Here is a 288,358-nt window from a genome sequence, read left to right on the forward strand (position 1 = left end):
GGTTCAAACTCACAAACAAATCAAACAAATAAAACCAAATTTGCTTTATGAAGATTTTGGAGGCAAGAAATGTTTCTATGGAGGTTCGAGACCCTTTCCTCCTCTGAAGGGGAGGGGGGAGGGAGACTCTAATTCAAATGATACACAAATTTCTTTCCAACTCGCAAACTAATCAAACAAATGGAACTAAAGTTGGCAGCTATGGAGATTTTTGAATAGAAGTGGACTTGAAAGCGAGCAAAAGGATAACAAAAATAATTTAAAAAAAATATACCATTGCGTTTGGAAAGAGTTTTTTTTTTTTTTTTTTTTTTTTGTGTCTTTATTAAGGAGACTTTCAGCCCGAGGCTGGCTCGTCTCCGGTTTGGAAAGAGTTTCTATCGACGAGTACTGGATCCAAGTTCTAATATCTAATATGACATCAGCTCCTAGTCGAATGGGATTTTATTTCACAGTAAATATTTTTTGCGTCCTTCTCGTCATAACCAACTTAGTTACCTATTAGTTAAGACACTGCTGCTATACTGTCAACCAACAACAGTATTTGAGCAAATCAAACCAATGTCAGTGAAGAGATATCAGTTTCCAAACTGATACTTTTCTCTTCCTCAGATTTTGTTCTAATTTTTCTCTGGTAAACTGTTGGGTCGCTTGCAGAGTCTTGAACTCAAATCAGACACAACGACGATCAGTTATGTATGAATTAAATTGGACTTTGGTTTAATTCTCAAAATATCGGAGAAGGGACCGCAATGCAAAATGTTGCAAAGGTCACCCGCAATCAGGGACTGTAGCAAGATAATGTGAGTTTCGCCATCACCCATAATCCGAATCACCGTCGTCATTGTTCACAAACACCACCAGTCCGAAAGGGGGACGGTCGAGCAACCGAACCAACATCGATTCTGTGCATTGATTTCTCTCGTGAGACACTACGCGACAGAAGCAGTTAAGAGTCTGGAGGGCGAAGCTCCTTTTTCTGGGTCACCACTAATAGGTTGCACTTCCTCATCCGTCATGCACATTTTAATTCATATTCACAGCTTCCTCGCGAGCAACATTATTGACCTTCTGTGTTCAGTTGGCTTCTCGCGATGATTATCCATTCACCTTCCTATTGACAAACACACTTCACTCAAAGATGCAGCGATGATTGTCAGAAATCCCTGCGACCACTTCGATTGAAGTGCATCCAGTGCTTCGGGTTTTTACTTATTTTTTTCTTGATGTTTACACTAATCAAATTTCGACCTAATCAGATTAATCCGCGCTCACACCAATACTTTAACGCTAGCACTGCACAAGGTGAGGACCATGGGAATCCCAAAGGAGCCCGTCAGTGCCGTCCGTTTGCACCACAGTCCAATAATGCGGCTTCCTACCTTTGGAACGGAAATTTCCAAAATCTTTCCACTGCTTTCTTTGTACACACCTTCTTCTCCAGAATGCTATCCAAAAGATAATCCGATCGATTCAAGCAGAAAACCTTCCCCGCAAAATCACGCACATTTTTTTTCGCTAATTTTCTTCCGTTCTGTTTGTCAGCCACACTCACACTCGCGTCGTCGACTCGCACGGTTTGCGATCCGCCCCACGCAAAGAAATTTTGTCACTCACGCAGCGAGGAAAATCGCGAACGTTGCAGGCAGATAGTCACAAACCAATTTGTTAAAATTTTCAACGAACTAGCAATGAGACCCGCGTTCACCTAACTGCACCAGCTTTAGATTTTAGTAAAATTTTGTCCTGGGGAAGGAAAGTTCTCAGGACGATGGGTATTTTTATGTTTTCGATTTTTCACTTCACAGACTCTCCACCTGCAACAAAATCGCCTTCACGACTGAGAAGAAGAACTGACAAACGCAACCGCGACGCGACGAACGGCAGAATTAATGCTATGTTGCCAGCAGGGATGCCAGAAGATATTTTCATATGTCTTCACAGTCGTTTAAAAATGTCTTCAAATGTCTTCAATATTAAAAAAACGATTATTAGCGAGAAATTTCAAAATCCAATAGGTTTGTAAATTCAATAATCTCCTTGTTTTACTGATGTGGAATAATATTTATTTTTTTAACATACAAATTGTTAGAATTCAAGAGAATATTCTTTAAAATTATTTAATTTTTTATGACGAGTTTCCCCTGGATTTTGTACTGAGGCGGATTATTAACTGAATTTTCACGTTGAATTCTTTCAAATTTCTTTTTAAAGAATACCTTGTTGGGATTCAAAATTTACTGTGAAATACTTGAAGAAACATCCAAAGAATTTTCTGAAGGAACTTCCGGTAAAATTTCTAGATCAACTTCCGGAAAAATACCTGATGGAGCTTCTTATAACTTCTTTTGGATGGAGCTTCTAATTACTTCTGGAAGTCTCCTGTAGAAATTTCCCGAGGAATTTCTGTTGGAACATCCAAAGTATTTACTGAAGAAACTTCCGGAAAAAGTTCAGAATAAAGTTCCGGAGGAATTCTTGGAGGAACTTAAGAAGGAATTCCTGTAGAAACTTCAGGCTGAATTCCGGATGTTTTTTTCTGGAGGAATACCTGAAGGATTTTCCTGATGGATTTTTGAAGGATATTCCTGAGGAATTACTGAAGCAATTTCCGGTGGAATTCCTGAAGAAACTTCTGGAGAAATTCTTAGATGTAGTTCTGGATGAATTCTTGAAGGAGCTTTCAGATGTATTGCTGCAGAAATTTCCGAAAACAATCCTGGAGGAAATACCAGATAAATTTCATAGTATACTTCCGGAGGCATTCTTGGAGAGTCATTCGGCAACTTTCTCAAAAGATCTTCCAGAGGAAGAACTTCCGGAGGGATCCCTTGTGGAGCTTCCGCCGCAATCCCGGGAAAACATTCGGAAAAAATCCTGGAAGAACTACTGGAAGAATTCGTGAAAGAACTACTGAAGGAGTTCTGGAGAAACTTCTGGAACTTCTCCCAAATGAAGTCCTGGGGGATTTTTCGGAAAAATCTCTGAAACTTCCGGACAATTTCCTGGAGGGGTTACAGAAAGAATACCAGGACGATTTTTTGAAGAAATTCATAGAAAATTCGCAGAGTAAATACTGAAAGAATGTCCAAAAATATTTCTAGAAGAATAATCAAAAGAACTCAAGGAAAAATTTAACAAAAGTGTGTAGCAAGTTTCCTCTGAATTTCTTTTAGGTAGATTTTCCTGTAGAAATTTACCTTGAAAATTATGAGAAATACCCATTTAACACCAGCATAATTTCAATTTCTTATTGACATTCGTAAGAATTTTTAATTAAAATTAATTGAGATAATTTTCTTGTGGAAATTAAAAGAGATTTATTGTGGGAATTGTGGAAATCAAGATGAATTTTCCGTTTAAATTTTGGAGGATTTTCTTTATGTTTTTTTACGGAAATTATTAAATATAAATTTTGTACTGAATTTACAATTTCAATTCTCTTGAATATAGACAAGAAATTCCTCATAATTTTCATCGGAAATTCTTTTAAAAATTCACAGAAAATTCAATGAGTTTCCCGTCGAATATTTAGACGAAAGTACCATGGACATAACGAAAAGATCAAATGAATTCGTAAGGAATTTATAAAAAGATCAGGTTCTAGCTCAACGATTGAATAGATTAAATGAAGTCATAGAAGAGTTAAATATATTTTTGCCGTAAAATAAATCGGCAATTGCGTTCCAATGTAATGATCGAAATATCTTTTCACATACACGCCATCGGGAATTTTTTAACCAGCGCCTAACTCCAAGTTAAGTGCGTACGTATGAAGTCTAAAATGCGTTGCATTTATCAGCCAGCTAGTGTGAATGTATTTTTATGTTTGAGATTCTAAGCCCCAGACAAAGACTATTATAACTTTTGTATTTTTTTGCATAATTTACATATGGTTGGGATTCAGCCAAACCGCACCAAGCGGCTTTTTGACTAACTTAGATGATATTCAGTTCGCAAAAGTCAAACGGAAAGTATTTAATGTTAAGTCATGCGTACATTTGTTGTAAGGGATCCTCAGCTATGGCGTTGAACGATGTCCGATGCGATTTTTGACCAAGTGAATCTATTACATGAAAACCTTGGCAAAAAATAGGAAATATTTCATTGGCGCTTGGTGTGATTTGGCTGAACCCCGACCATATAAATATATAGAAGTCGCAGAATTTATAACTAAAAAATAAAATTATATTTTCTCTCGCTGGCTTATTGAGTGTCTTCAAGTATCTTCAAATAAGTAGATAAGTCTTCAAATATTTTGAAAAGTCTTCAAAATGTCTTCACGAAATAAATGTCTTCACAGAGATTCAAATGTCTTCAAATTGAAGACATGTCTTCAAATCTGGCATCTCTGGTTGCCAGAAACGTTGTTTTCACAATATTGATTGTGCAGGTCTTTTCAATTCGCGAAGTCGAAGCAAATTCTGCTCTTCCCTCATATGGGAAATCCCATAGACTAACGCAAAATGAACTCCCCCAAGAAATTATGACGTTTGAGCGGGTCGCATAATGCACGCAAAATGAACTTTTGTTCGAGAAGACGACCCGCTCAAATGTCAAAATCCATCGGGTGAGTGAATTTAATGAACCGCTACTATTGCTATCTGTCAGAGTTTGAGTGAAACATGGCCGCCATCTGCTCCTCTCTGTTGCTCTACTGTAAAAACCCATAAAGAACTGTCATTGTTTGTGTGAAGAATTTTGCTTCGACTTCGCGAAAAACGATATAGACGAATACAAGTAAAAATAAGAAGAAGACACACGACGGTGTTAACTTTGACAGATCCTACAGCACAGCATAGGGAGATCATTTTAAAATGCTTATAATTAAATACATTAGGAATGGGCGTTTTTCAAAAATATATCGATACTGCCGAATCGATGTTTTTATTGACGAAATATCGATGCCGAAAAATATCGGCGTTGAAACATCGATATATCGATACGTCCGGAAAACTTGAAGGGCGAGCAAAGTTTTGCTATTTTTATTGGATTGAATCTAATGTTTGCTATATTTTCCACTTTTTTGTATTACGGGTGATGCTCGTACACTGAGGAAAATTTTCAATCAAACGCCTTATGAAAATTTGCCACAAGGAATCGGTATGATTTTCAATATGTTGCCTTATGAATGACGATTTTTATTTGACAATAAAAAGTCTGGGTTCGAACCATGGACGTCGGGGTCGGGACGCCGGTATATACACCACACGCCCATTGACGCTTGATTACTCGGGAAGGTAACTGCGTATAAGATGCACTGTTGGTGGAATAATCTGTCGAAGATTTATAAGGCGCCAGTTATGAATTTCGATAGTCCAGTTCGCTGAGTGTAGATTAAAAACATCGAAATCCGATATCAGCTACAAAAAATCGATACGGCCAAATATCGAACATAAAAAAATCGATACAAAACATCAATTAATCGGAGAAAATATATCGATTCCCGATATATCGTATCGATATCGCCCATTCCTAAAATACATTAATTAAAAAATATTCTTGACCACGTTACAATTTTGGCAAGACTGAAGGCAAGACAATTGAATTCAATTGAGTTGATCATTTGCTTACTTTATTAGCAAGAGAAAGACAGTATTTTTGGAATAATATTTTAAATACCTATAACAAATTTTTCAAGCAAATAAAAAAAAAAAATAAACTGTTCTCTGTCTGGCAATGCTGCTAGCGCTGAGGAAACGGATGAGGAAAGGAAGGAAAACGAAAAACGCGATAACTGTCAAAACTGAGAGTGGAAAGGGAAAAAAGCGAGAAAAGTTTTTGAGATCCAGCTGCGGCCCAGTGGTGACAAAAACTTGCGAAAGAGCATTACAAAAGTGGAGGATTACGTGAAAAATGTAAACAAGAAACATTTGCGCACATAATTTAGGTAAAATCAATCGAAAAGTCATGGAAAAGAGGAGTGAGAAGCTAAATGAAGTACGCGTGGACATTGAATATTGGTAAGTCGCTTCACATTTATACAGGTTTGATTGTAATCTACCTGCAGTCTTTCAATCGAAACATTCGCGCTCCAACTGAACTGTACATGCCCAGTGGTGTGCTTAGCCAGGCAGCGGTTTTTTCGTAAGGGTACATGCTTCAATTAGAAGCCATGTACCATATTTTGCGAAAAGTTTTGCCTTTCCCGTTCAATAAAAGTATAACAAAATGGCTTTAATATGTTTACTTCAAACATGATTTAAGGATAAAGTGTAGGTGATTATTAGTGTTATAGTGTTATACACCAAACCTCAATGAATTAAGACGATGTCTGTATGTACGCTCGAGTTTTTTTTAGCTAGTTAAACGTAGCGGTGAACGGGGCAAGATCGCTACCCAGAGCAAAAAGAGCACCCCTTTATTTTACCGCTATTATGCCGCTTTCTCTCCAAATAACCCCGCACATGGTTGAACTCCAACAGAAGATTTGACACTGAAAAAATATAAAAATAGACTGAATCTGAAATACAGATGAATTAGCAAAAGTTGGTGAAAACTTGGTTTTTCTTTTATAAGAAATCAGCATTAGAAAATAAACATGAACATTTTTGCCTTTCTCGCACAACACAGCTGTACCAAAAGGCTGTCATTTCACTCGAAAAACGAACTTTATATAGAAGCCTTGGACACCCATAATGTTATATACCAATCGACTCAGCTCGACGAACTAAGCACATGTCTGTCTGTCCGTGTGTATGTATGTGGGTATGTTTTTTTATAGAGAGAGGGCACATTTCTTCTTCTTCTTATTGGCATTACATCCCCATACTGGGACAGAGCCGCCTCGCAGCTTAGTGTTCATTAAGCACTTCCACAGTTATTAACTGCGAGGTTTCTAAGCCAGGTTACCATTTCTGCATTCGTATATCATGAGGCTAGCACGATGATTATGCCCAGGGAAGTCGAGACAATTACCAATCCGAAAATTGCCTCGACCGGCACCGGGAATCGAACCCACCCACCACTACCTTGCTTTGTAGCCGCGCGTTTTACCGCACAGCTAAGGAGGGCCCCACAGACACCTGAAATTATCACTCAGGGAGTAGGGTTGGCGCGGAAGGCAGAAGGCCAGCCCACCCGACCCACTAAACCCACCCAAGCAACATAAGGTTACTTGAGTTACCCTCTACTAATACCCTGGTTCCCCAGGAACTGCCTCCCAGCTTTACTTCTGGGGATAGGCAGTACTTAATATACTCGCTCATTCACGCTCACACAGGTACTCATCCCGTATGAGTCTTACTTGTGTGCTCTCTCTAACACACTCTGACACACCTTGACACTGTAACAAGTGTAGCTTTTATTGATATCGAATAAAACTCTTATAAATTTATAGGACACACGAGCACTGCGACGCTGCTTATATCTAGCTAGCTGACTAAGTGACATACCGTTTTATTGTTGGTCCCTAAGACAAATGCATGGAGGTGTGAGTAAGCGTTAGGGTAATTCGCCAGATGTTGAACGGCTAATTTCTTCGCCTATTGTTGAACGCACGTGCATTTCTTATGGGAGTTCAACAATAGGCGACAAAATTAGCCGTTCAACATTTGGCGATTTCCCCTATATAATAGGGTTATATTGATCATATTATTATTACATTCTTTTAAGATTAGTTCAAGAGATTTCTCCGAGTATTCGATAATTTGTTCATTGAGTCACCCATTCACCATAGCGTTTTGGAGGATTAACTGAACGATCACTTCGTGTTACACGAGGAGCGATGGGTGGTGAAGCATGTTGGAACGCATTCAGAGAATTTTGCGGAATCTGTGGTCAACGACAATGATCGTTCAACACTGTATGACCAATCGAAGAATCATTAGTTTCGATAGGAATATCAGTAGACTGGTTGTTAAGCTCAACATTTGAATTGGAAAGTCCGGGCGCGATCTCGGAGATGTTTTCATTTTCTTCAAGGTTCTGCGATAGGCTAGATGAGATATTGACAGCATTATGGCGATGAGAATTTGTTTCTTCATCTTCCACTAGTAAATCACTAGAGTTGTATGCATTATTCGAAGTATGTGTCATAAATCTACGGTTACGACGATAATGATTACCGAAGTTGTCTCTGATCACAAATGAATGACCGTTAACGGCACGTACCACCTGTCCATAGTGCCATTCTTTCGAGTTCTTCTTAAAGAGAACCCGATCACCCAATCTTACACATGGAAGTTGTTTTGCAGAACGGTCGTAATATTGCTTTTGCATGTTCCGTTTCACCTCCATCCTTTTCCGAATGACATGTTCCTCAATCCTTTCACGGATTAATAGCGTTTCGTCTATTGGTAAACGGGTCTTGAGTTGTCGTCCGAAGAATAATTGACTGGGTGACATTTTCATTGCGATTGGTGTGCAATTATATTCCAATAACCGGTATTGAAACTGATCGACCTCTCCTACTTCATAGCAACGCTTCAATATGTTCTTTGATATTGCTACTGCATTTTTAGCAAGGCCGTTGCTTTGAGGATAACGAGGACTGGAAAATTCAAACCTGATGTTATTCTTGTTCGCATACTTCTCAGAAACATTATCGCTTCGAACATTGGTTGGATATCCATAACAGACAAAGAACTTCTCGAGAAATTTGCAGACGCTGCTCATAGTCTTATCGTGTAACCTATCCGAGCAAATGAATTCTGGATAAGCGTCTACTACTACCAACCAATCATGTCCACCATACTCGTAGATATCCATTGATACTCTATGGAATGGATATTCAGGGATTTCATCCTGTACACCAAAGGTTCTTTACAGTTATTACGTTTGAATTTCTCACAAATCGTACACGATGCAACTACTTCTGTTAGATCGTTGGTCATCCCTGGCCAGAAAAATTGAGTCCTGGCCTTAGCAAGAGTTTTCTCGATACCCAAGTGTGCGCCATGCAGCCATTTACAAATCAGGGATTGTAATGCAGTTGGTACAATCAAGCGATGGTTTTTAAACAACAACCCGTTTTCATAGTGGAGTTCCTCTCGAACTTTATGGAACAGTTGACTGAGGTCGTCCAGTTTATGAAACGGAGGCCACCCGTTCTCAACATACTTCACTATTCGCATGTATCGTTCATCTGTGGCAAGGGTTTGCTTATACTGAACATAGTTTTCCTCTGACATGCATACGTTCCTAGTTAACGAATGCTCGACACTTTGGAGATCTGCGGTGGATTCATCAACATCTGGCAGCGGTGCACGAGCAAGGCAGTCCGCACCAACTACATCTTTTCCTGAGGTGTATACAATTGAAAGTCCTATGTATTTCAAAAGAATCATGAACATTCGCTGCAACCGAGGTGTGACGTCATCAATATCTCGTTTCACTTAGGTCTCGAGCGGCTTGTAGTCCGACTCGACTGTGAATTCTCGTCCGTATAAGAAATGGTGAAACCTTTGACACGCGAACACAACTGCCAGAAGTTCCTTTTCAATTTGGGCCCATTTCTGCTCACTACTGGTTAAAGTACGTGATGCGTACGCTACAGGACCATTATCCTGCAGAAGAACACAGCCTAGACCAAGATGAATACACAGCTAGGTGTTTCAATCTTCTCAATTTATGGACGAGAAGAAGGCGGGGGTGAAAAATTCATTTTCGGTGCAAAACATAAACAAACCGGCTGGCTCTCCCATACTAAAATCCAAGATGGCTGAATCGTGAATTTGGCAGATTGGAACACCTATAGTGGTGTATTCATCTTGGCCTAGACCATCTTTTGAGCTATCTGACTGAACAATACACGGTTTACTCGGATCGTAAATTACAAGCGTTGGTTTCGTACTGATGGATGAAAGCAAATCTCGTAATTCATGGTCATGCAGCTCAGTCCATTCCCATTTTGTACCTTGATGAGTTAGTTTTCGTAGGTTTACTGTACGTTTGGATAGGTTTGGAATATACTTTGCAAGATACTTTAGAAGACCTAGCAACCTAGAGACGTCAGCAACACACGAAGGCTTTGGCATGTGCGTTATTGCACGAACGTCCTTATCCAGTGGATGGATTTCCCCATCGCCGATAATACTGCCCATAAAAGACACCTTGCTTTGACGAAACTGCAGTTTGTCAGCATTAAATTTAACGTTATTCTGACGAGCTCGCTCAATAACTTGCGACAGTGCTCTGTCATGCTCATCTTCATCCTCGCCTGCTATCAGAACATCATCAAAATATACTTCAACCCCGGAATATCACCAAATATTGCTACCATTTTACGTTGAAACATTTCAGGAGCGTTGTTCAAACCAAATGGCACTCGCTGCCATCTGTAGCGGCCAAATGGTGTCATAAACGTTGTTAAATCAGAACTATTACGGTCCAATTCCATCTGCCAGAATCCGCTATTCAAATCCAGAACAGTGAAAACGTGTTTCCCTGATAGGCTGCTGAACAAATCCTGTTGAGTAGGGATGAGAAAATGTTCTCGCTTGATACACTTATTGAGTGGTTTCGGATCAATGCAAATGCGTAAGTCACCGTTCGTTTTTTCCACCAGTTGCATGTTACTAACCCAATCCGTTGGATAGTCCACAGGAGAGATTATATCTTCTTTCACCAGTCGTGCCAGTTCCGATTTCAAACGGTCATGGAGAGCTAATGGAACTCGCTTCCGGTAATGCAATGACGGAACAGAGTTTTCTTTCAAGATAATCGCACACTGTCCTGGAAATTTTCCTAGTCCTTCAAAATGTCCCGAAAACATGTAATGAAATGTTTACTATCTTTGAAAAACTCGAAACGACCTTCTACCACACTGAGACGTTTTATTAAACCGAACTCAATACACGACTGTAATCCTAGTAGCGGTTCGAAGGAATTATCAACAACCAAAAAGGAGGCACTATATGAGCGATCACTGACAGTATCAAAACATGTTAACGTCACTTTCCCATGTACTTTTATTCTGTTAGAGCTATAGTCCAAAATCAAACCATCATTGTACTCGTCCATTGAAAGGTGGAGTTTGCGAACAGTGCGTATTGGTACGCAGTTGACATCGGATCCAGTATCCAATTTGAACCAAACCTCTTGATCTGCTATGCGGGGAACTTTTCGCCATGGCTGGGGACCATTAGATTGCCCACTCACAGAATTTGTGCTCACTCTAAAAAAATTAGTGACCTTTTTTGCCTTTCTCGTACAACAAAGTTGTACCAGAAAGGCTTTCATTTCACTCCCAAAACGTACTTTTTATAGAGCGCTTGTAGACCCATAGTATTATATACCATTCGATTCAGCGCGACACACTGAACAAATGTCTGTCTGCCCGTGTGTGTGTGTGTGTGTGTACACATTGAAACATTAGCCAATTTTTCTAGTACTAAACCTGAATCGATTTTGCTACAACAAGTTGCATTCGATGGGGAATGTTTTCTTCTTGTTCACTATTGAGTTTCATAATGATGGCACTTCTCAAAAAATAGTAAATATTCAAAGAGTTATGAGACATCATTATTTCGTAACAAATAAGCTATCGATTTTCTAGGTTATGTTCTCCCAAGACACAATTTATTCGAAACCGGCACACTGACAGCATAGAATACACAGCTTACACGGAAGAAAAAACTTCACAAAGAAACATAGAAACCCATTAAGACGATCCCCACCGATGTGTATCCAAATGAGTGTCTAGTATAGGAACGAAATGCGTTCATATTTTATTTATGCACTTGTTCTCGCACCGATTGTTTTTATCAAGGTTGTTGAAGTGCAATCATGCTTCGCACCGGTGGTAAATATCCGGTTGCTATTGAGGCAAACACGGAAATAAATAAAATCAGGAAAAAATTATTATTTATTTTCAAATCTTTCAGAACGCGCTCCAACTTTTGTAATATAAATATGTGCGTAATGCATTTTGTGATTATTAGATTTGCTAGACACACATCTGCTAGGTGGCGCTAGCTTATATGCAATAAATTAGTGAGGTGGATATCTCGAGATCTATAAGACTTAGAAAGATTTTTTCTTCTACAAAGTTGTTCGGGTAGCCATAACATTTATGATGGAGACTAGTTTAGTTTGGAATTCATACGCATAGCGGCGCTAGTGTATGAGAAATAACCTGTGAGGTTAAATATTTCTAAATCCGTTAGAGATATAAAGTGGCCATCTTCTACAAAGTTATCCGAATTATCTGTTAGGTTGGTTATTATGTAAGATTTAAAAGGGTAGTCCAAACCAGAAGTTTAGTTTGAAACCGCAATACTCGTTGGCGCTCGAGTTGAGTCGAATCGAGTCAAGTACGAGACACTGAAGATGGCCTTATTGTAGAAGTCGAAATAAGTATCTGTCAAAGGTACAAGTAAGTGGTGGAATCAAATGGAATTGTACGAACTCGTCTTATGGCAAGTAACTTTGTAGAATACGGCAATATTCTGAAAATTCCAGATTTTGAGATATTTAACCTATCAGTTTATTTCTTATACACTAGCGCCGCTAAACGATTGTGTTTAAAACTAAACTTACTTGCATCATGACGGTTTTCACCACCCGAACAACTTTGTGGAATACGGCAATATTCTAAAAAAATCAGTTTTCGAAATATCTAACCTAGCAGGTTATTTCTTATACACTAGCGCCACCAAGCGGTTATATCTTAATCTAAACCTGCGTTGGTCATTATGGTTTTGACCACCCGAACAACTTTGTAGAAGGCGGCAATATTCTAAGAATTACATATTTTGAAATACCTGACCTATCAGGTTATTTCCAATACAATAGCGCCGCCGGTTGTATTACTAACTAAGGATGTGAACCATTCCACCGATTTGTTTAACTTTTAGTTAAAATTTGACATTTCGATGGTTATTTTCTCATCGTGGTTAAAATTTTACTCTGAAGCCGACCCATTTGTGTTTTGACAGATTGATGGTTATTTGAAGCGAAATGGATTTGGCGCCAATTTTCTCGCGAACAAAGTTTAACTATCGAACTGTCAAATCTAACCATGCTCCGGAGCAGGGTTATTTTTAACCACGGCGAAATAACCATCGAACTGTCAAATTTTAACTAAAAGTTAAACGAATCGGTGGAATGGTTCACAGTCCAAACTTGCTTTCGTCATGATGGTTTTAATCATCCGAACAACTTTGTAGAAGACGGCAATATTCTTAAGATTTCAACTATCGAAATATCTAGCCTTTTAGGTAATTTCCAATTCACTAGCGCCGCCAAGCGGTTGTATTTCAAATTAAACTTGTTTTCGTCATGATGGTTTTGACCACCCGAACAACTTTGTAGAAGACGCCAATATTCTAAAAATTCCAGATTTCGAGATATCTAACCTATCAGGTTATTTCATATGCACTAGCGCCGCCAATCAGTTGAAATCCAAACTAAACTGACCTCCATCACAATGGTTTTGATGATGAATAACCGAACAATTTTTCAGAAGGCGGCACATTTTTTATTTATGCGTTACTCTTTATTTCCGTGTGATGGTTTGGCAACGGTTGGAGCGGGTCGCCAAATTTGCCAACTCGCTATTCACCGAAGGTTGCGTTTACATTTCCCAAACCCGTTTACCAACGACCAGTGCGAGTTCGCGTCATGATAGAGGTTGCTATTTTGGCTTTATTTACGCACTGGTGGGGATCGTCTAATGAGTTAAAAAGTACCTATTTTAAGATTTCATGTATACACTGAAAATTCTCGTTTATTTTTTCAAAATGACCTAAGAAACATATTTTCATGAATGAATTTTAATATTGCGATCAACAGACCAATATGATAGCTTTTGATTGCAGTACACAAATTAATTCATGAATAAAAGGTGACATATGTTCTTTTTAAAAGTTAAGCGTCATTTCTGCCATTTCTTTCCCCTACACTGAAAGAAGCGGCATAGTAATGCCTACCATATCAAAGGTAAAAATAAAAACATTTTACCACTTGATTTTGGTAGAACGCAAAACGATTTTGAACCGACTACAAAGTGCAGTGAATTTTACTATGCATTTCCGAGCGAAAAGGTATAGCAGATTTCACTTCGAATTTCACCACATTCTTGTTGGTACTACTATGCGCACGTAACCTTCTAACGTAGTAAATTTAAACGCGGATTTTGTTTCCTTGTTACTATTCTACCGTGCTAACATAGTAATTTATGTAGCTTTTATGCTGATTTCATGATATTGTAAACAAATAAAAAAATACCACATTTCGAAAACATATCTTTATTTCCATAATTTATTAGTATCAGCTTACAGTGTTTTGTTTTAAACTATAGTTGTACACTGGGAGTTGTACATATATCGGAAGCAGCAACACTAATCAGAATGCAATCAACAGATTTCTGGTGAGACTTTGTGGCTTCTCAAATTTATTAACGAACGCAGAGCTGTAGTTAACTCAACCATTTTCTATAATATCTTACCGCTAGCTTCGGTGCTCCTCAATAGAGGCTATATGTTCTCTCACGCAGCGGAACTTGTCATTTTTATAGTTTGCTTAGTCTCACCCGTCTCACCAGAAAATTGTTACTGTTCAAATTTTAATAGTACTGCTGCCACTCATATTAATTTGCCGCAACGATAGCCATTCTGATAATTCTGATTCGTACCAACCGTTCAAGACAGAATCAGGAGAAATATCATCCGGATGGTTTGCTAACTCTCCAGCATCGCTGTCTCGATTCGTATTCTGAAAATGTTTATAGTTTGATCAATTCATTTCACTTTCACATTGATTTGAATACTCTTACCATAATAAAACCATATGCTCGATGTAATACGTTATTAATAAATTGGAACGAAGTTTGGAGAATATTCTTTTTTTGTTACTCTGTACATGACGACAGTGGCGACGTGAAAAACTTTGACAACTTTTGTAGCCACCAGCCTGCATATACGCAGTCGCAGTTAATTTTACTATGGGATACAGTACTATACAAGATTTACAATCCTTGTAGTAACATGAACAACAATGTGGTAAATCATAATAATATTGAAGTTGAGTTTACTATTGTCATGCATAGTAAGCTTAAACACGATTGTGTGTATAGTTCTACTATGGATTTTTTATCAGTGTAAGGGCCGATGTGAGCAGTGAGAAGTGAAAAGTGAGACGTGAGAAGTGCGAAGTGAGGAGTGAAAAGTAAGAAGTAAGAAATGAAAAATGAGAAATCAAAAATCACCAGATGATCCGAAATTAAAATAAAAATGTTTTTCCAAATTTAATCTAGACTATCCTTTGAAAAGAGCTGAAATTTTTTTGCTAATATTTTCAAATGGATATAATAGAAAAACGACGCATCCCACAAAAAAGTGTTGTATGGGTGACCATCGCAAAATGAGTCAAACTTTCTAGTGAAAATATCGGAAACAATCCAAATTGAGCCCTACACTGAAAAAAATCAGTTTAAAAATTTTAAAGTCGATTTGCGAAAAAACGCCCTTTTTATTTAAATGAAATTTTGTCTCAAGATAGGTGATTATGTTCCCTATCAACCGTCCATACATCCCAAGCTGGGCACTCTTAAGGAAAAAAGTTTTTCTAACAAAACTTTTTCTTGTCGGAATTATTTTCAGTGTATTTTCATCTGAAATTAAACCAATGAAAGCCATCGTTATAGAACCCCAAGCAAATCTATTTTTATGATACATTGTCTAATTTAGTCACTAAATATAGTTTGTTTTTAAATTAAGAGTAATATTAAGAAGGGGTTTATATCTTCAAAAAAATATTATATTCCATTATTAGCTTCTTTAGTTGCGACCAGTTACGACCAAAACATTGTACTCTGCCTGACTGTACAGGAATACTTAATATGAGTATATTATGTATACATATGTTAAATCCACCCAAAATCCAAAATCAATTCCGTCAAGAAAAAGTTTTGTTAGAAAAATTTTTTCCTTCAAAGTGCCCAGCTTGCGATGTATGGACGGTTGGTAGGGAACATAATCACCTATCTTGAGACAAAATTTCGTCCAAATCGAAAAGGGCGTTTTTTGCAAATCGACTTTTAATTTTTAAATCGATTTTTTTAGTGTAGGGTTTCAATTTTGAGTTTTCCAAAAGTTTTATTAGAAAGTTTGACTGATTTTGCGATAGTCACCCATACAACACTTTTTTGTAGGAAGGGTCGTTTTCGATTGTATCCATTTGAAAAATCAGTAAAACAAGTTTGACCCTTTTCAAAAGATAGTCTGAATCAAATTTGAATAAACTAAGTATGCACTTTTCTTTTAACTGCACTTCTTAAATATTGACCAATAAATTTACAAAAGTCAACTTAAACAATCAGAACACTTGCAAGTTCCCAAAAGTTCTATTTTGGCTTTACGCATTTTATTACATTTCCGCATAACTTTTCAAAAGGACCTAAGTAAATTTTTTCATGAATTCTCGCTTAACTTTTCAAAAGGACGTAAGTAACATTTTTTTTCATGAATTAATTTGAATACTGCAATCAATATTGTGATTCTCGAGATATTATAGCATTTTGCTCATTCACCTCTGCCTCGCTTAGTTGTGCGCCGCTAAGGTATTGTGTCATATTATGGTACTTTACTCAATTCAAGTGTAGAATATTACATCACAAATTAAACATAATTGCACTACTAATATCTACTTAAACAATATACCGAACGCAACACAGGCGAAAGAAAAGCAAAAAACTACTAAACCTCGAACAATTTCACTTAAAAATATCTTTTCGTAAAGGGACGACAACATGCTACATACCTTACAAGCGAATGTGGAAAAGCTTACCGAAAGCTCACATCTATTTGACATTGGTTTATTTACTTTTTGCATGGCGCACAACTCGGCGCATGGGACCCGGCGCGTAACTGGTGAGCCAGTATGCTAATTTTAGAAAAGAATCGCAATAGCTTTCATGTTGTTCTGTTGATTGCAGTACTCAAATTAATTCATGAAAAAAATGTTACTTAGGTCCTTTTGGTAAATTATGCGAGATCTATAGTACAGCAGAAAGTCCATTGCTGATAAACGTTCATTTCAAACAATACACCGCAGATTGCTGGTTAATTTTTTTTTTACATATACTCTGTCTCGCTCAAACCAACAGCGAATGATCTAGCGACTACTTTAACGAACTATTTAACCTTCTTCGGATATTAGAAAAAACTTACGAATAAGATGTTGGGGTCATATTGACCCAGAAATGTAAATGCTTATAAAACAGTCAAATTATAACCGAATTACAAAGTTTATATACCGTTCGAAAGATAAACTCATCAATTTTGTGGCTATGTGGTGATATGCTGGTTCTGGAGACAATGGCCACCGGGAAACGACTTCCATGGGGACCTTGTCGGTCATATAAGGGAAGCATAAACAGCGCTCAATATATGCCTTTCGATCGCTAATTCTTCATAGATTCTCCTAAAACGGTAATGTATGTTCCATGAGAGGGCTCCCGATGAAAGTGGCCACTCCTGGTACATGCAAGGTGCCCCCGGGGAACCCGCAGGAGGGGACATTTCCGTTTTAGCACCCAAATATATGTGCGGCCGCTCGTTCGTCATGACTTCCCCCCAAACAGATGGCTATGCGCTTGAAATCGATACGCGACCACATTGGCCACTCTTGGTACATGCAAGGTTCCCCCGGTTTATCCGCAGGAAGGGACATTTCCGTTTTAGCACCAAAATATACCGTGCGGCGGTTCTGTCGTCATGATTTTCCACAAAATAGATGATAATGCGCTCGAAATCGCTAAGTGACCACATTGGCCACTCTTGGAGCCTATGAGGTGCCCCCGGGGAACCCGTAAAAGGGGACATTTCCGTTTTAATACCAAAATATGTCGTGCGACAGCTCTTTCGTCATGATTTTCCACAAAATAGATGATTATGTGCTCGAAATCGATAATTGACCACATTGGCCACTCTTGGAACCTCTGAGGTGCCCTTGGGGAACCCGTAGAAAGGAATATTTCCGTTTAAACTCCAAAATATGCCATGCGGTGGCTCATTCGTCATGATTTTCCACAAAATAAATGATTATGCGCTCGAAATCGATAATTGACAACATTGGCTACTCTTGGAGCCTATGAGGTGCCCTCGGGGAACCCGTAAAAGGGGACATTTCTGTTTTAACACCAAAATATGCCGTGTGGCGGCTCTTTTATCATGATTTTCCACCAAACAGATGGTCATGCGCTTGAAATCGATAAATGATCACATTGGCCACTCCCTACATGCAAGGTGCCCCGGGGAACCCGCAGGAAGGGACATTTCCATTTTAGCACCAAAATATGCCATGCGGCGGCTCTTTTGTCATGATTTTCCACCAAACAGATGGTTATGCGCTTGAAATCGATTAATGACCACATTGGCCACTCCTAGTACATGCAAGGTGCCCCCGGGGAACCCGTATGAGAGGACATTTCCGTTTTAGCACGAAAATATGCCGTGCGGCGTCTCTTTCGTCATGATTTTCCACAAAATAGATGATTATGCGCTTGAAATCGATAAGTGACCACATTGGCAACGCCTGGAACTTATGAGAGCCCCCAGGGAACCCGTAGAAGGGGACATTTCCATTTTTACACCAATATAAGCCGTGCGGCGGCTCTTTCGGTGTTTTTCCATCAAATAGATGGACGTGCGCTCGAAATCGATATGTGACCATATGGGCTACATTTGAAACCTATGAGGCTTCCTCGGAGAACACGTAGAAGATGACGTTTCCATTTTTACACCAACATATGTCATGCGGCGGCTCTTTCGTCGTGATTTTCCTTCAAATAGGTGCCCTCGAAATCGATTATTGACATATTGTCCACCCTTAGAACCTATGAGGTGCCCCCGGGAGCCCGTAGAAGAATACATTTCCATTTTAACACCAAAATATGCCGTGCGGTGGCTCTTTCTTCGTTATTTTCTACCAAACAGATGGTCATGTGCTTGGAGTTGATTAGTGATATTGTCTACTCTTGGAACCTTTGAGATGCCCTGCAAATCCGTAGGAGAGGACATTTTCATGGTTATATCAAATGTACTGTGCCGCTTGCGGCAGCTCTATCTTCGTCTATCATTGTCCACCCTGGCCACAAGTCTTAAAAAAGATGGTTATGCGCTTGAAATTGTTCTTCATTTGAAATTGAGTACTGAGTCAAATTAAAAAATAGTTTCTGGGCTACTGTGATGATCCCTTCGAACAGCTCTCCAAGGATTTTCTATTCCGCATCTCGATATTACCATTAGTCGATGGTCCCTTCAATATTGACTCATAGAAGTTTGATGTTTTCACCGATCGCCGTGGACAATGATATGAAAACGCAACATTTAGATATAAAAAAAAATCTCTCCTTTTGTGAGACTCCTGCGGGTACCTTGTAGGTTGTAGATATTAAGTTCAGAATGAATGACCTATTTGATAGAAAAAAAAAACAAGATTAATCTACCTAGTGGTGATGGTGCCTTTACCGTTCGCTCAAAAGGGTTGAGAAATATATAAGAAAAGTCTAATATAACACTAATAGGTAGATAACTCTTATTTTTCATATTTGTTTATTTGCATTCTAAAATTTTCTGCTGAACGCAACTTATTGCAAGCCAATCGGATGAGCATAAGTGAAAGAAAAGTGATTTTCCCATGCAGCTGGTGAAATTAGTATTTTGGCCATAACTTCGGAGCCCATAGTCCGATCTAGCCAATTTTCAATAGGAAACAATAGGGCAGGATTTTCGTCGAATGCTATTTACTGCGAGCAATTCGGTTGAGGAAAAGTTCCTAAAAAGTGAGTGAGATTTTGTGTGCACAGACACTTTCAATGGATTCTTCACGGCACTCCACAATTACCGAAACTGGGCCTGGGGTTCCCCCGGGTTAATATTAGATTTCAAGAGCATAACCAACTATTTGATGGAAAATTATAGTGAAAGAGCCGCTGCACGGCATGTCTTCAAGGGCCGATGTCCACGTAAAGTTTTTTCACGCTGCTTGCACGCCGCGTTCACGCAAGGTACCCAGCACGTAAACGTGTGCACGACTACATTTGATGCCGGGTATCTTGCGTGGACGCGGCGTGCACGCAGCTTGAAAACACGCTACGTGGGCATCGGCCCTAAGTAAGAGTAAGAGTAAGCACGGAAATGTCCTCTCCTATGATCTCCACGGCGGTACTTCATAGGTTCCAAAATGGAAAATGTGGTCACTTATTCATTTCGTTATAAAAACGGAAATGTCACCATCTACGGATTCCCCGTGGGCATCTCATTGGTTCCAAGAGTGGCCAATGTGGTCACTTATCGATTTCAAACGCATAATCATCTATTTTTTAGTGGGGGTCCCGTAGCGTAGTTGGCTACACGTTCGCCTTACAAGCGAATGGTCATTGGTTCGATTCCCAGCCCCTCCACCAAACCCTCGTCAGTCGCCGGATCCGCAGCTTATACGTTGGCGTTTGGGGTACGCCAACTTGTTCTTCTCGGAGGCATTCCTCCAACGTTACCCGGATAAATGGCAACCGAACAATGCAACTATCAATGGACACACGACATGGACAAACGGACACAATGGACTCACGACGAGATGGACTGGCACCGACAACAATAATGGTAATGGAAATCTAAAAATAGATTCTGTGTGGATTCTGTACAGCAGAATACCACAGTAGATCTCGGCACAGTAGCGGTTAAGTGACACAGAGTGCCTCACAAATAAATAAAGGAATAAAAAAAAAATCATCTATTTTGTGGAAAATCATGACGAAAGAGAAATGTCCCTTTCTACGGGTTCCCCAAGGGCACCTCAGAGGTTCCAGAGTGGCCAATGTGGTCACTTATTGATTTCGAGAGAATAACCATCTCTTTGGTGGGAAAACACACTGAAAGAGTCGCCGCTCGGCATATTTCGGTGTTAAAATGGAAATATCCCATTCTACGGGTTCCCTGGGGGCCCCTGGTAGACTTCAAGACGGCCGATGTGGTCAATTATCGATTTCAAGCGCATAATCATCTATTTTGTAGAAAATCATGACGAAAGAGCTGCCGCACGGTACTTATCTGTAAAATAAAAAATCACGATAACAAAGTAAAAAAAAAAACAAAAAGCGGCCGCACGGCATATTTTGGTGTTAAAACGGAAATGTCCCCTTTTACGGATTCCCCGGGGGCACCTCATAGGCTCCAAGAGTGGCCAATGTGGTCACTTATCGATCTCGAGCGCATAATCATCTATTTTGTGGAAAATCATGACGAGAGAGCCGCTGCACCGCACATTTTGGTGCCAGAACGGAAATGTCCTCTCCTACGGGTTCCCCGGGGGTACCTTGCATATACAAGGAGTGGCCAATGTGGTCTTTTATCGATTTCAAGCGCATTATCATCTATTTTGTGGAAAATCATGACAACAGAGCCGCCGCACGGTATATTTTGGTGTTAAAACGGAAATGTCCCTCCTGCGGATTCCCCGGGGGCAGCTTGCATGTACCAGGAGTGGTCAATATGGTCTTTTATCGATTTCTAGCGCATTATCATCTATTTTGTGGAAAATCATGACGACAGAGCCGCCGCACGGTATATTTTGCTGCTAAAACGGAAATGTCCCTCCTGCGGATTCCCCGGGGGCACCTTGCATGTACCAGGAGTGGCCAATGTGGTCTTTTATCGATTTCAAGCGCATTATCATCTATTTTGTGGAAAATCATGACGACAGAGCCGCCGCGCGGTATATTTGGGTGCTAAAACGGAAATGTCCCCTCCTGTGGATTCCCGGGGGCACCTTGCATGTACCAGGAGTGGCCAATGTGGTCACTTATCGATTTCAAGCGCATAACCATCTGTTTGGTGGAAAATCATGACAAAAGAGCCGCCGCACGACATATTTTGGTGTTAAACGGAAATGTCCCCTTCTACGGGTTCCCCGGGCACCTTGCATGTACCAGGAGTGGCCAATGTGGTCACTTATCGATTTCAAGCGCATTATCATCTATTTTGTGGAAAATCATGACGACAGAGCCGCCGCACGGTATATTTGGGTGCTAAAACGGAAATGTCCCCTCCTGCGGATTTCCTGGGGGCACCTTGCATGTACCAGGAGTGGCCAATGTGGTCACTTATCGATTTCAAGCGCAGAACCATCTGTTTGGTGAAAAATCATGACAAAAGAGCCGCAGCACGGCACATTTTGGTGCTAAAACGGAAATGTCCCCTCCTGCGGGTTCCCCGGGGGCACCTTGCATGTACCAGGAGTGGCCACTTTCGTCGGAAACTATCTCATGGACCATACATTACCGTTTTAAGAGAATATATGAAGAATTAGCGATCGAATGGAGCGATTTTTATGCTCCCCTTATATGACCGACAAGGTCCCCGTGGAAGTCGTTTCCCGGTGGCCATTGTCTCCAGAACCAGCATATCACCACATATCCACAAAATTGATGAGTTTATCTTTCGAACGGTATATAAAGTTTGTAATTCGGTTATAATTTGACTGTTTTATAAGCATTTACATTTCTGGGTCAATATGACCCCAACATCTTATTCGTAACTTTTTTTGTGGGGTCGTTCCTGTTGCACCTTAAAATACTTTTTTCATGTCAGATGCTTCATTTCCACAAAATATTAAAAGTCAAGAAATTTCAGAACGATCGGATTATCAGGTAAAAAGTTATTCTACTTTGAAGTTTCGTTTTGGGTCATATTGACCCCAACATCTTACTAAGGTTAAGGAACAGCTACTTTAACCGACCGTGTCCATTTAGCAAGTACGGTGTTGAACATAATCTGGAGATTAAAATAACACTTAATAAAGTTTAAAAAAAAACTTAGCAAGTAACCGCACAATATTGAGTAAAACAAATTAAGGGTGTAGCATTTCTGCATGCGGTGAATAAATTTCGCACCGTGTATATTGTCTATGCGAGTCAGCGCCGGAACGTCGCTGAACCGTCGCGTCGCTCAACCAGCGAGCGCTTTCCAGTTTGGTGCTGCGGCGACGCATTAAATTTGCCGGCGTCGCTGGAGCACTTACTGGAAAGGGTCACCAGCGACCAGCGACGTTTCAGTCGAGCGACGTAGCTGAGACAAGTTCATATACATGTTCTTGATTTCATCTGTATCGACAATATAACTGACAGCATGAATGTTTGTGTGCTTCTTTCGTGCTTTATTGATGATGCTAACCTCTCAAGCAAAGTTTTCCAAAGCTTCAAATGTGGAACACGAAAACTAATGGACGAACACACGCGCTAGAGACTCGAAGCCGATGACTTCAGCCGCTCGCCTCAACACAGCTGTAAAAGTTTCGTCGTTGGAAATAAAAATCGCATACGTACACTCAGCGAACTGAACTATCGAAATTCATAACTGGCGCCTTATGAATCTTCGACTGATTATTCCACCAACAGTACTTCTTATACGCAGTTACCTTCCCGAGTCATCAAGTGTCGATGGGCGTGTGGTCTACACACCGGCCTCCAGACTCCGACGTCCATGTTTCGAATCCAGTCTGCCGCACTTCACTTTTTTTATCAAATCATCATTCATAAGGCATCACGTTGAAATTCGTACCGATTCCTTGTGGCAAATTTTCATAAGGCGTTTGATTGAAAATCATACGTTCATTTTCCTCAGTGCACGTACATGCTTTCTCGTGCGCTCGTTACGTTTGCTGCCATTTTGTTTCATGCGAAAGAAGAGGCGTGTCATTAAGGGGTCGTACACTTATTACGTAAGCAAATTTTCTGGATTTTTTATACTCCCCCTCCCCACATGTAAGATTTTTTTCATACAAATGATTTTTTATTTATATGGAGCGTAAGATATTGACCGACCCCCCCTCCCCCCATAAGTGCTTACGTAATATGTGTACGGCCCCTAAGGCTAACTGCTTTTTGGTTTGGGTGGTTTGGTTGGTTTGGGTGGAATGATGGTGTAGTTTGGGCATATGGGTGATTTGATCATAACGTTCGTTCTCATTCACCTCCTTATTTCCATATTATGCGGCTTTTTTTTTCATTTATATTTATGTGAATTGTTGGTTTCATTTTCACAAATGTACTTGTACAATTATTACACAAAGGGATGCAAAATCAATGTATGACATACAACTAGTATTATTGAACTTTAATATTACATTGGTGAAAAAAACACTACGTGGGAATCAGGAAAGTTGGAAACATATCGAATTTTAATCCATATGTATTTTTCAAAACGCGCCGTTGCGCTAATCATTGTATTTACTATCGCTTATCATTGTACTATCGCACGATCGCATATTTGTAACATATGCATTTTTTTCCTTTCTCGTACAACAAAGTTGTACCGAAAGGCTATATGATTGCTAAAAACTTGATAGAAGGCCCGGAGACCCATAGTGTTATATACCGATCGACTCAGCTCGACAAACTGAGGTGACGTCTGTTTTTTTTGTGTATGTGTGTCTGTATGTGTACAAATTTTGTAGGCACACTTTTTGGAACTTAGAATTATCCGATTTACTCGCAACAAGTTGCATTCGACGGGGAATTGTTTGCTATTGGAAATGAGGTCCCCCTTGAAAATTCAAAGAACAATTTTTTTTGAATGGTGGCAAGGCAAAAATATTAAAAATGATCGAAAAAATGTGATCTATTCCCCCAAAGAGCTTTTTTGACCTTTCTAATGTGATTTTTTCAATATATTTTATAATGCACAAGAAAGGCATCATCACTGCTAGGTGGATTAATCTGGGTTTTTAACCTTACATGCATTGTCTACCTGATCTACATCTGATAACTTACCAGCGTCGCTCCAGTTAACAGACTGTACTAGTTTATCGGTGACTCCGTTTCGCTTCGACGATTGCTGGCTGCTGTTCGTTGGATTTGTTTTCTTGCAGCAGAACTTGCTGTAGTGCCCGACCACACCGCAAGAGTAACACTCAGCGTCCAGGGCCGGGCAGACCTTCCGATGGTTCTGACTAAACTGCCTTCCAAAGCTGTAACAACGATGACATGTGACTGTATCGACAGTTTTCACTTCCGGAACGACGTCTTCCTTCTTCGAATCCAGCTTCACTTCCAGAAGATTGCTTCTTCTAATATGTACCTTAACATTTCTAAACTATTTCCGTGTACTATACTATAAAATGTTTTATAGCTAGCGGTATGAAACCGAGACCGCTAGAATAAAATGAGCCGGCGACTGTCGGCCTCTTTCATCTCCAACCACCTTACGTGTTAGACGTTTTTGCCAGCAAACTCCGAAACCCTTTTACCAGTGCTAACCAGTTCAATTCTTCTCCGGTTTTCATAAGTCTTCCGCGGTACTATTTCCACCTCAGCTGCTGTTCCGGTCATTTCACTTCGATCCAGCAGTAGTTTGTTTTCTGATGCAGCTTCAAATACTTTACATGTTTCGACAATTTTGGTAAGGGGATCATCTCGGCCATCCAATAGTTTCAATTGTAGCTTTTTATCCTGGATTCCGATTATAATCCTGTCACGCAGCATACGGTCACTATACGGCGTTTGACATGTACCACAACTTGCGTTCTCAGCTCAGTCTCGAATTCAGTAAACGTCTGCTTCTCCTTCTGCGAAATGGAATGAAATTTGAAAGCTTCCATTGCGACATTTTTACGAGGAAGACAATAGTCATCGAAGGCCCCGACGACCTGTGCTAGCGTTTGTGCAGCTGTTCCATCCTGGCCGTCTTCAAATCTATCACCTTCTTCTCCTGTTTCTTCTCCTATCCCGGGTCTCCAAACATAACCTCCATGGTACTGTTGCTCGGGAATAAAGAGTTGAAAATTTCCACTCCACGCGGCCCAATCACAAGAAAGTGGCGATTTTGTTCGTGTCTGACTCCTGAATTTTGTTGTTGGCTCGAAGGTAAATTCCGACGTGGCCATTTCTTGGCCAGGTTGGCACAGTCAAGCGGTTGTGGCAGACAATTATCAAAGCTTGAAGCCATTTTATTTTCAACCGTACTGATTCACTTGCTCCGAAAATTTACGTTGGAAAGAATTGACCAGACTAATGACGCGAAGGCTTTCACGCACTACTACAATCCGGAAAGTGGTTCTGTGGCTCGGAACCACCCGACTGGCATCATGCTCGATATCACGCAGGTTGCTTTGAGTGATTTCGAGCGGTAGGCAAAAATCACTCTGAGACACATCAAGCGGTACGTGCTCTCCAGCTTCCGCAGGTAACTGCTCGTTCATAACGACCCCAAGTAGCTTCAAACTCCGCTTTGATGCGATCGCGACTTCACCCACATGAATCACTGCATGTTAAACCGACTTGCGGTTGTTGATGATAACCACCTCCGTCTTATGTTGAGCGAGCTCCAGGCCTCTAGCGCTCTTCGAATCCACTACCGTGGTGATCGCGTGTGCTGCGGTCAGTTCTACATCGGGACCTCGCGGACCTCAAAGGTTACGTCATCGATCCTAACACCAGGAGGGAACTTTAGCTTCAGAACCCCTTCGTACATAAGGTTCCATAATACCAAAATCCGGTACAGGCCCACCGGCCGGCTAGTATCGAATACCTCGCATTTTCTGTTGGATCGCTATCTCTACGGCTTTACCACCGAGTTAATAGCATCCAACTAATAAGTCTGCTGGGAGCAACTACACTTGGGGGGTTTCCTGGGGAGTATAAAAATACTTGTTGTTCGTTCGAGGTGTAAAACAGAAGAGAGCTCCTGGCTCTGATTTATTTAATAAAATAACCAACAGCAGTGTTGCGCGCTGCGCTTGCTGAACATCTGCTGATTACACGGAAAGATATTAATTTATCAATTTACAGTATACATCACCAACGTGGACTTATTCTTGCGAAAGCCGAACTGATTTCTTGACAGGCCGTCCGTACCCTCTGAGTACGGGGTCAGCCTGTTGAAGATGATCCTCTCTAACAGCTTGCTCGTCGTGTCTATAAGATAGATTAGTTTTAACGTCGATGGGTCGCCCGGCGCCTTCCCGGCCTTCGGCAACAACTCCAATTTCCGCCTTTTCCATTTTTTGAGATTCCCCAAAAAAATCACCAAGGCATCTCTGCATAGCTAGCCTGAACATGTTCGGATTCACTATGATTGCTGCCTTGAGAGCGCTGTTCGAAACTCCATTAGGCCCTGGAGCTTTGTTCGTTACCAGGGATTTGGGCACCGCGAGTAACTCTTCGATCGTCACCGAAGCCACCATTTCGGACGCACCCATATTGCCTTGCGGTGCAAGAGACCAGGGACTTGTGGCTCGGGACGGGAAGAGTACCTCGATAATCCTCGCCAACCTATCCGGAGACTGTGGGAGACAGTATACCGTTTGCCATTTCTCGGCATGGTGGCGTCGCACGTGTGTGATAGGACAGCTACCAACGCATCCCCGCTTAGACCTTCAGTAATGGCTTCCAGTCCCAGGGCCGCGGTGAAAACTTCGCTGTCAAAGTGATTGGTCATCCACCCACGGACCTGACAGGGATCCCCAGACCTCGGATGTTGCACGCCATAGTTGATCTTAAAGCGAATTGCTAGATGATCATTGTGGGTGTAACCCTCATCCACCCTCCAGTCTAAGTTTGGTGCCAGACCAGGACTGACAAATGTTACTTAAATCCATGACTCGACCTCGTTTCTTCTGAACGTGGTAACGGAACCATCATTGACTAGCACTGCGCCTCTAGTAATGGTAGACCCCTTCGATTGGTGCAGCGACTGCACTCTTGCTATGATGACCTGGGTCACGACCCACTAGGTTGGACGATAGCTTATCGATCATCTGGTTGATCGGCCGCCATCCTAGACCCGTTAGTCACCCAATTGCTGTTATCGCCAGAGACATTGCACGGGTCGGACAGGAGGGCAACATCGGTCTTCGATTTCGAGACCGACTGTCACAGAAGCTGCTGAGCAGTTGCACAATGGTTAAGATTCAGCTGTGTTACTTGCACGGCTTTTCTTGTTTTTCTCTCCAATGGGACGCGAAGGTCCATCCATAACGTGGTTGCAGGCTTGCTTTTTAGTGGCGCAGATAAGGCACTTTTAAGTATTTTAGATCCCCTGTACCGATGGCACCGGCCGGCTGATACCCTCTTGCGGCCCTGCGACTTGCATATGGCTGGTACCTTTCGCCTTTTTGGGCCGAGAAGTCGTCTTCTCGGGTCGACGCCCTCTAGGCTCCTCTTCACCCCGATCTGCTCCGTCCAGACGACGTTTGGCCTTTACAATCGCACGTCGTCGTTTAGTTTTGCTCTGAGCGCCTTCGCCGGATTGCTGTTTGAGCCGTTTCGAGTTGGGCGCAGTCTTTTCTTCATTGGCCGTCAGGATGAAATCAATCGCCAATCGGTTTTGACACCTCTGTTGGACTTCTCTCTTCCCACCATGCCTGATAAACGCATCCTGTTCTTGTCTTGCGACTCGAACAGTCGAATCCGAAGGCTATACCCCATCACTTCTGGGGAGACTCTGATGCTGCTGGTTGCAGCCTCCGTCACTTCGCTCTCCGCCTCCCTGGGAGGAGACCTCGCCCAACCCCCCTTGGCAAAGGGGTTTACCACCTCCCTTTCTAACGCATCGTCAAAAGAATTTTTTTTTTATTTACTCATTATTGTTGAGTCCCCCTTGTGGCTAAGGTCGAATCCTACTGGACTAGTCGCCATTAATGATCCCACGGTCATCTTTGCATGCCTTACGGCATGCAGGGAGGCCATGCAATGGTTGACACTTACGTGTTCAGAGCCAGATCAGCGCAAGTCAGGAAAGGGCATCTGAGCCACTCACCAAGCAAAGCTTGGTGGCAGGATTGGAAGGCGTGCCACAAGGCCCGCCACGGTTTCAGAGGACGGAAGACAGCCTAGCCATTAGTCCACTCGCCGTTTCGAGTCAGTGTCACCCGGCTCTACTAAGAGAGTAGAATGTCAGACTGCCAGCCCTCGCTTTCACAATATTACGTTATCCAAGAATAGGTCCGTTAACACACGGCAAGAATGCCATAATCCAGAATGCCAAACCAATTGGCACTCCCTGGGCTCCTGTGCGCTTTTTGCGACACACGGTTGCTTTGATAAGGCCTGCTTAGGGACACATGCAGATTTTTATAGAGGCTTAACAGAGCCCACTACCAACCCCCACCACGTCCTAGACAGGCCCCCTAATTCGCAGAGGCCGTGGGCAGGAGTTGTAAAGCCTTTGAACATAGTCCCAATTCAAAGATCTGGGGTGCAAAAAAAAGGAACCACCATCAACAAGTCTTACGTGCTGCTTGGTTTTGGGATGACATCAACATCATTGGTGTAGATCGCAGACCAGTGCCTTTCGTGCCTTTTAAACGGGAGACTGAAAGAATAGGACTGACCATAAACTCTTTCAAAACTAAGTACCTAATGGCTGGCAGAGGGGTTTACCCATAAATCTAACTTTCCAAGAAGAAATTTCTATGGTTTGCGTGACCAGCTATATAATGTAGCTGCCTACATATACGGACAAAACTAGTTCTGTACACATCGTTGATTCGTCCAGTCGCCCTGTGCGGCCATGAAGCATGGACGTTAATAAGCCCGCAGTCCACTGTTTGTCATAATGACAAATATTTGTCAAGTTGATCCGGACATCTAGCAAACCGATTAGAAATCGATAGTTTTCACTGCTAGAAAGTGTGTGTAAAAAGGCAGTGGTATCAATATCCTACAAATCTAACTCACTGAGACCGAGAACTCGCACCACTGAAGCAGACATAGGCAGGCTGATAAAATACGGTAGATTACAGTGGGCTAAACATGTAGTGCGTATGCCGGAAGAGAGACCAGCAAAAGTCAAGTTTAGCAGAGAACCTGCAAGAGGACGTCGGTTTCGGGGTAAACGCCAAAATGTGATGTCAAAATGCGTCGACGTTTCGTTGTCGTTTTGGTGGAATTGATTAATTTTGGCGCTTAAGGTGGTTATACAACAAAGCCACAAATCGGCCATCTTGGAAACTACGTGCTTTTTCTAGTGATTTTTCAAGAGCACGAATTGAAAGAACCACAACGCCCATGGCGATAAAACATCCGTAGATCGTTTGCTAACTAATGCTAAACAATCGACTTTAATTTCAGCATTGTACAAAAATTATTACGCTATATTTGAACTTTTGATAACAGGAGTAGAAAACCGTGTGGTGAATTCGAAATTCACCACACGGCTTGATTGTATTCATTTTCATTTCATTTATTTAGTTAACATCTAAACAGATAACACTGAATCAACAATTTGACGCCACAATGCACGGTTCGAGGCCGCATCTCTCCATCCTCGGATACGCCCCACGCTCGCCAAGTCGTTCTGCACCTGGTCTGCCCATCTCGCTCGCTGCGCTCCACGCCGTCTCGTACCTGTCGGATCGGAAGCGAACACCATCTTTGCAGGGTTGCTGTCCGGCATTCTTGCAACATGTCCTGCCCATCGTACCCTTCCGGCTTTAGCTACCTTCTGGATACTGGGTTCGCCGTAGAGTTGGGCGAGCTCATGGTTCATTCTTCGCCGCCACACACCGTCTTCTTGCACACCGCCAAAGATGGTCCTAAGCACCCGTCTCTCGAATACTCCGAGTGCTTGCAAGTCCTCCTCGAGCATTGTCCATGTTTCATGTCCGTAGAGGACTACCTGTCTTATTAACGTCTTGTACATGACACATTTGGTGCGGTGGCGAATCTTTTTCGACCGCAGTTTCTTCTGGAGCCCGTAGTAGGCCCGACTTCCACAGATGATGCGCCTTCGTATTTCACGACTAACGTTGTTGTCAGCCGTTAGCAAGGATCCGAGGTAGACGAATTCCTCGACCACCTCGAAGGTATCCCCGTCTATCGTAACACTGCTTCCCAGGCGGGCCCTGTCGCGCTCGGTTCCGCCCACAAGCATGTACTTTGTCTTTGACGCATTCACCACCAGTCCAACTTTTGTTGCTTCACGTTTCAGGCGGGTGTACAGTTCTGCCACCTTTGCAAATGTTCGGCCGACAATGTCCATGTCATCCGCGAAGCAAATAAATTGACTGGATCTGTTGAAAATCGTACCCCGGCTGTTACACCCGGCTCTCCGCATGACACCTTCTAGCGCAATATTGAACAACAGGCACGAAAGTCCATCACCTTGTCTTAGTCCCCGGCGCGATTCGAACGAACTGGAGTGTTCGCCCGAAATCTTCACACAGTTTTGCACACCATCCACCGTTGCTTTGATCAGTCTGGTAAGCTTCCCAGGGAAGCTGTTCTCGTCCAGAGATGTCCATCTCCTCAGTGTGGTGAAAAGAAATTTTAATACACTCACACGCACCGTTGCATTTGAACGGGAGCACGCCTCTTACGTTTGAATTCACCACAGCTTTGGAGAAGTGTGTGATAAAAGAAGATCGAACAAAATGAACCGAGCGCACAATCAACAGCAGAACAGTGCAGTGTGGAAAAAGGGCCATAAAACGCACTGCAGTGAGCGCTGATAAATACGCAGCCGCGCGCACGGCCGTGTATACGCGCCGGTGGCATTTCTGTGTGAATATTACTGCTGAGCTAATAGAATTAACCGAGCAGTTCGTAGCGAATTTTTTAGGAAATAATATTGAATGTTCTTAAGTCTTTTGTTTTTCAGCTTAATCCATTTGCATGTAAAGCATTATGATTGCCCTAATGAATTTTATTTTCTCACACGGCACTTTTTCGGTCATACGAAAAATCTAATTTTCTGAAAATTTACAAATTCTATAACTGCCGTATAATGCAAGGCAAGTGGGTTGGACAAGACGCTTGAATTGAACTCGAATTAAACGTCTAAACACCTCCATTCAACTCACTTGAACGAAAAGCATCGCGGAGCACCGTGGAATAAAAACCGAGTTTAAACAAATGTATTCATGATCCCTTTCGATGCAGGGTACTACAGAGAGCATGCACGCTATGTTGACTGGACAATTAGTGGACATCAAAACTTAGAGGAGTGTACTAAAGCACAAAGGCCTGCCGAGAATATTAATCATTTTCCCATATACATATTAAGAATTTGGAAATTACAATGAATAGTAAAATTTACGTAAATTTCACTAGTATCACCAACCACATAGAAAATTAATCTATTTTACGATTCTTGCGACTGACATACTGCAACTCCATACTCGATTTTTCCAGTTTTCAGGCCACGCACAACATTTTTGTTGAATCCCAACCATCTGAGCAAGGGTCATAGTGCCTCTCGTATCACGACCAAGTTTTCTCGAATTTAGCTAATAAATATGGGGTAAATTGGTTCGGTGTTACATTTTGGGTAAATTATTTTAATATTGGAATACTTCCAAAAAAAAATCATTGTCCGTGTTAAATTATGTATGCAACAAACTTCACTGCAATTGAATAACAATCCTTCTGTAATTTATGATATTGAATTTGGAAACTAAAAACTCGCTTGAGAAATCACATCAAGTCACCCAATAAAAAAGCCAAAAATGGCAATGTAGGGTATCAGCCGGTATTCCCAACATGGTATTGCGCTACATATTTAAGTTCCAATGCAAGTAGCTGTAACATAAATTCTCGAGTGGGCACAACGAAGGAGTACAGAGTACAGAGGAATTTTGGCAAAAAAATGTTGCTATTTTTAGTTTTTCAGCCGGTGCCGGGAATACCACCCGCAACCCCATATTTTTTATCAAATCTCTTCGAAGCCTACGGAAATTCCATATATGTACAGTTGCCTCGAATACCTACAGGGTGGAATTGTGTTTGATAATCACAACATAGGATTCATTACACCTAGTGATATTTTTAAAGGCATTTTTAAGGTAAGGTTCCATTTACGCATTGGGGGCCGTACACAAATTACGTAAGCATTTTTCTGGGTTTTTCAACCCCCTCCCCCCATGTAAGATTTTTCCCATACAAATATTTTTTTATTTACCGTAATCCGGGGGAACATTGATCAGCGGGGTAACATTGATCAGTTGAACCATTTTCAAAAGATGAATAAAGTATTACTTTCTGTTATTACGATTACTTATTATGAGTTAGGTATTTTAATCTTGACTAAATTTGCTACCGAATAATATAATCTCCACTAGAATTTGCATTTAATTTTTGCCATAGTTTGAAAAATAAAATCAACATCATTTTGTTAACTTACAGTAAGCTGCCAAAAAGCACTCAAAACAAGCATAATAACAAAAAATTGAGATCGTACCTACAATTGGGTGATAAGTAATCTTATTTTCTTTGTTTATCCATATTTTTGTTTCAAAATTTTGTTTTTATTGTTGAAAAACCAGATAATTCACCTAGCGGTCATGATGCCTTACTCGAAACAATCAATACGCTTCGCCTCAGTATAAGGATTTCAAAAGTAATTGCCTACCTTAAGGCGTTTTCAAACGCTTGCTTTATAGACGTAACAAAGTGAAATGATTGATGATCAAAGTTACCCCAAATTGGAAATTCGAAAACTAGACAAAACAGATTTTTAAAACAATTTTATAATTATCAAATAATCAAGAACAATAGCCTCAAACGTTCTACACGTAGCAGTACTCGTTTTAAAAATATGAAAAAGCAATCATTTAATTTACGGAGGAAATATTTACAAAACATTGAAAAATTGATCAATGATACCCCGGATTACGGTATATGAAACGTAAGAAAATGGCTAAGTGGTAGCCATATGACCACCAATCCCGACCATTTAAGTACCGACTGCGTTTTTATTCCAAAAACAAATGGGTGAAATTAAATTTAAAGCCCTGATAAATCCACCTAGGGGTAATGGTGTTTTTCTCGTATATTATAATAAAAGTATTTCGGCCATAACTTTTGAACCCATACTCTGTATTTGGATTGAATAAACAGACCTCATTCGATTTTTGCAACACGTTCGGAAAATTTATGTTGCCAAAATCGAATGATTTTTGTTTTCTCATGATACTTCAACATTTCTTCACTTTTTGTGACGCTACACACATTGTGACCCTTCTTAACGCTAATTTAGAAATCTTAACGTTTAAACAAAAAAAATCACGCTTTTTTTCTTAAATTGTTTTTTGTCGGTTTCGGGGTCTAATCAATTTTTTTTACGAAAATTTCGATATTTAGGCGATCATCTTAAAAAAAAACTTAAGTGATTTTTTCGCCTTTTTTTATGTCGGTTTTTGGGTCTGACCAATTTGTTTTAAGAGGGTTACGATATTTACGTGGTTTAAAAGCAATATCAAAAATAAAAAAAAAATTGTCTTGCCAAAATCGAATGGGGTCTGTATTGGTTTTTCGGGGCTTCCTTAGCCGTGCAATGAGATGCACGGGTACAAAGCAAGACCATGCTGAAGGTGGCTGGGTTTGATTTCCGGTCCGGTCTAGGAAATTTTTGGGTATCGGGCATAATAGAATCATCGTGTTAGCCTCATGGAAACGAATGCAAAAATTATAATTTGGTAATCCCAGTGGCAGTAAGGGTTCGTACACTAATTACATAAACATTTTTTCTGGGTTTTTCGAACCCCTCCTCCCTTCATATAAGATTTTTCCCACTTCCCACTTTTTCGTTTATTACGGAGCGTAAGAAAATGACAGACCCCCTCCCCTTTAAGTGCTTATGTAATAAGTGTACGGCCCTAATGCCAATAAGAAGAAGAAGATATTGGCTTTTCGCTACTTCTTGGTATACGAGAAAGCAAAACAGTTGCTCAGTCTAGGCTAGATAAGTTATAATTCGTCATAAATACTATACTTCATGATAGGCCAGAGCTTACTAATTTTCTAGGGTTCAGGGTCTCCAGTAGCATTGCGAGCAAAAGCGTAGGATTGGCAATCCGGAGATGGCGAGTTCGATTCTCGGTCCGGTCTAGGATGTTTTCAGGTTGGAAACATTCTCGATACCCTGGGCATATTGTATCCTTATACTTGCCACACAAGATACATACTCATGCAATTGCGGGCATAGAAAGCTTTCAATTAATAACTGAGGAAATGCTGATAGAATACTAATTTGAAAAGTAGGCCAAGTTCCAGTTGGAATGTAGAGCCATTGAAGAAGAAGAAGGGTCCAGATAATCTCTCAGGTAATAAAAATTACGAACACTTTGAATTTAACCTTCCGGGACTCGCACCGTTGTAAAAATTACAACAGCTTCGGAAAAAGCTCGCTTGTCGTTATCAAGAGAAGCGGGACTGCATGAGTGATCCAAGATCATGCGAGTTCCGGAAGGTTAATAATACTTTTTGTTGACCGCACGAAACAATACACAATTCGAAGAAAAATTAGGTGGTATTAAAAAGTTGTAGGAATTGCTGTAACCCGAGAAATTTTATTGAAGCCGATACTGAATAAAAGGCGTGTGCCTTTGGGAGATGGCGTAAACCATATACATAGCGAAACTTTAATCTAAAGTAGCCTCGAATATAAGAAATATGTATCTGCATAAAAGGAGTGTTTCATTTCTTGTCAATAGGAATGGAGTGAGGGTGAGGGTTAGCCGCGAGCAAAGGCATAGGATTGCCAATCCGGAGATAACGAGCTCGATTCTCGGTCCGGTCTAGGATGTTTTCGGGTGGGAAACATTCGCGACTCCCTGGGCCTAGTGTATGCATTGAACATGCCATAAGAGGATAACCAATAGTAAAGTTAACGTTGTCCACTGTATCCGCATGATGATGGAGAGTGTTCTTATCTTTATAATGCATTGGTTCAATTAACTTGTAATCTCTGATGAATTGAATAATATCTACATTTAATTTTTTGGGGTATCCAGTTAGCTTTGCGAGAAAAGGCGTAGGATTGCCAATCTTGAAATGACAAGGCCGATTCTCGGTCCGGCCTAGGATGTTTTCAGAAGACATGACAACAATATGTCTTTATTAAAGAAACTTGCAGCCCTTAGGCCTTGGCTGACTCGTCACTGGATAGCGTGAAACATTCTCGGCTCCTTGGGCACAGTGTTTCCATTGTACTTGGCACACAATATTCATGCAGTTGGCGGGCAAAGAAAAGCATTTAATTAATAACTGTGGAAATGCTAATAAAACACTAAGTTGAAAAGCATACCAAGTTCTGGTTGAAATGTAGAGCCATTGAAGAAGAATAAGATAAGTAACAGCTACATTCAAGGCCGGATTAAGGGGGGGCCGGGGGGGGGGGGGGGGGGGGGCCCCGGGCCCCCACAAATCTTGTGTACCAAAACCAACCTGTTTTGTACATTTTGAGGCCCCCACAAGCTGTCGGCCCCGGGGCCCCTTCCGGCTAAATCCGGTCCTGGCTACATTTATTTGGTGAAAACGATAGTTTGACTGAATGTATCCATTTTAACATTATTCTTCTATTCATCCAGCGTCTAACCATCTATGGAGTAAAGCTTAAATATTCATTATAATGAAATTAACACTCGAGCACGCGTGATGTTGTATTTTGTGCAACATTTATGAAAAAATCATCGCTCGTGGTACACAGCACGAGCGAGTCTGCATGAGCGTTTCAGATCGAGAACGTCTTAACGGTTAAAATAAATCATTCGATATCCACATATCCACCACATCGCACCAATTTACTGCTGCGATCCTGAAAGAGCGCACACTGGCGTGTACACGGCAGTGAATACGCAGCCGAGCGCGTGCGAGCGTTTTTCTAAGCACAAGTTTGGTACACATGCACTGTAGCATGCAGGCACCTACACTCACCGGCGATCGGTAAACTCACCAGCGAAAGAAAGAGTGGATCGCATGAAGTGTGGTGAGTATTGTTTGTAGGCTCAATTTTTTGCATTTCTCATGCGCTACAGTGCAAACACTGTGGTGAAATGCCATCTCTGTTCTCGTCCATAATTTTCCATAGCTCTACGCGGTCTATACTGTCGTATGCCGCCTTGAAATCAACGAACAGATGGTGCGTTGGGACCTGGTATTCACGGCATTTTTGAAGGATTTGCCGTACAGTAAAGATCTGGTCCGTTGTCGAGCGGCCGTCAACGAAGCCGGCTTGATAACTTCCCACGAACTCGTTCACTAATGGTGACAGACGACGGAAGATGATCTGGGATATCACTTTGTAGGCGGCATTAAGGATGGTGATCGCTCGAAAGTTCTCACACTCCAGTTTGTCGCCTTTCTTGTAGATGGGGCATATAACCCCTTCCTTCCACTCCTCCGGTAGCTGTTCGGTTTCCCAGATTCTGACTATCAGTATGTGCAGGCAAGTGGCCAGCTTTTCCGGGCCCATCTTGATGAGCTCAGCTCCGATACCATCCTTACCAGCTGCTTTATTGGTCTTTAGCTGTTGAATGGCATCCTTAACTTCTCTCAAGGTGGGGGCTGGTTGGCTTCCATCGTCCGCTGAACTGACGTAGTCATCTCCTCCGCTGCCTTGACTTTCACTGCCTGTACTCTCAGCGCCATTCAGATGTTCCTCGTAGTGCTGCTTCCACCTTTCGATCACCACACGTTCGTCCGTCAAGATGCTCCCATCCTTATCCCGGCACATTTCGGCTCGCGGCACGAAGCCTTTGCGGGATGCGTTGAGCTTCTGATAGAACTTGCGTGTATCTTGAGAATGGCACAGCTGTTCCATCTCCTCGCACTCCGCTTCTTCCAGGCGGCGTTTCTTCTCCTGAAAAAGGCGAGTCTGCTGTCTCCGCTTCCGTCTATAACGTTCCACGTTCTGCCGGGTACCTTGCTGCAGCGCGACCGCCCGCGCTGCGTCCTTCTCCTCCAGAATCTGTTTGCACTCTTCGTCGAACCAATCGTTCCGTCGACTTCGACCCATATACCCGACGTTGTTCTCCGCTGCGTCGTTAATGGCTGCTTTAACTGTACTCCAGCAGTCCTCAAGAGGGGCCCCATCGAGCTCACCCTCTTCCGGCAACGCTGCCTCGAGATGCTGCGCGTATGCAGTGGCGACATCAGGTTGCTTCAGTCGCTCTAGGTCGTACCGCGGCGGTCGTCGGTACCGAACATTGTTGATGACGGATAGTTTTGGGCGCAGTTTAACCATCACCAGATAGTGGTCCGAGTCGATGTTAGCGCCATGATATGTCCTGACGTCGATAATGTCGGAGAAGTGCCGTCCATCAATTAGAACGTGGTCGATTTGTGATTCTGTCTGCAGTGGTGATCTCCAGGTGTACCGATACGGGAGGCTGTGTTGGAAGTAGGTGCTGCGAATGGCCATATTCTTGGAGGCGGCGAAATCAATTAGTCGTAGGCCGTTTTCGTTCGTCAGCCGGTGAGCGCCGAACTTTCCAATAGTCGGTCTAAACTCCTCCTCTTGGCCAACCTGAGCGTTCAAATCTCCTATGATGATTTTGACGTCGTGGCTTGGGCAGCTGTCGTACTCACGTTCCAGCTGCGCGTAGAATGCGTCCTTATCATCATCAGTGCTTCCGGAGTGTGGGCTATGGACGTTGATTATGCTGAAGTTGAAGAACCGACCTTTGATCCCCAACCTGCACATTCTTTCATTGATCGGCCACCACCCGATCACGCGCCTTTGCATATCGCCCATTACTATGAAAGCTGTTCCCAGCTCGTGTGTGTTGCCGCAGCTCTGGTAGATGGTATGATTACCTCTAAACGTTCGCACCATTGATCCCTTCCAACAAACCTCCTGCAGCGCTACGATGCCGAATCCACGGTCCTTGAGCACATCGGCGAGTATGCGTGTGCTCCCGATGAAGTTGAGAGATTTGCAGTTCCACGAACCGAGTTTCCAATCGCTAGTCCCTTTTCGTCGCAGTGGTCTTCACCGATGGTTCCGGTCCGTACTCTCTTGTTGATTGTTCGTTGCTTGAGTTTTTTTTTTGGCTGGCTTGCAGGGCCTGACACCAAATCCCCTAAATTTCCAGAGGTCCATTCCTTCTTATTTCCGGTGGACCATGGTGCACAGTTTCACTTAGAGTCCCTCGCTGGCACTCGGACGATGATCAGCCGCCCCTAACATGGAGAACAGACGCTGTTGTGAGCCGATCCTGACATGGAGAACAGACGCTCAATAAGATTTGCACCTCCGGAAAGGAGCAAACCCCCTCTTCCCTGTCAGCATACGACCATAGTTCCCACCGGGGTTGGTTACCCGATCTTCCCTAAGGTTGCTCGTATCCCGGCCAGCACCGCGGGGAGGTAGGGATAGGAGTTACTGGGTAAGAGGCTAAGGACCGCGAGATGGGGTCTATTTTATTCCTATAGGTACGCGAAGTACCAATCACATAACATAAGTGGATCTTAGAACAAAATCCCCATCAAAAAGTTGACCCCCTTTCGGTGGGACAAAACTGTTATAACGAGCGTAGAGAACATCGTTCTGTCATTCTAAAGTGTAAACATATACCATATGATCAGATAATTAGAACACTTTGTTTCAAAGAGTACAAAGGTCAGGATAGACAACCGATGTGTGGAGAAGTTCAATTTTAGCATGCATATATTTTAAACATTATCGAGAAATGGGAGATAATATCCGAAAACAAATCTTTTCTGCGCTTCTCACAACAATGGACAAGATATAAAATCAATATCGACATTTTCTTTTTCTAAAACTATTTTCAGGCGATTTTATAACAATATCTTTTTTCTACCGATTACTAGTACAATCGAAAATAAAATGATCCTAGAACCGGTTCAATAAGTTTGTGTATGAATTGAAGAAAATTGAAGTTTTTTCAAAAAGTGTTAATTAAGACGTCGTTTAAAACTGTTCTACATTAGAAAATAATCTGTGAGTATGCAGTTTTCGGTATTTTCTCAAAAGGATGGCGAGGGATACACCAATGTTGATTTACAAGTTGCAAAATGAGTTGCGAAATGAAATGAGAAAAAACAAACAGTTTTTAAAATTAATGTTTTATTATTGACTACCTAGATGTCATTTTTGTTCCGTAAAGACTGCAATGTTGAATATATGTTTATCCTCTAACCTAAATCATCAACCAAGTATACGAAAGCAAACTCCAGGACGGCGTCGCGAGGTTTTTTTTAGTTTGGAATAATAATGAACTTTATTAACGATGTTTCTGACCATTTTGAGAATTGAACAGCTGTTTCAACACTAATTTACTTAATACGCTTTAACTAAGCATTAGGTTAATTTGAATAACTTGGCAAATTGCTTGATAATATTGTGGTAATAACGTTTCCAAATTTGTACCGATAAGGGGAAATATTGATTACATTTATTGTTCAAACAGCAAAACACTGATATTGTGAACCAATATTGTAATACTGTATTCAAAAGTTTGGTGTTACTGTAGCACCGACAAACCGACGGGCCTCTCTGATTCCAAAATTGGCAAAAAAAATTACAATCGTTTTACTCCGAGTGTAGTAACTCGTTCTGTCATTACTGACATTAACGTTCTTTTGATAGAAAAAGTCAAGAAAAAGAAAAAGCAAAATGCGCGCAATCCACCAGCTGGTCGACGTAAACATTATATGCACGTTTCAAACAATCTACACAGCGATGAAGATAAAAATAACCAAGTAATAAAAAATCTTTTTCGATGCTTAAATCGACATTTAAGTCTTTACGATCATTGCACACATTTTTGAAAATCGAATGTTTTTCATTTGGCTAACGAATCCTATAATAAAACTCTTGATTTTTATAATATCGAATATTGATTATTATGTGGAAGCTGATGAAATAAATTAAAGAGTGCATGACCAAATTTGCCCGCACATTTGTGAGAGCTGTTGTGTAAACCATCGCACAGATGGAGCTAGGTTATGAAAGAAGAGTAATTACCAAAAAATTTGAAGAACTTTATATGGGAAGGCACGTCGGTTTGTCGGTGACTGTAGTATGATAAATCGAAGTTTCATGTTCAAAATATTTCATAGTTAATTACAGAGTTTCAAAAGATAAATCGTATAATTATGTTAATAATCAATTTTATAATAATCATATAATTTTATAATGATTGTGACTGACCTTCATGAGTCGATATTGAAAGGAACAGTCGATTCATGGAAATATCGAGATGTGGAATAGAAAATCCTTGGAAAGCTCTTTGGAGGGACCATCACAGTAACCCAGAAAATATTGTTTTCATATGGCATAATTTGCTTCCATGAGCCGACATCGAGTCATAGAACATCGAGATTAGACTGTAATCATTTTTATATTCAATGTACCAATCTTTGTTAACTATTTGAGGCAACGTAGTTCGATTCTTTTATTTGACATTTTTCGCATGGTTATGCGGAAAAAAAGATTTTAGCTCAATAACAGAGAGTTTCTTTACTATGTGCGTCTTCTTCTTCTTCCTCTGTGTCTAGTGGGCTTGCATTGATGGTTACTTCGCTGATTCACAGTGATCGGTTAACGGTGACATCAAGATCTACGAATACAAAACGAGCTGTCTTTCCTCAAGTAAATTTTATTTCCAACTAGTAGACACGGCAGACGTTCTACTGCATTGTTGGCGAAAGTGCGTGTTGTGAACTGCCCATGCGAAATTTTCATACGAATCTCATTATTTTCGCATGTGGATATATCATACAAGCCCGTCGGAAACGACAACGAATCTGCTGAAGGAATGAAGAAAATCCATCCAGCCGTTTTCGAGTTATGCGGATACGATTTAATTTTTATTATTTAGAGATGTTATTTACATCAACATCAGCACTTCAAACCATCAATATGGAAGAATTGGGTTACAAAACTGTAAACTGTCTTTTTTGTGGAATGTCTTTACCTGTCATAAGATGAGTTTAGTACTATTCTCGCTCAACTTTTCAAAAGGTCCTAAGTAACATTTTTTTCATGAATTAATTTGAGTACTGCAATCAAAAGCTTCCATGTTGTTTTGTTGATTGCGCTATTCAAATTAATTCATGAAAAAAATGTTACTTAGGACCTTTTGAAAAGTTAAGCGAGTATTCAATTTTATTCCACCACGAAGTTGTAATCTAAAAACCCACATTAATCCACCTAGCGTTGGTGGTGCCTTTCTCGCATTTAGTTAAGACACCAACCTTATATGGGGTTTATATGGCCCGATGTACCATTTTCTTCATAACTTTTAAACGCAATGACCGATCGTTATAAAATTCAATAGGCTTTGTCCCCTGTTGAATAAAACTTGTTGCGAGAAAATCGGTTAAGCATTACTATACGAAAAGTTGACTAATGTTTTTCATATCTTTTGTGCACACACATACGCACACACATACACACGGGCAGACAGACATGTGCTCAGCTCGTCGAGCTGAGTCGATTGGTATATAATACTATGGGTCTTAGAGGCTTCTATAAAAAGTTCGTTTTCGGAGTGAAATGATAGTCTTTCGGTACAACTGACCAGCTGCCAGGGATTTTCGGTCCCTTGTCCCGATGGCACAGGCCGGCTGATACCCTATTGCCTTTCGCCTTTTTGGGCCTAGAAGTCACCATCTCGTATCGACGCTCTCTGCACCCCGATCCGCTCCGTCCAGACGACGTTTGGCCTTTATGGTCGCACGTCGTTTGGTTTTGATCTGAGCGCCGTTTCGGGTTAGGAGCAGTATTTTCTTCATTGGCCGTCAGGGCGAAATCAATCGCCTCTTAGGCCATGGTCGCTCCTCCAAGGAAGTAGAAGGCATCGGTTTGGGCACCTTTGTCGGCCTTCTCTCTTCCCACCACCCACCTGATAAACGCATCCTGTTCTTGTCTTGCGACTCGAACAGCCTGGCGGAGCATCCGAAAGTTCTGTTTCAGTTCCTTACCGATGTTCTGCCTTGCGTTCGCGAACTCGATGATATCATGATATGCTCGGTGACCACCCGCATCTCGGGTAGTGGTTCCTCGAACGTGCTGATAGTGTGTGGCCCCAAATGGCTGGAGCGAAAAACAATGACCGCCGCTCTTCGTGGGTGCGTGTGCTCGCTACGGAGGGCTGACCAGAAGAGGCCGAGTCATTGCTTGCACTGATCGACACGCTGAGGTGTTAATGTATAATCACTCGCTGATGGTAATATACTCAAACCCCACATTTCCCTTCTTCTCTCATTAAAAAAGGTAAAAAAAAATCCTCTAGCATAGAACGCATTGATTTTTTTAAAGTTACTTGCGCGAGACGAAGATGAACATATTGCTTTTGAGAAACCGATAATTTCCTTTAAAAACTGAACTCCAAAATAAACTTCATTGTGGTTTTCAATCGCAGAACAACGAAATGCAAGTCAATAGGTTGTATCATTTAAATGTAGAACTAAATTGGTGATTGATCTCACAAAAACATTTTGTATTGTAATCTAAATATCTTATACCGTCCATTAAATCCAACTAGGGGAAAGTAGAGCAAGATGGCCATCCTAAGCGGTAACCCTTGTAAAATAGTGACACTCCTTCAAATTCTGCTAATTTGTCCATGAAACACCTTTATGATGACCCGTCTTTGACATAAGTATCAATAAACACTGATTAATAACGTTTCAGTACTTTATAAACTGGTTTTAAAAAAGGTGTTTTTATGATGCCTATATTTACCATATGGGGCAATATGACCACCCCTTCGGGGCAAGAAGAGCATGGACCAAAAACTATATCAAAAGTGTGCTAAACTTATTTAGAATAGGGGACACATTTCTTGCACTTCTATGGATCATGTTCAAATGATGCATCGTTTAAAAATGTCATATTTCATGTTGATTTCTTGAAAACTGGCACTACGACAATACCAGAGTTTGCCTAAAACTAATATTTACTGTTAAAACCATATCCTTTGTTTTAAATCATCTCTGATTCACGCAGAAACTATTTTGATCATTTTTTAAATGCATTTAATGGTTAGGCGACTCTTAATCCTGGAGATGACCTTGTTCCTATACAGTTGGCAATACCGCCCCATGCCGACGTATATCCAAAGATTTATATCCTATCGAACATAATTACTGTGAATCTCCTCAAATTATTATTGTATGTAAGGTATAGTTATATAAAAGCTTCGGTAAATATCAATTTTTTCTGAAAAATGAGTAATTTAGGCTTCAATTGTTAAATTATGTAACTAGAAATTTATAAGAAAATTCGAATTTCAACTAAACCATCTTCAAATCAATATTCCAAGAACAAGTGAGCTTGTGAAAGTGCATTTTTCAGTTGTATAGCCCTTTTACATTATTGTGGACCATCCCTTGTAATAATAATGTGAATATAATGCTAACTTAAGGCATAATTAACGTTGGCTGTCTTGCCTCATATGGCCATCTTACCCCACTTTCCCCTATCAGCTTTATATATAGTAATACCAGCATGCTGTCATTCAACATATCGATGTTGAACTTGCTAACAACCGCTTAGAACATGGGTTCCCAAACGCTACTCCCAGGGAGGTCGTGGGCTGATCTATGATGGGTTGCGAAAGACGAATCTTGATTCATTCTTTTGTCCCTATTTTGTCCCACAAATCTAACACAGCCATTAGATTGGATCTATGTAGTGAATGGAGAACAATAAATTTTGAGATTTTGTCAAATACAATCGAATCCACACAATTCAAATCCAAGCCACATTCCAATCTAAATCCGTTCCAAATCCAAATCCAATCAAGTGAAATTCTAATCCAAATTTAAATCAAATCCAATCCAAATCCAGTCCAAATCCAATTCAAATTCAGTCCAAATCCAATCCAAATCCAGTCCAAATCCAATCCAAATCTAACCAAAATCTAATCCAAATCTAACCAAAATCTAATCCAAATCCAATCCATATCCAATTCGAATCCAATCCAATCAAATCCAACCAAAATCTAATCCAAATCCGTTCGAATTCCAATTCATTTCCAATCCATTCAAAGTAATATAATGATGGGGTATGAAGCAATTCATAATGGTTTGTTCAATCTAACGCAAACTTATTTTTTTATCCAAATTCTAAAAACCAATGTGGGAGGGTCGCAAGAAATATGCGATTCTCCTAGGTGGGTCGCATGTACAAGTAGTTTGGGAATATGTGGCCTAGGATATAATATTTATCTGAAATTTCGTAAAGATATCATACTTAAATGAGATAGCATAAGTATATACCTAAATTTTAGACTTATGTTAACCAGTACTATTAGACAATAACTCCAAACCTATGACTTTGTGAATACTGGTAACATTTTCGGAGCTTCGTGAATGTTGGACATCTCATCCGACGAATAATTCCGCTACGACTACTAAGTCAGTAAATTCCAAAATAAACCACAAGATAATATATTAAGCCTTCTAAACAACTTTGTAGCATACGATAGGTCTCCATATCTCTCAGATTTCGATAGAACTAGCTTAACTGGTAGTATTATGTACACTAAAGTCGCTAAGTTATACATTTCAAACTAAATTTATTTTAACCAAAATAAATGCTTCCGTGACCCACCTTGAGATTTTTTAGATTGTCAACTTTTTTTCTCGGCGGTCTTCCAGACGCGCTTTGTGATTTTTCAAACCACAATCCATTTTCCAGCGGTCTTCTAGACGCGCTTTGTGACTTTCCAAACCACTATCCATTTTCCAGCGGTCTTCCAGACGCGCTTTGTAGCAATAAAAAACCATTGCATTGTGTTTTTTTAATCATCAGATATTTTAACATATTATCAAACTACCAATTGAATTCAACTCACCTTTTGAAATAAGCGTCAGGATCCAACAAATAACCTAGCAGGATCGCCAAAATGTGTGGCCCCAAATGGCTGGAGCGAAATGCAATGACGGCAGCTCTCCGTGGGTGCGTGTGCACGCTACGGAGGTCTGACCAGAAGAGGCCGAGTCATTGCTGGCACTGATTGACACGCTGAGGTGTTAATGTATAATCACTCGCTGATGGTAATATACTCAAACCCCACAGATAGGACTATACTCCGTCACTACTGGGGAGACTCCGGTGCTGCTAGTTGCAGCCTTCGGCACTCACCTCGCCAAACCTCCCTTGGCAAAGGGATATATCACCTGCTTGCCTAGCTCATCGTCAAAAGAATTGTTTTTTACTTCACTCATTGGAATTGGGTCCACCTTGTGGCTGCCATCGAATCCTACTAGAGAATTCACCTTTAATGATGCCATGGTTATCTTTGCATGCCTTACGTCATGCAGGGAGGCCATGCAAGGGTTGACACTTACGTGTTAATAGCCAGATCAGCGGGAAAGGACATCTGAGCCTACTCCCACCCGGAAGGCAAAGCTTGGTGGCAGGATTGGACAGCGTGTTACAAGGCCCGCCACGGTTTCAGGGGACGGAAGACAGCCTAGCCATTAGCCCACCCGCCGTTTCGAGTCAGTATCTCCCAGCTCTACTACGAGAGTAGAATGTCAGACTGCCAGCCCTCGCTTTCACAATATTACGATATCCAAGACAAGGTTCGTTAACACGCGGCCAGAATGCCATTATCTGGATCTCTGTGGTAATGATCCTAATGTGCCAATCCCTGGGCTCCTGTGCGCTTTGAGCGGCACACGGTCGCTTTGACAGCGCCTGCTTGGGGACACGTGCAGATTTTAAAAGCCTTTGGACATAGTTCCAATTCGAAGATCTGGGGTGCAAAAAAAGAACCATCATCAACAAGTCTTACATGCTCCTTGGTTCTGCGAATGACATCAACATCATTGGTGTAGATCGCAGGCCAGTGGAAGAGGCTTTTGTGCTTTTTAAACGGGAGACTGAAAGAATAGGACTGACCATAAACTCTGTCAAAACTAAGTACCTGGTGGCTGGCAGAGAACGGGCAGTCCAAACGGTGTTGGACGTTAGCTGCGAGGTGAAAAGACGTTTAAGGCGGCAGATTACAGTGGGCTGAACATGTAGTGGATATGCCTCCGGAAGAAAGACCAGGAAAAGTCAAGTTCAGCAGAGAACCTCGAAGAGGACGTCGGTTTCGGGGTAAACGCCAAAATGTGATGTCAAAATGCATCGACGTTTCGTTGTCGTTAGAATAGTCAGTTAAAGAATCGATTTCTGAAATTATTCCTTCTATGTAAAATAATTGAACTATTCTCAGCTGAAAGTTTATTCAAAACTTGTAAAATAATTGATTAAAATTTAGTGTAAATTAGATTACTGATTTTCATTGCTCATGACATCCAAATTTCCTCATTCCAGCAACATATGTAACTCGAAACCGCAGTGCCTAGAACTGAGCAAATTGATCAAAGAACGCCTCCCAGAGGCCCGGGTTGCCTGCAAGGTTGGCCGCCGAGGCTCGTTCGAAGTTCAAATCAATGACACCCTGGTTCACTCCAAAATCAACTCTCTAGCTTTCCCGGATTATGAGGCAGTGGTTAGCAATGCGATAGCCGCCCAGGAAGGTCGTTCGCTAACCAAAGTGAAAGAACAACCCATAACGGATTGTGTGCTCCAATAATGTAGTTCGGATCGATTCAAAACTAGGAAATCTCACTGTGTATATAAATAGAGCTTTATTATTCGACCAACCCTTCAACCACGCTGTTACAAAACAGCCATTGTTCATCCGAACTGTCCCTGAGCCTATTCATATGTGACAAGTAGATCCCGAATCGCATTTTACCCTTGAACTCCCGTGCGATCGTCCTTAGCGGTTCGGTTGTCTTCGCCCCACTTGACTGGTCGATGCAAATCATCTGACACCGAGAACACGGTCCATCGACCGTGAACGCCTGCTGCCCCACTCTCACCTCTTTCCAGTCGCACTCTTCCATAGCCTGCGGCGTCTCAATGATCAAATTCCCCCGGAAACGATCTACCAATGAGCCCAGCGTCGGTTCCTCGTACAGGTTGTCCCAGTCCGATACCTTATCGGCCAACCAGCGCACCGATGCTTGATTGATGAGCAAGAATTGCGCCTGGTTGGCAAGAGCGATTTCCTTTTCCGATTGTTGAAAAGTTCGTACCTCCTCGTCCGATTGCTTAAGCAGCCGTAGACCCGAAATCTGCAGTGCTATGCTGATCCACTCAGCAACGGCGTCACCGCAGTCGATCGCCTGGACATTGTCCTGACACACTTTGGTTTGGCAGAGCTTAATTCCCTGGGATTCACCGAATAGGTCCATATCGAGGACAAAGTCAACCATGCCGGGATGTCTGAGGGTCAGCTCGTTGGTTTTCAGGTTGATCCGTGGTCGGATAAGGCACATTTCCGTAAGCTTCTTCTGGGTTAGGGCAACTCCATTTTCGTCTACGATGACAAATTCGCGATCGTGCTTGAGCCCTCGGCGATTGAGTGGCCAGCGTGTCGTTACTTTAAAAGCACCGCATGATTTGATTGGAAAGAGGCAGATCATCTTGAGGCGAGGTTGATCGTGACTTTTGTATTTGGAAACAATCTGCGCTCGCGTTAAGCCATTGGCAAGAGCTTTTCTAATGTAGCACTTTTCGATCATCTCGATCAGGCGATTGACATCTTCTTCGCGGGACATGTAGCCGAACGAGACCCGAACGGATCCGGTGGGGTGACCTTCGATGAGATCGTTTGCGTCGCCGCATATATGTCCGGCGTCGAATTGTTTTAGGACGTCGTCGTCCGATAGCTGAAGATGTCGCTGACATGCACCAGGATTGCAGAAACAACCGGTTCTGAGTACGATATTATGGATACTGGCCATGTAGGAGACTTCCGCGAATCCAACATAGCTGCCGTTTTCATGAAGGATGTTGAAGTTCACGATTCCGCCTTGAAGTCGCTTGTCGCTGAAGTCCGTATCGTGGTAGAGTTTGACAACATCGGTCCCGTTGAAATGTCGGAGAGCTTTTAATCGCTGATAGCAGTATCTTGCTAGATGGAACGTTTGTCGCGATACACGTTCGATCGACCGCAGTCCAGCGGTGAACGGAATCAATCGTTCAAAAGTTTGGAAGCCGTTCAGTAGCGCAATGATGGATGTGAACGCGATTGTTCCATCTTCGAAGCGCTCTACGAGGGAATCTCGTTTAACGTGATAATTTTTTCCCGCCATGGCAATCTTCACAGTTCCGCCTCCGTAGTATTTTTTAAGCAAATGATCCCTGGCAGTATGATGAACAAGTAGAGCCCCCAATCCAGTTGGATATCTGATGAAGTTTTGATAGTTTAAGCTATGTACATAGATTCAGTATTTGTTTAAAGACTTACCCAAAGATTTTGTAGAACGAAAGACATACGTAGTCAGGTTTGTACTTGGACAGATCCAGAAAACAAGTCGACACGAAACTAGCGGCATCCAAACATACCCGGAAACGATCCTTTTCATAGCCTGATATACCGTCCGTCTGAATCTTCCGAATCAACTCCAAGGGGTACTTCCCGCCATTGAAGTTGCATTGTGCTGGAAAGACTAGGAGGGACGACTGCTCACCGCTGGACTGAGTATTCGCGCGAAGCTGTGCCAGAAGTTCTGCTCGCTCGATTGGAAAAATTCTTTCGGTGTTAACGAGCTCTCGCATCCCCAGCACCGAGGTGTGGCTGTCCCTCAAATAGACGAACGATCCCTTGGATTCCGCGAAATCGTAACTCTCAGCAACCAGCTTTAAACTGGCCGTGGTGCCGGCCGTGAAAACAAGACTGTACTCCGACGATCGGGTGTTGAAGTGACGCAGAACCCGATAGCGGACCTGATCCAGTAGGTCCTCCGTTGTGCGGCTCGTGTGCGGGTTGCAGTACAGATTTTGGGTGAGGTTTTCGCAAACGGATCGCACCTGCGATTCCGCATACAGAGTCGTTCCGGCGTGGTCGAGGTAGCATTTTTCTGTTTGCGAATAAAGTAACGAGGATATGTACATAGCGAAAATATAGGCAACATAACTCAGATACGAACTTAAGGCAGCACAGCATTGCGACTATAAAGTAAGGTAAGCCTGAGATGTATATTTCACACTATCCTAAAAGACCTACGTGGATACGATACAGTCTCAAAAAGCTCTTTTTTGTATCCAGAAAAAGTATTCTAATTAATGATTTGATCTTAGCCAACAGTTGATATGCGGCAAATAATAAATTAATTTCATAAAAAATTCCAATCTTTCCTCACATAAAATTTTGTAACTCAAGTTAGTTACATGAAGTATATTTTAGGAACTGGCTAGGCTAGGACTATCTTTCGTAAAATTAAAATAGATTCTACACTATTGGCAGCATGACTCAGCTCTTTTTCAAACTATTTTCACAGATATTTTTCAGTTTTAATAATGCTGTATCATGCTGATATTGTCTATGCAGGAAATATGCCCTTTCTACACGTATATCCATATGGCAGAAAAAAAAACTTTAAAATAACTTACCCCTCAATCTGCTGAATTCCTTTTCAATTTCAACCGCTTCTTCGGTTGTATATTGACTGTTGAAGCTCATCGCAACTTCTACTATTTACAGCAAGGACCTTGGAAGTCAGAAATCATCGAATTAGAGACACCACTTTTCGCAAGCTGATTTCAATCTAATTCAATATCATGAATTCTAACCGAAAGAGCATCTGCTGCACCCTGCTACCTATACCTACTATCTGATAACACAGAACTGAGCGGACAAATAGCGACAAACAGATTGCATGAATATCGTCATCGTCAGAAACGAATACTCATCATAAAATAGGCTGGCAATTATTTCAGCGGCGGCAGAGGAACTTGTTTGTACTCGACTCTAAAGGCTCTTGGTGATCACTGCTGATAGCGCTAGCGCAGTGCATGTATTGCGTGAGCGACGATGGAGAGGAAACTGACTAGCTGTTGATGATGGTGGTCAAGAAAAAATCACATGTTTGCCGAAACGTTTATTATGGCTGCATAAACACATGGTAACAGACACACGTAGAGAGAGAAAACGAATATAAGTGAGTAATGGAGAGACGCCCTTGATGGAAGTTGAAAGTTTCATATGTACAAAACAATAACAAGACGGTCAGCCCAGCGATAAACAGACTCTAACTTGTTGCTACGAACATTTCTATGGAAGAATTGAGCACATTTATGCGTTGTCTGCCTTGCTCTTAAACACACATAATTTAAGATTAATTGATAATTGAGATTTTGATTCTTCTTAAAGTATCGATATTTGACATTAATTTCTTTTTCATAATTTTAAATGACATTATAAATGAGTCATTAGGCTCATTGGCTTTAACTTCTGTCATTTATCCTTTGTTCTCTGCTCTTCGTTCTTCGTTCTTTGATCTTTGTTCTTTGTTTCTTGTTCTTTGTTCTTTGTGTGCTACGTTCTTTGTTCTTTGTATTCTCTGTCCTTTGTACTCTTTGTTCTTTGTATTATTTGTTCTTTGTATTCTTTATTCTTTGTTATTTGCTCTTTGCTCCCAAGGGGTGCGTCAAAGGGCGTAGACGTCGCAACATCCTCCCCCTCGTGTCCTGCTGATATCGATTCGACGGCACCATAACCATTTTCATCCTTCTTACCTTCTACTTCCTCTTGCTCGCGATAGCAAACATCCAAAATTGACCAATTGCAAACCGCTCTTCTCTTCAAAATACCACCCGCTGATTCCACGTCAGCCTGACGCACTGCTCCGTCCTTGCCTGGATATGCTCAGATGACTCGTCCGCGAATCCACTGGTTCCTTATCTTTGCGTCAGCTACCATGACTAATGCACCTTCTGCGATAGGTGGCACAGTAGTACACCCTCAAACCATTTTGTACGTCGGGATATTACAGGCAAATACTCTACAATCTACCGCCTCCCGAATACATCCGGTTTATTTTCGATCAACCTCCAACTGGCCGAGGTTCTGCCAAATCGCACCAAGCGCCAACAAAAATGTTATCATTTTTCTGCCTAACATTTCGTTCAACAGATTTAATTGATCACAAATCGTATCGGATATCGCTCAGCCCCATAACTGAGGGAATCCTACAACAAATATAGTTATGAATTGATATGAAATGATTTCCGTTTACTTTTTACGAATAAAACTTCACAAGTCAGTCGAAAAACCGATTGGTGCGGTTTGATAGAGCCCCGACCAACTGTCTTTCAAAGCTTCTCTTCCGTTCACCGGTGATTCAACTGGTTGTCGAACTCCACTCGAGCTGAGCATCAGAAAATGGTTCGATGTGACCGACTCCTGCTCCTCACTGTCCAACGGCAAAAACGTCAACCAAATGTTCCGCGCTTCAGCCAGTAACGTCATAAACGACTCGTCGTCCAACTTCTACGAAACGGGCAATGTGCTGAGGGCCGTCTACACAGAACGGACCATCCTCTCCCAGCATCCCCCCATGTGTGGAGCTGATGGTGAGTTGAGTCTCCATTGGGTGTTCATATTAGTGAACGTGTTGCTCATGGTGAAGTTAATCCAGTTTTCCGCGAGAGGTAATGGCCGCCAGCTTGCCTGCGGGTTAATCTCTGAGATGACGTTTGTGGAGGTCAACTGCACCCACCGTTCGAGCATATTGATCACTGTGGTATATAAGAAGGGTTATATTTTTTTCAAATCCTTATCTAGAATGAAAATTACAAAAGCATGAGGATTACTACTACTGGCCATGCCCATCTACACTGTAGCTAGGGAGAGGGAGAGATAACATTTTTAATAATAACAAATTTAAATACATACAGTGCCCATTTGCCATTCGAGCCCCTGATCTCGGTTGCCCGTGAACCGATGTTACTTAAAAATCTACCAGGACTCAGGTATAACATGAATTTTACCATACCTAAGTTTCGACCGGCGCCGACTGAAATCAAATACGCGATGAAATCCAATTCGCGCCAACTACGCGCGAAAAATATCAATTTTACTGAACGTTTTCTCTTCCAGTAAAGTAAGAATTTATTTTCTACATGATTTTACCACATTGAAAAAGAACAAAGAAAATATCCATTAGTATCACACCATCTTCTAGATGGTCCTGTTCACCAACGTCTCGAAACTAATCAAACAAGAATGAAGCAGTCTATATTTCTATAATGAACGTTTTATAAAGAAAATGATGGTTGCAGCTTTGTTGTAATTGTTGATCATTGTCTTATGTAACGTAAAAATTAGGTAGTAAAATAATGTAAATTCGTTCTTCGAACAAAATTCCTGTATACAATTTTTTTGAATTCATTTAAAAGTATGAAAATTATTTGGCTTTATATCCAGAGAGAAATAATTCAGAATACAACAATCTAACAAAGTTGCTCAAGTTTCGTAGAATATGATCCAAAATCTTGAATTTGATGCAGAAATAGCTTTGGAAAATTTTCAGCAGAAGTTAAATGTCTTTGGAACGCCTTGTAAAAACCTTTTTCCAGAAATTCTGCGGAAAATACTTCAATTCTTGTGAAACTAATCTCCAGGAGTTCAAACGGAAATTTTAACAGAAATCCGATGGCGAATGTCAGCACAAAAGCTTCCGCAAATTCTTTCTTATCATAAATTTAAGGCGGAATATTTCACAGACATTCCTGCTGTCCAATTTCCGCAGGAATTGCAACATTAATTATTGTAAAAACTTCTTTGGCAATCTCTGAAAAAAATCTTCCTTAAATACAAGCGGATTTATTCATGAATTCTGGTGGAAGTCGCTTTGAGAATTCCTGTAGATATTATTTGGTGAATTCCTAAAAACCTTCCTGAAAATTATTTCTCAAATTCAAGGCGGAATTTTACAGAAATTACAGTAAAAGTTCCTCCAAAAGTAAAAAACATCTAATTTTTCGGAGCAAAATTCAGCAGACTGAAAGAGAATCTCATCGAATTGTTTGAAAAAATCAACGGGAATTACTTTCTGAATAATCCGAAAAAATCCTATTTCTGTATAAATCATGGAACAATTTTGTGTTTAAAATTTTTGTATAGACCCTGCTTCCTTCTAGATGAATGCTATGAAAACAGTATAAAACCTTCAATACTTGAAAAGGAACTAACAAAAAATAGAACAATGATGGTATATATCATGCTGTGTGGTTCATTGTAGAGGGGTTAATCAATAAGAAACTAAGAAAATCCTGGCATTATGTCAAAACTGACGAGACAAAAAATTGATATTCAGAAATGATTAAAAATGGCCACAAGTGAAGTTCTTACCCTTATAATGCATATTAAACGAGTGCTCAAGAGTTTAATGCATTCACTAATGGCTTGAAAACATCCAAATAATTGGGTAAGCATAGACTTCACACGTGGAATCCCTTCTCAACAATATTTCGCTATAGAAAACAAAACCCTACACTTCTTATTTATTAAATTTCCACCGAAAACTAAATTCGTGCGAAGCTTTAAAACCGTTATGTAAATCCGCATCAAATCCGCGAAATCCGCATAGTCGTAACAATCCTGCGCTTTATATACGGAGTTTTCTAAACGTATGCCCATGCTTCGCTGTGTGGTCTGCATACAGGTCTCTCGATCCCGACGTCCATGGTTCGAACACACTCTGCCGCACTTGCTTCTTGCTTCCGCACTTTTTAATTTAAAACACCTTTCATAAAACGGGCCTTTGAAATTTATGACGATTAAGAGGCGAACCAGTCTCCGGCTGAAAATCTCTTTAATAAATCTGTAAAAAAAAATTATGACGATTTCCTGAGGCAAACTTCCATAAAGGGTTTGATTGAAATTCTTACGGTCAGTTTTCTCAGTGCAGAATTACTTTTGACTTATCTTGCTTTTCAGTTTTTGTTTTCAAGACTTTTTTTTTATCCTGAAGGATAACAAGACGGATTTCACAATCATAAACGATTTTAATTAACTTTTCGACACCGACAATCTTCTTCTTCATTGGCATTGCATCCCCCACTGGGACATTGCCGCCTCGCAGCTTAGTGTTCAATTAGCACTTCCACAGTTATTAACTGCGAGGTTTCTAAGCCAAGTTACCATTTCTGCATTCGTATATCATGAGGCTAACACGATGATACTTTTATGCCCAAGGAAGTCGAGACAATTTCCAATCCGAAAATTGTCTAGACCGGCACCGGGAATCGAACCCAGCCACCCTCAGCATGGTCTTGCTTTGTAGCCGCGCATCTTACCGCACGGCTAAGGAGGGTCCACCGACACCATATTATCGTTATTTATTCTTCCTGGCGTAGAAAAACCTCGCCCGACAACAGTGTTTTCACGGGATGCAGGTAAAGCTATTTCCATTGGTTTAGTCGCCTTAGGGTATTTACGCACAATTGTTTTTTTAATTAAAAAGCCTGGTTCCAGTACTCCTCAATTTTTGATCTCAGCACTTCGTGTTTTAACAAGAAGATCATAGTTCACATTAATTGCAAGTAACCTGGCGATTTCCACAATACACTTGGTGCAATTTTTCAAATTTGTATATTTTGCTAACAGATTTACATTTGATTTGGTTGATGATAATGGTAGGTACAAATGATTTTAATTTTGTTTTTTTTACAAACGGCGGTGCGAAAATTTGGTGACTTTTGGATGCAAATAGTGACTTTTTAGTGACTTGGCTCAAAATAGTGACCAAGTCACTGAAAAGTGACTCGCTACCAGCCCTACTATAGCATCATCCACGTGCACTGCCCACACGAAGAGATACCCGATGACGAGAAAGGAACGTTCTACGCACAGCTGGAACAGACATACGATGGATGCCCACCGCGGGACGTCAAATCGAACGCTCAGGTAGGAAGGGAGGAAATGTATAGACCGGTCATCGGACCGGATAGTCTGCACACCGTATCGAATGACAACGGACAACGATGCATAAACTTCGCAGCCTCCCGCGGAATGGTAGTCCGAAGCACCTTCTTTCCCCGCAAAAATATCCACAAGGCCACATGGAGATCACCTAACCAAGAAACGGAAAACCAAATCGACCACGTTTTAATCGACGGTAAATAATTATTAAGCACTTTCTTCCCCCGCAAGAATATCCACACGGCCACATGGAAATCACCTAATCAAGTAACGGAAAACCAAATCGACCACGTTCTAATCGGTAAATTCTTCTCTGACATCACGAACGTCCGCACTTACCGCACTCTCGACAGTGTACAACACGCGCCGTAGTCGAACGCCGCGGTTTAACATTGGGCGGCTACAAGACGATAGACTAGCCCAAGACTATGCGCAGTAGTTGGAAGTGACACTTCCAACGGAAGTGCAGCTAGGCGAAGCTTCTCTTGAAGATGTCTGGAGAGATATTCGATCCGTCATTGGTAGCACCCCAACCGCTGCACTTGGCACGGTGCCCCGGATCAGAGAAAATACTGGTATGACGGCGAATGTGAGCAGTTAGTGAGAGAGAAGAATGCAGCATGGGCGAGATTGCAGCAACACCACACGAGGGCGAACACGCACGATATAAACGGGCGCGGGACAGATAAAACTCGATTTTCCGGAGGAAAAAGCGCCAGCAGGAATATCGAGACCGTGAAGCGACGGAGCAACTGTATCGCGCTAATAACACACGAAAGTTCTATGAGAAGTTAAACCGTTCACGTAAGGGCGACGTGCCACATCCTGATATGTGTAAGGACATAAACGGGAACCTTATTATGAACGAGCGTGAGGTGATCCATGTTGGGAATAATCTAACCACTTTGTAATCAGCGTGCATTATCGTCAAGACAACACAACTAATCCCAAGGTGGCGGCAGCACTACGAATCCAGGAGGTGGTGAGGCACTGGCTAGAGCGCTGCACTGGGTCATTACCAAGATTTGAGAGGAGGAAGTTTTGCCGCAGGAGTGGATGGAAGGTGTCGTGTGTCTCATCTACAGTAAGGGCGATCTGCTGGATTGTAGCAACTACCGCACAATCACATTGCTGAAGGTCGCCTACAAGATGCTCTCCCAAATTGTATGCCGTCGACTAACACCAATTGCAAGAGTGTTCGTGGGGCAGTAACAGCCTCCACCACAGACCAGGTGTTCGGCATTCGCCAAAGACTGCAGAAATGCAGCGAACACAACGTGCCCACACATCATCGATTTATCGACTTCAAAGCCGCGTATGACACAATCAATTGGGGCTACCTATGGCAGCTAATGCACGAACACGGATTTCCAGATGAACTGACATGGTTGATCAAAGCGACGATGGATCGTATGATGTGTGTAGTTCGAGTTTCAGGGGCATTCTCGAGTCTCTTCGAAACGCGCAGAGGGTTATGGGAAGGTGATGGTCTTTCGTGTCTGCTATTCAACATCGCTTTGGCAGGGGTGATACGAAGAGCAGGGTACAGGGTACAGTGGTACAATATTCAATAAGTCCATCAGCTATTAGTCTTCGCCGACGACATAGATATTATGGCACGTAACTTTGAGAAGATGGAGAAAGCCTACATCAGACTGAAGAGGGAAGCTAAGCGGATCGGACTAGTCATCAACACGTCGAAGACGAAGTACATGATAGGAAGAGGTTCAAGAGAAGACAATGTGAGCCACCCACCGCGAGTTTGCATCGGTGGTGACGAAATCGAGGTGGTAGAAGAATTTATGTACTTGGGCACACTGGTGACTACCGAAAATGATACCAGCAGAGAAATTTGGAGACGCATAGTGGCTCGAAATCGTACGTACTTTGGACCGCCGTACCAAGCTGAAAATCTACAAAACGCTTATTAGACCGTTAGTTCTCTACGGACACGAGACCTGGACGATGCTCGTGGAGGACCAACGTGCACTGGAAATTTTCGAAAGGAAAGTACTGCGTACCATCTATGGTGACGTGCTGATGGCGGACGATACGTGGAGGAGGCGAATGAACCACGAATTGCATCAACTGTTGGGAGAACGCGCGTTTTTCACCGTCGAGAGTTTTGAGCGCAGACATACTGCAACGAGGTAGTGGTCGGAGTCAATATTCGCACTGCGTTAAGTGCGTACGTTCGTGATGTCGGAGAAGAATTTACCGTCGATTAGAACGTGGTCGATTTGGTTTTCCGTTACTTGATTAGGTGATTTCCATGTGGCCTTGTGGATATTCTTGCGGGGGAAGAAAGTGCTTCGGACTACCGCGGGAGGCTGCAAAGTTTATGCATCGTTGGCCGTTGTCGTTCGATACGGTATGCAGACTATCCGGTCCGATGACCGGTCTATACATTTCCTCCCTTCCTACCTGAGCGTTCATGTCACCGTTGACGATTTTGACGTCCCGCAGTGGGCATCCATCGTATGTCTGCTCCAGCTGCGCATAGAACGCTTTTTTTTCGTCGTCGGATCTCCCTTCATGTGGGCAGTGCACGTAGATGATGCTATAGTTGAAGAAACGGCCTTTTATCCTCAGCTTGCACATTCTTGCGTTGATTGGATGCCACCCAATCACGCGTGGCGCATCTTTCTCAGCACTATGAAGCCGGTTCCCAGCTCGTTGGTAGTGCCACAGCTTTGGTAGAAGGTAGCCGCTCGATGCCCGCCTTTCCACACTTTCTGTCCTGTCCAGCAAATCTCCTGCAGCGCCACGACGTCGAAATTGCGGGGATGTAATTCATCGTAGATCATCCTGTCGCAACCTGCGAAACCTAGCGACTTGGAGTTCCATGTTCCAAGCTTCCAGTCGTGATTCTTTATTCGTCGCCTAGGTCTTTGCCGATTATATCGAGTCGCAACATCCCTTATATTGTTCGTAATTATTGATTTTACAGGCGGCTTATTGGGCCTGCGCAAACCTCCTGTCTCGTCGGAGGGCCGTCGTGTCAAGGCTGTTTAGCGTCCCACCTAACACCAGGACTTGGGCTTGTGCGCTTTGAGCGGCACACGGTCGCTTTGGTGGGGCCTACTTGCGGATACATGCAGCTTTTAATAGAGGTTTAACAGGGCCCACTGTCAAACCCCACCATATCCTAGGCAAGCCCCACAACTCGCAGATGGCCTGGGGAGGGATCGTCAAGCCCTTGGAGATAGTCCCTGCTGCCCGTTGATGGCTGCTTTGACTGTATTCCAGCATTAGTTTCCGAGTGTATAATGATCAGACAGACAGACAGAAATTTATTTTTATGTATATAACATATGAGACTAAATTACTCCAATTTCCCCTAAAACTAACATACTTTCCAGATAAAATACGGAGAAAAAGAAAAATTTGGAAGACTACGCGGAAATAACGCGCAGAGGTAAATCCCCGCATTGAACAGATCATGCATAGTGTGCGTTGATTCAAGTTTAAACATAAAAAAAATCAACTGTCATGACTGGGATGGCGTGTCCTGCATAGACATGGAACATGGAATGATTCTTTAATTAATTTTAGATGAATGATTTCGTATAGGTAGATTCATATAAGTAAACTTTTGATTGTTTTTACAGGCAGCTTATTAGGCTTGCGTAAACTTTCTGTCTAGACGAAGGGTCGTCGTGCCAGGTCTTCCCAAAAACAAGCCTTAAGCTAGCGTGCTTTGAGCGAAAAACGATCACTTCGGTAGGACCTAGGTACATGTTAATGCATACAGCTTTTTATAATAGCTCAACAGTGCTCGTTGTGATACCATATCACATCTTAGGCAAGCCCCACAATTCTCAGCGGTCAGAGGAGATGTCGCCTAGACCTTGTACGGCATCCTCTATCCCGGTCACTGAACACATAGGACTTTCTGGGAAATTCCTAAACTGATTGATTGAAGTTTTACGATTTAATTAAATCATTTGTATTGTATTTCCCACCTATTGCGTTATCCAGAACTATCAACATTCTTTGAAACATTCCCACTAATCGAAAAGGATTTGAATAAAGAAATGTCATCAATATAAATATAAACATAAAATTGCGAATTTAGCAATAGCTACCTATGATCAAAAACCGGAAAAATATTCATTGGGGGCGATTTGAATTTTCCAGCATTCCAAATTTTTCTTGCAAGGCTTACCCAACAATATTCTAATCATTCAGGTTTAATCAGAAATATGCCATAAACTGCTTATAACGGCTGCATTCCGTTCATAATACTAAAGTTCTGGGGGAAATCGGGGGAAAACATCCAAAAAGTCCTATTAGGAATGACGATTCCTGGGAAAATTTTGTTCAAGAAAAGTTCTTGGTCACATTTTTCGTCCAGCGGCCCTTTTGAATTATTGAATTTTGTCCGAAACATGCAACATTTTCCCCATTGTGCAATGCATTGATCTTCAGAAATTGGATACAAATGAGTTTCCGTTAGATTGAACAAATCATAAAAAAAATGCTTCATACCCCTTCATTGGAATTGGATTGGATTTTGAATAGATTTGGATAGAATAGAGATGGGATTTGTATTGGATTTGGATTGGAAATCCATAATTCATACACGTTCAATTCAAATTGCGGATCAGTGAAGAGAAAAATGTTAGAAATTTAGTACAACATGAAAATGTTTCTCTTACATTTTAAGAGAAGCTCAAAACAGTTAAAACAACTGCAAATAATCTTTAAAAGCATATTCTTTTCTTTGTCCTAATCACTGCTAGGTATTGAAATTGAACGAATCTGCATTTTTATTCCTCTGCCTTTAATTTGGAAAGTCGCTGCAGCGACTTGACTGCGGCCTGATGGATCTTTGTATCCAAATTATCTGAAATAAAAAACTTCATCAGTCGACGCCATCAACAGCCTGAACGGAGAAAACACATCTTACAAATTTTGTGCTGCCCCTTCACAGGGAAACGAATCGGCAGCTCCTGTGGATCCGTACAGACAAACACGAACGGGCTCTCCGATTCTCCATCCGGATACTGCTTCCGGTATTCCTCCTGCGGTAGTACGTCCTGAACCGAAACACAACCCAATAAGCAGCCGGACGGGTACTGCGAGGGAAACTCGATGCCGTCGTCGTTGTACAGCACCCGATAGAAGTTCTCCATTTGTTTCACGCATTCCATATCCACCGGTTTAGCGGTAGACGCAATCCACAGTCGCCCCCGATGCGACGAATACCAGGTGCGACCTTCGTGCCTTTTTATTCCCGCCACCAGGAGCGACGCCCAGGGCTGATGCATCGAAATGCAATGCCGCAAGTCTGACATTTCGAGGAATTCCTTATCCTGCACTTTGCTGTAGACTCCATCGAATTGGGGCCCGTTAGAGGGCGCAACGTTGCGACGGAATGTTTTTCCAGATCCTAGATCAATGAACTGTAATTTACAGTAATCTCAATCTTAGACATTTATTTTTCGTTAAAGTAGGTACTCACAATTGGTGCCTCTCCAACAATTCCAGGATGAATGTCGTCCGATTGTTCCACATTTGTCCTCTGTCGATCCCATCCTATCTTTGGATTGGAAGTCTCCCTTTCCGGCGCAACAGACTCAGCAATTTGCATCAAAATTTCATCCTCAATCGCAAGCTGGGGCTCTTCCACTACTTGCCTTCCAGCAAAATCGATAGTCACCTTACGACTCAACCGGCTGGCATGTTTCTTCTCCCGTAGCTCAGCTTCCAGCTTCTCCATTTTCTTCCGCTCCGAATCCGACAGCCAAACCGAATTCGCTTTGAAGTAATCAGATTCGTCGTCGATCACCGTCGTTCGCTTCTCGCTGTTCCGGTCGTACTCCAACAGGCGATTGCGGGTGGCAACAGCCTCTTCCCAACCTTTCGGTCGGTTCTGATCCATCAAGGTGCGCTTCAGGTTGTCCCCCTTCTTGGACGAGCTATCGATCATCTTCTGCTCTTCGTCGGTGCACACCAAGCTGCCGCAGAACAGACACGGGCCGCTTCCCTCTTGCTCACAAACGATCCGGCCACAGTGCAGGCAGTTGTTGATAAGCTTGTGCTTGGATGCTTGACAATCGCACAAATGGCGGCCCTTAATTAGAACCACATTGGCCCGGCCCTCCTGATCGTATAGGCTGACGTACTTGGTTTTCTTCTTGACGGCTCCCTGATTCTGTTGAGGAACTACAACAGGAACATCCTGCTTCGTAGTTGATTCTGTAACTCTCGATACTCTGGCCTGTTGCTGAGGTTGTTGCTGCTTGCTGTTTTGTTGTTGCTTGCCAGATTTCTGATTTTTGCTTCCGCGCCCTTCCGATGGACTTTTTCCTGATGCGATTAAAATAAATCAATTAACAACCTTTCTTCCTACAATAACCAGATGCGATAAACTTCATACTTAATCTCTGTTTAAACTCGTTCAAGAACGAGACATGTTCCGGATTCCCGGAATCCAGAAGACTCTTAAAATATTCCTCCAGTTCCTGATTTCCACGAATAGCGAGGATGTATCTGAAAATTGCACAATCTTTTGTAACGAAAATGGAATGCGATGTTGCGACTAATTTCATGCATTACCCAATCATTTCATCCGGAACTTCGAAGCACAGACATTTGGAGAGACGATCCTTCAGCCAGCTTTCCATATTGCGGAGGTTTTTGGATAAACAAATTCAACAATTTGATAAGGCTTCAACAGTAGAAATCTCAATGAACTGCAGTTCATGGAATGTAAAAAATACTTCGCGGCTGATGATCAAACTCAAAACACCTGATTATGACGTTTGCAGTGTAAATGTCGCTGAATGTTTATTTTATTCGAAATGGGAATACCCCATTTTCGTATAAGCACAAATTGACATAACTGTTTCACGGACTTACAAATTCTTCTGATATTTAGGCTGTGAACAGGGAATCAATTTTTCTGAAATGCGCTTGCGAAACAAGCGACAAAAGAGAATCAACGACAAAGCTTTGTTTTTGTCGGAGATAATAATGACAAAGATCCGAAAAAATTTGTCAGCAACAAAAAAGAAGACAATCTTGTTGCTAACTTTTCATCCCGTTATTCTGCATTATTTCTAGAGCAAATTTCGGTTTTATGCTATCATATTCTCTGCTTTTATGAAAATATTCGAGAATCCAACAATGATTACAATATTAGCATCGTATTCTCGGAAATATCAGAGCATGCAAGGCAAATTATTCTTGTCATATTGTGTTCGGGTTCTGATAAAGGTTTGTTGCTAGGTGCGTTTGTCAGTAACAAACTCTGTTGACGACAAAGGGTATATTGTTAGGCGTTGCTCGAATATTGATTCCCTGGCTGTGAACCATTACAGTGATTCGTTTAACTTTAAGGCTGTGAACCATTTCACCAATTCGTTTAACTTTTAGTTAAAATTTGACAGTTCGATGGTTATTTCGCCGTGGTTAAAAATAACCCTCCTCCGGAGCATGGTTAGATTTGACAGTTCGATAGTTAAACTTTGTTCGCGAGAAAATTGGCGCCAAATTTATGTTGTTCCAAATAACTATCAATCTGTCAAAACTCAATAATAATATAATAATGTATCGTTCTAAATTAAACCCAATGTAAACCTTATGGTTATCCAACATGTGTGTGTGTGTGAGTTCGTTTGTTTTTGTTTCTTGTCAAGTTTTTCAGATAATCTCGCATCGTGTGGTTCAGATCTATTACGGAGATACGGGTAGTTTTTCGATTTATTTTATTTATTTTTCTCGTGAAAAAAGTTCAATGTGGAGCCGAAAGGCACAGAGAAAACTAGAGCAGATTCAGCATTACAAGTATTTTTTTAAGAGATTGTATCTCCAGCTCAGCACGAGTTCGGATCCTGAGTATTACCACGGGCCACCGGTAGAAGTAAGTATTATGGTGCGGGACTATTTGATTTTGGGTCTAATCAATGTTTATATAATATATTGCAGATTGAGAGTACTATATTTCAAGGGAAAGCTTCACGAGATATTGATCAACAATCAGCACTACCAATCAGCACTAATAGAGAACACTTAGTATTCCGGGAAAACAACGGGTTCCCACAATGCAGGTGAAATGATGGTCGTCAAGACCAGCCCAGTTAGTGGACAATTTGATAAGGTAGAAAATGAATATCTGACTAAAACCATTAGAAAACATCCCTTTCTTATTTTTAGATCATCTCTAAAGCTTATTTATTAGAAGTGCCAGAAAGCCACAAATGCATCATGATAATTACATATGACTTCAACGTCAGAAACTCCGGTTCACAACATACGGTAGATATGGATCGTGTGTGTAGTCCAGTCTGGACAGTTCCCTTTTATCTACAATGCAAACTGGCCTGGACAACGTCAGATAAAAGGCGATCGCGTCGACTCCTACTTCAGTTTGCGAAACTTGTGCCAAAATTACCTAAATACGCGTTACACTCGCACGGAACACCAAGTTATCGGTGACGGCGCAGTTTGTGCTTCTGCCACCCTCTCTGCCACCAATCAAGCTGTAAGTTTTGCTGTTCATTTTCAAGACTATTAAATTTTAAAGGACTACGTCGAGTTGCATGTCGCTCTTTGAGCTCCTTTCTCCGATCGAACATCTTTCTAATGTATGTACATATAGCGTTTTCTCGGGATAATAATTATCTATAATATATGCACTTTGAAATTGATATAATATAGTAATTATTGTATAACGAAAGAAATTAAGAACAAAAAACAAACTAAAGCAAAATTTAAACGCAAGGGGTACCGTTATATAAATTGCCCTTATATGCTTCAATTATAACTCCACAATAAAGTTTATTGTTCAACTTTTCAAAAGCGGATAATATGTCAACCGTCTGATGTATAATTTGTGGAAAATTTTGTTCGTGAAAATGGCCATTTTTTTATTGTAACATAACTTAACACAAAAACCGCGCAGTGCATCACATCTAGAGAATCTGATAATACCGACATATTCATTTATTTAGTTAACATCTAAACAGATAACACTGAATCAACAATTTGACGCCACAATGCACGGTTCGAGGCCGCATCTCTCCATCCTCGGATACGCCCCACGCTCGCCAAGTCGTTCTGCACCTGGTCTGCCCATCTCGCTCGCTGCGCTCCACGCCGTCTCGTACCTGCCGGATCGGAAGCGAACACCATCTTTGCAGGGTTGCTGTCCGAAATTCTTGCAACATGTCCTGCCCATCGTACCCTTCCGGCTTTAGCTACCTTCTGGATACTGGGTTCGCCGTAGAGTTGGGCGAGCTCATGGTTCATTCTTCGCCACCACACACCGTCTTCTTGCACACCGCCAAAGATGGTCCTAAGCACCCGTCTTCCGAATACTCCGAGTGCTTGCAAGTCCTCCTCGAGCATTGTCCATGTTTCATGTCCGTAGAGGATAACCGGTCTTATAAGCGTCTTGTACATGACACATTTGGTGCGGTGGCGAATCTTTTTCGACCGCAGTTTCTTCTGGAGCCCGTAGTAGGCCCGACTTCCACAGATGATGCGCCTTCGTATTTCACGACTAACGTTGTTGTCAGCCGTTAGCAAGGATCCGAGGTTGACGAATTCCTCGACCACCTCGAAGGTATCCCCGTCTATCGTAACACTGCTTCCCAGGCGGGCCCTGTCGCGCTCGGTTCCGCCCACAAGCATGTACTTTGTCTTTGACGCATTCACCACCAGTCCAACTTTTGTTGCTTCACGTTTCAGGCGGGTGTACAGTTCTGCCACCTTTGCAAATGTTCGGCCGACAATGTCCATGTCATCAGCGAAGCAAATAAATTGACTGGATCTGTTGAAAATCGAACACCGGCTGTTACACCCGGCTCTCCGCATGACACCTTCTAGCGCAATGTTGAAATCAACGAACAGATGGTGTGTTGGGACCTGGTATTCACGGAATTTTTGAAGGATTTGCCGTACAGTAAAGATCTGGTCCGTTGTCGAGCGGCCGTCAACGAAGCCGGCTTGATAACTTCCCACGAACTCGTTCACTAATGGTGACAGACGACGGAAGATGATCTGGGATACCACTTTGTAGGCGGCATTAAGGATGGTGATCGCTCGAAAGTTCTCACACTCCAGTTTGTCGCCTTTCTTGTAGATGGGGCATATAACCCCTTCCTTCCACTCCTCCGGTAGCTGTTCGTTTTCCCAGATTCTGACTATCAGTTTGTACAGGCAAGTGGCCAGCTTTTCCGGGCCCATCTTGATGAGCTCAGCTCCGATACCATCCTTACCAGCTGCTTTATTGGTCTTTAGCTGTTGAATGGCATCCTTGACTTCCCTCAAGGTGGGGGCTGGTTGGCTTCCATCGTCCGCTGAACTGGCGTAGTCATCTCCTCCGCTGCCTTGACTTTCATTGCCTGTACTCTCAGCGCCATTCAGATGTTCCTCGTAGTGCTGCTTCCACCTTTCGATCACCACACGTTCGTCCGTCAAGATGCTCCCATCCTTATCCCGGCACATTTCGGCTCGCGGCACGAAGCCTTTGCGGGATGCGTTGAGCTTCTGATAGAACTTGCGTGTATCTTGAGAACGGCACAGCTGTTCCATCTCCTCGCACTCCGCTTCTTCCAGGCGGCGTTTCTTCTCCTGAAAAAGGCGGGTCTGCTGTCTCCGCTTCCGTCTATAACGTTCCACGTTCTGCCGGGTACCTTGCTGCAGCGCGACCGCCCGCACTGCGTCCTTCTCCTATATACTCCTATATCTGTCTGCACTCTTCGTCGAACCAATCGTTCCGTCGACTTCGACCCATATACCCGACGTTGTTCTCCGCTGCGTCGTTAATGGCTGCTTTGACTGTATTCCAGCAGTCCTCAAGAGGGGCCCCATCGAGCTCACCCTCTTCCGGCAACGCTGCCTCGAGATGCTGCGCGTATGCAGTGGCGACATCAGGTTGCTTCAGTCGCTCTAGGTCGTACCGCGGCGGTCGTCGGTACCGAACATTGTTGATGTTTTTGGGCGCAGTTTAACCATCACCAGATAGTGGTCAGAGTCGATGTTAGCGCCACGATATGTCCTGACGTCGATAATGTCGGAGAAGTGCCGTCCATCAATCAGAACGTGGTCGATTTGTGATTCTGTCTGCAGTGGCGATCTCCAGGTGTACCGATACGGGAGGCTGTGTTGGAAGTAGGTGCTGCGAATGGCCATATTCTTGGAGGCGGCGAAATCAATTAGTCGTAGGCCGTTTTCGTTCGTCAGCCGGTGAGCGCTGAACTTTCCAATAGTCGGTCTAAACTCCTCCTCTTGGCCAACCTGAGCGTGCAAATCTCCTATGATGATTTTGACGTCGTGGCTTGGGCAGCTGTCATACTCACGTTCCAGCTGCGCGTAGAATGCGTCCTTATCATCATCAGTGCTTCCGGAGTGTGGGCTATGGACGTTGATTATGCTGAAGTTGAAGAACCGGCCTTTGATCCTCAACCTGCACATTCTTTCATTGATCGGCCACCACCCGAGCACGCGCCTTTGCATATCGCCCATCACTATGAAAGCTGTTCCCAGCTCGTGTGTGTTGCCGCAGCTCTGGTAGATGGTATGATTACCTCTAAACGTTCGCACCATTGATCCCTTCCAACAAACCTCCTGCAGCGCTACGATGCCGAATCCACGGTCCTTGAGCACATCGGCGAGTATGCGTGTGCTCCCGATGAAGTTGAGAGATTTGCAGTTCCACGAACCGAGTTTCCAATCGCTAGTCCCTTTTCGTCGCAGTGGTCTTCGCCGATGGTTCCGGTCCGTACTCTCTTGTTGATTGTTCGTTGCTTATGATTTTTAAAGGCTGGCTTGCAGGGCCTGACACCAAACCCCCTAAATTTCCGGAGGACCATTCCTCCTTATTTCCGGTGGACCATGGTGCACAGTTTCACTTAGAGTCCCTCGCTGGCACTCGGACGATGATCAGCCGCCCCTAACATGGAGAACAGACGCTGTTGTGAGCCGATCCTGACATGGAGAACAGACGCTCAATAAGATTTGCACCTCCGGAGAGGAGCAAACCCCCCCCTTCCCTGTCAGCATACGACCTTCCCTGTCAGCATACGACCATAGTTCCCACCGGGGTTGGTTACCCGATCTTCCCTAAGGTTGCTCGTATCCCGGCCAGCACCGCGGGGAGGTAGGGATAGGAGTTGCTGGGTAAGAGGCTAAGGACCGCGAGATGGGGTCTATTTTATTCCTTCAGGTACGCGAAGTACCAATGGTACGCTTTACCCAGCATTTGCCGTGCCAGCATTCGTCGCCTAGGTCTTTGCCAATTATATCGAGTCGCATTATCTCTTATATTGTTCGTAATTATTGATTTTCCAGGCGGCTTATTGGGCAAACCTCCTGTCTCGTCGGAGGGCCATCGTGTCAGGGCTGTTTAGCGTCCCCCCTAACACCAGGACTTGGGCTTGTGCGCTTTGAGCGGCACACGGTCGCTTTGGTGGAGCCTAGACGCATGTTAGGTGTTAAGTGTTCAGTGTCTGAACGACCTCTGGCCGAAGACGGTGTTCCTTTCTTTTTTTTTTCAAAATCCGTCGAAATATAAAGGCGCTATAGTATCGTTCAAAATCTTCACTTTCAGCGTAACGCTCTCGATTTCCAATAATCTAAATGACACCCAGTAGTAAAGAGTCCTACGTAAGTCCTACGTCAAAAAAAATTGACGGGAAAGGTAAATTCACTTGCACTGTCCAAACTTAGGTCTGTCTCATTTGGAGAATTAAATTGAAATTAAACTTAAAAGTGACATTTCAATAATTATCGAATAACGCTGCTCGCAGATCAAAATTACTTTTGACAGATGTCGAATCATTTATTATTGATGCTGGGTAGCACCAGCCATTCTTATGACCGGGTGATTTTTAAATTTTCGAACTGTCACTTTTAAGTTCAATTCTCCAAATGAGACACAGCCTTAGCATAATACCATCGTCTCTGGTTTATACTAGCAACCCTATAACCAGAGACCGGTGGAGTGAAAAACTGTCGAATTCTCTTCGTCGACTTCTCCTCTTTAAAATAAAAGTGACAAGCAGAGGATTTCTTTGCAGTTTATCACCTCAGAATGCAAGTTCGCATTGTTTTCTATCGTGCTGAGGTGATAAACCATAAAGAAATCCGCTGCTTGTCACTTTTATTAAAAAGAGGGGAAGTCGACGAAGAGAATCCTCTCTTGCGACATTCGCCCTTATTCCAGATAGAGCTTGATTTCTAGTATAAAAAACAAAACAAAACTGTAAAATCTTCAGCCTTTATATCAAATTACTTTTATGCCTATTGAGGCACTCCTTGATTGGTTTGTGAACGTGTCCCAAATTGTGTACTGTAGTAACGCCTAACGGGCATAACGCGAGTCACAGCCATTTTCTCAACAAACAAAACAGCGCGGTTCGATTTCAATCGCGGTTTGTTTTGTTCATTGATTCGGTTCATGTAAATTCTTATTTTTAAAGTTTTCTATTACTATCCTGTGTATATTATAGCTTGTAACGGGACAGCTCTTCAGAAAAATGGTACCCGAAACGACCAAAGTGAACAGCACCTTCATCTCGGAGAAAGTGTCCCGCATCCGTTGGATTCCGGAGCAGTACGACGAATCCAATTCGTTCATCACCGGCAGTTGGGACCTGGACGTGAACAATCTGAAAGTGTGGAAACTGTTCCGGAATGATTATGCCGACGACGACGAAAACGAGTTTGTGCCGAAATGCACGGCGGAGGTGTGCTTCACCGGTGACATTAGCGGGCTAGAGTTTGTGGACGAACGCACCGTGGTTCTATCCAGCACCGAAGGCTTCGTCAGTGTGATCGGTGTGGATCGGGACAGGGACGAAGACAATCTGCAGGAACGTCACCGGTTCGATAGTTTGCACAAATTTGACACATTTAGTAGCTTGAATGCGGCGCCTTGCACCGGGTTGTCGGTGCACGACACCGACGTTGCTACAGTCGGAGAAGACGGTCGGCTAAACATAGTGTCCACCGTTGGCCTGAAGGTGATCAGGAGCATTGCCGGTGCGGACAGTTGCACCATCAGTTGTGTGGCGTTCCTTAATCCGAAGGAGGTGCTCACTGGGAACCGGTTGGGAATAATCAAGTGCTTCGACATCAGAGCGGAAAGCCAGAAAGCGGTAGGAAGCTTTGCGGTGTCCTGTGAGGATGAGAAACGTTCCAACTGTGTGACGTGCATTGCTTACCATCCGACGCAGAAGCATATCGTGAGTGTAGTTTACTTACTTGATTTTAATTTCTTTAAATATTGAATGAAATTTGACCGCCATTCCTAATCCAGATTTTGGCCGGCAGCGAGGAGGGATCGATTACGGTATGGGACCTTCGGCAGCCGCAGTTTCCGGCCTCGTATTTGAAAGCGCACGACCACTCCATCACTGAGTTGGCCTTCCACCGAACGCAACCATCGCGGCTGTTCTCCGCCTCCGAGGGCGGTGAACTGTGGCAATGGAATCAGAACACCCAACCGACGGCGGCTACGGCCTCCGGTGGATTATTGGGTGGAACGGGCACCGCGGTAAACGATTCAGCCGATACCAACAATCCGTGGCTAAATGGAGAAAGAGCCAAGAGTAAGATCAACGTGACATCGCTGCTGAGTGGCATTCGGAAGGCGGTCAACTCGTTCGATTCATGCCGGTCCAAGGTGATTTGCGGAGGAGACAATGAGGCGATTTATTTGTTGGAAAATGTTAATTAGTCTAGTTATTTAAATCGAAACATTTCATGAATCTTTGAACGGATTTAAAAGCTTTGATCAATTAATCCGATGACTACCATATGTCGCCGTAGTGATTGTCAGTAGCTTGCGGAATTAAGATGAAATCAAATGCGTTTAATAGGTGGTATCAGGCACATGGTTTCTTGTAAATTTCATGTACAACAAGTTGTACATCCGTTGGCGGGTTTCCTGTGGGGTGACCTGCTCAATGTCTGCCGGCGGTGAACCGTTTTCATCCTGGTCGAATCCATCTTTTCCTTCAGTGCGGATGGCCGATCTTTTCCATACAGGTGAGACACAAATCAAGATCCTGGAAGTGTGGAGGAAGTAGGAGTTGAAGTAGGTAACGTTCATAAATTACGTAAAACTTTGAGTTGGAGTGTGCTACGTGATATGTGAGAAAATTTTAGAATGCTTCTTTAAAACATGTGACAGATGGGGGAGTCCAAAATTGAATGTTTTTGCGTTAACGTAATTAGGGTTAGGCGGGGCAAGATGGGTCAGGGCCGTTTTTGAGCATCGTGTACATTTTAATGTGGAGATTATGACTTTTTAGGAGGAATAATTTGGTTCTACCTTATTGTCACTCGATTTGATGATAAAATTTTATTTTGGTAGAGTATGGCAAGGTAAAATATTTTTCATCATTGTTTCTTATGCGAAACACACTTTCTATAAAACGTGTAATCTCGTCGAGCAATGTAAAATTTAAACATTTTTAGTAACATAGTTAGTTATTAGTTATGGATCCTGTACACCTCCGGTGGTGCAGAGGGCCGACTTGAAAGATCTCCATCCTGAGCGTTGCCCGGCTATCGCTTTAACCTGTTGCCAGGTTAGATTTCGGTCGACTTCTTTTATTTCTTTATTGAGGCTTCGCCGCCATAAGCCTCTGCTGCGATGTCCCGCTGGGTTCCAGTCTAATGCTTGTTTACAGATTTCGTTTCCGTAGAGTTTGGCCGGTAGAGTCTACGTAGAGTGTGGCCGACCCAGCCCCACTTCCGATTCCGAATTTCTGTTGCTATCGGCCTCTGGTGACAACGACGATGGAGCTCGTTGTTTGAGATCCAGTTGTGAGGCCACCAGGCCCGAATTATATACCGCAGGCATCTATTAATGAACACCTGCAGCCGTTGAGTGTTCTCCACTGATACACACTGTGCAATTCAACATCGCGCATATTAATCATGTTTGCACTACCTGCACTCGCGAGAAAGATGGGATCGATTGACTGCGAATGTGTATACTCACGATGACAAACAGGATCTGTCATTTGACACATGCTTGCTAGGCCTGTTTATGATGATAGGCCTGCCCAATGCCACACATCTCCCCTCTTCCCAAAAAAAAAAAAAATGCTGTCACCCTTTTCTTCTGCATGGAAAAAAAAAATAACACCTACGACATATTGTGTATCATTCGGTTGCTCTCTCATCATGATACGAAAGCATCTTGCAGCAAACAACCATTCCTGGCACACCATTGTATTGTCAGCATCTCATTTCATAAACGAAGAACATAAATAGTGGCACACCTAAATATGGAAAGCACTCTCAATGAACTCCCGTGCAGTGGGCGTCTTGACTCGCAGTTGTACATACTCGCAACTCGTGAAGTAACATTTCACTTGTACTTCAAATCACTACCACTACTTCTACTTTTCTCGAATACATGTCCAATCCACAGTGCATTCACAGTTGTCAAACAACCAGGAACAAAAACCATACCGCAAGTAAAAAAACAGCTAGAAATCATGGCCGAATATCTATTCTCAGTTGAATCAAACCTCTCGTGTACCTGTGACCTTTCGGATTCGCAGCACCAAACTACTTGTAGGCCATCGACCATCGATGAGAAAGAGGCTCTTGGATAAACTGTGATCACTCCAATCCACAATAACACGGTTCTTCTTGCGAGAGTCCCACCAACGCAGAGGAAGAAACACTTGAATGCGGGCGTCCCACCACGCAGAATTGTGATCATTTCGATCCACAATAACACCGTTCTTCTTGCGGGCGTCCCACCAACGCAGAGGAAGAAACACTTGAATGCGGGCGTCCCACCACGCAGAATTGTGATCATTTCGATCCACAATAACACCGTTCTTCTTGCGGGCGTCCCACCAACGCAGAGGAAGAAACACTAGAATGCGGGCGTCCCACCACGCAGAATTGTGATCATTCCGATCCACAATAACACCGTTCTTCTTGCGGGCGTCCCACCAACGCAGAGGAAGAAACACTTGAATGCGGGCGTCCCACCACGCAGAATTGTGATCATTTCGATCCACAATAACACCATTCTTCTTGCGGGCGTCCCACCAACGCAGAGGAAGAAACACTAGAATGCGGGCGTCCCACCACGCAGAATTGTGATCATTCTGATCCACAATAACACCGTTCTTCTTGCGGGCGTCCCACCAACGCAGAGGAAGAAACACTAGAATGCGGGCGTCCCACCACGCAGAATTGTGATCATTCCGATCCACAATAACACCGTTCTTCTTGCGGGCGTCCCACCAACGCAGAGGAAGAAACACTAGAATGCGGGCGTCCCACCACGCAGAATTGTGATCATTCCGATCCACAATAACACCGTTCTTCTTGCGGGCGTCCCACCAACGCAGAGGAAGAAACACTTGAATGCGGGCGTCCCACCACGCAGAATTGTGATCATTTCGATCCACAATAACACTATTCCTCTAGCGAGCGTCCCAACAACGCAGAGGAAGAAACACTTGAATGCGAACATTCACCACGCAGAACTGTGATTCGTCTACAGCCACAACAATCAAACTCTTCTTATTAAACTCTATCGCTCGCCGAGACAACGCATGCGAAAACGATTCTCCTTTTTCATGGTTTGTCTTTTATTCTTCTTCTTATCACAGTTGACCGACTTTTCATAACGATATAGGTGTTTCCAATTCGTGAAAGGGTAATTTATATTCCATATGGGGATAAAACACATTCATAACTATATAATAACAGGAATCACGGCTATATAGGGGAGAAGTCTTCGATAATCAAAGGTAATTCAAAATATTTTATTCGAGATGCTAGATGCATCTGATAGTTCGCGGTGGTAGCGTTTGGCTGAATGCAAATGACGTTACATTTTCTCTTCGCAAGTTCCATCCAAAATTGCACCTTAATTTTTCCCAAAAGATTGTTGAAAAACATTCAAAGAGTACCCCGATCTTTCGAACAAAGTAGAAAATTTCTGTCACACATTCCAATCCATTGCACTTATATTCAAAGAACAGTACGAATACGTGTTTTCGTTAATTAAAACAATTGTAATAAAAAAACCTCTTAAACATTATAACATTTAGTTTTCAAAATGAACTTGTTTTGAAAATAAAACCACTTTAAATCTATCGCCAATCACACACTTGGTTAATCCACAGAGAAACAGACGTCTCACTTAGAGCAAAATGCAATCAAAATCATCGTCACGGAAACATTACCGCCCAATGCTAAATGGGCTGTAGGTGGACAAGCGGCAACCAGGTGGCGGTAGTGAGCAAACGTCAAACACAAGCAGAACCGATGGAAGCGCCATCGGTGGCCGATCGACCACCTACAAAAAATTAAATCAACCGTTAAAAAGATAAACGATGGAACATGTGTAGAGTGAGACGTCTGTTTCTCTGTGGTTAATCCATTACCAATCGAATCAAATTAGCGAGATCTGATCTAAGAAACTACTTCTCTTAACAAATTGAAAGAGATTTTGGCAAACAAGCATATCTGTTTTCGTTCCAACAAAAACGATACAAACCTACTTCATTCAATAAATTTGTGCATCATTACCCATCAGCCGACCAAAATAAACTAAGATAATGAGATAGTCCCACAGAAATAACTCTTTTTGACATGTAATAAAGAGTGTTTACAAAAAACTAAAACATAATTGTCACAAAGCTTCAAAGCTTCAAAGTGCTTACGGACAACTCCATAGGGATGACAAGCTACGCCATCCATGTCACATCCTAACAAACAATTTAGGCTAAACTAGCTAGTTTTTTAGCCTCTTCCAATGTTTGTTTGGGTCTCATATGAGTCACCAATATGCGAATGCAACGTATACAATTCTGATGGTGAAAATTATGCAAAACGTGCAAATGTGTAAACAGTGTCATCTGTAAGTTACATTCTGATTAATTAGGCAAATTAGTTGGATTTTCTTTTAAGTTTTAAACATGATATTAGGCGCAAAATTGTTTTAATTGTATCATGTAGCATTATTCAGTGGTGTGGGCGTTTTGCATCATTTTGTCATGTAACATTCGCAAAAGAAATCAATGTTGAGGTAATTTCACACTGGGGGATGAATTTATCCCCCAAATAAGAGCAAGCAAACAAAACTGTAAAAACCATTGTGGAAAAAAACGGTGTTGGGTTCTCGGACAACACCCTAAAAGTAGAATCCCTCTCTTTCACAAAGATACATTTATCGTCACTCTTCTTACCGGTGCAAAAATCTCCGCTGCTTTAGCTTTTTCGGCTACGTCCGAAATTGTTTTCTTTCACTCACTTCTATAAACATGATGGGTGATTTCATGCGAAATATGTTTATACACTCCTGACAGGATCGCCAAATGTGCAATTCAACATCGCGCATATTAATCACCCATCATGTTTGCACTACCTGCACTCGCGAGAAAGATGGGATCGACTGACTGCGAATGTGTACACTCACGATGACAAACAGGATCTGTCATTTGACACATGCTTGCTAGGCCTGTTTATGATGATAGGCCTGCCCAATGCCACACACACACACACACCATGTTTCGCTAGCGTATAACAGCACAGATTTCACGTTAGTGTTGAAAATTCGTATTTTGGTGCGTTCACTTATCTGCCTGTTTTTCCAGATATTTCTTAAACTCGCAAAGGCAGCCCTTGCTTTCTTTATCCGTGCGCCTATGTCGATCTTGGTACCGCCGTCTGACGCCATTTGGCTACCAAGATATTGGAAGCTTTCAACATTCTCCACTGGATCCACATAGTGAACGTATTATAAGTAATGTAGGTGATGTTATACTAACTGCGTTGAAATAAATAAATTTGATCGAAAATTAGACATTCTAACACGAACTTACAGATGGGGCAAGATGGGTCAGCACATACTGAAGGCATAGTTCGTATTCAAAACATATTTTCCATTGCGGGTTTAATCATTTTAAGGTTACTTTTGACATAATGATGTTAATTTGTTTATTGAAAATGTCTATTTTTTGCCTTTAAGAAAGCAATACTAAGACGGCTTGTGTTTATAAGAATTTGCAGACATTTTTGAACGTAGAGCCATTTCTTCAACCAAGGCTCAAAAATTAATTTTATTCAATATAATCATTGGCAATAAAGCTATCTATCTGTGTGTAATTCAATATTGGGAATAAAAACATTATTAATTGCAGTATTTAAAGGTGTCCCGTCTTGCCCCGCTGTTTGACCCATCTTACCCCGTCATTTTTTGATTGACAGAAAAAAAGACTTCTTCTTTAATGACTCGAAATGGAATAAAAAGTGGAGTTTTTGTTATTTCATACCTCTGGCTTACAGATTATGAGCTATTTTTATAGATCCATGTTGAAAAGTTGAATTAAAATGTTTCTGTTTTGAGATATGCAGGGTTCGTCTTAAGCGACCCATCTTGCCCCATCATACCCTACTTCAATAACCAAGCACGAACGATAAAACAGAACACACGTCGCATAATCTAATGGAAATCCAAACTAATCCAATCCAATTCAAGTTCAATCTACTCCAATCAAAATCGAATTCAATTCAAACTGAATCCAATCTAATTCAAAACCAATATAATCCAAATCCAATCCAGTCCAAATCCATTTTATTCCAAATCCGAATCCAATCCAATCCAAATAAAATCTAATCCTAATGCAACCTATACCGAATCCAATCTCAATCAAAACCAATCTGATCCAAATCCGTTCCAAGCCCAATTCAAATCCAACCCAATCCGATCGAACTCTAATGTAGCCTTTTTTTCCTTCCCCTCACCCAGGAACGCCAGTGGGCTTTCCTCCAGCTAGTGTCAAACAGTACAGTGACTAATTGATTTTTACACACCGATAAGCCGCCATTACCGAGCGTGGAAAGCTGAATATCATTTCACCATTATTTCATACCCTGTCAAACTCAGTTGTCTTTAAACGTCTCATGAAAAGGCTTTTTGCCAAAATTGACATATGCTTGGATGGATATTAAAGATTAGAAACAGATATCAAAGAATAGATGATGATAATGCACGCTTAGATGAATTTGATAGGATATTTGAAAATCAAAAATAGTTTGATGAGTTTTTTGTGATTTTTTCTATAAAAGCGGAAGTGTCGTGCCCCTTGAGGAGACCTGTCAAACGTGGCACATGTCGTTACTCTTCTTATAGGACTCTAACCGAACCTCAACTCCATCGACGTCGACATAGCAACTCACAATCTCATTTTGACAACACGATGGCGCTGGCATGCTCTTGCATGCATAACGACACTAGCGCACAATGGCATTTTTTGATGACGCTAGCGCTGATTATGCACGAGATAACGGCGACATTCCAAAGTAATTTCAAAATGAACAGTAAAAAGTTATCACAACATGGCGAGTGGAGCTTCAACGTCTGTTCTCTGTGGCTATGATGCCCACGTGCATAAGGCTATCTGACGTTTATTATCTTTCTCTTGCACGCGCACAGACGGGATAGGCTTTGTTAGGCTTCGGAAGCGTTTCCGTATGAAAACAAATCCTATCCTTTCCGTGCGCGTGCAAGAAAAAGATTATTAAACGTCAGATAGCCTTATTGAAAATCTTTGGATTGGCCATCTTTACATACACGCACTTTCTAGATACAAGACAAATCTGGGTTCTGCGTTCTTTAATGCACGCATTTGCCCGGGGGTACGCCGTTTGGCATAAAATAATTTGTCATAATAGTCGTTTGCCGTCGGAGACCATTCCTCAGAACGTAATATTCCCCAAAAAGTGAAAGTAAAAGTAATTCTATTTTATTGATTCTTTGTTCGTATCATTTTTTTAAAATCAAACGGATGCTCGAGATAAGGCGAAACACGTGATGTGGCCTTTCTTTTAAATCACGGTGCAATGCGAAAGGGGATATCATTCCTTCTTTTATATTACGCGATTGCTCGGGATAATGAAAAAGAGTTGATGATGCCTTCTTTAAAAGGATGCGCCTTCTTTATTGTCAATATCAAGAAGTGTATGCTCAAGTTCAGCTTTAAGTTGCGTAAAGAATATGATTAATGAAAATAAGATCTTTTTCATTGCGTATGCCAAACGACCATTATGCCAAACGGCTTTATGCCAAATGACTTTATGCAGGGTAGCCCCCATTTGCCCGGTATATTGAGTTATTTTGTATTGGCCTTCTTTATACGCACCTATTATTTGGATTGACCTTCTTTATATTAGGTATTAGGTTAAAACTGCGTTCTATACCTTCTTGAACTGCACGCATTTGCCCAGTATAAGGCAAAACTGGGATCCGTTCAGTATTCGTATTTCCTCGTACAGAAGACTTAAAAGCTGTATGAATTTTTAAACAATGTACAAGAAGGATGAATTCAATAGATAGCATTCGTTCAATGACATATTTTAAAATGAAAAAGTTGTTAATTCAACTGATTGAATGTGAATGAGGTAAGTATTACGCAACATTGTACAAATGTATCATACATGCCAATCTTCTATTTCAAAGGAAACAATTTGGCTAGCAAAATTTTCTTTTACATTATATCAAAACGATAAAATTCAAGGAAGGATGTATTTTTTGCATGATTCTATGATTATAAGTATGCTACTGATAGCCTTTTTTTTTAAATAAATTTTCCAAATTATATTAAAATAATAGTGCACTTTATGTTTCTGCGAAATGGGTTATTCCGGGAAATGTCATTCCGCGAGATGGGTAATTTCCGCGGAACGCACCATTCCGCGGAATGTAGCACTCCGCGAAATGGGTTTCCGCAATGTGGGACTCCGCGGAATGACATTCCGCAATTTGTCATACAATCTTATGGTACTTTAAAGGCATTTTGTCATATATTTATGTGATTTTGAAACATTTTAGATTTCTCGAATCTTCTTGATATCAAGAAATATCAACACTTTTCGTACAGTGCATGCCATTTTGAAGTTTCCGACACTCTGTCTGCTTCTTCTTATTTGCTCCGCAAAATTAGAATTTTTCTCTTTTCTCGCAATATTAAAAAATTTAACACGATCTGGCATCACTTTCCGAAAAACAAAAACTTTGATCGGTCGCGGCGCGGAATGTTACCTGGAATCATCCGCCACCATTCCGCGTATCCTCCGTCAAAAGTGTCAGTCAGCCATTATGATGCGAGAAAACGTTCGTGCGTCGTGGTGACGAGCAGAGCCCATCCAGAACGGAGGACGACAAACGTCGCGAAAAAGGAGATTCAACATTTTGTTCGCTTCTCTTCGTGGACGACGGTCGGTCGGAGTTTTCCGAGTTTTCGCGGACACTAGCCCCTTTTTTCCTGCTGTATTCCGTTGACCTGCCTGGAGGATTGGGAAAAAAATCATCAACATCTGTAACCAGGTGGTTCCGTGGCGGAAGCAAAAGTGCGAGAACAGAAAAAAAAGGTCGTCAGCTTGCGTTTTCCTGGCGAGTTTGGCCTTTGGGCTTTGGCGAGGTCGAGTGTGTGGAAATTCTGTCAGTGGCTGCTGAAAATTAGTGATGTGGGAAGTGCATGAAAAGTGTTGAGGATTTTTCCTCCTGTTCTGCTATTTTGCAGCCTTTTTTTTCTTTTGGGCGGAGGTGAGTGCGAGGGTGGTCGAGTGAAAAAAAGCACCCAAACGCTCAGGAATCTTTGCATAAAGTAGATTCGAGGGGAAGATGCGATAATTTTCCATGCCATGTTGCAGGTTTCTTCGATGGGAGAAATTCTTTGAAACAAAGTGACCACAGAATACTGCAGGGGATAGTGGGGCTTTTTGTTGTGTGTTTTTCCTGCATGAAAATGGAGTAGGGGGAGTGAAGCGAATCGAAATCGCAGATGGAGGAGACGAAGGCGAGTGTTCTGACTTGAGAAAGCTAAACAAGGTTACTACGCTGGTGGGTAACCTGTATTAGCTGGCCAGAAGAAGCAGAAAATAAAATAAAACGAAGAATACGACGACGACTACGGCGATAAAAAAGCGAATCAGTTTAGTAGACGGTGGAAGAAGTGTGTAGAGCAGAAGGAAACAGGGCTGGTAATGGAATAAACATAAAAATACAATCTTATTAGATACTTCAATCTAATTTCAAATTTTACCTTATCTTATTTTACGAAGATCTTGTTATCGTAATTTGTTGAATATTCACGTACATTTGTCCGTTCGAAATTGTTCTTTTCAATTTTAATTATTGGTTTATATTAGGACCAATGTCATATTTTATTACAAATAAAATATATATTATTTTGATTGATTACTTAACTAAAGCCAATTATTGATGAATTTATTTCAATTTCTAGCAACCTTAAGCTTTTTTGGTATTTGATATTTTTATTTAATTTGTAAGATGTGAAAAGAAGTCAATCGGACTTATGTTTTTAAACTCCTGTTTGATTATTTATTTTCAACATTATTATGCCAGCCCTGGAAGCAGCTCCAAAAGCAACAGAGCGAGCCCCGCATAAGCAAGCAAAGTCATCCGTGAGTGGTCTGTGATGGAATAATCAAGGAAGGAGGAAGATTGCGGAGTTTTTTTTCTTTCTTCCCTTGCTTCGAGTGAGTGAATTTTGCCAACAGAGCCGTCAGCCAGGTCCCTGATCTGTCAGGTGGTGGTGCGAATTAGTAAGCAAACACAAACAGAAGCTCTGTTTCGCGGTGGTGATTTCGGCCGGAAGCGGTACGAACGGGACACAGCTAGAGCTGTTCCCGCACCCAGTGGTAGTGGGCCAGCAGTAACAGCGCCACCAGACGACAAAGCGACAGGGCGGGACGATGCCGAAATGTGATGTCAAAACCAGATACATCCCAGCGACCTTCGCCTGGACGCTCCTGCTGGGCACGACGTTCCTGTTTTTCTACTATCCGTAAGTACACCGTGATATGCACATGAGTATATACGTAACTATGCGTTCGAACATAGGCAAGTTTCAGCAACACCGTGTCCATCACACTCTTTCAGGTGTCAATCAATGACATTGGGTATGTTGACTTTTTCGTAGTTCCATTTTGTTATTGTAAACTGAGTTGTTGGCTGAAAATCTTTGTTATAGGGAGGTGAACGCTCTTTTTATCAACCTAACTACTGGATCGATCGTTTGACTAGTTTCGTGGAAGGATTAATGTTGTACAACACATATATCCCTACGGCGTTAAACTTTTTTGGAGGAAAAAGGACGATATATGATAATTTAATCAATATAATTCAATATGGATAATTCAATCAAGATAATTATAATAATGGGGTTTCTTATAAAGAGAACATCTTGTTTTCAATTATAGGGGAAAGGAAACTGGGCAAATTGCCATTTCTTGATAATGCGTATCAAACACTTTTTTTGCCAGAGAAATGTTTGTATTCGTTTGGTTTGCACATCATACTCAGTTGGAAAATTTCGCAAGTATTTTGCAAAACGCAACTGATAACACCCTGAATTAGAGGTCATCTGTGCATTAGATTTTAAATCGTGGAACCTGCGTTTCGCAATGGCATTTTAGTCTGATGGATTTGAATAGCAACGGTAAGAAAGTGGTTGTTTGCGTTCTAAATTATGCATTACTAGCAGATCAGACGAACTTCGTTTCGCCTAAAACTGAATTATTCTCTGATAAGTTCTGGAGTTATGCAAACATTTCTGATTCATTTGTATGGGAGCCCCATCTTTTCAAAATAGGGAGGAGTTTCTAATCACCGCAGAAACATATCTTCCCTTCCAAAACCTCTAGTTGCCAGATTTGGTTCCATTTGCTTGATTAATCCTCGAGTTATGAAGAAATTAGTCACTTGTCATAAGACGAGTTTGTACAATCCCAATCCCTCAACAGCAAGGTCGAAATACGTATCTGTCAAGGTACAATAAAGTGGTGGAATTGAATGGGATCGTACCAACTCGTCTACATAAAAAGTGAAGACATTCCACTAAAAAGCTCAAAATAATTTTCCATTTCCGAACCATTTTAAGAACCTCCCAAAAACAAATTTTCACGCCGATTGGTTCTGTAGTTTCCGAGTCTATAAGGTTCAGACAGACAGAAATTCATTTTTATGTATATAAGAAAAAAAATTTCTTCACATAAGAGTGGCACGTGAAGTAGAATGTGTCTTCAATCTGCTTGGTCAATAACTGCACGTCGCCAATTATGCAGTTTACAAATTGTCGTAACTCAAACATTGGAATGGATTCTTAAAAGAGAACAATTGAGTACTCCGCCAAATGCTGCCCATGCATTCTTATGGTTGTTCAACATTTTTCAAGTATTTTATCCATTCAACATATCCCTATATCTTTTGAAAATTCAAAACCATTCCTATTGATACGATAACAATGACTCCATTTGGGAAGGTTTCATCAGTAGGTTCTACAACATCAATGTAATTTTTTAACTCAAAGAAAGTCTTCTTCGGCAACAATGCATTGCTGCGATTCTGTTTTGCTATTTCAAGGAATTTATTAAAAATTTGTCTATCTAAGACGAGCTTAGTACTTTCCATTTGATTCCACCACGTTGTGTTATCTTTACAGATACGTATTTCGATCTCAACTGTGAGGCCGTCTTCAGTGTCTCTTACACGACTCGACTTAAAGAAAACAAGTGTTTGGAAGCTGGCTTACTAACTTGCACATAGTCTTGGATTTACTGATTTGCTCTTTATGCCACCTCCTTGTGACGCACTAGTTTTCGGAATTTGGTTGCGAAGCTGCTGACGATCCGCTCTGACATGCGAAATTTCCATTCCGTGCTGAATTGGAATTGTATTCGCCATCCGATCCCCTCTGGACCGATTGGACAAAGTATTCCTGTGGCCGATTGCCACATTGCTTGTGACGCGGTAGTTTTCTTGTGGCCTATCTACACTTCGGAACACATTGTATGACACCTGCGCTGGTGTTCCTTTTGGAGTTCTTGGCATTCGAAGCTTCGGCGATCCGTTTCCACTTCTGCTGGGCGATGGTTGAAAGCAAACCAAAGTGTGGTGCTTGTCCATACAATTTCGGCATGTATATCGAGAAGGACAAGTTTAAAACAGTTCCGGCAGAGTGCGTTGTCCCGTATCACCTTGTCGCCATCGTTAATACACATCCGTTGTAATCTCGGACATTGGTAGATGAGATGATCTTCTTGGCATGCTACACAGCGCCAACGTTCCCTCTGAACATTGGTGTAGCTCAAATGCCGAAACGGTGCCTTCTTTTGTTGAGGGGGTTCAACCTTGAATCCGGAAGACTTGGGTGGTAGAGCAGCAAGGACCTTCACTCTACGCTGCAGGAATTCGGTCAGATCCTTGATGGTATCCTGCTCCCTGGTCGAAGAAATTTCCTCCCAGCTTCTTCTAGTTGCTGGGTCCAGTCGCTTGCATAAAACGTTCAAGAGCAGCAGATCCTTATATTCTGCCGGTTGTACTAGCTGATCTAGCGTCTGCATACTTCGCTCGAACCCTTCCAATAGAAACCGTAACTCGGTAGCCAACTCCTTTGCCAGCTTCGGAAGTTTCAAAACGCCTGAACCAATCGATAAACGTAATCGTTGATGTAGAAACCGAAAGAAGGTCCTGCCCGGCAGGACATAGGGGAAATGTTCCGATCTCCATCTCACTGTACATATATCCATCTCATCGCTAAACAAATAAATATGGCATCAAATTCGTCGCTTCTTTTTGTCAACATGCGTGCTCACTGTTGAAAAAAATCACAAAAATAATAAACAAACCAAATTCCTTTCCATTGCTTTGATTTTGATGGGATGGAAATAGGAGCTATGAGATGAAGTGGTGAACCGTTCCCCTATATAATGCTCAAGCGTATTTACCTGGAAAAACCAGGCTGGTTCCATCGGTGATAATACCTCAATCAAGTTCTTCGGTTGTGTGACGACCGGTTCTAGTTGGAAAGCTATACATATGATTCCAATTGGAATAGTTGGGTGCCTGCTGATGATGATGGTTCGTTGCTCCTGTCAGGTTTTCTTCCAGCAAGACGGTAAGTGTGCTTTTGGTGACGGGTTTTGATGGTGGATTTCGGCTAGTCAATACTGGCGCTGGCGCAATTAATCCTTCTTCGGGTTGTGCAACAGTGATGGCTTTCACGGATTTCTTAAAAAACCAGACTTAATCCACCTACAGTGAACGTAACCATTCTTACACTTTTGAATGGTTGTGTGTGCCCAGTGCATATTACAATTTCTATGCATATGACCTTCAATTGAATATAAAATAACTGATATTATCATGCTTTTAACGATTTCAAAATAAAAAACCCAAATTTATCCCCAAGTGGTGATTATGCCTTTCTCGATTCGATATGTTGGATTCGAATTAATGTTGTAAATGCTGTGCTAATTGCCTACATCTTGGCGGTTAAAATATTTGATGCAACTCTATCACGCTGCTTATAAATTACTCAATAATTGAGTAATTTTTAAGCAATTATTATGAGAGTAATGGATTGCGTCATGGCTAAATTGATTAATGACTTAAAGTGTGCATGTAAACAGCGTATTTGTTAAAATAAAAATAGAAATATTATTCAAATCGAATGAGTTATTAGCAAACAAAAACAATAGTGTCCAACTAGGAAAGTTTCTCCGTCGAATGAAACTAGTTGCACTCGAATCGGTCAAGTCCTTCTATATGAAACGTGTTTAACAATAAAAAATTCCCGGGGCTACACACACACACACACACACACAGTCAGACATGTGCTCAGTTTCTCGAGCTGAGTCGATTGGTATATAACACTATGGGTTTCCGAGCCTTCTATCAAAATTTGGCTTTGGAGTGAAATTATAGCCTTCTGGTACAACTTTGTTGTACGAGAAAGGCAAAAACCCAAATTAATCCACCTAGCGGTGACGATGCCTTTCTCGATTAAATCAAGATATACTGAAGGTGGTAACTTCGTTTTTTCCAATTCCTATCTACCAAAAATGTTGGCAATTTTGTTTTTCTGTAAAATAAGCATAATACATTATGTTATAATCAAGTTATGACGATCGTGAAATTTTCTTTCATCCATTTTTGACAGAGAAATTATTTCAAGTATTGTTATTTGTAACACATATTGATATAATTGTTATGACTAACTGGTCGGGTTGGTATATAACATCATGGGTCTCCAAGACTTCTATAAAAGGTTCGATTTCGGAGTGAAATGTACACGAACATTTTGAAAATTAAGCCAATAACTCTCAAGGCCGACTAGAATATGACGTCAAATACATTTAAGATTATTCATCCAACGACACCCCACCCCCTTCGCCAAGGCCCGATGCCATTTTTGAACGATTCCTAAATATGTATAAATAGAAGACTAATGTCGAATTCGTTTTTAAACCTGGGTCAGTGCCAACCCGAACCCTGAATAAAAAAACATTTTCAGTTCCATCTGTCATTGGATATGTTGGTGTGCGTAGCATCGTGTTTGTTTTGATTCGAAACATATGATCCAGGACATCCAGTGCACTGGCAGTGCGTTGGCCTTGACTAATCAGATCATGATAAATAAATATGTTTAAGTGCGTGTACTGATTTTTGCGGATAGTGAAATTTACTTTTGGGTGGATATAAATAGGGAAACTGCTCATGTAATTCATCTCATGGCTCGGATATTCATCCCATCGAAAACAAAGCAATGGAAAGGAATTTGGATTGTTTATTATTTTTGTGATTTTTCTCAGCATTGAGCACGCATATTGACTAAAAGAGGCGACGAAATTGGTGCTGCATTTCTTTGTTTCCAGATGCGATGAATATATGTTCAGTGAGATGGAGATCGGAACAGTTCCCTTATTTAATTATATTCAATAATCCCGTGCACATTTTTATACCAAGAATTCCGTATAGAATTCATGTAAGAGAGATTTTCAATTTTACAAAAATTCATCTATTTCTGCAAAAGTGTTTTTTTTTTCGGAGAACACTCAGAAGCATGTAATAAAAATTCTCTAGGATTCGTTAATTTTTTTTCCTCGCTACCTCTCCTGATAAGCCCTCACACCTCGGGAAAATTTTCCGCCGGATTTTGGGCCCCGTGCATTTTTAATGTTCAAGAAACTCCCGAAAAGGAATATTTGGTCGTACTTGTAAAAAGTTGTTGGCCCTAACAGGTCACTTGGCTGAAAATGCCGTTGGGCTGACAAAGTCTTTTGACCGAATATGGATCATTTGACCAAAAATGCCGTTTGGTAAGAATTGTCATTTGACAGAAAAAGCCGTTTGGCCCAAAAATGTCCTTTCTGCAACCTTCTTTGAAAAGTGTCGTTCGGCTCAATTGATCATTTTCCCAAAAAGTCGGTCATTTGACAGAAAATTCCGTTTGGCCGGAACAATTGTTTTGCAGAAATGACCATTCCTACCAAACAGCATTTTCAATTAAATGATCTGGTTAATCGATTTTTCGGCCAAATTAACAGTTCGGCTGATATCCATTTTGGATGTATGTCGCTTTCGGTAAAACTACATTTTTGGTCAAACCATTCTCGACCTGATAAAAGTTTCGGATAAACGTTCAATTCGGCTTAAGGGGCCGTACACATATAACGTAAGCACTAATGGGTGGAGGGTGGTTCTGTCGTTATCTTACGCACCATATGAATAAAAATTTGTTTGTGTGCAAAAAATCTTACATGGGGGGAGGGGGGTCGAAATACCAAGAAAAATTGCTAACGTAATAAGTGTACGACCACTTATGGGATTTGGGTAGATGACTTTTGACTGAAAGGCCAGTATCGACTTGAAAAGTGGAGATTACGAAATTTCGTTCAACGGTTGTTTGGCCTTTTCAACGTAAATGTCACTCGGCCAAACAGGTAGATATTTTTATCTAAATTACCCGTTCATTTTTGAGATTTTTCGGCTATGCACTCTGATTTATTAGAACAAATTTTAAAATTTTGTCCAACGTTTCGGTGTCTTCTTCAGGGAAAAAAATTGATTGCTCTTTGATAAGTATGATGGGCGTTCAACAACTGCAAATTACCCGTTCAGTTATTGACATTTGGCCTTATGACATGTTGGCCCAAGCGATATTTTCTGCCAAATGGCCCATTCTGTTAAACGACCATTTCGGAAAAACGGCATTTTCGGCCTGTTGACCTATTCGGCCAAACGACATGTTAGGGCAAACAACTTTTTCGGCCAATTTACCGGATCGACCAATGGAATATTAAGTCGGGGGGTCCCGTAGCGTAGTTGGCTACACGTTCGCCTTACAAGCGAATGGTCATGGGTTCGATTCCCAGCCCCTCCACCAAAACCTTCGTCAGTCGCCGGATGTGCAGCTTAGGCGGTGGCGTATTGGGGTGCGCGCCTTACCGTCACGACTGCCTGATGACGACTGACAACTTGTTCTTCTCGGAGGCATTCCTCCAACGTTACCCGGATAAATGGCAACCAAACAAAGGCAACGATCATTGGATACACGACATGGACAAAACGGACACAATGGACTCACGATGAGATGGACCAGCAACGACAACAACAATGAATAATGGAAAAATCTAAAAATAGATTCTGTGTGGATTCTGGCTGCAGAATACCACAGTAGATCTCGGCACAGTAGCGGTTAAATAACACAGAGTGCCTACCAAATAAAAATAAATGAATAAAAAAAAATGGAATATTAATACATTAGTCGTTCAATAACTGCAATATGTTTTCGTTTCAGTTAGCGAATGCCTTTCGATAACCGCGACGCATTATTGACGTCAAATAATTGTCAGGAGATGTCAGATGCAATAGAAGTGCACCTGATTGTGAAGTGCAATGCATCGGCTTTGACATCGTTTTGAAGTTCAGCTGTCCGATAACTGCAAAACTGATGTAATTATCGAATTGCAGTTAAAAGCATTGCAGTTAAATGACTTTCGGTTATCGAACGTCTATTTTCGGTAGAAATCCAATAACTTTGAACAATTTTCCGTAGAAATACAAACATTTTGAACAATCCTCCGTGGGAATTCTTAAGAAGTTTCCGTTAAACTTACGGAGAATTTCTCGTGAAAATTACAGAGAATTTTCCTTGAAAACTCCTTAGAGTCTCCCGCGGAAATTCTTAAGAATTTACTGTTTTATCGTTGGCCATGCCAAACTAGCCGTCCTTATTATTCTAGACTGAGAAAGTCAACGTTAAAACAACCATTCTACTAGCCGCACTCTCTTGCAATTATGAAGATTTTTGTGCAATTTTCGAAGAATACTCAACAGAAAATTTCCGTGAATTTCCAAAGATTTTCCTGTAGAAGTTAAGAACAATTTTTCGTGAAAGTTCAGAAGTTTCTCATGTAAATTTCTGCTGAAATTCCAAACATTTTTATTTGGGAATTCCAAAGATTTCTCGAAACTTCAAAGTAGTTCCCGTGGAAAATCCGAAAATAATTTCCAAATTTTGGAAAAACTTATAGAATTTTCTGGAGAAGTTGTTTAGATTTTTCATGCAAAATTTAAAAGATTCTTCCTTTCCTATCCCGAAAAATATCCCGAAAAAAGGCAAAAAAAAAATATTCGATTCACGCCGCCGCCGCCGGCCCAAATGGCTTTCGTCGTGACGCCGAAAACGCCGCCGCCGACAAATATCGAACCGGCACACCACTAGCAGGGACTATGTCCAAGGGCTTGACGATCCCTCCCCAGGTCATCTGCGAGTTGTGGGACGTGCCTAGGATGTGGTGGGGTTTGACAGTGGGCCCTGTTAAATTCCTACGAACAATATAAGAGATAATGCGACTCGTAATAATCGGCAAAGACCTAGGCGACGAATAAAGGATCACGATTGGAAGCTTGGAACATGGAACTGCAAGTCGCTAGGTTTCGCAGATTGCGACAGGATGATCTACGATGAATTACATCCCCGCAACTTTGACGTCGTGGTGCTGCAGGAGATTTGCTGGACAGGACAGAAACTGTAAAAAGCGGGCATCGAGCGGCTACCTTCTACCAAAGCTGTGGCATCACCAACGAGCTGGGAGCCGGCTTCATAGTGCTGGGTAAGATGCGCCATCGTGTGATTGTGTGGCAGCCAATCAATGCAAGGATGTGCAAGCTGAGGATTAAAGGCCGTTCCTTCAACTATAGCATCATCAACGTGCACTGCCCACACGAAAGGAAGACCCGACGACGAAAAAAAGCGTTCTATGCACAGCTGGAGCAGCTATACGATGGATGCTTACTGCGAGACGTCAAAACCTGGCAGCACTGTTTCTGGTAGCTGATGTCGCTGATTTAACTTCGCTATATTTTTGCATAATTAAATGTGACATTCTTTCATTTTATTAATAATCTATGTTGATTAGTGATCATTAGTACATACTACAGTATAACCTACTCGATTGAGCTTAGGCTGCTGAGGTATATAGACGTTAATTAGTGTTTTAATTTGTTCATGTGTATATCGAGTGCTCTAGCCATCTTAATGTGACTTCGAATTGATAATGTATAGATTGTATTAGTTGTATTGATAAACTGTGGTCCCAACCACGATCTGTTCATCTAGTGGTAGTGTTTCGGTTCCGTGAGTGAAAGCGCATGAGTTTAGTTATCTTCTGTCGATCTAGTACATCCTTTAGTAGCACACTATAGTGGTTTCGCTTGTTTACGGCAAGGGCCACCGTCGCCGCATACAACTATATTCCAATAGTCGGTCTGTGTGCAAGTGGTCGCAGTTTTTGCAGAATTTAGCGAAGTTGGGAGGAATGATTTAGCAAATCTAGTACACCTTTCAGTAGCACACGACTGTGGTTTCGTTTGTCTATGGCAAGGGCCGTCATCGTTACATACGACTATTCAAACCATAGTCCGTAAGCACTTGAATGGTCGCAGTTTAATTACTGCAGAATTTGGCGAAATAGGAAGAACGATCTGAAAGAAAACTGGTTCTGGATGCAAGTAAATTCGTGGGATCCTTGCCGCTCTGACCGAATAAGAGAGTGTTGAAGACAGCTGCTTATCATATCTTGATGAAAAATTGTTGTAACGATAAATGTTTTTTTTTTTCATGGTTGCATTAAAGAGGCAGAGCTGCTACTTTTAACTTGTTTCCTTCTTTTGTTGTTGTTCGCATAACCTTTCTACCTATATAATGCAGCCCTCGCCCAATTTGTATGTTATTATTGGTGTATGTATTATTTATTAATTTCTTTTTTAAAGTGTATACTATAGCTATAAATTGTTTATTTATTTATTTATTTTTAATTCGTTCGTGTCAAGAGCCAAGCATGTCGGAAGAGTTGAGCAATGATGTTATGTTTTGTGTAGAATGCAAAAAGAAGGAAAATGACCCCAATAATCTTGTTACGTGTTTATATTGTTTTTGTAATGCTCACTACAAGTGCCGTAATATTTTTGGCAACGCAGTTCATAAAATCAAGAAGACCATGTATTTTTGTTCACAAAAATGTTCTGAAATCTACAAAAAAAATATTGAAATGCAAAACACAAAAACTACAATGATGCATAAGCTTAATTGTGAACTTAGAACAACCATGACTACTGTTGTGTCTGATCAACTGAAAGACGTGAGAACTGAGGTTAACACAATCATCCAAGCTATTGAAAATTCTCAACAGTTCCTTTCGTCCAAATATGATTTAATTCTGGCCGATCTACAATCTCTCAAACAGGAAAACGAATACTTGAAATCTGAAGTTAGCATTTTGAAGAAGTCGTATTTGTCATTATCGTCCCTCGTACACAAGTTGGAAAGCAATAGTAATCAGACCACCAAGGATTCTATTTCGAATCACGTAGTCTTACTTGGAGTTCCCGTTCATGCTAATGAAAATGTTCAGGAACTAGTTTCAAAAGTGGGAAACTGTATCGGAGCTAACGTTCCACCAAATTCCATTATGTCTGCTTCTCGAGTATCTACCTCAAGTTCAGCTCTAAACAAACTTATCCCGATCCGAATAATTTTTAACAATACCGCTGTGAAAGAAACGTTTTTGTCGAAAAAGAGAGATTTTGGAAAGCTGCTATCGACCTCCATTGATCAGTCGATGGTTTTTAATGGAAAGCCAACACGTCTGGCTATTCGGGATGAGTTAACCCCCTTCTCGTTAGAACTGTTACATGAAATGAGGGAGCTGCAAAAAAAACTCAACTTGAAATATGTATGGGCTGGTAGAGATGGAGTGATATTAGTTAAGATAGATGAACAATCAAAACCAATTGCCATTAGAAATCGAAGTGATGTCACCAGTTTTATGAATGAAACCAAACATAAAACCTCATCTAACACCGGATCGTTTGAACTCAAAACATCTGTTGAGTAATTTGTTTTGTCCACAAATTGTTCATTACTGTTATTTAAATGCTACGAATAATGGATAACATAAACAATTTTTCCCATGACAACTTGAACGATTTTAATGATTCAGTTTCTGTTATTGAATTCAACTTCCTGCGTATTTTTCAATGGAATGTTAGAGGGATAAACGATCTCTCAAAATTTGATACTGTTCTTGAAGTACTCGATCAATGTAAACTCTCAATTCAAGCATAATTTTTCATAACGGCGTATGTAACAATTATGAGGATTCGAGAAATCCTTTGCAGAAAGTTGGCAAAACTTTTTCTAAAACTGTTTTAAAACTAAATCTTTTTTCAATACTTTTTTCCGCTGGCATGCGTCATTACATGACACGTAATAAGCGTGCTTCACATCAAATCTCAGTTCATTCAAATTCACTGTGAAAAACGATAAAATTATACATACACCGGTATGCTGCACGCACGTCGGTGTACATTGGTCGGTTTTCCATAGTGCACGATTGACGCAACTGCAGTTTTGTTTTGTTTTGCTTTTTTTGGTACATAGGTCGCTCTTAGTTCCCATATGTTAAAGCGACGTATGTAACAGTGAGACTTCAAAAATTGATTTTTGACATACGTCGATTCGTAAAAAGATTGAATTAAAGAATTTTAAGATCTGAAATCAGTAAAATCGATGCGTATTATATAAAGCCGCGTGTGATTGTCACGTTGTATTAAAAACCTCGTTTTGTTTACTTTTGTTACATACGTCGTTATGAAAAATTTTGCTTGAATTGATGTAATCATTATAGGTGAAACTTGGGTAAAAAGCGATAATATTGGATTGTACAACATTCCAGGCTTTACTGCTATATTTTCATGCCGAGGAACTTCAAGTGGTGGCTTAGTCATGTATATTAGGACAAATATTAAATTTTCTGTGGTGCGTAACTTTCATGTCGACGGATTCCATCATATCCACGTTGAGCTATCAATTAATGGACATTCACATAATGTGCATGGTTTTTACCGCCCTCCATCATTTGATGTAAACTATTTCATGAATGAATTAGAAAAATGTCTTGATAGTAACCGAAATCGTCCTTGTTTTTTTGTTGGTGACATCAACATACCTGTTAATGTCACAAATAACAATGTAGTTGTGAAATACAAATTTTTACTCGAATCCTATGGTTTTGCATGTACAAGCACCATTCCCACTAGGCCAATCAGTTCGATCATTCCCGACCATTTTATTTGCAGAGTAGGAGATATTATCAATATACGAAACGATACAATTTTGAATGAGGTAAGTGATCACTGTATGATACTTACATCGATTGAATTACACGAGCCAAGAGAAAGAATGACCCTAACCAAAACTATCGTGGACCATCGTAGGTTTGCCACTGATTTCAAAATATTCCTGGGAAATGTTGGTGAAATTGAAGATGTTAATACTTGTCTGTCTAACATAGTATCTACTTATAAGTCATTATTATTGAAACACTCAAAAACTATAACAAAAAATGTCTGTGTCAAAAATAATTATTGTCCATGGATGAGCTTCAATCTATGGCATTTAATAAAACTGAAAAATAACTATAAAAAAGAGTTAGGAGGCACCCCAATGATCAGAACATCAAAGGATTACTTAAGCATATATCCGTCAAAGTGACCACACTATCAAACAATGCAAAAGAACATATTATGCAAACCTATTGAATAATACTTCTCATTCGAAACTGTGGAAACATATAAACAACATTTTTGGTAAATCCACTAAACATAATACAATAACACTGGTCGAAAATGGTGTTAAAGTTTATTATTATTATTATTATTGTCTTTATTAATGAGGTTTTCGGCCCTTGACCGGTTCACCTCATGGTGTTAAAGTTGACAATAATCAACAAAAATGTGAAATATTCAACAATTGTTTTTCGAATATAGGACAACAACTTGCTGATAGCATTAATGTCGATCCTGCTATGAATCCGTGAACAAACCTACAACACGTATCTAGCTCTATTTTTCTAAGCCAAGCTTCAATAAACGAAGTTACATTGTTAATAAACAGTCTAGAACGAAATAAAAGTCCGGGTCCCGATGGAATTACTGTTGATGTTATTAAAAACAATTCAGAACAATTTTCTAGAATTTTAGCCGACTCGTTCAACAAAATCTTGGAATCTGGAACATATCCATCATGTTTAAAAATTGCTAGAGTTGTACCTATATTTAAAGAAGGAGATAGATTTAATGTTAACAACTATCGTCCCATTTCCACACTTTCCATATTCAATAAGATATTAGAAAAATTACTTTTAAACCGCATTTTACCGTTTTTGAATCAAAATAACGTGTTATACAATTACCAATACGGGTTTCGGCAAGGCAGCAGTACAGCCACGGCAGTCTCTGAATTACTCGATGATATTATAAAAGGAATTGATTGTAAACAACTAGTTGGCGCACTATTCCTAGACCTTCGTAAGGCGTTTGATACACTAAACCATACAATATTACTCAGGAAATTGGATAAATATGGTATTCGAGGCGTTGCAAATCGAGTTATAAAAAGTTATTTAGAAGATAGACTACAGTTTGTATCTATTGAGGATTCACAAAGTTCCCTTAAACCCATCAAAGTTGGTGTACCGCAAGGTAGCAATATAGGCCCTCTTCTATTCCTCTTATATGTGAACGACATAAGCAGGCTTAAACTGAAAGGATTTCCGCGTCTCTTTGCTGACGATACTGCTTTATTCTACCCAAACCATGTTGCAAATACAATAGTAAATGACATGTCGGATGACTTGACCATTTTATCTAAATATTTCGAATCAAACCTTCTATCGTTAAACATATCCAAAACAAAATTCATGATTTTTCACTCTTTTCGTAAAAAGGTAGACCTACACAACCAAGTTTCGTTCAACTCTTGTTGCATAGAAAAAGTAAAAACATTCAAGTATTTAGGTTTAATTCTGGATTCCACATTATGTTGGAATGATCACATAAAATATGTTGAAAAAAAAGTTTCATCTCTCTGCGGAATACTACGTAGGGTTAGTTATTTCGTCTCACGTGATATTCTTTTAAAGTTCTATTTTGCTCATATTCACTCCATCATTAGCTTACGTAATTCTAACTTGGGGTCATGCATCCAAATCATCGCTTAAAAAGCTCTAAACTCTAAACCGTCTAAGACGAATTAAGTACTGTCCATTTAATTCCACTAGTTAATTTTCGTAATCTTTGCAGATACGTATTTCGACCACAACTGTGTGGTCGTCTTCAATGTCTTGTACTTGACTTGACTTCGAAGTCGAGTCAAGTACAAGATACTGAAGACGACCACAGTTGTGGTCGAAATACGTATCTGCAAAGATTACGAAAATTAACTAGTGGAATTAAATGGACAGTACTTAATTCGTCTTAGACGGTTTAATACATTCCACTAAAAGAGCTTAATATATTTTTCTCTAAACTCTACAAAACAGGTGTTTGAAAACTATATTTAATAAACCTTTCCTTTTCCACACTTTGCTGCTTTATTCTGATACATTACATAATATACTTCCTATTCGCAGTATTTGCAAATTGCAAACGATCGTTTTTGTACATGACACGTTGCACAACTCGCGTTTCCACCATACCATTGATATGCCACCAGTTACTCACAGCTACAGTACAAGACGTGCTTATAACCTACAATTAAGTAGAGCAGCCACAACACTTGGTCAAAGGAGAATTTCAGTTATTGGTCCTAAGCTGTTCAACAATTTACCAGAGCAGTTGAAGCAAATCAACAATCTGTGAAAATTTTAAATCTCAGGTCAAACAGCTCATGAAATCAAATCTACACGACATTCTTGGTTAATTTATTTTTTTCACATCGGCTACCAGAAACATGATAATCTTTTTTGTTTTTTTGTTTACAGTAATTTAATAATTCATTAAATATTTTTGTTTGTTATTAATACCCATAAAAATTATTAGTTTATTATTATTTGTTTAAAAATATATTTCTTTATTTCATTATTTTATCTTTTGGCTATATCAATCAATGTGTCCCTTAAACGGAACTTCATTCCACTGGGACATTACATAGATTCGCCTATTAGTATACATACTTGCTATAAATAATTATTTGATCTCAGCTTATAAATATAAATTTGTTATTTTTTTGCTGCACAGAATAAGCTGAGATAGTTGCGTCCATTACCAGGGAGCTCCTGGTGAGCTCTTTGGTGTGGGGGATAGTGGCGGGTTATTAAAAAAAAAAAATCGTCATCGGTGACATGAACGCACAAGTAGGAAGAGAGGAAACACCGTATCGAATGACAACGGCCAACGACTTATGCGACGCATGCATAAACTTCGCAGCCTACCGCGGAATGGTAGTCCGAAGCACCTTCTTTTCCCGCAAAAATATCCACAAGGCCACATGGAGATCACCTAACCAAGAAACGGAAAACCAAATCGACCACGTTCTAATCGACGGTAAAATTTTCTCCGACATCACGAACGTCCGCACTTACCGCAGTGCGAATATTGAATCCGACCACTACCTCGTTGCAGTATGCCTGCGCTCAAAACTCTCGACGGTGTACAACATGCGTCGAATTCGGACGCCGCGGCTTAACATTGGGCGGCTACAAGACGGTAGACTATTCCAAAAAAACGCGCAGCTGCTGGAAGTGGCACTCCCAACGGAAGAGCAGCTAGGCGCAGCGTCTCTTGAAGATGGCTGGAGAGATATTCGATCCGCCATTGGTAGCACCGCAACCGCTGCACTTGACACGGTGCTCCCGGATCAGAGAAACGACTGGTATGACGGCGAATGTGAGCAGTTAGTGGAAGAGAAGAATGCAGCATGGGCGAGATTGCTTCAACACCGCACGAGCGCGAACGAGGCACGATATAAACGGGCGCGGAACAGACAAAATTTGATTTTCCGTAGGAAAAAGCGCCAGCAGGAAGATCGAGACCGTGAAGAGACGGAGCAACTGTACCGCGCTAATAACACACGAAAGTTCAATGAGAAGTTAAACCGTTCACGTAAGGGCCACGTGCCACAGCCTGATATGTGTAAGGACATAAACGGGAACCTTCTTACGAACGAGCGTGACGTGATCCAAAAGTGGCGGCAGCACAACGAAAAACACCTGAATGGCGATGTGGCAGACAAAGATGGCGGTATGGTGATCTCCAGGAAAACCAGGAGGAGATTGGCCGGCTGAAGAACAACTAAGCCCCTGGAGTTGCCCAACTACCAGGAGAGCTATTTAAACACGGTGGTGGTGAGGCACTGGCTAGAGCATTGCACTGGGTCATTACCAAGACACGAGACCTGGACGATGCTCGTGGACGACCAACGCGCACTTGGATTTTTCGAAATGAAAGTGCTTACCATCTATGGTGGAGTGCAGATGGCGGACGGTACGTGGAGGAGGCGAATGAACCACGAGTTGCATCAGCTGTTGGGAGAACCATCCATCGTTCACACCGCGAAAATCGGAAGACTGCTGTGGGCCGGGCACGTAGCCAGAATGTCGGACAGTAATCCGATGAAAATGGTTCTCGAGAACGATCCGACGGGAACAAGAAGGCGAGGTGCACAGCGGCCAAGGTGGATCGATCAGGTGGAAGACGATTTGCGGAACCTCCGCAAACTGCGTGGATGGCGACGTGCAACCATGGACCGTGCTGAATGAAGAAGGCTTTTAGGTGCAGCACAGGTCACTCCGGCCTTAGTCTGGTAATAAATAAAAAATAAATGATTGTATAAAATAATTTTAACGTGTGACAAGGTTCGTGAAATGATTATAACGCAATGTGGATAATAGACATATTCACCACACAGCGCTATTTCAGACTTTGCTTAGAAGCGATTTACCTTTCATATCGCATAAAAAAAGCGCTAACGCCGCTAGGTGGAATAATTTGTGTGTTTTTTTTTATAAAATCATGTACGGATTCTTCTCAATATTCTAGTCGTATATTTCCTAGAGTTTTGAATATATTTTTCCTGAAATAATATTTCGATTTCTGGTGATATTTCTTTCAAAATCCCGATTAGGCTTGTCTTCAAAATTAATAATTATAATTAATAAAAAAAATCTTTTTGGAATCCACGCTGGATTCTGGTTGAAATGTTAGGTGAATTTTTTTTGGAAACAGGGTTCTTATTATCATATATTATATAGGGGGAATGACGGCTTTGGCAGGTTTTGTTCTATTATTGTCAGGGGAGTTTTTATGACTGATTATGCTCAAATTTGGCCTAAACATTCTTTGCATATTAAAGAATATTGTGGCCAAATTTTATAAAATTCGGTCGACAAAAACCCCCTGCTAATAATAGAACAAAACCTGCCAAAGCCGTCTTTTCCCCTACTTATATAATAGCCCTGTTTGTCTGTCCGGTGACTAGCCAACCAGACGCAGCACGCGGGGAATTTCTCACAAAAAATAAAATATTTGACACTTCAATTCAATCAGATGCAGAAACCAAACCAGTGACACCTTAGACAACCAGACACATCATTTGATGAAAGAAATCACAGACAACAGACGTTGAAAATTATGATTTTTTTGAATGCATGATTTTTTTGTCTTTATTAGCGAGATAAATGCATGAATTAATGAACCATTTATATTGAAAAAAAAAAAACACTTGCCATGGGCGCTACTGCGTCCACAAATAAACTAGTCTTCTTCAGATTAAAGGAATTACATGATTGTGCTCTGAAGATTTGTATTAGGATGCAGGAAGGGATGCTCAACCTCGTAGGAGATGTTTCGTGTTTCGAACGAATAAATTCTCCAAAAACTAAGCACATGGACAGCTTCTTCTTCTTCTCTTCTTCTTATTGGCATGACATTCCCACACTGGGATAGAGCCGCCTCGCAGTTTAGTGTTCATTAAGCACTTCCACAGTTATTAACTGCGAGGTTTCTAAGCCAGGTTACCATTTTTGCATTCGTATATCGTGAGGCTAACATGATGATACTTTTATGCCCAGGGAAGTCGAGACTATTTACAATCCAAAAATTGCCTAGACCGGCACCGGGAATCGACCCCAGCCACCCTCAGCATGGCCTTGCTTTGTAGCCGCGCGTCTTACCGCACGGCTAAGGAGGGCCCTAGGAGGGAGGGAGGAGGGACAGCTATTCTGTTTTATTTTCATATTTTGACCTCTTGCCTACAAATGAATCGAAATACAATTAAACTTAACCGTTATCGAACACTCCGAATCACTTTCATATCATCAACATTTCAACGATTCATCTTCGTAATATGACAATCCGACAAACTGACAAACCATTTTTCCACATTTATGCCGGCACGCGGCCCCGTGTCCCCAGAAGCGCAAACAATCGTTTTTATGGCCCATTCTACTGCTGCTGCTGCTGGTTGGTGGTGTGTCATGCAAATAACTATTCATTGCCACACCGCTCTACTATACGGTAGCAGGTTGACGGACACACACTATTGAATTAATCATCGAAAAGTAAGTTCCAGTAGGTATGGCGGTTTAAAAATAGCTTGACATAATACGACTTGTTGTCACATGGAAGCTCGAGGCCGGGTGCCTTTCGTGAATTACGTAGTTCGGGGTGACTAAAGTCTTTTGACCCGAACAGAATACGGCATCGATTTCTACACAAAAAGTTTGTTTCTATATTACAACAGCTGAATGCCGCCTTAGCTTTCTTTCTCAAAAAATATCTCCTTCAACTAGGTCAGTCAATAATAAAAGACGATTAGTTAAAGAAACACAGAGGAAAGCTTAAAAAAGAACCCCTTTGGAACAATGTCATTCGTTGTTGGTTGCGATTGTGCTCAAGTGCACCCGTGCCGTGCCGTGACTCAACCACGTCGTAACTCCTTGAGGTGGACGATAAGAGCCGGGGGTCAAGTTTTCCAGGCTTCGAGTCAAGTAAATGTAGGACTGTGCGGCACAACCGAAGTCAAGTACGACTTCGGCCACTAGAAGTGCTCACAGACAACAGCTGATTCGCTAGCGAAAGCAAAATCAATTTTCGTGGGCACGACAAGTGCACCGTGTAGGGCAATGCGCTGATCTTTGTACGGTCAAGCACAGTGGATGAAGGGGATTAACTTTGTTCTCCAGGATAAACATTGCTCTCCATCCAAATAAATCTGGTCTTAATAAAGACACAATACGATTTTCTTCACGGATTGCTATTTGTTTCACGAGTTTCGAGTCCCTTTCCTTTTAAAAAAGTGATGCATGTAAAAAATGTTCTCTTGTTAAATTTTCCATTTATCATTCTAATGGCTGTGCGCATTCATTTTCCGTTGCAAGACATTTCGTAAAACAGCTAGTTTTAATGCGATTTTCTAAAATTCATTACCAGAAAAACGTGTTGCTGGTTTATTCATTTGGTTCACAAAAAAAAGATGCAAACAGGGATACAGCTCGAACACTAACTCGCCATCGATAAGCAATGAGAAAGGGGACAACGAGCGAGCCTATCGAGCAAAGGTTAAACAAAATGTAGAGGCTTATCTATTTGCTTACGCTTGACTTGCTGTAGTAGTACTGCTGACTGGTGAATGGAGATAGGGCATGTGTTTATGAGAGGTTTATCATTAAGACCTTTTTTGCACGAGGCCGGATTCGCAAATCAGCAAATCAGCTGCGACTTTGACGAACAGAACACTTAAAGAGTTAATAAATGAATCTGGAAAATGGAAAAACAACTGGAGACAAGGGCTTAGGATTCAACTGGCATAATATAAACAGATCGTGAAAGATATTCTTCGTCGCACGACAAGCACTCATGAACGGAATGTTGGATCGTATGAATAAAAAGTAGAATGTTTGAGTTTACTACATTTTGAGTAGTAAACGTCACTTGTGGAACATGTTCGTATGAATAAAAGAGACTTTACTAAGTGTAGTGTACTTCGAAAATACTACAAACAACTGATTCGGTATGAATAAAAGTAGTGTTTACTACTGATTTCTTGTAGTCTGCTCTAGACGTTGCGACCCACGTCTCAGATGCAAGCTATCACTCTATCACACTATCAAGCTGATGCGGAGAGATGCTTTGTTCTTTGTGAAGTTTATTTGAAAACAAAATAAAACAAAACAGAGAGAACAATCATCAATTAGCTGCAGAAATGATGAAATCACCATCGTCATCATGCGGTCTATTTCTGTTTTGAAATTTCTGCATGTAGTAAAATGTAGTAAACTGTATAGTAAACGCTTAAGTTCGAATGTAGTAAGGTACACTGGGGGAAGTGGAAAAGGAAAAATCGATAGTGCATGTTTAAATTAGTGTAAAACCAGTTTTAATGATGTAAATGCGTTCAATCAAAATGGGCTTTCAAAAACAGTCAATTTTGCACCAACTGTGCGGAAATTCATACCATTTTGGTCGATTGAAATTTATGGAAATAGATTTTAAAATTGGGAGTTCTTTTTCCACTTACCCTAGTGGGATGGGGTAAGTGGAAAACACATGTTACCTTGACCTTCAATAGTAATGAGTAGTTACATACAACTAAAATCAATACGATAATTGCTCTGAGTATCTTTTGTGGAATAATTTCATTACCTTAACGGAATAGATCCTCAAGGAATTCTCGTAATAGCTAGGGGAGGGCCGGTTTTGCCTTCTCGAACACTAAGTGTACGTAAAATCTATATGTTCGCCCAAAGATGAATTTTTTAAAGGAAAAATGGGACTTACAGGGTTATAAACTAATCAACTTAGTATAACGAATTGAGATGATGTATGTATGTGTGTGCGCAAAGCACGTACAAAATTATCAGCTATTCTTAAGCACTTGTCCTTAACCAATTTGTTCGCAAAAAAATTGCATTCAACGGCGAAACTTGTTATGAATAAAAATTAATGTGAATTATAGAATATATTTACCTATCAGTGCTATTTTTAACTTTCTTATACATTTTTTTTCATATGTAAAACATGTGAAAGGCATCAATACCGATAGGTGGATTAATCAGGCGTTTTCTACTTTATATTAGTACAATCACCACTGGAATCACAATGATAACAAAGAAGGAACATATTAAGATTCACAGCTATCGAAATAAACCCTAGAGGGAAGAAAACAATTGCGTAATTAGAACATTATCCACTTCCCCCGCAGTGTTTGATACCTGGGGTAAGTGTAAAATCTTTGAATTATTTCCTTTCTTGGTACAAACCACTACCAATTGAATGGGATTAGTTTAATTGTATTATAATGGTCACCTGTGATATAAATTCATTTGAAAAAGGGACAATTGGTGCAAATAAGAATTGATTTTATGAATGCAAAAATCAACTTTTCGCGAAACCTAAAATTACAGTTCATGCGTTAACCGTGTTAGTGTATGTATTATACAAATATCAACATAGTATTAGTGTGAGCAACAAAGTATATTTTTGCATAATGTTATGATGTGGTAAAAACTGTAAAGTATGTACAATTCCAATTTTTCGAGTCGATTTTTACACTTACCCCCTTTTTCCACTTCCCCCAGTGTACCTTATGTGCGACGTGATCGATTTTTTTTTAAATTTATATCAAACATGTAGATTTTACTTTTGAGTAGATACTATAGTATCTTGTATACAAGCTGCGAGTTTTACTACTTTTTATTCATACGACCTATTTTGTTGTTTATTCTGAATTTCTTGATTCTTTGGATACATTTTTGCAAACAACGATAACTAGTCGATAAAAAGTGACCCCAGTGTGTATAGATTTTAGATTGTTGCCTTTCTAGTATTCCAAGTATACGTAAAGGCTGTGTTCGCTCCAAAAAGCAAACTTTTTATAGAAGGCACGGAGACCCATAGTGTTATATATCGTGAAACTTGCCAGCTCAGGGACTTTGGGTTTGGAATCTATGGGGTCGTTAGTGCTATGATTTTGAGCATAAACATCGCCACTTGTCGGCAGGGGGTACACATACTCGGCAGGAACAGTACTTACATTTGACTTTGGATGGAACACTGGTTGATTATGAATAGGGCTATGAAACAACGATGAAACCTAGAAGGGGGGGGGGGTCTAAATGCAAAGTCTGATTCACTTGCGAATCACAAGGACGTCGAGGCTTGACGGTTCCTTTCGAACCCGGGAAGAACGAACAAAAGTGGAACTAGTGGAAATATCATTAACCGGGGTTTCCTCTGATTAAATCTACGAGGCTAATATTCACATTCACAATACCGGTTTATTTTACGCTTTATAGTCACATGAGAGGGGGGGGTTTCTTGCGGTTTAGCTGCTGTTTGGTGGTCTGGTTGGCCGGATGGTGGCCACGGAGGTCGATGAGCGGTTGATCAGGCCGCCCATCGGATCGCGTTGTGGTTCTTCATGGCGTCTTGGCACACTGGCTTTGGCCGGAGGATTGGATGGAAGATGGCGTCGTTGATGACAACCGTCGATTGGATTAAACCGACTCTGGCCGGCAGATGGTCGGAGAAAGATGGCGTCGTCGCTGACACCGAACGAGGGCCTGGATTGGACGTTCACTCAGGCTTCTTCTTGCTGGGTCTGGTTTACTGCGCGTCCGGAAGTTTCGGAGATACTTTCCTGCCAAAGAAAGGCCACAAACAAAAGAAAAAGGCCCGCTGGACCTAACCACAACACATAAGACCCCTTGTGACGTCCTCTCACTTAGCCTCTAACTTTTTCACATTTTAACAAATCATTTACCTTTTTCTTGTTGGTATTTCTGTTTGTTTTGTGTGTTCACTTGGGTTTTTAATTCGTTTTCTACAATAATTTACTAACATTAGTTTTAAGTAATTATTAACTTTAACAATAACTAACCGTACTAATAATCACCGTTTTAGACTGTGGTGATTTTAATCCGTACTAACTTGCATGTTTGTACTAAACAAATAACAATCTAGAGAAACAATAAACAATTAATAACACTTCCACTAAAACGAGGTACTAACAAACTAACCTCAAAATTTAATAACATTTACACACGCGCGCACTACTATTACGTACAAGAATCCACAGCAAAAAGAGAACATTCACATTCGACATCCCATCTTTTATACTTTTCTAGGTATAAACATTGAACAATTACAATGTTCAATTTTTATGTTTAATTTTATTGTTCCGCACCCTATTGCATGATTTCACCCGAGAAAGGTACATCGCCGCTAGGTGGATTAATCTGTTTTTTTATGATACTTCACATTTCTTCACTTATTAATACACGCAGATTTTGAAAGTTGTGCATTTTTTGAAAACATCTTTTTACGCGATTCTTTTTTGCCGCTGGTTTTGATATTTAAGCAGTTTTTGCCTTTCTATATGATCAATCCAAAAAATAACTTTTGATAGAAGGCACGGAGACCCATAGTGTTATATACCGATCGACTCAGCTCGACGAATTGAGATGATGCCTGTATGTGTGTGTACAAATTTTTAAGACACACTTTTGGAACTAAGCAATATCCAAATTCCTTGCATTCGACGGCGAATCTTGTCCCATTGTTTGCTATTGAAAATTGACCAGATCGGACTATGGGATCAGAAGTTATGGCCAAAATACTAAACGCTAAAAAATACTCATTTATAGTTCAATCAACCACATGTGTATTGTACACGTCCACATTAGAGGAGCGTGAGTATTTAGAATGTCTGGCGGCTATACACATTCTTCATCAGCAACGGTACTGATCAAGTGAGGTTGTGTAAGCTATTTGCCAGTCGGTCGTCAAGCTCAGACCCGACCGCATTGCGTAGGCAAGAGCACGCAACTCAAGTTCAGTTCAATCAAAGGTAATTGCCTATTTCCGGGGATTTATATTTTTCAAATATTTTTTGCTCGAGAAAGGCACCAACACCGCTAGGTGGATTAATCAGGGTTTTTTAATCGTAACATGAGCTTTACGCGGACTATAAAATGAAAAAAAAAATTAAGGGCCTAAAATTAAAAAAAAATCTGTTGCCAAAATCGAATGGCTTTGTTGCCAAAATTGAGGGCTTGTACTTATTTTTTTATTTGTAAGTTCTTAGATTTTTAGTTTTTTAGAATTTTCAATTTTATGTTTTTTTAAATTTAAAATCTTTAGAATTTTAGACTTTTTTTATTTTTTTTTTAGATTTTGATTTTTTTAAGTTTTCAGATTTATTTTATTTATAGCATTTCAGATTTCAAGATTTTTAGGATTTTTAGAGTTTTAGATTTTGAGATTTTTGAATTTTAGTGTCTATGTTTTTAAAAAAAATTCAGGTTCAAGTTTTAGAATTCAAAAACTAAAAAAACAGTTGAAAATCATAAAAAAAATTAAATCTGTAGTATCCAATAGTAAACCCCCAACCAATAGAGGACCTTTCAGCCATATTTGCATTATTACAGCATAAGATGAACGTTCACGGTACGGCAAATGCTGGGTAAAGCGTACCATTGGTACCTCGCGTACCTGAAGGAATAAAATAGACTCCATCTCGTGGTCCTTAGCCTCTTACCCAGCAACTCCCATCCCTACCTCCCCGTGGTGCTGGCCGGGATACGAGCAACCTTAGGGAAGAACAGGTAACCAACCTCAGGGAAGACAGGGAAGGGGGGTTTGCTCCTCTCCGGAGATGCAAATCTTATTGAGCGTCTGTTCTCCATGTTAGGGGCGGCTGATCATCTTTCGAGTGCCAGCGAGGGACTCTAAGTGAAACTGTGCACCATGGTCCACCGGAAATAAGGAGGAATGGTCCTCCGGAAATTTAGGGGGTTTGGTGTCAGGCCTTGCAAGCCAGCCAAAAAAAAACTCACGCAACGAACAATCAACAAGAGAGTACGGACCGGAACCATCGGCGAAGACCACTGCGACGAAAAGGGACTAGCGATTGGAAACTCGGTTCGTGGAACTGCAAATCTCTCAACTTCATCGGGAGCACACGCATACTCGCCGATTCTGCATCGTAGCGCTGCAAGAGGCTTGATGGAAAGGATCAGTGGTGCAAACGTTTAGAGGTAATCATACCATCTACCAGAGCTGCGGCAACACGCACACGAGCTGGGAACAGCTTTCATAGTGATGGGCGATATGCAAAGGCGCGTGATCGGGTGGTGGCCGATCAATGAGAGAATGTGCGGAAGAACTGATAATGATAAGGACGCATTCTACGCGCAGCTGGAACGTGAGTCCGACAGCTGCCCAAGCCACGACGTCAAAATAATTACAGGAGAATTGAACGCTCAGGTTGGCCAAGAGGAGGAGTTTAGATCGACTTTTGGAAAGTTCAACGTATACCACCTGACGAACGAAAACGGCTTACGACTAATTGGTTTCGCCGCCTCCACGAATATGGCCATTCGCAGCACCTACTTCCAACACAGCCTCCCGTATCGGTGCACCTGGAGATCACCACCGCAGACAGAATCACAAATCAACCACGTTCTGATTGATGGACGGCACTTCTCCGACATTATCGACGTCAGGACATATCTTGGCGCTAACATCGACTATGACCACTATCTGGTGATGGTGAAACTGTGCCCAAAACGATCCGTCATCAACAATGTTCGGTACCGACGACCGCCGCGGTACGACCTAGAGGGACTGAAGCAGCCAGATGTCGCCACTGCATACGCGCAGCATCTCGAGGCAGCGTTGCCGGAAGAGGGTGAGCTCGATGGGGCCCCTCTTAAGGACTGCTGGAATACAGTCAAAGCAGCCATATGGGACGAAGTCGAAGGAACGATTGGTTCAACGAAGAGTGCAGACTGATTCTGGAGGAGAAGGACGCAGCGCGGGCGGTTGCACTGCAGCAAGGTACCCGGCATAACGTGGAACGTTATAGACGGAAGCGGAGACCCGCCTTTTTCAGGAGAAGAAACGCCGCCTGGAAGAAGCGGAGTGCGATTTGATGGAACAGCTATGTCGTTCTCAAGATACACGCAGGTTCTATCAGAAGCTCAACGCATCCCACAAAGGCTTCGTGCCGCGAGCCGAAATGTGCCGGGATAAGGATGAGAGCATCTTGACGGAGGAACATTTGAATGGCGCTGAGAGTACAGGCAGTGAAAGTCAAGGCAGCGGAGGAGATGACTACGTCAGTTCAGTGCACGATGGTAGTCAACCAGCCCCCACCTTGAGAGAAGTTAAGGATGCCATCCAACAGCTAAAGACCAATAAAGCAATGGTAAGGATGATATCGGAGCTGAGCTCATAAAGATTGGCCCGGTAAAGCTAGCCACCTGCCTGCACAAATTGATAGTCAGAATCTGGGAAACTGAACAGCTACTGGAGGAGTGGAAGGAAGGGGTTATATGCCCCATCTACAAGAAAGGCGACAAGCTGGAGTGTGAGAACTTTCGAACTTCCTTAATGCCGCCTACAAAGTGATATCCCAGATCATCTTCCGTCGATTGTCACCATTAGCGAATGAGTTCTTGGGAAGTTATCAAGTCGGCTTCGTTGACGGCCGCTCGACAACGGACCAGATCTTTACTGTACGGAAAATCCTTCAAAAATGCCGTGAATACCAGGTCCCAACGCATCATCTGTTCGTTGATTTCAAGGCGGCATACGACAGTATAGACCGCGTAGAGCTATGGAAAATTATGGACGAGAACAGCTTCCCTGGGAAGCTTACCAGACTGATCAAAGCAACAGTGGATGGTGTGCAAAACTGTGTGAAGATTTCGGCCGAACACTCCAGTTCGTTCGAATCACGCCGGGGACTAAGACTAAGACTAGGGGATGGACTTTCGTGCCTGTTGTTCAACATTGCGCTAGAAGGTGTCATGTGGAGAGCCGATTGTAACAGCCGGGGAACTATTTTCACCAGATCGAGTCAATGTTTGTTTCGCGGATGATATGGGCATTGTCGGCCGAACATTTGCAAAGGTACACCCAGAACTGTACACCCGCCTGAAACGTGAAGCAACAAAATTTGGACTGGTGGTGAATGCGTCAAAGACAAAGTACATGCTTGTGGGCGGAACCGAGCCCGCCTGGGAAGCAGTGTTACGTTGGACGGGGATACCTTCGAGGTGGTCGAGAAATTCGTCTACCTTGGATCCTTGCTAATGGCCGATAATGATTCTAGTCGTGAAATATAAAGGCGCATCATCTGTGGAAGTCGGGTCTACTACGGGCTCCAGAAGAAACTGTGGTTAAAAAAGTTTCGTCACCGCACCAAATGTTCCATGTATAAGATGCTAATAAGACCGGTTGTCCTCTACGAACATGAAACATGGACAATGCTCGAGGAGGACTTGCAAGCACTCGGAGTATTCGAGAGACGGGTGCTTAGGACCAGCTTTGGCGGTGTGTAAGAAGACGGTGTGCGGCGGCGAAGAATGAACCACGAGCTCGCCCAACTCTACGGCGTATACCACAAAAGTTCAACTCAATGGACGCAGTGGTTCTACTCCCCAACAAAAAAATACTCTACAGCGAACCCAGTATCCAGAAGGTACGGAAGGCCGGAAGGGTACGATGGGCAGGACATGTTGCAAGAATGCTAGACAGCAACCCTGCAAAGAGGGTGTTCGCTCCCGATCCGGCAGGTACGAGACGGCGTGGAGCGCAGCGAGCGAGATGGGCAGACCAGGTGCAAAACAACTTGGCGAGCGTGGGGCGTATTCGAGGATGGAGAGATGCGGCCTCGAACCGTGTATTGTGTGTGTGTCCAATCTAACCCCCACTGTCTGGCAGTGATGTTATGGAAGAAAGCTGTCTGTATCACAGTCAGATTTAATCCGGGAGTTAGAAGGTGCCAGCTCTATTGCAGCTCCAGTGACCCATTTCAGACTGCCTGGTATTTCATGACCAGTCCGAGGTCACTTTTACTAACAATAAGCGTCGCCTGTTTATGCTACCATTATTAATTGGACATTGGATCCATAAACAAGCTTGTGGATTTACAATCCAGCTCGTATTTAGTATAAGAAATTGAAATCACAATAAGAACATTATGAAACAATCCCACCAAATTCAATCCATTTCCGATGCTTCAGTGGTGTCTCGGACCATTCGTCAGTATCGTCACTGCAGAATGGACTTGGATTGACTTTACGTTGCTCCACTTCTCTAATACTTTGTCGAATGATGTGGAATCTAACATCATCGAGGAAAGGGAAGCCCTGGGCTGAATCTTCCTAAACGCTTTGACGCGCCTTCACCAAGTTATCACCGTTATCACAGACTAGCAGGAAAAGGATGAGGACAAATCCATACGGCTCGAAATCTTCCATTCAGCGAACGATCAAAGGCAGTAATAGATTAAAATGCCACCGGAGCCGTTCCACTCAAAATACACAACTAACACTTTTTTTCAATCTGTTAACTGAAACCAGGGTGGCCACTGAAATCCGATTTTCAAATTCCCGGTTTTTTCCCGTTTTTCCCGATAAATTTTGTCAAATTTTCCCGGTTTTTATTTAACTTGAAAAAAATAGGGTAAGAGTTTTTGGACCTTAACTAGGTGTTTTATTTTCTGACCATACCGGAGTTTGGTTTTATAATTTGTAATAATAGTAACTGAAAATTTGTAACGAACTTTTGAAATAAATACATTAAACTACCAACAACATGTTATGCAAAATGCATCAAATCAACAGACACATTAAAATTGTGCGCCTCGTAGCCATGTAGGGGACATTTAGTCAATATGGTAATATGTACCACATTAGCACCTGATGACAATGATTTGAATCTTTTGTTAGTTCCAAAGCCGTCGTATTTTTTTGTTGGTTGCGAAACATTCGTAAGCTTCTGACAGAGCCAATTGACATTGCATGCCAGTCAATTAAGGTTCTTTCTTCTTAGAGCATTAGCATTTTGGGCAATCAAAACACTTGATTTGTAATTTAATCGGCTTTACATTTCGAATTTCTAGAATTTGTTTTTTTTTTCAAATTTCTTTATTCTTTAAATTAAAATCTTGAATCTATTATTAGGAAGTTTGAACATTCCCATTCAATATTAGAATATTGGATTTCAAAAGTTTGGAACTTATTCCTTATTTTCCGAGTAACAAGTTAAAAAATATCTTATAGAATATCTTTATTAGAATACCTTATATTAGGTTAGTTGTGGAAAAATACTAAACTGTAATACTTTAAAATATAACAGACTAAATCACGAAGACATTTTTTTATTATTTGTAGAATTTTTGTATATAATTCCAAACAACTCTTGAAGTTGTATCAAAATATATATATTATTCACCTTATTTATTTTTTGTTTTGAATTCTGTGCAATTGAAAATTGCTAAAATAATAATAGAAGTATTTTCGTCTTAAGACGAGCTTGGAGATTAGAAGAGTAACTTAAAAATGAATACTTTCATTTAAAAGAATGAAAATTTCGATATTCTATTCTAAGCTTGCCTCGTAACTACGTGATGAATTTCTAAAGCATTAAAATTCACAATAATAAAGACAAAAAATTGCCTAGTACACAATATCCATGATATATGTCAGTAGAAATTGATATCGAAATGACAACACAAACTGGATTTGGAATCTACTTAATTAGGTATCACACACCATGAAATTAAATAATTCAGTCAGAATGCGACTGAGTAATAAACATTGAAAAAACAATATGTTTCTTACATCAACATTGAAAAGAATTTTGAATGTAATTTGACGAAAATTATTTTTTTCCCGGTACATGTCCTGAATTCCCGGTTTTTCCCGCTTTTTTTTCCCGGTGACTTCAATTTCCCGTCTTTTTCCCGCTTTCCCCGTTTTTCCCGGTTCGGTGGCCACCCTGTGAAACTTAATAAATACCCAGCAAAAAATAATTTGGGAAATTTCAGGTTGTAAACACGAAAGTGTCCATTATAGGAATATTTTTGGGGGTCCATAATAGGGAAGAAAAACATCCCGAAACGGAGCTTGAAAATCAAATAAAGTGTTGACTATAGGGAAGCAATTTTCTACCATGGACCCCCAGGGGGTCTACTGGCAAATTCAGTCAGACATTGAAATGTTACTTTTAGCGAAAAACGTCGTGTATTTGAGTGTTTTATATATGTATCGTGAAGGGAGGATGCAGGACTTGATGTTAGATTTCACGCGAAATTAATATATTGAAAGTTTCTACTCCTTATGCCAGGAAGAGCCTAGTTCCGCTACTAGGGGGTTCATTATTGGGCATTTTACACTACATAAAAATGAATTTAGTATACAGGTGTTTTCCGGGCTGAGAGAGGTTCTTAAGATAGTTAAAAACCTCTTTCCTCCTCTGGAAGGGCGCGCTTCCATACAAACTAGACACAAATTTCTTCATAATTCAGGAGCTAATCAAGTAAATGTAGCATGCGGAGGTTTTTGAAGGCAAGATAAGTTTGGAAGAGAGGGTGGCTAACATACAAATAAAACAAAGATGTCTGCATAACTCAAGAACTAATCAAGCAAATAAAACCGTATTTGGTATGTGAAAAAACAGAAGTTTTTCCTCTTCTGAGTACTTTATCGTCTACTGAAGAATCAAATAAAATCGAATCGCAGAGCAAACGTCAATAATTTTAGGCGAGGGAAGTTCGACGGATCAGCTAGTAATAAAATAAAAATAAGTAAAAAATGAACTTGCGAAGTTAGGAATCAAAAATGTGAAATTCTTCATCAACAGAAAGGTGAGAGTTTGATTAACTTTTAATTTTAAAAATTGGGAGAATTTAAAATTTGAGTGCAAGAAATTTTTTTTTTTTAATTCAATATTATTTAAAATAAATTGAAGAAAAATAATCAGTACATTCAAAGTTAATTGCCTATATGCCGGGTATTAAGCCACCCGGAGTGGAAATTAATTACTATGTCTGAAACTCGATTATGCATATGTACAACATGTTGTAAATTTAGTTCGGAAAAGGTATTGGAGGGTAACCGCCCCTTCGGTGGGCTTTGATCCCACGACCCCAATACGCTAGACAGGTGCTTTCCCTACTAAGCTACGAAGGACCTCCGTCGTCCACCGCAGCTTAGTGGGCAGCGATGCCAGATTGCTTCAACATCAATTCCGTAGATTTGCTCAAAAATTTTGGACGGCCCAATTCCGATGATTAGTCACAAACCTTCCACTTCCAGTACAAAAATGAACTAAGATCTGGCGTTGGTCAAATTTCCTCTCGTTTTCAGATGTAACAATTGCCATGTGCGCCATCATGTGCATTACTCATAACAGTCGCGACAACCGAATATGGGAAAAAATCGATTACAATTTGTGTGCAATTGAACGAATATTATGAACCATAAAAACAAAAGTGTGCTGACAACCGACCACCTTCTTCTACTTTGATTACTTTGACTTTCGTTGATGATTAGGTTCTTTCGTAACTACAGTCAAACCTCCATGAGTCGATGTTCTATGACTCGATATCGACTCATGGAAGCAAATAATTCCATATTAAAAAATATTTTCTGGGTTACTGTGATGGTCCCTCCAAAGAGCTTTCCAAGGATTTTCTATTCTACATCTCGATAATTCTATGAGTCGATGGTCCCTTCAATATCGACTCATGGAGGTTTGACTGTATTACAAATAAAGAAGTCAACAGAGTACCCTAAGTCTCTAAAGTATCAAATGTTGGACTTGAAGTAGTTCCAGGGCGAAAATAGACTACTACTTGCTACTACTCTTGCAATCGAAATAGTACAGACAAACAGACAAAACACATGGAACGTTTTCCAATAAAAATAATAGTCACACTAACACCACAGACAAACAGACGTAACACTAGAGAAATTACCATCGACCATGACTTCAACGATCAATTTGAATTTGATTGATTGCGCGTTTCACAACTAGAGGCGCTAGCATCGTAATCCTTCGAGTTTGACATTTCACTCCAGCGCCTTCTGGTGACAATGTCATACGAAACATTGTTTCGTGTAACATGCTCGCAAGATGGTGGTAGAGGGGGTTGGATTTTTCAGACAAATGCTCAAGCTGTTACGTCTGTTTGTCTGTGCTAACACTAACAACATCTGTTGTTTACACCGAATATGGCAAATCACAAGGTAGTTGGCAAACTTTAAACTCGAAGAAAACAAATTAGCACGCCGCCGGCGATCAATTAGCTGACTAATGATTATTTGAACTGACCGGTAAATCAGTGAATGATGAAATAATTTCGAGTGTTATGCCTGTTTTTCTGTGGAAATACTGAGTTCACTCCACGAAAAAAACGAAGAAAAAACAGGTGATATTTTAAAAGTTATTGCAATTAAAATGATAATTCAATAAAATGCATTTCATTATATCGATATTTTGAATAACATGATGAAATGTTAGATTTTGTTCGGAAGAAATGTAACAAAATAGCAAACCAACGTTGTTCCATATTGAATGTACCCGCATATCAGTTTCCTTAGGAATTTTCATAAGCTGATTGTTCAACTTTTTTTCCATGGAACTAAATTGTTCAACAGTAATTTCACAGACAAACAGACATAACACTCGTCAAATTCACATCGTTCACTGATTTACTGGTCAATTCAAATAATCATTAGTTGGCCAATCGATCACCCGAGTTTGACGTTTGCCCACTACCGTCATCTGGTTCGTGGTTTGCCCAACTAAATAAATTCAACAGATGTCGCTAGTGTTTGAACGACGATGAATTTGATGAGTGAATGTTCAATGTGTTATGTCTTTTTGTTTGTGGTAATTTATTAAACAAGGAATAACATCAAAATTTCAACAAGATAAAAGTTTGATTGAGATTTTTTGTTTGACAAGTTTTACATGGCTTTGGCTTTCTGCTGGCTATATGTTTTATCTTTGTAGATTTTTGGCTTCGCAAATAGCCGTTCAGCCGAAATGAAAGCTGAAAAAATTGCTCAATTTTGGGCACGGCCACGTTAATCTCTGTTTAGGTCCCTATCCCTATTTCTGAACCTTATATAAAGATCCACTTTTACACCGGCGGTATCTAAACGGGAATGGAAATACATTTAAAAAAATATCCGCGAGTTCCCAAATTTAGCGCCCTGCAAAATTTCAGCACTCTGGTTGGAATTTTGCCTGTTTGTGAATCATCACTTTCGTATTTTTGTCTTAATACACTGAAATAAGGACTGTATCGAAAATAAGTTATCCACTTTCAAAGTGTTGCTACTCAGAAACTCATGAAGGTATTAGTTTGGTTTACCCTGCATTGATTCGACGTATTCGTATGTTAAGTTTTTTCTGTTGAAAATTCGTTGTTTCCGATGTATGTCAAATTGAAAGTGATATGGAAATTTGAGTTTTGGACACATGGCTTCGTAAGAAGGGCATTGAGATGGACGATTTGACCAAACGTTTCGCTATCCACCCCCAAAGATAAAAATTCGTGGTCAACAAGCTTGGGGAACTACACGTTTGCTAATCTGTCGGAAAAAGGAAGAAAATCAAAATCAAGTGACCGGAATATGGACCAGAAAGTAATCATGTTTTAAAAACGAGGCAATTTTATGCCGATTTGTGACCAGGAAGAAAAATACTTGAATAAATGTTGGAATATGGCAATATTTATTCAGTATTATATTTTTTTATAAAACTTAACAAACAGAATTAACATATATTGCTAGACAAATTTTAAAAAAAATTTAAAATTCATCGGATTTTATTCAAATAAAATAATGTGGATAACTTATTTTCGATACAGTCCTTATTTACAGCGAATTCCTCAACCAATTCCTCTATGAACTGTTTCGTAAGTTCTTCTATGAGTCCTCAAGGAGTTATTCTACGAGTTCATCTAATAATTATTTTATGAGAGATGTGCCCGGAGTTCTTCTAGCAAGAGTTATAGAAACCTTCCAAGAATTTCTCCGGCAGTGTCCGTAGACTTTTAGGATTCCTTTTCAGAAATATTTCCGGGAGTTTCCATATAACCTTCTCTATGATTCGAGTTCTTCCAATAGAATTATTCGAGGAATTGTTTCGATTACAGCAAATTTTCCGGGAATTCATCCAGTACAAATTTGTGAGAGAATTTCTGGAGGAAGTCCATGGATCGAATTTCTGGAGAAATCCCAGGATGGAACTCATTGCAATTAAAAAAGAATCCTTAAAAAAATCCTGAATCATATTTAAAAATACATGCTATAAGAAAATTCAAGACAGTGATTTTTAAATGTTGAAGTGATCCACAAAACAACAGCTTTGTCTCGGTCCTTCGGCTTAAAATCATTAATTTGCAAGCGAGAAAAAGAAAGGGTTATTTGATGTATTTTTACATAAATAGATTGACTGATGGTACATTTTTTTTCGGAAATGCAGATGAACAGACAGAACTTCAGACGAAGGGATCACATCTAGTCTAGTCGAAGGGATCCATCCATCATAAACATATCCCAGGCAAACGCCTACTCTAAAGAAGGAATCAAAATTATCGTTTCCTGATGCCGGACAAACACCTACATTAGAAGAAGGGAATAAGGCCTTTAAATTATGTTATTATGTCAGTTCACTAGTATTAAGTTACATCGTTGGGGCAATATTGCCTGTTGATGGTTATGGAAATAAATAAATAAATAAACACCAAGTGACCTTATGTCAAATGGCTTCATACCAAATAGCCCAATCCATTCAGCGGCGTATCATTTCCAGGAAAATATTTCAGGGATATCATTTTCGTTGAAAAGTCATTTTTGTGGAAGTGGTATTTGCGGGTTTGTTTTTTTTAGGAATTTGGGCATCTGGTCTTCGCGAAGTTGTACAATCTCAAAAAACCTCGGATGAACCAAAGAATGCGGATTAAATTACGCACAACATACAATATGTCTAACGTTATTATGCCAAACATACTCTAGCTAATCCTCGAATTGTACGTCACCAACATACCTCTCTCTTTTGCCAATGGCCTACCACCCAATCTATAATCGTATAAGGACAAGGACATAGATAATGTGTCCTAATATTGGTGAGAATCGGTTAAGGGGTTCAGAATGACCAAATGATTATCTCAACCCCTCTTATAATTATTAGCTTAGGATAAATACATTATGTATAAATAATACGTGTTCCAAATTCGGTTTAAATCGACCTATGCGTTAAAAAATTATACAAAACTGATTGCTTCATAAATGTGCCTCAATCCCTTTCCTGTATGCCAGTCTAATTTGGTTGAAATCGGTCAAAGGGTTCATAAGATAAAGTGAATTGATCGATAACTAAACATATCCCCCCTCTCGCTCGTACCTTCCCCTTTTCCAATGACCTACAAACCATCACTAAAATCGTCTCCTTAGGACAGAGAATATTTTGTTCCGAATTTAGTTAAAATCGGTCAAGGGGTTCAGAAGTTAAATTGAATTATACGTTTTCTAAAAAATATGATCTGATGAGTAACTTGAAACTATGGTCAATTTTGAACTTATCTGCGTTAGCCCAGCTGATTATGCATACATATGGGTCATTCCATATGAAGTGACCGAGAAAAAATGCAAACGTGCAATCGACTTTCTTAGAATTAGATGAAATTTTGACCAATTGTTATGTATGGGTTATACCCCAAAATCCAAAATTTCGTAGTGATTGGACCTCCCCACGATCAATACGACCATCCTTCTTTTCGGACAAATGTATGAAGCCCATCATTTTGATTTGTTATATCTCATTTTGATTTGTTAATGCAAAGAATCAATGTTTCTGGTAGCACTATCTGGCGAACTGTGGTTGTTAGACGACAAAATCATTTCTCTTTCTGGAATTTTCCTTAATTTTTAATCCGAATAACTACAATTTGTTCCTCAGCCCTAGAAGATTAAAAATTTTGAAATAACGCTCAGTTGAATGATTGGTACACGTAGTTTGGCAGTGCTGGCAGAATAAACAATTTTTTTAAGCTTTATTTAATTGATTAATTTTGGTCGTCGTTCCAGCAAGAATCCTTCTTCTGCAAAGTTTTTTGGCATCCTTAGGGTCAACCTTTAACGCAATATCTCACATGGTTTAGGAAAATCTGAATTCTCTAGGAGTTAAAATGCAATAAATACAAAAAAATGAATAGCAAATATTATCCATTTATTTTCAAAATACAGAAAATAAAATCATTATCTCAAAGAAGACCATTTTTATGATGTTTGTTTTTGGTCTACTATTTTCATATTTTGGTAATATACATACACAGTTGACAATTTTCGATTCCTTAGTGAGTTACTGAGAGCTCATGGCTGTCGTCAAATCACATTTGCGTGCTGTGAAGTGTGGGTTTAATTGCCGTGGTAGTAAGATAAAACTTTTCGTGGATAATTCTCCTCTGGTCGACTAGTATTCACATTAAGCTTTTCTTCTGCCTTGTGCATAATTACAAAATTCGTTTGAAAATAGCATCCAACGTTCTTTGCCATTTTCAACCCTCTTACCTCCCACTTGTCACAAATAGTCACAAATCACTTACCCTCTCCTTCTGTACGTACAAGTATCATTTACATAATGATTTGCCTTTTTCATACACTATTTTTCCACAATAACATAGTGAAAGTCTACTTCCTTATGAGCTACTTTATTTTCCCATTCTCGTACACTAAGCGTACTGAAAGGCTATATGTTAGCTCCGAAAACAAACTTTTTATAGAAGGCCCGGGGACCCATAGTGTTGTATACCAATCGACTCAGCTCGACAAATTAAGGTGATGTTTGTGTGAGTAAGTATGGGCTCGAAACATATGGTCAAAATACTATTTTCAAAATGCACGAGAAATGCACCATTCCCGCAAGGTGAATTGATCAGGGTTTTAGATAATCATATCGTTTCTTCTGTCGTAATTGCCTCTCGTATGTCTTTCTTTTGCTGTTTTTAAGAAAATATTCGTTTCTATTATTGAAACACGAGTCTTTCTTTTTGGTTCACTTAATTTAACGTTATTTTGTAAGAATAAAACAGTATACAAAAGATTTCGGCTCCGTAACGCTTAACAGCAAGTACATTATTTTCTATTCAAAGTTACATGTTTTACAATTTCTTTTAAGAAAACAATATCTTTGAAATCTTGGCAATTCCTTAAAAACACTCTAGCAAAAAGGGTAAAGGTTAGGTATGCATAACAAAATCTTATGTGATTGATAAGTTCCATATGAATCATATAACATTCAAAACTCTATAACTCGAGAACGGCTCATAATACCTTGGGGTTTCGAGTGTTTCTTATGCAAAATTCTCTGGAGAACACGATGCTGGTGTTATTTTCCAAATAAAAATATACTCATTGGCAGAAAAATACAGTTTTATACTTAGAACGCAAAAACAATACAGATGGCAACACTTCTACTGAAAATCGATATTTTTCTCAAAAGCTTGAAGAATTTTCTTCAAAATGCATAATAAGAAGTTATTTGTAGCTTTAAAACTGTCCGAGATATGAGTCGTTCAAAATATGAGTTTTCACAAATCGTCAAAAACGGAGGGGCTCGCATTTGCCGAGGGGTTGTCCAATCATCAAATAAATTTGGATTTTTACATATAATCGGTAGATAAACAAATCCACAAAATTTGATAAAAATCGGTGTAAGTCGATTACAAGTGGTTCGGTCACTTGGTATGGAATGACCCATATGTAGGATGGTCCTACTAGGTCCCCGAATATTGCGAAGGAAATCAATTCACAATGCTAAGTGATATATGAGTGGCAGGAGTGACGAAATGTAATCAACGATACAGTAAATGGTGATTATTCTTTATTTTCGCGTTATCAAAACTTAGCCAACAAGCTTATCGTTATCTGAGTACTGGGAAATGGGTAAAGTATATAAATCATCCACGTGCAGTGAGGTGAAACATTTAGCTCCATATCATTGACGACTTACCCTTATGCAAAACGAGTGAATTTCCAAATTCATTACGGCCAAATTCTTATCAGCTGTAACTTTTTGCCAATAACTCCAATCCGGTAATCTCCATTACCGAGTGCCTTATCGAGAAGTAAATGAAGAAAATAAATCATTCATGATTGCGGCACATCGGACATCCTGGTATCCACGGCACCATTAACAAAATATTAGTTTATTTTTGGATTTAATCTGATCGATCTGAGCTCAATGACTTGTATGATGTAATGAGGTTCTATGAATCACATCCGGTTCAAGTGTAGTAGGCGTTCCATTATCAATAGCTTGTCGACAGCAGACGATTCGGAATTAATTTTATTCATTTTCACTCGGTATAGCCTTTCTGTTACACAAAAGAGGTACAAATTAATACAAATGAATGAAAAATCCTTGACGCCCTTCAGCTATGTTATAAAAATATGTATTTTGGCCATTACTTTTGAGCCCATAGTCCGATCTAACCAGTTTGTAATAGGAAACAATTGTCTAATGCAATTTGTGTCGAGCAAATCGGTTAAGAACGAGTGAGTTTTTTGCGCACAAACATACATACAGACGGACAGCACCTCAATCTGTTAGGCTGAGTTGATTGGTACAAGAAAATCAGCCCTCCTGGCTTCCTATCAAAGATTCGGTTTTTGGAGTGAACATACAGCCTTTTCGTTATATCTTGGTGTACGAGAAAGGCAAAAAACACATTTTTCGTTTCAACCATTTGTTTTTAGGTTTAATGCTTGATTTTTAAATCCAAGAGGAGTATCCATTATTAATGTAATTTGCATATGAGCTAATCTGAAATGCTTTCAGGGTTAAAAATAATTACAGCAAAAAATTATAAATCCATTTTTTAACTTACTTTATGTTTGTTTGTTTCTTTTCTTTTCTTTTTATTTTGTTTCTTTTCGATAAATCGAAGGTTTCTTTTGACAAGTCACGATACGTGTGGTATATTATCGATATTATCGATAAAAAATTCGACTTGTTAGAAAACGTCATCGCTATTCGAAAAATTGGCCTCGAACATTCCATTTCTTTCCAAAATGGAGCGTGAACCACACACTACCGCAGGCTTTAAACTTTCATTCATTTTTATCATTTATCACTGTCACGTAATGCTTAACCAATAATCCTCGGCGTTGCATTTGGGCTGTGGGCATTGAAATGGTCTTTTGGTCTTTTACCAATACATCGATCGGTTGACCGATAGCAGATAGATAAAGGAAAGTAAACTAATGTACCTATTAGAATCAAAACAAACGGAACTGAATTGATTTGGATTAGCTCATTTGTATTTTGCCAGTCATCCTTGAAATACGCTGTTATAATATTGTTATAATATTAAAGGGTGTTCACAGTTAAATTGTATCACTTTCAAAGGTCTATAATAAAAAAAATTGCATTCTCAACTCAATAACCCATATCTTATGACAAGTTGTTAGTATTCTAATTTAGAGCTAATTACCCCAGAAACACCTGAGTTGTGACTTGAGTTTATCAAAACAAGGAACGTGGTGCCTTTTTATTTTGTTATTTCTCGCTTTAAAGATCCGGAATTAAAAATATCTCAAAATTCCCAAACGATGGTATGTATACAATCTTACAGCTGCTTCATTCTCGATAATTTTTCACTAATAGATAGAGAATAGGCTTGATGAAGCTTTATTTTGCCAGCGAAAAGTGAATCTTATAGCTGATCACGACTCATATAATTGTACTCTGAGGAAATAAGTACATATAACATTTTCACTGTTTTCCATACAGAATGGTTATGTTTGAGGATCAATATCTCTATTCCCAGCGATAAGATGAATTTGATTTTTGTCGTCCAGCCTAAAATGACTTGAATTTCAACCCAATGAAAGTTATTTGTATGCAGTTTTGTTACTTATGACCTTTTCAGCGCAAAATAATTATAACGTACACCACTTTTATATGGAGCAGAAACGCGATAGACCCCATTCATACGAAAAAAAAAGTGCAGCGTCTCCCTCCGACGAGCGCTTGCGCTGCTACCGACGCCAAGCGATTATGATTTGCACTTTGAAGAAAATGCCTTGACTCTGGTTTTGCACGGGTGCACTGGCATCGAACGAACGAAAGGCGGAGCCAACGAGCCGACACCAACGGTACCGGCCACCGAAGAAACGATGCATTGGTCTCAATTTATATCGGATACTGGCAAGCCGAGGTCGGGAAAATTTCTGCAGTCGCCAAGCTATTGGGAGAAGATTAAAAAATCGAACCGGGGTCTGACGGTCGGAAACATGTTCCGCAAACGTCAAATCAGATGATGCACGGTAAAAAAATGTTGGATTATTTTTTTGGTGCGAATATTGATTATTAAAACCAACGAATATATGTAACTTCAAACAAGTGTTATATGCCGCAAGTTTTATGGTACTTTCAAGACATTTTGTCATATATTTATGTGATTTTGAAACATTTTAGATTTCTCGAATATTCTTGATATCAAGAAATATCAACACTTTTCGTACAGTGCATGCCATTTGAAGTTTCCGACACTCACTCTGTCTCTTCTTCTTTGCTCCGCAAAATTAGAAGTTTTTGCACATTGAAAAAGAATTAACTCGACTCAACCTTCTCTTGCGAAAAATGATGGTTTTTAAATGAACCAATTTGTTTTCAATAATGCGCCTTTCCAATTACAAACAGACACAAAAAATAAATCAGAAGCTATAGAAGATTTCACTTGACTGAAACTGACGACAACGTCAGCCTCTCGATGATTTGAGACATCGAATACATTTTAGGAGCGTCTCACTCCGTCGAACCCTTGCGCTGCTACCGACGAATAATTTATATCGTTGTCAAGCTATTATGATTCGCACTCGGCTTTACCTTTTCTTGTGTAAAATGGAGATCTGAAAAGAACCGATATTTAATCCACAATGCGCATTTCTAATGACTCACACAACCAAACGTTATTCTGAACCTTGCTGATGCTGCCCGACAGTCACTCGAAGATTTTCCGCTAACATGCTGCCATTTAAAATACATTTTCAGTACCGCCCCAGGACCGCAACCTAAGTAATTTTGTCCAGAAAAGAACCGATTTTCTTTTCACAATGCATCTTTTTAATCACTACTAATAGCAACCAAACGAAGGTAAAAAATTGCGTTGAAATTTCTTTTGAGTGTTGTTGCTGTTGGCGACAGTCAATCGATGAATAAAATGCTGTGCGGCCCTCGTGTCCGCTCTCCTTGATGTCCTGATTGAACTGAGGATTAGAGTCCAGCCCATCAGTTGCATGATGTTGATGTTTGTGCTCGCGAAATTAAATTGTTCAATAGTGTTGCGCCTTCAACCCATTGTTTTCAATAGTCTTAAATAGTTCGTCTATCGATTGATACCAAAATCGGTTGAACGATGGCTTAGTTATTAGCCTATACTTCCTGACCACTTTTCGTGACGGTCTTAAATTTGAACCTGCAGAATGACCCTCCAGCTTCCCGAAGGATGTAATCCTACGCCAAAAGGATACATGTGCGTTGCTTCCGTTTTGAGTGGGGTGCCCTTGAAAACGCGAGTGAAATTTGTTTTGCGCTCCGGAAGGCCTTAAGTGGAGGCGACTCCTAGAGATTGATGTCAGAAAAATGTAAAGGAGACAAAGAACGAACAGTTGACGCAAAACACTATGCAATGAGTATAGACCTAAACTGAATAACAAAGGGAACATGGGTTTCACTGTCAGGCCATTTGGCCAAAAAAAAATTACCTCGGATTACTAGTAGTGAAGAGTGAAAAATGAGAAGTGAAAAGTGAATAGTGAGAATTGAGCAATAAGAATTGAAAAGTAAGAAGTCATCAGTCAGAAGTGAGAAATACGAAATAAGAAGTGCGGAGGGAGAACTGTGAACTGAGAATCAAGAGCTTAATTCTATGAACTGAAAACTGACAACAAAAAAGGGGAAGTGATTAATGAAAAGTGAGCACTGAGAACTGAGAGAGTGAGAGAGATATGAAAACAGAGAGAAGTTAGAACTGAGAATTGTGAAGTGAAAATAGGGAAATGAGAAGTGAGATCTGATAATTCAGAACCCAGGGATCTAAAATTGAGAAAAGGAAACTGAGAAATGGGATTTGAGAACTGAAAACTGAGAATGCAGAAGTGAGATCTGAGAACTGGGAACTGAAAACTAAGAACTGCGGACTGAGAACTTGGAACTGAAAACTGGGAAGTAAAAAGTAAAAACTGTGAACTGAGAATTGAGAAGTGAAAACTAAGAACTCATATAAGAGAAATGAGAAATGAGATCGGAGCTCAGAACTGAGAACTGAAAACTGAATACTGAGAGCAGAGGGCTTAGAACTGAAAACTTAGATTCTAAGAACTGAAAAATAAGAAAAAAGTTAATGAGAAGCGAGAAATTAAAAATGATAATCGAGAAGGAAGAAACAAAGAATATGTACAAACGAGCAGGGCTTGGATGAAAATAGCAATGAAGATGAGATCTGATGCTTCTGCATCAATATAGTCCCGATGATGGTAGCTTCATGAGGAAGCGAGGTGCTTAGTGAATAATGTTTCCTCGCTCCATATGGCACTGTCGTGCGAAACAGTTGGAGAGCGAAATGAAACATACGCTAGTGCCAAGAATATTTAACTCTATCGCCTCTCTTATACTGAGTTGCGCATTTCTGTTGAAAAATAATGTGTATATAATGCAGTTACTCACTTTCTCGCTTATATAATTTTGTATTCACACAACACCTCCTTCGTCCATCTTTCTGCTTTCTTTTTCCAACCTCTTTCTTCCTTATTCCTACTTGCTTCTTCTTTTTTTCTTCTTCCCCATTAGCGTCCTTCTTCTTCCATTCTTCTTTTTTCATCCTTCTTTCTTATTCCTTCTTCCTGCTTCCTTATTCTTTTTTCTTCCGTCCATCTTCCTTTTCCTTTTCCCTACTCGCTTCTGACTTATCACTTCTCACCAAAAATTTCTCATTTTTCTTTTGTCACTTCCCACTACACACTTCTTACTTCTCACTACTTACTTCGAACGTCTCATTTCTCACTTCTCAATACAGTATTGACCCGATTTTGCCACTCCTCGATTTTATCACGTTTTTGACCCGATTTTATCACGTCTCGATTTTAAATCGTTTTGTTTTGTCACCAGACCTGATTTTGTCACCACAATTTTTTTTTTGATAATTTTAGACATTCTTTTTATTTTCGTAAATAACACCGCAAACAACGTTGATTCCCAAGAAATATCTTTCACCACCTGTAGTTAATTATAAATGACTTCTGAGTACCTTGGAAGGATTCTGTAAGCATTTTCGACAAGAATTAACGGGTACCTATTTTGCCTTTCTAAGGCATAAAATGATTCATATTTGTGAAATGAATTTAAAAAATTGAAAAAAAAAATGTTTTCCCGATTTTGTCACATTTCCTATTTTATCACGTTTTATTTTTTAAGTCGACTCAAGACTAACACTAAAAGTTTTTGGCGGTACGTCAACGAACAACGAAAGGAATCAGGACTGCCCTCTTCGATGATAGATGGTTTATGCGAAGCCGAAACTATACATGACATGGTCAATTTGTTTCGTTCCCAATTCAGTAGTGTCTTTACAAATGAACACCTCGACCCTCAGGCTGTAGCCAACGCTATCAGGAATATTTCCAGTTTTGAAGCCGCTGAGCAGCCGTTCTTCGTTACCGACGATAATGTAATAACAGCTAGTAAGGAATTGAAAACTTCAATTGGATGCGGCCCGGATGGTATTCCGTCTCTTATTGTGAAACGCTGCGCTGATACGCTTGCAAAGCCGTTAGCTGCAGTATTCAACCTCTCATTGACTACCGGATTATTTCCGAACTGCTGGAAACAATCATATTTATTCCCAGTTTTCAAAAAAGGATGCAAGAGGACTGTTTCAAATTACCGGGGAATAGCTGCGCTAAGCGCCATTTCTAAGCTGTTTGAGCTGATTATTCTCAAAGAATTGGTTCAAAAGTATGCACATTACATATCGAACGACCAACACGGGTTTATACCTAAAAGATCGACGACTACTAACCTAACGTGTTTCACTTCCTTTGTAATTCGACAAATGGAGAGTGGCCATCAGGTGGATGCCATTTATACAGACCTTTCCGCAGCATTCGACAAGATGAATCATCAGATCGCCATTGCGAAATTTGACAAATTAGGCATTAATAACTCCATGCTCGGTTGGCTTCAATCCTATTTAACTGGACGGAGTATGGCGGTTAAAATCGGAGATGACATTTCACTGCCCTTTCCGGTTTGTTCTGGCGTTCCAAAGGGCAGCCATTTGGGTCCGTTTTTATTCCTGTTGTAAGGTACACTGGGGGAAGTGAAAAAAGGGGGTAAGTGTAAAAATCGACTCGAAAAATTGGAATTTTCCATACTTTACAGTTTTTACCACACCATAACATTGTGCAAGAATATACTTTGATGTCCACACTAATACTATATTAAAATTTGTATAATACATACACTAACACGGTTAACGCTTGAACTGTCATTTTAGGTTTCGCGAGAATTTGATTTTTCCATTCATAAAATCACATTTTATTTGCACCAATTGTCCCTTTTTCAAGTGAATTTATATCACAGGTGACTATTACAATACAATTAAACTAATCCTATTCAATTTGTAGTGGTTATTACCATGAAAGCAAATAATTCAAAGTTTTTACACTTACCCCTAGTATCAAACACTGCAGGGGAAGTGGAAAATGTTCTGATTACGCAATTTTTTTCTTCCCTCCAGGGTTTATTTGGATAGCTGTGAATCTTAATATGTTCCTTCTTTGTTATAATTGTGATTTCAGTGGTAATTGGACTGATGTACATAAGAAAACGCCTGATCAATCCACCTATCGGTATTAATGCCTTTCACATGTTTTACATATAAAAAAAATCTATGAGAATGAAAAAAATAGCACTGGTAGGTGAATATATTCCATAATGCACATTCATGTATATTTTTGGCAAGTTTTGCAGTTGAATGCAATTTTTTGTACGAACGAATTGGTTAAGGACAAGTGCTTAAAAATAGGAGATAATTTTGTACGTGTTTTGCGCACACACATACATACAAACACGCACACACAGACATCATCTCAATTCGTTCAACTAAGTTGATTAGTGTATAAACCTGTAAGCCCCATTTTTCCTATAAAAAGTTCATCTTTGGGGCGAATACATAGATTTTACGTACACTTAATGTTCGAGAAGGTAAAACCAGCCCTCCACTAGCTATTACGAGAATTTTTTGAGGACCTATTCCGTTAAGCCAAAGAAATTATTCAACAAAAGATATTCAGAGCAATTACCGTTTTGATTTTTGTTATATGTAACTACTCATCACAATTGAAGGTCAAGGTAACATGGGTTTTCCACTTACCCCATCCCACTGGGTTAAGTGGAAAACAACTCCTAATTTTTAAATCTTTTTCCATCAATTTCAAGCAACTAAAATGGTATGAACTACTACACAGTTGATGCAAAATTGACTGTTTTTGATAGCCCATTTTGATTGAATGCATTTAGATCATTTAAATTGGTTTTACACTAATTAGAACATGCACTATCGATTTTTCCTTTTCCACTTCCCCCAGTGTACCTTATATGAACGACGTTAATTTTGTGCTCAAATGCCTTATGCCGACGACATGAAGCTATATTACTCTATAAAGCATCCTCAAGATGCAATGTTTCTGCAACAACAATTCGAAGTGTTTGCTGAATGGTGCCGCATAAACCGAATGACATTAAATGTCGCAAAATGTTCTGTCATATCCTTCGGCCGCAAACATTCGCTCTTCCTATTCGACTACGCTTTGGGAGATATTCAGCTTCAACGCGAATCGACAGTCAAGGATCTCGGAGTTTTGATCGACTCGAAAATGACATTCAAGGATCATGTAGCATATATCGTTTCGAAGGCATCTTCACAACTAGGCTTCCTGTTTCTCTTTGCCAATAAATTCCGGGATGTGTACTGTCTCTGAAATCACTGTTGTGTGCAACCGTTCGCCCAATCTTGGAGTACTCGTCAGTTGTCTGGGCTCCGTATTACCAAAACGAAGCTCAGCGCATCGAAGCTATCCAGAGAAAATTCGTGCGCTTCGCTCTGCGACATCTAAGGTGGAGAGCTCCGCTCAATCTACCAAGCTACAGTAGCCGTTGTCAGCTTATTAACCTCGACTCTCTTGATGCAGGGCGTAACGTGGCTAAGGCCTGCTTCATCGGTGATCTTCTACAAGGAAACATTGACTGCCCTACGTTGCTCAGCTTGCTGGACATCAACACTCGCCGCCGTAATCTCCGATCGCACTCGTTCATCAATCTCCCTGCAGCCAGAACTAACTATGGACTACATGAGCCGGTCCGAAGCATGTCCCGTTTATTCAATACGTGTTATTCTGTGTTTGATTTTAATGTGTCGCGAGAAACAAATAAGTGTAATTTTCAGCATATTTTTCGCTTTTGACTATATGCTGACGTATGTACGTAGTTTATGTATTTATTTTAAGATAGTGGTCATTGGGGTGTCTATTTCACCTGTTGACAATAAATCATAATAATAATAATCACCCCAAAACTCACCAGGGCGGTGATAAAATCGGGATATAACTGTACTCATTTCTCACTTCGGACATCTCACTTCACACATTTGATAAGGAAAAACATATTTCAACAATTCGGCCAAACGGCATTCGGCCATATGACCCTTTCGACTAAACGGCGACATAATGATACACAATTTTTTAAACTACTTTTTTACCCGCATCTACATAAGAAGTGTTACTTGAAGGTGGCCAGGAGTACCACCCTTTGTCAACATAGACTGCTTTTAAGTATTGAATGACGGCTCCAAGAAACTCTTAACTTACATTCAAATTATTTACAAATTTTACATTATAACTCTTCGGAGCTTAGAGATTTCATTTTTTGACAGGCTGACGGAAAAACGATTAGGGTAATTCGTCAAATGTTAAACGGCTAATTTCTTCGCCTATTGTTGAACGCACGTGCATTTCTTATGGGAGTTCAACAATAGGCGACAAAATTAGCCGTTCAACATTTGGCGGTTTCCCCTATAGAAATAAAAAAAAGAAAATCTGTGCAAGAACAGAAATTTTGAGAGTCTGCTAGCTACTACAATACTCAAACGAAATTTGTCCAAAACTAATTTCGAAGCATTTTTCACTAGATTATCTTATCTGGATGCCATATAGAGGGAATACAATGTTTTAAAGTAACATTCGGGTTATTTTAGGGGAGGTTGAGGCTCTGCATACCACAAAATGAAATGCAGACATTTTTTTCGTTCTTTTTTTATGATATTTTTAATGGTACTATAAAATGTGGTATATGTAAAGTAGGGGCAACATGCGGCGACAATAGACTTTATTCACTGTCAAAAACGCTAAATTTTAATAAATGTTCAACCTCATGGCTAAAAAAACGCAATTTCTGTGACTGTAAAAGTTGCCTTGGGAAGGTTTAAGTTTGAGTTTTAACGTAGCTAATAAAGGACCTATAATATGGTGTAGATATGCGTTTTTACGCATTTATTAAATAAAACTTTTTACACATTTTCCACCAGGGTCATTTTGATTCAATGATATTCGCTTTGATATTAATTTTGAATCAGCAAGCTTGTAAATATAGTTTATTAACTTCAAAATAAGATCAATAAAAGAATATAATCGTGAAATCCTGTCTTTGCACTTTTGGCCATCCCTTTGTATGGAGTCCAACCATTGTGAAATGGTGTTCAAGTGGTCAACTTAGACTAATTCTTCTAAGTATTGGTCCTAGTAAAAGCAATACTCTTGTTCGGGTCCAATCTACCATATTTAAGTTACCAGATAGCTCCAGCAAGAAACCCAAAAATGATTGGTATGTCGAAAATAACGAAGCCTCGCAACGTGTAGTTCTATGTTAGCATCTTTAAATCGAGATCTTTTTTTTTTGTTGCGATGTGATGGTCTGAACTGTTTCATCTTTTGATCGAAGAAATAAACACAACATCCACGCACAAATGCAATGCAAAGCTCCAAAACATGACAATGAAAGCACATCAGAGTCAAAATTCTGTTTCCAATTTTAACTCATCCATTGCATGAACGTCCAACAAGCCCCCCAAACGACAGGTGTGCAGACTACTTGCCGCACACAAATCAGACACGTTTTCCCTCTCTATATTAGATTTCCAGCTCCCTGCGTATCGCAATGAGGTTTTGTTTCATACGACGATCGGACGACTCACGACAACGAAAGGAAAACATCTCGCCTGGTATCCACTAGAAAAGGCAAGAATGACGGCCGCCCAGGGCTCCGAAGGAAAAACTTTCATCGCGCGATCCAAAAACGTGATCCGCCGCCCCCCGCTTCCAACCGCTCTGGTTTTCCGCGGACGTTGGATTCGGTTCGTCTAGGTCTGCTAGGCCGCGCAAGTTGCCGCCGTTCACTGTTCCGACCGTAATACGAGAAGGACCGATGATGGGCGAACGGCAGCAAGTCAGTCAGTCAGTCCGGCACGATACCGACGACGTGAAAGAAAATAGAATTTTTAATTTGTTGCTTTTTTAGTTTTCCCACTTTGTGTTTTCCCTTTTTCCACGATGCGATATCCATCGACGACCAATCTTTGTTGGGAGCTGTGGTTAGTTAGTAGTTATGTTTGGAATTGATGAAGGCCAGAGATTTGCCCAACGTATATTGCGACGGTGCGGTGGTAGCAATGTAGAGCGTGGTAACGACGTGGTTGCCAGGGCTACCATCTTTGAATATATGATTTGCTTATTAATGCCTATACTGGTTTGCATTATCTCCATAGTTTGAATCGAGAACAGTCTGTAGTCTCTCATCTAATTAGATAACATTTTTTTGGACTTCAATGAATTTCTTTGAATTTGTTATCATTATTCCTAGGGATGAGATGTCATGATTTCAAAACTCGGTAAGATGCGTGGCTACAAAGCAAGACCATGCTAAAGGGGGCTGGGATCGATTCCTTGTCCGGTCTTGGAAATTTTTGGGTTAAAAAAGGGCATAAAAGTATCATCGTGTTATCCTCATGATATGCGAATGCAAAAATGTTAACTTGGCTTAGAAACCTCGCAGTTACCAACTGTGGAAGTACTTAATGAACACTAAGCTGCGAGGCGGTAATGTCACAGTGGAAATGTAATGCCAATAAGAAGAAGAAGAAGATTCTTTTTTAATAAGAGAAACTTTTGTTTGTCCTGAAACGCCACTAAAAAATGCTACCAAAAATATAAATTTACCTTTGGAGCTTCGAAATCCCTTCGTTTTCGAGATATGTTGAAAACTCTTACTCAAGAATCATACAAAAGGTTGTCAACAAACGAACTGCACTTCTGGCAACCCTACCAGATGCCACCGCCTGTTAGTGGCGGCCTGCTCGAATTCGAGTGGTTGTTTGCTGGTGTGGTTTGGTCAGCAGGCGGAAAGGCGATAACTTATGTACGATGCTTTTAGAGCATCACGGCCAAACCAAACCACACCGCCGCCGTCGTCGTCGTCGCGTGTCGTGTCGCCCTGGCTACCACCTCGCTCCACTATACCATAATGATCGCAAAACAAATGGCGTTTGGAATTTTAGCAGACCGCCACGGCCGGCCGCCGGTCGCCGCAGCTAGCAGAGCGAAGCGTTATGCGATCAATCAATACACTGCTGGATTACACGTGTAGGAAAAGGGACGACGTTATGGTGCGGGCGGTTTTCCCTTTGAAGGATTGCGCCTTACGAAATTGTTGGGAGTGAGAGTGGCCATGGGAAAACGTGAGCCTACTTGCTGGCAAAATCTTTGGAGAATTTCATGGTTGAGCGATTTGGTCTTGGGCAGCTGACTTGGCGCAATCAAGTAAGAGTGATTTTTGTTTCGATTTGTGTTATTATGTTGCTCAAACAGATTCCTAATCGTTGCCAGCTAACGGCATCCATCCTACATTAACATTTAGTAAACTTTGTGGATCACAGGTTCTGCCTTCCAAACCACAGGGTTTGCCTTCAAAAATGTAATACAGTCAAATCTCCATGAGTCGATGTTCGACACCGACTCATGGAGGCAAATTATTTCATATTAAAAAATATTTTCTTGGTTACTATAATGGTCCCTTCAAACAGCAAAACAAAAGGATTTTATATTCCACATCTCGATATTTCCATGAGTCGGTGGTCCCTTCAATATCGACTGTATCTTTAAAAGTTTGCTTAACCCATATTGTCCCAGAGCGTCATAAAATAAGGCTGGAGTTTTAAAATCCCAGGTCCCTATATATAGGACTAGTTCTTCTGAGTAAACACCATGATTTAGAAGTACAATCCTCAGTATTTTCAACAAACCTTTCAATCAATGCCTCTGAGTTTCCAAGATAATCTTCGTTGAATAATTCATTTTAAAATCATGAATATCCCCTATTTTCCTAATTACGTATCTAGAGGGGCCAGAAAGCTTGAGTCATTCAAGAACTCTTTGGATACATACCTACAGATCGGCGCAACTATCAACTTTTCATATGTATCATCGAGTAGATGTCGGCCTCATTCTGGTGTATAACAAGTTGGTTATTATCAACCGCTGATTGAAAATTTAACGGAAGCGGACGTAAAACAAGTAACAAAAGAAAGCTTCCTACAATTCTTTACTATTTTGCTGAATAATAATGACGAACACCCGTAAGATTTTGTTAATTACAAAAATATTAAAACTCTGTTGCAAATATTTCACATAGGGAATTTTGCATTGTTTTGTTGTAGATCTCCATTTCTCTGCTAACCTAGTGCCTTCTTTCGTCTAAACCTTTGTGATTATGAAATTATACTCGAATTTGCAGGAACATCGTAACTTGTACGGCAAAGTATTCTCGTCATATTGTGTCCATGTTCTGATGAACATTTGTGGCGTGGTGTGATTGTCAGTAATATAAATACTCAGTTGATAATAAAAGGTAGAGTAAGAGGAAGTAATGTTAGCCTTGGATAAAACGTTAACTCATCACGCAAAATAATCAATAGTTCAGCGATAATACATTGTTTTGTAGAGATATTTATTACTGCCTCTTTAAATTTTTTTTTAAACATCCTTGAGTTCAGGACTTGGAATCTACAGCTGCAAAAAAAGCTTTGTTTTTGTTACTTCAAGTTCATTTAAGTTTTCAACAATGTTCATTACATCTTATAGCAGGTGAGAAAAACACCGCATTGTAGTTTTGGGTTATTTTAGGATATCCAAACTATTCTTGAGTTCAAGACTTGAGATCTACAGCTGCCAGAAAATATCTTTTCAGTACTCAAAGCTTCAATATGCATTCAATTATATCCATCTCAAATCCTGGGAGGTCAACGGATTTCGTAAGATAGTTTTGAGATATTCTGGGTAATCCAAACGGTCCTTGAGTTCGGGCTTTCGGATCTACAGCTAGTTAGAAGCTATTTTTGATACTTAAAGTTTCAATATGTATTCAATTATATCCATCACACTTCCAAATTGTCCTTGAATTCTGGACTTAAGGTCTGGAAAGAAGGAAGGAAGAGAGGAAATCGCATGACTTAGCCCGCCAAAATGAAACTGTCAGTGTCGCCAAAATTATTTCATCATTATGCAGAACAAAAGGAATTGACGGCAACAATGGGGAAGAAATTTACTCATTAGAACTCATGCAGTGGTTCGGAGAGAGAACAGCAGCAGCGCCGACCAACCACGAAATGAGGAGACCAAAATATACAAACTCCAGCTGGTTTTGGAAAATGAACAACATTGGAAAATATCGTGAGAGAATTTCTGAACAAGATTCCACATAAGCTTTGAAAAGGATTTGGTTAATAACCGTGGTGCTATTTAAATAAGACAAATAAGACAAATAATTCTGGGAGGATCTTCCGGAGGAATTCATGGAGGAACTCCCGGAGAAACTTCCGGAGGAGTTCCCGGAGGAACTTCCGGATGAACTACCAGTGGAATTCCCGGATGAACTTCCTGAGGAATTATCGGAGGAACTCCCGGAGCAACTTCCGGTGGAGTTCCCGGAGGAACTTCCGGAGGAACTTTCGAGGGTATTCCCGGAGGAACTTCCGGAGGAATTCCCGGAGCAACTTCCAGAGGAATTCCCGGAGGAACTTCTGGAGGAATTCCCGGAGGAACTTCCGGATGAATTCCTGGAGGAACTTCCTGAGGAATTCCCGGAGGAACTTCCGGAAAAATTCCCGGAGCAACTTCCGGAGGAATTCCCGGAGGAACTTCCAGAGGAATTTCCGGAGGAACTTCCGGAGGAATTCCTGGAGGAATTTCCGGAGAAACTTCCGGAGGAACTTTCGAGGGTATTCTCGGAGGAACTTTCGGAGGAATTCCCGGAGCAACTTCCAGAGGAATTCCCGGAGGAACTTCTGGAGGAATTCCCGGAGGAACTTCCTTATGAACTCTTGGAGGAGCTTCCTTAGGAACTCCTGGAGGAACTTCCGGATGAATTCCCGGAGGAACTTCCGGAGGAATTCCCGGAGGAGCTTCCGGAAAAATTCCCGGAGCAACTTCCGGAGGAATTCCCGGAGGAACTTCCGGAGGAATTCCCGGAGGAACTTCCGAAGGACTTCCCGGAGGAACTTCCGGAGGAATTCCTGGAGGAACTTTCGGGGAAATTCCCGCATGAACTTCCGGAGGAATTCCCGGAGCAACTTCCGGAGGAATTTCTGGAGGAACTTCCGGATGAATTCCCGGATGGACTTCTGGAGGAATTCCCGGAGGAACTTCCGGAGGAATTCCCGGAGGAACTTCCGGAGGAATTCCCGGACGAACTTCCGGAGGAATGGCCAGGGGGAACTTCCGAAGGAATTCCCGGAGAAACTTCCGAAGGAATTCCCGGAGGAACTTCCAGAGGAATTCCCGGGGGAACTTCCGGAGGAATTCCAGGGGGAACTTCCGGAGGAATTCCCGGGGGAACTTCCGGAGGAATTCCCGGGGGAACTTCCGGAGGAATTCCAGGGGGAACTTTCGGAGGAACTTCCGTAGGAATTTCCGAAGGACTTCCCGGAGGAACTACCGGAGGAATTCCTGGAGGAACTTTCGGGGAAATTCCCTCATGAACTTCCGGAGGAATGGCCGGAGCTACTTCCGGAGGAATTTCTGGAGGAACTTCCGGAGGAATTTCTGGAGGAACTTCCGGAGGAATTCCCGGAGGAACTTCCGGAGGAATGGCCAGGGGGAACTGCCGAAGGAACTGCCAGAGGAACTTCCGGAGGTATTCCCGGTGGTACTCCCGGAGGTACTCCCGGAGGAACTTCCGGAGATATTCCCGGAGGAACTTCCGGAGGAATTCCCGAAGGAACTTCCGGAGGAATTCCGGAGGAACTTCCGGAGGAATTCCGGAGGAACTTCGGAGGAATTCGGAGGAACTTCGGAGGAATTCCGGAGGAACTTCGGAGGAACTTCCGGAGGAATTCCGGAGGAACTTCCGGAGGAATTCCGGAGGAACTTCGGAGGAATTCCGGAGGAACTTCCGGAGGAATTCGGAGGAACTTCCGGAGGAATTCCCGGAGGAACTTCGGAGGAATTCGGAGGAACTTCCGGAGGAATTCGGAGGAACTTCCGGAGGAATTCCGGAGGAACTTCGGAGGAATTCCCGGAGGAACTTCGGAGGAATTCGGAGGAACTTCCGGAGGAATTCCCGGAGGAACTTCCGGAGGAATTCAGGAGGAACTTCCGGAGAAATTCGGAGGAACTTCGGAGGAATTCAGGAGGAACTTCCGGAGGAATTCCGGAGGAACTTCGGAGGAATTCCGGAGGAACTTCCGGAGGAATTCTGGAGGAACTTCGGAGGAATTCCCGGAGGAACTTCCGGAGGAATTCCCGGAGGAACTTCCGGAGGAATTCCGGAGGAACTTCCGGAGGAATTCGGAGGAACTTCGGAGGAATTCCCGGAGGAACTTCCGGAGGAATTCCCGGAGGAACTTCCGGAGGAATTCCCGGAGGAACTTCCGCAGGAATTCCCGAAGGAATTCCTGGCGGAACTTGCGGAGGAACTTCCGGAGGAATTCCCGGAGGAACTTCGGCAGGAATTCCCGGAGGAACTCCCGGAGGAACTCCCGGAGGAATTCTCGAAGGAACTTCCGGAGGAATTCCCGGAGGAATTCCTGGAGGAACTTCCGGAGGAATTCCCGGAGGAACTTCCGGAGGAATTCCCGGAGGAACTTCCGGAGGAACTTCCGGAGGAATTCCCGGAGGAACTTCCGGAGGAATTTCCGGAGGAACTTCCGGAGGAATTCCCGGAGGAACTTCCGGAGGAATTCCCGGAGGAACTTCCGGAGGAATTCCCGGAGGAACTTCCGGAGGAATTCTAGGAGGAATTCCCGGAGGAATTCCTGGAGGAACTTCGGAGGAATTCCCGGAGGAACTTCGGAGGAATTCCGGAGGAACTTCCGGAGGAATTCCCGGAGGAACTTCCGGAGGAATTCCGGAGGAACTTCCGGAGGAATTCCCGGAGGAACTTCGGAGGAACTTCGGAGGAATTCCCGGAGGAACTTCCGGAGGAATTCGGAGGAATTCGGAGGAATTCCCGGAGGAATTCCGGAGGAATTCCTGGAGGAACTTCCGGAGGAATTCCCGGAGGAACTTCGGAGGAATTCCGGAGGAACTTCGGAGGAATTCCCGGAGGAACTTCCGGAGGAATTCCGGAGGAACTTCCGGAGGAATTCCCGGAGGAACTTCGGAGGAATTCCGGAGGAACTTCCGGAGGAATTCCGGAGGAACTTCCGGAGGAATTCCCGGAGGAACTTCGGAGGAATTCCGGAGGAACTTCCGGAGGAATTCCTGGAGGAACTTCCGGAGGAATTCGGAGGAACTTCCGGAGGAATTCGGAGGAACTTCGGAGGAATTCCCGGAGGAACTTCGGAGGAATTCCCGGAGGAACTTCCGGAGGAATTCCCGGAGGAACTTCCGGAGGAATTCCCGGAGGAACTTCCGGAGGAATTCGGAGGAACTTCCGGAGGAATTCCGGAGGAACTTCCGGAGGAATTCCTGAGGAACTTCGGAGGAATTCGGAGGAACTTCCGGAGGAATTCCGGAGGAACTTCCGGAGGAATTCCGGAGGAACTTCCGGAGGAATTCCGGAGGAACTTCCGGAGGAATTCCGGAGGAACTTCGGAGAACTTCCGGAGGAATTCGGAGGAACTTCCGGAGGAATTCCCGGAGGAACTTCCGGAGGAATTCCCGGAGGAATTTCGGAGGAATTCCGGAGGAACTTCCGGAGGAATTTCTGGAGGAACTTCCGGAGGAATTCCGGAGGAACTTCCGGAGGAATTCCCGGAGGAACTTCGGAGGAATTCCGGAGGAACTTCCGGAGGAATTCCCGGAGGAACTTCCGGAGGAATTCAGGAGGAACTTCCGAGGAATTCCGGAGGAACTTCCGGAGGAATTCCGGAGGAACTTCGGAGGAATTCAGGAGGAACTTCCGGAGGAATTCGGAGGAACTTCGGAGGAATTCCCGGAGGAACTTCGGAGGAATTCGGAGGAACTTCCGGAGGAATTTCCGGAGGAACTTCCGGAGGAATTTCCGGAGGAACTTCCGGAGGAACTTCGGAGGAACTTCCGGAGGAATACCCGGAGGGATTGCCGGAGGAACTTCTGGAGAAACTTCCGGAGGAACTTCTGGAGAAACTTCCGGAGAAACTTCTGGAGGAACTTCTGGAGGAATTCCCGAAGGAACTGTCTTCCGGAGGAATTCCCGGTGAAACTTTCGGAGAAATTCCCGCAGGAACTTCCGGAGAAATTCTCGGAGGAACTTCCGGAGGAATTCCTGGAGGAACTTTCGGAGGAATTCCCGGAGGAGCTTCCGGAGGAACTCCCGGACGAACTTCCGGAGGAATTCCCGGAGGAACTTCCGGAGGAATTCCCGGAGGAACTTCCGGAGGAACTTCTGGAGGAATTTTCGGAGGAGCTTCCGGAGGAACTTTCGGAGGAGCTTCCGGAGGAGAATTTTCCGGAAGCATTCTTGGAGGAACTTGCTTGGAAATTCCTGGAGGCACTTCCTGGAAAACTTCTGAAGGAATTCCTGGAGGAACTTTCGGAGGAATTCCAGAAAGAACCTCCGATGGAATTCCTAGAGAAGATTCTGAAGGAATTCCAGAAGGAACTTTCGGAGGAATTCCTGGAGTAACATCCGAAATAATTCCTGGATGAACTTCCTCGGATGAGAATCTCGGAGGAACTTCCGGAGGAATTCCTGGAGGTACTTCTGTAGGAATTCCTGAGGAATTTCAGGAGGAATTTCAGGAGGAACTTCCGGACGTATTCCTGGAGGAACTCATCTTATTTGTCTTATTTATTATCAATTATTTATCTCGTCTTATTCCTATATTTATATTTCTACTATTATTTTCTACTATTGTAGGGTGATGTCAATACGATACACCGCGCGGCTGTTGTAATGTTTCCAAAAGCGCATTTGCACAAGATTCTACGCGGCGTTTCCCATTCGAAAGGAACAACCGCACCCTAGGAAACGCCGCAATGTTATCTCCCCATAAGAATCGAGTATACAGGCAGCAAAAAGCGCGGTGCGTCGTTTCCTCTGGGGTGCGCCGCGTGTACTTTTGGGCAAATGCGTTAATATATGTCTGCATTTTTATACACTTGGTACAACTCGTGATTTATGCGTCTGCGCCATTCACCATTTTCCATCGCGCAGTATATACCGCTCAAACGCGGTAGTATTGAGCGCAGTATTTACCGCTCAAACAAAGAGCTATGTTGAATAGCAGATTAGAGAACGCATCGCCCTGCTTCAATCCATCTAACGTCACGAACGAATCGGATGTCTCACCAGATATTCTGACGCTTGATTTGGATCCATCCAGCGTCGCACGAATCAGCCTAATAAGCTTTGCCGGAAAGCCATGTTCTAGCATTATATGCCACAGTTCGTTCCGTTTCACTGAGTCGTACGCTGCCTTGAAATCTACAAACAGATGATAAATCCGCAAGTTGTATTCCCGGAATGTATCAAGGATTTGTCGCAGAGTAACCATCTGGTCCGTTGTTGTTCGTCCTTCTCAAAAATCGCTTTGATATTCGCTGACAAAGGTCTCCTAGAGAGATGGGCAAAACGGATCACTTTGATGAACTGATCAGATCTGGGTCATTCATTCTAATGATCCGGATCTTTCAACCGGATCGGATCCTTAGAACAAAACGTAAGGAAAATGCAAAAAGTGAAACCTTCGTCATTCTGACTCACACTTATGAACCGTACGGACAATAATTTTACCCTTTCTTGTTTACAAGCGTATCCCGAGCAGAGGAAAATAGCTCAATAACATCAAATCTTGATAAGATAGCAAAATGAGATATGGACATGATTGATATAAGAGATAAAAGATCAGGCGACAATATCAATATTTTGCACTAAAATATCATGAGGAAATCATGTTATGCTATTTGTAAAAAGTGATCAATATCAAGTGCTATTGGTTTGTTCTCATCCATAGCATATTTTGGTATTTAAATGATATTTCGGTGCAAATTTTTGATATTGTTGCCTGTTCTTTTATCTCTTATATCAATCAAGTACATATCATGTTTTTTTATGCTGTTCATGGATTCTGCCCGGGATGGATTACAAAGAATGAACTTTTATTTTATTATTTCCTTATAAATGGTCAAATAATTTGCTGATCTGGTGAACCGGATCTTTTAAAAAATGATCCACGAATCATTCACTCACTTTAGAGATCCGGATCATTTGACCGGTTCCGGATCTGAACGCCCATCTCTACCTCAAACGGACGCAGTCTGCTAAACATAATTCGGGAGATTACCTTGTAGGCGGTATTGAGGAGTGTTGTTCCTTGAGAATTTAATTAGCACAATCGAGTATGTGCCGTTTCTTGTAGATAGGACATATGAGAACAACAAGCCAACTCGAAGGCATTTATTTTTCCTTCCAAGTCATTTCAATCACTTGGAGGATTTTTTCGTTCAGCCGAACACTCCCAACTTTTAGAAACTCGGTCGGAATGCCGTCCTCAGCGGCCTTGCTGTTCTTCAGCTCTTGAAAAGCTTTTCTCACTTTGTTAAGAAAATTATTTTGAGCTTTTTAGTGGAATGTCTTCACTTGTCATAAAACGAGTTTGAACAATCCCAGCAGCAGGGACTATGTCCAAGGGCTTGACGATCCCTCCCCAGGCCATCTGCGAGTTGTGGCGCCTGCCTAGGATGTGGTGGGGTTTGACAGTGGGCCCTGTTAAACCTCTATAAAAAGCTGCATGTATCCGCAAGTAGGCTCCGCCAAAGCGACCGTGTGCCGCTCAAAGCGCACAAGCCCAAGTCCTGGTGTTAGGTGGGACGCTAAACAGCCCTGACACGACGGCCCTCCGACGAGACAGGAGGTTTGCGCAGGCCCAATAAGCCGCCTTTAAAAACAACCATTACGAACGACATAGAAGATAATACGACTCGATACAATCGGCAACGACCTAGGCGGCGAATAAAGGATCACGATTGGAAGCTTGGAACATGGAACTGCAAGTCGCTAGGCTTCGCAGGTTGCGATAGGATAATCTACGATGAATTACATCCCCGCAACTTCGATGTCGTAGCGCTGCAGGAAATCTGCTGGACAGGACAGAAAGTGTGGAAAAGCGGGCATCGAGCGGCTACCTTCTACCAAAGCTGTGGCACCACCAACGAGCTGGGAACCGGCTTCATAGTGCTGGGAAAGATGCGCCAACGCGTGATTGGGTGGCAGCCAATCAACGCAAGGATGTGCAAGCTGAGGATAAAGGCCGTTTCTTCAACTATAGCATCATCAACGTGCACTGCCCACACGAAGGGAGATCCGACGACGAGAAAGAAGCGTTCTATGCGCAGCTGGAGCAGACATACGATGGATGCCCACTGCGGGACGTCAAAATCGTCATCGGTGACATGAACGCTCAGGTAGGAAGGGAGGAAATGTATAGACCGGTCATCGGACCGGATAGTCTGCATACCGTATCGAACGACAACGGCCAACGATGTATAAACTTTGCAGCCTCCCGCGGAATGGTAGTCCGAAGCACTTTCTTCCCCGGAAGAATATCCACAAGGCCACATGGAAATCACCTAATCAAGTAACGGAAAACCAAATCGACCACGTTCTAATCGACGGTAAATTCTTCTCCGACATCACGAACGTACGCACTTACCGCAGTGCGAATATTGAATCCGACCACTACCTCGTCGCAGTATGTCTGCGCTCAAAACTCTCGACGGTGATCAACACGCGTTGGAGTCGTCCGCCGCGGCTTAACATTGGGCGGCTACAAGACGGTAGACTAGCCCAAGACTACGCGCAGCAGCTGGAAGTGGCACTCCCAACGGAAGAGCAGCTAGGCGCAGCATCTCTTGAAGATGGCTGGAGAGATATTCGATCCGCCATTGGAAGCACCGCAACCGCTGCACTAGGCACGGTGGCTTCGGATCAGAGAAACGACTGGTATGACGGCGAATGTGAGCAGTTAGTTGAGGAGAAGAATGCAGCATGGGCGAGATTGCTGCAACACCGCACGAGGGCGAACGAGGCACGATACAAACGGGCGCGGAAAAGACAAAACTCGATTTTCCGGAGGAAACAGGAGATCGAGACCGTGAAGAGACGGAGGAACTGTACCGCGCTAATAACGCACGAAAGTTCTATGAGAAGTTGAACCGTTCACGTAAGGGCCACGTGCCACAGCCCGATATGTGTAAGGAAATAGACTGGAACCTTCTTACAAACGAGCGTGAGGTGATTCAAAGATGGCGGCAGCACTACGAACAGCACCTGAATGGCGATGTGACAGACAACGGTGGAGGTATGGTAATGAACCTTGAAGCACGCGCGCAGGACATTCGACTTCCGGCTCCGAATCTCCAGGAAATCCAGGAGGAGATCGGCCGGCTGAAAAACAACAAAACCCCTGAAGTTGCCCAACTACCAGGAGAGCTGTTTAAACACGGTGGTGAAGCACTGGCTAGAGCGCTGCACTGGGTGATTACCAAGGTTTGGGAGGATGAGGTTCTGCCGCAGGAGTGGATGGAAGGTGTCGTGTCCCATCTACAAAAGGGCGATAAGCTGGATTGTAGCAACTACCGCGCAATCACATTGCTGAACGCCGCCTACAAGGTACTCTCCCAAATTTTATGCCGTCGACAGTACGGGCAGTACCAGGCGGGATTTATGGGTGAACGCTCTACCACAGACCAGGTGTTCGCCATACGTCAGGTATTGCAGAAATGCCGCGAATACAACGTGCCCACACATCATCTATTTATCGACTTCAAAGCCGCATATGATACAATCGATCGGGACCAGCTATGGCAGCTAATGCACGAAAACGGATTTCCGGATAAACTGATACGGTTGATCAAGGCGACGATGGATCGGGTGATGTGCGTAGTTCGAGTTTCAGGGGCATTCTCGAGTCCCTTCGAAACCCGTAGAGGGTTACGGCAAGGTGATGGTCTTTCGTGTCTGCTATTCAACATCGCTTTGGAGGGAGTAATACGAAGGGCAGGGATTGACACGAGTGGTACGATTTTCACGAAGTCCGTCCAGTTATTTGGTTTCGCCGACGACATTGATATCATGGCACGTAATTTTGAGAGGATGGAGGAAGCCTACATCAGACTGAAAAGCGAAGCTAAACGGATTGGACTAGTCATCAACACGTCGAAGACGAAGTACATGATAGGAAGAGGCTCAAGAGAGGTCAATGTGAGCCACCCACCACGAGTTTGTATCGGTGGTGACGAAATCGAGGTGGTTGAAGAATTCGTGTACTTGGGCTCACTGGTGACCGCCGATAACGATACCAGCAGAGAAATTCGGAGACGCATAGTGGCTGGAAATCGTACGTACTTTGGACTCCGCAAGACACTCCGATCGAATAGAGTTCGCCGCCGTACCAAACTGACTATCTACAAAACGCTTATAAGACCGGTAGTTCTCTACGGACACGAGACCTGGACGATGCTCGTGGAGGACCAACGCGCACTGGGAGTTTTCGAAAGGAAAGTGTTGCGTACCATCTATGGTGGGTTGCAGATGGCGGACGGTACGTGGAGGAGGCGAATGAACCACGAGTTGCATCAGCTGTTGGGAGAACCATCCATCGTTCACACCGCGAAAATCGGAAGACTGCGGTGGGCCGGGCACGTAGCCAGAATGTCGGACAGTAATCCGATGAAAATGGTTCTCGACAACGATCCGACGGGAACAAGAAGGCGAGGTGCACAGCGGGCAAGGTGGATCGATCAGGTGGAGGACGACTTGCGGACCCTCCGCAGACTGCGTGGTTGGCGAAGTGCAGCCATGAACCGAGCTGAATGGAGAAGTCTTTCATGTGCAGCACAGGCCACTCCGGCCTTAGTCTGAAAATAAATAAATAAACAATCCCATTTAATTCCACCACTTACTTGTACCTTGACAGATACGTATTTCTACCTCAACAGTAAGGCCGATGACATACTCACGCGTGTGCGTGCGCGAATGCGTCCAAGACAAAAGAATTTCTCTTGCTGATATTCTGCTTTACGAGTGCTTGGACGCGCGCCGCATCGCTCGACGCGTCAGTATGTCATCGTCCTAAGGTCGACTTGTCGAGTCAAGTACGAGACACTGAAGACGACCTTACTGTTGAGGTAGAAATACGTATCTGTCAAGGTACAATTGAGTGGTGGAATTAAATGGGATTGTACAAACTCGACTTATGACAAGTGTTTTCTCACTTTGTCTAACGTTAGTGGCTCCACTGCTTGTCCACCATCATCAATCCTGATTCTGCTTGTGCCCTCTCTGTCCCATTGTCCATTCAACAATAACTCAAAATGCTCCTTCCACCTAGCAGCCCTGTTCGGTCGGTCAACAGATTTCCGGAGCTGTCATTGATCATGACTGGCGCCGGTGCGTTTTTTTGCGCATGATGTTGTTGATCGTTTTGTAGAACTTTCGGGCGTTGTCAATTTATGTGGTTTTGAATCATTTCAGACTTCTTGAATATTCTTGATGTCAAGAAATATCAATATTTTTCGCACAGTGCATGCCATTTGAATTTTCCGACACTCAATCTTTTTCTTCTTTTTCTTTTAGAAGTTAGAAGTTTTCTCTCTTCTCGCAATATTTCTATTCTCGAGATGAGATTCATCACTGCCTTTGATCAAAAGGAGAAATAAGGATATAAACAATAAAATCGCTAACAAAGAAAATCCGAACCGGGATATGTAAAGTTTGCAACAAAATAATCTTGTTTGGATGTTTGTCATAATATTCTTATCTATCGAAATAACAAAGCATTATCAAATGTTTTCCTTTGTGTGTGCATATTCAAAATTTTGTTTCCCTGAACCGATTTGCGTTTGCCGTCGTAATATTCTGATCTGAATCCAAAATTGATATGGATTATCACTTTACCAGAAACTTAATCATCAGAACGGCCTGCATTATTTCCTCCAATCGATATCGAGCTACCTATAAAATATGGATTGCGGAAGCGTTGCCTACGAAGCAATGACTGCGTTTCCTGCTAGTTTGCTTTCATCAGAAATCCCTTATTATTGGTTTTGCCTATTTAGAAGGGCAAAAAATGTACTTGGAGTACAGATACCTCTGACAGTCAAACTTGTTTCATTTACAAACGCGTCAATCTTGCGTAACGTCGCGTTTTATAACTGGAAATAAAATCACCGATCGGATCAAATCGATCACTTGCTGCTCTGGTTTCTGCTGTAGGCAAGTGCCTCGCTCGCAAATCGCCAATATGTCATAAAATCCGCACCACATCCTCGGCGCGCGCTTCCGCCCATCGCGCGTGGTCCCCCAACTCATCCGTTCCGAAAACAAATCTAATATTTCAGTATGACTGCCTGTGACTGTGATTTAAAAATAAAACCTGTCAAGTCGCGATCGAACGCATGAATGAAACTGTGCGTCTGCTATCGCGCGCGCAATCCTCGACAGCCAGCAAATACAACATTTATTGGAGTCGCCTTCATCACACAGGGAGCACCCTTTCACTCGAGCAACGTGGCGGTGCGGCGGCGTGCTGCTGCTGCTTCTGTGATGCACAATTGTCACTCCGGTGAACTGACATGGCTCTGACTGCCGCCACCGGTTTTTCCTCGGGGCTCCACACTTTCGGGGCGAGCACGTTTCCTTTTCTGATTCGCTTTTCTCGAGCCCCTTTCCGAGAGAAGTAGTTTGTGCATTTCGCTCGTCCGTTGCACCTGTGTCTTGGTCGGTGCAATTTGCGATGCCACTCGGTTGCAACATAATGATGTATCTTCTGCGCTGACCTGGACAGAGGTGGATTCAGAACGTTGAAAAGCGTAGGGTGTGTGAAAATCTGTAGTTCTTTGGTTACTATTGGAGTAGTTACCACATCAACGGAATAATCATTGATCACTGTTTATTTGCTCTTCTATACAATCTGTCCTTCATTGAATCTTCTGTTTTTGGATATAAAATCAAGCCGATTACATATCAGCTTTTGCAATTTACTTTACATGACTTAATCGAATCTTAAAAATTTCATTTTCTAATGGATTTGATCATTTTTTTTATTCTCTCTCATTTATATTTTTCCCAGCTTTTATTTTTTTACTTTTATTTCTACTAATTTTACTCATGTACCTACCGAGTGTTAACATTGAAGAAAATTAAACACTGAGCTGAAACAACCCATTAGCTGTAATAAACACTGGACACACACTTGTCGAAACTCATATTTGCTTGCATCAAACTCATAAAGTTCGCTTTCTAAAAGTTTTTTTTTGTTCGCTCTCTATTTTTGCAGATGTCGCCAATTCTACGTGCAGCGACACCCATGGGTGCCGGCGTACCAGGCCGTCATCACGTTCTTCGTCATCGCCAACTTCACGATGGCCACCTTCATGGATCCCGGTGTCATACCGAAAGGTAAGGTTCTTGTTCTTGTTTCCACTGGGCTCAAAAAGTAATTAGAGAAGTTAGAGCAATTACACCGTTTGGAGACTGCTCTTCTGCTTGGGGCAGCCGACAGTTGGTTGACTCGAAGTTAGCTTCGTTTAATCTCAGTTTCTATTTTGCTGTGCTTTTGAGCTTTGACAACAAATTCGGCGCTATGATCTTTCATCCCAACTTGATAGGCTGGTAACAAGACACACTACCCGTCAACTGTATGGAATTGCTCAAAAAAGTATTGTTATTCCTTTTTGGCATATTACAAAATTCTGAGGTGAATCAGTCCACATCTGATTGGGGTTCCGTCAATCCGCATAAAGTGCCAATTAAAATTAAGTATTGGACGACTCAGTAATGAAGGCTATTCTCTATCAAATAAGCGCATCAGTAGATATGAATACTGCTTTGTATTCATTTTACGAGAAAAACATGTTGCGGTTTAGCAAAATCCTGACCATCTGATAAAGTCATTAGAAAAAAAATATACGTAACAAAATCTTAAAAAAGTGGATTGTAATATGCCACATAATCATTCACGGTATTTCACACATTTACAAATATTGTTTTGGATTCTTTTCACGAGTATTTTTTTTACGGGAATTTTTCAAATGGTTCAATTCTTCGTAATTTTTAACGAATAATATCCAAATCTCCAACGCAAGTTGCCAACGTCTCCACATACATGAATATTTCTTTTTCTGAATCGTAGTAAGATTCTAAACAAGGAAGTAGTTAAGCTCGGACTTGGTAGGAGAGTTGAGTTTGGTGAACCGTTTTTATTTTTTTCAGCCTTGGCATCAAATACCAGGGTCTGTTTTTACTTTGGTTTACCACAATGAAATGTGGAAAGTTCCACTGGTGTCAGCTTTCTGGCGTAGCCTTTCTTCACTTAACTTCTAAAGTTGTTTGTGCACCATTCCTCAAAATTTTTTGTTTTAGTTTTTGTTGAGCATTTTCTTAATAATGAAATTTTTGCCTTTCTCGTACAACTAAGTTGTACCGAAAGGCTATCATTTCACTCCGCAAACGAACTTTTTATAGAAGCCTCTGAGACCCATAGTATTATATACCAATCGACTCAGCTTGACGAGCTGATAATGTCTGTCTGTCCGTGTGTATGTATGTGTGTATGTGTGTATATGTGTGTATGTGTGTGTATGTGTGTGTGTATGTGTGTTTACAATAGCTCTAAAAAACATTAGACAACTTTTCGTATAGTAATCCTTAACCGATTTTCTCGCAACATTGTCATTCGACAGGGGACAAAGCCTTGTTAATCACTATTGAATTTTATAACGATCGGTTATTGGGTTTAAAAGTTATGAAGAAAATGGTACATCGGACCATTTAAACCCCATATAAGGTTGGTGTCGTAACTAAATGCGAGAAAGGCACCACCAACGCTAGGTGGATTAATAAATTAAAATGCGAAAACTTTCATTTCATGGTTCATGTCCGTCCAGTGTCAAGTACCCATGCAAAGTTGCAGAGTTGACAATAGAAAGACAACTTCATGTTTGATGACGTGCTCGGTGGTCTAGTGACTATCGCTTTTGCCTTATAAGCACAGTAGGTCGTGAGATCAATCCCAGCATTCTCACTAACAGTGAATATGTTAAATAATTTACATAATTTATTCAAATAATTTTGACATATAATTTATGCAAGAATAAATAATGCATATGCCATAGGCCGACAGTGAGTCACAAATAAGCTGTCAAACAACTCGCCTTACAATTGAAGAAGGGAAGAATTTGTTTCTTGTGGACTTGAACACTGGCGAATATTCGGAGGTAAATAATAAAAACTTTTCACAATATATATTCCGTGAAAAAAAAATGTATGTACTTCATATGGTCCATATTAGCCACACCAGAACTTGTCCAATTTACCCCACCATGATCCAATTTCTTGAAAAAATCTCAAAAAAATTAAATTTTGAGATAAATCATCAGTTCAACCGTACAGAATTTTTGAATAGACTAAGCTTGAGATCCACGATGACCATGCGGATTAGTTTTGCTGATTTCTGTTTAAGAAGCCTAAATAATGCACAGCTTGAAAAATTACATCACCATGGAATTTCAGCAATAGTTAACAATAGATCATTAAGAATAAGTTTTTCATTTTTTGAATGCAGTAAAACATGTCACACTCATAATTCGAAGCAAGATGCACTTGATGGAGTTCTAAATTTGAAACGATTTAGCTCAAACGGGTGCTAGCCGTTTTACCCCCACCTCTCCTACGCCAAGAATTGTCTCTAAAAAAGGATTTTTCACCAATTTAATAAATTTTTGTATGAATTTTTGAAGAAATTCCTGCAAGAATTAACGAAGAAATTCCTGGAGGTATTTAGAAATATCTTCGGAACTTCTAATTGGAATTACTACTGGAATTTCTTTAGGAATTCTTTCGGAAATCCCTTCAGGGTCTCCTCGGAAAATATCAAAAGTTCTTCAAGAATTTTTTTCCAGCAATACGACAGGAATGCGTTTTGGAATACCTTCTGGATTTTTTTGGGAATTCCTCCTGAAAATTTACTTAGAAATAATTAAGAAAAATTCTTCAACGATTCCTTCATAAAATCCTCCGTAAAATCATTCGAAGTTTGTTCTTCAGGTATTCGCTTACAATTTTCAAACAGATTCAGTGGAACATTACTTCATTAATTCTTTCGGATATTCCTTTGGAGAATCCTTCCATTTTTTTTTCAGAAATTTGAAAATACATTCCAAATATACTTTAAAAATCCTTTCGGAAAGTCATTTAGAATTTCCTGAAATAATGTTCAAAGTAATTCCTAAAGGAAGTCATTCTGAAGCAAATATTTAAAAAAAAATCCAAAGAACTCCTAAAGAAGCTTTGGAAAGGATTCCTAGGAAATTTCGATGGAATTCCTAAAAAAAAATCGAAGATTCTTTTAAAGGCATATTTAAGAGAATTTTCGGAAGAATCATTCGAGAAATTTTCTAAAGAACAGAATTTCCAAGGGAATGGATTCTTCAAAGGATTTTCAGGAATAATCCTATAAGTAATTTTTTGAAGAATATTTAAAGGAACTTCCGTAGGAATTCCTGAAGAAAAATCCGAAGGTATTTCCAAAAGTTTCCTACGGAGTATTTTGTAAAGAAATTTCTAAACAAATTCCTTAAGGTCTGAGGTAAGGGTTTTCCGTTAAAAAGCACGTGGTAGCACTCTCTGAGAGAGAAAATTGCCAAATTCAGCCCGCCAGAATGACGCTGTCAGTGTCGTCAAAATTATTTCATCATTATGCAGTTTACAATTGCTTGAGAATTTGCCGTAAACGGAGAACAAAAGGAATTGGCAACAATGGGGAAGAAATTAATCACTCATGCAGTGGTTCGGCGAGAGAACAGCAGCAGCGCCGACCAATCACGCAATGAGGAAATCAAAATAAACAAACTCTAGCTGGTTTTGGAAAATGAAAACATGTGCCGTTTCTAGAACAACATTAGAAAATATCATGGGAGGATTTCTGTAAAGGTTTCCACACAAGCTTTGAAAAGTATTTGGGTGATAACAGTGGTGCTGGTGTAAGACAAATAAGACAAATAAGACAAATAAGACAAATAAGACTAATAAGACTTATAAGACAAATAAGACAAATAAGACAATAAGACAAATAAGACAAATTAGACAAATTAGACAAACCGTCTAAGACGAATTAAGTACTGTCCATTTAATTCCACTAGTTAATTTTCGTAATCTTTGCAGATACGTATTTCGACCACAACTGTGTGGTCGTCTTCAGTGTCTTGTACTTGACTCGACTTGCGACTTGAGTCAAGTACAAGACACTGAAGACGACCACACAGTTGTGGTCGAAATACGTATCTGCAAAGATTACGAAAATTAACTAGTGGAATTAAATGGACAGTACTTAATTCGTCTTAGACGGTTTAATACATTCCACTAAAAGAGCTTAATATATTTTTCTGGAAATTAGACAAATTAGACGAATCAGACAAATTAGACAAATTAGACAAATTAGACAAATAATACAAATAAAACAAATAAAACAAATAAGACAAATAAGATAGATTAGACTAAGGAGAAAAATAAAGTAAGTTCCTCCAGGGATTCTTTCGGAAGTTCCTCCAGCAATTCCTTCGGAAGTTCCACAAGGAATTTTCTTCGAAAGTTCCTCCAGAAATTCTTTTAGGAGTTTCTCCAGGAATTCCTGCAGAAGTTCCTCTAGGAATTCCTTCGAAAGTTCCTCCAGGAATTCCTTCAGAAGTTCCTCCAGGAATTCCTTCGAAAGTTCCTCCAGGAATTCCTTCGGAAGTTCCTTCAGGAATTCCTTCGGAAGTTCCTCCAGGAATTCCTCCGGAAGTTTTTCCACGAATTTCTTTTGAGGTTCCTCCAGGAATTCCTTCGGAAGTTCCTTCAGGATTTCCCTCGGAAGCTCCTCCAGGAATTCGTTCGGAAAATCCTCCAGCAATTCCTTCGAAAGTTCTTCCAGGAATTTCTTCGGAAGTTCCTTCAGGATTTCCTTTGGAAGCTCCTCCAGGAAATCGTTCGGAAGATCTTCCAGCAATTCCTTCGAAAGTTCCTCCAGGAATTCCTTCAGAAGTTCCTCCATAAATTCCTTCGAAAGTTCCTCCAGGAATTCCTTCGGAAGTTCCTCCAGAAATTCCTCCGGAAGTTCTTCCAGGAATTCTTTCGAAAGTTCCTCCAGGAATTCGTTCGGTAGTTCCTCCAGGAATTCCTGTAGGAACTTCCGGAGGAATTCCTGGAGGAACTTCCGGAGGAGTTCCTGGAGGAACTTCCGGAGGAATTCCTGGAGGAACTTCTGGAGGAATCCCTGGAGGAACTTCCGGAGGAATTCCTTCGGAAGTTCCTCCAGAAATTCGAAAGTTCCTCCAGGAATTCCTTCGAAAGTTCCTCCAGGAATTCCTTCAAAAGTTCTTCCAGGAATTTCTTCGGAAGTTACTGCAGAAATTCCTTCGGAAGTTCTTTCAGGAATTCGTTCAGAAGTTCCTTCAGAAATTCTGTCGGAAGATCCTTCAGAAATTCTCCCGGAAGTTACTGCAGAAATTCCTTCGGAAGTTCTTTCAGGAATTCGTTCAGAAGTTCCTTCAAAAATTCTGTCGTAAGTTCCTTCAGGAGTTCCTCCGGAAGTTCTTCTAGGAATTCCTCCGGAAGTTCCTCCAGGAATTCCTCCGGAAGTTCCTCCAGGAATTTCTCCGGAAGTTCCTCCAGGAATTCTGCAGTAACTTCCGGGAGAATTTCTGAAGGATCTTCCGACAGAATTTCTGAAGGAACTTCTGAACGAATTCCTGAAAGAACTTCCGAAAGAATTTCTGCAGTAACTTCCGAAAGAATTTCTGGAGGATCTTTCGAAAGAATTTCTGGATAAACTTGCGGAGAAAGGAGAAACTTCCGAAGAAATTCCTGGAAGAACTTCTGAAGGAATTCCTGGGGAAACTTCCGAAGGAATTCCTGGAGGAACTTTTGAATTTCTGGAGGAACTTCCGAATGAATTCCAGGAGGAACTTTTGGAGGAATTACTGGAGGAACTTCCGGAGGAATTTTTGGAGGAACTTCCAGAGAAATTCTAGGAGGAATTACTGGAGGAACTTCCGGAGGAATTACTGAAGGAACTTTCGGAGGAATTCCCGGAGGAACTTCCGAAAGAATTTCTGGAGAAACATCCGAAAGAATTTCTGCAGTAACTTCCGAGGAATTTCTGAAGGATCTTCCGACAGAATTTCTGGAGGAACTTCTGAACGAATTCTTGGAAGAACTTCCGAAGGAATTTCTGCAGTAACTTCCGAAAGAATTTTTGAAGGATATTGCGAAAGAATTTTTGAATAAACTTGCGGAGAAAGGAGAAACATCCGAAGAAATTCCTGGAAGAACTTTTGAAGGAATTCCTGGAGAAATTTCCGAAGGAATTCCTGGAGGAACTTTCGAAGGAATTCCAGGAGGAACTTTTGGAGGAATTGCTGGAGGAACTTCCGGAGGAATTTTTGTAGAAATTTCCTGAGGAATTCCAGGAGGAATTACTGGAGGAACTTCCGGAGGAATTACTGAAGGAACTTCCGGAGGAATTCCCGGAGGAACTTCCGAAGGAATTTCTGGAGAAACTTCCGAAAGAATTTCTAGAGAAACATCCGAAAGAATTTCTGCAGTAACTTCCGGAGGAATTTCTGGAGGATCTTCCGAAAGAATTTCTGGAGGAAATTCTGAAGGAAGTCCTGGAAGAACTTCCGAAGGAATTTCTGCAGTAACTTCCGAAAGAATTCCTGGAGGAACTTCCGAAGGAATTCTCAGATAAAATTCCGAAGGAATTTCTGGAGAAACTGGAGAAGGAAGTCCTGGAGAAACTTCCGAAGGAATTCCTGGAGAAACTTCAAAAGGAATTTCTGGATAAACTTCCGAAGGAACTTCTGCAGTAACTTCCGGAAGAATTTCTGGAGGAACTTCCTAAGGAATTCCTGGAGAAAATTCCGAAGGAATTCCTGGAGAAACTTCCGAAGGAATTCTCAGAGAAAATTCCGAAGGAATTTCTGGAGAAACTTCCGAAGGAATTCCTGGAGAAACTTCCGAAAGAATTCCTGGAGAAACTTCCGAAGGAATTTCTGGATAAACTTTCGAAGGAATTTCTGCAGTAACTTCCGGAAGAATTTCTGCAGGAACTTCCTAAGGAACTCCTGGAGAAAATTCTGAAGGAATTCCTGGAGGAACTTCCGTAGGAATTCCTGGCGGAACTTCCGAAGGAATTCCTAGCGAAACTTCCGAAGGAATTCCTGGAGAAACTTCCGAAGGAATTCCGGGAGAATCTTCCAAAGGAATTTCTGAATAAACTTCCGAAGGAATTTCTGCAGTAACTTCCGGAAGAATTTCTGAAGATTCGGAAGATCCCGAAAGAATTTCTGGAGGAACTTCTGAACGTATTCCTGAAAGAACTTCCGAAGGAATTTCTGCAGTAACTTCCGAAAGAATTTCTGGAGGATCTTGCAAAAAAAATTCTGGATAAACTTGCGGAGAAAGGAGAAACTTCCGAAGAAATCCTGGAAGAACTTCTGAAGGAATTCCTGGAGGAACTTTCGAATTTCTGGAGGAATTCCTACGAGTTATAGACATTTTAGTACGAATATAGCGCTCTACCGCGAGAGAGCTTCCCTCAGACCTTAAGACGACTCATCGGCCGCACTGGTTTTTAGTGGAGGACATCACAATTCTAGAAGACACCTAAAAATGTCAGAAATAAAGGAGAAATAAGCAAAATCGAAAGTGGCGTGAAACCAAACGCAAATATATTTATTTGCAACGTTCGGTTTCCGCTCGCGAATGAAACTTACGTGAAAAGTTTTCTATGGCGCCGGTGGCAAAGTGAGAGGACCTTCAAGAATTAATTACACACAGTCCTTTTTAGGACTTAAACTATTAATCCAAAAGGAAGACCGCTGGGAAAAACCTTCATCCATACAAACAGACTATTTGGCTTAAGTTTTCGAATTTATCCATTTAAACGAGAAAGACGTCGGAACCTTGCGTTGATATTTCCCTTCGTGCTGGTATTGCCCGATGGCTATTCAATGACTTTTCGCTAAGACGCCACCATTGGGAATAAATTTTTAGCATCGCCAATGGTGGCGCTACGAACACCACCACCAATGCGATGGGTTTCCGTTGAAACCTCTACCAGAGTCTTCGTGCTGCTGAGTCCGCTCTGCGTAAAATATTGTTCGACCGCTCTCTAAGGAATCCCGATCAAAATGTATCAATTAAGAAGGCCCGCTAGCTCAGCCCTTTTATGATCTGTTATGGGTATAAATGTGATATGCACTCATAACTATTAACAAAGGGGCGGGGCTAATGGAAATACTTTATTAGATACAAGAAAGCTGCTTGCAGGCGCGCGCGATGGTAACTTTGCTTAGAAACGTCGCAGTTAATTACTGTGGAAGTGCTTAATGAACACTAAGCAGCGAGGCGGTAATGTCTCAGTGGGAATGTAATGCCAATAAGAAGAAGAAGACGTCGGAGGAAGACGAGGAAATAAATTTAAATTCGAATGGCTGAATTCACTACAGCTAATAAGCTACCATGGCGATGCCACCGAAACAGTCCATTTTTGCAATAAACCCTTTCTGTCCAGAAAATGCTGGTCCTAAGATCAAATTGTCTTTCCCCAATGCGTTTTTCCAATAACTAACTGCAACCAAACGCTTGTGGGTAACTTGCGTTGAAATTTCACTCCGTCATGTTATTGCAACAGACGCCACTTTTGTAATCAACCCTTTCTTCACATAAAAGGCTAGTTCGTTGAGGTTGAATGACGACTACCAATGCGCAAGTTGCTCGATTTTGATGTTTGTGCTTGTGATGCATGCACGGGATTAATTGTTTTACTTTTTCTAAACTGTTTGTCAATTTTCAAAAATATATAGTTGAAAATCTGTATTTTTAGAACTATACAATGAAGCGTTGACTTTTCTTGATCGAATATTCCTAAAATATTAGAAATCCATCGATATACGGCTGAGATATTGTCGTTCAAAGTCTATCATATTTTCGTGATTGTCTTCGATTTTCGCAATCGCAAAGTGTACCCCAATATAGAAAAGACAGACGTAGTCCTACGGCAAAAAGAAAGAAGATGCAAGAAGAAAGAAAGAAGAAATGGGAAAGTAGGAGAAAGGAAAAAGGTAGAAAGAAGTATACATAAAAATTGAAAAAAGATGATGCAAAAAGCAAAAAGGAGCAAGGAAGAAAGATGAAGACAAAAATAAGTTCAAAAGATTAAGGAACAAAAAAGAACTAACATTTCACTTCTCATTTTTCATTTTTTACATCTCATTCAGCCTGATGACTCTCGGTCTAATGGCCTGATACTGGTTTTAATTCAGTTAAGGTTCCCCCAAACACACGCGACGCGATTCTATCGCTTGGTGACAGCGATTCTGTCGCCGTTGGTATGGAAGCGTAAATAGAACATTGCCTGCAGCGACCAAACGATAGAATCGCGGCGGCTAGTTGTCGCCGTCGCGGCGATGAAATCGCTTAGGTCTGGGGGAGCCTTTATGGTGCACTTTTATTCAATTGCGATCGAATGTTTAATGAGTTAGAAAAAAAAACTCAGAACTGAATTTATTCTTACTTTTGTTTTTAATTGATCCTTTTTCAATTTTAATGGAATTCTTACTGACTCTGATTCTATTTTAATTGGGTTTTGACAGGCTCTGACTCAATTCTCATTCAAATATGACATAAATTGATTCTGATTACAATTTCTTTCAATTCTGAATCGATTTCCATTCGTTTATGATTTATTTACAGCTCGCTTCTATTTCAATTGTGATTCTACAATCAATTCGATTCTTATCCACTTTCGATATAATAAGTACATTATTCGATTTTTTTCCTATTTCTATTTTGATTAATTTTTTTATTTTGAAATTATTTCTTGTTGATTTTTATCTGATTTCTATAGAAATAGATTCATATCAAATCAGTATCGAGATAAAAATGAAATAATATTAAACAATATTAATCAAATTCGAATTACAATCAAACAAGAATCGAAACATAACTCGAATCGATGATAATCTGACATATACGATTCCGATAGTTTATTGACCCTATTAGACTCTTTTCAGATTCAGGCTTGATTATTTGTTATTTTTATTTATTTGAGTTGATTTTGATTGCATTCTTATTCGATTCTGATTTGATTTTTTGTCAATTTTGTTTTTATGACAATTTTCAAAACTGGCCGCAGAGTAAAATAAAACGTTGTGTGATGTCACTAGGATAATTAGCACATCGGGATTAGCGATAAAGTGTTTAAACACTCAACTTTCTGGTTGTTTGAGTTTTAGCATAAGCCGGAATTTGGTTCAACATTCTCTATGACGTAAAAAACATGAGTTGACTAAAATTCTAAAGTTTCCATCTCTTACATAAGGTCACGATGTTCTGTTCATGAATGTTCCCTAATTAAAATTTCTTCGAAACAACTTCATTAGTATTAAATGATTAACACATTAAAAAGCTTTATCGATTCTGAAAATGGTCAAACACGGCCGCAAACGATCGACGGAGCAGTAATTGTCGCTCGTACCAAATTGTATGCATGCGACAAAAATGACGGGACGTGCTCTGGTTTGATCATTCGATAATTATCTGTCGATCGGCCACAGAGACGAGCAATTAATGGGTTCATTTGCATTTCGTGTGCACTGCCCGTTTGTGTGTGTCATTATCAAGGAATACAATCACTATCAACCTTGTCTCTCCTCTCAATGCTGAGCTCTAGGCAGTCTCCCATAATTAAGCTTTCATGGGTACCACATTTCTGATACTGGTTGATTGATGTCGCATTTGTTGTTTGTTTGTGATTTTTTTTCCCATGTAGCCCCACCTGACGAAGATCGCGAGGACGAGTTCCGGGCTCCGCTGTACAAGAATGCCGAAATCAACGGCATCACGGTGCGGATGAAATGGTGCGTGACGTGTAAGTTCTACCGACCGCCACGCTGTTCGCACTGTTCCGTGTGCAACCACTGCATCGAGGTAAATGTGATCAACATAAAAAGGTTCGATTTCAATTGATTGTAATTTCGATTTTCCAACTTCTACTACGCCAGACATTCGATCACCACTGCCCTTGGGTGAACAACTGTATCGGCCGGCGGAACTACCGGTTTTTCTTCTTCTTCCTGATCTCGCTGTCGATCCACATGCTGAGCATCTTTTCGCTCTCGTTGATCTACGTCCTCCAGAAGGAGAAGGACAAACTGACGGAAGTGGAACCGATCGTTGCGTAAGTTCGAAACAATGATAGCGAGGATATGTTGATAACGTTTTGATTTTCCAATTCTAGAATGGTCCTAATAGCGATCGTCACTCTGCTGGCGATACCGATCTTCGGCCTGACCGGATTCCACATGGTGCTGGTGTCGCGGGGGCGAACCACTAACGAGCAGGTCACCGGCAAGTTCAAGGGTGGCTATAATCCATTTTCGCGCGGCTGTTGGAACAACTGCTGCTACACCCAGTGCGGTCCACAGTATCCAAGGTGAGTGATGTAGACGGAATCAATTCGTAGTGGTTGTCAGGAACATCACGGTGGGACCTGATATTAACGGTATTGAAGGATTTGCCGTACAGTAAAGGTCTGGTTCGTTGAAGAGCGGCCATTAACGAAGCCAACTTGATAATTTTCCATAAACTCATTGACTATTGGTGACAGACGGCGGAAGATGATCACTTTGACGGTATTTAGGATCACACTCCAGCTTTCCGCATTTCTTGTAGCTGGGGCATATGATTCCTTCCTTCTACTCCTTTGGTAGCTGTTTCCCAGATTCTAACTATCAGTTGTAACCGTTCGGTTCCAATATGGACTTGTTGGCTCCACCACAAGTGAATTTCCGTCACCAATCCCTCCCATTACGACCTTTCCAAAGATTACACCTCGGAACTGTCACACTCACTGGTCGAAGATTTATCTCACGAGTGAGTGCGTGTTCCACTTTCACGTCATACCAAGTGTGACCAGATGCGATAGACGTTCGAGCAGTTTGAGTTCGGGCAAAGATACACAGCCCTGTTTCAGCTGAGCTTGCCCATACCGGGAGCTCAATGTACCAGCATGCCCAAACCTAAAAAGCATCAATCATAATTTATGTAAAATGTGCTATATAAGAAGCGGAAAGAAGGGTTCTCCTCTTTAAAGCAGTGATCCTTGAAAGAAGTTGTAGTGCGCGTGTTTAATTTGTAAAAGGTTGATTGTTTGAATAATTGTTGGTGAAGTTTCTTTTAATTTTGTGTTGTTTCTTTTCTTAACATAGGATTTGTTAATTGTGTTAGTCGTTAAAAGCAAAAGTATGTTGATAATTGTTGTTAGAAAGTACGGATATTAGTTGTGTTAATTTATTAGTACGGTTAGTAATGTTAGTGCTTAAAACTTAGCCTAAATTAATGTACTACTTAAATTATAGTTGAAATCCCGTTAACCACAATAAGAACGACAAAAACGACAGTAACAAACAAATTAAAAAACCACCAAGAAAAAGGTAAATATCAAGTGGAGAAAATAGAACAAAGTTTAGAGGTTAGGAAGTGACGTTGCAGGGTGCTAATCCGTGTTGTCCAGGTCCATGCCAAAGGGACCTTTTTCTTTTGTGCTTTTTCCAAGTTCTCGACAGTGCAGTGCATCGGTGGAAACTTCCGTGGGCGAAGAGCTAGTTCCGGTTCCTCCGGCCGTATAAATCCCGACGATTTGGATGCCGGAGACTTTCGGTCCAAATCCGTGCCGCCATTGCTTTTGAGCACGCGGGATTGCCGTTTGCTGAACGTAGGCCGCCATCTTCCAGCCACATTCCTGTGCCGCACTCGTCCCGTCCGTGGATTGACGTCCGGACTGTAAAGACCCTGCGACCAACGCCAAGCCGGCCAGATCGGCCACCTCCACACCGAATCCAACACCAAAGCGCAAGTACCCCCAAATGTGACGTCACAAATAAAATTGTAGAATTGTTAACCTCAGGTGTAGCTAACTTTAAGAAAGAGCAGCCCTGAATTATAAAGGTCTTTCACCATTTTCGTTGCGTCGTCCTCCCGGGTCCACAAAGGGACCACCAAGCCTCGTCATTCTTGGATCACTGCATGTATAGATACCCCCCCCCCCTTCTACATCAAACAGCTTTGCCCATCCTACCGCATTAGACACCTTTTATCGACAGCTCTGTTTACAGTTCCCTCCTGCGAAGAACCGAATCATCCTCAGCTTGAGTATTGGGGTGATTGAAGTAGCGTAACGACCCGGTAGAATACCCTCCCGTGAGCTAGCAAGTTTCACAGTCTGTGCAGACACGCGGTCAGTTTTTCCGGGTCCATCTTCATGAGTTCAGCTCCGATACAATTTTGTTATTTTTTCATCTGGACATTACAATTACATGAAAAGTTCGCGTCTCAATATTTTATTTCATCTTCTGACATTCTCACCTAATGATACTTTTCTTCTAATTTCGTTCGCAGCTTACTGAAACCGCAAAAGTACGTCGCCCGCCGGTCGAACAAGGAAAACCAATCGATCAGCACCATTACGAACGATGGTGGCCCGGGAGGTGGTGGCGGTGGCGGCGGCGGAAACTCCAGCCGCCACCTCAACTCCCAGCAGCAGGGCCTGAATGCGGCCGGAGCCGGTGGTGCCGCCGGCCAGGGCATCTACGATAACAGTCGCCACACGCAGGTAAAAACCTATATGGATCATGGCAATGGTCACGGTATTCGTACGGTCGGATCCAGCCACTACAGTAAGGTGCGTAGTATTTGTTATCTTCTTAGCTGTGTTAGTCGCTTCTTTTGAAGTTTTATTTTCCCCTTATCGTTTAATTTTTGTTCTCTTTGATGTGATTCTACGTTCTTTCATTTAACACCAATTTCTTCGTAACAGAAACGAACGTTTCTCCTGTTTTGTTCCACTGTGTATTTATTTGGATTATTTTTCTTTTTCCTTTTTTTCGGTTTTTGTAGTTGACAGAGCGATCCATAGTGTAAGACTCAAACTAGGCAAACAAAATTCAAAAATTGTACAGAAACAATTCCCTCGTAACACGCACACCACACAACTAAAAAATTGCATTGTTATCGTGCACGCAATCGAAGCGAAAGCAAACAAAAACCTTGTGTACGTGAGCCGCGTGCCCCTCTTCTACCGAATCTCCCACCAAAACCCCATTCCTATGAACGAATTACTATAGAGACGTGCGCCCATCAGGGGAAGCAGAGACCAGAAGCTGCATCAGCCCCAAAGAATCTAGCACTAGCGATAACTCTCACTCACACAAACACACTTCTGAAACGCATTGTATGTATAGATAGACGCGAGAGCGAGAATGTAAGAACAGCGAAAGCGAGAGAGAGAGAAAGAGATAGAAATCAAATTTGAGAATCGAGAACAGGAAGCGATTGAATGACAATGACTGATAAAAGATTTCGATATTTTCCAACGTTGTTTCTTTTTTTGAAAGCTTCATTGTCGCTATGATTAGTCAGAACCCTAATTTTTATACAGAGTATTTTAAGATTAACAACAGTGCTTTAAAAAATTAAGTTTAACAATCGTTTTGTCCTCTGTACTGATCTTTGTTACAACTAGTTTCTAGTAGACAATAGTAAGACAAGATATTTTTGCTGGAAAATAAACGGAAATTTTTATTAATCACAAACTATTGTTTTGTTATTTTTCGTTCCGTATATTCTTCGTGATAATCTTGTGTCATTTTTAATCATTTTTAGGTGTAGTAACTTCTAATTCTCTGTTTTCTCTGTGGTCGTCATCGTCGTTCAAAGATTCGTCAAACTTTAATCATTAAACAGTATTTAATTACAATTAGCCTAATACACTACTAGTAAATGCACTTACTAAACAAATGACTTAAGCAAATTAATAGAAAAAAATATTTTATTTACGGTTGTGCACCAGAATCTGATACTTACTAACCACAAATCGCCTCTGTTCAAGTTATTACTATTTTTCTCTAACTGTTCTACGTTTGGTTACTTTTCTTACTTCTTATGTAGCAAACTGTTTGAATTCACCTAACCTGTGACAACATATTTTATTGATTCGATTCTTTCTCACCCTCCAAACGACACACCTTTTTTCCAAATTTCAACCCACGATCGGCACCAATCATCACGAGCACCATTATTTTCGTACCTAAAACAATCATTGTTTGTGTTCATTCTTCGTCGTACTCTTCGGAAAATATTTCACCAATAATTTGTTATTCTCTGCCACTACACTGCTGGTTGGAAATGTGTTTTTTTTATTATAGATCTCATACTCTCTCGAATCATTTCTCAACTCTAAGACCATGTTTTTCGAGAAAGAGGTAACCGTATTGCTACTAACCGATCATTGGAGTATTTTCAATGCAATTTTATGTTTGATGCAAGATGGAGCATATCTGGCGTACATATATTAGAAATCGTCTTGAGCTGCTTGTTCGATGTCGGATTGATTTGGATTTATCATTTTGTTACGCATCGCTGTAAATATACTCGCTTTATTTGTGCATAATAGTTATTCAACTGGAGGTATTCAGTTTGTTCGGTCTAAGCACGATCGGATTATGATCGGGGGGAAGAAGGGGTCTGAGTCGAAAAAGTTTCGTCCTTGCTGAGCAGTTTTGCCTTTCATTACTTTTTCTCTCACAGAAATTCTAATCATTTTCATTTTCTGTACAGAGGGCGTTTACTTGAACAATAGCTTTTTCCTGAATTTCTGTGTGCGAAAAAGAGGGAAGACACTGAGTAGATTCGAAAATCTGGCACAATCAGTGTAGTCAAGATCTTCTCCCTAATCGACAATCGCTGTATCCTGTGGTACCTGTGAGTTCTTCGATTTTATCCTTGAAGTACTTGTTTTATACAATTGCTTAGGATTACAATTACAATCCAATTTGTTTATCCGATTACGTTAAATGATCACCGCTGATACCTTTTTATGGTAATCTGGCTAATGTTTAGCCTCTTTACAGTTCTCTTAATGACACTTTTATTCACCGGGGGCCCCATATCCGGTTGCAGGCCCAATTTATATGTATAGCACTTAACCACTCTGCTTTCTGTGGACTTGCTTGGGGATATTGTTTTAGGAAAATTCCAAGGATTCTTCGTTTGAGACATTAACCTTCTTCGGACATTAGGAAAAACTTACGAACAAGATGTTAGGGTCGATGATAATGCGCTCGAAATCAATAAGTGACCACATTGGCCACTCTTGGAGCCTATGAGATGCCCTCGAAGAACCCGTAGAATGGGACATTTCCGTTTTAACACCAAAATATGTCGCGCAACAGCTCTTTCGTCATGATTTTCCACAAAATAGATGTTTATGTGCTCGAAATCGATAAGTGACCTTATTGGCCACTCTTGAAGCCTATGATGTGCCCTCGGGGAACCCGTAGAAAGGGACATTTCCGTTTTAACACCAAAATATGTCGTGCGCCAGCTCTTTCGTTATGATTTTCTACAAAATAGAAGATTATGCGCTCAAAATCGATAAGAGACCACATTGGCCATTCTTGGAGCAGATGAGGTGCCCCCGGGGAATCCGTAAAAGGGGACATTTCCGTTTTAACACCAAAATATGTCGTGCGACAGTTCTTTCGTCATGATTTTCCACAAAATAGATGATTATGCGCTCGAAATCAATAATTGACCACATTGGCCACTCTTGGAACCTATGAGGCGCCCTTGGGGAACCCGTAGAAAGAAATATTTCCGTTTTAACTCCAAAATATGCCATGCAGCGGCTCTTTCGTCATGATTTTCCACAAAATAAATGATAATGCGCTCGAAATCGATAAGTGACCACATTGGCCACTCTTGGGACCTATGAGGTGCCCCTGGGAAACCCGTAGAAAGGCACATTTCCGTTTTAACACTAAAATGTACCGTGCGGTGGCTTTTTCGTCATGATTTTCCACTAAATAGATGATTATGCGCTTGACATCGATAAGTTACCACATTGGCCACTATTGGAACCAATGAGATGCCCTCGGGGAACCCGTAGATGTTGACATTTCCGTTTTTATTCCGAAATGATTAAGTGACCACATTTCCCATTTTGGAATCTATGAAGCACCGCCGTGGAGCTCATAGGAGAGGACATTTCCGTGCTTACTCTCACTCACTTAAAATCGATTGGCGACCACATTGGCCACTTTTGAAACCTATTAGGTGCTTCCGGGGTACCTGTACAAGGAGATATTTTTGTTTTTATACCAAGACATGCCTGTAGCGGCTCTTTCATTATCATTTTCCATCAAATAGTTGGTTATGCTCTTGAAATCTAATATCAACCCGAGGGAACCCCAGGCCCAGTTTCGGTAATTGTGGAGTGCCGCGAGGAATCCATTGAAAGTGTCTGTGCCAGAGCATAAAATATTCATCTTCATGAAGCAACTTCAGTCCGAATTTTGACAAACATCGCATGAATATTCAAAACATAGAATGACATAGTCAGACGATTACTCCACCAACTCATTCATTCGACTGTCACTGAGTGTCCTTACTATGTGCAGAAAAAACATAATTAGCATTGTTTATGTTGATGTTTACCATTAAAAGTGCCTCGCGGATGAAAATCAGATTCAGTTCTATATGATAAATTACTCTACTAATTTGAATCGTGTTAAGATTTCAGGTAATTTATCAATTTGTAAAATGTGCATAAATATTCAATTACTAATATTCAACAGAATATTGACAGTCATATGAATGCGTCTGGAAGTGAGCTGGCAAGTGAAGAAGGGTGGACTTCACCAAATATTTTCGATCATTTTACACTCTGGTCTGTGCACAAAAAATGTCACTCACTTTTCAGACACTTTTCCTCAACCGATTTGCTCGCATTAAATAGCATTCGACGCAAAATCCTGTCCCATTGTCCTATTGAAAATTGGCCAGATCGGACTATGGGCTCCGAAGTTATGGCCAAAATACTAATTTCAGCACCTGCATGGGAAAATCACTTTTCTGGCACTTATGCTCATCCGATTGGCTTGCAATAAGTTGCGTTCAGCAGGGTTTTTATTGAATTTTGTTGCAGTTTGAAGTAGTCATTTTCATTCGTGGGTGGCTTTTTTCAGCTTTGTTGTTGAGCAGCGGTACGCCTGCGATTTTTTAAATCGCAGGCAGCCACCGGCCGCAGTGCTCAACAGCGTAGGTGAAGAATTATAATGGAAAGCATAGCGAAAAGAAGAGAAGCTTTAGGGTTTATAGCAGAAAAAGTCACCCACGATACAGTGCAGAACAAAATAACTGTAACTTATGTACCAAAGCGGGCGCCATTTTAACATTGAATGGACTATATTAGTGTGTAACACTACCACCCTAACAACGAAGCAAGCTTCAAATCCTTGAAAAAGCAAAAAAAAATACCGAAACTGTTGGATGCAGAAATAAACTTGTTTTTGCTGCTTTACAAGACTGCAACGGCCGAAAACGACTTGATTTTCAATTAAGTTTTCCACAGTCGCCAAGAGTTATTTCGGAAATTTTACAATTCAAAGAAACAAATATGAAAAATAAGAGCTATCTACCTATTAGAGCTATCTACCTATATTAGACTTTTCTTATATATTTCTCAACGATAAAGGCACCATCACCGCGGGGTAGATTAATCTTTTTTTTTTCTATCAAATAGGTCATTAATTCTAAACTTAATATCTTCAACCTACAAGCTAACCGCAGGAGTCTCACAGAAGAAGAGATTTTCTTTTTTATATCAAAGTGTAGCGTTATCACATCATTGTCCACGGCGATCGGTAAAGACCTCAAACCTCTATGAGTCGATATTGAAGGGACCATCGACTGAAGGAAATATCGAGATGTGGAATAGAAAATCCTTGGAAAGCTGTTCGAAGGAACCATCACAGTAGCCCAGAAACTATGTTTTGATTTGACTCAGTCTGACTCATTTGACCCACCTATTTGGAGGAAAATCAAGACGAAAGAGCCGCCGCATGACATATATTGGTGTAAAAATGGAAGTGTCATCTTCTACGTGTTCTCCGAGGGAACCTCATAGGTTCCAAATGTAGCCAATGTGGTCACTTATCGATTTCAAGCGCACGACCATCTGTTTGGTGGGAACACACACACCGAAAGAGCCGCCGCACGGCTTATATTGGTGTAGAAACGGAGATCTTTCCTTCTACGGGTTCCCCGGAGGCACCTCATAGGTACCAAGAGCGACCAATGTGGTCACTTATCGATTTCAAGCGCATAATCATCTATTTTGTAGAAAATCATGACGAAAGAGCGGCTGCACCGCATATTTTGGTGCCAGAACGGAAATGTTCTCTCCTACGGGTTCTCAGGTGCGCCTTGCATGTACCAGGAGTGGCCAATGTGATCATTTATCGATTTCAAGCGCATAATCATCTGTTTGGTGGAAAATCATGACAAAAGACCCGCCGCACAGCATATTTTGGAGTTAAAACAGAAATGTCCCATTTTACGGGTTCTTCGAGGGCACGTTATAGGCTCCAAGAGTGGCCAATGTGGTCACTTATCGATTTCGAGCGCATTATCTATTTTGTGGAAAATCATGACTAAAGAGCCGCCGCATGGCATATTTTGGAGTTAAAACGGGTTCTTTCTACGGGTTCCCCAAGGGCACCTCATAGGTTCCAAGAGTGGCCAATGTGGTCAATTATTGATTTCGAGCGCATAATCATCTATTTTGTGGAAAATCATGACGAAAGAGCTGCCGCACGACGTATGTTGGTGTTAAAACGGAAATGTCCCCTTTTACGGGTTCCACGGGGGCACCTCATAGGCTCCAAGAGTGGCCAATGTGGTCACTTTTCGATTTCGAGCGCATTATCATCTATTTTGTGGAAAATCATGACGAAAGAGCCGCCGCACGGCATATTTTGGTGCTAAAACGGAAATGTCCTCTCCTACGGGTTCCCCGGGGGCACCTTGTATGTACAAGAAGTGACCAATGTGGTCACTTATCGATTTCAAACGCATAAATCATCTTTTTGGTGAAAAATCATGACGAAAGACCCGCCGCACGGCATATTTTGGTGCTAAAACGGAAATGTCCTCTCCTACGGGTTCCCGGGGACACCTGGCATGTACCAGGAGTGGCCACTTTCGTCGGAAGCTCTCTCATGGACCATACATTACTGTTTTAGGAAGAATTAGCGTTCGAAAGGCATATAAGGAGCGATTTTTATACTCCCCTTATATGACCGACAAGGTCCTCGTGGAAGTCATTCCCCGGTGGCCATTGTTCCCAGAACCAGCATATTGATTGAAAATTGATGAGTTTATCTTTCGAGCGGTATATAAACTTTGTAATTCGGTTATAATTTGACTGTTTTATAAGCATTTACATTTCTGGGTCAATATGACTCTAACATCCTATTCGTAACTTTTTTTGTGGGGTCGTTCCTGTTTCACCTTAAAATACTTTTTTCATGTCAGATGCTTCATTTCCACAAAATATTAAAAGTCAAAAAATTTCAGAACGATCGGATTATCAGGTAAAAGTTATTCTACTTTGAAATTTCGTTTTGGGTCATCATCTTACTAAGGTTAATGATCACAACTAGTTATTATACTTATCAGAGTATTTTGACTTTCGGAAGTCCACATAAGCGAAATAGATTGAAACACACGACGGATAGCGCTATTCTACTGGAGTTTTATTGTTATCTAACTACCTCTATCCACATTGATCTCCTCTACAGTATTGAGCAATCACACATATTGGGCGAAATGCAACGTGAAATTCGTTTCTAATTATTTGTATAGGTATAAAAATTTTTATTGTAGGGATAGCAGGGTTCGTATTGCTCACTCAATCTCAGAAGCACAGGATGCTCCATAACGAAAATTTTCGTGGAGAAATCGCTTTTTGGGAAAGAAAAACAGCCTGGAGAGTGATAACCATTTTCCACCAAATGTTGGTTTACCCTTTTTATTTTATATTCGAGTCTTTTTGTGGCATCATCAATGTAAATGGCAGTAGCTTATGTGGAACAAATAACTTAATGCTTTCATACAGATAGCGTGATGGTGTAGCTTGAGTAAGCGTATCCCTGCTGCTATTATTGTTCTGTGTTCGAATCCCAGCACGCACATACCATTTTGTAATTGTTCTGCTATAATTCTCGCGAAAAGTAAGTGAGTGGTAAAAGTAATGAAACAAAAAAGGATTTTCATCTAAAAGGCAAGATTTTTGTTTATCTTCCAAGGCTAATTCTAGAGAAACGATTGATTGGTGAAAAATGATCCTCAACATAAACAACGAAAAAAGATTCTCCCTTTTCTCGAAAAATGCTTGCTCGGAAGCCTCCTTTCAAGAGGCTCGGAAGCCTCCTTTCAAGAGGCTCGGAAGCCTCCTTTCAAGAGGCTCGGAAGCCTCCTTTCAAGAGGCTCACAAGCCTCCCTCAAGAGGCCCTCAGGCCTCCTTTCAAGAGGCTCGGAAGCCTCCTTTCAAGAGGCCTGGAAGCCTCCTTCAAGAGGCTCAAGCCTCCTTTCAAGAGGCTCGGAAGCCTCCTTCAAGAGGCTCGGAAGCCTCCTTCAAGAGGCTCAGAAGCATCCTTCAAGAGGCTCAGGCCTCCTTTCAAGAGGCTCGGAAGCCTCCTTCAAGAGGCTCGGAAGCCTCCTTCAAGAGGCTCAGGAAGCCTCCTTCAAGAGGCTCAGCCTCCTTCAAGAGGCTCAGAAGCCTCCTTCAAGAGGCTCGGAGAGCCTCCTTTCAAGAGGCTCAGAAGCCTCCTTTCAAGAGGCCTGGAACCTCCTTCAAGAGGCTCAGAAGCCTCCTTCAAGAGGCCTCAGCCTCCTTCAAGAGGCTCAGAAGCCTCCTTTCAAGAGGCCTCAAACCTCCTTTCAAGAGGCTCAGGCCTCCTTTCAAGAGGCTCAGGAAGCCTCCTTTCAAGAGGCTCAGGCCTCCTTTCAAGAGGCTCAGGAAGCCTCCTTCAAGAGGCCCGGAAGCCTCCTTTCAAGAGGCTCAGAGTCTCCTTTCAAGAGGCTCAGAAGCCTCCTTTCAAGAGGCTCAGAAGCCTCCTTTCAAGAGGCCCAGCCTCCTTCAAGAGGCTCAGAAGCCTCCTTCAAGAGGCTCAGAGCCTCCTTCAAGAGGCCTCAGTCTCCTTCAAGAGGCTCACAGCCTCCTTCAAGAGGCTCAAGCCTCCTTTCAAGAGGCTCAGAGCCTCCTTCAAGAGGCTCAGGCCTCCTTCAAGAGGCTCAGAAGCCTCCTTCAAGAGGCCTCAGAAGCCTCCTTTCAAGAGGCTCGGAAGCCTCCTTCAAGAGGCTCAGGCCTCCTTTCAAGAGGCTCAGAAGCCTCCTTCAAGAGGCTCGGAAGCCTCCTTCAAGAGGCCTCAAGCCTCCTTTCAAGAGGCTCAGAAGCCTCCTTCAAGAGGCCCTGAAAGCCTCCTTTCAAGAGGCTCAGCCTCCTTTCAAGAGGCTCAGAAGCCTCCTTCAAGAGGCTCAGAAGCCTCCTTCAAGAGGCCCAGGAAGCCTCCTTCAAGAGGCTCAGCCTCCTTCAAGAGGCTCAGGAAGCCTCCTTTCAAGAGGCTCAGGCCTCCTTTCAAGAGGCTCCAGCCTCCTTCAAGAGGCCCGAAGCCTCCTTCAAGAGGCCTCAGAAGCCTCCTTCAAGAGGCTCAGCCTCCTTCAAGAGGCTCAGGCCTCCTTCAAGAGGCCCAGAAGCCTCCTTCAAGAGGCTCAGCCTCCTTTCAAGAGGCCCAGAAGCCTCCTTTCAAGAGGCCTGGAAGCCTCCTTCAAGAGGCTCAGGCCTCCTTCAAGAGGCTCCAGCCTCCTTTCAAGAGGGCCTCAGAAGCCTCCTTCAAGAGGCTCAGAAGCCTCCTTCAAGAGGCTCAGAGCCTCCTTCAAGAGGCTCAGAAGCCTCCTTTCAAGAGGCTCAGAAGCCTCCTTTCAAGAGGCTCAGAAGCCTCCCTTTCAAGAGGCTCAGGCCTCCTTTCAAGAGGCTCAGAAGCCTCCTTTCAAGAGGCCCGGAAGCCTCCTTCAAGAGGCCCGGAAGCCTCCTTTCAAGAGGCTCAGGCCTCCTTCAAGAGGCTCAGAAGCCTCCTTTCAAGAGGCTCAGAGCCTCCTTTCAAGAGGCTCAGAGCCTCCTTTCAAGAGGCTCAGAAGCCTCCTTCAAGAGGCCCGGAAGCCTCCTTCAAGAGGCTCAGCCTCCTTTCAAGAGGCTCAGAAGCCTCCTTCAAGAGGCCCAGCCTCCTTCAAGAGGCCTCCTTTCAAGAGGCTCAGGAAGCCTCCTTTCAAGAGGCTCAAGCCTCCTTCAAGAGGCTCAGGCCTCCTTCAAGAGGCCTCGGAAGCCTCCTTCAAGAGGCCCAGCCTCCTTTCAAGAGGCTCAGAAGCCTCCTTTCAAGAGGCCTCGGAAGCCTCCTTCAAGAGGCCCAGCCTCCTTCAAGAGGCTCAGAAGCCTCCTTTCAAGAGGCTCAGAGCCTCCTTCAAGAGGCTCAAGCCTCCTTTCAAGAGGCTCAGAAGCCTCCTTCAAGAGGCTCAGAAGCCTCCTTTCAAGAGGCCCGGAAGCCTCCTTCAAGAGGCTCAAGCCTCCTTCAAGAGGCTCGGAAGCCTCCTTCAAGAGGCCTCAGGCCTCCTTTCAAGAGGCTCGGAAGCCTCCTTTCAAGAGGCTCAGGCCTCCTTCAAGAGGCTCAGAAGCCTCCTTCAAGAGGCTCAGAAGCCTCCTTTCAAGAGGCTCAGAAGCCTCCTTCAAGAGGCTCAGGCCTCCTTCAAGAGGCTCAGAAGCCTCCTTTCAAGAGGCTCAGAAGCCTCCTTCAAGAGGCTCAGAGCCTCCCTTTCAAGAGGCTCAGAAGCCTCCTTCAAGAGGCTCAAGCCTCCTTTCAAGTGGCTCGAAAGCCTCCTTCAAGAGGCCTGAAGGCCTCCTTTCAAGAGGCCTCGAAGGCCTCCTTCAAGAGGCCTCGAAAGTCTCCTTTCAGAGGCCTCGAAAGCCTCCTTTCAAGAGGCCTGAAAGCCTCCTTTCAAGAGGCCTTGAAAGCCTCCTTTCAAGAGGCTCGAAATCCTCCTTTCAAGAGGCCTCAAAGCCTCCTTCAAGAGGCCTGAAAGCCTCCTTTCAAGAGGCCTGAAAGCATCCTTTCAAGAGGCCTGAAAGCCTCCTTCAAGAGGCCTGAAAGCCTCCTTTCAAGAGGCCTGAGAGCCTCCCTTTAAGAGGCCTGAGAGCCTCCTTTAAGAGGCCTGAAAGCCGCCCTTCAAGAGGCACGAAAGCCTCCTTTCAAGAGTCTCGCCTCCTTTCAAGGGGCTCAGCCTCCTTTCAAGGGGCCTGAAAGCCTCCTTTCAAGGGGCCTGAAAGCCTCCTTCAAGAGGCCTGAAAGCCTCCTTCAAGAGGCCAGAGCCTCCTTTCAAGAGGCTCGAAAGCCTCCTTTCAAGAGGCTCGAAAGCCTCCTTTCAAGAGGCTCGAAAGCCTCCTTTCAAGAGGCTCGAAAGCCTCCTTTCAAGAGGCTCGAAAGCCTCCTTTCAAGAGGCTCGAGAGCCTCCTTTCAAGAGGCTCGAGAGCCTCCTTTCAAGAGGCTCGAGAGCCTCCTTTCAAGAGGCTCGAGAGCCTCCTTTTAAGAGGCTCGAAAGCCGCCTTTCAAGAGGCTCGAAAGCCTCCTTTCAAGAGGCTCGAAAGCCTCCTTTGAGGAGCCTCCTTTAGAAGAGGTTCGCAAGGCCAATTTCAAGAGGCTCAGGAGCCTTCTTTCAAGAGGTTCGAAAGTCGCCTTTTAATTGGCTTGAAAGTCCCCTTTGAAAAGGCTCACCAGTTCTATTTCGAGAGGCTCGGAAGCCTCATTTTAAGAAGCTCAGAAGCTTCATTTTAATGATTCGGAAAACCTCCAAAAGTTGAGGACTTATAGAAAGCTTGGCCTTTAAACTTAATTTAAAGAAAAGCTTCACGTAATAGCGAATATTTCAGTCAACTTTTTGGAGAGCCATCTTATAAGTTATGCGTATTTTCATTCCCAGCAAGAAAATAGGGGTACCTAAATGAAGGTAAAAACTCGAAGGGGTACCTCTCAAGAAAAAGGTTGTGAACCGCTGCTCTAGCAAAACAGAAGGTTAATCGTTGACGATGATTACGGGGTGGACAGAGAGAAGACAGAGCTTCGAGATGACGCGTTGGGTCGTACCGGCACAAGTTCTCCCTGTTGCAACCCGTGCTCGTCCGTCTGGACCGGGATGGACGTTGATAACACGCCCGAGAGGCCACTTTAGTGGCGGAATCTTTTCCATGTTGTGCACTAGTCCAACAGTAGCGAGTTTGTAGAGTGGTCATCTTGACCAGAAATGTCCAGCAAGTTGCTGCACTCTTCGGTATCGAGTAAGTCGATTTTCTGGAACAAGCTATCAATCGGGATCCGGAATCTCGTTCAGCGGTCTGCCGATTAGGAAGTGCCCTGGTGTGAGAGCAAGTTCCTCTGATGGATCGTCGGAAGCGGCGTGAAAGGACGTGAATTGAGCATCGCCTCAATCTGCACGAGTGCTGTGCTGCCGTAATCTGGAAAAGTGACGTAACAGTCATTTTCCAACATTGTTTTCCATTTTTCTGTTAAAGAGCTCGATGAGTAGTACTCGTTAACACCATTTTTGGAAAATGGCGTATACGTCACTTTTTCAGATTACGGCAGTGTGGTTTTCAGAAGCAGAGTCTTGACAGATTTCACATAAGCTGCCCAGATCACGATGGTGATCGTGGCGTAATAAAATGGAACTGGATTCTATCATCTTCACACTGGCGAGCTACTGATTCCTTGTGCTGCTGAGACAGGAAGAGTTTGCGCAGCTCCACAAGCCCGCGTCTTGCACCAACGAAGTTGGTCACATTGTCACTGTAAGCAGATGTGCGCCGGTTTACCTCTCCGACCGGTGAATCACCGGAGACTGGCGATAAACGGCCTGGGTGGTGAGGCTGGAAACAAGGTCGAGGTGCGCAGCTTTCGTGGCGAGGCTGTCGTACACTACGATATATGCTTTTGCAAGCGAAGAGTTTCTGCTTCTGATGGGTGGGCGTATACGTACGTATACGGGCGTACGTATACCGGATCGGCCATGTCGATTCCGGCGTTTTCAAACGGATATATCTAGTTGACGCGCATAGGAGGAAGCTGTTCGAGCGGTTTCGGATATGCACGTTATGCATATCGGTTGGCGATTTGTCGAACTAGGTTCCGACCGCCAAGATGCCTGTATTTTTGACGGATCGACGAAAGTAACAAGCTAGGAACTGCATGATGTGATTTTGTTTGTGTTCTTTGTAAAAATGAATTCGGTCAGACGATGCTTGACTGTAAGTACGATCGGGTGCTTCTTATCGATAGGAGTATGAGCATTTTGCAACCGGCCGCGAGGCGGATTCTGGACACAGGAATCGAAGTGACGGACAATTGTCGAGCTAGATCGTTGTAGATTAGATCGTAGTAAAGACCATTTTCAACGGTGGGTAAAACGACAATCTTCCGAGCCTCGGTTTCTTTTGATGCGTTTTACTTCATATAGGAGCCTCGTGCCATCTGTCCATTCATCGAAATTCATACCACAAGAAATTATATCTGCTGGATTATCCTTGGAGGAAACATGGTTCAAGACAACGTGTAAGGTGAGCTTGTTGATTTCCGCGACCTAATTGGCCACAAACGTCTTCCATGTTGACGGTTTGGCGCAAGCCGGTCCAAAACAATGGTGGAGTGGCAAAAATCTCGGTGCCATCCATTCTGGCATGAACCAGAAGTTTATAGAATAGATGAGTCGCGCAAAGCTCAAGACGTGGGATGGACTTCGTATCCAATGGAGCGACCTTTGACTTGGACATGAGAAGTCGAACAGTGCTAGATCCGGCAGAGGATATAGAACGAAAAAATAAGCTGGCAACGTAAGCTGCTTGCGAAGCATTACTGAAGCCGTGAACTACCAAACATGCGTAGCCTGAACATGCCGGGGAATCCGTAAGTGTATGTACGAGATACGGGCAGAAGCCATGATCAGAATACCAAAATATGATATGGGCTTGATTGATATAAGAGATAAAAGAACAGTCAACTATATCAAAATTTGCACCGAAATATCATTTAAATATCAAGATATGCTATGGATAAGAACAAACTAATGGCACATTATATTGAGCAACTCCTTGCAAAAAGCATAATTTGATATCGTCATGATATTTTAGTGCAAATTATTGATATTGTCGTCTGATCTTTTATCTCTAATATCAATCATGTCCATATCTCATTTTGCTATCTTATCAACATTTGATGTTATTGAGCTATTTTCGTGTACTCGGGGAGCGGTGAGTTTCTACTGGAGATCTTGTCATTCTTTAACTACAGCCGGTGGAGCATCCCAGTCTTGTTGAAGTTTCCACAGGCCCTGTAGAATGATTTTTGCTTTTGAAATAGTTGGACCAATGAGTTCCAGCAGGTCAAAAAGACTGCTGATTTGTGTTAGTTCCGCTTCGTAATCGTGGAGTACTGCTTTCACTTCGGCTGCTGAAGAAGAGAACGTCGGTAGCTGGTTCCCAGCCTAAACCGAGCGTGGTAACTGATGCTTCTGATGTGATCCAAGTCGAGTAGCGTTCCAGTCTCACGGTGTTCCGGCGGAATGGCATCCAACACAGTTTGATCGTTAGATCCCGGGCAGAAGACATGAACAGAATAATAAAACATGATAAGGAATTGATTGATATAAGAGATAAAAGAACAACCAACAATATTAAAAATTTGCACCGACATATCATTTAAATGTCAAAATATGCTATGGATAAGAACAAACTAATGGCACATGATGTTGAGCAACTCCTTGCAAATAGCATAATTTGATTTATTATTTATTTATTCAGACTAAGGCCGAAGTGGCCTGTGCGGTATATAAGAGTCTTCTCCATTCGGCTCGGTCCATGGCTACACGTCGCAAACTACGGAGGGTCCGCAAGTCGTCTTCCACCAGATCGATCCACCTTGCCCACTGCGCACCTCGCCTTCCTGTGCCCGTCGGATCGTTGTCGAGAACCATTTTCACCTGTTACTGTCTGGCTACGTGCCCGGCCCACCGCAGTCGTCCGATTTTCGCGTTGTGAAGGATGGATGGTTCTCCCAGCAGCTCATGCAACTCGTGGTCCATTCGCCTCCTCCACGTACCGTCTGCCATCTGCACCCCACCATAGATGGTACGCAGCACTTTCCTTTCAAAAACTCCGAGTGCGCGTTGGTCCTTCACGAGCATCGTCCAGGTCTCGTGTCCGTAGAGGACTACCGGTCCAATGAGATTGCCAGTTTGGTACGGCGGCAAACTCTATTCGATCGGAGCGTCTTGCGGAGTCCAAAGTATGTACGATTTCCAGCCACTATGCGTCTCCGAATTTCTCTGCTGGTGTCATTTTCGGCAGTCACCAGTGAGCCCAAGTACACAAATTCTTCTACCACCTCGATTTCGTCACCACCGATGCAAACTCGCGGTGGGTGGCTCACATTGTCTTCTCTTGAACCTCTTCCTATCATGTACTTCGTCTTCGACGTGTTGATGACTAGTCCGATCCGCTTAGCTTCACTCTTCAGTCTGATGTAGGTTTCCTCCATCTTCTCAAAGTTACGTGCCATAATATCTATGTCGTCGGCGAAGCCAAATAGCTGGACGGACTTATTGAAAATTGTACCACTCGTGTTAATCCCTGCTCTTCGTATTACCCCTTCCAAAGCTATGTTGAATAGCAGACACGAAAGACCATCACCTTGCCTTACTTCTCTGTACGTTTCAAAGGGATTCGGGAATTCCCCTGAAACTCGAACTTCGCACATCACCCGACCCATCGTCGCCATGATCAACCCTATCAGCTTATCTGGCACTCCTTGTTCGTGCATTAGCTGCCATAGCTGATCGATTGTATCATATGCGGCTTTGAAGTCGATAAATAGATGATGTGTGGGCACGTTGTATTCGCGGCATTTCTGCAATACCTGACGTATGGCGAACACCTGGTCTGTGGTAGAGCGTTCACCCATAAATCCCGCCTGGTACTGCCCCACGAACTCTCTTGCAATTGGTGTTAGTCGACGGCATAAAATTTGGGAGAGTACCTTGTAGGCGGCGTTCTGCAATGTGATTGCGCGGTAGTTGCTACAATCCAGCTTATCGCCCTTTTTGTAAATGGGACACACGACACCTTCCATCCACTCCTGCGGCAGAACCTCATCCTCCCAAACCTTGGTAATCACCCAATGCAGCGCTCTAGCCAGTGCTTCACCACCGTGTTTAAACAGCTCTCCTGGTAGTTGGTCAACTCCAGGGGCTTTGTTGTTTTTCAGCCGGCCGATCTCCTCCTGGATTTCCTGGAGATTCGGAGCCGGAAGTCGCATGTCCTGCGCGCGTGCTCCTAGGTACATTACCTGGGGAGGGATTGGACATAGTCCCTGCTGCCCCCGAGATAAAAAATAACATTTAATCATAATGTTTAGATATAGAGTAATATGTATCTACCAGTTCAACTGTTGCTTGGTTCCACGGTTGACTGTATTCCGAGACCATTCCACCACAGTGGGTTTTTGGCCAGTGTTTTTACAGATACACCTCTTGATATAGGATCCGCCGGATTTCCTCCAGAACTAACATGGTACCAGTCGTTCAAACACGTTTTTTCGTTGATCTTGTTGACTCTATTCATGATGAATTGCGGTCGTCGTTTTGTTGGGTACGCTAACTGTAACTGTAACTGTGTACGCTAACCAGTGTAACTGTAGCATCAGTCCAATAATATTCTCTATGAACTGAAATCACCAGCACCGCTTTGACTTTCGTCATGAGCTCTACCAACAATGTGGCGGCTCTCAATTCCATTCTAGGAATGGTAGTGTTTTCATCCATTCCTTTTTCGTTTGATGGCATTACACGAGATTTAGGACGTAACAGTTGGACCTGGGCTCCTTTTTCAGTAACTGTTCTGACATAAATGGCTGCACCATATGCTCTTTTAGCCGCATCCGAGAACCCATGTAGCTCAATCGTATTTTTGCAGTCTAATTCTGATGTGCTAACACGTCTTGGAAAGACGATGTTGTTAATACCGGATACTTGAATGCAAAACCATTTCCATTTTTCAGTTATTGTGTCAGGCAATAAGTCATCCCATCCAAGTTTAAGCGACCAAATATCTTGCATTATCAGCTTTCCGTGCACAATAAGTGGGCAAAGAACCCCAAGCGGATCGTAGACCTTCTGGATTTCCGATAGTACATTGCGTTTGGTAGGCTTTGCGTCTATTTGCAGATCGCTGTGGAAACCAAATACATCCGATTGTGAGTTCCATCGTAAACCAAGAATTTTTACTTCTTGTTCTCCCGTTGCTTCCATCAGTAATAAAGGTGAGTTGGATTTCCAATTGTGAAGTTTAAAACCAGCAACTTCCAAAATCGATGTTATGTCTTCCTTTATCTCTATCAGTTTATCTGGAACATCGTGGCCGTAGCATATCGTCCATATAGAAATCAAATTCAATCACTCGACTAGTCTCCGGAAGCGATGTTTTGAATTCAATTGCCAACTGCTTCAAGCATCGCGCAGCAACATATGGAGCTGAACAGGTGCCATATGTTACAGTATTGAGACGATATGTAGACACATGCTCTACCTCCGTAAAGCGCCAGAGAATCAACTGTAGCTGACAATCTGCTTCATGGACTAAGATCTGTCTATACATTTTTTCGAGATCTGCTATCAATACGTATCTTGGAAATCGGAATCTGATCATAATATTGAATATGTCTTGCTGAATAGAGGGGCCGGTCATCAAGACATCATTTAGTGATAAACCGCTGGACGAAGGCGCCGAAGCATTGAATACTACCCTCAATTTTGTAGTAGTGCTTTCCGGTCTGATCACAGGGTGATGTGGACTGTAAAATACAGGCCCATTTCTTTCCAGCTGTGATAATTGTGCTTCCTCTACCTTTGACATATAACCTAATGTCAGATACTCCGACATGAAGTTGCTGTACTGTTGACGTGAAGGTCGGGGTCGGCTTCAAATCTTTTTTCGAGTCTTAAGAATCATGCCAGAGCCAAGGACTTAGAATCACCCAATTGACTGGCATTCGACTGGCACGGGAGTCGAACCACAAATCGTCCATCCAGTGCGCGTGTTGTTGTATCTGCAAATAATTGTTCACATACAGACTCCTCTTCTGTCCATTTTTGTCGTACGTGGTTTGCTGTTTCATTGATGATCAGAGTTACTTCTCGATTAGCTCTCATATACGTAGTACCACCTCCAATTACCCAACCCAAGGTTGTGTTCTGTAAACGTGGCAAATCTTCTCCAATTTTCTTGTTGCCGTTGCGAATAATATCGAAGACCGTTGAGGCTCCCAATAATAAGTCAACCGGAAGGCTCAAGTGGAATTCAGGATCCGCTAAATGTACGTCAGTTAGATTCCAATCATTTGTGTTGACATCTTCCGATGTTGTACATCCTGTTATAGTATTTGTTACAAGTACAGGTAATGCTTTACGGTAGCTTGATAAACGGGATTCGATGGTTATCAATGCCTTTTTGCGACGTGAATGTGTTTGTTGACCAAACCCGTGTACACTAACTTTAGTGTTATAAGTTGCAACTCCCAATAAATTCATCAATGATTTAGTGGCAAAGTTGAACTGAGATTCTGAATCAATAAGGGCTCGGCACAGCAAGGGTGAACGATCAGGAGTGCAAATTAATATTGATTCAGTAGGAAGTATGGATTCGTGTGGTGATGAATAAGTCGATGTAGTTTGTTCTGTACAGAAATTTATTCAATAAATCGGTTATGCGCTTTAGTAGGTATCATGTCAACTGCTTTTACTCACTTTTGTCCTGATGCGGTTTATCTGTTTTATCGCTCTCGTGACTGGATCCGATTTTCCTTTCGCGATGGATTAAAGTATAATGCTTCCCATCACACTTGAAGCATCCTCTGCTCCGACGTTGGGCTGCCGTCTGATTTTGCTTGAGACAATTATATCACAGCGAGAAACGCTTGACCATTTTTAGTTTTTCTTCGATTGATTTAGCTCGATATCGATTACAACTTCCCAAGAAGTGATCTTCTCTGTAAACCGAATATCCATTGGACGGTTTCGCGACTGCGAATGTACGTCCTTCCGTTTTAAGTCTTTTGACAGAAGTAGTTTCAATAAGCGCTTTTCTCTTCAACGGTAGAGTGTCTAGCATTTGACATCTGTTAGTAACAAAATTCCCCACTATACTGTATGACTGAGGTTCATTTCTCTATGATGTAGCCTCCCATTCGCGACGTGTAATAGGGTCCTATTTATTAGCCATCAGATGGATCAAGACTGCATCGCAAGACTCCACCGGTTGCTTCATAATTTGAAGGCAATGCCAATATTTCTTCGCCCCGTCGCACAGATTTCGGAGTTCAATTGCTGATTCTACTCCAACAGACGTCAGTTCGAACAATACCCGCTTGTGTTTCTGGATGAGGGTTATTAAAACGCCGCACCAATATGTCGTATGCAACAATGTAATTAGCTTCTGTTGTTGGAAGTGAATCGATCAACCCATGTGCCGATCCGCGTAGCGACAATTTCAAATATTCAAATTTTTGAATGATTGCTAACGTGCTGCGTTGATGAATTAGAGCATTGAACTTGTGGAACCACTCATGCCAGAGTCGAGTCAAGTACGAGACACTGAAGACGGCCTTACTGTTGAGGTCGAAATACGTATCTGTCAAGATACAATTAAGTGGTGGAATTCACTGGGATTGTATTAACTCGTCTTATGACAAGTGAAGACATTCCACTAAAAAGCTCAAAATAATTTTCTTATCATTGATGATCCTGTTCGTAGCATGATTGCGCTGCGCGGATAGTTGATTCAGAGCTTCTTGCGTGATGTACAGTACTGTATCTGCTGAGCTCGATTGATGTTCTTCATTTTCCGTAGCGATGTCGTTTCCGTTCATTTCCGCCATTTTAAATAAAATAATAATAATAATAATAAAATCCAATTAGTTGTTTTTGCGCACTTTTGCCGTTTTGTTCAGACCAATGTACACAGAGGTGTTATGAGATTAGAACTGGTTGTCGCTTTTTCTCCCACCCCGTTGGCTGCAGCAAATACGACCAAGTTTTTACCTCCTTTTTTTAATATTCATAAATATGTACCCCGTTGGCTTTGAAGATTTTTCGGACTGGAACCTCTTCGTCCCAAACGAATAAATTTTGACCCAGGTGTCGCCATTTATTTTTCCCTGTTTACTGTTTCACATTTTCAAAAATGTAACATTTTTTGCCCCGTTGGCTGTTTGCAAGTTTCGAAAAGTAACCTCAATGTCACTTGACAAGCCAATTTCGACCCAGTTGTCGCCATTTGCTTTGCCCCGTTGGCTATTTCAAATTCTATTCTTTTTGCTAAAGCGACCCAGTTGTCACCTTATGAGCACCGATTTTATTTTTCGAATTTTGCTTTAAAATCCAATTTAAATTGTTTTCTATTATCTCCTCACTTGTCGGAAAACTCCAATTATCCGAAAACTTACCGCGATCCGGTTCGAAGGACCAGTAATGAAAGTTTTTCTATGGTGACGATCCCCGAAAACTATTCGTAGTTGTCGACGTCCAAGACAAAACAGAGCGAATCAGTTTACGTGGCGTGATGTGGATACCTGCTTTTCTCAAAATGAACCAAACTCTACACGAATGAACATGTAACAGTCAAAATGAATACTATCCAGCTTTTCGCGCACGGAACATCCTGGAACAGGAGGAAAACGGAATGTCAGCCGGTGAGCGCTGAACTTCCCAATAGTCGGTCTGAACTCCTCCTCTTGGCCAATCTGAGCGTTCGAATCTCCTATAATAATTTTGACGTCGTGGCTTGGGCAGCTGTCGTACGCACTTTCCAGCTGTGCATAGAATGCATCCTTATCATCATTAGTGCTTCCAGAGTGGGGTCCGCGACGTTAGACATAAGTACGTTAGGCATAATGAACGTTAGGCATAACGGACGATAGGCATAATGTACGTTAGGCATAATGGACGTTTGGCATAATTCTGTCTTCTTTATGTCATAGGCTGTTCTTTGGGTCATTTTTTGCCTAACGTCCATTATGCCTAACGTACATTATGCCTAACGTACATTATGCCTATCGTCCATTATGTCTAATGTCCATTATGCCTAACGTACTTATGCCTAACGTCTTTATGCCTAACGTACTTATGCCTAACGGGGTATACCCCCGGAGTGTGGGCTATGGACGTTGATTAAGCTGAAGTTGAAGAACCGGCCCTTGATCCTCAACTTGCACATTCTCTCATTGATCGGCCACCATCCGATTACTCGCCTTTGCATATCGCCCATCACTATGAAAGCTGTTCCCAGGTCGTGTGTGTTGCCACAGCTCTGGTAGATGGTACGATTACCTCTAAACGTTCGCACCATTGAACCATTATCCAGAAGGTTGCTAAAGCTGGAAGGGTACAATGGGTAGGGCATGTTGCAAGAATGCCGGACAGCAACCTTGCGAAAATGGTCCGCTTCCGATCCGGCAGGTACAAGAAGGCGTGGAGCGCAGCGATCGAGGTGGGCTGACAAGGTACAGAACGACTTGGCAAGCGTGGGGCGCAATCGAGGATGGAGAGATGTGGCCTCGAACCGGATATTGTGGCGTCAAATTGTTGATTCAGTGTTATCTGTTTATATGTAAGCTAAATAAATGAAAATGAAATGAACATTTTGCACTGATTAACCGGCTACTGAGAAGCTGGAGGAGGTCGCTGTGTTTACATTCACTGATTTGGTTTTGTTAACCTTGATAACTAAACCCGCCGATGATGAGCGCTCGGCAAGGTCTTTGAGCTTATTCTGCATATCAGAACGCCCTTGAGGAGTACATCGTCAATTCCAAGTGGCTTAGGTACTCAATGGTTAAAGGCTGCATAACATGCAATAAGCTGCCGTTCTCCTATGTTGGTCAGAGTCCGCCCACGCTCGCTTGTCCCGTCGACATGAGCGTTCCGCTTCCTTGTTCAGAGCCGAGTATCGTTGAAGGGCTAAGACTTTGGCTCCTCTGTGTTTTGCTCGCTGTATCGCGGTTTTGGCGTCTCTTCGTTCCTCTATCATTCTCCATGTCTCATCGGTGATCCATTGTTTTCTCCGAGTGCGCAGTTCGCCCAGATTATTTCCACTTTTGGACCTTCGTCCTGAAGTTTAGAACGCGGATGATTGTATCCGTGCATCGCCAAACGTTCCAGCAGGTCCTTTGACCACAATTTTTAGTCCTTCAACACGTTCTGGAGTTCTGAACATGCGAGTAGATTCGATCAAACAAGAATGATGTATCCGTGGATCGTGGGTTCAGCAAGTTTATTGAGCTGAAAAGTGCTGCTGCACAAAAGTGAGCACCAGAAAAAAAAGAAAGTGCTACTTTGTATTTTGTATTTTGAAGAGTTTGTCACCTCCCCCTTGAGGGGAGAGCTACATGAGACGGGGACAAAAGTAGAAAAGAGGCGAAGATGGCACTGGTCCCCATTGCCCACGTACCCAGAACCGCCAACAATTGGTTCAAACAATATAGTGGACTCATAAAAAAAAACACTACTCGGAATCATTGCACAAAATAAAAACGTAAATTTCACATGCATTTTAAAGATGTATATTAGTGTACTTACGCTAAATCCTTAACCTAAAGTTTAATTTGTGTGTGTCAGTGTAACCGTGTATCCCTCGGCGACCGCAAACCTTGATGTTTGCCCGGACAGAACGCGAATGCTTGCCGGCCTAAGCCAGCTATCCGTGCCAGCCACCAGTTCACCATCGCTTTGGAATGCAGCTCATAGGGCACGCCACATAATTGTATGAAGTGAACGAAAGGCCTGTTGGAGGATATATTAAGAAACACCTTATTGCCACTTCGATCACAGAGTCGTTTCGTATCGGAATTGCTTTGAAACTCCACTCTTACCGATCTCACTGCAAATCACCGCCCTACTCCATACTTTTCACTGCTTGGAGCAGGCACATTTTGTCGGCTATATAGGGCTGTTGGGCAAATAAAAATTAACCACCATTCCTCAAAATTTCAGGCCAGCTGTTACCTTGCCCTAAGCCTCTAAAAATCACCCACTGCACTGCACACCAAGAGTTTAAAGCCTCCGCAAACGAAATCAATTATATGCACTTCAAAGTGATACACTATCGATCAGGCGATCAACACGGCGATACAAATTTTCGATGCGCGTATTGCCTGCTTGGCAGTTAACCGAAAACTGATTGGAGATCGGGCTTTATTTTTGTCTCTTGCAGTGTGAGCTTTGTCGTCGCTTATCATCGGTGTCTGATATTCAGAGCCGGGAGATAATCTCTAGGGAGTGTTTCGTTGGATGCTGTGCGAAGCAGGGTTTCTGAGACTAGTTTATGGCTCACTTGGTAGCTCGTGATAGACTGCCTTCCAGAGATGCAGTATTATTGGCTCGTAATCCTTCAACTGCCCTAACAGTTGGGGAGATATGAGATGTGGCTCTCACATTGGATTCTGCAACGAATGTTCTGTTGGTGTGTTGTGTTTTACATGGTAGATAGAATTGTGTTTCCATTTCGTGCGGCGACTTTGTCAGCTGTTTTGCAGCTATCGCGAGGCCGTCGGACGTTTGCAGGTTACAAGTTTTCAAGCGATTTTTGAAATTTTGTCTTTTGTACAAACACTGCGGGGCTTAATACAAATTGAATAAAGATAAAATCTTGCAAATCTTTCGATTTGTCCATGAGATAAATCGTGAAAAAACTCATTTTTATTTATATAGATCAACAACTTAGGCTACTCAGATCTATCCCGTCGCAGTTACGGCTTACAATACATCAGCTGTATGACAAAATCGACAGCTTAGAACGATTTTTGAAATTGGACTATTTTTACAGATAATAATAGTCAGATCTGTTGGCTATAAGTAGGGAACCCCCTCACAAAGAATACCAACTAGAGTTCCCTCTCTACACCACGGCAGGTTACTGACTGATACTTCTGCCAGCAGCTGCAGTTCTCTTTATTCAACAATAGGTATCTACAATACATTCATAACAATATTCCTTAATCTACCCAAGAGCAACTTCAACCAATTGGCGCCTACCTCCTATCTATCTTCGATCTACAGCGAAGCGTCGCACACTACCTGATATTCCAACAAGATCCCGATTCCAAAAACAGCCAAAAGTGTTCAAATCAGTTGAAGATTGATAAAGTTTGGTCTATAGTTCAATCTATAGGTACTCTTTTCAGGGACCTTTCACAAATTACGTAACGCTATAGGGGAAGGGAGGGGGTCAGGCCGAGCGTTACGATTCATACAAAAAAATTAAACCTTTCATACAAAAAGTGTTACGAGGGGGAGGGTGGGGGTCCAAAATCATTAAATTTGGCGTTACGTAATTTGTGAAAGAGCCCTCACCGCGCTCTCAATGTTTAGTGTCGGTCACTTGCTCTCAACTCAATAGCCCTTAAAGTAGTGTATGAGATCGTGGCTTCTGGCTGGTTGCAGAACGTTATCCTTAGTGTACCCCAATGCCACACAAATAGCAGAAATATAAAGTCGTTCAATGTGTCAAGGCCCAGTTTCGTTCAAACCCTAATCAGTTACTCACCTATGAATAATTGGCATTTGTATTAGTTTGCGCTTGATGAAAAAGAAAGTTCCTTACTACTCGATTGAAGGTAAGTATATCCTGCTTGCAAGAAGACACGCTTAGCCTCCTCAGCTTTCTTCTAATTGTAGAACTGCCTTTTGACTTTGGTAGGCATTAGTTCATTACTCTTTGTTCCCTTGCTTCCTCAAAAACTGCCCTCCGATTTATTTCTCCAATTTTAAGATGACATTTCGCCTGACAGACTTTCAAAAACGAAACCCCTGAAGAATCCCGCCGCTTTTCCTCAAGTTCCTCATATTCCACGCTGACCACTGGCAACAGCTTCGACAGTTTGGATTTGGCGATTTACAATGGGGCCGCCCAGTTGGGTGTCCTGCACCGAGTCACCCGGCCCAGTCAGCACCATCTTCGGTTGCAATTGCTGGCCGGATCGAGTTCGGCAGCAAGTCGGCGACTAGATTTCGGCGACGATGGGGACAGTTCCGACGATAGCTTTTTCGCTTATACGATGAAGAAAAATTCGGAGCATGGGAATGTGAATGTGTCCACCGCTACTGCTGATCCGGCGGGCCACCGGATAGCTTGAGCTTTCTGTGTTAGAAACGAGTGCTTTGTACATATGTATGTGTGTATGTGACGTGTGCTAGCGTGTGTACATATAGCAAAGCTTGGCGTGACGTTGATTATCATTCGTTTTAGTTTTGTAACTTATAGTTAAAATGTATACAATTAAGAAGTGAAAATAAATTTTGCTTAATTCTGAGGCGACGAAACTAAGAGGATGCCTTCTAATCACGCTTCCAAATCGTCCACAGCTTTCGCCGGGACGGGAATGTTCCGACATCGACATGGAACCGCAAGCATCGCAGAGTCGGGATTGTGAGCCGACACCGCCGCTGCAGCGACATGGTTCCAAGACTAACTTTTTCCTACCACCAATTGATGGTAACGGAGGATTGAACCTCAACGGAGGTGGCCAAATAGTACAAGGTGGAAACGGCGGAGGTGATTCCCCGCGGCACATACGAATGTATCACCCACGGCACAGTCCCCACCCCCGTCAGCGGGGATTGGATCCGTCGCGGAGTTTTACGCCCGAGGGTCTCTCGCCGGACCAAGCCCCACCGATGATTACGATCCAGCAACAGCAGCAGCAGCTGCAACAACAGCAACAGCAAAACCAGCAGGGAATGTCACGGGGAGCCTCGGCGACCCCAACCATGCAGCAAAGAATAAAAGCGCTTGGTGTGGCGACGCCATTAGCAATGTCTAGTCCTGTTAGACGGTAAGTATCCTCGTTTTCATTACTGTTCATCATATTTGCATAATCTAGTTCTAAGTTGTTAGGATGAACTTTCGAGCGTTTATGTGAGACCGAGTGTCATTTTCGAGAGCGCACCCAAGAGCTTCATTCAAGTTGATAACACTGGTCTGAAATACAAATGACAGAGTAATCATGATTTGAGTAAATATTTAGTTGAAAAAAAAAACGAAACTACCGCCGCCGTGACATTTTGAAATTTAATTACTTGATTGCAGCATCAAAAAATCGTTTAAAAACTAGCAAAAAATGTTTTAAATTCAAATAATGATTTCCATAAAAGCGTGGGCAAAGGACCTGACCTTTTATAAAGGTGCACGATATTTGGAGCGTCAATTCATTTTGCCGCGGCCTTCATCGCCATTTGATCAGTAAGGGAAGTAACAATATTCAAGTTTATTAATCCTTCTACTGGAACTTAGCCTGATTTTCAACTTAGTTTCAACTATTCGAAATTTACAATTGTTAATTGAAGGCTTTTTTATTACAATATTTTAAATCTTGATACGCGTATGCACAGTGCTTGAACAACTTAATTCTAGAAATGTATTGGAGTTAGACTTATTTTGTGAATCATGATCACTCCGTCATTTGTATTTATTTCTTTTTTATTGACCAATGTTGATCAGTTATATTTCATTCATTTTCACTTATCTTAAAGTTTTACCAAACCGTTCATTTTAACTGATCTTATCCGTTGCTTACTTTTTCTCACTTCAATAACACCCACAACACAAAACCAAATCGCGCAAATCGTTTTCACTACAATATTTCCCCAATAATTTTCGTCACTGAGTAGGTGGACCTAAACTAAACTGACAAGCAAATCGCGTCCATATCTGGCACATTGCAGAACCCTTCGCAGCCATCAACCTTCCCAGAAACCTACCCTCCGCAAACAAAACAGAACTAATATCGCACGCACATGAACTTTCACACGCGAATAACGAACATACATACAACACATAACAATAAAAGACACGTGTCTCCCATACGAATGTTTCTCAACGGCGAACACGTCGAGTGGAGACCCAGCAGAGACAACCGCGGGGAATCGGTGATCGCGCGGATTCAGCGCGATTTTCATCTTGATTTTCCTGATCACAAAACCCCAAACCACCCATCGCACCAACGGTGAATGAAAAGAAAAAAGACAAAAAAAAGCGCGCCTCCAAGTTTAGTTCGCAGCCCTATTCAAGTACCAATAGATTGACCGAGATGGCGGGCGCAACACACACAATCACACCATCTTCACGGAAATCACGACAGTTTTTTGCTTCACTGCAAAAGATTACCGTTGACAAAATTATGTTGAGCTGCTGGTAATTGAATGGTGTTTATTTTTTGGTTTGTTTTCTTCTTGTCTTAGAAGAATTATTTAGTTTGTTTACCTGTTTGTAGTTAGAATTTCCTTCTTTGAAAATTCGCTTATTTTTTATTATACTAAAGGCCGAAGTGTCCTATGCTGTATGTAGAAGTCCGCTAGGTTCATAGAATCAGGTGTACAGTTCGGATCCGCAATTCATCTTTCGCCTGATCGATCGATTTTGCTTGTTGCAAGTCACGTTCCTTCGTAACCAGAGATTGAATCCAAAGCGAAATAAAAAAAACTCACATTTAGCATCTCTGTATACACTCACAAAAACATTTTTCACGAGCTGTTAGATAAGAAAAGTAACTGATTCGGGGGACTATACTCCATGATAAATACCTTTTCAAAAGCTCACATTGTGGAGGAGGAGACTTCGGTTCTGATGACGCACTTCAACTTGTTTTACACAACTGTCCAAATATATAGTCCCCAACTGCAAATAAGCAAGATCGAAAGAAGTAGTAATCCACACTTTACTACACATTATATAGTTACTAGGTACTTTTGTAGTTAATCGGTATGAATAAAGGCAGCTTACCCAGTGGTTGCGGGAGTGGGTAGGACAGAAGGACATGTCCTACGCACGATTTTATCAGAATGGGACAATCAAGTCATTGTCCTACCCATGATTATGGTGAGAACATATCGGCTAGGTAATTATTTTAGTTACAATACAGTCTGGTAGGTCTGATTTGTAGTTCTACAAAAATATCATCAAATGTTAGGCAGTTTAACGTATTATTAGTTTAAATGGATTATCAATAATTGAAAATTCAGGTTATTTTTAGACTGGGATGCAATGCAAGAAAATGTCGTTAATCTAATCCCTAGAAATCGAGATATTGATCCTCAAACATGAACATTTTGTATGTAAAACCAGCGGTTGTGTTATAATTATTTGCAAGGGTGTATTGAATTTGATAACGATCGACGGTTGCGTTTAGAATTTATTAAGAAAATGGTACATAGAACTATATTAGCGCCAGTTAAGGTTGGTGTCTAGCTTAGGTCCAGCAACATGCAGACGGAAACAAAATTTACTCTATATAAAACTCTGATTCTCGGAGACGAGCCAGCCTAGGGCTGAATGTCTCCTTAATAAAGATACAAAAAACCTCTGATTCTACCAGTGACCCTTTATGGACATAGGACATGAAGCATAGTTGTTAAAAGAAGCGGACCGGAGAGCTTTCTGGGTTTTCGAGCGAAAAGTGCTGTGTACAATACTCCGAGGGAAGCTAAAGAATAATCAGTGGTGCAGACGCATGAATCATGAGCTGTATTAAGTATGCACAGAAGAAAATAAGGCATTTTATGAGACAGATCGGAACAGCTGTTTTTCTCGTGTTTATTTACTTTAACAATAAGTGGAAGTCCGTTTGTTTGATAATTTCGGGCATAACATTCTGATGGGTCCCATCATCAATTCTACCTATTTTACTTTTCGGCTACCAGGGCTTTAGAACAAAGTTTTTCATATGATTCTTTAAACGTGTCGTTTGATTATTCATACCATTGCATTCTAAGCATGAAAAGCTGAAGAAAACACGAATGAAAAGTAAAACGTTTCAAACATTATTTTGTGTTCGGACCTGACGGAATGTTCACGCAGAATCATATCAAAACAAAACATCAAAATTTACTTCGGGCCACCGCGAAACGTCTCATAAAATACCTTATATTGTGGATCGTATAAAATACGGCAGACTTCAGTGGGCTGGTCACTTAGTGCGAATGTCGGATGAAAGAATAGCGAAAACAATATTCAACAGAAAACCAGATAGGGGCCGGCGACTTCGTGGAAGGCCACAAACACGCTGGCTGCACGCGGTGGAATCGGATTTGGCTGCCGTAATCTGAAAAAGTGACGTATACGCCATTTTCCAAAAATGGTGTTAACGAGTACTACTCATCGAGCTTTTTAACAGAAAAATGGAAAACATGCATGTTGTAAAATGGCTGTTACGTCACTTTTCCAAATTACGGCAGTCGGGGACCCTGAACGGTCGGGGAAACTGGAGGAACATTGCCCAAGACCGACGATTATGGAGCTCTACAATATGCCAGGCATAAGTGTATCGACGCTGTAGCCAACCAGGTATCCAGGTAGGTACGTGGACGCTAAGTGGTTCCTCAACCAACCTCAAGTATCTCATAGGGATGCTCAGGAGACATGAGTGAGTGATTGGACAAAGATTCTTTTGAATAGTCATTGGCTATCCTTGGCATGCTATTCAAAAAGAGTACAACGCTTCGTGGCCGTGCAATTAGCGACGTCAATCGTCTAAACGCATGTGCTATAGAGTGTGGGTTATATTCCCGTCTTTTAAGAGGCTTGAAAGACTTCTTTCAAGTGGCTCGGAAGGCTCCTTTCAGGAGGCTCGGAAGGCTGCTTTCAAGATGCTCGGAAGCCTCTTTTCAAAACGCGTGGATGCCTACTTTCAAAAGGCTTGTGAGACTTCTTTCAAGAGGTTCGGATGCTTTCCTTAAAAAGGCTCGAAATTCTTCTTTCAACCGTACTTTAAGGTGCTCAGAATCCTCCTTTTAAGCGGCTCGGAAGTCCCCTTTCAAGGGCTCAAAAGCCGCCTGACCCGGAGTGACCCGGAAGCCTCCCTTCAAGAGGCTTGGAAGAATTCCTTTAAGAGGCACGGAATCCTTCTTTCAAGAGGCTCGTAAGCTTCCTTTCAAGAGGCTTGTAAGCCTCGTTTCAAAAGGCCCGGAAGCTTTCCTTGAAGAGGCACGAAATTCTTCTTCCAAGAGGCATGGAAGCGTACTTTCAAGAGGTTCAGAAGCTTCCTTTTAAGTGGCTTGAAAGCCGCATTCAGGAGGCTCGGAATCCTCCCTTTAAGTGGATCGGAAGCCTTCTATCAAGAGGCTCTAAAGCCCCCTTTCAAGCACTCGAAAGCAGCCTTTCACGAGGGACGGAAGCTTCCTTTGAAGAGGCTGTGGTAGCGTCTGTAACCATTTTGCATTGGAAAGTGAAATTTTATTGCTAGATTGTGTTTAATATTTGGAAAGGCGCATACTTGTGTATAATTTCTTGTCGCATATACCTACGTACCGACGGCGGCCACCGAGTTTTCAATTTCTCTCAATTAAACTTGCTTTTGTATATATAATAGTGCACTAAGAGAAATCTGATCTGAAAAGTGAAATATTCTCGCAAGATTCGGACAATCGGTTGGTTGCTGTTAGTAGTTGTGAATGCTCAACAAAGTCTCAAGAACCATAAATCGGTTTTTATCAGAACGGGCTTGATTTGTAAGACAATGATTGCGTCGTTAACGATCCCAAAAGCATTAGTGATGGCCGTCGGCGGTGGTTGCTGCAGACAATTTATTCGCCGCGGTAGCGTCTATAGTCATTCAACGATAGAAAGTTCAATTTTATCGCTAGATTAGGATAATCGATTGGTTGCTAATATTAATTGCATAATTGAAAATAAAACAAACATTTCCTGATTTACTTACTTTACTTATGGGTCCTGTACACCTCCGGTGGTGCAAAGGGCCGACTTGAAAGATCTCCATCCTCAGGTTTGCCCGGCTATCGCTTTAACCTGTTGCCAGGTTAGATTTCGGTCGACTTCTTTGATTTCTTTATTGAAGCTTCGCCGCCATGAGCCTCTGGGTCTGCCTCTGCTGCGATGCTCCGCTGGGTTCCAGTCTAATGCTTGTTTACAGATTTCGTTTCCGCCCCTACGTAGAGTGTGGCCGACTCAGCCCCACTTCCGGTTCCGAATTTCTATTACTATCGGCCTCTGGTGACATTGACGATGGAGCTCGTTGTTTGAGATCCAGTTGTGAGGCCACCAGGCCCGAATTATATACCGCAGGCATCTGTTAATGAACACATGCAGCCGTTGAGTGTTCTCCACTGATACACACCATGTTTCGCTAGCGTATAACAGCACAGATTTCACGTTAGAGTTGAAAATTCGTATTTTGGTGCGTTCACTTATCTGCCTGTTTTTCCAGATATTTCATAAACTCGCAAAGGCAGCCCTTGCTTTCTTTATCCGTGCGCCTATGTCGATCTTGGTACCGCCGTCTGACGCCATTTGGCTACCAAGATATTGGAAGCTTTCAACATTCTCCACTGGTTGCCCGGCTACTGTGAAACTGGAAGGAGTCACCGTGTTTTCATCCAACGATTTGGTTTTGTTGACGTTGATGACTAAACCTGCCGAAGAGGAGCGCTCGGCAAGGTCGTTGAGCTTACTCTGCATATCAGAGCGCCGTTGTGCGAGGAGTGCAACATCATCCGCCAATTCGAAGTCATTTAGGTGCTCCATAGTTATAGGCTGCCATAACAGCCCGCGGTTTGGTTCACGGTCAATCGCATCTACCAGAGACGAATTTCGCGCCAACTCGACCAGCGGTTGGCAGCTGTAACTCTAAAATGACAAGACCTACAAAAAAGTGTTGTATGGCCGACTGTCGTGAAATTCTCAGAAGTTTTTTGGAAAAATATCCAAAAAATAAAATACCGATTTCTACACTGAAAAAAATTAGTTTTAAAAATTAAAATCGATATTACAAAAAAAAACTCATCTCAGAAATCAATGAAATTTTTTCTGCAGATAGGTATTTTAATTATTCAACTTTTCTGGGAATAATGTTCCTGTGACATATTTAAGGAAAAAAGTTTTTCTAACAAAAACTTTTTTCATGTCAATATTGAGTGAAAATTTATCAGCGTGTTTTATGCCTACAGCGCCAATTATAGGTTCAGCAGCCTATCATCAACCAACGACACATTTTGGAAGTATAAAAATTTGTTTAGGAAGCAATTTAGCATAATCAAACATTAATGTGGACCAACATTTGAAAAGGGCGTAAGGGAAATCCTAGATTGATTATATCAATGTTACACACAAATGCCCAGATTTACAAAATTGTGATGTTTGATGGACTATTGTAAATTTGTCTGAACTATGAAGTCTGAAACATAAAAGAGCGTTTCGTTCACAGAGAAAATAAATTAATGAATGTAAAGATTAAAATTGGTTTAGCAAAAAAAAAATGGAGGTCGATTTTTTTAATCAGATAAACATTTTGATTCCAAACGATGAAGCTCGGTAGGTAATTTCATTAAGGGGATTTCCGGTAAACGCACATTAAAAAAATTCTGCATTTTTTAAATTTTTTCTTCAATTTTATTTGTTACTACATTTAATTCTTATTTCTACTTGAATACTCATTAATTTGTAAACTTAGTCGAACAATTCAAAGACTTTTGGGTCTTCATCTGAGTTGGAATATTTTTAGCCAGGATTTTATTAGGAGCGATTATTATAAAAGAATGAAGCTGAATGTGCCAATTATAGTTTTTGCTTTTTTGAAAAGTTCATCAAACTCTTGTTGAGTACCGTCGTCGGGGGTGAGAATGGGTCACTGTTTCAACTACATAGAATATTTTATATATATTTATTTTATAAATATTTTATATTAGAAATCGCAAAAAAAAACGCAAATGTGCGCAACACGATTAATTTGAGAATGGATCTCTGTTGCAGTATTGTTCATTAAACTAAAATTTCTACATGAAAAATGAATAAATCAATTGTTTTTATTATTCAAAAAGGAGGACATTTTAGCGCAAAAGGAGGACATCTGATTTTCAATTAAAAAGGAGGACATGTCCTCCTTTAGGATACCATATGGTGACCCTACATGCGTGGGACTACTTTCAATATGTGCGCGTACACGACCTACCCCTTGAGGCTACTGACCATGAACTAGCTGTAGTGCTGGGGAAGTATGGCGAGGTGAAGAATGTTGTTCGTGAAAAATTTCCGTCTGTGGGTGTTGATGGTGAGCATCTCCCGGCAACTTTCGTCCACTTTGACATGCGAGAAGACTTCTGTCAAGTCGATGTGGCTGAAGGTCTTGCAGTTCGTCAGCTTGGTGAAGACATTCTCCGGCAAATGGGAACCCGATACTGGTGTGGCTGGAGACCGTCGTTGAGCCCGCATATACGGATTGTACCACTTGCCTTCCGCACAACGACGATGGTCGCGGCCCACTCTTAAAAGTCGACCGGTGGGGTGATGTTTGTGACCTTCCTTCAGCGAAAACTTTGGCTCCTGCATGGTGCATCACTGGAAGCTTCTAGATAAGCGGTCGTTGGATACCTGTGAACCTGGTTATCGGAAGCGTTAATAAGGTCGACCCCGAGCAGGTAAAACTACTACTTGGCGATAAAAAATCTACAATATTCTGAAAACTTATATAATATGTTAACAGAGGCGAGGCCACGTTCCACGACGTGGGTAGGACAAAACTCGATTATCAAATCTATAAAATACTTTTATGGAATTTCAGCGACTTTCCGGAGATCCTCTCGGATTTCAAGAGATTTTTTCGGACATCCTCAGATAAATTATAGAACTTCATATGACTATTAACCCTCTCTTTCCCACGACTTTTTCAATGATTTCAATAGGAAGGAATCATCAATGAAAAAATGCTAGAACAAAAGTTATTTAGCATAGCTGAAATTAGTGGAAAACGAAAAAAAAAGTTTTTGATTGTAAATCAATAGTTACTTGATTGTTTTCAATAGTTTCACTATTTTTACTCAAAATTAATTATATTTGCAGTTTAATGAAACCATAAAGTTGTGCCAAATATTGCTTTTTGTTGTTGAAAGAATTTGATGAATGTTGGAAGGTGCAAAATTTGATTGAGCTCTACAGCTACCATGGGAAGGAAAGGGTTAACACACTCATAACATTTCCAGTGTTTATAGAACATTTGCTAAAATTATGTCTTCAAACATTTTCGCGAATTTCCAGAAGAGATTATGGATGTTAGTTTTATAAAATATTGGATGGTTTTAAGCAATTATCACTACAAGGTTAAAAAATTTCAAACTTCCATTTACTTCCACTATATTTACTTATGTGACATCAGATACGTATTTCGTTTTCTACTTGAAAACTTCTTCAGTGTTTTGTTATCGACACTGAAGAAGTTTTCAAGTAGAAAACGAAATACGTATCTGATGATACATAAGTGAATATAGAGGAAGTAAATGGAAGTTTGAAATTTTTTTTAACCTTGTAACATTTTCCCCTAAGACGCTCAATATTAATTATTTAATTACTTCTACACAATAAAAATTCATAGAATTTACATGTGACCGAATCTTCGATGCACTTAAATACATATGTTGATTAACATTTTGATTTACAAACATTCTAATACGCCAGAGTAATTTATGAAAAATCAGAAATAATCCGCCCAACATCCACACGCCACCAGTTGAATTTTTCGTACCGGACGAAAAAACTACTGATTGCTAAGATGTGAGTTATATTAACCTTCCGGGACTCGCTTCATCATGGACGGCTCACGCAGTCCCGCCTGTGTTGTGAACGAGAAGCGTGCTTTTTTCGAACCTGTTGTACTTTTTACAACGGCGCGAGTCCCCGATGGTTAATAATGTCAACCACTCGTAAGTTTACGTTTCCCAGGTCGAAAAAATCAAAATGTTAGCATTAGATTTTTTTTTCTCGGAAGATACATTGAGGCTGTCAACATATTTAATTGCATCAAAGGTTAGGTCACATTACCCGCATTACTGAAGACATGGTGATGGCCGCAATGCGTAAGCTGAAGCTCTCCTTCAAAACCGGGCCAGATGGGATTCCATCATCAGTTTTGAAACGTTGTGCTGTAAATCTCTGCCGTCCACTTGCGAGAATTTTCCAGCTTTCGGCACTGCAAAGCGAGTTTCCTTCGCACTGGAAACATTCGTATATATTTCCGGTGCACAAAAAGGGAGATAAGCGGAACATTCTCAATTACCGCGGAATCACATCTCTGCCTGCCTGTTCGAAGTTGTTTGAAATTATCATGCATGACGCTTTATTTGCGTGTTTTAAACTACATTGATTTCGATCAACACGGTTTTTATCCGAAGCGGTCAGTTACTACGAACTTGGTTCAATTTACGTCCAGCTGCCTGCGTTGTTTGGATTCCGGATGGCAGGTAGATGCAGCATATATGGATCTGAAAGCCGCTTTCGATACAGTTGACCATGAAATTCTGCTTGCTAAGCTGATGTTACTCGGCGTCTCATCAACGGCTAGCGATTGGTTTAGGTCATATTTGCAGAATCGTTCGATGCGTGTGAAAGTTGGCACGTCAGAATCAGAAGTTTTCGCAAACAAATCGGGAGTACCTCAAGGCAGCAATCTGGGCCCGCTACTGTTCTCGATCTTTATTAATGATATTTTCATGCTGTTGTCACAAGGCTGCCGCCTCTTCTACGCAGACGATTCAAAAATCTATTACGTTATAAAAAACTTGACAGACTGCAACGAACTGCAAAATATGTTGTATATTTTTGCGGACTGGTGCTCAAGAAATCTCATGGACTTAAGTATTGAAAAATGCAACATCATTTCATATCACCGGAAAAACGCACCAATCATCTTCGACTATGTCCTGTCTGGACGATCGCTCACTCGCGTTCAGCACATTAAGGATCTTGGCGTTATCCTGGACAGCGGACTTACATACAGACCTCACTACGATGACATTGTAGCCCGAGCTAATCGTCAATTGGGTTTTATTTTCAAAATTGCCGGTGAATTCCGTGATCCGTTATGCTTTAGATCACTGTACTGTTCCCTTGTGCGATCAATACTGGAATCATCCGCTGTTGTTTGGTGCCCTTTCCAGACCACATGGATCGCTAGGATCGAAGCCGTTCAACGGAAGTTTCTAAGATACGCTCTTCGATCCCTAAGGTGGCGTGATCCGACGAACTTGCCACCGTACGAGGAGCGGTGCCGGTTGATTAGCATCGAACCACTAGAGTTTAGACGGATCGCCGCTCAAGCTACGTTTGCTGGGAAGCTGCTCACGGGTCACATCGATTGTCCAGCACTACTGTCGCAGTTACATCTATATGCACCTGAAAGACCTCTTCGTCAACGTCTATTTTTGCTTCTAGAACCACAGACTAGCAACTATGCACTACACGAACCAATTCGATTCATCAGTCGCCGCTTCAACGAATTCTTCGATATTTTTGACTTTAATTCATCAGTTGACGTGTTTCGTCATCGGTTACTAGACTTTTTCCGTACCGCTGACCGTAACCAATTAGTTTAACTTATATTCATTTAGACATTCATTGTCAGTTGAATTATTTTAATAAATAAACAAATAAAATAAATAAACATGTAAATTCTATATTTTTTAATGTGTACAATAATCAACATAAACTGCTTCATATTCACATATTTCACATTTGGGTGAACCAATTGTCGCCATACATAAGAACAACTATTTTTTTCAAATATTTAAGTAAAAGGCATGTGGGTGGACTTTATATATCAATGGAAAGGTTTTACTTCCTGTTCCTTATAACAGCTGTGAAAACCGCAATAAAATTTGTTATTATCCTCAAAATTAATTAATCCATAAAAGGAACACATGCACCAGTTGTGGCACTAATCTTAATTTTGGTTCCTTATTTGGCAAATCCCATTGTTTTCTTATGGGATTGGCCAAATTGGGACCACTAGTGCGACAACTGGTGCAAAGGACGTCAAAAATTAAGCAAAATCAATTTTTACAATTATGTTTTGCTTGTTTTGGACTTGATCAAAGGTGTTATAGTATCATATGAATATGCTTTATCGATATGAACTTGGTTTGCGATGATTTGATTGGCCATTTGGCATATAAAGCACTAGTGCGACAACTGGTGCTATAGCCACAACTGGTACAACTAGCCTATTCTTGTTTAGTTTCTCAACTTTTGGTGACTACCGCTTCTGCTTTAGCGGCCTTCCACAAATGAGGCAATCCTTGTAACGGGAGGGAAGACGTCGATCCATACAAAAAAAAATAAACCTTCTATACAAAAAGTACTGAGGGGGATGGTGGGGTCCAATATAATCAAATTTAGCATTACGTAATTTTTGATAAAAACCTTTATTTACAGGAGGCCTGACAAAGACTACATCACATTATGTGGCACAGACTACATCACTTTCCTCGCTGAATCCTCGATTTATACTTCTGTTTAGCTACCTTACCGAATTAACAAAATTTCCTTTCCGTGGTATTGTGGGGATGCAGAGGTATTCTCAGTCCCTAGTAGCAACAATAACTACACACTAACATTTCTCTTCTTTCCCAACTGACTGGAGCCGTAGGTAGTAAATATCAACCTTCATTCACTTGGATCGTAGCGCAATTTACACCAGTTCTGACCAGTCACGGAGAAACAACCATTAACAAGTACAGTCAGTCTTAGCTAAGTTAAGCTAAGCTATGTCTTTGTTTAGTTATTTAACAGTCTGTCCATTCCTTTAAAATTTCAGAAATTTGCTGAGCCTCCCTGAGCTAGCTGAAATAATTACGTACTTCGAGAAAATTTTCAACATTTTTATGGATTATATCAGAAAGCATTAGAAACTTCAAGACTTCTTGGGAAATGCTAATACATCATTGAGCACTTTTTGGAATGAAAAGAATTCCTCATTGACTCTGGGAAGCCCTTTGGAATATATTTCTCCATTACAATCCCGGGAACCTCCACGATTGTCAGCTTAACCTATGCTAAGTTTTCAAACCTCTGATTAACTTTGGAATGTTTTAATGATATTTTTTAGATCTATAAATTGAAACAGTATTGATAGTATTAGATCTTTTAGTTATCCATGTGATATATTCTTACCATAATCATGGGTAGGACAATGCTTCGAATGTCCTACCCAGGTTTTTTCATGTGTAGGACATGTTTTACTTGTACCACCCACTCCCGGCGCACCTGTATGTGAATATGTACATTATGTGGAAGATATTGATTTGAAAAATGTATTGGAGGTAACCACTTTCCCTTCTATGGGACTCAAACCCACGATCCTCAGTACGCTGGACTAGTGTTTTATCCAACTAAGCTACGAAGGGCCTCCGTCGGCCTTCGCAACCTAGCGGCTACTGAATGAGCTCGAGATTCCCAAATTGGACGCATAGTCAAATCACTGTTAATCAACTGTAAGAAATTCTTCATCTTGTAATCTTGTAATCTTGTAATATCAACGCACCCTCTGACCATAGCCTATCTGCGTTGTATTTAAATACCGCTGAGCGATACGTCTACTGGGCAACACGTCCGGTGTGCACTGCACTAAGATCTCCTTAGATGCAACCGGACCGAGATCTTACTTAAGGCTCCCAAGGGTCCGTTTCGTTGTGATATGTTGCCATAAAATAGAAATATATGCACTTGCTTTTCTAATCTACCGGAATATTTGAATTTACTAATGATATTGATTAGTGACATGTAGATTCATTCATCGATCAGATTAGAACGAGCTCAGTGTAATAAAAATATAAACGCAATACTTATCTGCAATTCACAGAAGATGTTGGGATTGTAATTGAAGTAATCACGTTGTGAACACAGACTTCCTGTATTGACGGTGGTTGTTATGAATATGAATACCACTGCTGATACCGGAACAATAAGATTTTCATCACTGGTCGCCTGGAAAGAGGTAGATAAAAGAATTGGGCCGCTTTCACTCGCCGGCCCGCAAAACATTAGTAAGTAATTAATCTTACTGCAAAGACAAAAATACAGTTCTAATAATTCTGTCTTATTAATGGATATCACACATGCCCATCTGATACTCAACTTAACCAAAAACATATCCTCAATACTTAATAAAATGATAACTGTATATAGTTTCTATTATTGTCCATATATACCTACTATTCAATCTAGGATTCCAAATCGGATAAATTGATTCAGTTGCTAACTAAAAGCTTATCCTCAACGCTTTGGCTGTCAATAGTCTCCACAATATGAACCTTAAAGGTTATAACTTTGTTCAATCCTACATCTGTTTATATTAAAACTCAATCCTAACTGCCCTGAAACCGCTTTCAACACATAACTGCCCCGAGCACAGCCACTACATGCGACCCACAGGACCCCAATCGAGGACGACCTACACTATACCGTTGTGAGCTTACACCCTCTCCTGGGCTGTGCGACGCTGAAAACATGCTCCTAACGTTTGATGCCTAAAAATAAAAATAATTAAAGTAATTACACTAAATCTTACACTTTTGATCGAACCCGGCTGACATTCTCGTTAAACAATGTGTTCCATGAGTGCTGATCACTCATGATAACGCCCCGAATCGGCGAATAAAATTCAGTTTAACGCAGAGTTTAAACCCTCTCTTGCACTAAGTAATGCTGAAAACCTAACTTCTAGGAATTTGATTCGTAGAAACAAATTATACTGAAATTGGTGCGTGGCAAAATAAGTTATACTATTAGCTAATTTAGTTAAACCCTGACTACCCCACATTATACTGGCCCGTTTGGAGTCATCCAGTGGCACTTGGTCTTAGCATTCGTTTTCTTTTTAAATTCTATAACAATTCACCACGCTTACCCCCATATTAGTAATATGTAGAACGAATGCTTGACTATTACTATACTAAGTATAGTAAAAGACCGGAAGTAATAATTGGGCCAGCCACCACCATCTTCATAAACATAAACTTCTAAGTGGTGTTATATCAAATAATCAGCGCCAAAAGAGCTGCAAACAATTCTCAAGTAGTTCACGAGGATATCGACGTCATGTCACTTGTCGTTCGTTTGGTATAGGATTATTAGGCTCCTAAGTAGTCGTGATACAGAGACGTGGAGTTATCAGATGCCATTTACTTATTCACCGCCAAGTATTGTTCGTAGTACATTGCGCTCGAAAACTTTAAATGCTTTCTAACTAAACTCTTTCCCTAGATTACTAAAATATTTATTTTAACAAATTTGCTTAAACTTAATTTAAGAGTGTTGAATCTTTTATAAATTTCTGTGTTCTCGCAAATTATTTTCTACCTTCTAAATGAATCAAGCTTAATGCGCATTACAAACAATTTTATACAATATTTTTGACTTGCTCGGCTCTTAGTACACATATCTGCTTTGATTTAACGCGGCGCGCTCAAGCAGTTATCGCTAGTTCATTCTCAATAGATGTTTCGTTCAACCAAGCATGTATGTAAATGTAACTAACTCTCAAATCTCTTCATTCCATTTTTCTCCTCCATCCGAATTTCAGGTCAAACCCGGGAACGCCAACACAACCCCGGCGACCAGACTTCATCGGGGTGAACATGATCGGCCAACAGCCACAGCAACAGCAGCCTGGCGCAACGTACTACGATTTTCCCCTGCAACAGCAGCAGCAACAACAAGCGCAGCTTCATCAAACGGGTCTTCCCCCGGTGCATCCGTATCACCAACAGCAGCAGCAACAGCCCCAGTATCCAATGGTCCACCACAACGGTGGTCTACCTCAACAGCAACAGCAGCAGCAGCAACAATCGCAGCAGCGAACGCCAAACGTCGTCTACCACCACGGCAGCCCCCAGCGGCGGTATCTCTCGGAAGGTGAGCTGGCTCGCCAGGGAGCCGAACTGTCCTACGCTAGGAGCAATCAAACCGTGGATAACATCCGAGAGCTAGCGGGCAGTCCCCAGCGGGGGGTCTACATGTGGAAAGACATTTCGCCTGGTTTCAGCAACGACGCCGCTAGCAATCAAACGCAACAACTTTTAGGCAATCCCCAGCAACAGCCGCAACAATCGCCGGGCGTTTTCGTGAGTATGGCCACTTCGGTGTACCAGAACACACCCAGCCCAACGGCAGCTCAACAGCAACAACCCCAGTACGGTGGAGTCAGTGCCGCCCGGTATCAGCTCCAGCAACAGCAGCAGCAAGCCACCATGAACAGCTACCATCCTGCGTTACGGGGTGGCGTTCCGGTGTTTCCTCCGCAACCCCTTCCACCGGCGGTCAGCCTCGCCAACAGTAGCAACAATCAGTCGCAACAGTCCGCACAGGGCGTCGTGGGAAATAGCATCGGCCCGCAGGCGCCTTCTCCGCAAATCAAGCGGAAAGCGACGCCCACCCGGCCCATGTCGTTCGTGCGGGCGCTCGAGATGACCGACTCGATGGAGCTGAACCCCACGGACGGCGGCGGCGGCGGCGGGGGTGTTGGAGGGGCTGGCGGAGTCGGCAGTAATGGGACGAGTGGAGGTGGAAGGGCCACGACACCGACGCCCCCGGATCGGGGCAGCGTCTACGATATGAACTATGAGATTTCCGTTTAGCAACATCCGCACATCAGGGACAATTGTGGCACGATTGGTGGGAATGTGTAAGAGGGATCGTTTTTAAGTTGTTTTCTGTTTTTGTTGTTGGTATGAGACGATCGCTGCCGGTGGTTTTGCACCGGAACTGGTAGCTGATCTGTTTTCTTGATTGTTTTTAAGGAAAGGGTTTGCGCTTCTGTTATTTTGCAGTGTTACAATCATCATTTTGTATAGAAGAGTAAAATATCCCCGTCGCGAATGTTAGGTTAATATAATAGGTAAATGGTAAGTTGGAACAAGAACGGATTGTGTAACGTTGGCTTGATGTATTAGTCATATCAAGCATAGTCGTATGTAGCTGGAATACATGTTTTATCAATTTCAACCAGTGGAGTTATTAGAGCTAAAAGTTGGGTTTGATTACACCGGATCGGGTTTCATCAAAGCACGCTCAAATGATCTTCCAAAAATCTGCTCATTCAACTATTGATGGTAATACTGATTGTCGTTCTGCAGCTAACATTTCAGGTAAGTGGAACTCGTAATCATCGAAAAGCCATCGTCCACTTTAAATAATTTTAGGTTTTGTTGTCCTGATGTTGATGCAATTGACGGATGTATGCAGAGAGTTGTCTACGTTTCTGCAGAATATTGTTACATAGCCACAGGATGCCAAATAATTCGTTTCTACTTTTTGTTTCGAATAAAATTAGGCTAACGCATATGAACCATTTAAGCTGCACAATACTGCCCTTGATTCAGCTTTCCGAAGTGACTTCGTTGGTGGAGAGTAAGAACCCCTCAGCTGACCCATGACCAAATTGAGGATCTCGGGATACCGAATTCACTGCAGTCCGGAGCTCATAAACCCTATGGTTATGTGTCACGGAATGCCTACAAGAATGGGACTTACAATCCATCTGGGATGCTGAGGTTGACGCTTGATTGTTTAGCTCCTTTTTGTGGTTTGGATTCAGCATTGTCCATCGGGGATGATCATACACTGACTAGAATCACTTGCTTCCCGCATCGTAAAAGTATGGCAATAGTGAGTTTGTTCGTGTGATTTGCTTGCAGATGCATAGATTCGTTCCTCTTCCATTTTTTCTCTTCTGCGCCAAGGTTTCTTTTTGTTTTCTTTATTACCTATTGTAAATTAAGACCAGATCTTCACCCGTCACAGAGGCCAAGAGTCATGGGTTTTGGTTTGAGGAAAGTGTCTCAAACAACATGAACAGGGAGTACTTATCCCAAAAATTTAATATTGATAAAAAAATAGAGCCCATCTGGATCTCCCTTGAAATGCTATCTGAGAGAAAGATACGCTAAAACTAACACTTGAAAACAGTTATAAATGAGTTGGTAACAATGAAATACTGGTCGACGTTATGTAAACTTGTAGAGACGAGACTTGAACTGGAAATCGCCAAAACTTGATTGAGGTTCATTCTTTTGGTCCTAGGAACAGTCGGCTGGGTGGGGAATGGGACCTTTTACTGCCATAAGGTTTCAGTTTTCAGCCTGAATATAATTTTTTGATCCTTCGGGTACGCCAAGGGACAGTGGAGTCTTTTATCTTTCGCAAGGAAGTCTCGTTGTTTGTCCTCCGTTGGTACCCTTGTCCTGGTTGACGACACTTTTAATTCAGGCCAGCTCCTCGCTCCATGCCAGTGGACCTGTACCACTGGGAGAAGACCGACGATGGTCACAGTCACCGTGTGGTTTCCTTTTATTACGAGATGAATCATATGCTCCCCGGACGTTGCTGAAGAAAAAGAATCAGCTTTTTAGCAAATGGCCGCTAGCACACGGTGACTAAAAGGTAGAATATCTGCCTCGGTGCAAACAAACTCCGTTGGGGTCAATGGGAGGATTCCGTAAGCGATTCGCACGTTTTGGTTGAAGACAAGTGATGACAAGACATTCGTCATGTTCCGGTGAGCGATAGATCTTTAAATTCTGAAAAAGACAGCTATATTATTGTACTATTCATGAAGCACTTCCATAATTATTAGCTGCTAGGTTTCTAAACCCATTACAGCATTTTAGCCTTCGTATATCATAAGGCTAACACGATGATTCTTTTTTCATGTCCAGGGACGTCGAGAACATTTTCTAGACCGGACCGGGAATCGAACGCAGTCACATGGTCATGCGGTCATGCCTTAACGCGCAACTTGTTCTCGGACATAGTGATGCCTGATGTCAATATGTTTGCTACGTGTCGAGTAGCCAACTTCACGCTCCGCCAAGTTGATAGCGCTTTTGTTGTCACAGTGGATCACCAGACCATCGTTTGTCCCGTGAAGATCATGTAGAAATCCTCTCCACCACATGGCCTCCTGAGTCGCTGATGACAGAGCCATGTATTCTGCATCGCTTGTTGAAAGCGCCACGGTAGATTGCCGCTTCGAGTTCCAACTGATAGCTCCATTATTCTGCATAAAAACGTATCCGCTCAGGTATCGAAGTATTCATTTAGCCGCCGTCCAGTGTGCAGGGCCAGGGTTGCTGCTATAGCTGCTGACCAAACTTACCGCATGGCTGATGTCCGGCCTTTAACATTAGCTCTCTGAATTGAACATCTTTCACTTTATTCTTCTCTTCTCCATTTGCAGGCCACATTTTCTTCTTGAGACGCTGATTCACGTCCAGAGGATTAGAAGCAGCATTGCAATTGCTAAAATTGAACTTTTCCAACAGTTGGTCGATGTAATTTTCTTGATCGATTGCCACAGCGCCGTCAGATCTGGTCACCCGTAGTCCTAACACTTGTTTGACTGGCCCCAAGTCCTTCATCTCAAATTCGCCACACAGTTGCTGCTTGATCATAGTTGTCAAACGCCGATCGTTGGAGAGAATCAGAAAATTGTCCACATATACTGCAATGACAACGAGCTTTCCATTGACGATCTGATAGTAAACACATGTATCGAACTTTGACCGCTTATAAGCTTCGTGTCCAGCTTCCGATTCCATACTCTGCTGACTTGCTTCAGGCTTTATGTAATTTGCATACCTTTGTTTGTGCGCTTTAGTCACAAAACCCTTCTGGCTATTCCATATAAATCTCTTCGTCCAAGTCGCCCTGCCGGAATGCAGTCACCGCGTCCATTTGGTGCACTTCCAAGTCCAGCTTCGCCGCTAATGCAAGGAGATAACGCACTGTTGCATAGCGAATGACAGGCGAGTAGGTGTCCTGATAATCAACTCCTTCGACTTAGCCCTTAATTACAAGTCGAGCCTTATAGCGTTCGATGGAGCCATCAACATTTGTCTTAGTCTTGAAAACCCATCTGCGCTTTTCGTCCTGAAGGTAGATTCTCCAGACGCCATGTGCCATTGTCGCTAAATAGATCTCGTTCTCCATTGCTTCAATCTATTGATCACGTTCGGGACGATTCAACGCTTCTTGAACGGTCCCTCCCTCCCTTCGACTCTGTGGACGACATGCTTCGGAGAGTTTGTGATTTATTTCCGATGTGATGAGAAACTTGCGACTTGCTGGACACTATATGTGACCTTAGAATACTTGCCTCGTCGATAGCGCTCCCTCTCGCTGCGCCTCGGAGTGGAATGTTCATTGCCTCCAGTTGGAGTTGAATGCGGAGGGAGCGCAGATGGTTGGACTGCTTCTACCTCTGTGCAAACTTCTTCAAGATCTTCACTTACATCCGATGCTACTTCCGCGCTCGGAGCTTCGGTGTCTTCCACTTCAGCTGCTCCATTCTGTTCTGTGTCATTATTCTGAACAAAATTATCAGTGTCTTCAAAATTTTGCGTTAGTTCTACTTCTATCTGGCCAACATGGCCGGCTTCCGATAATACTATGATGTCCCGGCTGACAAAAACTTTTTTTGTAACCGAATCAAATACTTGGTGAACTCAGCGAAGCCAACCAGAACACACTGTATTGATTTTGGATTCCACTTCTTCCGGTTTTCTTTAGGCACAAATACGCGAATATAGGACAGATTTGGTCGTTTCCCAGAAAACATTTCCAGCGGTGTAGCTGAACTGCCTTTGATCGGTGATCTATTGGCCACATACACTGCTGTAGATGCGGCTTCTGCCCAAAAACGTTTATCGAGCCCCGAGTCCGCCAGCAAACATCTTGCTTTTTCTTGAATCGTACGGTTCATTCGCTCCGAAGAGCCGTTCTGCTGCGGGTTGTACGGTACCGTTCGCTCGTGCCGTATTCCGCTAATCTTCAGAAAATGTTGAAAATTCTGGCCTAAGTACTTCAATCCGTTGTCGGTTCTCGAGCATCTGATTTTCTTACTAGTTTGATTTTTATCGTAGGCCTTGAATTCACCAAACTGAACACATCCGCCTTGGATTTCAGAAAATATGCAAACGTCATCTCGGTAGCATCATCAATAAAAGTGATCCAATACCTGCTTCCGCTGTGTGACCGCCATTGTACCGCACAGGTCTGAGTGAATTATATCAAGCACATTCTTTGCTCGAGATTCACTTAACTTGAACGGAAGTTTTCGATGTTTCCCTTCCGCACATGGAACACAGCTTTGCATTGTCGATCCTCGAATTTTGATACCGCTTGCCATCGTGGTTAATCGTTTGATACTATCGATGTTAAGATGCGCTAGCCGTCGGTGCCACAATTCAAGGTTGCCACACTCTTGTGCAATAAATGATTGATTTCGCAAACAGCGATCTAATCTGTACAATCCATCCTTCTCTCGTGCAGTGGCAATAACATCGCCCGTTGATTCCTGCGCAACCTCACAAGCTTTGGAAGTAAATATGATCCTATATCCCTTCTTACAGATCTCGCTTACAGACAGGAGAGCGCGAGTTCTGGAACACATAAGACGTTAGCAATATCGAGATCGGTGTACGTACCTTCCACGTTAGTTGTTAGCTTCACGCTTCCACGCTGCATTGGCCACGTAAATTGATTCAGTTCTTGGCTTCGTGAAGTGCCGACTGGGATCGGCACATGTCTCGTCCTGCGCCAGAATCCAGGATCCAGACGTCGGTCTATTGCAATGGCTTGTGCAGGGCCAGCAATGCCGCCTGCTTGTGATGACCTGAACTTCTGACGACCTTCGATTTCAGTGAACAATCTGATGCAAAATGGCCTACCTTCTCGCACTTGAAACAGCGTACATGTGTTTTGTCCTTCTTGCTGATATTCTTTTTCTTGCGTGCCAGCAATGCTCCAGCCGAGCTACCGAAACCATCACCTCTTTCGAATGTTACATCTTGAAGGATTTTCGATTTAACGACATCTGCCGTCAGATTAACTCCTGACGCATCGAGCCCCATTATCATGGGTTCGTATCGTTTGGGCAAGCCCATTAGATAAATCAGCAAAAGCCACTCGTCGCCCAACTTGAAACCGATTTCGACCAATTTACATCCGTATGGGACGGATCGTGGTGGTGGCTGGGTTCGTTTCCCGGTGCCGGTCTAGGCAATTTTTCGGATTGGAAATTGGTCTCGACTTCCCTGGGCATAAAAGTATCATCGTGCCTGGTAACCTGGCTTAGAAACCTCGCAGTTAATAACTGTGGAAGTGCTTAATGAACACTAAGCTGTGAGGCGGCTCTGTCCCAGTGTGGGGATGTAATGCCAATAAGAAGAAGAAGAAGAAGAAGAAGATGGGACGGATCGAGCACCCCTGACCTTCCACGGAGGTCGCTACCGACACTTGTCTCAACTGTCTCTTCCTTTTGGCAGAAAGAAATTCCGACACTGCTTCACTGAAAAGATGCCACCGCGCTTTGAAGTTAATGTTCCCCGTAGAATTGCACTTGCGATCAGTCAGGAACACAAGCAATGGAGTGGGAAAAACTTTTCTTTATACATCTCGTTTTTGTGAAGGTCACTGAGTGCATTCAGAATGTCTGTTTGACCCATCCTTTTATTTCTAGAACGTTCTCAATCCGTTTTAAAACTCCAAAACCATTTTACCTCAATTATGCCGCCCTTACTAGTTTGTTATTCTCTGCCAGTAGATGGCGTCCCTTCCACAGAGCATATCCCTTCGCCATATCTGTATTGTTTACGTTGTTGCCACATATACATCAATAGACTATCCGCGCTGACTGCAACCCGGTAGACAATTCAAACCTCAACGGTGTGGCCAGCACACATTGAACCTTGGGTACAATCGCTTATCGCTAATAATGGTTGATTTCCTTCGAGATTCGCTTTTTCGGTTTATTGATTTGTTGACTGCTAGAGGGCCCTGCTCATTCAGGTCCGTGGCAAGCGATCGTACGAAAATTTGGATCGAAACGGAAATCGTCTCGAATAGAAAAAAGGACACCCTGTAAATAGAAAAACACATTTTTGTCCATTTGAACACAGAACACACTTACACAAACACTTTGATAAACCACACAAAACGAAAATACAAATCTTAGACAAGGTACGTTTGTGAAGTATGCGCCAACACATTTATAAAAGAAAGAAAAAAAGAACTGCTAGGTTATGTTACTACAAATTCATATTATTTAATTTGTTCTTAGACAATAGTCACACAAGATGTCGTGGGAAGATATGTGTACTAGTTCAGTAGCGCTGGGAGTGACAAATGTTTATGGCAGTCGTCCCGGCGCGCAATGTTACATTAGAAAGTAAAGAGAAGTGCAGATGAGAATGTAAAACGGCTTTCACACTCCAGCTAAGTTGTAGGAGACATTGTCAGCTTCCCCGCACCCACTCCCGATTCCTTCTAAAACCTTCCGTTTCGCTTTGTGAAAGTCCGACAAATCAAGTCTATATTCACTGCCCGTTGTTGTTGCGATAGATGACAGAGAATGCTACTACCTTTTCTTCCCACACTGAGCCGCGCGCTTGGATCGCTCATCGGCATATAAAGCTGGCAACGCTAGGAAAACTTCAAGCAGTGTTGCCAAACGTGTATAAGATAGGAAACAATACAAACAAAAAAAGAATACATCACTTTGTACAGTTAATTAGTCACGGTAAAGGAAATTTTTGTACAATTTGTGTAATTGTTAGTTTAGTTCACGAAATTTCATGATGATAGGATTCAGAAATTTTCACGCGTCAGGATTTCATAAGAATAGAGGGGAAAATATTCTTCGACATAACAAATTGATGTATCATTTTCCTTAGGATTCCTCAAAGTTTGATCATCAAAGTAACCGTTTTAATCCATTTACACACTTATTCATTCATACCCTTTTTCTAGGAAAACAAAACAAATCAAATCTTCGCCATTACATAAAGTAACAAATCTAACCCAGTACTGAAAACAATCGCATGAGAAAGAGACCTATCATTCTGACGGATCCTCGATTTAGAAATCAGCATAAAAAGATCGCCAAAAAATTAGCTTTGTAACATAGGTCCACGTGAATCATAAAAGTGTAATCCTTTATCCCCACCCCTTTTCCCAAGACGGAAAGAGAAACAAATTGGACTCGTAACAGAAAATCCACATTGCCATAACGGCGACACAGACCCTCTCATATCTCGTTTACGGACGACCGAAGCTTTCGATCGAATTCGATTCGTTTTCCCGGTCTGGGGATTCCAACGTGAACGAGGATACGAGGTGCTGGGGAACCAATAGCGCCCTCTTCTGTTGCGTCACGATGTTCTTCAGTTGATTTGAGGTAAAAAGTGGAAAAACTAAACCGCGAAACAAAATTAGGCATCATTCTCGTGCGTGTGAGTGTTTGTAAAATTAGTTATTATTGAAAGATATAGGAGGTACAGAGGTACATAAGAAGAAGAAGAGAAAAAAAACGAGCCAGAGAAAAATGTATTTATGAAAACTTTTAAGCATAGTTGACGAGTAGGCGGAGGAAATCCAGGGGTGGTAGGAGGAGTTTTTTGTCAGATGCAAAGTAAAACAAAAGATAGGTCAAACAAAATGGATCGAAAATATAATTGTCAGAAGAAACAGAAAAAAAAACAAATGCTATAAATATACAAAAAATGAAAACAATTATATATATGGAGAAACGGAAAAACTGTAATATTTCACTGTGAATATATATATACATAATAAAACTGACAATGGTGAAAATCATGAAAGCAAGGTTCATGCACCTCAATTTACAATTGAAAGAAAACTCCTAATAATTTCCTCCAATCAGTAACCGCTCTAACCGTTGAAACGAAAATTAGCATACGATTCTGTGAAACGAAACGAATTATGGCACATTATGCTGGAACATGGTTTTCCTGCGAAACCAGTACGGCTGATTTGAGTAACGTTAAACAGATCGAAATTAAATGAATTGCCTACAGCTCTCGATGTCATTTGTGACGCCGCCAGATACCGTTCTCCTGTTTACCACCGAGTATTGTCCGCAGCATCTTAGTGTAAAGCCAGAATAAACGCGACGGCGCGATGCGACGCGACGCGACAGGGTAATTTGACAGTTCATTGATAATAATTGTTATTCTTTTACGTGAGTTGCGTCGCTTCGCATCGCACGTAGCATTTACTTTGGCGAGCACAGCCACCGGAATCAGAGAAGTATACATCACACCGAGAATTTTGTCTTCGTTTGCAGCCTACGGGACTTAAGCTAGTTACGAAGTGCGTGATAAGCCCTATTCGCAGCTGCAATACGCCTTTTGTAGGCGCTCAATGAAAGAAGAGATTTCTGAGTTTTTAATCGTTTAATCGAACAATAGTTGTACATACTTGTTTCACTTACAATTAGTTCTTTCATGTTTTTTTTCCAGGAAATTCTTTATGTTAAAGTATCGGTTACGAGTTCTACTTTTATGAATCGATTACTGCCTGGTTCTATAATTAAGCTTAAGCTGTTATTTTGTCTAAAACATGGCTCGCAAATTTACCGGTCCAAAGCGTTGTTTGATTACAGGAGGGGATTAAGAATTAGATAGAAACAATCGTGTGAAGTTAACCTATTTTCGAGAGAATTCATTAGAGACGAAATATAGGTTCGATTTCTTCTTACGTTACCTATGCTTATAGTTCGATGAAACTACTGAACTTAATAAACTTCATGAGCATCAAATTAGCACAATTCAGGGTATTATATCGTTATTTAAGTAATAATGAACTTCTTTAGTAATTATGCAATTCCGTTTTACATTACATTTCACATCTGACAGCCTTCTTCACCTCGCATGTCCGTTGGCGTTAACATTGACGTCTATTCAATACCAAATTTATAAAACGACTTATCTGATTTTGTAAACAAAGATTCAAATTGACGAATTTGACAGCACTCCCAACCAACACCATGGACAGGTAGCCGTAGCCTTCACCTACGTGTTGATGGTGCTGATTTTTGATGTATAAGCATGTTGCAAGGCACATCCTATTGAAACTGCACGCTCGATGTGTATCTAAACTTTCAGGGTCGTTTGTTTTCCCAACTTACCTCGTTTCGTCTTCTTAGGCTTTGGTCCGATTCGTGAATCAAAATCGAATTAAACTTAAAAGTGACATTTCAAAAATTTCCAAATAACCCTGCTCGCAGAGCAAGATTACTTTTGACAGATATTGAATCATTTTTGATAGATGTTTTGTTGGTCTTGCTGGGTAGCACCAGCCATTCTTATGAGCGGGGGATTTCATAATTTCCGAACTGTCACTTTTAAGTTTAATTCGATTTTAATTCACGAATCGGACCAAAGCCTTATAGGTGCTTATTGCCCTGCAGGACAGTCGGTATGCATAACAATACCCGTCCACCAGAGAACCACAGGTACCGACGTAAACAAAAGCGAAGGTTCCAACATCCAGATCGGCTCAAAAGCCTAAAAGAATTTAATTTGGAAACAACCACCGGAGGACAAGGCTTGGTGGCTCCTTTGCGAGCCGGAACAAAGCGGAGAAGGCAAATGGAAAAGTGAAAACTTGTTTATCCAGGGATTGCGCTAGTGTAATAAGTTCGCTACCACCGGTTTTTAACTTACCATGTTTAGATTTATTTGCCCTCGGGCATCACTGCACGTCACACATTTTTAGGGTACTTGCTTGAGAGGGGCATGCCCCGGGTCCTGAGTGTGGGCTGCTGCTCTGCATCGAGGGGCCGGTAAACGCCAGTATGGATGGTGGTAGCTGAATGCCCGGCGATGTGGTTGAATGGCCGACGACGAATGGATGGCCGTTGATGAATGTATGGCCGACGATGAATTGGTGGCCGGCGATGGTTGACTGCCCAACAAGGACTGAATGGTCGACGATGTTGAGTGGCCGGCGATTGTAGAATTGTTGCCGAGGTTGGGTGGCAGACGATGGTTGAAGTGCCAGCGATGGTGGATGGCGATGGATCGGCGACGATCGATGGCCGACGATGGTTGAATGCTTCTAATGGCGCTTCGCACCGGGACGGTGGGGCTTGGGAGACAATGAAGATTGAAGATGGCGGCCGTGCAAATTATGGTGATACGTGGCTACAGGAATCTTCAGTCGACCCATTCGTGTGAAGCACGAAGTTTGACAGCATATTCTCTCCTACCTTGCGTTTGTTTTTCAATCAAATACCTGTGGTGACCTCTATCTATGAGTTTTTTTGTGGCTTAAGTGTTGATTTTAGCAACTCCCCTGCACTGCTGTCAAGAAACTTTCCTATAAGGTGAACGGAACGAGACGAGTCTACTGTGGGAATGGCGATGTCAAACACGCGTGAGAGCCTGACAGGGCCAACACTCACGGATGGGTGCATGACCGTAAATAGGGTGTGACATATTTAGATTTTTTTTTATTCATCAATTGCGGTGGAGCCAGCAACTAGTTTGTTACACTATTGTGCTAGTAAGTGAGGCGCGCCGACCAAGGGGTCGTCACAGTCCCCCCACTGCTGTGGCTTACCTATCCTTCACGCCGAACGTCGAGCATCGCCAGTTTAACCGCAGGACGTTCATAAACTCCTCCGGTCGCAGTTTGTACTGTCGCTGATCTTACTCTTTCATCCTTTCCTGTATTGACGGAAATGACCCTACGTTTAGGCCATCAATTTGGTCCACAATCACTACAATATCCCCCTCCTCAATCGCTTTGATTTCGCTGAACCATTTTGTGCGTCTTGTGATATCCGGCAAGTAGTCACGAACTCAACGTTGCCAAAAGATGTTAGCTTCCACTTGCGAGGTTCGCCATGATCGTTTCAAGGTGGTTGAACAGTCGTCGAATAATGTCGCCGGCTGCAGTCCACTGGATGAACCCAGAATAAAGTGGTTCGGAGTAAGTACCGGTGCATCTGGATCGTCTGCTGGAACCTCCGTTAACGGACGTGAGTTTAGGGTGCCCTCGATCTCCACCAGTAAGTTTCTGAGAACCTCGTCGTTGAGAAGACGCTGTGGTTGGATTTGCTGCAGGTTGCGTTTCACGCTCTAAATGAGCCTTTTCCATGACCCATCCATGTGGGGGGAGGCAGGAGGAAGAAAGCACCATTCGGTATTGGGACTGGTTATTTCTTGAACAATTTTTTTCTGATCTAATTCGGCAAGTGCTGCTTCAAGCTCCTTATTTGCGGCCACGAAATTCGTGCCACGGTCACTGAATATTTGATTCGGAACGCCTCTTCGCAACATAAAATTACGCATCACCATAATATAAGAGTCCGCACTTAAGTGTACCTCGTAGTGCTGCTTCCACCTTTCGATTGTGCCCAGGACCGAAAACCTCATTAATAAAGATAATAATAATAATAACCTTTCGATCACCACACGTTCGTCCGTTAAGATACTCCCGTCCTTATCCCTGAACATTTCGGCTCGCGGTTCGAAGCCTTTGCGGGATGCGTTGAGCTTCTGATAGAACTTGCGTGTTTCTCGAGAAAGGCACAGCTGTTCCATTCCATCTCCTCAGCCGCCCGTAACATGGTCCAGGGCTGATTTTGAATATGAATATGAAACATTCATTTCCAGCAGCAGCAGCTGTTCTAGTTTAATTTTTTATACTGTCAAAATCTTAAAACTGGTATAGCGCTCAGTTCTTTTTTCTGCAGAATTGAAACACAAATGAATCACGAGATTAAAATATTTTCAATTATTTTGGTGTATGAATGCATCATTTCTCGCTTAACTTTTCAAAAGGACCTAAGGTTTCATATTAGTCTGTTGATTGCAATATGTATTCAAATTAATTCATGAAAAAAATGTTACTTAGGTCCCTTCGAAAAGTTAAGCGAGATTTCATCTACGGATCAATCCACTTTGCAATTACGGCGACTTTCTTGGTAGCATCATTCTTCTTCTTCTTTTTCGATGGCTCTACATTCCAACTAGAACTTGGACTGCTTTTCAAATTATTCTATTACCAATGTAACCGTTCAAGAAAACACTCTGAAGAAGTGCGACAAACGCAGTGGCTTAAGCGCCACCCTCGTTACCGAGAGACCACTGGTCGTGTTAAGGATTGCCCGACTAAGCTGTTTTAAGCATGAGCGCAATCTTCTCAGGGTTATCGAACGGTTGTTAATTTGATTAGATTAAACGTAATGGCTAGAAATCAAGACAAAATTTTCAAAACGACTTATCTGCTTTTGTAAACAAAGATTCAAACGACGATTTGACGAATCTGATAGCTCTCCCACGCAAACCAACACCCTCAATAGGTAGGTGAAGGTTTCCGCTACCTATTGATGGTGTTGGTTTGAGGGAGTGAGCTATAAGATTCGTCAATTCGTCGTTTGAATCTTTGTTTACAAAAGCAGATAAGTCGTTTTGAAAATTTTGTCTTGAAATAAGATCAGCAATGCAATACACTGGGGGTATGTAACAAAGCGGAGAATAGAAACGTGCTCAAGATCAACGTAAAGTGAAACGCAATACGACAGACACCCGGGCGGACAAAATTACCACAGGGCTCAGCGCTCATGTTCATGGAACCATGGCTATCGGATACCGGAGATATTCCGGGTTTTTCGAAGGTAGGTTTAGAACCGTAAATTTGTGGTGGGTATTAGGATAAGTTGTGGTTAAAAACAGAATAATGTTCGTAACCACAAATGAAGTAGGGCTCTTTCTGATTAGAACCATATGTTGAAATTCGAAATCGGACCAGAATCAAGTGAGATATGGCCATTTGTTTACAATCGGTGCCGATCTGGAGTTTTGAAAGGGACCAGGTCACAAACTCATTTGAATCAAGCTTTTTGACCGATCTTCCATTATGATTACATTCCAGGAGTCTTCTGTCACGTCAAGAATGAAAAACCAACTAAAAAGACAGATTCTGAAGCCACTGGGGTGCCCCCGGGCAACCCGTAGAGGGGACATTTCAGTTTTGGCACCAATGCTAGCCATTCGATGGTTCGTTTTTCATGGTTTACTATCAGAAAGCGAGGTATGAGTGTAAAATGGACCATTGACGGCTTTGACCACTTCCAGGACCTGTGGATTGTCCCCGGGAAACCGGTAGAAGGGGACATTTCAGTTTTAGCACCAAAGCTAGTCATTCGACGACTCGTTCCTCATGGTTTTCGATCGGGAAGCGAGGTATGAATATAAAATTGACCATTGACGATTCTGACCGCTTCCGGGACCTCTGGATTACTCCCAGGAGAACCTGTAAAAAGGGTCTTTTCGGATTTAGCGTCAAAACTAGTCATACGACGGATCTTTTTTCATAGTTTTCTATCAGGAAGAGAGGTATGATTATAAAATGTATTATTGACGACTTTGTCCGCTTTCGGGACCTACGGATTGTTCCCGGGGAACCTGTAGAAGAGGACATTTCACATTCTGCGCCAGAATAAGTCATTCAAGGGTTCTGTTCTCAAGGTTTTCGATTAAGAAGCAAAGAATGAATATTAATATTAGCGATTATGATCACTTCCGGAGCCTATGCATTGCTCCAAGGAAATATGTTGAAGGAGACATCTCAGTTTTAGCGCCAAAACAAGTCACTGGACAGCTCTTTTTTCATGTATTCCTTCAGTATGAATATAAAATGAACTATTGAAGACTCTGACCACTTCTGAAATCTACAAACTGCCCCAGGGAAGACTACCAACTGCCCCCTATAGAAGGGGGGATTCCAGTTTTTGCGCCGAAACTAATCATTCGACCGTTGTTTTTCATAGTTTTTGATCAGGAAGCGAGGTTTGAATATAAGATGGACTATTGACGATTCTGACCGCTTCCGGGACCTACGGATTGCTCCAGGAGAGCCTGTAGAAGGGGACATTTCAGTTTTAGTGCCAAAAGAAGTCATTCGAAACCAAGAAAACCATGAAAAAAGAACCGTTGAATGACTAACTTTGAAGCCAAAACTGAAATGTCCAATATACGGGTTCCTCGGGGACAATCCGTAGGTCCCGGAAGCGGTCGAAGCCGCCAATGGTCAATTTTATACACTGAATTTTGTTTTTTACACGATTTACATTTTCTCAATTTTCCACTCATCCTAAATGTTTAACGTAGTTTAATTATCATGTGATTTTTCTTTGTTTTATTCTTGATTTTTTAAAACATGTTGCGAAGAGTTTGGTGGCAAATTGAATTCACACGATCAAAAATACGAGCGAAAAAAATCGTGTAAAAAACAAAATGCTGTGTACTCATACCTCGCTTCCTGATAGAAAACCATGAAAAACGAACCGTCGAATGGCTAGCATTGGTGCCAAAACTGAAATGTCCCCTCTACGGGTTCTCCAGGGGCACCCCAGCGACTTCAGAATCCGTCTTTATGGTTGGTTTTTCATTCTTGACATGACAGAAGACTTCTGGAATGTAATCATAATGGAAGATCGGTCAATAAACTTGATTCAAATGAATGTGTGGCCTGGTCCCTTTTAAAACTCCAGATCGGCACCGATTCTAAACAAATGGCCATGCCCATATCTCACTTGATTCTGGTCCGATTTCGAATTTCAATATATGGTTCCAATCAGAAAGAGACCTACTTCATTTGTGATTACTAATATTTTTCTGTTTCTAACCACAACTTATCCTAATACCCACCACAAATTTACGGTTCTGAACCTACCTTCGAAAAACCCGGAATATCTCCGGTATCCGATAGCCATGGTTCCATGAACATATGATAAAACTACATTAAATTTCTAGTTCAGGCATCCCTGAATTGTCCAAATCGGATAATAATTGACATAGCTACAACACATCTGATTATACTCAAAAAATTTCTATCCCAGGTATTTTGGCCATCCCTTGTATGTATCTTGTGTGACAAGTACAATGAATACACTATGCCCAGGGAGTCGAGAATGTTTTTAACCCGAAAACATCCTAGACCGGACCGAGAATTGAAGTCGTCATCTCCCGATTTGCAATCCTATGCCTTTGCTCGCAAGGTATTATTAGGCCGTTACAAATATTTAATTAACATTCTGTCCTACTGGTCTCCAAAAGGTCAAGCCCCAACCTCCCCCCCCCTTTTATTTTAAATATTAAAATGAAAAAATCAAAAAACTCCTCGGATTCGTTAGAGAATGTTTTAAAAATCCTCAAAGTTATCCGAATTTTATTTTGTTACCCCCTCAACATTTTGTCAAAATAATCCGAGGGGGAGGGAGACAAAATTGTTTCTAAATATTTGCATCGGCTTTATTTCATTTATTTGAAAATTTTAAAAACATGAATGGAATACTGCTTGTTTGTTTGTTCTATTTTGCTCCAAATTCAAAATAGTGGTCGAAAATTTGGAATGGAACTGAATCACTACTGATTTTACGATTATTCGACCTCAAGACGGTCGGAGAGGGGGCTGACCCATCCTTTCCCCCCAGACCTATTGTCACCCCCGACGACGGTGTCCAACAATTTTCCAGTGACATAAGTAATCGAATGAATTATCTTAAAATATTCTTGCATGATGATGACTGCATTCCTCAATGCACCAAACTGTTTTACGTAGTTTACGTTGGGCGGTCGTGTCTTGTACACAACCCTTCAGATTTTTTTTGCAACATATAACAAAACATGTTACAAAATTTCTTCTAGTCTTAACAAAACCGTTACTAAATATGTGTTCAATTGAACAAAAATATAACTCGTTGGGTATCCAGTTAGCCTTGCGTGCAAAGGCGCAGGATTGCTAATCCGGAGCTGACGAGTTCGATACTCGGTTCGGTCCAGGATGTTTTCGGGTCCGAAACATTATCGACTCCCTGGGCATAGTGTAGTCCATTGTACTTGTCACACAAGATACATACTCATGCAATGGCGGGCATAGAAAAGCTTTCAATTAATAACTGAGGAAATGCTAATAGAATACTAAGTTAACATTCTCTTTCCCAGTACTATTTTCAAAAACTTCAATAGGAAGGAATCATCTATGGAAAAAATGTTAAAACAGGAGTTATTTGGCATAGCTAAAATTAGTGGAAAACGAAAAAAAGTTTTTGATTGTTTTAAATAGTTTCACTATTTTTACTCAAAATTGATTATATTTGCTGTCTAATAAAACCATAAAGTTGTGCCGAACACTGTTCTTTGTTGTTGAAATAATTCGATGAATGTTGGAATGTGCAAAATTTGATGGAGCTCTAAACAGCTACCATGGGAAGGAAATGGTTAAAATGCTAACCAAGTTCCAGTGAGAATGTAGAGCCATAGAAAAGCAAGAAGATTGATATATTGATAATTGTGAAATAATTTTGTTATAACTAACTGGTCGGGCACGGGATCGGAAGTAGGGGTGTGTCGATCTTAATAGTTGCACCATGCGAAGGAGCGTACCAATTGTGTCAATACCACTATGGTGAATTTCGGATGGAATCATATAGGACATTTTTTTTCTTCTGAATCAATACTTTATTCGATAAAAATGGTCTTTTCCTCAAAACTATTACCACGGAATGGATTCCTCCCATTACCTGCCAAAAGTGATAATCATTTTCAAAAGTTTCAAATGAACCTTTCAAAAAGCTGCAAACCAGATAGTTATTTTTTCTAAAAATTTAAAACTATTGTCTCATTTTTATTCGAATCGTACATGCTAATAAACAGTGGTAAACTGAACGTAAAACTAAAACGACTAACACTGATCATATCTACGATAGTACGGAACGGATTGCTTTCCTTGCTGACCAAGCGGACTCAACCAAAATGGTCACGTAATGCTAATTCCTAAACGACTATATTCCTACAAGCTAACGAATTGAATGGACGTATGATGTTGTAAATTCGAAACTTAGTATTATCCCTTAAGATCACTAACATCTTTGCCTTTCTAATAGACACATTATCTTACCTTCTGATTCAACCCATTTTTCAACTGTTGACATCAATCTATATTAAAGTGCCGGATTGAGTTGTAATTTTTGGCGGGAATTTTATTCCCAACTTGTTTCTTCTAATTTTCATTGACGTTCTGCAGTCTTTATGGATCGCTTTGGAATGATTACTCACAACAGGTAAATGAAATGAAACCAACGATTAAGAACTTTCTAACTATTTGATGATGAGATGAAATTAATGCCAGATAAATCCTGTCAATAATTGGAATGCTGCTGTGTATGGTACTATTTCGTATAGAGTAAGTTCAAATAGAATTTCATTCAATTATTCAATGCATAAAACACTAAAGTAGATTATATCATCGGTATCTACGGTATCGGTTAGCTATGGTGGAAATACCTAAGAACAATCCTAAGAATTTGGTTTCTTTGAGATCTACGAGTACTGGTGACAGTTAGACAGGAACCCAACAATTGCCTATTGTGTGTTGTTAATTGGATATTCATCCGCTGTTCTAAAATCTAAAACGTACAAAAATCATCCGTCCGTCTCACCTGAATCTCTAGTTCCCACCGACGGTGGCATTTTGGTGCTGCTGAGGCTGCGGATTCACCAGGTTGTGGTTTTCCTCGTCGCCGATGGCGGACGGATTGCCGCCGGTGGCCGCGGCCGCCGCAGCCAAAGCACGAATGTGAACCCCATTCAACTTACCTCCCTTGCTGAGGGCTTCCACCAGCATGTGCAGGCGCTGTTCCCGCTCGCTGTGGCGGCGTTCCAGCGACGTGACCTGCACACGTTTCAGGAACGCGCGATGGTGGATCCATCCGGGGGTAGCGAGCGTGAATAGAAACGATAGGGAATTGTTAAATCGGTTCGATTGATCCACTGATCGTTCGGGTCGCACTACATGCTACATGGACACGACGTCTACGTGGCCGGTTGTAAAATGTCTAAATCTGGTGAAATTTGACTTGGTAGCGAAAGATTCGAGGCAAGAAAAACTGGAAGGCAATCAAGATTTTATCTGAAAAACAAAAACCAGCGAAAAATAAAGAAAAGCGAAAATTATAATGCTTTAATTTAATTCACACTGCTAGAATTATTAATTATTTATAAGTTATTATTAGTTCGGGGCCGATTTGCGATTTATGCGTACATGATTTTGTAAACAAACTTTGGAAAACGAATTTCGGCGAAAGCAAGCATTTCCTGACAAAACCACGCCGTAGCGTGCGGTTGGCCGGGTTGGCCCCCGCCAAGGGCGCCAGCCCTCAGGGGGTGCCAAAATCAAGAATTCCAGTATGAGAAACAGAACAATTTTATTAGCTACCGTCGTGCGGGGCTTCTTTTGACAAGTCATTTACTATTTTGTTTCTTCTTCTTCTTCTTCTTTCTCCCTTCTTCCTTCATCTTTTTCCCTTCTTCTTTCTTTCATCTTCCTCCATCCTTCTTCTTGCTTTTTTGTTTCTTCTTGCTTCTTCCTTCTCAATTATTCCTCCTTTCTTCTCTTACCTTCTTCCTCGTTTTATTCTTCCTCCTTTATTCCCTATTCCTTCTCCTCTCCTCCTCTCTTTCTTTTTCTTTTTTCCTTCAACCTTCTTCTTTCGTTTTTCTCCCGTCTAGCCTTTTCTTTGTTTTCTCTTCCCTCTGTCGTCTTCTTTTTCTTTTTTTCTTTTTCAGTCTTCCTTCTTTATACTACTTTATTCCTTCTTGCCTATTATTTCTTCCTTTATTCCTTCTTCCCTCTTCTTTGTTCCTTCTTTCTCTTCCCTCTTCTTCATTCCTTATTCCTACTTATTTCTTTCTTCTTCATTAGTTCTTCTACCTACTTCCTTCTTCTTTCTTTCTCTGTTCTTCTTCTTCGCGACTTCGCAGTACTCACTTCTCACTCCCCACTTCTTATTTGGCCTAATGACCGTTTGGCCTAACGACCATTCGGCCTATCGGCCTTCGGCCCAATGACCCAGCATCCTATTGAAGACGAAGTATTTTGTCACGCTCAGGGATTGAATCCAAAAGAGAATGAGAGAATCTCTCACTTATCATCTCTGTATACGATATGTAGCATACCGTGAGAGCCTTTTTTCGCAAGCTGCCATGATAAAGAACTGATTCGGGAGGCTATACCCCATGATCAATTTCTCTTTTGCCTCTCTTTTATCGGTGTTCGTTATCTAATGAGAGCGAAATCTGCAAACCCTGGTCACGCTGCTTCCTATAGCAAAACGATATCTGAACATTCTGAACTACCTCAGATTATGTGATGGGCAAAAGGCATTTCTCCTTTCAGAGTGAGCAAGAACATAGAAAACTAGGGAAATTGACCCAAGTCATCCCACCGTTATTAAACCAGGTTCTCCAACAGATATGGTAATAATTCTGGAAAAGAGTCCGACTGGCAGCCGATTTTTTGTTTGTTTTTTTAAGTTATATTAGGCCAATTGAGCTTCTTTGCCCTAAAAATTAAAAATACTGGTTTAGACACAAAGTCATAAATCGAGTGAAAAGTAAAGTTATGTCGTTTTGTTTTTTTTTCTTCTGTAAGACTTTTTAACATTTTAAAGTACAACATTATAAATGATCAACGAATATTATTTCATTTGATATTAGCAAGACTTAAAAAATACAAATTAGGATTTAATTTTGAAAATAAAAGCCACCAAATCATGAACAGATTTTAAAATTTTGTAGGAAAGAAGCACCTGACGTTAGATACCGCGAATTGTTCAACTACTGCTACGTGCAAGTCGTCTCCTCGGTTGCGCCAGCCGTTTCCGATTCCGAATTGTGCCAGTTTGTAACATTACCAGCTTTAAGGTTATATCGCCGTCGGAAACTCTCGCCAAATATCGTTCGCGAGGGAATCGCATTTTTTCTACAACTACCAAACCAATTGAACCCGAACGCCGCACTCAATGTTCCTCCGGGGCCACCGACGAGGCGCCTCTTGAAGCGTCGCTTCCCCTTCTGGGAACGGTTCGCGATTCGCGGAAATCAAAACCAAAATTCCGTCGAAGCAGTAGAGAAAAACGAACCAAACAGGATAGATGTGAAGAAATGCAAAAAGTTTTACTTGGTGATTTGTGCATAGATTTGAAAAACCACGCGAATGCGTGCGAAATCGTCAAACAAAGGTGAGCGAAAACTCAATCCACATCGCGGGCCGTGGTCACTTCGTGCAGGACCTTGTCTTGCTTACCTTTGCCTTCAGAGCGTAGTAGTCAATGTTGTGGTTGGGCCTGCGCTTCTCCTTGGTGTGTAGAGTTTCCTCCCGTTCCGACAGACGCTGCTGCAGAATCCGAACTGTTTCGTGGCATGCTGCTAGTTCTCGTTCGTGAGCCGCTTGAAGGGTTTTGAGCTGTGAATGAGGGGGAAAATGTTGAAGAGAGTTTTGACTGAGACTAGAGAAGTAATGAATCGGTCAACTTACGTCCTGTAGCCTTTTGTCATGCAACGTCTTGTAGTCCGCTTCAAGCAATTTAATTTTAAGCTGGGCATCCTTCAAAGCATTGGTGTCGGATGCGACTCCATCTGCATAGTGCGCCGGATCATAGGTCTTACCTTTTGCGGTGGAAGGGTTTGTTGAGAAGGTACCAGATCGTCCCTCCGACTTCAGGTAGTTATCGCGTTCTTTTTGTAGCTTCTTGATAGTCTTCTTACAGTCTTCCACTTCTCTGGTTAATCGCTGAACGGCTTTCTCCTTGATAGCCAGATCCACACGCATTCCGCGGATGGTGGCCAACAGGTGGGCATCCTCTCGGCTTTGGATCTGTGAGTCAGACAACGAGTTCGGAATTTTTCCTCCGGCGTTGGCTGACGAAGCTCGCTTTGGCCCTCCCGAATGGTTGCGGCCTGGCCCTCCCGTTCCGGTCAGCTTGCTATCGGTCTGCACTGAAATGGACCTAGATTTAATACAATCCTTCTCGGGAATATCTTCGGTTTGCGTGAAGCTGCAGCTGGTAGCGGTGGCGATTGCGTTAACCTTCGGTAGCGACGCCGCCGCGTGGCTGGCAATGCTCGACAGCTCATCCATCTGTCGGATTATTTTCTCGTTCAGCTTCGAGTTGATCTCCTGCAGGCTGAGCACCTGCATCTCCAGATCGGCGATGTGAGTTTCGTACTTGGACTGCACCGAGTTGAAGCGAGCCTGCACGTTGGCCAGAATGCCCTGCGCTTTGGCATCCTGTTCTTTGGCGTCTGATTCCAGCTGTGCTATACGCTGCTCCAGGAGACGACGGGTTTGCGATGTGTCCTCAGCCGGCTTGTTGTTGTTGCTGTTTTTGCTAGCCACTAAAAATTGGGAAACTGTCGATTACATTCAATTTAATATCGGATAATAAATCGGGTTCAGCATTTGCCGTAATCGACGTAATGTCTATTAGCCTGAGGATGGAACCATTTGTTTTAATTTTCTGTTCAACATACCAATCAATGCCGACACCGAATCGGGATGCTTCCTCATCAGTATCCGTTCCATCTCCCGGCACTGCCGTTGCAGGTCCTGAATAGTCTTGGTGTCTTTCTCGTTAAGCTCTTGATATCGTTTCTTTTCACGGCGGGATTCTTCCAACTCCGACTGTAGTATCTTTTGCAGTTCCAGAGCTGCATCGCGGTCACTTCTTGCCGATTGCAGTTCGGATCTGAAAGACGAAAATACTTATAGCTATTTCTTTCATAAAAACCCAAACCTTTAAAAATGGAAACAGAGGAGGAATGACACCCGTATTAGATCCTAACTTAAAAAAGGGTGCAACTGTAAAAAGGATAAATAGTTAACAATCAAAAGAATTTATATAAAAAATGAAAGAATGAAAAAAAAATCATGAGAAATATAATAGATAAAAAAAACGTATTAGGCAACATCATGGAAAATATTCATTAAGGTCTTACCTCAACACATTGGCACACTCGGTCAAATGCTGCACGTCCAGCTTCAGTTTGTCGCTCTCCTCCTGTATTGCGCCGTGGTTTTCCCGCAGTGTCCGATGCACCTGCGACAGCGTATCGTACTGGATCTTCAGGCTCTCGAAGCGCTCCTCGGTGTCCTTGAGTTTCTCCTGCAGCTCGGTGATGCTGCTTTCCAGTTCCCGCTCTTTGGTCCAGCTGGCAAACGAATCCTGCGCGGTGCGAGTCGGTGACGGAGCGGTCGATTTGTCGCAGAACGTTTTTTCGCGGACCAGCGTTGGGGCGGGCGAGGGGCTTTTCCGGTCCCTGGATACCTCGTTCAGCGTTAGGTTGTAGATTTCCTCCAAATCTCGGATCCGTGATTGGGTCAGCAGCGATTGATTTTCTTTGTTATCTGCCTCGATGGATTTGCGAGGAAGTTGCGAGGCGGATGTTGGCATTGCGGACGCAGGCCGAGAAATGCTGTTTCGTTTCTTTGGCGTAGAGGCAGATTTAGTTGGCGTAGAGGAAGACCCTGCGGACACAGTCTTCCCGGCGGTGTTTCTTCTGTTACGCATTTCTGTCGCGGGCAGAGCGGTCGTAGGAGCGGAAACAATGAACGTTTGATCGGAATTGGGACGTACACCGCACTGGCTGTCAGGCTCTGCGCCAGCAGAGCTTATAGTGAAACTTTTCCGTCGGATGAAGTCCTTCGACGGAGGTTCAGGATCCTCGTCGTGGAAGATTTGCTAGAAGAAACAGAAAAGGAAAAACCCAGATTACAACCTTCAATCCAAAATGTTCTGCTGCTATCACTACACAAACTAATTACCAACTCGCTTTAACCCTTTCCTTCCCATGGTAGCTGTAGAGCTCCATCAAATTTTGCACCTTCCAACATTCATCGAATTATTTCGACAACAAAAAGCAGTATTTCGCGCAACTTTATGGTTTCATTAGACTGCAAATATTATCAATTTTGAGTAAAAATAGTAAAACTATTGAAAACAATCAAGTAACTATTGATTTACAATCAAAAACTTTTTTTTTCGTTTTCCACTAATTTAAGCTATGCCAAATAACTTTTGTTCTAGCATTTTTTCATAAGTGATTCCTTCCTATTGAAATCTTTGAAAAAAGTCGTGGGAAAAAGAGGGTTAATCACCCTCCCCCTTCTAACAAACTCGTGACTAGCATATTAGCATCTTGTGGCCCGTCTCTAAACATACGTTTCGTCTACGACAAGTTGATGTAGCTATGGAAAATTATGAACAAGAACAGCTTCCCTGGGAAGCTTACCAGACTGATCAAAGCAACGGTGGATGGTGTGCAAAACTGTGTGAAGATTTCGGGCGAACACTCCAGTTCGTTCGAATCGCGCCGGGGACTAAGACAAGGTGATGGACTTTCGTGCCTGTTGTTCAACATTGCGCTAGAAGGTGTCACGTGGAGAGCCGGGTGTAACAGTCGGGGTACGATTTTCAACAGATCCAGTCAATTTATTTGTTTCGCAGATGACATGGACATTGTCGGCCGAACATTTGCAAAGGTGGGGGAACTGTACACCCGCCTGAAACGAGAAGCAACAACAGTTGGACTGGTGGTGAATGCGTCAAAGACCAAGTACATGCTTGTGGGCGGAACCGAGCGCTACAGGCCTCGCCTGGGAAGCAGTGTTACGATAGACGGGGATACCTTCGAGGTGGTCGAGGAATTCGTCTACCTTGGATCATTGCTAACGGCTGATAACAATGTTAGTCGTAAAATACGAAGGCGCATAATCTGTGGAAGTCGGGCCTACTACGGGCTGCAGAAGAAACTGCGGTCAAAGAAGATTCGCCACCGCACCAAATGTGTCATGTACAAGACGCTAATAAGACCGATTGTCCTCTACGGACATGAAACCTAGACAATGCTCGAGGAGGACTTGCAAGCACTCGGAGTAATCGAGAGACGGGTGCTTTGACCAACTGGACCGGTGTGCAAGCAGACAGTGTGTGGCGATGAAGAATGAACCGCGAGCTGGCCCAGCTCTACGGCGAACCCAGTATCCACAAGGTAGCTAAAGCCGGAAGGGTACGATGGGCAGGGCATGTTGAAAGAATGCCGGACAGCAACCCTGCAAAGATGGTGTTCGCTTCCGGCCGGTACGAGACGGCGTGCAGCGCAGCGATCGAGGTGGGCAGACCAGGTGCAGAACGACTTGGCGAGCGTGGAGCGAATTCGAGGATGGAGAGATGCGGCCTCGAACCATGTATTATGACATCAAATTGTTGATTCGGTGTTATCTGTTTAGATGTAAACTAAATAAATGAATGAATGAATGTTAGCGATCATGTCCTTCATGCTGCAAGAAACCACATTTCGACGGATCAACACGGCTTTTTTACTGAAGTTCACTACCACCTGCTTGACAGCCATGGAAGAAAAATCGCAAGTGGATGTGATTTACACGGACCTCAAGGCGGCGTTTGACAAAATTGACCACAAGATACTGCTTCGTAAACTCTCTCGTCTGGGATTTTCAAACAGACTGGTGTCGTGGTTTTCCTCATATCTGTGTGGCCGGTCGATGTGTGTTAGACACGGATCATACGTCTCCTCGCCATTTATCAGCACTTCTGGCGTTCCACAAGGAAGCAACTTGGGCCCGTTATTATTCCTCATCTTTTTCAACGACGTTGCCACTTCGCTTGGGTTTAAGTGCAAGTTAATTTACGCCGATGATCTCAAGATCTATGTTATTGTTCGCAGTATTGATGACTGTATTAGACTTCAATCGCTGATTAACTCATTTACCAACTGGTGTGCCGTGAATAAGCTAATTATCAGCATTACAAAATGTCACGTGATGACCTTCCACCGCTCCACAAATCCGATAATGTATAACTACCTCATCATGAATACTGTGCTGAACAGAGTGGACCAGGTGACGGATCTTGGTGTTGTTTTGGACCCCAAGCTCTCCTTCAATGCACATTATGCCACAATGATTTCTAAAGCAAACCGACAGCTTGGATTCATCTCAAGAATATCCAAGGATTTCACGGATCCGCACTGTTTTAAAACACTTTATTGTGCTCTCGTGCGACCAATTCTGGAAACGGCTTCTGTTGTTTGGGCGCCGAACGACGTAACGTGGAACTTACGAATTGAGCGGGTCCAGAAAAGGTTCTTACGGATAGCCCTCAAACATCTACCGTGGCGTGATCCCGCAAACCTTCCAGCGTATATCGACAGATGTCAACTACTTGGCCGACCCAGCCCCCCACTTCCGATCCCGAATTTTTGTTGCTATCGGCCTCTGGTGACAATGACAATGGAGCTCGTTGTTTGACATCCAGTTGTGAGGTCACCAGGCCCGAATTATATACCGCAGGCATCTGTTAATGAACACCTGCCGTTGAGTGTTCTCCACTGATACACACCATGTTTCGCTAGCGTATAACAGCACAGATTTCACTTTAGAGTTGAAAATTCGTATTTTGGTGCGTTCACCTGTTTGCATGTTTTCCAGATATTTCTTAAACTGGCAAAGGCAGCCCTTGCTTTCTTGATCCGTGCGCTTATGTCGATCTTGGTACCGCCGTCTGACGTCATTTGGCTACCAAGATATTGGAAGCTTACAACATTCTCCACTGGTTGCCCGGCTACTGTGAAACTGGAAGGAGTCACCGTTGTTTACATCCATCGATTTCGTTTTGTTGACGTTGATGACTAAACCTACCGAAGAGGAGCGCTCGGCAAGATCGTTGAGCTTACTCTGCATATCAGAGCGCCGTTGCGCGAGGAGTGTAACGTAATCAGCCAATTCGAAGTCGTTTAGGTGCTCCATAGTTATAGGCTGCCATAACAGCCCGCGGTTTGGTTCACGGTCCATCGCATCTACCAGAATCTCGTCGATTACGATGAGGAACAGTGCAGCACTCTACACCGACGGTTTTCTCAGGAAACCCCTTGCGTCTCAGGGCGCTCCACATATTCTCGTGATTGAGACGGTCGAAAGCTTTTTCGTAGAGCGGTTCTCAACCTGGGATGGGGTACATGTATCCCTGGGGGTACCTTGGACAAAAATGCGTAATGGCGGACGTATTACAATTCCAATTCGAAACTTATTGATAAAGTTTTGATAATTGTGTATTTATTATATCATAATTTTGTCTTGTGCATAATATGCATGGTGATTAGTAAATCAAAGCCAAATCCTCAACCAGCACAGTGTATGAAGGGCTGCGGAACAAAAGATAAAACGGACAAAACGTCTAACGCGCAAATTTTAAAAATCTCCAATGCAATCTTCCTGATCTAAATGAAATGTTGAAAAATATTTTGAGTATATGCTTTTCAACTAAAATCCAGAATCTAAAGGTTCGGAAGCCTTCGTTTAAAAGGTATATTTCCATCCGAAAACTTGCCATCTCCGGATTGGCAATCGTACGCCTTTGCACGCAAGGCTAATTAGAGAACCTGGTTGGTTCGTTGCAAGATGATTGAAAGCATCCTTTAACGCTCTCATAAGCCTTCTTCCAAGCAGCTCGAAGGACTTCTTTCAAGATGTCCAGAAGCCTTCTTTCAAGATGTTCAGAAGCCTTCTTTCAAGATTTTCAGAAGCCTTCTTTCAAGATTTTCAGAAGCCTTCTTTCAAGATGTTCAGAAGCCTTCTTTCAAGATTTTCAGAAGCCTCCTTTCAAAATTTTCAGAAGCCTTCTTTCAAGATGTTCAGAAGTCTTCTTTCAAGATGTTCAGAAGCCTCCTTTCAAGAGGCTTGGAAGCCTCCTTTCAAGAGGCTTGGAAGCCTCCTTTCAAGAGGCTTGGAAGCCTCCTTTCAAGAGGCTTGGAAGCCTCCTTTCAAGAGGCTTGGAAGCCTCCTTTCAAGAGGCTTGGAAGCCTCCTTTCAAGAGGCTTGGAAGCCTCCTTTCAAGAGGCTTGGAAGCCTCCTTTCAAGAAGCTTGGAAGCCTCCTTTCAAGAGGCTTGGGAGCCTCCTTTCAAGAGGCTTGGAAGCCTCCTTTCAAGAGGCTTGGGAGCCTCCTTTCAAGAGGCTTGGGAGCCTCGTTTCAAGAGGCTTGGGAGCCTCCTTTCAAGAGGCTTGGGAGCCTCCTTTCAAGAGGCTTGGGAGCCTCCTTTCAAAAGGCTTGGGAGCCTCTTTTCAAGAGGCTTGGGAGCCTCCTTTCAAGAGGCTTGGGAGCCTCCTTTCAAGAGGCTTGGGAGCCTCCTTTCAAGAGGCTTGGGAGCCTCCTTTCAAGAGGCTTGGGAGCCTCCTTTCAAGAGGCTTGGGAGCCTCCTTTCAAGAGGCTTGGGAGCCTCCTTTCAAGAGGCTTGGGAGCCTCCTTTCAAGAGGCTTGGAAGCCTCCTTTCAAGAGGCTTGGAAGCCTCCTTTCAAGAGGCTTGGAAGCCTCCTTTCAAGAGGCTTGGAAGCCTCCTTTCAAGAGGCTTGGAAGCCTCCTTTCAAGAGGCTTGGAAGCCTCCTTTCAAGAGGCTTGGAAGTCTCCTTTCAAGAGGCTTGGAAGTCTCCTTTCAAGAGGCTTGGAAGTCTCCTTTCAAGAGGCTTGGAAGTCTCCTTTCAAGAGGCTTGGAAGCCTCCTTTCAAGAGGCTTGGAAGCCTCCTTTCAAGAGGCTTGGAAGCCTCCTTTCAAGAGGCTTGGAAGCCTCCTTTCAAGAAGCTTGGAAGCCTCCTTTCAAGAGGCTTGGAAGCCTCCTTTCAAGAGGCTTGGAAGCCTCCTTTCAAGAGGCTTGGAAGCCTCCTTTCAAGAGGCTTGGAAGCCTCCTTTCAAGAGGCTTGGAAGCCTCCTTTCAAGAGGCTTGGAAGCCTCCTTTCAAGAGGCTTGGGAGCCTCCTTTCAAGAGGCTTGGGAGCCTCCTTTCAAGAGGCTTGGGAGCCTCCTTTCAAGAGGCTTGGGGGCCTCCTTTCAAGAGGCTTGGGGGCCTCCTTTCAAGAGGCTTGGGAGCCTCCTTTCAAGAGGCTTGGGAGCCTCCTTTCAAGAGGCTTGGGAGCCTCCTTTCAAGAGGCTTGGGAGCCTCCTTTCAAGAGGCTTGGGAGCCTCCTTTCAAGAGGCTTGGGGGCCTCCTTTCAAGAGGCTTGGGAGCCTCCTTTCAAGAGGCTTGGGAGCCTCCTTTCAAGAGGCTTGGGAGCCTCCTTTCAAGAGGCTTGGGAGCCTCCTTTCAAGAGGCTTGGGAGCCTCCTTTCAAGAGGCTTGGGAGCCTCCTTTCAAGAGGCTTGGGAGCCTCCTTTCAAGAGGCTTGGGAGCCTCCTTTCAAGAGGCTTGGGAGCCTCCTTTCAAGAGGCTTGGGAGCCTCCTTTCAAGAGGCTTGGGAGCCTCCTTTCAAGAGGCTTGGAAGCCTCCTTTCAAGAGGCTTGGAAGCCTCCTTTCAAGAGGCTTGGAAGCCTCCTTTCAAGAGGCTTGGAAGCCTCCTTTCAAGAGGCTTGGAAGCCTCCTTTCAAGAGGCTTGGAAGCCTTCTTTCAAGAAGCTTGGAAGCCTTCTTTCAAGAAGCTTGGAAGCCTCCTTTCAAGAGGCTTGGAAGCCTCTTTTCAAGAGGCTTGGAAGTCTCCTTTCAAGAGGCTTGGAAGCCTCCTTTCAAGAGGCTTGGAAGCCTCCTTTCAAGAGGCTTGGAAGCCTCCTTTCAAGAGGCTTGGAAGCCTCCTTTCAAGAGGCTTGGAAGCCTCCTTTCAAGAGGCTTGGAAGCCTCCTTTCAAGAGGCTTGGGAGTCTGCTTTCAAGAGGCTTGGAGCCTTCTTTCAAGAGGCTTGGGACCCTCCTTTCAAGAGGCTTGGGAGCCTCCTTTCAAGAGGCTTGGGAGCCTCCTTTCAAGAGGCTTGGGAGCCTCCTTTCAAGAGGCTTGGGAGCCTCCTTTCAAGAGGCGTGGAGACCTCCGTTCAAGAGGCATGAGTACCACCTTTCAAGAGGCTTGGGAGCCTCCTTTCAAGAGGCGTGGGAGCCTCCTTTCAAGAGGCTTGGGAGCCTCCTTTCAAGAGGCTTGGGAGCCTCCTTTCAAGAGGCTTGGGAGCCTCCTTTCAAGAGGCTTGGGAGCCTCCTTTCAAGAGGCTTGGGAGCCTCCTTTCAAGAGGCTTGGGAGCCTCCTTTCAAGAGGCTTGGGAGCCTCCTTTCAAGAGGCTGGGGGCCTCCTTTCACGAGGCTTAGGAGCCTCCTTTCAAGAGGCTTGGGAGCCTCCTTTCAAGAGGCTTGGGAGCCTCCTTTCAAGAGGCTTGGGAGCCTCCTTTCAAGAGGCTTGGAGCCTCCTTTCAAGAGGCTTGGGAGCCTCCTTTCAAGAGGCTTGGGAGCCTCCTTTCAAGAGGCTTGGGAGCCTCCTTTCAAGAGGCTTGGGAGCCTCCTTTCAAGAGGCTTGGAAGCCTCCTTTCAAGAGGCTTGGAAGCCTCCTTTCAAGAGGCTTGGAAGCCTCCTTTCAAGAGGCTTGGAAGCCTCCTTTCAAGAGGCTTGGAAGCCTCCTTTCAAGAGGCTTGGAAGTCTCCTTTCAAGAGGCTTGGAAGCCTCCTTTCAAGAGGCTTGGAAGCCTCCTTTCAAGAGGCTTGGAAGCCTCCTTTCAAGAGGCTTGGAAGCCTCCTTTCATGAGGCTTGGAAGCCTCCTTTCAAGAGGCTTGGAAGCCTCCTTTCAAGAGGCTTGGAAGCCTCCTTTCAAGAGGCTTGGAAGCCTCCTTTCAAGAGGCTTGGAAGCCTCCTTTCAAGAGGCTTGGAAGCCTCCTTTCAAGAGGCTTGGAAGCCTCCTTTCAAGAGGCTTGGAAGCCTACTTTCAAGAGGCTTGGAAGCCTCCTTTCAAGAGGCTTGGAAGCCTCCTTTCAAGAGGCTTGGAAGCCTCCTTTCAAGAGGCTTGGAAGCCTCCTTTCAAGAGGCTTGGAAGCCTCCTTTCAAGAGGCTTGGAAGTCTCCTTTCAAGAGGCTTGGAAGCCTCCTTTCAAGAGCCTTGGAAGCCTCCTTTCAAGAGGCTTGGAAGCCTTATTTCAAGAGCCTTGGAAGCTTCCTTTCAAGAGGCTTGGAAGCCTCCTTTCAAGAGGCTTGGAAGCCTCCTTTCAAGAGGCTTGGAAGCCTCCTTTCAAGAGGCTTGGAAGCCTCCTTTCAAGAGGCTTGGAAGCCTCCTTTCAAGAGGCTTGGAAGCCTCCTTTCAAGAGGCTTGGAAGCCTCCTTTCAAGAGGCTTGGAAGCCTCCTTTCAAGAGGCTTGGAAGCCTCCTTTCAAGAGGCTTGGAAGCCTCCTTTCAAGAGGCTTGGAAGCCTCTTTTCAAGAGCCTTGGAAGCCTCCTTTCAAGAGCCTTGGAAGCCTCCTTTCAAGAGCCTTGGAAGCCTCCTTTCAAGAGCCTTGGAAGCCTCCTTTCAAGAGGCTTGGAAGCCTCCTTTCAAGAGGCTTGGAAGCCTCCTTTCAAGAGGCTTGGAAGCCTCCTTTCAAGAGGCTTGGAAGCCTCCTTTCAAGAGGCTTGGAAGTCTCCTTTCAAGAGGCTTGGAAGCCTCCTTTCAAGAGGCTTGGAAGCCTCCTTTCAAGAGGCTTGGAAGCCTCCTTTCAAGAGGCTTGGAAGCCTCCTTTCAAGAGGCTTGGAAGCCTCCTTTCAAGAGGCTTGGAAGCCTCCTTTCAAGAGGCTTGGAAGCCTCCTTTCAAGAGGCTTGGAAGCCTCCTTTCAAGAGGCTTGGAAGCCTCCTTTCAAGAGGCTTGGAAGTCTCCTTTCAAGAGGCTTGGGAGCCTCCTTTCAAGAGGCTTGGAAGCCTCCTTTCAAGAGGCTTGGAAGCCTCCTTTCAAGAGGCTTGGAAGCCTCCTTTCAAGAGGCTTGGAAGCCTCCTTTCAAGAGGCTTGGAAGCCTCCTTTCAAGAGGCTTGGAAGCCTCCTTTCAAGAGGCTTGGAAGCCTCCTTTCAAGAGGCTTGGAAGTCTCCTTTCAAGAGGCTTGGAAGCCTCCTTTCAAGAGGCTCGGAAGTCTCCTTTCAAGAGGCTTGGAAGCCTCCTTTCAAGAGGCTTGGAAGCCTCCTTTCAAGAGGCTTGGAAGCCTCCTTTCAAGAGGCTTGGAAGCCTCCTTTCAAGAGGCTTGGAAGCCTCCTTTCAAGAGGCTTGGAAGCCTCCTTTCAAGAGGAAGGCTTGGAAGCCTCCTTTCAAGAGGCTCGGAAGCCTCCTTTCAAGAGGCTCGGAGGCCTCCTTTCAAGAGGCTTGGAAGCCTCCTTTCAAGAGGCTTGGAAGCCTCCTTTCAAGAGGCTTGGAAGCCTCCTTTCAAGAGGCTTGGAAGCCTCCTTTCAAGAGGCTTGGAAGCCTCCTTTCAAGAGGCTTGGAAGCCTCCTTTCAAGAGGCTTGGAAGCCTCCTTTCAAGAGCCTTGGAAGCCTCCTTTCAAGAGCCTTGGAAGCCTCCTTTCAAGAGGCTTGGGAGCCTCCTTTCAAGAGGCTTGGGAGCCTCCTTTCAAGAGGCTTGGGAGCCTCCTTTCAAGAGGCTTGGGAGCCTCCTTTCAAGAGGCTTGGGAGCCTCCTTTCAAGAGGCTTGGGAGCCTCCTTTCAAGAGGCTTGGAAGCCTCCTTTCAAGAGGCTTGGAAGTCTCCTTTCAAGAGGCTTGGAAGTCTCCTTTCAAGAGGCTTGGAAGCCTCCTTTCAAGAGGCTTGGGAGCCTCCTTTCAAGAGGCTTGGAAGCCTCCTTTCAAGAGGCTTGGAAGCCTCCTTTCAAGAGGCTTGGAAGCCTTCTTTCAAGAGGCTTGGAAGCCTCCTTTCAAGAGGCTTGGAAGCCTCCTTTCAAGAAGCTTGGAAGCCTCCTTTCAAGAAGCTTGGAAGCCTCCTTTCAAGAGGCTTGGAAGCCTCCTTTCAAGAAGCTTGGAAGCCTCCTTTCAAGAGGCTCGGGAAGCCTCTTTCCAAGAGCATTGGAAGACTTCTTTCAAGAGCCTTGGACGCCTCCTTTCAAGAGCCTTGGAAGCCTCCTTTCAAGAGGCTTGGAAGCCTCCTTTCAAGAGGCTTGGAAGCCTCCTTTCAAGAGGCTTGGAAGCCTCCTTTCAAGAGGCTTGGAAGCCTCCTTTCAAGAGGCTTGGAAGCCTCCTTTCAAGAGGCTTGGAAGCCTCCTTTCAAGAGGCTTGGAAGCCTCCTTTCAAGAGGCTTGGGAGCCTCCTTTCAAGAGGCTTGGGAGCCTCCTTTCAAGAGGCTTGGGAGCCTCCTTTCAAGAGGCTTGGGAGCCTCCTTTCAAGAGGCTTGGGAGCCTCCTTTCAAGAGGCTTGGGAGCCTCCTTTCAAGAGGCTTGGGAGCCTCCTTTCAAGAGGCTTGGGAGCCTCCTTTCAAGAGGCTTGGGAGCCTCCTTTCAAGAGGCTTGGGAGCCTCCTTTCAAGAGGCTTGGGAGCCTCCTTTCAAGAGGCTTGGGAGCCTCCTTTCAAGAGGCTTGGAAGCCTCCTTTCAAGAGGCTTGGAAGCCTCCTTTCAAGAGGCTTGAGAGCTTCCTTTCAAGAGGCTTGGGAGCCTCCTTTCAAGAGGCTTGGAAGCCTCCTTTCAAGAGGCTTGGAAGTCTCCTTTCGAGAAGCTTGGAAGCCTTCTTCCAAGAGGCTTGGAAGCCTCATTTCAAGAGGCTTGGAAGTCTCCTTTCAAGAGGCTTGGAAGCCTTCTTTCAAGAGGATTGGAAGCCTCCTTTCAAGAGGCTTGGAAGCCTCCTTTCAAGAGCCTTGGAAGCCTCCTTTCAAGAAGCTTGGAAGCCTCCTTTCAAGAGGCTTGGAAGCCTCTTTTCAAGAGCCTTGGAGACCTCATTTCAAGAGCCTTGGAAGCCTCCTTTCAAGAGCCTTGGAAGCCTCCTTTCAATTATTGTATAAAATCTGGGCATATACAATTCTGTAAGCTTTTTATACAAATATTGTATTAAAATAATACAAATCTGTATTATTTCAATACAACAATTGTATTAAAATCTTCCGAAATTGTATATGCCTAATTATTATACAGTTTCTGTACAGTTCTTATGCAGAACTGTATTAAAATCTGCCATCCGCTGGTTGGGACTTACTAACTCGCTTATGTGATACTTCTTAGCCTTTGACACCACTCTATAACGTCAAACAATTTACCATTCAACCAATTATTATTTCTATTAAAAAAAAAGTTAGGTAACAAGACCACCACAGTTGAGTATCCACAAATGCTATCTATGATAACATAAATTCCGGTTTCTCATTCTGTTCCGTATTTTATTTATGTAAAGCGAAAACAAACACTCTGTGTGAAATTGGGTGACAAGGAAATAGAACTCTAATGCGCTATTGTGTTTCAGTGAACATTTCAAAGGTTTTTTTTAATTCCCAAAACTTCTACAATTTTCAAGCAATTCCATTCTTTAAAGGTTATAAGGTTAAAACCCAGATTAATCCACAGCGGTGGTAGTGCCTTTCTCGTGCGTTAAAAAATAGTGTTCGGGTCATAACTTCTGGACCCATAGTCCGATCCGGCCAATTTTCAATAGGAAACAATGGGGCAGGATTCTGCGTTGAGTGCAGTCTGTTACAAAGAAATCGGTTGAAGGTAAGTGCAAAAAAAGTAAGCTAGACTTTTTTACGCGCTTTTTATGAGAAAAAGTATTTTGTTTGGTTTCGGAGCGAACATATAGCCTTAAGCGAGAAAGGCAAAAAGCATCATCAATTATTTCAAAATCAAATTTATGATCAAGACATCGAAAAAAACGTTGCAGCCCATTTTCTCGTAGCTAATTTTTGTCACTAACACTCCTTTGCCTTTGATTCTATCAATTTCAGTTTTGTTTAAAAGTTGTCTTATGTAAAATTGCAAAATTGTAGGTGATTGATAAAAGGGAAAATGCTCTACTTTACGCTTTATGACGAAACAAATCTGTAACTGAGAATAATTTATCTGCATTCATAAATTTGAACATAAATCTATATAATACTTCAACCTAGATCTCCAACATATGATACCAAGTTGATGGCATATCAATCACATATTATTCTGCACTCGATTGTTAAATGATTACACATAATTTCTTTTTCAGTCGCTGCAAACATCAAACACGCCCGCGTTGACAACCAGAATCACTTGCCGTATTCCAGGCTCCATAATATTCGTCTCCAGATGGTACCCCCCGAGTGTGGCACTCTTTTCATTCCACTTTCTTTGCGTATCACGATGAAGATCGATTGTCGAACCAACCCCACGAAACAGGCTGAAGTAAGCGTTCTCAAATATATGCCACCACAAACAACTCGTCATAACTGTCGTCCGCACACCGATCGGCAAGATCAAGTTCTGAATTCACAAGTACCCTTGTTGTGTCGCCTTCGTCATGCTTTGTTATGCCCGGGAAGGTGTGGCGCTTTACACGGCGGAAAACGGGACTATTGAACTTGTAAGATCCCAAGACGTATCCAATCCAAAGAAGAACCACCGCCAAGACTTTCTTCTATATAAGCAATCTTCATCGGTTATGGTCAAACCAGTCGCGATCGTGATTTCGAACTTGAATATCGGTTCCCTGACCCAGTCGGTGATCCCAGTGTCCGTTGTGATTGAATTATGAACTAAAAGTGGTCGGCGAGTGCGAACGAATCAGAATGAAGTTCTCGGACCTGTTTGCGTTGGGTCTGATGGTGGTCCTAACGGTGTTGCTCGATCGTGGTGACCCAGTTTGTGCGCTGTCCACCGTTGGACGGAACACTGATGGGTTGGTAGTGGAACCGGCGGCACCGACCGAGGCCATTTCGGAGGATTTGGCTAAACAGGAACAAACCGAGCCAGTTAAGTACGACGGAGCCCAGTTGTGGCGGATCGATTATGACGATCAGATAAAAAAGAATGCCGTCGCAGATCTGCAGAATAAATACGGTGCGTTACCTTGATTGACAGTCTCCGCCTTGTAACCGTTATCATATCACTTTCGTATGTTCTCTGAATCGCGCGTTTGCAGATGCATCCATGTGGAACTACAACATCACCTATGTGGATGTTTTCGTGAAGGGCCCGAAACTGGCAGGCGCTCGGAAGCTACTGGCCCAGGCACAAATTCCGTTCGAGGTGATTATCGACGACGTTCAGAAGGCGATCGACACCGAAAACCCACCCAAGGACGAACTGGATCTGTGGGAGAATCGCGACGGTAAGTCTGATACGATCCGACCCGGCACGCGGTTTCACCGATACTAAACTGTTGCGATTATCGGTGGGCCGGTCCGTCTCGTCGGCGGAGGCTTTGCTGGCTTGGCGTTGGGTTTTATGGCCTGATGGTTGTCACGGAACAGGCACGGGTGTTATTTTGAAGAGTGTTGCGTGCGAATGTCACCCCCTCACACGTCGTCATCGTCGTGTTGTCGGTCGTCCCCAAAAGGGACGAGGAAGTGTTTCGAATCATCAAAAGCGAAAAGTCTGCCGACTTGGATGATTGAAAAGGCACTCGTTCGTTACCTATTTGAATGCTCTCACGCACTGCATAACGAGTTTTGATTGAGTCCTCCTTTGTTCGATGAAATTCGTCAATCAGGGATTCGCAGAACCAAATAACCTTAGACGGCGAAATCGCTTTTACATAATCGGGAACTGGAGGACGCTGCTGTTGTGCAGCCTAGTCGTGAGTGTCGCATCTCTAAGGGCAACGACTTTTCCCTCCTCGGTCAGCTTAGTTAGAGGTGGATGGGGAGCCGTTCGCATATGTCAGTGAATACACATATGAGCTCCTGCTCATAAAAAAATGACGTGGACGGGGTAGGTGTATTCAACACCCGTAGTATGTTTTCAATCAATCATTTTATGGTTCCTGTTATTATTAGAGTCAGTACCGTGTGTTTGTGTTGTATTATTCGCTTTTCGAATATTTTTTGTCTTTCACGTATACTAAGGGGCCGTACACATATTACGTAAGCACTTATGGGGGGAGGGGGGGTCGGTCAATATCTTACGCTCCATATAAATAAAAATTCATTTGTATGAAAAAAATTTAACATGGTGGGAGGGGGTCGAAAAACCCAGAAAATTGGCTTACGTAATATGTGTACGACCACAGCCACTGTGTTCCGGAGTTAAAAAAAAAATTTCACCATTTTTCCCAAAAAATTTCAAAATCGATTTTTTTTTTGAAAACTGCTGCAATGCATTCAGATGAACGCAAATAAATGTGAATTGATGGAAATAACCGAATTAATCTCCATAAAGTGCAATTTTGACCTCTCTTATGTACTTTTTATGTTACATTTTATAATACACGAGAAAGGCACCATCACAGCTAGGTGGATTATTCTAGTTTTTAAACTTTCTGATCGATTTATGTACAAAGATTAGTAGGGTTCGTAATTCTTACTCAATCTCAGGAGCACATGATGCCAGAATGCTCAGTCACGAACATTTTCGGCGAGAAATAACTTTTTAAGAAAGAATCATATTAGCAAAAGCTTGTCGCCTTTTCGTGCCATCATCAAAGCAAACGGTAGAGGCTACTACCGGTGAAACAAATAACCTAGAACGTGGTGGTGTCACTGAAGTGAGCGTATTACGAAGCTACCATATTCTAGGTTCGAATCCCGTAATTGCCAAATTATTTTGACGTAGGAGGTTTCCTATACTACGGGTTAACTTTGCGATTGCGAAAAGCGTCACAAAAATACGATAGATTTTGAACGTTAATATCACAGTCGTTTCTCGATGGATTTTCAATTTAGTTGGACCATTTGATCAAGGAAGATACTTCATATTCAATAAAGCGGAGATGTCGGCTTTGGCAGGTTTTGTTCTATTATTGTCAGGAGGTTTTTGATGTTAAATTTTTAGGAAATATGGTCACAACATTCTTGATATGCAAAGAATGTTTATGCCAAATTTGAGCATAATTAGTATAGAAAAACACCCTAACAATAATAGAACAAAACCTGCCAAAGCCGTCATTTCTCCTATTTAAATATCGGTTCTAAGTTACACTCTCGGCTAAAAGTTTGGGTTCACCCTAAAAAAATATAGGCAAAAGTTTTGAGCCGTATTTTTGCCGTCTTACATCCGATTCCGGGTATTGTTAGCTCAGTACATAGATTATGAGTACATATTGCATCATTGGTCTTTAAAACGTACAATTCTTAATTTTTTAGTCACTAAAAGATTACCATAAGATACACATTTTTCTTAAATTAATGTAATTAAAATAAATTGATTTTTCTCGAAATTGAGAAATTGATGAGCTGACGATTATTTTTGGTATATAAACATGTTATTTTGTGAAAACTCATATGTGAATATGTAAATTGGGTGGAAGATATAAATTTGAAAAATGTATTGGAGGTAACCACTTTCCCTACGATGAGACTTGAACCCGCGACCCTCAATACGCTAGACTGGTGCTTTAACCAACTAACCTACGAAGGACGTTCGTCGGCATTCGTAACCTAGCGGCTACTGAATGAGCTCGAGATTCCCAAATTGGACGCATAGTCAAATCACTCGCAAACCATTTGCCAAGTCAACACTTCCACATGTGTATATAGTACACGTTCACATTAGAGGAGCGTTAGTAATAAGCAACTTCATCAGCAACTGTATCGATCAAGTGGGGTTGTGTGAGCTATTTGTCAGTCGGTCGTCAAGCTCAGACCCGACCGACCCCAAACTTATGACCGGTTCACCATATACTGGGTGAACCTAAGGTGAAAGAGCTCTATCGGCAAGGGAAATAGCGCTTTGTTCTATCCTAGATATAGAAGGAGCTCTCGATGACGCTTTTTATTCATCAATGGAGCGTGCCATGAAAAAAAGAAACTTCAACACGAACATTATCAAATGGATTCACACCATGCTTGCAAAAAGGGAAATCTCTTCAGAGCTGGGGAGTTCGTCTATTACAGTATGGGCAACAAAACCTTGTCCTCAAAGAGGAGTCCTCTCACCACTAATGTGGTCCTTAGTGGTAGACGATCTTTAAATAAGCGTAGAAGAAAAAGTTTTCGAGATTGTAGGCTTTGCCGATGATATAGTCATCATAGTGAGGAGACGATTTGACATTTCAGAGAGAATGCAAATGAACCCTTAATAAACTTTACCCATTTATGGTGTATTCAGGAGGGCCTTAGCATTAATCCGTAAAAAATGTCATTGTACCATTCACTAGGAGAAGGAAATTTATTCAAAAAGGTATGAGGCTAGGAGGACTAGAAATACAACTTAGTGTACAGGTCAAATACCTGGGAGTTATTCTGGATTCCAAAATGAACTGGAATGCTCAAATTGAGTATGCGATCGATTAGGCAACCAGTGCGTTCTGGATATGCTCTAAAATAATTGGAAGAAAATTGGGTTTGAGACCAAAAATGATTTATTGGATCTACACTTCCATTATTCGTCCAAAACTGACATATGCTGCTCTTGTGTGGTGGCCAAAAACAAAAGAAGCTGCTGCACAGAAGAAGCTGACATAACTGCAAAGGTTAGTGTCCATCGCTATAACGGGAGTGATGAGAAGCACTCCTTCAAAATCGTTAGATGCAATTCTAAATCTGCGTCAAACGTCAAATCTTGTCAAATGCATTCTTTCATTGCGAAAGGTGTACCAAGAGAACTCCGTAAACCTAGACTGGGTTCCGGGACACTGTGGCATTGAAGGTAATGAAAAAAACAGACGAGCTTGCGAAACAAGGTTCAAGCATACAGTTCATTGGCCCAGAACCTTTCTGTGGTATATCATACTGTACCATAAAAATGGAACTGGATGGTCGCCAAAAAGTGTGCTCAATCAAAGAGATTTATAATTCCAAATGTTTTAATAATCAACAAGCTTTTGGAGCTCAATAAGAGGGCTCTTTTTACCTTTACTGGCCCGATAACCAGACACTGCCCGAGTTGGATATTATTTGAAAAAATATTGCCCAGGTTCAGAAAGATATTTGTCGTTTTCATATTCATATGATACGATAAAACCTTTGATCTTCTCCAAAACAAGCAAAGCATAATTGTAAACATTGATTTTGCTTAATTTTTGACGTCCTTTGCACTAGTTGTCGCACTAGTGGTTCCTATTTGGCCAGTCCCATTAGAAAACAATTGGATTAGCCAAATAAGGAACCAAAATTAAGAATAGTGCCACAACTGGTGCATGCGTTCCTATTATGGATTAATCAATTTTGATGATTATAACAAATTTTATTGTGGTTTTCACAGCTATTCTAAGGAGCAGGAAGTAAACCCTTTCGCTTGATATATAAAGTCCACCCACATGCCTTTTACTTATATTTTAAAAAATAGTTGTTCTTATGTATGGCGACAATTGGTACACCCACCCTATATGATACTTTTGGCCAAAATGAGATTTTCATATATTCTGAATCCTCGTCCAAAAATACGTATTCTGGCAAAAAATACAAAAAAAAATTGTTCGGAAATGTATGAAGAATTTTTCGTTTGTTTGAGAAGCTACATATGTACACGGACTTTGAAGAGCAATTATGAAGTACAGTTTTCAAACTAGAAGTGCCCCAGGATGCTGAGTTTTGCCAAAAACTATTGAACTGTATCGAAGAAATCAAAAGATTCGGTTCCAATTTATTCAAAAACAGTTTTTGTTGTTTTCTCGGAATTTTGTAAAATGGATACATGCAGTTTCTCAAACAAATGATTCAAATGTAAATGTAGATACAAATTTCTAAATAGTGGCTTTGTGCAACCAAGTGAAATGAGAAACGCAAATCCTGGAAAGGTAGTGAGTTTTTTTAATTCAATTTTGCCGGACTGGGAACAGACGCGTCTTACGTTGTTTACTTGAGAAGTGGTGATCAACCTACAAGATGCGGACGCGGAGTTTATAGCAAATAGGGTTATACCACAAAAGTTCAACTCAATGGACGCAGTGGTTCTACGCCTCAAAAAAAAAAGACCATTGAAATTAATTTATTCGCTTTTTTTCGGTGATAATTCAACCTGCTTATGTGCTGTTCGGCAAGCGTATCACCGAAAAAAGCCAATAAATTAATTTCGATAAAGTCACGCGGTGATCAAAGCTTTCCTAATTAAAAAAAGACCATGCTGAGGGTGCACTATGGGGGATCCCCATACAAGCGAGCGGTCAAAAATAAAATTGGACTTTTAAAGTGACCTTCCACTTAGTTTTAGCTGTGTATGGTCGAAATAGCATGAATATACAATTTCCAACCCCCCCCCTTTGGGGATCGTCTATGAATTACGTAATTATTTTTTTCATAGGTTCGATTAACGTGACAAAGCAAACCTATTTGGGAAGTTGAAATTTCGTGCGTTTTCTTAAGGAGAAGGAAGGGGGCTGTACAAAAACTAAGTTCAGCAATTTATGGACATTATGGCGGCGATCATGTTAAATGACAATTATTTCATGACATTCCGTGATATTTTTTTGTTCTCACTCTCATGCATCACAATTTGTATTTAGAACAATTTGTTTGACAAAGTACTAGGATCTGAAGGATCATAAAGCATTAAATGTTAATCAAATAATCAGAATTGAAAATAACTTTTGAAAAAGGGTATTAGCAAATTAGAAATCGCAATCCCATGACATTTTTACGTGTACAAGTTATTCAAAAATGAGATTAATATATTCTCAAAAAATGTGGACATTCATTGTGGAATGTAAGAATGCTCCATTCTTCCGAAAAGCAAAATTCTTTTAATTTAAATAACAACACTATTTGAATTACTTTTGATTTGTTTTCATGATTTCTACAAGTTATATACAGCATCATTCTTTTTCTGTGTCAAGGTTTAAGTCTTCAATGATATTTTCTTCAATTCCATCAACGATGGAAGATGAGATAAATTCATCTAAAGTATTAGAAGATAAAGAACTTTTGAAAATCTTCAAATATTACAAAATTACGCATGGCATAAGAATAACTAAGTGAAAATTTTTTTCCAACGTCTCCTCGTTATCCAAATCGAGCTTAAAATGGATCTGATTCATGTAAGGCACGAAGGAAAATGTCAACATTTGCCTCTCTTGATCATTTTCTTGCATTATGAGTTCTAAATTTCTTCAACTGTTTATATTGACTTTCCGCTGGTTGTTCAGCCAGTGAACCTCAAAGTGTAGATGAGTGAATAAATATTTCCCTACCATTAGCCAGACATTCATGAACACTAGCAGGAATTTCATACGCTCCGTTCTAACTAAGATATTGTTCGTCTTTACTTTTGCAATAAACATGTCAGGAGTTATTGATTCCAGGAGATTTATAAATATTTACATATTATGAAATCTCATATTTAGTTCTCCATCAGTAGCTAATGAATAGCTCAGAAAATTAGGTTTAGAGAATGACTCAAACCACTCAAGCCCCAAACGCATTTCAGCGGAATGGCGACGGAAACAGTAAAATTTGACAGGAAATATATGAGCGAACTGTTAAATCCTTCCGTTACCGTTGTGCTGCATTGCATTGGGGTTTTATTCATTTACTCCTTTGAAAAGTTAATTAAATGAGCTCAAATGGTTATAAATAAAGTCGAAGTTATTACCAATAAATGTATTTTGACCATACCCTTTGAGCGCATAGTTCAGTCTGACCCATTTTCAATAGGAAACGATGGGACTAGATTTCCCGTCGAATGAAACTTGTTGCGAGAAAATCGGACACAAATAAGTGTCTAAATGGCGATTGCGTTCTTTTGCGCACATACATACAGACGCGCATGCACACACATACAGACATCACCTCAATTCTTCGCGCTGAGTTAGTTGATATATACCACTAGGGGTCTCCGGGCCTTCTATCAAACATTCGTTTTTGGAATGAGCATTAACCTTGGAGTACGAGAGAGGCAAAACACGGTAAAAAACAAATGAAAAAAAATCAGAGTGACTTAACTCTGTTAATTGCAAATACTGGCAAGAAATTCTTTCAGGACATTTTAGTCGAAGCTTTGTCCTTGATGTGTATCATAAAAGAACCCGGGGATTCCTGAGGAAAAAAAGTTCTTCACTATCAAAGTTGAAAATAGCGTCGTTTTTGGAAAAAATATTGCTTCCGCATTTTTTCAATTTTTTTCACAGTGTAACCATTAGTTTTTGCACACCATTTAAAAGCTTATACAATAACCTTTGTAATGATGTATTAACATTGAAGAAAAACATTTAAAAATATTTCAATAAATAGTTGAAAATAAAATATTTTTTCAGAAAATTTGCTAACTTTTTACCCATTTCTGACTTTGCCACCTTATATCTTTGGAACTAGTGCACCTAGAGACTTCAAATTCAGAATTTCTCTTAATTAGAGTATTGACAATGGAGAGAAAATATTTTAAAATAATTCGGAAGACATGACATTTTCGATTAATGACCGCCCGAAATCCTATAGTGGGGTGGCTGGGTTCGATTCCCGGTGCCAGTTTAGGCAATTTTCGGTGTGGAAATTGTCTCGACTTTCCTGGGCATAAAAGTATCATCGTGCTAGCCTCATGATATACGAATGCAAAAATGGTAACCTGGCTTAGAAACTATCTTATCTCAAAGCAATATTTTAGTGGATAAAAAATTAAAAATTGATCTTCTAATTCAGAAATTTTCTCGGTTTTAAGACGAAGGTAGATATCTTCTTTCAAAGTATGGCAAAAGGTTCAGCAGAAGGCAAAATATGATATAGTTCCTTCTTTCAATTCAAGTATTTGTTCAGTTCAATGCAAGGGAAGATATGATCCCTTCTTTTGAAGAATGTATCTCGCAGCAGACGGCAAGAGACGATATGGTTCCTTCATTCAAAGAATGCATTTGCCCGGCAGAAGTCAGGAGAGGATATGGGTTCTTCTTCCAATTCAGGCGTTTGCTTGCTTTAAGGTAAGGGAACATATGATACGATCCCTTCTTGCAAAGGATGCATTTGTCCGGCAGACGGCAAGAGACGATATGGTTCCTTCATTCGATTTAGGCATTTGTTCGGTTTAAAGGAAGGAAAGTAATGATCCCTTTGTTTCGAATGATGCATTTGCCCAGCAGAAGCCAGAGAGGCTATGACTTCTTCGTTCAATTCAAGCATTTGCTCGGTTCAATGCATGGGGAGATATGATCCCTTCTTTAAAAGGATGTATTTGCTACGTTTAAGCCAAGCGAAAATATAATCCATTCTTCAAAATGAATTCTTTTCAAAAATCATGCATTTTTCCTCTCTTTGATTCTTTATTTTAAAGCATGCATCACCTAAGTACCAAGTACCAAGTACCAAGCGTTACCATATGGCACATATATCAATCATAAACCGGCATGCTAAATGCTAATTGCATTAGATCAGTTTTAACGATGTGAAGTTGCATTTAATTATCAACTGTCAGACAACGATACTCTAAATCAGCATTATGAATACTGATGCTTTATTTCAACATGTCAAAGTAATGAACCATTAAGTCGGTCGATATTTTATCAAAACCAAACTCTCAACCATGCAACAATGTAACGAAGTGGTATGCTTGAGATATCTGCTTGATTATAGCGACTCGAAAAAGAATTTATTTAAAGTAACTAACCGAATATAAATAATATGTTCGCATTAACAATAATTGTTATTGCGTCCTACTACCGGTTCTAAGCTTCGATGCAGAGTACACGAACTATGTTCGCCAATGACAGGCGTACGGAGCCCTTGGTTTTTACAGAAAGCTTCTAACTAGCTTTTAACTAGCTGACCCGTCGAGCTTCGTCTCACCTAAAAATAATTAGTTAGCACAAACAATAGAGGTAATAAACTATAGAGCAAGCTTGTCGCTGTCATCACTGGCGAAACATCGTTTACTGGCACTAAATGTCTACAAAGGAAAAATCAGTACGTTTTGACAGATAGGTACCCAACATGTTTGGGTAAGATAACAAAGGGAACCGCAGCGACAATCGTCCTCTAAAGATAATTACCTCTATTGCACAAACATCTATTTAGTGTTCACAATGTAAGTTTTAATGTTTGTTCTGCAATTCGATTTCGTTTGGCAGAGTTGGGTTCCATGCAAAAATTTGGGTTTTTTCTTGTACATGAGCCCCCACCCCCTCTCTGAACAGGAAGAAATCTGAAATTAGCAAAGAAACATTTCTTGTCTTCAATAACCTTCAATAACATGCCAAATTTGTTTTCATTCGCTTGATTAGTTTGCAATTTATGCAGAAATACGTGTTTTATTTTTATGGGTGTCCCCACTTCTAAAGCTGGGAGGGGTCTCGAACCATCTTAAGAACCTCCCCAGCCCCAAAAACCTCCGCCAGAGTTGGTTCGTTTAGAGTGTCGACTCATAATAAAAATTCCCTTATTTTTCCAGGATTTTCGTTAAATTTCGTTTTTTTCGTAAGCACCTTAAGGAATTATTCAGCAGATACATCCAGGAAATCTTTCGGAGATTCAATCAGAAATTCTTTGAGGCGTTCTATAAAAAAAACAAAAATTATTCAGGAATTTCACATTCCTACAAACAATTATTAAGGAAAACTTTTGGTAATTTCTTAAGGAATTCTTCCTGTAATTTCTTTAGAAATTCCTTTGAAAATTTTATTTCTTCTTTTATTTCTATAATCGGAAATTCATTTTTTATTTTTTTATTGAAATTTCCTCCAGAAATTCCTTTAAAAATTCTAGAACGAAATTCTAGGAAATTCCGGATAATTTTTTTAACGAATTTCAAAAATAATTCCGGGGGAAAACTTCGACTTTCTTAAATTTCTCCAGTAATTACTCCGGAAATTCTACCAGAAACTCCTTTCAATATAACTTCAAGATTTTTTTTTGAGAATCTCATCAGAAATTCTTCTGGAAATTCCTTAAAATTACATCAAAATTAAATTCAGGAATATTTTCGAAATTCCTTCAAGCTACAATTCAGCTTATCGCCCTTTTGTAGATGGGACACACGACACCTTCCATCCACTCCTGCGGCAAAACTTCCTCCTCCCAAACCTTGGTAATGACCCAGTGCAGCGCTCTAGCCAGTGCCTCACCACCGTGTTTAGCTATCCTGGTAGTTCGTCAACCCCAGGGGCTTTGTTGTTCTTCAACCGGCCAATCTCCTCCTGGATTTCCTGGAGATCCGGAGCCGGTAGATTTGTGTCCTGCGCGCGTTCCCCCAGGTCCATCACCATACCGCCATCTTCGTCTGCCACATCGCCATTCAGGTGCTCTTCGTAGTGCTGCTGGATCACCTCACGCTCGTTCGTAAGAAGGTTCCCGTTTATATCCTTACACATATCAGGCTGTGGCACGTGGCCCTTACGTGAACGGTTCAACTTCTCATAGAACTTTCGTGTGTTATTAGCGCGGTACAATTGCTCCAATATGATTGTGTCCTTATAGTGAATTTGTGTACAAAATTTGGCTAAAATCGGTCCTGGGAGATGAACGTTACACCGAATTGTTCGTTTTCTAAACAAAACCCCTCCTCCTTTTCCAAATAACCCTCCCACTCCCTTTGTTAACCTCCCCCGAGGATAGAGAACGTGTATACCAAATTTGGTTGAAATAGGCCAAGTGGTTCAGAAGTAGTTAGCGAACATACATACATAGATTGGTTTTTATATATAGATTAAATTAAAAATTAAAATTCAGGAATTTCAGGAGAAATTTCTCAAGAAAATATTAAATGAATATTCGAACGAATTTTTAAAGGAATTTTGAAATGAATTGAAAAAAAGAAATTTCTGAAAGAATTTTAGAACGCTTTTCTAAAGGAATATCCGATAAAACTCCCGAAAGAGTTGAAAGAATTCCATACGGGAATTCTAGATGAATACGGAAGAAAATTTCGAATGAATTTCTGAAGAAATTTAAGAAGGATTTTATAATGGAATTGCTAAGAGAATTTTCCAAATTATCTCTAGATAAATTAACTAGAGAAATTTCAAAAGGAATTCTTGAAGAATTTCTGAGACCATTTTTGGAGGAACTTTCAAACAACATTTAAACCTGGAAGGATGTACGAAGGAATTCCGAAAGGAATTTTCGAACCAATTCACATTGATATTTCTAAAAAAATATAAATACCTCGAAGGAGTACTTCAGGAATTCTTGCAGGAATTACTATAAAAATTCGTCCAGATTTTTTTAAATTAGCGTTTTTTCCATTAGATACTTTTTTCTAACCGTGTACATCATCCCTCTTGCGGATTTCCCTGAGTGGCCCGAGAATTCCCTGATTTTTTCCAGGGTGGCAACAATTTCCTGATAATTCCTGGTTTTCCAGATTTTTTTAGGTAGTCGACACCCGACGTTCTGATGAGTATTCACGAGAAGGTGTAAAAACTTCTCTTTCTTGATCTGTTATCCGAGTGTATCATGCAGAAATACACTTTCTCTTTGTATAAAAGAGCTTGCGTTATACCCACTCTTCGTCACACAAGCCCAAAAGTGTAAATTTACTCTTAAGAGTATAGGAAAATGACAATTTTATGTTTACCAAAATGCATATACTTAGGCTGTGTTCTGAATCTTCCATGTAAATAACTTGTTGTGAGCGCTTAAACATATACCTTTTTCGTAAAATATATTTTGGTTACAAGATAAAGATTGTCGCTGTCGTCGCGTCGCTGTCTGGAACATCTTTTGCTTGCGAGGATAGGGTGCTGATTGCCAATGAAGGAAAATACATACGATTTGACAGTTCGGTACACAACATGTATCGGGCAGCAGAAAAAAGGGAACCGAAGCGACAATCTTTATCTTGTAACTAAAATATATTTTTATACAGAACAGCGAAACACACGCGACCGAAAATATTATCACTCTTTAAGGATCATGTTTCTCTCGGCTTTAATCACACGCACGTGTAAACGTTTTCGCGTGTGAATCAATACACTTCTCTTTATACTCGTAAAATCTCTGCACATTTCAAGACGAAGGGTGAGAAATGGCCAACCCTGACCATCGCATGCAAATTTTCATGCTGATCGGTTCAGTAGTTTCCGAGGTTATAAGGGTCAGACAGACAGAAATTATTTTTTTCATATATAGATTTGCCACGCCGTACAATCATGCTTCCAATTATCATGTATTTCTCATATGATGGAAGCAACGTAGCTGAATGGTTCGAAAAATCTTACTTATTAATCACACAGTTCAAACTACAATTATGCCAATTGACCTTATGCCAAACGGCCGTTATGCCAAACAGTCATTATGACAAACGACTTTATACCAAACGGCATTATGCCAAGCGACTTTATGCCAAACTGGATACAATCGATTTCGGGACTTATTCGATACTTTGAACTTAATCGTTCCCCGAGTAATATCGATAATCTTTGGCTCTGGTTTCATTGAATTAAAATCTCTCGATTTTTCGAATACATGCATGTTAAGGTGAATCGCGTTGGTATCCATTTTCAAAGCTACATAGCGCATTCATGGGCACACAACTCTAAAAGCAAACATCAGACAAAACGAAAAGCACGGCCACTGTGGCAGCCATTTTTGAATTCTGTCGTAATTCACCTTTATTCACCTTGCTGTTAATGGCACAGCTAACCGGAATCATTCGAAGAAACCTCGATAAGCAGCTTCTACTGATTCTTTGTTTTTAGTTTATTGAATCTGATTTGAATCACAACGTGAAAAGAGATTCTTCTGAATCGGTCTATTGCATTCACAATTCTTTTCGTTGTATGCTCCAATGATGTTCAATTAGGACGTAACAATGTCTAAGTTTCTTGTAAAATTTAGGTAGGAATGACGAGAAAGGTATTGAAGGGGCGAGGCACAAATCTCCCAATTGAAGGGAACGCCCCGCATGAGTCAACTTTCTGATACCTAATGCCTGAGATCGTAGGGGAGAACGGTTCAAAATGCACCCCTGGGGCAAAATGGCCTCACTCATAAAATCACTCATATAATCTGTTGTAGTATATTTATGAACGAATATTACCATTACAATTCATAATTAGTTATCCATCATTGAGCTCCATTGGAAAAATTTAGCAAAATCCCTTCATATTCACTCAAATTTAACGATTTGCTATTCTTCCACCACATCCGTAAGATTGTAGTTCAATCCATTAAGAAAAAACAAACAACCATGCGTTCACCATCATTTTACATGCAATTGAGTCATTTTAGACCACCATTCGGGCGTTTTGCCCCAGGCCTATTTTTGAAACATTTTTTAAATGCGTTAGAAAGTCATGAAAACCTTATTGTTTTGAATAGGAGATCATTGTGAAATGTAGCTGGGTTTGTAAATTTTGCACCTGTACGTTGAAATGGTTGGGTATTTTTGTTTATATGGGCGAAAACATCGAAAAAGCTTAAGGGGTGCATTTTGGACCGTTCTCCCCACATCTCCCCCCCTAGCGCACGTTAATTCTTATGTTCACTGTACTCAGACGAAAATACACTCGCCATTCGCGCAACTTTCGTATGGATTGTCGAACAAAACAAAACATGGTGCACGCATAGTTTTATCATATATGGTGAAGCAAATTTTGGAATGAATATTCATGTGGATTTATGCTTTTAACATTTTATTTATAGCATAGCTTTCTCTTGTCAAAAAATCAGTTTTACAATTTTGTTGTATCGATATATTTCGCTGACCTCATCTACCGTAATCTGATAAAATTTACGTAATCGTAATTTTCCAAAAAAGGTTTAATAGAAAACTAGAAAACTTGTATGTAAACATTTTTCGTATATATGTAATTTTTACAGATTACGACAGTCATGCATGCTTTCTTTTACTTAGTGATTTTTTTGCTGGCAGAATTTGATCATAGCACTTGGTCACAGTAAGAACCAAAAAAGTTGCGATCGCAACTTCGGAGTTGTACCGAAGCCACCTGTTATACATATTTCATGAGGTGTTTCCTTATTAACAGTTATTTGGGGTATCCCTAATAACTGTTATTTGTTAAATTACCAATAAAGAAATCAAACTTGAAAAATAATTATTTGCCTTTCTTCTGAATTGTGCTGAGGTTGAACACATCACAATATTCGATGAAGCTAAACCTTGCTCATGACCTTCCTGCTCGAATGTGCCAAGTTTTACTTCTATTTTTATAATTTATCGAAGCAAAATGGCTATTAAGAGCACGTCATATCCTCTAAACAGTATTGCGTGTCCGTCTGAAATCACTCAAGAATTAGTGGTGGCTGCCCTTTCTTGTGCGTTCCATAGAAGCACTCACTAAAAGCCAATTTCCGGGGTGGGGAAGCAGATAATCACGAGCAAAACACCGCACTCACCTCGAACCAATCCATAATCCTGCGTCCTTTCCACCGTCCTATCCACAACGGGGTTTTAGAATCCGAACTGGGCGAATATCCCTACGCGTGATTTAGCGGAAGTGGAGTGTTTTTCACCTGCAAGTTTCCCAATCGCGTGTAGCCGTGACGAATGGCGCGCGATTCAAGACACAATAATTAAAGCAATTACTTCCGCGATTATTGCTGCCGGGCTGTTTATTCATCACTACCGCGAACCGAACTGAACCTTTTTTCGATTCGGAAAGTGAGAGAGGTAAGAATGTAATTAATTTCACGCCCATAATCGGACTGAATTTCAGAGTCTTCGGTCGAACTGAATCGCCGGCTTACAGTTCGCAAGACCGGACCGGGTTGTTTTATCAATAACTTCCATTCGAATGAATGCTAATTTAAGTACCCGCACCTGTGACACCCCCGGCTCCTCCCATGTCCTTTTTACATACTCATCAATGGCCAACAATTGCTTTCTGTTGGTGTGCAATTAGACACGCCGCACCGACCCGGTGACGCAAGTATCCTTTCCTCTGTGGGTTTGTGTTAAAAAGAAGGTATCGATAAAATGTTGTATAAAGCATGTTTTTTCATAGCTTCCTGACAAAACCAAATTGATTCAGTTTTGCATCCTACTAGCAGTTTTACTGAATATGTCCTGTATGGAATTGCTCTCTCATTTAACCTTAGGTACATTGTTTTATGCAGTATCCTGGTATGTCAGACACTTGAGTATCTGTTCATTTGGCATTTCATTTACTGAAGACATTTAAAACTATTTGAAATTAAAATTCAAACATTTCGATAGATAGATAGTTCTACTGCTAACAATAGTTCTTCTACTTTGAAAATTTAAGTAATGACTTGTTTTAGATTTTCACAGTTTACTACCGATGTACAGCTTAGGTGATTTTTAACATCAATGCTTAAACTTCCTCCAAAGAATGCAATCATCGCATCGGGTGAAATCTTTATTGGTATGTGATCATTTGGATTTGAATGAAAGTGAGCTATCAGAACAACGTTGAGGAGGTGAACAAGGCTGCGGCAGGATTTTATTTATGGGACGACAAAGATTGCTTCGAAATTAAATGCGCCAAAGGGACACGTAAGACCTTATAAATACTCCAAATATCGTTGCAAAAAAGTTCAGAAAATCGAATGCAGAGTCAATGCCGCTCGAAATAGTGACTTTAGTTGCCACCTATACTGCCGCTAACCGCAAGTCGAGCACATCTGTTTATGGACGCCCATTTACAGATGTGCTCGACTTGCAGTTAGCGGCATTAGGGGAAGAGGTGTTAAAATGAACAGTAGGCTATATTTATATTAAAACACTATTTAGGCGTATGTTAATCATGCACACGTTTTCCTCGGAATAAAAAAAGGTACCTGAGCTAATATTTTGGTTTTGAGACCAAACGAATAGCTATTACTATCCAAAATATCAAACGAGGCTGTAAAAATAGGGTCTTAGGGGCCGTACACATATTACGTCAGCACTTAAGGAGGGAGGGGGGGTCTGTCGTTATCTTACGCACCATATAAATAAAAAATAGTTTGTATGAAAAAAATCTTACATGGTGGTCGAAAAACCCAGAAAAATTGCTTACGTAATAAGTGTACGACCCCTTATGTAAATTTCAACCATTTTTCCGCAAGCTTTAATTCTTAATAAATTCATAATAACATTGATTCAAACCTGTTCTTAGTACAGCGGCGACAAAGATGTTGCAGGGGTAAATAATAAAATTATTGTTTTGCATAGTTAGAGGAAGAGTTATTTATCAAAAGGCATGTATGGGGGTAAAATGAAAACTTGTATCAAACTTTCACAAATTTATGATAAAATTTGTGCAATTGTGAAGCAGAGGTTTAAGAAACAATCCATATCAAATAACCAAGATAAAACTTTGAATATGTAAATTTAATTTAAAAATAACTGATATTTAAAAACTTTTTTCTTCTTTTTATCATATTGATAATTAAGAGCTTTTCAAAAGCTATACCATATTTTTCAAAAGACTCTCGTAATCTTAACTAGTTATATATACAGTGCTAAAGTTAAAAAAAGAAAATTAAATGTTCCAAAAGGGTTTAAGAATCGATGTTCATTTTACCACCAGTGGCCTGTAGCATAATCGAAATTTTACTAATAATATTAGTAAAGTAGCTTGTAACTTGTATTTTTCCGTTGCATAAGAAATCTGCAAGTATCAATTTACAAGTCTAATATTACAAGTAAAACGCATTAATAATATTAGCAGAATTTACAAGTAACTGTTGCATAAAGAAAATACAAGTACAAATTATTAGCGTTGGCTTGTAGTTTCTTTTACAAGTATGAATGGTGCTGTAATTTAATTTACAAGTAGCTTTTACTTTATTATTTCAGCTGTGCAAAGTAAATATACATCGTTTTATTGTTTTAACGACTTAACAGAGAAAGAAACTATTATTCAAAGTGCTTCAAACTACCATGCAGTGAAATACTATGCACATAGAATAAATTTCTCGTTCCAATACAAAACTGAGACTAATGATTTTTTTTTTCAAATAACTCTGGAGAAAGCAGAAATACTTTAAGTGCTGACATCAAGCATTCAAATGGTGGGGCGCTAACTACTCAAAAGTGGGTTGTTTTCGCTTAAAACCGTACTTTGGCCCAACCTCGACGAAAAATACAACAATCATGGAAAAGAAAGGAAAAACTACTTAAATTTTTAATCAAATTTGATGTGATATTATCAGTAAGTATTTTGAACTTAAATTTTGAAATGATTTATCTTTCAAGAAATCGCATAAATTTCATAATAATTTCAACAATTTTATTTATTGAACTAGAAACAAGTCCCGCAAAACACGTAAATTGAAATCGCAGTATTCTATGCACAAACTTGCAGAAAAACATAATCAAATCATTTATCGCTGCATTGACAGTGAACTTTCGGATGAATTTTGACAGGTAAATGAACCTGACAGACTTGTCAATTCAACCTTACTAATAATACAAGTACTAATATTATTAGTTGGCGAATCACTTTTATGCAACACAAATTACAAGTACTTGTAACTTTTTGACTTGCAACTTGTAACTTGTAGCTAATATTATTAGTCTGATTATGCTACAGGGTCCAGGCGGTGTTCATTTCACCCGCACTATTTTTTGCACATACGAAATTTCGATGCTTTTTAATTCGAAAAAGACTATATAAAACAATGTTTATTAGCGAAACAATTGTTCAGTGCAATAAGAATATGAGTTAAATTTTTGTACTCAAGTGGTAAAACTAGCAAATAATCCTCGTTTTATGATTGAATTCAACGCAAGTCCCTTACGTGTTCATTTTACCACCTGTTCCCTATATACCTATGATAGTCGTACACGTGTTGTCCGGTATAAAACCAAATAATGAGCGACCTGGAACAATACATTACATTGTTCCAGGTCGCTCATTATTGGGCCGCCAGTTGCCAGTCCGCTATGGTCCAGGATACAGATTTACGCGAAAAGGTGCATTTTGATGATGATGATGATGATGATACTACCATCTATTGTAGCAATGCACCTGCCGATAGCACTGGTCATATCTGACAAACGATTTGATCCTGTTTATATTATTGAATGCATTTCATCAAACTCCTGTATGATGAGCCAAAATGGGTGGGATGGTTCCATAAGCAGATCCACTTATGCGAAATCCACGGGAGAAGTAAAGAATCTCCATCCAGAAAAAAGTTCGTACAATCAATAATACAATCACAATATTAAGCCCTCGTTTCCCAGATTGACCCAATAGATGGGGAGAAGAGCCCGCCCTTTATCCACGAAATGTTTTCGACAATTCCATTCTTCCTATCCAAATCGCTTCTATCGGGTGCCCTATTGCTTTTTGTTGTTGTTTGTATTTATATAGTTTCAATATAAATTGATAAATATATAAATGGAATTCTCTCACCAAGTTCTAATTCGTCTTAATGTCCTGGAAGAGTGAGATCCCTTCTTCAACTCCAGGTAATTTTTAATTTTTGCTGTCTTCTAATGGAAAACCAATAGTTGTCTGGTAAGATTTAATAGTTTTCTTTATTTCTGAAAAGATGAAGTAAAAAGACGGAATGCAGTGTCATACATAATAACATGAGTGTTTATAACACAACAATCGTGTTTAGTCCCAAAACATTGAATGCACTATATTCGAATCACTCTAGTGTGGTGATCCATTGTTAATATCCCAATTTTATCAGCCCCTGCTGAATTTTGGGGTGATAAAACAGGTAATGTAACAAAATCTTTATAATTTTGAAATATATTCCACAAATATAAAGCCTTGGCGATACATAATGCGTTAACAGTACACGTTATTTCTCATGGTAAAGACTTGAAATCCTTTCCAGTCACTCATAAACGATGTTGAACAAACAACTGATGGTGGAAATGTCGTCAATTGCATACAATATTATTTACGAAAATAGAACAGACGACTAAAATTTAAAAAAATGTTAGAGGTGACTAACTCAGGTAGGAAAGCGTTATATCGATTCAACACGGAATAATTTTATTCAAAATTAAAAAAAAAAAGCTATTTTACGCGTATTTGATTCCAAAAATCAACATCATCAGACAATCTTGAATAAAATCACCGCTCTACAAGTCCTTTGCACAACATATTTTGGAAATCAGTCCCTGCAGTTAGCTATTATCAAATGAGACAAGCTCTAATCAAATAATGAAAATCATTCCTGTTTGATATACAGTGTCGACCTGATTTTGTTACTCCCCGATTTTGTCTACCCCCGATTTTATCACGTTTTCGATCCGATTTTATCACGTTTTCGGCCCGATTTTGTCACCCCAAAAAATGTTGGCATTCTTTTTATTTTCGTGAATAATACCACAAACAACATTGATTTTCATGAAATAACTTTCACCGCCTGTAGTTTATTACGAACGTCTTCTGAGTGCCTGGAAAATATTCTGTAAGCAATTTCGACAAGAAATAACGGGTACCGTTCACGCATTTGGCCTTTCCAAGGCAAAAAATTATTCATAGTTGTGGAATGAATTAAAAAATTGGAAATAATTTTTCTCCAATTTTGTCACATACCCTGTTTTATCACCCCAAAATTCACCAGGGGGGTGATAAAATCGGGATATTACTGTATTTCATTTTCTTATCATTCGAAAGCTGTAATTTTTTTTCTTTGCCCTAGGCTGGCTCGTCTCGTTGCTGTAAATTAAAACTTATTTTATATGGAGTTTCTCTATGCGTGTATTGCCATAACAATGTTCCCATGATAAGAATAAAAAAAATAATTAGCTCTTATAAGAATCAAAATAAAAATGTGCGAAATAGTATAATGAATATTACAACTAGTGTATAATGGTTATTATAAGCAATACCAGTCGAATCGAAACATCAAAACTATCAACTGGATTGCAAGCAGGAGTTCCAAGAGAAAAACCTGTATTAACTGGAGGTCGAATAAATCGTCAAAGTGATAGGACAAGGTGAATCATTCTAAGAATCAAATGGATTGCATAATTGAGTCGCAAAATTTAGAGGAAGAATAATTTAGTTGGAGAAAGGTTCGACTTTTCATGTCTGGATGCTTAGTTCTTTTTTAGTTGACTCAGCCAAAAAAATAGCCAGAAAATAGATCATAAAATTGTGTACGAACAGCTTGCTTTGAAATTTGGTTTAACAATTTATGCCAACTAAAAATATTTGCAGATGATTTGGCATGGATTGGGATTGAGAGCTAATAAAATGAGTAGGATGATGTGATTTTTATCATCGTGATATGTAAAATTTCTATGCCATCGATAAATGAAATATGGACAAATAATATGAAAAAAAAATATGCGTGGATTTTGTAACCTTATACGGTGAATATATCGCATCACAACATGGACATTGACGCTCACATCAGGCAATTCTACAATGCGATGCTTCTAAGCTCTCGCAGTGCAATGAGAAATGCCTAAAACCAATTCTGATGTTTTTGGAACAGGGTCATTTTTTACGAACCTGTTTTTCCTCATCCATTTTTGTAAAACAAGTTTTGCCTTGTTTGCAAATTCACTGATAAAAACTACCTCTCAATATACACAAGCAGAATGCAGAATGAAATAAATAAATTATGCTTAGAGAACTGCAAGAGAAATTCAGGTAATGCTTGAATTAAACGAAAGACCTGAATCCTTCGCTTCAACACAATGAAACGAAATTGATGTGACCAAACCTTCAGTCTTGAAGACAAGCATCGCTCCTTTCTCCTTAATTTGATCTGCCACTATACTGCCGCTAACCGCAAGTCGAGCACATCTGTATATCGAGGCCCATATACAGATGTGCTCGACTTACGGTTAGCGGCAGTATAGCCACTCCTAGGAGGCATAAAAACTCTTTTCTTGTATTGGGTAGGTCCCGTGCCAGTCATTTTTCGCCGAAGCGCCAAACGCGTAGAGTCGCTGGTAGAGGTTTCCGAGTATTGACACTTCGGGAACCATCTTCTCTGGAACCCACGCACTGTACTTTACTTAGAGCTAATCTCCAAATCTATATATCCTTTCATTATATCAACCGGTGCCAGCGAAAGTGGCACATGTTACATTGAGTAAATTTTCCAGGAGACGTATTTCCCCAAAAACATCGAATAATAAACACCCTCCTGAAATGAGATGTAGTTCTTGAAGCCGTCTACCGATTGGGTGGCGCTAGTGTTGCCTTTCCTATTTTAAGCTCCGTTCATACTGCCGCGAGAGAATTTGCGATTGGCGCTTTGATGTTGCATAAAGAAGAAGAAACAGAAAGATGATAATCAAAAATATTCGCACGGGAAAACATACGAAGAAATTTTTGAAACTCTTCTTTAAAATTCTAGAAGCAATTTAATTGAAAACGGTAAGCAGTACGGGGTTAGACTTGTTTTCTACTGCACAATAAACACAATATTTCAATTTCAATTTTTACTCTGTGATATCATACTTAATACACAGTATGAGAAAAGTCCAACCCGTATTGTTTACCGTTTTTAATTAGATTGCCTCTAAAATTTCAGAGATATCTTCGTATGTTTTCCCGTGCGAAATTTTTTAAATATCATCTCTCTGCTTCTTCTTCTTCATGCAACATCAAAGCGCCAAATAATCACGTCGAGAATCACGCAACAATGCAATACATCTCGTTGAATATAATTTAACAATACAACACATGCCGCTTACGCATCCGACTTCGACATACTGACTTCGTGTGTTTATTGCTTAACCGGCAATGTTTACATCCAGCACCATGTTGCAGCACCATGTTTTCGGCTTCAGGCGAGTTGTTCGTGGATGACAGCCGTTTCATGGGGGTGCTCTGTCCCAGTGTGGGGATGTAATGCCAATAAGAAGAAGAAGAATTCATTTCCAATCCGGGTGGTCAATACCCGGAAATTAGGCAATAAACCTTGTTTGAACTGGCTTTCCATTATTTGGGGAGCTTGTCAGGCTTCTCCTACTTATTTATATTCTTAAGTAGGACTATCCTTTCGCTGGATGGTAAACGCTTCAGTACCGGATAGCCAATGTTATCCGGGTCTGCGACCTTTCCTTTGCCCCTGCGTTGTAATCCCTAACGTTGCCGGGGGAAATCTGGAGTTTTTTTTCGGAATTTCTCCCGATATTGCTGGTAGGCAGGGAATCAATTTTTCTGGAATGCGCGTGCGAAACAAGCGACAAAAGCGAACCAACGACAAAGCTTTGTTTTTGTCGGAGATAATAATGACAAAGATCCGAAAAATTTTGTCATCAACAAAAAAGAAGGCAATCTTGTTGCTAACTTTTAAACCCATTAGTTTGCATTATTTCTAGAGCAAATTTCGGTTTAATGCTATCATAGTTTTAGCTTTTATGAAAATATTCTAGAATCGAACAATTATCACAAAATTAGCACCGTATTCTCGGAAATATAAGAGCATGCAAGGTAAATGATTCTTGTCATATTGTCCTCGGGTTCGGATAAAGGTTTGTCGCTAGATGCGTTTGTCAGTAACAAACTCTGTTGATGACAAAGAGTATTGTTATAGCGTTACGTTTTCTCTCAGTGTAATTGAATTGTTTTTGTTGAGTTATTCTTACCGTGTCACGGTACTTGTCAGTTGTAACAATGAGATACAGAAATAAACACGCGGAATAGTATAGTTCGGTATTCGGTGCTTTTTATTCGTTTCTCCGGTACGAAAATAACCTCGGTCACAACAGTTATTGACGACGAGGATGTCTCGCGAAGGCAATGTACCTGCTGGCGATGGACATTTGCGGAATCCAGCAGAAAATGCGATTCCAGTTGGTGGTGGCGTAATCCTCCCCGTGCTGCCTGCTGCTAATGCGCCGCCGTATGCTGCTAATGCGCCGCCGTTTGCTGCCAATGCGCCGCCGTTTGCTGCTATGCTTGCGCCTATGGCCATGCAATCTACGTTCACTATTGAACCGTTCGACCGACACAAAATGAAATGGTCCCGCTGGGTAGAACGTCTAGAAGGAGCCTTCCAGCTGTTCAATGTACCAGACCACGCAAAGCGTCCGATGCTACTCCATTATATGGGGGGTGAGACGTACGACACAGTCTCTGACAGGTTAGCCCCGGTGAAACCCCAAGCAAAATCGTATGATGAGATTGTGCTGCTGCTCGAGAATCATTTCAACCCTCGCCCATTGGAAATTCTTGAAAATTTTCGTTTCAAGTGTCGTAAACAAGGAGATGAACGTATGGATGAGTCTATTGATGACTATCTCATCGCGCTCCGGAAGTTGGCAATCACATGCAATTTTGGGGATTATTTACCTACTGCTCTCCGGAATCAATTTGTGTTTGGTCTCCGCGACCGGGCTATCCAGGCGAGGCTACTGGAGGTTCATGGATTGACGTTAGAGAGAGCTCGCGACCTTGCCGTTTCAATGGAGTTGTCGTTGAAGGGTGGGCAAGAAATCCAGTCCCGCGTGAAAGCTGAGCTAAATCTAGTGGAGCATCCGGTTACGAGAGGGCCTAAGCCAAAGAGTTCGGGTGCAGCATCCAGCGATGCGAAGAAAGGTGCTTGCTATCGGTGTGGCAGTGTAGCGCACTTTGCGAACAAATGTATACACTTGAAAACAGTATGCAATTTTTGCCACTTAGTTGGCCACATTCAGAAAGTGTGTCAGAAGAAGAGCCAAGCGCAAGGAAAAAGTGATACTCATCAATTGGAAGAAAATGAATGGATCGAAGAAAACACAGAGAAAGGTGAATTGCTCACGGACGAAATTTGTGGTCTTTATGACAATGCTGTCGCTTTAACACGGGTTAACAAATTTTGGATCGAGCTGTTTGTTAACAATGCTGCCGTGAAATTTGAAATTGACAGTGGTGCACCGGTTAGCGTTATCAGTGCTAGTGATAAAGAGAAGTTGTTTCCCTCGTTAAAACTTCGTCCGGCTGATTTGTCGCTGGTGAGTTACAGTGGAAATGCTATTCAACTACTTGGAATGTGCCCCGTGATGGTGAAGCATACCGGCAATACCTACCGTTTGATGTTGTACGTTGCGGAAAACCGAAAGCATCCACTCGTAGGACGAAGTTGGATGAAAGCGTTGCGAATTGATTTGCAACAATTCTACGACGAAGTGCACAACGTAGTCGAAACCATTCCAGCAAAAAGTACCTCTGAAGCAGTGAAGGAATTAATCTCGCGTTACAGTAGTGTCTGTGACAGTACAGTGGGAAAGGTCAAAGGGTTAAAAGCTAAACTGCGTCTGAAACCGGACGCGCAACCAGCGTACTTGAAAGCAAGACCAGTACCCTTCGCGATGAAAAGGGCTGTCGAAGAAGAAATAGAAAAGATGGTTGAGGACGGAGTGCTTGTTAAAGTTAATCATAGTGCCTGGGCAACACCAGTAGTTCCGGTAATGAAGCTTAATAACAAAGTGCGTCTATGCGGGGACTACAAAATCACAGTAAACCCTAAGTTGATTGTGGATGAACACCCTTTGCCAACCGTGGAAGAGCTGTTCGCGAACGTCGCCGGTGGAGACAAATTCACAAAAATTGATTTGTCACAAGCATACCTACAATTGGAGGTAGAGCCAGAACAACAAGAAATTCTCACATTAAACACCCACCTTGGCTTGTACAAGCCAACAAGGCTCATGTATGGGGTAAGTTCAGCACCAGCCATTTGGCAGCGGTTAATGGAGGAAATTCTGATCGGCATACCGGGTGTAACTGTGTTTTTCGATGACATTCGTGTTACCGGACCGAACGATGAGGTGCACCTACAGCGGCTTGCCGAAGTACTGAAACGGTTAAGTGAATACGGCATGCGCATCAACCTTGATAAGTGTCAGTTTTTTGCGGAAGAGATTGAGTATTGCGGGTACATTGTTGATCGACAGGGAATCCACAAAGTGCAAAAGAAAATAGATGCTGTGCAGAACATGCCTGTGCCGCAGAATAAAGAACAAGTGCGATCGTTTGTTGGGTTAGTGAACTATTACGGTCGGTTCTTTCCGCATTTGAGCACGACCATTTACCCGTTGAACCAACTGTTACGAAACGACGTACCGTTCAAGTGGTCCAAAGTGTGCGACCAAGCCTTCATGGAAGTAAAAAGAGAAATGCAGTCGGATCGATTCCTCGCCCACTACAACCCGGAACTACCGTTGGTGCTGGCAACGGATGCCTCGCCGTATGGAGTTGGAGCAGTGCTCAGCCACATCTTTCCGGATGGATCAGAAAAGCCGATCCAGTACGCATCTCAAACACTCAACGATACCCAGCGGAAATACAAGCAAGTGGATCGGGAAGCATATGCCATCGTTTTCGGTATCAGAAAGTTTTATCAGTACTTGTACGGAAGGAAATTTGTGTTGTATACTGACAACGAACCAGTGAAACAAATCTTTTCCGAAACTAAAGGTTTGCCAACAATGTCTGCACTGCGGATGCAACATTACGCTACGTTCCTACAGTCCTTCAATTACTCGATTAAGTTTCGCCCCACAAAGCAGCACTATAATGCTGATGGTTTCTCACGACTACCGATCGATGTGAAAACACCTGATAACGTTGTTGAGGAGAGTGATTTGTTGGAAATCGGCATCATCGGAACACTTCCGCTCACAGTCGAGGATTTAGCAAAGTCTACAGCTGTCGATGTTTCGGTAAAAGTGCTACTCCATGGGTTAAAGAATGGCAGAGCGGTAGAAGGGAAAGACCGTTTTGGTGTAGATCAGAATGAGTTTTCCTTGCAGCAAGGTTGCATTATGCGGGGAATACGAGTATATGTGCCTCCTAATCTGCGTGGTAAAGTCCTTGAAGAGCTACATTCCACACATTTTGGCACTACTCGCCTCAAATCTCTCGCTAGAGGCTATGTTTGGTGGGAGAAAATGGATAAAGATATCGAAAATCTGGTCCAAAATTGTGCTGCTTGTCAATCGACAATCGAAAGAGTACATGTGGACTTCGCGGGGCCATTCATGGGAAGCTATTTCATGGTTCTCGTCGACGCCTACACGAAATGGCCCGAAGTCAAAATCATGCGGGATATAACAACGGCATCTACTATCACAGCGTGCAGGGAATATTTCACGACGTACGGAATACCCTGTGTACTAGTGAGCGATCGTGGCGTGCAATTTACTGCAGGTGAGTTTCAGAAATTCCTAAACTTAAATGGTATTTACCATAAAATGGGTGCCCCGTATCATCCTGCTACTAATGGGCAAGCCGAGCGGTTCATTCAAACGTTCAAAAACAAGATGAAGGCTCTTAACTGCGATAAATCAAGCATGCACAAGGAAATTTGCAATATTCTTTTGAACTACCGCAAGACTATTCATCCCTCGACAGGAAAATCTCCGTCCATGATGTTGTTTAACCGCCAAATTCGTTCTCGTATCGATCTGATGATACCGGGACCAATACATTCGGACAAAGTAAATCCTGTCGTTCGAACTATTCCTGAGGGAGGAAGGGTCGCCGCTCGCGACTTTCTGGATAGTGAAAAGTGGAAGTACGGCTACGTCATCGAGAAACTTGGCAAACTTCATTACAACGTGCAACTCGACGACAACAGAATCTGGAAACGCCACATAGATCAGCTTCGAGAAGTAGGGCAAAATCTTCGTGCAGAACCGCTCCCGATCATCAATCAGCTGCCGTCTTCTATGATTCCAAGACCAGACGAAACACCATCGTTGCCGTTGATAACACCACCGAATTCGGAAGCTACCGCTCTGTCGAAAAGGTCTACCATTAATGTTTCTCGAGAATCGCCTTCTATTTCTAATCAGGATGAGCAGACATCGGTTCCAGAGATGCGACCAATCCGACCGATAGTGGAAACGACGGGGGACATGGCCAAACCTAGTCCCATACCTCGCCATACGCCCAGAAGATCAACCAGAGTGTCGAAGCCACCGAGGCGGTTGGACTTATAACTACTCATCTATTGATATTAAGTGGGGAAGAGCTGTTATAGCGTTACGTTTTCTCTCAGTGTAATTGAATTGTTTTTGTTGAGTTATTCTTACCGTGTCACGGTACTTGTCAGTTGTAACAATGAGATACAGAAATAAACACGCGGAATAGTATAGTTCGGTATTCGGTGCTTTTTATTCGTTTCTCCGGTACGAAAATAACCTCGGTCACAACAAGTATATTGTTAGGCGTTGCCCGAATATTGATTCCCTGCTGGTAGGACGATTGCAGTTCAAAGTGGTCCGCCAAGGGATCTGCAAGTAGGGCTGGATCGCACTGCGTTACTCCGTCGATGTATGAAGTGATGCATTCACTTGTCTCGATTGTCGTTTGCTTACTACTGATGTCACACAAAAACTCCGTCCATGATTTATTTTCCCCATCCGGTTGGTTTGCTGACACTCATTCAGGGCGACCTTAGTTTTTGACGTAAACTACGTCTAAGGGGAAGACTCGGATTATTATTATTATTTCAGACTAAGGCCGAAGTGGCCTGTGCGGTATGTAAGAGTCTTCTCCATTCGGCTCGGTCCATGGCAACACGTCGCCAGCCACGCAGTCTACGGAGGGTCCGCAAGTCATCTTCCACCTGATCGATCCACCTTGCCCGCTGCGCACCTCGCCTTCTTGTGCCCGTCGGATCGTTGTCGAGAACCATTTTCACCGGGTTATTGTCCGACATTCTGGCTACGTGCCCGGCCCACCGCAGTCGTCCGATTTTCGCGGTGTGAACGATGGATGGTTCTCCCAACAGCTGATGCAACTCGTGGTTCATTCGCCTCCTCCATGTACCGTCCGCCATCTGCACCCCACCATAGATGGTACGCAGCACTTTCCTTTCGAAAACTCCGAGGGAAGACTCGGATACAGGGTGACAAATGAAAATTTCTAAATTCGAGACCGTCACGAAATCATGTAAGATTTTGAACTCTAATAGCACCTTTATCTTCCGATGGATTTTTGAGATTTATATATCAATCGATCCGGAAATTCTTGGAAGAGAAGATATGTTTCTGTGGTGGTTTGCAAAGCCTCCCCCTTCTGGAAAGGTTGGCTCCCATACAAATGAACCAAAAATTTCTGCATAACTCGAGAATTAATCAGAGAACAAATCAATTTTAGGCGAAGCAAAGTTTGACGGGTCTGCTAGTAAAAAATAAATAATAAAATGAAAAAAAAACATATGAGACATATTTAAAAAATATATATATATCGGTCTAATAATATTTTGTCTATTTAAATGCGCGCCTGAATCAGAAGGATTTAACTTTGATTCAGGAAGTGTGATGTGAATGCACTTAAGATATTTTTATAATACGTGGGTGCAATAATGCGGTACTTATTGTACACGACAAAAGCTTCGGAACGCATACGTTCTTGAAACGGGCTATATGAGATACAATAGAGCTATCACCTTCTTGCTCCCTGATTCAAAAGTCTTGCAATGATATTAATAAAATGTTTGCACGAATATTTTATCCATAATGACACTCAGTGTTGGTAGAATCATACTCAAATCTGAATCATCGAGGTTTCATGTACGAGCTAACTCGCCTGCGATTCTGTAGGGGAACCATCGCGCTTGAGTTTCTCGGCCAGAATCGCATCGCTTCGCTCACTCACCGAAAAATGATTTCGTTCTAAAAAGCATCAAAACGCAATCGAGACGTATGTTTTGTTTATATATAATTATTAGCCATTGTTTTAGACGAAAAATAGTTAATTCAATGCATTCAACAATGAAGAACACGTAAATATCATGCAATGATGCAAATTGCGATTCAAATCATGAGCAAATCTCTCGGCCATAATTCTGATGGGATTTGACTCACGCATGGTTTGAATCGCCGATGAGATTTGAGATTTTGAGATTTTACCAACACTGGTGACACTGCCAGACAGTAGGAGTTAGAATGTAATAACACACACACTATCTTTTCCCGCCGCAACGTTTACTACTCGCGTGCACCACAACCAAATTAATTGGGTTTTGGTACATGATTGACATTTTATGATTTCTAGTGATGCACGAAAAACAAGATATGCCTATGATTGGAATGTTTCTGAATAATAAATGTTGCAAACGGAAAAGAGAATGCTTCCCTAGGGCTTCTTCTATTGAAATATTTCATCAAATGCTTCAAAACCCAAATGTAGTTACTTCGAATCCAAGAAAGACATCATTACCACTGAGGACTAAATTTTGGTTTTCATAGTAAATTTTTTAAACAATTGTCGTATCCAACAATTTTCATATCTTAAGATACGCTAGTTTTGTTCGATACCAGTGACATAATTTTCTAAATTATTCATTTCATTTTCTAAAAATATTCATGCATGATGGCACTAGAATCCTCAATGAACAAAACTGCCTTACGTAGTTTACGTTGGGCGGTTGTGTCTTGTACATAACCCTTCTGATTTTTTCAGAGTATGAAGGGCTTTGAGTATGAACCTTACGGCTTTCTTGGTCGTGTTACTTCACCAGAGAGGGGCTTGTTGTACAGCTCCAGGGGTCTGCGAAGCGGCCATGTTTCTGATGCCATTATCAAAATCATCGATTAATTTAATACGAAGGCGTAATCATAATCGTTGAAACCTGCCATTGAAAATGTATTTTGAATATCGTGATATTTTGGCGAAGTAGAGCGCCTGGTTCCGATTGAAATATGAAAATTTATTAAAGGCATCAATATTCTTGTTGAAATAGCACCTCGCATTCATACTTTCGCACAAGTTCTTGAAAAATGATGAAAAATAATTACGTCTATTTGGAAAAAATCACTTCGGAATAGTGGTTTGTTTACAAAATAGAATTGTCAGTGGGAAACCCAATTTCAATAGAACAATGGGAAACTCAAAGATGTTGGCTATTGTCAAACGTAGTGGGTAGGATTGGGGTTGCCAGATACCTGTACAGCTCACGCTTAATTTCGCTTTAGAAACACATCTAATCAGCCCGCACATAGAGCCAACGAGGCCTGCGGATCATCTCAGTCGGCTGGCTGTAAAGCGGCAATAGGATCGATACGTCTTCACCGCCTCTGGTGGTCCCGTCTTTGGATCAGAGCACAACATCGAGTTTGAGGCTAACGATACATGGCTGACTGACTCCACAAGACCCTTGGTAAAAATGGGTGAGTCATTATGTTCAAGCACGACAATAAGGCCGGGACTTCGTAATTGTGTTTGACATTGTTGAAACCTCACAAGGATTGGTGGTAGTCGTTCGAATCACCCAGAATGATCGCCGACGACGGCTGCTCCATGAAAATCATATGCAGCTCGCTCCACACGTTGGGATGAAGAAGAAAACAATAAATACGGCATCAGGCCATTGCAATCTCGCTACGATCACAGGGAAGTCGGCGTCAACCACTAGCTGCGGCGAACACTACTCCAACGGCAACAGATTGGTACACGTTGACACTGGTCGAGGTGATTTACCGGTACTTGGTACCGAGGGTACGAACCATGGCAGCCGGTGTGGTTCGGTGTATCTCTTGGAGCGCGATGTCGACAGGGTTTATCCAGGTCGCTAAAATGGTTGTGGAGCCCGTTGATTTTATACTGGAGTGCCAGCATGATGAGTTCATGCGATTCAATCGGAGGAGTTGGATATTATTTTTGAAGGCGAAAAGAGCAACAGCAAGGGGTTAAGGGTCTACAACCCACCACTGCTAGGAAGGTCTCTTTAACAGGATTAGTATCCGATCATTGTAGGTCGTCCGGTCGTCCGGTTGGGGTATGCATTCCGCACTGATGGGCTCTGGCTCAGATTCGCTCGGTGTGCGTTTATAGTATGATGCTTGTGTACATATGTACTGTCTGTCATTCACTTTGCTTTGTGTTGGATTCCAAAGAGTTCCGTAGTTTGTTGATGATCTCATCCTTGATGGCAAGACTTTCTTGGAGTTTGTTACTTGTCGTAGTTGCTACTTTACGATTAGTCAAAACACGTCTACGTCATGGCCACGTCCTTACAGTCTATCGGAGCTGAGGAAGAATTTATGATGCTGTCACTCGCCTACTGCAAGCCGAGAATTCCTTTGCACTTGCCACGGGTTCATGAGGAATTTCATTGGAAACCATGGGTTAGGTTTCTATTACAAAGGTTCGTCTTGGTTACCGGGTTGCCAATTTGATGACCTCCTGCGTATGAAGCAGAAGCGGTAGCCTTATGTTCCACAAACTTGTAGGATCTGCGATTTTCCATTTTTGTAGGTTCTGCTGTGCCATTTTTCTGCACTGTACCCAGGCATTTCAATCTCCTCAAAACTGCTGCTGCTTCTCAAGTTTTCAACAGATTTCTAGTTATTCCGGTTGTCTTGTTGCAGACCTCCGATCGTTTTTAAGGTTTTCGATCTCATGGACTTTGCCTGCATTTCTTCGATTATTATCGATTATAAAAACTGATAAGATATGGTCAAGTCGTAGATTTCTAATGGAAAAGTCTGAAGGAATTAAGTTTATAAGCTTTAAAATTTCCGCATAAAAAACTGCTTTGTGTAGTTCTACATCAATAAAATTCCACAAAATCTCTAAAAAACTTTATTATCCCATCCGTTTAGGACACCGCATGACCTGGACCGCATACCACCGTTTAGCAGACATACATGAATGGATGGACTATCTCGCAAAGTCCTATTCCGACATTTGCAGCACCCGAAGCATTGGAAAATCGTTCCAAGGTCGCGATCTTAAGGTTCTCCGCATCTCCAATGGAAACCCATCCAACTCCGCCATTTGGATCGACGGCGGAATTCATGCCCGGGAGTGGATCAGTCCGGCCACGGTTACCTACATCGTGAACAACCTGATAGAAGAATGGGACGATCAGCCAGAGTACGTACGGAACATTGACTGGTACGTGCTTCCGGTACAGAACCCCGACGGATACGAGTACACCCACTTGGGAGATCGACTGTGGCGGAAAAACCGACGCGGATCACTGTTCGGACCGTGCGCCGGAGTGGATCTGAATCGGAACTATGGCTACAAATGGGGCGGACAGGGCTCTTCCAAGCAACCATGCTCGGAGATCTTCGCCGGGAGTGGCCCATTCTCGGAACCGGAAACGAAGGCCGTAAGCAGTTTCATGCAATCGTCGGCTGCAAACTGGAAGGGATTTTTGACGTTCCACAGCTACGGACAGTATATTCTGTACCCGTGGGGTTACGATCGGGTGGTTCCACCCGATCATCTTGATCTGAAGGCAGTTGGGGACGAAGCTGCTCAGGTAGGAAGAATAAATTGTAAACTGGATTTAATCTAATGAAGATTTTTTTTCATTGACAGAAAATGCTTCAGACCTCAGGATCTTCCTACACGGTAGGACCATCCGGTAACACACTGTATCCTGCTGCCGGTGGAGCGGACGATTGGGCCCGCGGTGACATGAAAATCAAATACTCATATACAGTTGAACTGCGCGACAGTGGACGCTATGGATTTGTTCTTCCAGCAAGTCAGATTAAACCCACTGGAGAGGAAGCTTTTATATTTGTCGATTCGGTTGCTCGTGCCATATCCAAATTGAAATAAATCAAAATTAATCCGCTTGATGATCAGGATCGGAACTTAATTTTCTTCGAAGTGCGAATAACATTTAATGAATCTCATAAATTTGAATAATTTGATCAAGCTTCAGTGAATTTTACAAATTTGCAATACGTAATTTGATCAATCATGTGTCATGATAACAAATTAATTCACTCACCTTGACAAAAGTCCTTGTCTCCTCCTCCCTCCGAGCAATCATTTCCAGCTCCTCCAGCACGCCGCTTCGCATCTCCATCGGCGTCGATTCGCAGGAAATATCCCGCAGTCCACAGGTTGCCCGTTGCACTCTTCGTATCCCATCAAGCTCCCCGACACCATCATCCGCCCCGTTCCCACCGAAGAGCGGATGCTGTTTTCGAATCAAGTGTTCCGCTTCCCTCAAAATTTCGTCGACACTTTTCCCATCCTCCCCGTTCCCAGCCAATTGACTCACTTGCATGAAAATACTTTCCACATCCACTTCCTCGCCCAGCCCACCATTACCGTCCACTCCGTTCGGACCACTAGTGCCGGAACCAGCAGCCGAGCAGCGCTGCTCGTTCCGGAGAAACTCCAGAAAGGACGACTCACTCGTTATGTCATCCAGCTGCTGTTGCTGGGCTTCCAGCAATTTTTCCATACCACTGGAGCCGACGCCGCCCACTTCCGGGTTCGTCGGGGCGTACGATTGTTTTAGCGACATTGCACTTCCGGTTGGTCGTTAGAGTACACACTTTACACACATTGGAATACTGCGTCAAGCTAATTGCTGCACAAAAAGGTAATTTTGATAAAAAATGCGAGGACGAATGGAAAGAAAACGCGACTAATGAATGGTGGGTGCAAAATTTTCTCCACTTTTCACGACGACGATGCGTGTTATCCTTTTCGTTGCTTTGTTTGTGTCTCCTCATTGACAGGATACTGATTGTTGTTTCGGATGGGGAGTGGGTGGAATGCAATGTCACGCACACCAAAGAAATTTATTGTATAACAGTTTGTACAGCGGATGATTATAATTAAATGTGGGTCAAAATTCGTTGCATCAAAAAAAGTTTTCTTTACGGCAAGGATGCATCGGATGATATGCGTAGTTCGAGTTTACGTGAGCCAGCCTATCGAGTCCCAGTGGAATGTACATAAGGAATTGTTAAAGTAATGAGTCTTCTGCTGCTGAATGCGCGATGTCTGCGTCCAAGGACCAACTTCCAACCTGGATTCAAGCATTGAAAGTAAATTGAACTTTTTTTCGTTGAGCAGCTGCTAGCTAAATATCTGTAGCGGGGAGGGAGAATTCAAGAAACATAGAGGGTGGCATATGATTAATAAATTACATCATTTGTTGGGGGAACATCCATCGTTCAAATCACATTTAGATTGTGATATGCCTGTAGCCAGTATGTCAAACAAAACCCGACCTAGTAATGCAGGCAAAAACACGAAATTTGCGGACATGAATAATAAAATAAAACCCATTAAACATATATTTTGGAATGAAAAATCGTTTAATAATTGGTATTTTGAGTATCTGATGATTCGAATAACTTATTCTAAGCCAAATCCGTTGGAAAACCTATCCGCGCGCGAATCTCCTGCTTCGTTTTGGGTCCAGCAACGACCTTAGGCAGCGCTGGCATCGTCACTTCCGGTGTCTTCATTGGATCGACGCCATCTGTGGCTGCCGTTGAACTGGTGGCTGCCATAGAACTCCCACCCGAACGCTGTTCCGTAGCGCGTGCCAGCCGTTCCTGTTTGGCGACCTCGTACTCCTTGAGATCGCTCAGTTTGAGGGTGAAGCTTTGTATCTCGCGACGACGCATGATGGTTTACAAACTAAAAATAAAGAGAAAATGTTGTAATACGAACAAAATGCAATTCATCGGATTTACATTAGTTTTAGTTTGATGTGTACATCGGAGCAGTGGTGCTAAAATATTTTATATTTTTTAGTGAAACTATGATACAGTGATCGTTCGCTAATTGGGGCACGATCTCACCCCAACTAGCAAATGCCGTTCGCTAGTTGGGGCGTTTTGACAATCGTCAATGTTGTTTACTTTTTGCATTGAACAAAGGAAAATTTCACGCGCCAGAAAATATCGATCAAGCTTTGGCCACGATATGTCTAAACGTCGATCCCAAGATCTACGGACTAGTGCGGACTGCTAAAACCGCGAAAGAAGCGTGGGACAATTTGCGGGATTCCTACGAGCATATTGGCCTGTTGAGAAGACTGACGGGAATCCGACTGGTTGGCGCTGAACGGGATGAAGAAATCATTTGTCAGGCGACACAGGAGTACGTGAACGAATTGTTTACGACGTGTCACCAGCTTTCGGAGGTAGGTTTCAAAGTGGACGACACCTGGTTAGCGAGCTTGCTGATGAAAGGCCTGCCGAAGCAGTACGAACCGATGATCCTGGGATTGGAGTCGTCGGGAATGCAGCTTACGGCGGACATCGTCAAGGCGAAAATCTTGCAGGATGTGAAGGTCGGCAACAATTGCAAGTCAAGTGATGGTGCGTTCTACAGTCATCCGAGACCGGAGCAGAAATCTGGAGAAAAGTCTGCGGTGAAGTGTTTCCGGTACAAGAAGTCGGGACACTATGCATCCCAGTGCCAGAGGAAATTTAGTGAGAAGAAGGAAACCCGAGGAGAAGCCCGTGGGAAACAAAGTGGTCACGCTGCATTCTACGCGGCGTTCAACGCAATACAGTCGTCAGAGGTCAATGCCGACTGGATCTTCGATTCCGGTGCAACGACGCATCTGTGCCGGAACAGGAAGTTATTGGAAGAAGCTGAAAATGTGTCGTCAAGTATCAACGTAGCGAATAATGCGAAAGCTGACGTCATCTCGAAGGGCGTCGTCAATCTGGAAGTAGACATCGGAGGTTCGTCGTGTGGTATCACCATGAAGAAGTAGGAAGTTGTTGGGAGAAGCTGAAAATGTGTCGTCAAGTATCAACGTAGCGAATAATACGAAAGCTGACGTCATCTCAAAGGGCGTCGTCAATCTGAAAGTAGACATCGGAGGTTCGTCGTGTGGTATCACCATGAAGAATGTGCTGTGTGTTCCAGATTTGGCCTTGAATCTGCTGTCCATGGGCAAGATGTGCCAGAGCGGATACCATGTGACGTTCGACAAGAGCTCGTGCAAGGTCGTTAGCCCCACAAAGGAGATTGTAGCGGTTGGACAGTATTCGGATGGTCTGTACAAGCTGGAGCTGGTCAAGAATTCGAACGTTCACGTGGCACGGGAGCAGAATAGTTTTCAACTATGGCATCGTTGATTGGGACATCTTTCGGCCGACGGTATGAAGCGGCTGAGGAAAATATCAACAGGCATGTGTTCCCTGCATTCAAGGTAAGCACCAGCGGCAACCGTTCAAGGTAAAAGGTCATCGTGTTGATCGGGTGCTCGAGCTGGTCCACTCCGATCTCTGTGGGCAAATGGAGACGGTATCTTTGGGAGGAAGCAGGTACTTCCTGACACTCATCGATGATGCGAGCAGGAAGGCGTTTGTATATTTTTTTGAAATCGAAGGCGGACGTTTTGGAAGCATTTGAAGATTTCAAGTCATTTGTCGAGAACCAAACGGGAGAAAAAATCAAGCGAATCAGAACGGACAACCGCAAGGAGTACGTTAATTGGGCGATGCGGCGGTGCTTGCGTCGAGCTGGGATCCATCACAAGACAACGGTTCCGTACAATCCGGAGCAGAATGGGCTTGCAGAAAGGATGAACCGAACGTTGGTGGAGCGTGCCAAGAGTATGGTGTTTTATGCTGGGCTTGGGAAACGATTCTGGGCGGAAGCAGTAGCCACTGCTTCATACGTTTACATGAAGAGAAGTTTACGGGAAAGCGTCCCGATTTGTCGCACCTACGTGTGTTTGGAAGCGAAGTCATGGTGCACATTCCGAAGGAGAAGAGACGCAAATGGGATGAGAAATCAAAACGTTGCATCTTTATGGGCTACAGCGAGAACTCGAAAGCGTACAGAGTGTACAACTTCAAGACGCAGGACGTAGCAGTGAGTCGTGACGTGATATTTCTGAAGGAAGGTCAAGTAAATCCGAGAGAAGAATATCCCACCCAAAAAGCACCTCTCGGAATGGTTGTGCAGAACGAGATGGATGTTGCAGAGAAACAGTTCGTAGACGGTGATGAAAACGATCTGGAAGCGCAAGATGACGAGCTCAGTGAAACAGAGCCCGAGGAATCAGAAGACGCCGACAAGACGCTGATCGACCCTGACCTACAACCTGCTGCGCTCCCTCCACATCCAGAGAACCCACAACAGTTGGTAAGGCGCAATGCAAAGGAGCGCGTAACCCCCGACAACTATCGGGATTTTCATTTGGGACTCAGTATTCTTCCTGACGAAAGTTCCCAAATTCCACAGCTTCGCGTAACCCCAGGTGATGCGAGCATCGTGCCACAGACGTTCCAGGAAGCGATTTCGTGCGAGGACAGCGACCGTTGGAAGGACGCGATGGTCGAGGAGCACCGAGCGCAGATGAAGAATCAGACCTGGGAGCTCGCCGTTGGCTGCCAGGTTGGACCTGAAGATTCACCAGATGGATGCAGTAACAGCGTTTCTGCAAGGTGAGTTGGAAGAGGAGGAAATTTATATGGAGCAGCCAGAAGGATTCGTCAACCCTGACGGTCCGAGGATTGTCTGCAAGCTGAAGAAAGCGCTATACGGACTGAAACAATCCAGGATTTGGAACCAGAAGCTGGATGGCGAATTGGGTTGTTTAGGGGTATATATGTTTTTACATATTCTGAATCTACATAAAAAACTGAGCCCAACCCCAATTTTTCAGAATTTTTGGAGCCCCGAAACTATTTTTAATTCGCATTTTAAATTTATATGGGACTAAAAATTTGTTCTTATGCTGCATGGGCCAACTGTCATTCTATGAATGTTAGTGTCATTCTATCGATTGAAATGGATTATTGTTTGCTGTTCAAAAATGTAAATAAAAGGTTTACAAACAAAATAAAAATATGTTGGAGATCAGGAAAGCATGCTCTTTATGTTAAACTGCAAAAAACTAGATATTTTTCTGAGCTAAACAACCCAATTGAAGCGCTTTGGACTAAAGCGTTCGAAATACGACACGTGCATGTACTATCAAATTGAAAACGGCCAGATCCTGATAGTAGCGGTGTATGTCGATGACCTCCTCATCTTTTCCATCAACCAGCGTTGGGTGAACCACCTCAAGAGGCAGCTTACGTCGAAGTTCGTCATGAAGGTTCTTGGATTGGCCAACAAAGTCCTTGGCATTCGAGTGACGCGACAGAAGGATTTTTTTCCTGTTCGGGTGTGCTACTGCGACCAATTATTAGATCTATTGTAGCGTTACCCGTATCCTTAGTGTTTAAGTGCATGTCGAATTACTCCAGTGCTATTGAGAAGCAATTCGATACAGTTGTTGTTTTGTTTTCTCAAGACCACCATGACAAGGTCCCGCTATTTAGACCCTTCATAGAGAGCAATCCCATTGAAGGCGCGCCCCTTATCAATAGGAAATCAATCCTTTCTTGAGAAAACAGAACAGTAATACTGTTTTTGGCCATGCATCGGAGCCCTAGCCACATCCTTGTCTTGTTTCTAGAATATCACCAGTGAAACTTCTAAAACACGGGATTTAGCTCTGTCTATATACAAGACCATTTCAAGCAAGAGAATTTGTTCAGTAATAAGAACTTCCGTGTGTTCCCCTCACTACCATTTTTCACCAGTTCATGAAGAGTTAGTACGTATTTAAACCCCTATCTCGATTTTTCCAGCAGTCAGTTCAGCCTAGGACCGGGTACCGAGGTTTTTTAACTAATTGCTTGAAAAGTTGTTTCCGCTGCATACAGTTTAGCCTCAAACAAGAGGAATTCGAGTCTTTCAACTGTCTGCAAGGTAACATTCTTCTTCTTCTTCTTCTTCTTATTGGCATTACATCCCCACACTGGGACAGAGCCGCCTCGCGGCTTAGTGTTTATTAAGCACTTCCACAGTTATTAACTGCGAAGTTTCTAAGCCAGGTTACCATTTTTGCATTCGTATATCATGAGGCCGGCACGATGATACTTTTATGCCCAGGGAAGTCGAGACAATTTCCAATCAAAAAATTGCCTAGACCGGCACCGGGACTCGAACCCAGCCACCCTCAGCATGGTCTTGCTTTGTAGCCGCGCGTCTTACCGCATGGCTAAGGAGGGCAAGGTAACAATAATTATTTTTTATTTCTGAGACTGCTGTTGGTAGCGGGGACTAAATACGATGAATTCTTAATTACCAGAACTTATTGCCCTAGCTAGAAAAACGGTAAGCTAGAGCTCTGTTTGGTAGATCTTACACCGCAACACATTACGTCAAAGTGATCTACCGTGTTACGGGCGACAGAAGGATACTGTGTGTTTGGACCAGGAGCAGTATATTCAGCAGCTACTCGAACGGTTCGGCATGGGGGACTGTGATCCAGTTGCGACCCCGGCGGACCACAATCAAAAACTGACGAAGCAGATGAGTCCTAGCAATGAGGAAGAACGAAAGCAGATGAAGAAAGTTCTCCAGTTCCTGGCGTGTTGCACGCGCCCGGACATCAGTTTTGCCGTGAATGCGGTCACCCAGTTTAGCAGCGATCCAGGCAAACCGCACTGAACAGCAGCGAAGCGCATTTTGCGGTACCTGAAAGGGACGAAGGAGATGAAAATTATTTATAAGAAACAAGAAGACGAAAGTTTGACTGGCTTCAGTGATGCGGACTGGGGAAACGACATCGAGACGCGACGGTCCATCACGGGATTTGTGTTCATGAAGTCAGGCGGATCGATATCGTGGAATTGTCGAAGGCAATCGACAGTGGCCTTGTCGACAACTGAAGCGGAGTATATGGGGATATCGGCAGCAGCCCAAGATGCTATCTGGTGGCGAGGACTACGACAGAGCTATCCAGTGTTGCTGAGAAGATAACCATTTTTAGCGACAACAAGAGCGCGATTCACCTAGCGGAAAAGGAAGTTGGTTACTCTCCACGCGGTCAAGGATTTCTTCGACAAGCTGGACGAAAGTGTGAAGATCAAAGTGGTTCTCGCTGACGGTTCGGTAACCCGGATAAACATTAACATTAACTTGTATGACATAACTCATTGAAATACAATAGATTGTGTGGTAAACAGTACAAACTATTGTACGCTTATTGTAAAATTTTCGAGGTTGTAAAAGATCTTTATTGTACTTACATTAAAAGTACAGTATATTTAAATGTTACCCATACATTCTATTATATTTTTATTGTTCGCTTATGTTTAGTATTGCTCATCCAAAAACTGAACAAATTATAAAAGTATTCTGTCTGGATGATCAGGAAATCCGTCCTTAAAAAAATAATATAATTTTGGAATATTTCATTGATTTATTATATTGATGAAATTACAATTGAAAACAATAAAATAACAATAGCTTTGCTTATCAAATGAAATAAAAAAATATCCCGTTTCTCAAGTATATATTTTTATATTGCAGGTCTAGAAATGTTATGTAATAAAAATTTGAATTAAAAAATTAAAGGGAACCAAAACTTTTGCTTATCATTTCACTCGGAGAATGGATGGATTCATTTGAGCGTGTACAGTTTTGTTTATAATTAGTAGAAAGACAAAAAATAATGAAACTATATGGTGCGAGGCGGCAATGTCCCAGTGGGGAATGTAATGCCAATGAAGAAGAAGAAGAAGAATATGGTGCAAGAAGTGTCCTTTTCATTACTGTTTCTGGTGCTGGGCAAGCGGTAGTTTACTGGCTTCTGAATCGAGGTAAGTATTTTAAGTGTTATACAACATAAGTTCAATGTACAGTCGCGGTGCGCTGCTTGGGTCACAACCAAGGTCACAACCTGAACCCAACTAACGAATTCTGTTTTTTAGTTAGTTGGGTCAACTGACACCAATTTGAACTCGTGCATTCCAATTTGAACATCACAAATGATGTCCATAATGGCGTCAAAACCCATTTTCGGCGTTTGCATTGAATTTTGATGTATGAATGCTTTTTAGTTGGGCCATGGCCCAACCAGCGGAGGGGGAATGTAATGTAATGACCCATGTATTAAAAGCCAACCAGCGAATCACGACTGTAATGCACGCAGTGGTTCATCCCGATCAACAAAACAAATTATGTGTTATCAACACCTGATATTGAAATCTTTAAAGTACTTTTATGGTAGCCTTACACCTCGGGAATTTCATTAGCGGATTCTCTCCCCATGCATTTTTGCATATGCGATGTTTTCGGGATTTGGGCACGGAAAATCAAAATCCCGGCCCCATTTAAAGTACACGGGGACCAAATTCCGGCGGAAAATTTTCCCGAGGTGTAAGGCAGCCTTTAAGAGGGTCCTTATTTTTCATCGCCAAAGCAATTTGAAACATTTTCAAGGGGTAAACCACTCGGCACAATATCAGAATTACTAATTGTGCTCATTCTGTGCCGAAATGTGTTTTAACTGTGCCGAAATGAGGTGAAAATAAAAAAAATAAGTTGGCTGCACTGGTTCGTGGAATGTCATTACGGACGAAAATTTTGTTTTTGTTTCATTTTTGTCACCTGTTTGATACGGAACCTGCAATGGCTGAAAAGAAGCGAGAACTTTGACGAGACCGGATTCAACGGAGCAGGGAATCAACTTGGTCGTGCTTAAGATGGTGTAAGTTTCGAACCAAAACGGTAGAACAGAACAGAACTAAAGTGCAAAGGAGCTCAGGAGAATTTCTCAGATTCCAACGGGACATATAAAAACGATGAAGATACCTACGATTGTCCCACAACGAGACACTTTTGGTAAACTTCCCTAATTCCTTCGAACTTTCGTTATACATATGTCTTTGGTTTAAAACTTCCACCATCTTAAGCAAGACCAAGTCCGTCTCCTCGGTAATTTTCCACTTCATCGGGAGAAAAATTCATAAAAATGGAATTTCAGCTTTTTCTTTTCCACACATTGAAATTTAGAAAGGGTAAATACCATCGCTCTACGGGATGGTCTCACATTGACAAGAATCAAACATGAAAATGTTTTCATAATTTCATATAGATTTACCACAGGGAGAACGACACAAGTTTTTCCAAGCCATAAAATTCCGAAAAAGCCCGCAGGAAAGACGACAAAATATGCACAGGCCAGTTTTAGCAGGATATGCCTTGGGATATGCAGTCTTTTTTGGGATTTTTCGACATGGAAAAAAAATGTAAAACCACGGTGAACAAGGTTTCCAATTCATATAGTTTTCCATTATATTCAATAGAACAGTTAGAAATGTATGCGTACCTGCACACAGTTTCAGTGCACGATATTTAACCGGTTTGTTTCAATCGGATCATCATGTTTCAGGTTATAACCACTTATAACGATTGCTGAAGTCATGAGAATTTGTTGAAATAATCGGTATTTTAATTCGTGCTTTTTAAGGTACCCTGTAAAAAGCGTATGAATAGAATTATTTTTCGTACACTCTTCGAATCCAGCCAACTCAGCGCGTTGCAGTTGGTAGCTCTGCTGATCCTGTCATTAACATCAAAACCTGAAAACGAGAAGGGTGCCTAGATGTGCCGATAATGTGCCGAATTGTGCCGCGGGCACATTGTGCCGAGTGGTTTACCCCTTGAACATTTTTGATAACTTGTTCCTTTTCAGAAATCAAGCTTATGATAAAATATTGCTGCTCGCTGCCTTCACTGATTCAAGACCGTGGCTATCATTGGCCAATCACACAAACGGAAGGTAATTTTTTTTCTTTTCTTCTCGACGTACATTTTCTAATAAAACTGATATTCTTTTATAATTTACATTTTTCACAGGTTTATATTTATATTCAACTTCGATCTACCTATGCAAGGAAAAATAAGCCATTGGAGATAAATCGAATCCCCTTCTCTAGTAGCAGCAGTTACGGCGTATTTAGCGAGTATAGCGGACTGCGTCATTGCCGACTTTCAGCGTTTATGCACCCGTGTCCAAGTAACAGCAAAGCAAGTTAAAATGAGTAAAAATTAAGTCTGAACTTAATTAAAATTAAATTGGAAATAAAATAATTTGTAAAACAATTAATTGTAGTTCAATCAAAGGTAATTGCCTATTTCCGGGGATTAAACCACCCGACTTGGACGTTAATTTACAATGTTATGAAAACTCATATGTGAATATGTACGTTATGTGGAAGATATTGATTTGAAAAATGTATTGGAGGTAACCACTTTCCCTTCGATGGGACTCGAACCCATGACCCTACAGTACGCTAGACTGGTGCTTTAACCAACTAAGCTACGAAGGACCTCCGTCGGCCTTCGCAACCTAGAGGCTACTGAACGAGCTCGAGATTCCCAAATTGTCAAATCACTCGCAATCCATTTCTCAAGCCAATACTTCCACATGTGTATAGTACACGTCCACATTAGAGGAGCGTGAGTATTTAGAATGTCTGGCGGCTCTACACATTCTTCATCAGCAACGGTACTGATCAAGTGAGGTTGTGTGAGCTATTTGCCAGTCGGTCGTCAAGCTCAGACCCGACCGCATTGCGTAGGCAAGAGCACGCAACTCAAGTTCAGTTCAATCAAAGGTAATTGCCTATTTCCGGGGATTAAACCACCCGACTTGGACGTCCGACGGAGGTCCTTCGTAGCTTAGTTGGTTAAAGCACCAGTCTAGCGTACTGTAGGGTCATGGGTTCGAGTCCCATCGAAGGGAAAGTGGTTACCTCCAATACATTTTTCAAATCAATATCTTCCACATAACGTACATATTCACATATGAGTTTTCACAATTAATTGTATTGTATTTTTGTTGTAATATTGGAGTATAATGTATTCTAAATTCTGTTGTTTTTCTACTGTAAAACAATGGAAAAAGTAATTGAAAACATTTAGAACACAATGTTTTCTATTGTTTTGTCGCTCGAAATCATCCCATTGAAGAACCGTAAAATCAATTGTTTTGCTCCGAATTTTGTATGGAAAATTTTCGATTTTTTTATTGTAAAGATACATAACAACCCCCCTTTTTTATTGTAAAAGCCCCATCTACCATTTATTTTATCGTGGAAAACCATTATTTTTCATGTGATTTTATTGTTTAAATTCCATTATATTCAATGGTGAAAATTATAACAATAACAATAAAATGTATGATATTTTAATGATATTTTTTATCCGGGATTACCGCTCGCGGAAAACTGGATTTTGGCCAGCGACCCTCCCCTTGGCAAAAACTGTTTTCAAGACAAACTTCCACAATCACGGTTTCGATGTAAGATTTTTGTCGCAGAAACTTTTAAATTTGACCATTGTGCTCTGTCACAAGCAAAATTTGTATAACAGTAGCAGAGACATGAACCTCTCCAGCGCATGTCACGGGGAACGTTCACGTAAGTCAAACAAACGAAAGAGTAGCAAAAGCAAACCAACAAAACAAACATCTAAACAACAATCAGTTTGGTGAAATATAATTCGTGATTTCTGTGATAAATCGGTCTTTAACTCACCTGGATCCTGTGCGAAAACGTTCCTTGACACTGCCGGAAGATGCTGTATTTGGAGGATTATCTCGAAAGTAAGTGCAAAATGTTTTTCCGATCGATTATTGTAAATTTTTGCCTGGAGCAAGCGGTCGCGGTTATGATTTGACAGCTTTCGATGGGAAACCTTACGGGAAACGTCGGTCTGGTGGAGGTGCGTTCGCGACTTATGCGCGCATTTTCCAAATGTTGGCGCAAAATTTGAATGCAATCACGTTGCTCAGCAAATCGTTATACCACGGCTAATGATTTTCTATTTCCGATTGCAGTGATTGAGCATTTGCCTCAAGAACTTCGGGATCGCTTTACGGAAATGCGAGAAATGGATCTTTCTGTACAAAGTTAGTAATTACAAGGAAATGTGCATCCTAATTTGAACATTAATAATTTATGGATCACTTCCAGACAACATTGACTCCCTGGACAAACGTGCACGCACCCTCTTCCAGCAGTGTCGTCGTGGTGAGCTTATTGGCAATCAGGCTGATTCGGAGTTCGATTCTATCCGCAAAGACTACTACCGGGTGCTGGAAGACTCGGACGAAAAGGTACAGTTGGCTGGTCAGATGTATGACCTGGTCGATCGCTATCTCCGCCGGTTGGACAGCGAGCTGTACAAATTTAAGTGCGAACTGGAGGCGGATCACAATGGAATAACGGAAATTCTGGAGAAGCGTTCACTGGAGCTGGATTCCTCCACCAGTAATGGAGGACTGAATCAGAAGGAAAACAGATATTTTGATACGCTGACCGGAATTTCGAATGCGATTTCCAGTTCAACCGCCGCTCGGGTTGAAAGCCGATATACTATCAAGCCGGAGAAACGCCGCGAAAGCAGTATGGTGTCCCTATCGTCGTTGGGTGGCGCTCCGCCAGAGAAGCGTCAGGCGGTGGCCACCGCCAGCGCCAGTATTGCGAGTAGTCCTTCAGTCCGTCCGACTACGCCGAATGTTGCAGCTACCAGCGATTCATACCACAAGCTTCCTCCGACCAGTTCCGTCGCGCCCAGAGCTACCTCTTCGGTGGCCTACAATTTGCAACAGTTCGGGGCGGGTAATGTCATTGCGGCTGCTGCCAGCCAAGCCATAGCTCAGACCCAACAGATGCAACAGGGTAGGAGAACCGCCAGCTTGAAGGCATCGTACGAAGCTATTCATGGCGCCGGGGGGACCGGAACGGGACCGCACGATTTGCTAATCAACAGGGAGCTGGCGGGGGCAACGCACAATGCGCTGCAGGCTGTTGATCGTGAAACGAGTAATGCGTTCTCTAATCAGCAGAGGAGACAACATAAGAAGAAACTGACCGCAAATACTTCGGCTGCAGGTTAGTGGGATTGGTGAGGTTTTAGCCAACTTACTTTTTTATTGTGAATATTCCTATTTAGTTACCAATTAAAATGGAGTTTAGTTGATTACAAAACGAAACATATATTTTAGTTTTTCATTTTTCACGTTGTTGAATTTCAATTTGAATTTCGTAAAATTACGAGTTACCGAAACTTCTACAACTGTTCAAGTATCATCTAAAATACATAAAACTGATAACTTAATCAAGTTAAGTTGAGTTTATGGACACCCTATTTATCATTATTAATTTATAATTTTGCAAATTTGAAGAGGACATGTGGAATATTAACGTCCATTATATGATAAACGAATATTGACCAGTGACCATTGACCAGAACGACTGATGACCAGTGACCATGTCACGCATCAGTTTTTTAGTGGAATGTTTTTATTTGTCATAAGACGAGTTGCTACTATCCCATTAAATAATATAGGTACTTTACAGATACGAATTTCGACCTCAACGGTTAGGTCGTCCAAAGTAGTACTACACGTTTCATGGCAGCCAACCAATGTATTTCGGGTGTATCTATGAGTAGAGCCATTTACAATAGGAGCATATGACAATTCTCATTTCATTTGAGCAATTTCACGTCGCTCTACTCGTAGAATAAGCTCATTTGTGCCCCATGTTTCTATCCTACGATAACTAACATAAAATCCCATTTTGTTTTTCTCCAAATTTGTCATTTTTTAACACCGGTCAAACGAACACACTCATCCACATCACGATCAGCCACACTGTTACAAGCACACCAGAAGCAGCAGCACTCAGCCGCCCTCAGTCCTAACCTGTCCTCCCCGTCTCTAGATCTTTTAGAGCCCTCGGTGCCGGGAGTGCTGTCCGGGGTGGGAGCGGGCTCCCTCGGTGTGGCAGGCGGGACTTCGGTTGCCCCGTCCGGCAGCGGATCGGGTGGTCTCGGGATAGGTGGTGTTGGTGGCGGTGTCGGCATCGGTGCCGGTATCGGAACCAGTTCCGGTGGATCGGCACATACGGCTCACCTGCCGGGTGGCCCCCCGCTGGGACCGAGCGTGGTGCTCAACGAGAACGGCATGGTGGTGGAGCAGACCCCGGAGGGCGAGTGGACCTACGATCCGAACGAACCGCGCTACTGCATCTGTAATCAGGTCTCGTACGGCGATATGGTTGCATGCGATAATGAGGATGTGAGTATCGAGCTCTTGGGAGCGGTGATGACGTTTTATTGGATTTTAATTTTTACATTCGTTCACAGTGTCCCTTCGAGTGGTTCCACTATCCGTGTGTGAACATCACATCGACGCCGAAGGGCAAGTGGTACTGCCCGCAGTGCAGCAGCTCGATGAAGCGACGCGCCTCTCGGAAGAACTAATGATGCACGTGGCGACCGGGAGCGCGGTACATGGATACGGTAATTTGGCAATTCATCGTTCCAGAGCATGCCGTAGCATTGCTGCTAATACCTACAAGAAATTTATATTGTTGGGCGTGCGCCCCATGTTCGTGTGTATTCCTATGTGGGCAGTATATTGGCGTTCTTCGACTCAAAGTTTATTTAATTAGCCCGTCCATTTAGGACGATGAGTTTACATAATTTCCACACCTTGGCTAATTCTTAATAGCAAGCTAAAGTATATTGAATGGGAATCTATCGAATAATAATAGTCAAATTAAATACTAACCAGCCGAACCTATAGAAGTTTACGTGATTAATACTCAAACTGTATCCGAACGACCACTTCATCCGTATTAGAAGGACTTTGCTTAAAATATGCAATCAATACTGCTGTCCAATGAGCAGCTCGAAGTTGTTCCCGTTCTGCCTGTTTGTTTTTTGTCAATAAATGGGCAGAACAGGGAGAAACTCATTGGACAGCACTACAGCCTGTTTATGAATTGTAACTAAGTTGGCCCGGTGGTATTCTTATTTCTATGTGTCAGCGACTGCAACCAGGGATGTTGCGACGTTTTCGGCTGTACCTGCCGGAGAGAAGGGCCAAATGTCAGCGACTGCAACCAGGGATTTTGTGACGTTATCGACCGTTCCTGCTGCTACTGTATTCCACTTCGAAATCAAATAAAGTAGGCGATGATCAAGGGGAGTGATGGAAATTTTGGTAAAAGTTTGATAAAAACATAGGGTAAAAACTTGATAAATAGTATTTCTTTTATTCACAAATAATAACAATTTGATTAGTTGCTTTTTCTTTTTCTTAGCTTTTGGTTGGTTGTTTCTCATTGGCAATCCAATCTTGAATGACCTCTTGCTCTGTATGTAGCGGCTTTTATAACCGCTCCAGTTGACAGGACATAAACAAGGGCCTACTTGGTCATCTCGGCTACCCGTGACTAATTTGAATGTAATTTCAACACTATGGTTGTTATTGGCTACCCGTCTGATTTTATGAGATAATTGACGTCTGGGTGCAGATGCTAAGTCGTCAAAAATAACAAAATAACAAAATAACAAAATAACAAAATAACAAAATAACAAAATAACAAAATAACAAAATAACAAAATAACAAAATAACAAAATAACAAAATAACAAAATAACAAAATAACAAAATAACAAAATAACAAAATAACAAAATAACAAAATAACAAAATAACAAAATAACAAAATAACAAAATAACAAAATAACAAAATAACAAAATAACAAAATAACAAAATAACAAAATAACAAAATAACAAAATAACAAAATAACAAAATAACAAAATAACAAAATAACAAAATAACAAAATAACAAAATAACAAAATAACAAAATAACAAAATAACAAAATAACAAAATAACAAAATAACAAAATAACAAAATAACAAAATAACAAAATAACAAAATAACAAAATAACAAAATAACAAAATTACAAAATTACAAAATTACAAAATTACAAAATTACAAAACTACAAAATTACAAAATTACAAAATAACAAAAAAAAAATAACAAAATAAATAACAAAATAACAAAATAACAAAATAACAAAATAACAAAATAACAAAATAACAAAATAACAAAATAACAAAATAACAAAATAACAAAATAACAAAATAACAAAATAACAAAATAACAAAATAACAAAATAACAAAATAACAAAATAACAAAATAACAAAATAACAAAATAACAAAATAACAAAATAACAAAATAAATAAAATAACAAAATAACAAAATAACAAAATAACAAAATAACAAAATAACAAAATAACAAAATAACAAAATAACAAAATGACAAATTAACAAAATTACAAAAATACAGAGTTACAAAATTGCAAATTTACAAAATTACAAGATTACAAAATTACAAAAAAATAACACAAAATTACAAAATTACAAATTACAAAATTACAAAATTACAAAATTACAAAATTACAAAATTACAAAATTACAAAATAACAAAATAACAAAAAAAAAATAACAAAATCACAAAATAACACTCTTGAATTTTTCATTTTGATTTTTGGGATCTTGGGTCCGATCGGGCCAATTTTCAATAGCAAAAACCCAGATTAATCCACCTAGCGTTGGTGGTGCCTTTCTCGCAAGACACCAACCTTATATGGGGTTTATATGGTCCGATGTACCATTTTCTTTATAACTTTTAAACGCAATGACCTATCCTTATAAAATTCAATAGTGATCAACAAGGCTTTGTCCCTGTCGAATGAAACTTGTTGCGAGGAAATCGGTTAAGGATTTCTATACGAAAAGTTGTCTAATGTTTTTATAGCTTTTGTGCGCACACATACACACACACATACACACATACATACACATGGACAGACAGACATGTGCTCAGCTCGTCGAGCTGAGTCGATTGGTATATAATACTATGGGTCTCAGAGGCTTCTATAAAAAGTTCGTTTTCGGAGTGAAATGATAGCCTTTCGGTACAACTTAGTTGTACGGGAAAGGCAACAATGGGATCGCATTCCCCATCGAATGCAGCTTTTTGCGAGGGGTGTGTAGCAATGAAAGACGTGTACTCGTTTCAAAGCTTTATTGAAGAATGTCTAAGTTCTGTCGTTTGTCGAAGTCATGGCTTGCTAGTTTTATTCACCATAGCTTACTACAACTCGGCCATCCTGACATTTTCGATGTCCTCATCGAAACATTCATGAGTCGGGCAATCATCATCTATCCATTTACGCATATTCTGTGGTGAACAAACCGAATTAAAAGGAACATTTGGAATTTGAAACCCTTCAATATCATTAACGACATATCGATCATTTGGCAATATTTTTGAAATTTTATACGGACCTTTGAATTTACTAGGAAGTTTATGAGAACTGATATTCTTCAACACAACAAAATCTCCCTCTTTATAATTGCTTGTACCATTTCGTTTTTTATCAAAATTTTGTTTATTGTAGTGTTGCATTTTTAAATTATTTTGTTGAGCTTTTGCTCTCAGTTCAGGCAAATTAGGAGGTTCATTCGTTGGTTGTCTATTTCGAACAAATGATTTCAAATTTGAAAGTTCGTTGTGTAAACTATTTTGTAATTGACCAAACAATAATACACTAGGATAATTACAAATTGCTTTATTAAATGTATTGTTAAAAATATATTCTATTTTAAATAACAGTTGGTCCCACGCATAATTAGTTTCATTACAAAGCTTTGCTAACATAGGTGTTAATGTTTTATTCATGCTAATATTCCTTTGGATACCAAAAGTGATATTGACAATGCGCTCGTATCTTTGACAAATTTAATTGTCGAAGCCAGAGGCATTGCAATTCCTAAATGTGAAATTAAATTCAACTCCATTATTATTGACGACGATCTTCAGCTACTGATCCGTCTTAAAAATGTGAGGCGAAGGCAATACCAAAGAACTCGCGATCCCGCGTTGAAAGTTATTTGGCGAGATTTGCAAAATGAAATTAAAAAACGTTTCGCTATTCTGAGAAATACCAACTTTGAGAATAATGTCTCGAAGTTGGATCCCAGTTCGAAACCCTTTTGGAAATTAACGAAAATTCTTAAAAACCCTCAAAAGCCAATTCCAGCGCTTAAAGAGGGAAATAAAATTTTATTAACAAATGGCGAAAAGGCTCAAAAACTTGCTCAGCAGTTCGAGAGTGCCCATAATTTTAGTCTAGGTCTCACTAGTCCAATTGAGGATCAGGTTACGTGGAGCTTCGAAGACATTCTCAATCAAGAGAATGGTTTTGACCCTTCGTTGGGAACTAATTTGAATGAAGTGAGATCTATTACTAGAAAATTTGAAAATATGAAAGCCCCGGGTGATGATGGTATTTTCTACATACTTATCAAAAAACTTCCTGAGAGCTCTTTATCCTTTTTGGTTAATTTATTTAACAAATGTTTTCAATTGGCATACTTCCCAGATAAATGGAAAGTTATTCCAATTTTAAACCCGGACAAAAATCCAGCTGAGGCTTCTAGTTATCGCCCAATCAGTTTGCTTTCTTTAATAAGCAAACTGTTTGAAAAGATTATTTTAAATAGAATGATGGTTCATATTAATGACAATTCTATTTTTGCTGATGAGCAATTTGGTTTTCGCCATGGGCATTCAACCACTCATCAGTTATTAAGAGTTACGAACTTAATTCGGCTCAACAAATCTGAAGGATATTCGACTGGAGTTGCTCTTCTTGATATAGAGAAAGCATTTGACAGTGTTTGGCATGAAGGTTTGATTGTAAAATTGATGAATTTTAATTTTCCTCTGTACATCATTAAACTGATCCAAAATTATTTATCAGATCGCTCACTTGAGCTTGAGCTTGAGCTTGATTGACTGCTCGTAGTTGCTACTCCATTATGATCAGATCAGCTGTTCTTGCACAGGGAACCAACAGATGTTTGCTTGGGACTAGCACACATCTTCAATGTACAAGTACTGGTGATCTCATTTGTTAGGTCATACTGGCGCCTGCCACGTCAGAATGCAAGTCAATGTACGGAAGGGGGAGGAAATGATGATGCAATCACTCGCCCACTGCAAGCCGAATATTCCTCTGCACTTGCCACGAGTTCATGCGGAATTTGTTGGAATTTCTGGGTTAGGTTGGAGAGGCAGAGGTCCGTCTTGGTTAACGAGCTGCCAATGTGATAAGATAGGAGAAGGTAACTGATGGAATTTCTAATTGGATGAAGGAAACGAGCTCTATAGTTCATTTCCAATTCTAGCAGATTACTGTTAGAATACTCAAGTTGAAGGTATAGGAATAGTAATGGAAACGGTATGGAAGTCCATTTCCAGTTCTAGCGATTGCTAGAACATGAGAAATAAAGAGAAAGATACAAAGTAGGAGAATGGAACGGACCTGGGATTGATCCCACGACCTCCTGCGTATGAGGCAGAAGCAGTAGTCATATGACTACCAAGCCCGCTTCCCAAAATTATTTATCAGATCGCTCACTGCAGGTAAACTATCAGAATTCTAAATCTGATAGATTACCTGTAAGGGCTGGTGTCCCCCAAGGCAGCATACTGGGGCCCATATTGTATAACATTTTTACTTCTGACTTACCTGATCTACCATCAGGGTGTCAAAAATCTTTGTTTGCAGATGACACGGGCCTCTCAGCCAAAGGGCGAAGCCTTCGTGTCATTTGTAGTAGATTGCAAAAAAGTTTGGATATTTTCTCCACTTACTTGCAAAAATGGAAAATTTCCCCGAATGCTTCCAAAACTCAGCTTATAATTTTCCCACATAAGCCGAGAGCTTCTTATTTGAAACCTTCTAGCAGACATATTGTCACTATGAATGGTGTTCCAATTAATTGGTCTAGCGAAGCTAAATATTTGGGACTTCTGCTAGATCAAAAATTAACTTTTAAAAATCACATTGAAGGCCTTCAAGCCAAATGTAACAAATATATTAAGTGTCTATATCCACTTATAAACAGAAAATCAAAACTTTGTCTTAAGAACAAACTTTTGATTTACAAACAAATTTTTAGACCAGCCATGTTGTATGCTGTGCCAATATGGACTAGTTGCTGCAATACCAGAAAGAAGGCGCATCAGAGGATTCAAAATAAAATTCTGAAAATGATTCTGAAGTTGCCTCCGTGGTACAGTACCAATGAACTTCATAGAATTTCTAATATTGAGACATTGCAACAAATGTCCAACAAAATAATTTCAATTTTAGACAAAAATCGTTGCAATCTTCTATTGCAATGATTAACTCCTTGTACCCTTAGTATAAAATAGGTTAAGATTAGTTTAAGTTGAAAACATTGTAATTCCTACATGGTTCAATTCAACCAGAGGAAAAATTCTAACTGCCAGAGGCAATTGAAATGTATTAATAATAACTAAAAATATAACATAGCAAATAAGGATGATAGTGTTAAGAAAACACGGAACAGCTAGTCTAAGAGATGAATGCATGTATTTTTTTTTTTTTTTTTTTTTTTCAGGTGCTAATGTGGTATTACCATATTTTTTTTTTTGTGGTTAAAATTCAGTTTTATTTTGTCATTATATGTACAGTTTTTACAATTGTAGTTCAGCGTTTTCAAATCAATTTAAATCTAATTGGAACATTAAAGCATCTACATCAATTCTATCGTTACACTCGTTAACAAAGACGATGTACTTCACAAACAAGCGGAGAATTTCCACTCGCGCAGCTCTTCCAATTCCTGGCAAAACAGGTCTCATGAGGTCCTCGAACGACAGTCGCCTCCAACCATTCGTGTAGCCGGCTAGCCTCTGCTGTAGGACCGTCCAGGCCGGGCCGACACGAGTGCAGCTACAGAACTTGTGCTGGAGCGTTTCAGGTACCTGTATGTCACAGTGTTGACAGTTCTCGTCCGCCACCCGTTGCATCACGTGCAGAAGCTTCCGATGTTCGATTTTCCCATTCACCAGCAGGTAAAGTTGGGATCGCTGCGATGAAAAAAGCTCTTTCATCCCAATATTTCACCAAGCGCGTGGCCTGTTTCGTTCAACCTTTGACAGTTCAGTTTGCTGGACGAAGTGCCGGTAAATCAGATCCGCGAAGGGGTTTTGTTGGATATTGTGGGGAATTTGGGATAAATTTGATAGGACTGATTTTAGGTCAGGGTTGTCTATAGAAATTGCGGGGCGGGGAATTGCGTGGAATAGAAGGGATTTATAATAAGGAATGGAGTCGATCTCTTTCAAGTGTCTGTTGGTGGCCAGACTACGGCTTTTGCATGCCAAAACATGCAAATTTAAACCGCCGTGCTCCTTCTTGCGTATCAACTGCATAATGGGAACGCGCGCAGCCATTCCTCTCCACAGGAATGTCCCCATCGTTGCTGTTATTTTCGCTGTGTGGACACCAAGCGGAGGCAGTACAGACGAAAGGTACCACAGTCTCGATGTGCCAAACGTGTTCAGCATAATCACCCTCTGGTGAAGAGTTAGTGTGCGCAAGGACTGCAGCCACATTTGCTGTGAAAACTTGCCCGCCAGCGCATCCCAGTTGAGTGTAGTCATCAGCCTAATCGAGTTGGCGAAGGTAACACCCAGAATCTTGACTACGTTGGCTGTTTGCAGCCACTGGGTACAAATTTCGTTACCTTCGAAAACGCCAACGTTCACTGCAACCGTCTTCCGCAGATTCAATTTTGCGCCGGCGGCAAGCCCAAAGCGACGAAATATTTCATTCATCGCTTCTATTTGCCACGATGACGTCACAACCACGCTAATATCGTCGGCGTAGGCAACGAGTAGATCATCCCCACACACTTGCTCAAGCCTACACACCAGTGGAGGGGGCAGCAGGGACAGTAGGGACAGCATGGACCATGTCCAAGGGCTTGACGACCCCTCCCCAGCTGTCTGTGAGTCAGGGAGAACTGCCTAGGGCGTGGTGGGATTTAGCAGTGGGCTCTGTTAAAATCCCTCCCAAAAAACCACAAGTGCCCGTAAGCAGACTCTATCAAAGCGACTGTGTGCCGCTTCAAAAGCACAAGCCCAGGGAGTGCCATTGGCACATCAGGATTGATTCCAGTAAGATCCTGATTATGGTATACTGGTTGTATGTTATTGGTCTTGTTTTGGATATTGAGATATTGTGAACGCGAGGGCTGGTAGTCTGGTTATTCTATTCTCTTAGTAAGGCCGGGTGACACCGACCTGAAACGGCGAATGGGCTAATGGCCAGGCTGTCTTCCGTCCCCTAAAACCGTGGCGGGCCTTGCAGCACGCGGTACAATTCTGTCGCTCAGCTGGCAGCTGAGTGGGAGTAGGCTCAGATGCTTTTCCCTGACTAGCGCTGATCTGGCTCTGAACACGAAAGTGTCAACCCTCGCATGGCCTCCCTGCATGCCGCAAGGTATGTATAGATAACCATGGGATCGTGAAGGCGACTACACCAGCAGGATTCGACAGCAGCCGCAAGGGGACCCATCAGACATGAGTAATCCCATTAAACAAAAAACGACGAAGGAAGGAGGTGAAGCGAATGGTGGTAAGGAGAACCCTTTCACCAGACGCAGCGGCCTGGAAAGTCGCCCCAAAGATCGCCGGGGGAAGGCGATGGTGAAGCCCGTGGAGGGTCTGAGGAGGTGCCGGTTGAAGTAAAGATGGACGGCCCTACCCTGACCCGCGTCATCAAATCTGTGATGGCGAACCACGAAGAACGCGGTGGTCACATCGATGGAAGTAGTCACGGAAGTATCCGACGTGATTATGTCCTTCCTAGACAACCGGGTTAACTACAGCAAGGACTTGAAACTTGCTGTACAGGCACTCTGTGCCCTAGTAGTTGAGGCCAAAACGGAGTGGAGGTCCCTACTAGAGGCCAGTAAGAGTGCAGAGAAAGAGCTCCGCAAACTCGTCAAGGAGCGGAAGCAGGCGGATAAGGACAAAGAGGAGGCGGAATTGAAAATTCGTCTCTTGTCCGAGGGCAAACGACTGGCGGAGATCCAGGTCGAGGAACTCCGCAAAAGGATGGCTGTAACGGGAGCGACTCCGAAGCTGAGTAAGGTTACGCAGGAGGCGAACCTGAAAACAGCTGTCGAGAATTCCGCAGCCCCGAAGTCAGCGAAAAGGAAGAAGGTCGAGCAGAAGGATGGCCATCCCAAGCCGTTGAACCCAGTGCCTCCACCAGTGAGGACCACTGAAGCTCGCCGGGAGGAAGACCTACCCTGGAGGGAAGTCGTGAACCCCAAGAAGGCGAGACGACAACGACAGCAGACCGCAGAGAAAGCGGCAGGCGGAGCGATACGCGCCACTGTTAAGAAGGGTAGAGCCCAGAAGACGACGGGTGAACCTTCCAATGTCAGTGGTAAGCGTAAAGATAGAGGTGAGGCGATTATCGTCAGTACTGACGATAAGAGCTACGCCGAAGTCTTGAAGGCCATGAGAGTTAATGACAAACTCGCTGGCCTAGGAGAGGATGTCAACTGCATCCGAAGGACGCGGAGAGGCGAGATGATTCTCGTCTTGAAGCGGGATGCTGCTCAGAAGAGTTCTGAGTACAAAAAGTTGACAGAGGAAGTCCTGGGCGATGGGGTTCAAGTAAGAGCCCTATGTCCAGTTTCGAACATCCAGTGCAAGGGCCTGGATGAAGTAACCGAGGCTCGAGACCTGGTCGACGCACTGAGAGATCAGTGCAATGTCGAGATCCAGGAATCTACGGTTCGGTTACGCAAAGCTTCATGAGGAATGCAGGTTGCCGTATTCCAAGTATCTCAGGCTGAGGCCAAAAAGGTAATGGATAGAGCTAAACTGAAAGTGGGTTGGTCGGTATGTTCGCTAAGTATAAGCCAACCACTTCAGACCTGTTTCAGGTGTCTTGGCAACGGTCATAAGTCATATGACTGTAAAGGACCTGATCGCAGTAAGCTATGCCGTAGGTGTGGAGTTGAAGGCCACCAAGCTCGCACCTGTCAGGCTGCACCAAGGTGTCTGAATCTGTCCCCCGGGTACAGACAACAGACACCTCACCGGTGTCCAGG

At 41.7% G+C, this 288,358-nt stretch overlaps 8 protein-coding genes and 4 long non-coding RNA genes across 20 annotated transcripts; 7 read left to right on the plus strand and 5 right to left on the minus strand.

Moving 5' to 3' along the window:
* The first annotated feature begins 5,781 nt into the window (after positions 1 to 5,781).
* LOC134207824 (migration and invasion enhancer 1-like) lies at positions 5,782 to 47,298 on the plus strand. The gene is made up of 2 exons (XM_062683766.1): positions 5,782 to 5,963; positions 46,959 to 47,298. Exons 1-2 carry the CDS (start codon positions 5,911 to 5,913, stop codon positions 47,218 to 47,220), a joined length of 315 nt encoding a protein of 104 aa, XP_062539750.1. The 5' UTR covers positions 5,782 to 5,910; the 3' UTR covers positions 47,221 to 47,298.
* LOC134207822 (molybdenum cofactor sulfurase 3-like) lies at positions 47,251 to 50,705 on the minus strand. 3 transcript variants are annotated; one of them, XM_062683764.1, is made up of 4 exons: positions 50,309 to 50,705; positions 50,091 to 50,188; positions 48,946 to 49,558; positions 47,251 to 48,884 (listed from the first exon to the last, which is right to left on the minus strand). In XM_062683764.1, the coding sequence occupies exons 2-4, from the start codon at positions 50,158 to 50,160 to the stop codon at positions 47,279 to 47,281; spliced, it is 2,289 nt and encodes a 762-aa protein (XP_062539748.1). In that variant the 5' UTR covers positions 50,161 to 50,188; positions 50,309 to 50,705; the 3' UTR covers positions 47,251 to 47,278. The 3 variants fall into 3 exon arrangements, with proteins under 3 accessions (XP_062539748.1, XP_062539747.1, XP_062539746.1); XM_062683763.1 differs by having other exon boundaries at positions 50,271 to 50,705; XM_062683762.1 differs by having other exon boundaries at positions 50,091 to 50,705.
* Positions 50,706 to 60,152: 9,447 nt separating this feature from the next.
* LOC134216806 (activating signal cointegrator 1-like) lies at positions 60,153 to 62,140 on the minus strand. The gene is made up of 5 exons (XM_062695607.1): positions 61,969 to 62,140; positions 61,790 to 61,902; positions 60,872 to 61,719; positions 60,317 to 60,812; positions 60,153 to 60,253 (listed from the first exon to the last, which is right to left on the minus strand). The coding sequence occupies exons 1-5, from the start codon at positions 62,034 to 62,036 to the stop codon at positions 60,177 to 60,179; spliced, it is 1,602 nt and encodes a 533-aa protein (XP_062551591.1). The 5' UTR covers positions 62,037 to 62,140; the 3' UTR covers positions 60,153 to 60,176.
* Positions 62,141 to 63,040: 900 nt separating this feature from the next.
* LOC134216815 (uncharacterized) lies at positions 63,041 to 64,031 on the plus strand. The gene is made up of 3 exons (XR_009980837.1): positions 63,041 to 63,274; positions 63,340 to 63,511; positions 63,568 to 64,031. It is a non-coding gene; the product is annotated as an uncharacterized LOC134216815 (long non-coding RNA).
* Positions 64,032 to 68,719: 4,688 nt separating this feature from the next.
* Positions 68,720 to 70,146, plus strand: LOC134207823 (nucleoporin Nup43). The gene is made up of 3 exons (XM_062683765.1): positions 68,720 to 68,817; positions 68,868 to 69,602; positions 69,677 to 70,146. The coding sequence occupies exons 2-3, from the start codon at positions 68,895 to 68,897 to the stop codon at positions 70,094 to 70,096; spliced, it is 1,128 nt and encodes a 375-aa protein (XP_062539749.1). The 5' UTR covers positions 68,720 to 68,817; positions 68,868 to 68,894; the 3' UTR covers positions 70,097 to 70,146.
* Positions 70,147 to 78,506: 8,360 nt separating this feature from the next.
* On the plus strand, positions 78,507 to 197,753 carry LOC134207825 (palmitoyltransferase ZDHHC8). 3 transcript variants are annotated; one of them, XM_062683768.1, is made up of 10 exons: positions 78,507 to 78,949; positions 79,057 to 79,386; positions 79,772 to 80,213; positions 143,229 to 143,350; positions 153,765 to 153,922; positions 153,997 to 154,172; positions 154,233 to 154,427; positions 156,392 to 156,674; positions 181,340 to 181,809; positions 196,333 to 197,753. In XM_062683768.1, the coding sequence occupies exons 3-10, from the start codon at positions 80,122 to 80,124 to the stop codon at positions 197,384 to 197,386; spliced, it is 2,550 nt and encodes an 849-aa protein (XP_062539752.1). In that variant the 5' UTR covers positions 78,507 to 78,949; positions 79,057 to 79,386; positions 79,772 to 80,121; the 3' UTR covers positions 197,387 to 197,753. The 3 variants fall into 3 exon arrangements, with proteins under 3 accessions (XP_062539752.1, XP_062539751.1, XP_062539753.1); XM_062683767.1 differs by having other exon boundaries at positions 78,507 to 79,386; XM_062683769.1 differs by lacking the exon at positions 79,057 to 79,386.
* Positions 102,354 to 102,751, minus strand: LOC134216823 (uncharacterized). Its single transcript, XR_009980840.1, has 3 exons — positions 102,571 to 102,751; positions 102,432 to 102,510; positions 102,354 to 102,374 (listed from the first exon to the last, which is right to left on the minus strand). It is a non-coding gene; the product is annotated as an uncharacterized LOC134216823 (long non-coding RNA).
* LOC134216831 (uncharacterized) lies at positions 155,090 to 156,207 on the plus strand. Its single transcript, XR_009980845.1, has 4 exons — positions 155,090 to 155,135; positions 155,203 to 155,295; positions 155,353 to 155,427; positions 155,508 to 156,207. It is a non-coding gene; the product is annotated as an uncharacterized LOC134216831 (long non-coding RNA).
* LOC134207828 (uncharacterized) lies at positions 178,696 to 179,134 on the minus strand. The gene is made up of 3 exons (XR_009978430.1): positions 178,982 to 179,134; positions 178,849 to 178,925; positions 178,696 to 178,759 (listed from the first exon to the last, which is right to left on the minus strand). It is a non-coding gene; the product is annotated as an uncharacterized LOC134207828 (long non-coding RNA).
* Positions 197,754 to 214,057: 16,304 nt separating the features above from the next.
* Positions 214,058 to 265,456, minus strand: LOC134207829 (centrosomal protein of 162 kDa). 4 transcript variants are annotated; one of them, XM_062683772.1, is made up of 6 exons: positions 264,708 to 265,456; positions 219,398 to 220,140; positions 218,933 to 219,147; positions 217,938 to 218,797; positions 217,707 to 217,865; positions 214,058 to 215,294 (listed from the first exon to the last, which is right to left on the minus strand). In XM_062683772.1, exons 1-6 carry the CDS (start codon positions 265,230 to 265,232, stop codon positions 215,070 to 215,072), a joined length of 2,727 nt encoding a protein of 908 aa, XP_062539756.1. In that variant the 5' UTR covers positions 265,233 to 265,456; the 3' UTR covers positions 214,058 to 215,069. The 4 variants fall into 4 exon arrangements, with proteins under 4 accessions (XP_062539756.1, XP_062539757.1, XP_062539758.1 ...); XM_062683773.1 differs by having other exon boundaries at positions 215,153 to 215,531; XM_062683774.1 differs by lacking the exons at positions 214,058 to 215,294; positions 264,708 to 265,456 and adding exons at positions 216,989 to 217,474; positions 246,477 to 246,690.
* Positions 231,758 to 264,552, plus strand: LOC134207831 (carboxypeptidase B-like). The gene is made up of 4 exons (XM_062683778.1): positions 231,758 to 232,161; positions 232,244 to 232,432; positions 263,560 to 264,227; positions 264,287 to 264,552. Exons 1-4 carry the CDS (start codon positions 231,891 to 231,893, stop codon positions 264,530 to 264,532), a joined length of 1,374 nt encoding a protein of 457 aa, XP_062539762.1. The 5' UTR covers positions 231,758 to 231,890; the 3' UTR covers positions 264,533 to 264,552.
* A 10,519-nt stretch (positions 265,457 to 275,975) lies between the features above and the next one.
* On the plus strand, positions 275,976 to 279,133 carry LOC134207830 (inhibitor of growth protein 3). Of its 2 annotated transcripts, none has more exons than XM_062683776.1 (5): positions 275,976 to 276,140; positions 276,375 to 276,446; positions 276,511 to 277,431; positions 278,191 to 278,621; positions 278,690 to 279,133. In XM_062683776.1, the coding sequence occupies exons 1-5, from the start codon at positions 276,113 to 276,115 to the stop codon at positions 278,804 to 278,806; spliced, it is 1,569 nt and encodes a 522-aa protein (XP_062539760.1). In that variant the 5' UTR covers positions 275,976 to 276,112; the 3' UTR covers positions 278,807 to 279,133. The 2 variants fall into 2 exon arrangements, with proteins under 2 accessions (XP_062539760.1, XP_062539761.1); XM_062683777.1 differs by having other exon boundaries at positions 278,266 to 278,621.
* The last annotated feature ends 9,225 nt before the right edge of the window (positions 279,134 to 288,358 follow it).

This window comes from Armigeres subalbatus, chromosome 1 (assembly GCF_024139115.2).
Source record: "Armigeres subalbatus isolate Guangzhou_Male chromosome 1, GZ_Asu_2, whole genome shotgun sequence".
In the NCBI taxonomy this organism is placed as follows: domain Eukaryota; kingdom Metazoa; phylum Arthropoda; class Insecta; order Diptera; family Culicidae; genus Armigeres; species Armigeres subalbatus.

What these genes read in the sequence shown, in the direction of transcription:
- LOC134207823 (XM_062683765.1), top strand. Translation starts at nt 68,895, where the DNA reads ATGGTACCCGAAACGACCAAAGTGAACAGCACCTTCATCTCGGAGAAA. An exon ending in ATCCGACGCAGAAGCATATC is followed by an intron (nt 69,603 to 69,676) that starts GTGAGTGTAGTT and finishes TTCCTAATCCAG; the next exon opens with ATTTTGGCCGGCAGCGAGGA.
- LOC134207824 (XM_062683766.1), top strand. Translation starts at nt 5,911, where the DNA reads ATGGAAAAGAGGAGTGAGAAGCTAAATGAAGTACGCGTGGACATTGAA. An exon ending in CGCGTGGACATTGAATATTG is followed by an intron (nt 5,964 to 46,958) that starts GTAAGTCGCTTC and finishes TCCTCATTCCAG; the next exon opens with CAACATATGTAACTCGAAAC.
- LOC134207830 (XM_062683776.1), top strand. Translation starts at nt 276,113, where the DNA reads ATGCTGTATTTGGAGGATTATCTCGAAA. An exon ending in AATGGATCTTTCTGTACAAA is followed by an intron (nt 276,447 to 276,510) that starts GTTAGTAATTAC and finishes GATCACTTCCAG; the next exon opens with ACAACATTGACTCCCTGGAC. An exon ending in CGCAAATACTTCGGCTGCAG is followed by an intron (nt 277,432 to 278,190) that starts GTTAGTGGGATT and finishes CATCACGATCAG; the next exon opens with CCACACTGTTACAAGCACAC.
- LOC134216806 (XM_062695607.1), bottom strand. Translation starts at nt 62,036, where the DNA reads ATGGAAAGCTGGCTGAAGGATCGTCTCTCCAAATGTCTGTGCTTCGAA. An exon ending in GTTCCGGATGAAATGATTGG is followed by an intron (nt 61,903 to 61,968) that starts GTAATGCATGAA and finishes TGCAATTTTCAG; the next exon opens with ATACATCCTCGCTATTCGTG. An exon ending in GAAGGGGCAGCACAAAATTT is followed by an intron (nt 60,254 to 60,316) that starts GTAAGATGTGTT and finishes TTTTTATTTCAG; the next exon opens with ATAATTTGGATACAAAGATC.
- LOC134207822 (XM_062683764.1), bottom strand. Translation starts at nt 50,160, where the DNA reads ATGAGCTTCAACAGTCAATATACAACCGAAGAAGCGGTTGAAATTGAA. An exon ending in GGAATTCAGCAGATTGAGGG is followed by an intron (nt 49,559 to 50,090) that starts GTAAGTTATTTT and finishes ATTCGCAAACAG; the next exon opens with AAAAATGCTACCTCGACCAC. An exon ending in TCGTTCTACAAAATCTTTGG is followed by an intron (nt 48,885 to 48,945) that starts GTAAGTCTTTAA and finishes AAACTTCATCAG; the next exon opens with ATATCCAACTGGATTGGGGG.
- LOC134207829 (XM_062683771.1), bottom strand. Translation starts at nt 265,232, where the DNA reads ATGTCGCTAAAACAATCGTACGCCCCGACGAACCCGGAAGTGGGCGGC. An exon ending in GAGTGTGCCAATGTGTTGAG is followed by an intron (nt 219,148 to 219,397) that starts GTAAGACCTTAA and finishes TTCGTCTTTCAG; the next exon opens with ATCCGAACTGCAATCGGCAA. An exon ending in ACTACGCTCTGAAGGCAAAG is followed by an intron (nt 217,475 to 217,706) that starts GTAAGCAAGACA and finishes AACCGTTCCCAG; the next exon opens with AAGGGGAAGCGACGCTTCAA.
- LOC134207831 (XM_062683778.1), top strand. Translation starts at nt 231,891, where the DNA reads ATGAAGTTCTCGGACCTGTTTGCGTTGGGTCTGATGGTGGTCCTAACG. An exon ending in AGATCTGCAGAATAAATACG is followed by an intron (nt 232,162 to 232,243) that starts GTGCGTTACCTT and finishes GCGCGTTTGCAG; the next exon opens with ATGCATCCATGTGGAACTAC. An exon ending in TCTGTGGGAGAATCGCGACG is followed by an intron (nt 232,433 to 263,559) that starts GTAAGTCTGATA and finishes CCATCCGTTTAG; the next exon opens with GACACCGCATGACCTGGACC.
- LOC134207825 (XM_062683767.1), top strand. Translation starts at nt 80,122, where the DNA reads ATGCCGAAATGTGATGTCAAAACCAGATACATCCCAGCGACCTTCGCC. An exon ending in TGCGGTCCACAGTATCCAAG is followed by an intron (nt 154,428 to 156,391) that starts GTGAGTGATGTA and finishes TTTCGTTCGCAG; the next exon opens with CTTACTGAAACCGCAAAAGT. An exon ending in ATGTCTAGTCCTGTTAGACG is followed by an intron (nt 181,810 to 196,332) that starts GTAAGTATCCTC and finishes TCCGAATTTCAG; the next exon opens with GTCAAACCCGGGAACGCCAA.